Genomic DNA, 288,358 nt, shown 5'->3' on the forward strand with positions numbered 1-288,358 from the left:
CAAGATAGAGTCAACCTCTGATTGCCTCCCACTGCTATGTGCAGACCCCATCGTTCCCCTCTCAGAACCCAATGCAGTCTTGACAACTGACTTGGATGCTTCCCAGAAACCAGAAGGAAAATAAGATTGATTCCAATAAAAAGAAAGGCGATGGGCGAATTATTATTTTTATAAGTGACTGAAAAGATCCTTCTGTGAAGAGGTGAAGCTTCACCTGGATAATTACAGCGACCCCTGTCGTTACATGCTGGAATTACACCATTATGCATTTACATTTATGTATTTGAAAAATAATTTTATCCTAAGAGGTTATATGTTTTATCAGTTCATACATTGCCTGGGAATCAAACTTATGATGTTGCTGGCTCCATATTATACTGTTTGAGCTACATGAATAGCCAAAGACACACTTTATGCAGCCAAAAAGCATATTTCTCCATTGGTGGCCATTTTTCTCCATTTGGCCAAATTTGTATCTGTGTATTCTGACAAAATACAGTTTTGCATGTAACTTATAATTTACAGAAATTATATCAATATACCCTGCTAGAAATTTTACGTTCCCAGAACGTCCCCACTGGTGTTAAGGCCGTTGCCTACATTCCCAGTACGTTCCAAGATGGTCACAATGTGGAGTGCTTTTAAGGTTTGGGGGACGTTATTTGGCGGACCTTCACAGAACATTCAGGACGTTCTCTGAACGTTTAGGTAACCATAAATTATTCGTGGGGGGGACGTTCAGGATGTTCTAGGAATGTTTAGGGGACTATTACTATAGGACATTCTGTTAACTTCCCAAATGTCCTCTTTGTAACATTCTTATGTGACCATAAAATAACCAAAATGGAACGTCCCCCTAAAGTCATATAAGGAACCTTGAACTACAGCACTTTCATTACCAAAAGAGAACGTTTTAGGAAAGGTTCGGAATTTTCGTCACCTTTAGAAAATAATTAGGGAAGGTTGCGCAAGGTCACGAGAATGTCGCCTTCTACGTGGGTACTTAGATATTTTGTACATTTGCTTTCTCCAGGCATTAAAGACCTTCTTCAAGCAGAATTATACCTGTGTGGAATCATAATAGGTATACTGTGAATTCTGAGGTCTCAAGCTGACATTTTGCTAAATGCATGCATTGTAGATTTGTCAAAGCTCTGTGACTCATCCAATCATCAACTGTACACCTAAAAACGAGAGCAAACATGATGGGGCAGCCATTTTCCCTGATGACTTCTGTAAAAAGCAGATTGTTTGTTTGATTCCTAGCTTCACTACTCAGAGAGATACAATGGTTTAAATCTCCTTTTGTCATTCTCAGGGACATCTGAAATTGAATTGAAGCATTTAAAGTTGTGATTTGAATGTATATAGAAGGATCAGACATTGAGCACACTCTTGTCTATTCAAGTTAGTTGAAAACATTTGATGAAAATCCTGTCCTCATCCTGTGGATTGTGCTCAGTAAAGCAGTGGAAAGACAGGATTGTCAGAAACATGACAGGAGCGTGAGTGGATTTGGCAAGTGAAACATTCACAAAGCCTGTGTGTGTGTGCTGAAAATTAATTTATAGTAGGAAGATTTAGCATATGATATATAAAAGTACAGCGTATAGTCTCATGTGTCTTGCATGGTGATCTCAGGAAAAAACATGAAAAATGCAAATGCAATGAACTGGATCAAGCAGCATTAAAACAATATCTGGAGGGCATCAACTGTGCTTTTTGATGCAAAACCTCAGGGACACTGTCCAACCTATGTATAAAATCATTATCTTATAAATTATTGCATAAATACATTAATAATAAAGAAAAACAAGCACGATGCAACATTATTATTTCACATGCTAATAAACAATGGAAAAGTTTTCCAAACATGGATAATTAGCATAAATGAAAATAAAACCCACTGCTCCAAATCAGTTCTGAAGGGTGTTTATATCAACTTTCCATTGCCACAAGCAGTTTGTGTTGCTTTATTGCTTCTGTTGTGCTTTCATATTTATAAACAGTTATAAACACAGCATGGGACATATTTGTTTTAATGCACACATGCTTAATATTTGTTCTTCTCATTTCAACTCTCGGAATAGATTTAAACAGCATTTATTTATAAGAATGGAATGAACATAGCCATATGCTGCGTCCCAATTCGCCTATTTATACTATGCCCTAAAAGTATGTACTGTTTTTGTGAAGAAAAAGTACATTCTTTTGAGTGTGAAGCAGAAGAGTATGCAGGCTACTATAATTGCGTCTTTAACGGATGCTCTGTCGCTTAGTTACGTGCAACCTGTAACCGTTTAAACTGCCCTGTCAATCATCTTGGTAAAGTTAAAATCCTCCATATTCAATTAAATTTAATTTCCTACCGTTTCGGAGAGAAATGTAGATCTGCCAGTCATGGGTCTTTCATGCAGAGAACTCTCCTCATGTTTGCATAATGATGCATTTAAAACTTAATGACCAAATGCATCATTATAAAAGTTCACAATGCTGTTGCAGATTAAATATAATGTGGATAATATTGAATAAATATATTTTCGTCAGGTTAGATAGGCTACTGATTATTAATCACTCAAACCGCTTTATCTTAACCGCTCTGCTTAACCATCAGCCTCATACATCTGTCATGTTTGTAGTTTTTTAACACTTTTTATTCGTATTTGTAGTTCTAATCGAATCTTCGTCCACAGCACAATGTGTTATGGGCAATATTAGCCATTAGAGTGTGCATGGATCTGCACTTCGGATTCTAACCAGAAAAAGTAGACCATCCAGGTATCTTTGGAATACTCATTTCAACATACTACGATTTGGGACACACTAATTCTAATTTCGAATACTATTTAGGATGGATAGTATGCGAATTGGGACGCGGCATTAGTCTTTGTCAGACTAGATCTCTACGCTGCTGCTGCATAAGTGAAGGCAACTGCCGAAACATGCACATAAATACAGTGAATAGAATGGGAGCTGCTGCAAGGAAAGTAAGGAGAACACCCTAGCAGATTTTGGCAGGTGGTGCTGGGGAAGGTGGAGGGCTAGAAAAATTCAGATAGCACGAGACACTTTGGGATGGAAATAATAGGCTACATAGATAGAACAAACAGACTGATTGGACAAAGCAGTCAGTTTTAAGAGAACCAATCAGCTGCTCGGAAGAGTATCATGACAGAACTATATATACCACAAAAATATATATGGTGCTTTTAGTTATTTTGGGGCTTGACAGCCCTTGGTTACCATTTACTTGTCTCCTTTTGCGTTCCGCCAAAGAAAGAACGTTTTTTTGGAATGACATGAGAGTGAATAAATTATAACAAATTTAGACTTCTGAGTGAACTGTCTCTTTAATAGTGACATTAGTAAAGGAATAGTCCTCTTAAAGGGATAGTTCACCCAAAAATGAAAATTTCTGTCATCATTTATTCACCCTCAAGTTGTTCCAAACCTGTATAAATTTCTTTCTTCTGCTGAACACAAAGGAAGATATTTTGAAGAATGCCGGTAACCAAACAGTTTATGGGACCCCAACCCTCCTATTCTTCAAAATATTTTATGTGTTCAGCAGAAGAAAGAAATTCATACAGGTCTGGAACAACTTGAGGGTGAGTAAATGATGACAGAAATTTTCATTTTTGGGTGAACTATCCCTTTACATGCATCAGGTCATGCAATTTTGTCTCATTCTCATCACTGTGAGGTTCAACAGGTTTTTTGTGGAATTACATTGGGATTTGAGGGCCCATAACAGCATCATCATAAGGTAGGGAATCATTTTTAATACTAAAGAGTTACTTAAATGCGAGCGATCCCAAATGACATATGAAAGTGCCTGCCTCCCTCTCATCTCTTCTTTTATATTGCGCTCTCTCTCCCTCTTAAAATTCATGCTTTTAATGCTCAGCTGCACTCACGACAACAATGCATCAATCACAGGCAGTCGTAATTAAAAACATAATCATAATCTTCTGGATGGGTTCCCGAGTAGTGTTCAAATCAAACCCGAACATTTCAATATTAAGGGTAGAATATATTGGGAAAATATATATATTTTAACAAAAATCTGTTTCATTGATAATTAACCAGTACATTTAATTCTCAATAGAAAATTCTCAGGCTTGAAATGCACTTGGATATCCACTTAAATTTGATGCATGCAAACTGTAGCGCAGAAAATCGATTACTAGGAATCAGCAGTGAAAAGATAGCAGCTCAAAGCTGTCTAAAATGCTGAAGAGTTGAGCTGAGAAGTGAACGGAGCAGTAGGCCAAAACATTGACAAAAATGGAACTAGAAAAGAAGGGAATAGAGGAAAGAGGAGTGAAAACTTCTGGCGGTTTTCCAGGGCCATCTTTAGAGTGTCAACAAGATCAGGCTTTGGAAATATTCACAGATGATATCATGGGAAGGGGCAGAGGTGTTATTGATTTTTCTTCTCGTGGCAGTTCCTGAAATTTGATGTTTGCACCTACACTAAACTACACTGAGGCTGTAATTCCATCTGACTTGCACAGAAATGCAACTGACATTTTAGGAAAAGCTATGAAAAGCCTTGCATGCATAATTTTAGCTTTAATAACCCCTAACCAAATATCAAAAAGCAATATGTCATTGCAATAATTGAACTTTGAATATACATAACTCTACTCTGGTGTTTATTTAGTGAAAGACAGTAATGAGCGACAGTCATGTTGATAAAGCAAATGGAACTGACCTCTAATTAGTGTGTCACAATTAACATGTAGGCTATTTGAAACTATGCTGCCAAAGGAGGGATTATTGTATCATAATCACACTGGTTTTTTAAGCAATTCCACAAATACAGTTTTACTGATTCAGTATGAATAGCTATAGACCCTTTTCACAGTCTGTGATGACGTGTATTAACGCTCATCAATATCGTAAAGTTTTTTATATTTTCATTTTTTTTTTTTAAATATCACTGTTGCATCAGCTGTGAGGGTGTTTCTAATACAGCGGCTATGGAAGTGATGGTAAAAATTACATCTTTCTCTCTTCTGACTGCCTTTATCAATCACTTTATTTTTTCCTCTTTTGAAAGTTATGAAAACACTATTGTGGAGTTTTTCTTTTGCTATTTGTGCAAATGGAAACACAAAAAAATATATTTAATGAAGTCTCTCATTCACTGCTATAAAAGTTTACCCAACTATGATGACTTCCGCTTCTGAGAAACCAGGAAATGTGAAAAGGGTCTATTATCAAAGTCATTTTCAAGGAAAGTCTGTTCACTCGGCGGCCATATTTGCAACGCCTCCGGGCAGCTATTTCGGGCATCCAAGACCAAGTCCTATCTATTTGAATGGGGTAATCCTGAAATCTTAAAAACTGCTTGGCGAACTCACAATTAAATAACACATTTCAAATCAGCAACAAAATCCGACATGAAGTGTCCCAACGTTATTTTTTATGCTCAAAAAGCATTAAAAAGCTTATTTTTCAGTTAATGCGCATGTGTAGTCAATATAAAAGTTCTTTGGTGTCGATCAAAGCGCGAGTCTCAGGTTTCTATGGGAACCGGAGTTATTAACGGCAGCTGCAGTGATGCAATGACTTTATCAATCAGCGATTGGCTCTTTTACTTAGAAGGCGGGACTTATACCGCCATATTGCGCGTTGCAGTTTCTCCCATTCATAACTAATATGAGTGAATCGTATATTCTTTGATATTATGATGCAGACAAAAAATGCTAACAGACTGGAAAAATAGAAAATCTTCTTTAATATTCTTTACATTTTGGGATCCAAAACTCTAGTGAGAATGCTTCTAATCTAATTTAGGAATTTGCCCGATTGGTATAATTTTGTGTGACAAGTTAAGTCCAAATATAATTTTGTGTGACAAGTTAGTTGAAGTCCAAATAGGTTCAAATTCACTTGTTTTGAACTGAAAGTGAGTCACTGAATGTGCGCAAGTTGTGCGTCATGTGTCACTAAAATATTTATAATAGACTTCGCCTTTAGTATTTAGTATAATTTGACTGCAACTTTAGTAATACTTTAGTAATTTATAGTAAATACTATAGTGTTTTTGAACCATACTATAGTAAAGTAGCCTACTTGAATGAATTTGTTACAGTAATTCTGTAGTTGCTGTGGTACTAGCCTATAGTAATATAAACAAATTACTTTACCCAATAGGCTACTGTAGGCTACTAAGTTTTCTACACTTATAGGGTATAGGCTATTATACTACATACAGATTACTGTAGTAAAAACTAAAGTATACTACAGTAGGCCTATTTAATAGTACAGTTTATCAGTTCACTATAGTTAATACTACAGTTGCTGTAGCATTCATTAACAATGTGCTGTAAATACTATAATATATACAGTAGCCATACTACAATTTACTATAGTATGGTTCAAAAACACTATAGTATTTACTATAAATTTCTATAGATTTTTTTCATGTGGGCTCCTTTTGCTTTAATGACTCCAAGAATATCTTGTGCTTCAATGGAAGCAAGAACATCTGACCGTCTACAATGGAGTTCACATTATCCATAAAATGTAATGTTAATTACTTAAAAAATAGAGCAAAATCTGAAATACCTCTTGTCATAATATTTTTTTGTTTTCGTTTTTTAAAATCCTTAATTATTTGATTTTGAATACCAGATTTTCAATGTGGTCTCAGACGTTTAGTTCCCACTATGGAATATTCCTGGTCCTTTTTTTTTAACTTGAAAGTGCTTGCCAGCACTCCAATACATCTCTCTAATAAAGAATAAAAGCTTTCTGTAGGGTCAGAAACAATCATGCCAGTGCGCAAGGAGCCTGGCCCAAGTATATGTCCATATGTGCACTAAATTATTATGTCAGGAATTCATCATAATGATTCCATTTCAGGAAGACAGGTTTTTATGTCTGCAATATTGAATGAATTGGAAGTCATGCATGCACTGTAAAGTTTATGGCCGCTGCGAGTGCTGGATTATGACCAGACATATTGGGAAAAAAAAAAGATTTTCCTTCAGATGAATATGTACTTGCACACATAGAAGTATAAATATAACATTTTCATGCAAGATGCATTTAAAAATTGCCACAAAACACACAATATCACAATAGAAGGTCATCAGTATTTCATTTCATTGCTTATTTTGCAGTTGTCTGCTGGCCTTGAAGGCTTTGGCAGGCTTTCGAGACACATTTTTCATGCTAAATTATTCTCACACATAAAAACATTCAAACAGACACTCCCTCAGGATACACATTTCAGTAGTGACTAAGGGCTGACAGACCAGTGAAACTGAGGAACAGAGTCCAGCATAGTCTCACTGAATCCATCTATGGGTTGAAATGTACATACAAGTTTGGGTTGAGGAACAGTTATACAAGATTGCCATCTAGTGTTCATAGCAGGCATGGACAGCAGCATCTAAAACGGACAAGACATATTTGAGAAAATAGATGCAAGTGAAGCTTATCAATTAAGTCTCATTTACATTTTGGCGAATAGTGTTTAACCCCCCAATAGCCCCCACCCAAATATAGAAAAGAAAAGATGTATCATTCATAAGCTACAACTAAGCCACTGCGGATAAAGGTACCTGCTATTCAAACAGGCAATGAAGTGTTAGATCTGTGGGATTATCCCATCATTTCATTAGGATTATAGATCAGTATGAGGGCAAATTGCTTGCAATTCCAAAAAACACCTGAGTAAAGAAACACATATAATGAGATTTCTTTTTTTTTTTCTCCCCTCTGTGGCTTAGTTCTGTCTTTTCTATTATCTTCCACTGTGTTTTTAATCTCTAATGTGAACCTATCTAGGAGCACTCTTGTAAAATTATGATTTTCTTTATTAATTGACTTAAGAGACTGACTATGAAATGGGGTCACATGACACTCTGGGCCTATTTCGTTTTGCAGAAACACTCAATTAGTAGCATAGTGTCCCTTATGTACCAAGATCATTGTCAAGTTTTAACTCAGTGTAGGAAACTCAAACTTATAAAACGTTCTTTCATACTGAATTTTATGTATCAAGGTTAGACTGAGACATACATTCAGATCTTTGCTGAAAAAGTGTTTCGTATAGATAGATAGATAGATAGATTGATAGATAGATTGATTGATTGATGGATTGATTGATTGATTTTGGGTAAAGTACTATATTAAATGTTTTTGCCAAACAATTTTACACAAAATAATATTAAGGTTGAACCACTGCAGTCACATCAACTGTTTAAACGATGTCTTTAGTACCTTTCTGGACCTTGAAAGTGTCTATGGATGAGTCATATTCCTCTTAGATTTCATCAAAAATATCTTAATTTGTGTTCTGAAGATGAACGAATGTCTTACGGATGTGGAACGACATGAGGGTGAGTAATTAATGACAGAATTTTCATTTTTGAGTGAACTAACCCTTTAAAAGTAGTAGTTGTGTAGGCTGTAGGCTTTGTAGACAGAAAGATTTCATTAAAAAAAGATCTTCATTTGAGTTCTGAAGATGAACAAGTCTTACAGGTTTGGAAAGACACACACTTTCCAAAGTATCCAAAGGATGTGATTAAACTGCTTCAGGAAGAGTATTTCACTGTAAATCTTTTTGGTAATGACCAATTATTAATGTTCCAAGCCAAAGGATAATGTGAAGTTTAATGCAGCATGTTTAATGAAAATATGTGTTTGTGTTAATGAAGCGAGTTCAGGCTGTGACCTGTGTTAATGGTTTAGATCAGTGAGTATGCCAGCTTCTATCTATCATGCTTCAGGTGTGTTTAAAGTGCTGCAGATGTAAGAGTTTCACCACCATTTTAGGAAACACCAGCACAAGAATGTAGAATGAGCAAATTTCTTCTTTATAATGGAAATGTCACACCTGATTACCATTTTAAAAGGTCTGTTTCAAACATTATGTCTGTACCCTTTAATCGCAAGTACATTTTCCTCCAAACTTTCCAATCTAATAGCATAGTCACATAATTGCAAATAAATTTAAATAATTTGGCTTTAGATTATATGACTCAAGCAAAATGTTTTTTCAGTGAAACCCTGGTGGGCTTAATGGATAATGCTGTTTTAATTGTCTCTTAGTAAAGTAAATATTTTTAGCAGCCTAATGCTTATGGCCTTTTTTTAGCTTGTGTTTTGGCTCATACATGCACTGAAATATAGTTCATAGTCGTATTTATTGAATATTGAAGTAACACACAACTTGAGTGAAAGGCCATGACTGGCTCTTAAAATGTGAGAAGCACAATAACACTTTCCAAAACTGTTACATTTATAAAAGCAGTTTTATTAAAATTAAAAATGTGCTTTTACAGTATTTGTTCATGTTCCAGCAAGCAATGGCAAACAAATTATGACTATATAAAATGTATATTAAATATACAGCCTGCTAAATAACTCTGAAGTTGCCTCAGAGCATAAAGTTCAGTGTTATTTTAGTTTTTATTTTAGATTTATTATAGTTATTTTTAAAATATATTTTATATTTTTATTTTTTATGTTAGTTTTATATTAATTTTTAGTAATTCTGTGCGTTTTTGTATTACTTGTTTAATTTATTTTTTAGTTAGTTTTAGTTTTACTTATTTCCAGGTAATAATTTTAGTGCTTCAACTTAAACTTATTTCAGTTTATTGCCAACTGGCCATCATTTCTCATTTTTGTTTAGTTTTAAGTTTATAATCATTTATAATAAATAGCCTACTGCATTATTCCGTAGAAAAGTAGAATTGTCAGTACTGATTTTTAAGTTATTGAAAATGTTTTTAGGGCTTCCTAGTATTGTAACATCCAGCGAGGTGTCCTCCAACAGCAGGCATTACTGCACGCCTGCAGCGTGTCGCCCCAGAGCATGAGCTCTTCCCACCTCGCCGCTTCCTTTATACGCATGCGCGTTGACGCTCATTGTGTTCGCAAAGATGGCGTTGAGTAAAACATTTGGACAAAAACCAATAAAATTTCAACTCGAGCAAGATGGGGATTTTTACATGATAGGTTCAGAGGTACGTTTTCTGTTTCTCAGAGCATTATGCGTATGTTTACATACGATATGCATTAATGTAGCCATCATATTAACACTAAAACATCTTTGACTTGTCTTTGTTGGTTGTTGTCAGTTAAAGATGCTGATATCTGCATATCGACGTAATGAATGAATGATTAAATGATCATAAAGTGAATGATTAAATGATGATAAAGTGAAGTACTTGCCTCTCCGATGTATAAAAGTCAGATTTGAAGTGCGATATTTATATTTGGGCCAGACAAGTTGGCAAAACACGTTAGAATTACAGCAGTTTTTCATTTCAATAACATGTTAAAGGGATAGTTCACACAGAAAATAATTCTATCATTATTAACTCACCCAGTTGTTCCAAACCTTAAGGACTTTTTTCCTTGGAACACAAAAGAAGATGTCAGGAACAATGTTAGGAACTGACAGCCTCAGTCTCCATCTACTTTCATTGAATCTGTTTTCATAATGAAAGTGAATGGTGACCGAGAGTTTGGAACAACATGAGAGTAAATGATTTAAAAACTCTTTCAACTTAAACATTATACTCCGTCACACCATGCACACATGCCCTGAATTTGGTAGTATAACACTACTCTTACTATTTTTAGCCTGTCTTTCTATGGCAAAGATCTATATAGTAAGAATAGTATGCGGGTCCGAATACAGTAATGAATTTCTTTTAAGGCAAGACACCACATGTGAAAAGGGTAAAAAAAAGACATATCACCCTACTAAGCCTTTAGACATATGTATTGTAAATGAAATCTACAGATGCAAACAAATAAAGTGTAATATAATAAACATTTAAATGTGTTTTGGATATTTTCTTTGCACTAGTCTGAAACAAAAGTCATGTAATGGAATCTCAAAACTGACCAGTGCATGAAAACAACAACAACAAAAAAAATGTATCTTCCTTTAAACACATTTAGTTTTTACTTTGTTTTTGCTTTCTAGGTTGGCAATTACCTGCGTATGTTCAGAGGCTCTCTGTATAAGCGGTACCCATCACTATGGAGACGCCTTGCATCCGTGGAGGAGCGGAAGAAGATTGTAGCATCATCACACGGTAAGTGATTCCTTTCCCTTTAAATGATCTTTTCAAATTCTTAGGTCCAGAAGCACCCATAAGCAGCACCTACCTCAAAGTCCTTTAGTCCTGCTTCTGGACAGCAGTTTGTGCAGTGTTCTTTTTGTGTTAGATCATGGTTACACAACTTTAGCCACCAGTGTGACCCTGCTGAAGGCGTCTGAGTGTGAGGAGATCTTCGAGGGGAATGATGAGAAGTACAAGGCAGTGTCCATCAGCACAGAGCCTCCGGCGTATCTCAGGTGAGGATTCTGGTGGTCCTCAGTTATGTGATGTACAGGTATAAATGGAAATAAGTAGTAATAAAAATATAATAAATACAGCATCATGTACTGAGGTTGTTTTTATTAATACACATATGAACACTTACAGGCAGTTTTATGGATTTTTTTTTTTTTAAGTATCTTAGAGCAGATTTTATCTATGTGTTCTATATAATTATAAATTATTTATATATGATAATTATATATAACCACAGTTTTTAGAATGCAGTTCCTCAGGGGATTTTATTTGTTACACACACTACAGTTAAAAAGCTTTAGAGCTAAGATTTTTTAAATGCTTTTAAAATAAGTCTCTTATGCTTACCAAGGCTACATTTATTTGGTCTAAAATACAGCAAAAACAGTAATATTGTAAAATTTGTTTTTACAATTTAAAATAACTATTTGAATGTATTGTCAAATGTAATTTATTCCTGTGATGGTAAAGCTGAATTTTCAGCATCATTACTCCAGTCTTCAGTGTCACATGATCCTTCAGAAATCATTCTAATATGCTGATTTGCTGCTCAAGAAACATTTATTCTTATTATAAATCTTGAAAACAGTGTACAATTTTTTTTTTCCCCAGATTCTTTGATGAGTAGAAAGTTCAAAAGAACAGCATTTATCTGAAATAGAAAGCTTTTGTAACATAATACACTACCGTTCAAAAAGTTCGGTGTCAGTAAGAATTTTGTTTTTTACTTTAAGAATGAATACTTTTATTCAGCAAGGATACATTAAATTGATCAAAAGTGACTGTAACATTAATAATGTTACAAAAATAGAAAACTTTCTATTCAAAGAATCTTGAAAAAAAATTTTACACAACGGTTTTCAACATTGATAATAATAATAATAATAATAATAAATGTTTCTTGAGCAGCAAATCAGCATATTAGAATGATTTTTGAAGTATCATGTGACACTGAAGACTGGAGTAATGGCTGCAGCAAATTCAGCTTTGCCATCACAGGAATAAACTGCATTTTAAAACATACTAAAATAGAAAATAGTTATTTTAAATTGTAAAAAATATTTCACAATATTACAGTTTTTGCTGTATTTTGGATCAAATAAATGCAGCCTTGGTGAGAATAAGAGACTTTTAAAAACATTAAAAAATAGTACTGAAAAAGTAAACTTTTGAATGGTAGTGCATATAAATTGTATAGATATATATAGTTATAGTTATATATCTATTTGTAAACTTTGTAGCCTAAAAGACAATTTTCTGTTGGAGTTTATGTTGTTGTAACTCTGTATCTGAAATTTAGGGAGCAGAAGGCGAAGAGGAACAGTCAGTGGGTGCCCACCCTACCCAACAGCTCCCACCACCTGGATGCAGTGCCTTGTTCCACCACTATCAACAGAAACCGAATGGGACGTGACAAGAAAAGGACCTTTCCATTATGGTAAGATGAGTAATGAGAGTTTGACAAGTTCACCCTCTGTTTTTTAGGGGGCTTTTCATCCATGTCTGTTAGCTTTAAAAACACATACACTACCATTCATAAGTTTGGTGTCAGTAAGATAAATTTGCTAAGCCCAAACTTATGAATGGTAGTGTATGTGTTCAAAAGTTTGAGGCCGGTAAGATTTTATTAACATAAGTCTCTAATGCTAAACAAGGCTGCAATTATTTGATCAAAAATACAGTAAAATCAGCATTATTGTATCATATATTGATATCAAAGCTGAATTTTCAGCATCATTACTCCAGTCTTCAGTGTCACATGATCCTTCAGAAATCATTCTAATATGCTGATTTCATGCACAAGAAACATTTCTTATGATCAATGTTGAAAACTGTTGTGCAGCTTCATATTTGTGTGGAAACCATGATGCATTTTTTCAGGACTTTTTCAAGATTAAAAAATCTTACTAACCCCAAACTTTTGATTGGTTATGTATATGCTATCGTACTTCTAAATGTTGACTTCTGGGAAAATGGAGCAAAATTATTCATGACATACATATTTTTGTCTAATATGATGCTGTCTGCCTCAATTTGAAATATTTCAGTAGGAAATATGTCAACACTGGAAAGAAAATGAGCTTATCAAGCCTTTTCACAGGTTTTAAACATTTCTTAGGAGATACCTGTCAGCAATCATCAGTGTGTTACTCAATCTAAATGTAATTAAGAAACGTGAAACTTTGAATAATTATTTAAGCAACTGTTAACTGTAACATGATTTTATCAGGGCAATGTCAAACCAGAGGATGTTTATGAAGGAACCAAACCACATTTCCTCTATATACTTCCCATGGCTGAGTTGTTTGGGGTCAACAGATGAAGCAATCGTCCAAAACACTGGCTTGTTTTTGCTAAGAGGTTCTTTCAGGTTATGTTGTTTATCTCTGACAGAATCTTTTCTGATTATGTTATGAAAAGCAAATACCCTTGATAGGCTCATTTTTCTTTGGACATACTGAAGTTCCTTCTTCCTCACTTCTGACACGAAAGGATAATCTGATGATGGTCCAAATGCTCAGAAAATCCCCATTTTTAAGACAAACAAAAATTAGCCAGATGTATTTGTGGTTTTAGGTCCTCGATTGACCTGCATCATCTTATGCCAAGAGGAAGTCCTTTTGGGATATTTAGCTGAATGTAATGGCCAATATTGTCAACATACCCTTCTGACGACTGTGGTAAATGTCAATGATTGGCTTTAAATGAGACGGTTCAGACTGGAATGCCGCCAACAAGCTGTTGGTTTAAAGCAGTGTGTCCAAAAAGACTTCATTCTGCTGTCATTACTTGCAAGACAAGCATTTTAAATACCTCACATAATCACATATGTAGGTTGTCAAACATTCAGACATTTGTTGTGTTAGAAAAGGGAAGGACATGAAGGAAAAATGTGGGCTGTTGTTCAGCATCAGAGCTCTGATGTGTGGATGTGCTGCACACATGGTGCTAATTAATTAAAGAGTGTGTGTTTATGGGTCTCTGCTTTCCTTCAATGCATAGTTTCGATGACCATGACCCTGCAGTCATCCACGAAAATGCATCCCAGGCAGAGGTCCTGGTGCCTATCCGCCTGGACATGGAGATTGATGGGCAGAAGCTCAGAGATGCCTTCACCTGGAACATGAACGGTAAGGCTGGCTACACTAGACGATTTTCAAATCTTAACCGATTTTAAAACTGCGGGAGACCACAGACGTAAGGGCAGTTTCAACTGATTTTTAGCATTATAATTATAATCATTATAATATAGCAATATAAATGCACACACTAGAAGATTCGTCCGGACCGCGAGACCACACACCTGTTGATTGTAAACATTTTCACAGCGAGACGAGATCTCACAAATACTCACAACAAGCTCAAACGTGACTTGAGAAGAAAAACAAATGGAGGATGATCAACGTCGTCAGCTGGTTCTCCTGGTGTGAGTTTTGTTTTACAGGAAGAAAAACATAGGTGAAAAAAATATGGGTGATCTTCTTTTATCAGTACTCCACTTTTGTGGCATGTTTGTAGTTGTCAAGTTTCTCTTGGCTCTCATTGGCTATCGTGGTTATCAAGTCAGAGGCAGCCTGATCAAGAGCATGTTTGATATTTAAGATTTGTGATCATGCAGGCTCTGACGTGATCAGGAGCAGTAAAATAATTGTAATGACCCCACACAGTTGAGAATTTTTTTGGACAAACAAACAGGCCACACACCCCAGATCGTTGGGGTTTACAAATTGAGCCCGAAATTGGGCTTAAAATCTTTGTGTGTGGCCAGCCTAAGGCGGTAACAAAATAGAAAATTGTTGTTTACTAGAAGTTTTTCAGAAAACTCTTGTTATCTTATCTTATGCACAATATTTTCATAACAGTTAAGCATAATTTCCCCCCCAAACAGTCATTATAGTAAGCTGCAAAAATCTCATTCACATTACTTTAATACAGAAATAAAAATCATAAAGTTCAGACACAATCTGTGTTTTTTTTTTTTAAATACTGTGAAATATTCTTACAATTTAAAGTAACTTTTTTATATATTGTAATATATTTTCATTTTCAGTATATCATTATCCTCCAGAAATCATTCTAAATGCTGAGTTGGTTCTCGAGAAACATTTATTATTACTTTTAATGATATTAATAATAATGTGTTGAAAACAATTGTGCTGCTTCATATTTTTGTGGAAACCGTTATACATTTTTTCAGGATTCTTTGTTGCATATAACATTCAAAAGAACACCATTTGTTTGAAATAGAAATCTTTTGTAACAAAGTCTTTAATGTCACTTGTGATCAATTTAATACATCCTTGCTGAATAAAAGTATTAAAGGGTTAGTTGATCAAAAATGAAAATTACTCAAACTCATGTTGTTCCACACCCGTAAGACCTTCGTTCATCTTCGGAACACAAATTAAGACATTTTTAATAAAATCCGATGGCTCAGTGAGGCCTGCATTGCCAACAAGATAATTAACACTTTCAGATGCCCAGAAAGCTACTAAAGACATATTTAAAACAGTTCATGTGACTACAGTGGTTCAACCTTAATGTTATGAAGCGACGAGAATACTTTTTTTGCACCAAAAAAACTAAACAACGACTTTATTTAACAATATCTAGTGATGGGCAATTTCAAAACACCACTTCATGATGCTTTGAAGATTTACGAATCTTTTGTTTCAAATCAGTGGTTCGGAGCACCAAAGTCATGTGATTTCAGTAAACAAGGCTTCGTTATGTCATAAGTGTTTCAAAATTTCAGTAGTTCACGTGACTTTGGCAGTATGATACACGCTCCGAACCACTGATTCGAAACAAAAGATTCATAAAGCTTTTGAAGCTTCATGAAGCAGTGTTTTGAAATCGCCCATCACTAGATAATGTTGAATAAAGTCGTTATTTTGTTTTTTTGGCGCACAAAAAGTATTCTCGCCGCTTAATAACATTAAGGTCAAGCCACTGTAGTCACATGAACTGTTTTAAAAACGTCTTAAGTAGCTTTCTGGGCATTGAAAGTGTTACTTATCTTGCTGGCAATGCAGGCCTCACTGAGCCACGGATTTCATCAAAAATATCTTAATTTGTGTTCCGAAGATGAACGAAGGTCTTATGGGTGTGGAACGACATGAGGGTGAGTAATTAATGACAGAATTTTCATTTTTGGGTGAACTAACCCTTTAATAAAAAATAAAGAAAAATGAGATTTTTAGCGGTAGTGTATGTTTTCTTTTGTTGAATGCACGATGCATTCATGCTAAACACATTTAAGTGCAGAAGTGTCTGCTTTTGTGTTTCTAGAGAAACTTATGACTCCAGAGATGTTTGCTGAGATCCTGTGTGACGACCTAGACCTGAATCCTCTCACCTTCGTCCCTGCCATCGCCTCAGCCATTAGACAGCAGATCGAGTCCTACCCTACCGACAGCATTCTGGATGAGCAGACAGACCAGAGGGTCATCATTAAGGTGTGTTTTACAGTGGTACCCAAAAGCAAAAAGGGGTTCATTTTGATCATTTTGGACTTAATTAGACTTGCTGATCAAGGCCTAATTAATATATGTCTGAAAAATAGTCTCTTAATGGCCATGTTCAAAAAGCAGCAGAATTTGGCTGTCAGTCCTGTATTTGAGTTCACCCAAAAATTAAAATTCTGCCATCATTTACTCCCCATTAAGTTGTTCCAAACATATAAATTTCTTTGTTTTGCTGTACACAAAGGAAGATATTTAGAAGAATGTTTGTAACCAAGCAGATCTCGCCCCCATTTACTACCATAGTAGGGAAAAAATACTATGGTAGTCAATGGGGGACTAGATCTGCTTGGTTACAAACATCCTTCCAAATATCTTCCTTTGTGTTCAGCAGAACAAAGAAATCTATACAGGTTTGGAACAACTTGAGGGTGAGTAATTTTTGGGTGAACTATCCCTTTAATACGGTACTGTTTACACGCAATTCAATTATTTTGTGTCTACGTGCGACTCAAATACTCCGCTGTCCACCAAGATATAAAAGCTGCTGTTATTTAATGTTAAATAATATTTAATTAAAGATTTGACGGATAAACTCGCGGCTCAATTGGAAAAGTGATAAGACTTTTCAGTTTTATGGACGTCGCCATCTTTGATATTACTTTGGTCACTGTCACATTTTGACATTTCAAGACTCAAACCTGTAAGTAAATGCAGTTGTCAAACCCATAAACTAGCAGTGTGAATGTAGCCTATGTTGAAAAGATACCAAACATAATGCATGTGATTAATTCCATTGCTGACCTGCGTTGTGCTTTCAGCTAAACATTCATGTGGGGAACATCTCTCTGGTGGACCAGTTCGAATGGGACATGTCAGAGAAGGAGAACTCGCCAGAAACGTTTGCTTTGAAGCTCTGCTCTGAGTTGGGCCTCGGAGGAGAGTTCGTCACCACCATCGCCTACAGCATCCGCGGACAGCTCAGCTGGCACCAGAGGACGTACGCCTTCAGGTGGGCGACACACATGCACTTCTAATACTGGCCAATACAAACATTAGTTTGAGTTCAAGTTCAGGTTTTTATTCTTTTGCTTTCTCATATACACAAGCACAAAAGATATGTTTATTCTGCTTCACAGTGTATGAAATCTACTGATAGAAAATTCATGTGTTTGGGGATTTAGTTTCAGGATGATGATGGTCCATTTATATGCAATAGTCCATAAATGAGGTAGCTGCCCCTCTAGAGACACTGGATTCCCCATAGAGTCATTTTAGGACAGTTTCTTGTTTTCAAAGTCACTGCTTGCCATGATTTAAACCATACAGTGAGTGTAAAAGAAGATTCGCTGTGGTTTTCTCTCTGTGGGTCACTGTTGAGACATGATTTGTTCTTTAGTATTTATACTGCCACCTCACTGTCATAAGGCAGAGAATGAATTATTTCCCTAGCCTGTAATATTGCCTTGGAATTTACCCAAGAATCAGTAGGTATTTTGTAAACAGACTAAAAGCCTATTCACAGTTTTCGCAGAAGAATAAAAAAAAAAAAAAAAGAAACTATGCGTGCCTTTACAATGATCCAACTCCTTCGCATGTAGGTTGAATTTTTTTTCCACTTGCCACAAAAATGTATTTACCAATGAGAAAGATGCTTATATGGGTTATGTGTCTGGGATGGCATTCTAATCACTGTCAAACAAAGAACTATAAAACTCAAAGCAGCAACAAACAATTAGAGTAAAAAGAAGTGAGGTGAAAAAAGGGTATGGATGGGTACAGAGGATCTTATTTATTAAATTTTTTTTTTAGAAGTAATAATAACTTAAAAACCAATAATACTTTTTTAAATAAATTTATTATTAAATGAAATAAGTAATATATTTTTTAAAGAAATTAATTTAATTCAGCAAGTATACAATTAAATTGTTGCATACAAAAATCACAAAGATATTTGTTACAAGATTTCTGTCTTAGATTTGTATGAACTTTCTATTCATCAAAGAATCCTGAAAAAGATATATATCAGGTTTCCACAACAATATTAGTGTTTTCATCATTTATAATAATATGAAATCAGCATATTAGAATGATTTCTGAAGGATCATGTGACACTAAAGACTGGAGTAATGGCTGCAGAAAATTCAGCTTTGCCATCACAGGAATAAATTACATTTTAAAATATATAGAAATAGAAAATCATTATTTGAAACTGTAATAATATTTCACATTTTTGCTATTTTAGTGTATTTAGATCAAATAAATGCAGCCTTGCTGAGCGTAAGAGACTTCTTTCAAAAAAACTTTACAATCCCAAATTTTTTGGAAGGTAGTGTATGTCTCACATGTATGCTGTTCTTTTAATATTTACATTAAAGGTATAGTTCACCCAAAAATGAAATTTATTCCATGATTTACTCACCCTCAAGCCATCCTAGGTGTATATGACTTTCTTCTTTCAGACAAACACAATCAGAGAGATATTTAAAAATATCCTCCAAGGTTTATAATGGTTGTGAATGGCAGCCCAAATTTTTAAGAGAAAAAAAATGCATCCATACGACACCAGGGGGTTAATAAAGGCCTTCTGAAGCGAATTGATGCATTTAAGACAAATATCTTTATTTAAAACTTTATAAAGTAAAATAACGAGCTTCCTGCGGGACAGTCATTTGCATTCGACGTATGTCCAAAAAGCGTTAACTTCCGCGATGTAGTACACAATGACATGACGTACTAGCGTAGTACGTCATGGCGCAGTGTAGAACATCATGTCATTGTGTACTACGTCACGGAAGTTCACTTTTTGGAAGTACGTCGAATGCGTATGGCTGTCCCGCCAGAAGCTCGTTTTTATGGATGGATGCAGTTTTTTGTCTTCAAAATTTGGGCTGCCATTCACAATCATTATAAACCTTGGAGGACTAAGGATATTTTTAAATATAAATATTTTAAATATAAGATTGTGTTCATCTGAAAGAACAAAGTCATATACACCTAGAATGGCTTGAGGGTGAGTAAATCATGGGATAATTTTCATTTTTGGGTGAACTAACCCTTTAATATCTGTGTTTGTTTGTTTGTGCTGTACTGTATTGTTTGACCTGTATCCATATCCTGTGTGTCTGTAGAGATGTCTGGGGCCTGATTCCATTTTAAACAATGATTTACTGTGTTATTAGGTCACATGAAGTGGAATTTCCATTATGTGGTCATATACACACAAACACACACGGCATGTCTTGTTTATGCCACTAAATTGAGACCATCTTTAATGCGGTCTGGGCCATCCACTGGTTCTTTACAATCTCATTTATCTGTCTGACAGCAAGCAGACAACCGTTTGAGCGTTGTGACTTCTCTTTATTGTGCCTTGAAGTAGTTTTGTGTTTCTCTTTCCTCTGTTGGTTATAAAGTAACTGCATTTTCTTCCTGCAGTACAGCCTACATTGATTTTTGCTTCCATAATGATTCATAATTCAGTTGCTTTTCTCTTGCATGGCTTGCAACTTTACTTTTGCCTTTTAGAGGTTTGGATTTGTGGGGTTGTAACCAGTTACATTACATTTTCACCATGCTGTCTGTAGATCATAGGTGAAAATGGCACATTATTTGCTTTTTGGTTCAGTTAGAACGGTTAAAATGTTAGAAGATTGAGTTTTTGTTTAATTCTTTGTGATTAACTTCATTGCTTTTTGTTTTTGCTTTACTATAACCTTCTAATTGTTTGCTTCTCCCACTGTCTGTTCCAATAGGTCTGATTTCAGGTCAATATACTTCAAAATTTCTTGATCTCCTCTCCCTCTTACCCCCCAACGTATCATACCCTGGGAAGCTGAGTACTTTCATCTTTTCTTATTTTATTATATCTTTGCAAGGACATGTGCCTGTATATGACCATGTCATTAAAATGTCTAAATCAGTTTTCCCTCCTAAAAATGACATGGCATAAACCTAGTGATACCAGAACAGACAGTGGTTTGATAACTGTTCTGTTAGACCCCTGCATGTGCTTTCACAGCATGGCTTTGATTTCTGTATGATGGTTAGAAGTAAATTGTATGATTTTATATAAACAGTTTTTCTTAACAAATGTTTAATAGATATTTCTAGATGTCATTCATCACCTTTGTGTCTCAGTGGTCATCAGTGAAGCATCATTGGTCTTCCACGATGTTTAAGTGATGCTGTCCACTGACTCCATCTGGCTCATTTCCTGTAGTGAGAACCCATTACCAACGGTGGAGATTGCCATTCGGAACACAGGTGATGCCGACCAGTGGTGCCCTCTGCTGGAGACCCTGACAGACGCAGAGATGGAGAAGAAAATCAGAGACCAGGACAGAAACACAAGGTGAGAAAATGTTCAAATTAAATCTTGCCTACTTGACACCATTTTATTTATTGCTTTTAAATATATTAATATTATTTATAATGAATTCTTGTGCATTATTATTGCACCTGAATAATGTTGCATTTTTATTTCACAGGCGTATGCGACGACTTGCCAACACCGCCCCTGCCTGGTAAAGACGGGACGTTACTGATGCTGCCACTCGATAAGCTCACTGTCTCTCGAAGGGCCTCAGGGTTGCTGGAGGCCTTTGCACAGATCTACACAGCTCTAGATAACATTCCTCCAGCCTTCTGACCTCCTCAACCCACACAGCATTACACACTTTCTTAATACCAGGCCTTTAAACTCTGATCTGGCATCAACCAGGCTTTACAGCGCTCATGGAGGCTGTTCGGGACGTCTCGTTAGAATGCCTGTCATTGCCGATTCTCTGGTCTCCAGTTATAGGGACATCTGTCTAGTCTGGTTGTAAGAACAGGACATTGTTGAGAATGTTTGATTGAGTGTTGTGTTTTTCGTTAAAGGTGCTAATGCATACTATGAACTTGAATTGCTTCTTTTTTTTCTTTTTTTTTTTAAATAAAGACAATGGCAAATTGTATTCTTATGGTTCTGTTTTTTTTTTATATAACCCATAACTTGTGCCAATCTATCACGGCACATATTATATACACGCACACCAATCAGGCATAACATTATGACCACTTACAGCTGAAGTGAATAACACTAATTATCTCTCCATCACGGCACCTGTTAGTGGGTGGGATATATTAGGCAGCAGGTGAACATTTTTGCCCTGTCCAAATACCCACACTTGCGCTCTTTGCACTTGACTACTTGTCTACTTACATGACGTATTTCCTGTATTTGGCTCAAGCGTTCAAGTAGACGTAAAGACCGCAAGTGTGTATAGAACTTATAGTCTTGCAAAAATTGCAAGTGTTTACAGAGATTTTTTTTTTAATTATTATTTTCAATAATTTGCATTTTAAAATAAACTTCTAAATGTATGTTCAGTATTTGCTATGTAACTAACAGAAGACAAAATCTTAAAATTGTGGTGCTTCTTTAAGTGATAAAAAGCAGTTGCACATACTCTACCCATATTTGCACCAATAAAATGTGCAACATTGTTTTACTACCAAATTATATGTAATGTATATAATTCATTTAAATTACAGTTGAATGTTTTCCTTGACATCTCTCGATTTCGGGGCATGCGAGTTCCCGAACATAATGCATGACGGGATACACTTAGCCTTGAATTCTGCTCAGAAGCGGTATTCAAGATAGTGTGGGTTTAGTGTACGTTAAGGGCTCTGCACTTTGGCATTTTTAAGACACGGGACAGTCTTGCGCACTTACTTCCTGTCGCGTGCATGCGCTCTCAAGTGGCCAAGACCGCAAGTGTAGGTATTTGGACAGGGCATCAGTCCTCAAAGTTGTGTTAGAAGCAGGAAAAATGGGCAAGCGTTAGGATTTGAGCAAGTTTGACAAGGGCCAAATTGTGATGGCTAGACGACTGGGTCAGCATCTCCAAAACTGCAGCTCTTGTGGGGTGTTCCTGGGCTGCAGTGGTCAGTATCTATCAAAAGTGGTCCAAGGAAGGAACAGTGGTGAGCCGGCGACAGGGTCATGGGCGGCCAAGGCTCATTGATGCACGTGGGGAGCGAAGGCTGGCCCGTGTGGTCCGATCCAACAGACGAGCTACTGTAGCTCAAATTACTCAAGAAGTTAATGCTGGTTCTGATATAAAGGTGTCAGAATACACAGTGCATCACAGTTTGTTGCGTATGGGGCTACATAGCCGCAGACCAGTCAGGGTGCCCATGCTGACCCCTGTTCACCGCCGAAAGCACCAGCAGTGGGCACGTGAGCATCAGAACTGGACCACAGAGCAATGGAAGAAGGTGGCCTGGTCTGATGAATCACACTTTCTTTTACATCACGTGGATGGCCGGGTGCATGTGCGTCGCTTATCTGGGGAACACACGGCACCAGGATGCTCTATGGGAAGAAGGCAAGCCGGCAGAGGCAGTGTGATGCTTTGGGCAATGTTCTGCTGGGAAACCTTGGGTCCTGCCATCCATGTGGATGTTACTTTGACACGTACCACCTACCTAAGCATTGTTGCAGACCATGTACACCCTTTCATGGAAACGGTATTCCCTGGTGGCTGTGGCCTCTTTTAGCAGGATAATGCACCACAAAGCTGCCGCAAAGCAAAAATGGTTCAGGAATGGTTTAAGGAGCACAACAACGAGTTCGAGGTGTTGACTTGGCTTCCAAATTCCCCAGATCTCAATCCAATCAAGCATCTGTGGGATGTGCTGAACAAACAAGTCCGATTCATGATACCATACCATGGTAATGCCTCTAATCAGTCTGATGTTATACAGTCAGTCCTTACAGTCAGTTATACAGTCACTCTATCCTGCTCTGTTCACAAAATGAACGAGAAGAGATGCAAATCAAAAGTTTGATAGTAATAGCATTATGAAAGGCAGTTACTGCGAATGAAACATTTATATAGATGAAACACTTATTTTGCATAGTGAAACAGATACTTTGTGATTTTGTGTATTGTACTAACACAATTAAAAATATGCTGAAATGTTTGAAAAAAGTGCACTTTTTTTATGATCTGTTGTGATATTAGTACTAAGAGTTTTGAAAATTTACCAGTTGCTTGTGAAAATTGCACCAAAGCAATTAAAAAAAAAAAAACTGTAATGCAGTCATTTTCAATGGTTGCTTGTTTTGGGAAGTTTCTGCCTTTAGTCTCCTTTTCAGTTAGTGAAATGCATGTTAAATAGAATTTACTTGGACAATCTAAGACCCGACATTTCTTTACCATGATAATCTCCTTGATTGAGTTGGCAGTACTTGTTTTTTGGGTCATTGTCCTGTTGCCATATGAAGCAATTCCCAGTGAGTCTGGTGGCATTTTCTTGAACACTAGTAAGCAAGATTATTTTGTACACTTCTGAATTCATTCTTCTGCTGCCATCATTGAATAAGTCATCAATAAAGATGAGTGAGCCTGTTCCAGAGGCAGACATGCATGCCCATGACTTGACAATACCTCCACCATGCTTTCAAGATGAGGTCTTATGCCTTGGATCATTTGCAGTTTCTTTTTTTCTCTCCACACTTTTGCTTTCCCACTTTGATAAAGGATAATATTTGTCCATAAAACGCTGTTCTAAAACTCTACTGGCTCATCTCTGTGTGTTTTTGCAAATTCTACTTGGCTTTCCTATTTTTGGTTCTGATCAGATGTTTGATTTTGCTATATATATATATATATATCTAGAAAATGCAATTATTATTTACACTGACGAACAATAATTGTGATACCTGATACAATTAGGGAAAGTTTCTGATATATAAAGATGAACATTAATGATCTGTTGACCTCAATCTGGGGAGTACAGATGGATATAAACAAGGAAAATATACAAGCTATACCAGCTTCCTTTTGTTTTAGTAGTTTTGACTAACAATAGAAGATTTAATCTGCTCAGTCACAGAGGTGTATGCTTAGCAATGATGGACACTGAACGAATCATAAAGAAGTACAACATGTAACCTTCGTTATTTGTATGCAATTGTGTTTTTTTTTTTTTTTTTCTAATACATTTCATTTGAAATCTGAGCAGGCATGGGCACCTATTAATGATCTATCTCAAACATTCTTCAGTCTGTTAGTACAGCATGTAGACTCAAATCTGATAGGGCACTTACGTGATCAGACAGGTTTTGTGATTTCATGATCCCACCCATATTTTGTAAATCACTATAAATATGAAGGCGATACACTACCACCAAAACGGCAAATCAAGAGAAAAGACAGGACCAGACGTTCAAAGGTAAGCTGTTGACCAAGTGCTGAAAATGGATTTCCGTCATTGCATTTAAAACTTTACAGTAATAAATCATGGAAATATATAAATAAGTAAAAAATAATCATAATAAATGTATTGCACATTTTAAAGTGCATAATGTTTCTTCATACAGTAAACATGTTTACCCTGCTTCTGTTATCAGGTAAGCCAAACATTTCCATTAAATATTTTATCATCACAAAAGTTGCTTTTCTGTGTAAAGATTTTGACTTTGTCAAGCTTCTGGTATTACAGTTATTTATTTTTATTATTTAGAAAATAAAACAGTTAATCTACATTCATTTTGTGTTCCCAACAAATTCCCAACAGAACTTGTCTGGTTTTTTTTTTAGGTTTTATCAGCTTCAGTGTTTCTCATCGTTATGTCTTTGTGAATGAATCCAAGACTTGGGCAGAAGCTCAGAGATACTGTAGAGATAAATACACTGATCTGGCCACCACTGAGAATGATCAACAGACGGTCCAGTTAATCAACACAGTTAAAGATGATTCCATTGATTTGGCCTGGATTGGACTCTATGATGATCTGAACAGTTGGAAATGGACTCTAGAGGACAGTGATTTCTTCAAGGTGTGAGAGAAAGACTTCAGGAACTGGTTTATTGACCAAGTGAATTATGGAGGACAATTCACGTATGTGTATATGAGCAGGGGGATGTGGTATAAAACAAGCTCATATAGTGAATTTCTATTCATCTGCTATGACGGTGAGCAATTTCATTTGATATGACAATGAAAATTTTTAAGTTTAATCACAACCGCTCTCAACCACTCATATGATAGTGAGAATTGCTGTTGGGTTTTTCAAGTAATTACAACAAAAGCTTTATGATACTGAAACATATCTTTTTTTTTTCTTTTTGTTTACAGGAAGAGTGAATGTGCAAGTTATGTGTTTGTTTCGCAGTACAAAACCTGGACTGAAGCTCAGAGTTACTGCAGAGAACATCACACAGACCTCGTCAGTATCAGGAATGAGATTGAAAACTACAGGGTTCAGTCATTAATACAAAATGATGATTATTATTATTATTATTATTATTACTATTATTATTATTATTATTATTATTATTATTATTATTCAGTCGCTTGGATTGGACTGTACAGAACCAGATCTTGGTCAGATCAGAGCAACTCTTCATTCAGTAACTGGAGGACAGGACAGCCAGATAATGCTGGAAACAGTGAATACTGCACTGCAGTGTCATTCAGTGACTCTGGGAACTGGACAGATGAAAACTGCTTTTCTAGATTTCCTTTCATTTGCTACAGTGGTATGTATATCTCTCAGCCTGGACTGTAATCTATTAAATTGCATAAATTGCAATGATACAAGTCTCCTTTGTTTCAGCTGTGAAAAGATACCATGTAAGAAAACAAAAAAAAAAAAATAATAATAATAAATAAAACTACAATTTTACACTTTTCTCCACAGTGTCATCTTGACATCATCCCGTCAGTATCATTTTGTGAATGAGTCTAAGACCTGGACTGAAGCTCAGAGATACTGCAGACAGAATTACACTGATCTGGCCACCATTGATAACATGGAGGAAATGAACAGTCTGATCAACACAGTTAATGGGAGTTACAATGGTTCAGCCTGGATTGGACTGTATGATGATGTGAACAGCTGGAGATGGTCATTGGAGGACAATGATTTCTATCAGGAAGGAGAGAGAGATTTCAGGAACTGGTATCATGAACCGGACAACAGTGGGGGGAATCAGCTGTGTGTTTCCATGGATTATAATGGAAAATGGTATGATTTGTCATGCGACAATCCTAAAGCATTTGTTTGCTATGATGGTAAGGACTTTTGATTTGTTAGATGGGTTTATCATTTTCTGTGAAAATTTCTGTGCATGTATATTTGTCATATTTTATATCTTAGGTAGTGCAAATGCCACACAGAATTACATCAGAATCTATGACTGGAAAATCTGGTCAAAGGCTCGTAGATACTGCAGAGAGCATCACACAGACCTCATCAGTATCAGGAATGAGGCTGAAATCCATGAGATCCAATATTTGTTCAAGAATGAATTTCATTCCTTTTGGATTGGACTGTACAGAACCAGATCTTGGTCAGATCAGAGCAACTCTTCATTCAGTAACTGGAGGACAGGACAGCCAGATAATGCTGGAAACAGTGAATACTGCACTACAGTGTCATTCAGTGACTCTGGGAACTGGACAGATGAAAACTGCGATACTGCCTTACCTTTCATTTGCTACAGTGGTGAGTAGATGTTTATCTTAATGGCCAATATTCTCTAAAAAAAATAATAATAATGCTAATATTTGAAACTTTCTCCACAGTGTCATCTTTGACATCATCCCGTCAGTATCATGTTGTATCTGAGTCTAAGACCTGGACTGAAGCTCAGAGATACTGCAGACAGAATTACACTGATCTGGCCACCATTGATAACATGGAGGAAATGAACAGACTGATCAACACAGTTAATGGGAGTTACAATGGTTCAGCCTGGATTGGACTGTATGGTGATGTGAACAGCTGGAGATGGTCACTGGAAGACAATGATTTCTATCAGGAAGGAAAGAGAGATTTTAGGAACTTCTATCATCAACCAGACAACTATGATGGGAAAGAACTGTGTGTTTCCATATATTATGGTTTGACTGAAAACTGGTTTGATTCATCATGTGACAATCACTATACATTTGTTTGCTATGATGGTAGGACATTTAATTTCAATTCTAAAACTTATCTTTATCAGTCCCTCAAGGCTTCAGCATGCTTCCTCAGAATGTGGGAGAGACAATGTAAGGCACTTTCAACCAACAAATAAGTGTCAGGCAAAATGTGAGGCACTGTAATTAGTCGAATAACATCCTTAAAATTCTATCCAAAAAGAATTTTAAAGAATGTTGGAAACCAAACAGTTTTGGTTCCCATTGACTTCTATTGTATGAACAAAAAACAACCGAAGTCATTGGGAACCAATACTGTAGAAACAACAAATTATAATGTCAGTACAAGAACTTAATGATTGTTCTGTGAGGAAGCATGCAGAAACCTGATACTGAACTGGATCTATGCCTCCGTCACATATAGCCCGAGCTCATTTTCAATTTGATGTCATAATATCAGTTTGAGTAAAATAAGGTATTTTACATAATTCTGAGGACCTTTACCTCAAATGTGAAATGTAAGTTGTTTCTGTGTGAGGGCTACAATGACTGTCTGATTTGTTAAGCTTGTAAACTCAATGGCAGTTGTCGTCCCTAATATAGTAACTTGTTAACAATTTACTTTATGGCAAACAGTGGTTTCAAAATTCATGTTTGAGGTATGTGTATCAGTTGCTGTAGAACAAAACAAAAAAAAAGTTATGTTAACAGACCTTATTTTACTTGAATTTTTAGAACTTAGGTTAAATGAAGAGGAACACAATTTTCCTCTAGTTGTGCACATGTTCTTGTCCATCACTGGATTAACACAAGACCCTGGTATTGAATCAGATCAACTAAAAATAGACATAAATCTAACGAAATTGTGTTTTATCTTAGGGCGAGAAAACACCTCTCAGAAGTTTATCTGGGTATCTGAGGAAAGAAACTGGACTGAAGCTCAGAGATACTGCAGAGAGAATTACACAGACCTGGCCAGTGTGAGAAATGAGACAGAGCATCAACAGATACTGAATGTTACATATGGAAATGCTGTATGGATTAGTCTATACAGAAACAGACTGTGGTCGGATCAGAGCAACTCTTCTTTCACATATTGGAGACAAACAGTCCGTGGTGAAGCTGCACAGCCAGATAATGGTTTGAACACACCAGGACAGAATGATACTCAACACTGCACAGCTGTGTCTTTAAAACAATTTGGTCAGTGGACAGATGAACAATGCTTCAACAGTTTGCATTTCTTCTGCTATAGTGGTGAGCTAATATATACGTTTCCTTCTATTACAGTAATTTAAAGATACTATTAAAAGGAGAAACAAGCAACACCACTAATTCAACAACAGATTTATCAAATAAGGAATTGTATTGTAAATTCCTTGTGATGTTACTGATAATCAACACAACTAGTATTTTATATTTACAGTACATAAAATAGTGTAAAGGGATTTTTGGAAATCGTCAATTTCACATAAATTTATTTTATAATTATGCAGCACTGACCTTTTTCACATTTGCGCAGGTTATACGGTGGGGTTGAGAGTGAAATTCACAAGTGTGGAAAGTTTGTCAAAGTCTCAGATTGAAGACTTGGTGATTATACAAGTAAGTACCTGGATGCTGTTAATACAAAACACTCAAAGTTACATATATTTAATTTTAATTTATTCACTTTTCATTTGTGACCATGCCATTTTAAAGGTACACTATGTAACTTTTGACTCTCTATCAGTTAAAAAACAAAATGCGTTTTGCGGACCCAGGTGAAAAAAGTGAACTAAAATACACTTTATTTCAATACACTTGGTACACTTCCATACAAAGTGCTCTATTTTCACAATAATTTTGTACTTAATATACTAAAAAAAATTCTTTAGTATTTAAGATAATCTTAAGAACATCTAAGTGTACTCAACTGTGCTATTTTGAGACACCATGAATATGAACTAAAACTTAACATACTGTCTCTGTATTTTAAAAAAGTATTTAGTTACCCCTTGTAGTACACTTGAACCAATCTTTCATAAGACATAAAAAATAGACTTATGAATTATTTAAATTGTAAGAATAATATATAATATATACAAAATGTATTTATAATGTATTGCCCACATATTTTTATACATTAAATCATTACTGTTAATATTCCATATGATGTAGTTAAGTATATGTTAATGGTGTTTTACTTGTAAATACATTTCTACTGTATTTTTCATGAAAATCCATTAAATTAGAACTTAGTGATACTTAGTATATATAAAAATACACTAAACTTTTATGTAAAACGTTCATGGCACATTTTTAAGTAATGCACTTATAAAACACTTCTGTATATTTGGCTTACTTTATCTGACTACACTTAAAATCTATTTAAGTGTTAGTGCTAATTAGTGCATTTATAGTGTACTTTAGTACCACAGTTGGGAAAATGTACTTATGTAACTAGTACAAAAATAATCTATTTTTAATAAAATCAATTTAATTTAAATTTAGGATTATAAAAGTCTACTAAGATTCAAAGCACACTTTTAAGAAATACACTAATAAAACTCTAGTGGTATTTAGTATACTTTTTCAAGTGCACTGAAGTAGGCTACTACTGAAGTAGAAATATACTTAGGAACAATCAAAAATGGTTTTAGGTTTCAGTTGTTGAAGTTTGATGAACTTCCTCTAAGATTTGCAAAAAAATCTTAATTGTAAACATTGCAGTTATTTTTTTTCTTTTTGATAGTCATTTGTTGCTTTACTCCCCATCCTGCTAAGTCTAAAATATAAACACTTATAATAGGCTTCCCATAGTGCATCAGGGTAAGAAAAAAAACATGTTTTGGAAGAAGTATTGATGTATTAAGTCATTATCTAAATCAGGGTCCCTTAAATCTGGCCCTAGAGAGCTGTAGCGCAAACCCTAATCAAACACACCTAAACCAGCTAATCAAGGTCTACAGAGTACAGGTAGGTGAGTTTGATCAGGGTGTGAGATAAACTATACAGGGCAGAGGCCCTCCAGGACTGGATCTGAGGAACCCAATTTAAATTTTGTTAATTTTAAACAAAACAAAACAAAAAAGTTACATAGTGCACATTAAAAAAAAAGAAAAAAAAGAAAAGAAAAGTAAAAAAATATATACAACAAGAATATTTTGAAGGGTAATGCATAACAAATCACATTTCAGCTCCAGGAAGAATTAATGAAACAGGGACTTCCCAGCAACGTCACCATGCATTTGAGGAACTATCGGAAAACCAGTCCATGAGAGACAAGGACAACATTCCTGCACATAAAGAAAATGGTTTTAGGTTTCAGTTATTGAAGTTTTATAAACTTTCTCTCAGGTTTGCAGTGCAAAAAAGTATCTCAACTCCTGATTTTACCAATTTCTGTAATTTTCTGTAATAGAATTTTGATCTTGCAATGCAGTTTTTTTTTTTTTTTTGCTTTGATGAGCATTAATTTTTGTAAGCATTCACAATGATTTGTTAAATATAGGCCCGGTTTCACAGACAGGGCTTAGGCTAAGCCAGGATTAAACCTTATTTCAATTAGGATATTTTACGAACATACCCTAGAAAAAAACATTACTGGTGTTCATCTTGAGACAAAACAATGGCACTGACATATTTTAAGATATGTCAGTGCAAGTTCCTATCAGTTAAAACTGCTCAAACCTTGTCTGTGAAACCGGGGGATAGTGTAATAAACTTCAAAATAAGTTCTGTAATCTGTATATATATGCATTAAAGTCTGCCGCATGTATACTGTATGCAAATCTTATATATTCATTGTGAGGACACTACCTTAGGAATTGGGGGAATTTTGTGGAAGGGGGGCACTTTTATTTAAATACAAATACCTCTGTAATCTTTAATAACATTACACTTATTTACATATCATGTCTTCTATAAATGATATAGTTTTTTGAGTTCCGGTCCTTTAATCTAGGTCTTTTCATCGTTCGTCTCATTCTTTATTTCTGAACTTGTCCAGACACACTGTCAGTCTGTGCGTAGTAATGGTGAGGAGATGGGGTGGAGGAGGGATGCTGATGAACTGTCAGATGAACAGAGTAAGTCTGCTGTATTTATACCTCTTGTCATTGGTTTGCATTGATTAACTGAATGCTCTCCACCTGAGCTGATTAGGTTAATTATCTGCACCTGTTCTTCCCGAACTTTGTTAATAAAACATCATTAAAAGTACAACAACAGCAACAACAACAAACAATAACAATAATAATAATAATAATAATAATTAAAGCTGCAAGCAGCAATGAAAGGGCCCTCGCACCTGGGCTCACTGCCACCCGGCAGCCTTAGGAAAACAGTGAACAGTGGGCGACATGCATGTAAGCGAGTAAATACAGGAGAATTATGGCCAAGTCATTTCAAAGTGCCAGACTTCCTGCTGCCAGCAGGTGGCGCTTTGACTGTTACTGAATATTGCCATGTAGATGACTTCAGGCCAGGACTATTATCAAACATGTGAAGTTTGGAGCAGATCGGACTTTGTATGCCTGAGTTACAACAACTTCCTGTTTGATGGCGTTAATCGCATACATTAGCACTTAGCCAAGTGTTGCATGATTTAACATGTTTCTAGTGTGTTTGGTACTTTGTGGCATATTGAAATGTGTTTTCTGGGAGTGAATTACAGTGTAAGGATTGCCATTTTCTGTTGCCAGCAGGTGGCGCTATGACTAACTGAATATTGGCATATAGATGTCTTCAGGCCAGGACTCTTATCACACATGTGAAGTTTGGGGCAGATCGGACATTGTATGCCCGAGTTACAACAGCTTTCTCTTTCATGGCAAAACATCAGACTTTGTCAGGCCGCCACGGACACACCCTTCAGCGAAAACTCAAGATCTTCGCAATTTAACATCGCTAAGGCCTTTAGATTAGACTGACCAAATATGATGTTGATCTGATTAAAGCTCTAAGAGGAGATTGTTAAAGTACAATGTCTGGAAATGGGAAAAAGTGCACAAATTTTGCAGAGAAAATTCAAAATATGACTTCCTGTTGGTTTTCAGACTTTCCACCAGGAGACTTTTTTGTAGGGATTGGGCTATTACATGTGTCTACTGAATTTCATACCTGTATGTGAAACGTGGTGCAAGGGGCACTTTATTGAAATATTGTAGGTGGCGCTATTTTGCCACGCCTAATTCTGAGACCCATAACAGACGTAAATTTTCACCACTTCTGACGCGTGTACAAAGTTTCATGAGTTTTCGAGCATGTTTAGGCCCTCAAAAATGCGATTCATTTGGGAGAAGAAGAAGCGGAAGAATAATAATAAACTCGCAATGCTGACCTTTTTTTCCCCTCGCAATTGCTAGATTATATATCTCACAATTCTGACTTTTCTCTGAATTGTGAGTTTATATCTTGCAATTCTGACTTTATAGTCAGAATTGTGAGATATAATCTAGCAATTGCGAGAAAAGAAAGTCAGAATTGTGAGATAAAAAGTCGCAATTACCTTTTTTATTTTGTGGAAGCAAGCTTCCATACATCACAGTGCACCACTCAGCTGATACACATTCACCAGGCTGCTGAGAAGAGCTTCCAAGGCAAGAATGAGCATACAAAAGCATTACTTAACATGTTAATCGATTAGCATGCTAAACTAACTTAACCGCTAATGTTGCTGATGGCTAAACTGATAGTTGAAGAACTACATTAGAAAGAATTACTGGTTAGCATGCTAAGCTATTTCTCAATAATGGTAGTGAATATCAAAAATCTGTTGAAGTCATTTCTGTGAGGTTCGATCCAAAGATAGTCTGATCAGATTTTGGACAAAATTTGTAGTAGTAGTGAAATAGAGTACCTCAGGGATGACGTGTTTTTGTAGGCCAACCCGGAAGTTAGCGGCGCACGGGTTGCATTTTTCCCCATAGACTTTTGGAAAAAAAAAAAAAATAATTCACAAAAAATAAGCTCTGTGTTACAAAGGGTTATGACACTTACACGTTTTGTCTATCAAGATAATCTTTACAAGTTAACACAACATTTATACATTTTGAAGCCTAAATAAAGTCGTCAGATATAAAAAGCTAACAGTAGGCTATACAGCACACCATGGTCGCGGATCAACGTCACCACCACCAAGCTTCCTCAAACTTTATTTAAAAAACAACTTTATTTAAAAACATGCTCTCTGATTATGATCTGCGCTGTGTATTAATACTTATCCACTTTTTCATGAGAAATGCTGTCCAATTGTCCTGTTTGTCATGATGATGTCTAAAGTCCCCGCCAAAGGAAGTAGTCCCTTTTAGCAATTTGTTAACAACCGCCATTTTTAAGACACAATAAAAGGCTTATTTAAAAAAAAAAAAAAAAAAAAAAAAAAAAAAAAAAAAACAAACACACAAACACAAGCCGGTTATAACTGGTGTGTTTTATGTCATAGATCAAAACGTGAAAATATTTAGAGGCTATTTAGAGACCTTATTTCAGGTGATTTAACAAAAACCCATTCAAAAAAAAAAAAAAAAAAAAAAAAAAAAACTGTGTGCACCTTCCCTCCAGCAACACCTGTTACCTGAAGGAAGGTTCCCACCTAACCAATTATCCAAGAGTGACCCCTACTGGACACACACTTACATGACAAAGTTTAAAATAGGCCTAAAAAAAAAAAAAAAAAAAAAAAAAAAAAAAAAAAAAAACCCCCCCCTCTTAAAAACATACATGGTATGCCACATAACCTGCTTTCTAGAATACCCCCTAGGGATGCAAAACAAGGGGCTCTAGAAGGGCATACCTGAAGTGTTTTGCAGAACTTCGCACACTGAATGTGTAACACCACGGCTTTAAAATAAGAAAACATTTCAGAATCCTGGTTTACAATGCAAGTAAATGTATATGCTTTATATAAACAAATGATCGCCTTCCAAGTGCTTCCGCCAAAACCGTACTTTCGTATTCTTCAGAAAGCTTACGCTGTATGTCCTACGCCTTCCCTATTCTACTTACGGAACGAACGCAGCACCAGTTACATTTTTTTCGTAAGTAGAATAGGGAAGGCGTGTCCTACAGCGTAAGCCTTTTGAAGAATACGAAAGTACGGTTTCGGCGGAACTACTTAGAAGGCGATCATTTATTTATATAAAGCATATACATTTTTTTTCGAAAATGACCGATCGTTTCGCTAGATAAGACCCTTATTCATCGTCTGGGATCGTTTAAAGCCCTTTGAAGCTGCACTAAAACTGTTCAATCTTCAACCGTTTGGAGGCCATTGAAGTCCACTATAAGGAGAATAATCCTGGAATGTTTATCAAAAACCTTAATTTCTTTTCGACTGAAGAAAGAAAGACATGAACTTCTTGGATGACATGGGAGTGAGTAAATTATCAGGAAAATTTTATATGAAACTGAACTAATCCTTTAATGTAGGCTACATAAAGACTGCATCCTAGTCTAGAAGATTGTACATTTTAATATTAAAAACAGTGCTGCTAATAGTACAAGTTAGAATATGTTTGATTTTCTTTTCATCTTAATTTAACAAAACATTAGACAATTAAATTAATAACGTAATTAACGTAAGGTTCTGACCAAAGGTTCTAAGTTAGTCAAATTATAAATGCCAAAAAGGTTATAAGTCTATTAAAAAATTAAAACTAAAAACCCGAGCTAAACCCGAGACGCGAGTTTAGAGCTCAACGAGCCTTGCTGTCCATTTCTTTATGGCAGGAATGAAAAACACGGAAGGATGCGGATGTTTTTCCCCATGGTGGCGAGGGTAGGCCTCAGCATCTCAGCGTGCGGGGACCCGTTTTGCGCTGACGCCCGCGAGATAACGCAGAGGGACCAACGGAGGAGAATCACTTCTTAGGCCAGAGGATTGCGGCAAAGATTCCTCGAGGACAAAAGATTCTTCATCGGACGGGAAGAGCTGTCATGGAACAGAGGTAAGCCTCTGTATATATCTTAATTGAGTTGATTAACTGAATGTGCTCCTCCTGCGTTAATTAGGTTAATTATCTGAAAGTGCTCCACCCGTTTTATACTTTGTTAATAAAAGCATTTATATTGGTATGCTTTTTAAAAAAAGTTGTCTGTTTCAGTATTCATTTCATTAATGTTTAAATGTTCTGTTGTATCCTGTCTCATTAGCCAATTCTAGATATGCATTAGTTAATCGGCTGGGCCAAAATCTGTTAGGCTACAGCATGCAGAAAGGACCAATTGCTTCAGTTTCCAAAGCATTCTTTGAAATGTGAGATTATGTGTCTTTAATGTGTATGGAAACTGGAAGCAGTTCAATCAACCCAGAAAGCCCTCGTTAGCCGATGCCTGTGATAGATTATGCATTCCCATAACCCTTTGTCAATCTATCACAGCAGCACATGCAATTGGTGGTTCTATAAAAAGTAATGGAAATAAATACAGTAGATTTCCAATGCCCTTGAGATTTGTTGTGCATTATGTGTAGTTAATTCAGAGCAACGTCATGACAGGTATGAAAACGAGGCTGTTTTCAATGGCATCCGCTAAAAAGCTGTATAAAGCTCATAGATCACTTTATAATTTTCCACAGCTCTTTTTTTTCAGGAGTTTTTTGTCTACTGAAATTTCTTGGAAATATATTTTTGCAGTGTTTCGCAAGCAGAACAATCCAAAAACTGCTGTGAATAAGGTCTATTACTTGTTTGTCTTTACTCAAACAACAAATTGTACATTCCAGTGTTATTAAGATCAGCTATCAGGAGATGTTGTCAGTGCATGACAGGAAATCAGACTCTTTGTTCACTCTATTAGACTGATCAGAATTAGGATCAGTCGTGATTCTGCAGCAATCATGTTTTTCAGTTGCAATGTTATCTGTGATTTATAGGAAATATGTTGACACACAAACAATCTGCTTTTTAATTTAATGAGAGAAATATTGCTGGGGTTGATCAGGTCAGAGGTGTGTGCATGCTTGTGGTTAGACCCGTGCAGACTTGTTTTATCCTGAAGGCAAACATCCTTAAAGTTCAAAATGCAGACATATGTTTTACAACATACTCTTAGAAGAAGTACATGTGTATGTGCATAACAGCACTTTAAGATGTCTGGCCTCAGTCACTACTGAACAAGAAAATGCTACTTCATTAATAATGCAAAATCGATAGGAAAACATGAGTGGTGTTAATGTGCAAAAATCACCAACTCTCGAGGCTCTCAAATGAAAAGCATGGAACACAAAAATGCTTCTGAAATGTTTTGACTGTTAAAGATCCCGATAATCAGATTTGGTGCAAGACTTTCTACAAAAGGTCAGAGAAGTGGCTTTCTACGGTGAAAAAAACACAAAGCCACTCTTATGACTCTGGTCAGCCCATTCAGTAAGCACGATTATGAACAGATTCTGTTTCAAATCCTTGATAACGCAAGGATCTGGGTTTGCGTTTTGTCCAAAGCAGCCCGACATCTGTAGTCACTAAAGTGAAACCCTACAAAACGTGTTAACTTGGCGAAGGATGGCGCCAACAGATGCTTCACATAAAACGGAACTGAAATGATGATGTCACCATGTTACAATGTCATTGTGTTACAGATTTGCTCTGTGTGATAGAAGCAGGGGAAAGGGGAATTACAGTGTGAAAACAAGCCAAGACAGCAGGATTCTGGAATTGTCTCGGCAGGAGGGTCTGCGAAACAGCCGTCTTCCATTTCCAGCCCAAAACCTCTGATAAAACTTATTACAACCAGACCAGAGAGGGTGGGATGTACTCACTTCTTTCATATGAGAGTGGTTCTATAACTTTTGGCTATTTTTACTTCAAATACAATGCAATTTTTCATCACATTTCATGTAATGTATTGCGTCTGATAACATTCTGTGGTGGAAATGACATTTAAAGCATTTTTGGAGTAAAATTAGATTTAGATCTGTCAAAAAATTAGAAATAAAATTTTTTTTTAATTAAATATATTTTATGTATTTCAAATATTTAAAAGAATTATTTATGATGGATTGAGTTCAATAAAATGAAAGACTGAGTTGAGTACAAGGGTTAAAAAAATAAGTAGTAAAGTAATGAAGGCATAGTGAATCATTTCCAAGACTTTAATGTGATTCTCATATAAAAAAAATGAAAAATAAGGTCTGTTCGTTTCATAAAAATCCACTTTTTAGATTTAAAAGTGACCGAAGATGAAAAAAAAAAAACAAGCACTGATAATATTACAAACCTGCTGTAAAGGAAAGTAATTTAGGAGCAAAAGCTGTATGCAGAACCCTGAAATGAGCCCAGACAACAGAGAATTAGAATACAATAAACAAAGAGGCTTTTATTGAAGCTGAAAATATAATACAATTCTTTTTACAAAATATTTACACAGTAAATGGATCATTAAAAACAATAACAAGAAAAAGAATTGATTACATGTCAAAAATTATAATAACAGTGAATGAGAAGTGTACAGTTTCCTTAGATCAAAAGCCATCATTACCCCAGGCCATGAGGACTATATACCTCAGTAGCCCCACTATGCAAAAAAGTTTGATTGCAATTACACAACACGTGCACCAGTGACCTGCACTGTAACATACATTATCACTACTGAAGAACACGTCTTCATAAGTCTAATACAGACCTGGGCATTCACACCAACAACCATTGTCAAATTTCCATTTCTCACTGAAAATGAATTAAATCGCTGCAGTGTGAACAACCCTAAATGCTGAATGTGCAGCATCAGTCATGGGTCTACTCTGCATAGTTCAGGCCCTTCAATGCTTCATCAAACAAAATACAAACATGTCCACCTAGCTCTAGTACAGTAAAGTCCAGTAAACGTTGGTTACTACATTTTCAGAGGCATAAAAGTGCCTCTGAACTTAAACTGTTAATGTAAGAAGATATGTGCACATTTATTTTGAAATATTTAGGGCATTAAAAGGAATCTTCCAAATTTGATACACGTTCTAGCAACAGCACCTGTGACGCGCTGTCTATTACCAGTTCTTCCACACATTCTCATGACTAAAAGGACAATTAAACCCTTAGGAATTACTTGCCTCATACATAGACTTCCATTGTAAGTGCATTACAGTTAATGCAGTTTATGCTTGTTTTTAAGCTCAAAATGATCTTTTGTGGTAATCAACAGCATGTCACTGTTTTTTTTTTGTTTTTTTTTAATCTATTAAAATCTTTAATTTTGTAAAATAATTTATCTAATGGCACAATATGGTATTTTGCTCCAAAAATGGCTGTTTTCCTAACACTATCGATACTGCCAAAAAAATACAAATAATAAATAATCAAGTACACAATACGTACGAAAATTATTTTAAGGCCAGAATTTCCTGTTTTTCCTGAGAGCTGAGAGTCAATGTGTTGTAGATGAGAAGCACCAGTCATTTTCAGTATATGGTTAAGTGGTGCAGATGTAGCATCTTGAGTCACAGACTGAGTAGATACACAGTATCTGCTTGAAACCACAGAAAAGGGTTTAATCCAGTGGTCAGATATGGAGACCGCATATCTGACACTTTACCTGATATTTAAAAGAACCCTGCTCGAATAACTAGAGATTTATTGGTTTAAAACTGTCTGTAGGCTACAAGCAAAGACTATAGATATAGAAAGACGGTTCACTCCTATTAGTTATGAATGGGAGAAACTGCAATGCGCAATATGGCGGTATACGTCCCGCCTTCTAAGTAAAAGAGCCAATCGCTGATTGGTACAGTCATTGCGTCACTGCAGCTGACATTAGAAGACTGATTCCCATATAGTGTTTTTCCACTGCGTGGAAACGGAACGGAACGGCTCGGCTCGCTTTACTTTCGGTTTTCTTTTCCACTGCAGTTTAGTACCGCTTCAAAGTGGGTGGGATTATAGACTGATTGTTATATTTGCGCTGCGTCTACTGCCGTGGATCCGCTCCTCTTCTACCAACGAGTCTGCACCTCATCTGACCACGATACAGCCATTTCTTTTTTCAAGTTGCGTGCGACGGTCGTTTAAAGAAAGTTGTTTCGCGAACAAATGATATTGCGGTGGCTGTTACTGACTATTTAAATCTAGCATGTTTGGTGTCTCGCGTTTCAAATCCAATGACTCTCTGACCAATCAGTGATCTGCAGTGTTTACACGTCACCTTTAGTATCGGTACGACTCGCTTGGAACCTCAACCGAGGTGGTACTATTTAAGCGAGCTGTACCGTTCCATACCGAGCCATCCTATGCAGTGGAAAAGCGCCAAAAAGTGAGCCAAATTTTGAGATTTCAGGATTCCCCCATTCAAATAGATAGGACTTGGTCTTAGATGCCCAAAATAGTTGCCGGGAGGCGTTGCAAATATGGCCGCCGAGTGAACAGACTTTCCTTGAAAGGGACTTTGGTACAAGTTGAACTAGGTGTGTGAAAAAGATGAATGAATTATCAATGAATTTGCCCATGATTCATCGATACAGGGCTGCAGAACAACCGAAGAAATCCATGCCAATATATCGTGGGTATCCCTCCAGCACCCTCACTTCCACTGGGTCAAACTTCCAGTACTGCTTCCCTCTCAAGAAGTGGGCGAAGCCTGGGGAGAGATAATGAAACAAAGAATGACTTTTAAAACTCTTTCATTTCCATCAAGATTAACCTTTGTAATTTCAAAAACATTTAAGAAACAATTACTTCAATTGCATGCACCTTAATAATGTGTTTATAATGAGATTTAGGCAATACTGTAATCAATTTGATCTAAGTATTGTGTTTACGTGAGATAAAGTTTAATCAATCTCATAATCATAGTAAAATATGTGGCATTAAACGCAACAAACAAGCATGTAAACATTTTAATCGCATCTGTTCCACTCTGACCAAAGTGTGCATGTGCTTGTGACGTACAAGGATGACGTTGTAAGGCGCAGATTCGTAAACATAGTGGTAAAGAAAGTATTACATTTTTGGGTTGGCTGAAGAAACTGAGTTCATGTTGACAACGTTGCGTGACACAAATATAATAAAGTATAGTGATGGTCAAAACATCCAAATTAAGACGTTTGTAGATTAAAACCAGTAACACACCTATTGTATGAGAGTTCATTATTCATGCTGTGCATTTGGGGTGTGTGAGTAAAGGCAGTAAAAATAACCACTCTTCTTAATGAATAATCAGAATAATGAAACTGCATGTAAACGGGAGTGAAGAGGTTTGCTCGCGTCATGTAACATCTAGTCCTTACTCTCATTATCACATCATTGTTGTACATGTAAAGTACATGTCTCTGAAAACCGTACCGAATCGGTCCTGGAAAGCAGCGTCAATGTCACCCGGTATGCCTCTCCAGTCACTCATGCTGCGAGGGTGGATGCTGTCGACACGGTTTTCCTTCAGGTTGAATCGCCAATAGCTTCCTTTCTTGAAGAAGTAGATCTTCTGGGCCTTCTCTTCTCCCCACATAAGGGCTGCCTGGATGTCGTTCACTGCTAGACCCAGTCGGCGTACAGAGTCCGGCCCTGTGATCTGCCGTTCTGCATCAAACACCCAGTAACTCGAGCCTGCAGAAAGAATAGTGGGTGAGGGAGGTTACATTAAAAAGCGGCTGATGAATTTTCCATTCATCATGAACCCCTGTTTTAGTTTACTAGACTAAGGCTGCTCATTTTACTGGATAATTAGGGCAACAAAGGATATCTGGATTATAAATATATAAGCCTCTGGTGATATAAGTTGAAATGCATGCTTGGAATTGCAGGATTTCTATATTTACAATATTTAAGGAATGTTAGGGGTTCAATACATGATTAATAAAATAAATTGGCATTGTAAAACAAAGTAAAATTAAAGCTGCAAGCAGCGATGAAAGGGCCCTTGCACCCGGGCTCACCGCCACCCACTGGCCTTAGGAAAACAGTGAAAAGTGGGCGACATGCATGTAAGCGAGTAAATACAAGAGAATTATGGTAAAATCATTTAAAAGTGCCACACTTCCTACTGCCAACAGGTGGCACTTTGACAATAACTGAATATTGCAATGTAGATGTCATCAGGCCAGGACTATTATCAAACGTGAAGTTTGGAGCAGATTGAACATTGTATGCCTGAGTTACAACAACTTCCTGTTTCGTGGCCTTAATCGCATACATTAGCACTTAGCCAAGTGTTGCATGATTTAACGTGTTTCTAGCATGTTTGGTACTTCGTGGCATATTGAAATGAGTTCCTGGGATTGAATTACAGTGTGAAGCATGCCATTTCCTGTTGCCAGCAGGTGGCGCTACGACTAACTGAATATTGTCATATAGATGTCTTTAGGCCAGGACTCTTATCACACATGTGAAGTTTGAGGCAGACATACTCAGTATGCCTGAGTTACAACAGCTTCCTCTTTCATGGCGAAACATCAGACTTTGTCAGGCTGCCACGGACACACCCTCCAACGAAAACTCAAGATCTTTGATATTTATCATCACTAAGGTCTAAGATTAGACTGACAACATATGATGTTGATCTGGTTAAATCTCTATGAGGGGTTAATCACAGTGTAAAACATGTAATTTCCTGTTGCCCACAGGTGGCGCTATGACTGTAACTGTATATTGTCATTAAGATGTCTTCAGGTCACTACTCTAATAAAACATGTGAAGTTTGGGGCAGATCCGACATTGTATACCCGAGTTACAAGAACTTCGTTAGGTGGCGCTATCGAGCCATTTTGCCACGCCTAATTCTAAAACCCATAACAGGTAAATTTTCACCACTTCTGATGCGTGTGCAAAGTTTCATGAGTTTTCGAGCATGTTCAGGCCCTCAAAAATGCGATTCACTTTGGAGAAGAATAATAATAAACGGAGCAATTCCAATAGGGTCCTCATACCATCGGTGCTCGGGCCCTAATAACAAATGATAAACAAACATAAAAATATACACTGTTTCAACTGTATAGCCACAAAACTTAAAAATGTACATGCTTACATGATACTAAACCTGTCCATCTAAGTTATATTTCAACTCCTGTCATAACCATAAAGCAGTAAACATGATAATTTTCATGTAGTATGCACAAATACAACAGAAAATGACTGTTTACAAGAAGAAAATCCAGCCAAAACAAATATGCACATTGCTTGCCAAATTCCTCAAACCCCACCTCAGTCTGCCTCTTTCCCTGGTATCTTCGTAATTGAAATTTTTGTGCAATTCTTTGTAAATATTATTTGTTGGGGTCATTCCCAGATCTCTCTTGTAGTCAAACGTGCAACGAGTAATTTGACACTGCTTCATGCTAAAAGATCGATTTTGCTTAGAGCAATTTCTTCATGATACACTACCATTAATTCATTCATTCATTTCATTCCACTCAATCACTAACTCACTCACTGAAAGACATTTTTTTATTCAGCAAGGACGTTAATTTGATCATAAGTGAGAGTAAAGACATTTACAGTGTTACGAAATATTTCTATTTTAAATAAATGCTGTTGTTTTGGATGTTCTGTTCATCACAGTTTATAAATATTAAGCAGCACAACTGTTTTCAACATTGGTAATTGTTTCTTGAGCAGCAAATCAGCATATTAGAATTATTTCTGAAGGATCATGTGACATTGAAGACTGAAGTAATGATGCTGAAGCCATTTGAAATTGTAATAATAATTCAGAATATTACTGTTTTTATTGTATTTTCAATCAAATAAATGTCAGACTTTTTTTTTAAAACAGTAAAAAAAAAAAAAAAAACTTTTGTACATCTTATTTATTTTGAGACAATTTACCTTGGAAAAACCAGATATTTCCAGACTTGTCCTCAAAAGCAGCATCAATTTTTCCTGGGATTCCTCTCCAGTGCCTGGATGCCAGTGCTGGATATCCAGCCTGGAGTTTACCATTACGGATCCGCCACACATAACTCGACTTAAAGAAAAACAGCTCGCCTCGTATCATGGATACAGCATCGAAGTCAGTCTGGCAAGCATCAGGCTGGGAAGATAAGAAAAAAAAAAAAGAAATAAAAAGAGAATGAGAAGGAATCCCAAGATTCCCAAGATCAGACAGAATCAGCCATATAACTCACCACTGTACTTTCGACCTCATTGGTCTCTGGGAGTTTGGGAGGTCTCTCTTCCTTCTTCCTTCTATCATCTGAATGTTTGGATCCATAGAGGGACTGTATGCCTCTTTTGTCATCTTCACTCAGTTGGAGCGGGTAGGAGAAGGTGTAGAAAGGCGCCATCACTGCGCCTGGTTCCATGGAGTGTTGCAATCCTAAAACATGACCAATCTCATGAGCAGCCACCTGGAGGAGGTCAGTACCTATTAGAAAGAAAGAAAGAAATATTTAAGCAACAAGTGACTGGCTTTATGACAGGGTCTTGAGCCATTCTCTGAACTGATTCGTTCAAAGCCACCGATTCATTCAGGTGCAAAACAAGTGACTGGCTTTATGAGCGAGTCCTTTAACTATTTACTTAAATAATTCAAAAACACTGGTTCAGTCAGGAACGAAACACCACTAGAGTGTTTCGGAGATGTGCAAATGCTGATTTTGCTTGGACTTCATTTGATCATTTAAAAAAAAATTTTTGCACAGTAAAAATGGACAAAGTAACTGGAAATATTTCAAATGTAAAAATACGTTGCACAAGTAAGTTGTTCAAACTTTCTTTTGTTAAATAGTTGAATAAAGCAACGCTATTCCAATTGTGCTGTTAATATCAATATAAGCATGCTCGGAAAACAAAAGCGCTCATTCGTGTGACATTGCTTATTTAAAAATATATTTTCATGATTTGTTATTACAATATTTTTTCTTTTGTCAAATCAACTTAAATGAATGTGGTTCAGATATCATAATACTTTGAGTTTCTGTTGATTAAACCAATCGCCTTCATTGTATTGAAATTTTTTATTTCAATGAGCTCAATTTTAAGGCAACCAGGTAACTTACTTTTTTTTAATTTAAACCAACCATTCTTTTTTACAGTGCAAGTACTAGACTAACTAAATTATAAGCACTTGACTAACTAAAGCTGCTAAATTGTTAAAAAAGTATATATTTTTATATTTTGTCATGTATTGTCTCAAATGGTGCAGAAACAATTTTCACTCCGAAATGGCTAAATTTCACAAATAATTACAAAGCAACATCAATTAACACACTGAATTAAATGTGAAATTTTTAAGTAGAAAGATTGAAATAGTATTTTCTTGTAAAACATACTCTAATAATCTTTGTTTTATTTACAACTATGAAAAATAATTGTATTTATTTATTTATTTCAGTCCAGGATTCTCACTAACCCATACTGTTGCCCACTGTCCAAGACTCATCATAGTCAAAGTGAATGTCTCCCTCCCGGTATGTTCGGGGAAAGAAGGCATGAGCCAGAATTCCTCCTGGGCCATCAAAGGGTAGATTGTCTCCATGCCAGTACCTGAATGTGAAACACAGTCTCTCAGGCAACAGAACAATACCAATGATTCTCACTCTCTTATTTCATCAACATGCTTAATAAGCTGATCACTGACAAGAATTTTATAAGCACACTTCATATGGAATAGTTAAATGAGGGTGAGAATGGCCTGCATAGAGGCATTGCTGTAATACCATGCAGCCGTGCCACATTATAGTGTACTGTAACCGTCACACCCCAGGAACTTTCCTGATTCCCTTGTTTTTAATGGGATGCCAAATTCCACCTTGGATGAATGGTACTGAATAAACCAAACCCAAATTTTCCATTGTGAAATGTCGAGGTTAAATTACGCACTAAGCCTTGCAGGATTATAGATCTTTAAATCTGGCAGATCTGAAAGGTCAAAGAAGGCTACTATTCTGGCTAAAACCAACCAGTCAACTGCTATCCCATTGATGGAATCAGGGATTGAGTTAGAACAAATGAAATTGACATGCCTAGAGCTCCACACTTCACTACATAAATTAATCCCCAGATGTTTCCCTTTATGCGAGATGGATCTAGATATTTCACTCTGCTTTGAAGAAAAGTGGTATCCCTCATTGGAGATTCAAATGTGTGTATCTCAGAAACACAACAACTGTATATCAGTGCTTTAACAGGAAGCCAAGTTATCAGAAATTTAGTTTTCAAACTGAGAAGATGAAGGGTTGCAGGAAGAGAGCTTGAACAAAACAAAATATCCTGTTGAAAAAAAATGAGCATTTTTTCCCCCCATTAAGACATTTAGGGGACTTGTCTGTATGCCAAATCAGAGCATGTGACCTGCTCCATCATGCACTGTTTCAAGCACTGAATTAAAAAAAAAATAAAAAAAAAAATCTCAGTTTTCTAATAACAATTATTGTTTATACTCCAAATCATTATCAAGATAGTGTCAAATTAGTTTTTGTGGAAATGGCCTCTAGAGATTTCAAATATATTAAATACATTAAACAATTAAGACATCAGTAACAGTCAAGTAAAAATATCCTTATATTAAACAACTTTACTATTCTCTCTTCACTAAAGCTTTTTTTCTATCGAACTACCATAGGAAATTAAATGATTAAAACTTACAGGGACCGACTTTACTGAGGTAACATCAGGTGGCATTTTGTTCACAAGCTGTTTTATTGACATCTTTACGTGGTTGAAACTCTGATTAGGTGATTACATGAGAGACTAGAAAGTAAAGTTCATTGGGACAAACTTTTATGTTGGCTTGACAAAGCCATATGAAAGTTTTAAAAGCTTTAAATTTAGTGAAGTGGAAAGAAAGAAACTAAGAAAGAAAGAAAGACATGAATTTGCATGTTTTGCTAGCATGTTTTTATATGTTGCTAGCATGATTTAGCATGTTGCTAACGTGTTTTCCCATGTTGCTAACGTGTTTTACCATGTTGCTAGCATGAATTAACATGTTGCTAACATGTTTTAGCACATTGAAACATGAATTAACATGTTGCTAGCATGTATTAACTGTTTTTAGCACAATGCTAACATGAATTATCATCTTGCTAGCATGTTTTAACATTGTTAGCATGAATTGGCATGCTGTTAACATGTTGCTAGCATGTTTTAGCATGTTGTCCTATGATATTCGTTAAGCTTTGCTAATGTTAGACAGCTTAAATACTCTATCAGGCTTATTGTGCAATAGTCTTGACCTCCTTATTAAAAGTCAGAGACTTTTCGCAGATTTGATACATACGTTTAATGAAAATTGTAAGTCAGATCAGTTAGAAAAGATAAAGCAACCCGAGTCAGAACAGTCTGAAGTTCTGACCTGAGTTTGGTGGTTGTAGCTTGAAAGCCCTAAGAGGAGATACTGTTTACATTTTTGTTAAGAATAATGATAATATGCTCAGTATGCTTGCTTTGTCAAGCCAACATAATTATACATTTCGGTAAGTTTTACTGTATCTTTCAGCATACCTGCTGGTGATCATTCATGTTCTTAGTGTTGTAGCTATTATTAATAAAGCGGAAGAGAAATATAGCGATATATACAGTATATAGCTATAGCGATCTGTCACGCCACATTAAAGAGTGCCAAAACTACATCTATCATATGAATTTTGAAATACAACTGACATAATTTAAAATACATATATATTTTAAAAAATAACATAATACACCAAGCATACAATTTCTCCACAAACGACTCGAAAACAGAGTGCAAAATGATAGAGCAAGTCATGTGTTCAGTGGAGGTGAAAAAAAACAAAAAAAACAACAACAACTGCGCTTTGTAGTAATAATCTGCTACAACTACAGTCATGCTTTTTAACATTCAGGATAGTTTTTCAAAGAAAAAAAAAAATTGTGGGAGTTTGAGCCGCAATGTTGCATGTCTATATGTAGAACTAAATCCCACAGGTGTTCCAAGTTATGACTTTTCTTACTATGGGAATTTAAGAAGTCACACACGTGCATGAATGGACGTGCAGTGTAAATTTTCGACCTATAATCCTAAACCGACACTCTCTCTAATCTCCCACTTCTAGAGGAGATGAAAAGAGTCTGTGTTTGACTAGTGAAGTGGAAACTTTTCCTCTTTGTGTCAATGAACACACATCTCTCAACTGACAATGTGGTGTTACAAGCTCAGTGAAATGAGAGGCCAGAGAAACAGTTTTCATCAAGGATATACAGAACAAAAAGTGAAAGTGAGCTAAATTGAAAGTAGAAGCTAAAGATGTTATTTTCACTGCAACGTTGTCTTTGATGAATCTTGGGATGTAACATGCTGTCAAACGATTAATCGCGATTAATAACATCCAAAATAAAGGTTTGTTTACATAATATATGTGTGTGTTCTGTGTATATTTATTATGTATATATACAGTCAAACCAAAATGTATTCAGACACCTTGAACATTTCATTCATTAATACAGTTTATTCACTATAGTTTAAAAAAATGGTAATAAAATATGACAAGATCTCAGAGTTAAACTGTGTCAGAAAAAAATATGTCAGATAACACTTGGTCAGGTCAAAGTGTCTGAATAAATTTTTGGTTCCAAATTTTTATCAATTTTACTGGTAGTCCACTGTATGAAGAATTTTTGTGTATAATATGTCACAGTTTACTTGATTTTGCTATCCTCACTTATATAAATGAACTGCACCCACTAGTAAAAATATATCAAAAATATCAAAAAATGTCTGAATAATTTTTGATTTGACTGTAAATACACACACATACATGTATATATTTAATAAATATATATATATATATATATACACACACACACACATTTGTATTTATATTATATATAAATTATAATATATTTTGATAAATATATACATGCATGTGTGTGTGTGTGTGTGTATTTATATATACATAATTAATATACACAGTACACACACATATATTATGTAAACACAAACTTTTATTTTGGATGCAATTAATCGTTTGACAGCACTACTTTTAAAATAAGAGTTCCATGTATTATGAAACATACTTTAATTAGCATTTTCTTCCAAATCCAAAAACATAATATCAGACTATTATTGAAATTAAGCTGCAAATATGACTTGTTCTGAAAAATTTGTGGTTATGATGTTGCAAATCTGCAGTCTGTAAACAAGCTCATTACACATTCAAAGATGTTAGTGAATCACAACAGAGTATATTTACATAGCCCTAAAGGTGCAATAAAAAAAACATCAAACAGGATGAAAAATTGTCATGCATAAATTATGACTGTTTCTGATGCAAGACAGCTCAACTGGACCTCATGTGAAAAAATAAAATTACAAAATATTTGATGTGACCCCTTTAAAACATTAACACAGTGAAGTCATAATGGATTCTGACACATGGAAAGCACACAGTGGACAATTTAAACATCTTTTTTTACCTGTTAAAGTCGATCGTGATATCCGCCCGGCCGCTGGTGACCTCAGTAAAGGTGAGAGGGGCAACGTCACTCCAGGCCTGCAGTGCCCTCTGCAGCACATGTCTGACTTTCTCTAAACTCATCTGCCAAGGGGTCCGCATGATCCTGTAACGTGAGCGCAAACACTCATAAACGCTCATTACAGACCACCCATGCGACTTTCATTTGGATGAAAGTGCATGACCTCAATAATCCCCTTTATTTGAACATGTTTGCTACCTTTCTTGGTGGTGAACTAAGAGACTGGATCAGAATCTGTCAGTTGTGAAAAGACAAGCACAGTTTGAATGTTTGCCTAGTTAGGGATTGGGTACAATACCCACTACTACTACGCTCTCCGACCAAAATCACAAAACAATGTGATATTTGATATTGTGACAGTGATGGCACCCCTATCCGGGTTCGTTTAAGTGCATAAGCCTTGTAGAAATACATAGCATCATATTTCACCGCTCTTTTGTTACTTGTCATTTAACAAGATCTTAAAGGGTTAGTTCACCCAAAAAATGAAAATTCTGTCATTAATTACTCACCCTCATGTCATTCCACACCCGTAAGACCTTCGTTCATCTTCAGAACACAAATTAAGATATTTTTGATAAAATCCGATGGCTCAGAGAGGCCTCTATTGCCAGCAAGATAATTAACACTTTCAGATGCCCAAAAAGGTACTAAAAACATATTTAAAACAGTTCATGTGAGTACAGTGGTTCAACCTTAATATTATAAAGTGACGAGAATACTTTCTGTGCGCCAAAAAAACAAAATAACAACTTTTCAACAATATCTAGTGATGGGCGATTTCAAAACACTGCTTCATGAAGCTTTGAAGCTTTATGAATCTTTAGTTTCGAATCAGTGGTTCGGATCGCGTATCAAACTGCCAAAGTTACGTGAACTATTGAAATTTCGTAACAGTTATGATGTAACAAAGCCTTGTTTATTGATATCACATGACTTAGGCGCTCCGAACCACTGATTCGAAACAAAAGATTCGTAAAGCTTCAAAGCTTCATGAAGCAGTGTTTTGAAATCGGCCATCACTAGATATTGTTGAAAAGTTATTTTGTTTTTTGGCGCACAAAAAATATTCTCGTTGCTTTATCATATTAAGGTTGAACCACTGTAGTCACATGAACTGTTTTGAATATGTAGCTTTCTGGGCATCTAAAAGTGTTAATTATCTTGCTGGCAATGGAGGCCTCTCTGAGCCATCGGATTTTATCAAAAATATCTTAATTTGTGTTCTGAAGATGAACGAAGGTCTTACGGGTGTGAAACGATATGAGGGTGAGTAATTAATGACATCATTTTAATTTTTGGGTTAACTAACCCTTTAATTCAAAACAGTTCACAATTGTGAATTGTGAATTGTCAGTGACTGCACTTGTGGCAATTTGTTTAGTAGCTTTAATAGCATTCTTTCTTAAATTGATCTTAAATTAGACTTGCTTTTTCTGTTCTCAGTAAACAGTTTGAATGCTGTTTAAAAATTAAATCCCTCATGGAGTGAGCCCAGAGGATTTAACTTCTCTCAGATGAAAGACGAGCTGCATTATAAAGCTTGCTGAGTGATGGAGACATGCATGCTTATTTTCACAAGCAGAATCCCCACAGAGCGCATTTAAACTGGTGAACCACAAGTTTGTATCATGTTCCACAAAGCTTCCCTCTGGTGCATTTCATAAAAAAAAAAAAAAAAAAAAGCACATCTGAAGTATTGTTTAGCTCCTGACCTGCAGCTATAGTGACTGGTACCTCTAGTCTGTTTTCATGCTTGGACACCTTCATGCTTTGGTCATTATTAGCTTTATGGGATGGGGTTCGCTCTTGGGCTGCATGTTGGAGCCACAGACTGTCTCAGATCGTGGGGCCTCTGCTGTCTGCAGGCCCAGACAGGAGCTATGACAGCGGGAGTGAGCCCAGTGTGGTAGTCTGTGGCTTAAAACATTGTCCTGCCATATTCGCTGTTCCAATTAGAATTTTAGGATCAAGTTCTTAACTCTTGACTCTCGCTACAGTCACAAAAGAATAGATCAGATTTAAACCAGATTTAGACTACTGACTTTTAAACATCTAATACAGTAGCCCCCCCAAAAAAGTCAAGGGTTTTCAAACTGGGCTCTTGGGACCACAGGGTACCACAAGAGGCTTCTATAGGGATGAACTCGCTGCACAGGTGTCGTTCATCGTTATTCACTGAAGGTGCGCTCACACTAGATTTTAAAGGGTTAGTTCACCCTAAAAATGAAAATTATCCCATGATTTACTCACCCTCAAGCCAAGGTGTATATACTATCTTCTTTCAGATGAACACAATCAGAGATATATTTAAAAATATCCTTGCTCTTCTGAGCTTTATAATTGTTGTGAATGGGGGGCCACATTTTGAACAAAAATAATATGCATCCATCCATAATAAAAGTAATCCATATGGCTCTAGTGGGTTAATAAAGGCCTTCTGAAGTGAAGTGATGGGTTTTTGTAAGAAAAATATCCATATTTAAAACTTTATTTAAACTATAATAACTAGCTTTCGGTAGACCAGGGGTTTTCAACCTTTTAGGGCACGCGCCCCCCCTGTGTTTATCTAATTTCACTCATGCCCCCAACCCTTCCCCCGCCACCAACCTACCAACCAACCAATGCGAACATTATTCATATACTACTTGATGCGTTCAAATATAATTGCTACATTACTTAATATGCTGCATATAGTTTGCAAAACCCATTTCTACACCGGACGCGACCACCTTGCCGCAACAGCTTGAGGATGCACACTGGATGCAACAAAGTGACCATTGCGGTTCAGTAATGCAGGAGTTTTGAAGTATGTCAGAAATAGAACGAGGCATCAGTTTACTGTCGGGGTTTTTGTGTATTGCACCACGCCGCTTGCGTCCGACAGGGTATTAGTTAAAAACTGAAACATTAAAAATATAAATAGCTTACCGACTTTGGAGTGATGGCTAGGCTTGTTTTTATCATCTCACATGAGAAACACATACTCATTAAAACACTCATTAAAGTAAAGGAACTCAATTGTAAGCATAGTAGTGGGGGTAGGACGGGGTTTGGTGTTTTTGAGCTCACTGTGCACATGTACAGTCCGTCATTAAACGAGGGGACAAATTACAGGGGATGTTGAGATGCTATAGCCCATAAACAACTTTCAGAGACGTGAGTAATGACAGCTTATAGTGGCACAGCATTAGAATGGTGCTGACTGGGGTTTGCTGGGGATAAAGTATGTGTGTGTGTTGCTGTCTTGACATCAGATTCTGATGAGGCAGCACCTAGTATACAAATTACACAACGATTAGAACTTTTTAAAATTCATTCATTTTCAGGATGGAACCTGCTGAGGTTTGTCTCATGCAACCCAGTTAAACAACGTAAACTAAGACTAAAAAAAAAAAAAAGTTTTTGCTATATATTTGTTATATTTAAAGACCCCCTGTGGTGAAAATCAAGTTTTTAATGTTGTTTATATGTGGTGTTTTTGATATGCTTTAAAGGGTTAGTTCACCCAAAAATGAAAATAATGTAATTTATTATGTCGTTCTACACCATAAGATCTTCGTTCATCTTCAGAACACAAATTAAGATATTTTTGATGAAATCCAATGGCTCAGTGAGGCCTCTATTGCCAGCAATGTCACCGAACCTCTCAAGATCCAGAAAGGTACTCAAAAGATATTTTAAAACAGTGACTACAGTGGTTCTACCTTAATATTATATAGCACCAAGAATACTTTTTGTGCACCAAAAAAACAAAATAACGACTTTTCAACAATATCTAGTGATGGCCGATTTCAAAACACTGCTTCGAAACTTTATGAATCTTTTGTTTTGAATCAGCGATTCGGATCGCGTATCAAACTGCTGAAATCACGTGACTTTGGTGATCCGAACAACTGATTCGAAACAAATGATTTGTTAAGCTTCAAAGCAGTGTTTTGAAATCAGCCATCACTCGATATTGTTGAAAAGTCATTATTTTGTTTTTTTGGTGCACAAAAAGTATTCTTGTTGCTTTATAATCTTAAGGTAGAATCACTGTAGTCACATGAACTGTTTTAAATATGTTTTGAGTACCTTTCTGGATCTTGAGAAGTTCGATGACATTGCTGGCAATAGAGGCCTCACTAAGCCATCGGATTTCATCAAAAGTATCTAAATTTGTGTTCTGAAGATGAACGAAGGTCTTACAGGTGTAGAACGACATGAGGGTGAGTAATAAATGACATATGACATTTTCATTTTTGGGTGAACTAAGCCTTTAAGACAAACCATGTGCAAATTCATCATTCAACACCATTACGGAATATTTTTTTCTCCTTAAAAGTGCAGTTTACCAAAGACAGGTTGAAACATGGTTTGAAATCGCCGTTCTCTACGTCACAAACATGCTGTAACCAATCCCGTCAACGTGTGGGGCGGACACATTTAACAATATAGCGGGTGAATTATATATATGATGTATATTACGATGTTATGATAAACTATATGCCTTTCTCCACTGACGTTAAGTTGTTCGAAGCATTTCTAAGGATGCTGATTTTTAGACAGCAGCAGTCTGACTCTGAGATGGCGAATGGGAGCATGGTTTGTGTAACATTAGCTGTTTGATAGGTAGTCCGAGCTGGTGTGATTGAGTGGAGACGGGAACTAATTTGCATATTTATGGATCTGCGTATTCTAAATGAAGCAAAGGTGTAGAGTTACATTCAAGCTATTTTAAGACATGAAGAAATTATTTTCACAGGAAAAAAACGTTTAAATGTCATTTTTGTGATCAAAGATGAGTTTTAAGGGATAAAATCATTGACTACAGAGGGACTTTTAAATTTACAAAGTGATTAATAATTGTTGGTATGGACCAATATTCAAATTCTTTATTCTTAAAATCTAAATTTTCACTTTAAAGTCAGAATGAAATGGAAATTTCATGTTAATCAATGGAACTATGCACAATAATTATCTTATTGTGAACAGTTTGCATATGGGTTTTTTTTACCTCTTAATTTTAAATAAAATGTCATAACTTGATCTTGAAATAATACGACATTTCTCTCTAATGATGTATGCTGGATTTATCCAATTATTTATTCTGCTTAAATCCCACTCCTTTCTTACAATAGACTGAAAGCTCGCATTCAGATCTGCCTCCATCCAATAAACAACCAATGGGTAAATCCAAGACGCCATTGTACATTTTTTTTTTTTTTCCCTTTTTCGATAATCTGTTTCACTCAGGTGTGCATCAGAATAAGGAAGAAAAGATCTGTCCCTACTTCCCTACTACCCAAAAGACTATTTTTCTGTTTTGACTTCTGTCTTTACAGTATGCAGACGAAAAGACTAGTCTGCCCTACAGCAAAGTTGGTTGATTTGGATGGAGAAGCATAAGGAGATTTATGGGCTGTGATATTTTATGGGAAGGGCCATAAATCAAGGGGCAGGTTTAATCAGTGGTTGTACGGCTGGTTTTCCTTGTCTGGGCCCTCATCTCACCCCCCGCTGAGCACTGAAGAGAAAACTAGAACCATTTAGGCTCTGCTGCCGTAACACACATGAGTGCTCTGAAATGTAACATCTTCTCCCGATCGGGTCGTGACCTCACTGACTTCAGGTTACAGAGGGGTCCTATGTCCGGTGGGAACCATCTTTGACAAAGATGCACGAGGCAAATCAATCAAAACATGAAGTGGTGACCAGACAACCACAATAGTAAGGTCATCATGTCAATCAAAAAGGGTTTTAAAGGGATTGTTCACCCAGAATTGGATTGTTCTGGCATCATTTATTCATCCTCATGTCATTTCAAACCTGTTTGTCTTTATTCATAAAAGAGAATATTTTGAAGAAAGTCCAAAACAGCACTGATTTACATTGTACAATAGATAGTAAATAAATAAAATGAAAAAAAAAAAAAAAAATCTGGTATAGTTTAGGGGGAGGATTAGAGTTATGGGATACAATATTTATAGTTTGTATAGTATAAAAAAAAACCATTACGTTTATGAAAAGTCCCCATAAAACATGGAAACCCAATGTGTGCATGTATGTGTGTGTGTGATTTACTGTTTTAAATCAAAGGGGTATATATTTCTAAATGTGTTCTGGAGCCATACAGTCCTGGGACTGAGACAGTTTACTGCTTCTAATTAAATGGGTGTAATGCTGGAATGAGTGTGTGGTCTTCTTTAGAACCGATAAGAACTATAAGAAATGTGAGATGATAAAGAAACATTCTAATTTATTTCCTAGCATTTCCTGTATGCACTGTAAGAAAAATTCCATAAAAAAATGGATAACGTACTGGCAGAAAATTACCAGGACATTATCCAGTAATTTTACAGACATTTCCGTTAACCCTAAAACACAATGCAATTAAGTTCAAAATTCAAAATGCAGGTAAAACACCTGCAAAAAAAAAAATAAATACAGAAAATAAATCAAATCATCAAATTAATACGGTACATTCTGCCCTATTTTTACAGAGTGTGGGCTGTAAAATAGCGTAACCCTATAGATTCAGTCAAATGTGTGTTGACTGGGAGCTAGAATACCAAAAATAAGCTATATCTTTGCCTCAGTAAGGTCTTTGTTGTGTAAGGCTCAAAATAGTACCTTGGCAATACATCAAGGTTGTCTTCTCCCATTTACGCTTTTATGTTTCATTAATTTTATGTCTGTCATCTCAGTAAGTGTAGACACAGCAACCAGATACAACCGCAACCACTATCCATGGAAGTCTTACTTGTACGTGAGGTCTGTTTTGTCCCAGCGTCCTCCGAACAAATCAAAGCGTTTCTGGCGATGACGGCCCCCGAGCAGACCTACTTTGTGGGATGAGTAATGAAGGGCGTTCCCTCCCTTCTCTGAGGGGTAGTCTGGGACTCCACAGCGGGGCCTGTTCCAGATCTCAGTTTGATTCTTGGGAAGAGCCGAGTTTGGGTGCACTCTCTTATTGCCAGAGTCTTCACTCAGAGTATCCTGAACATGATGAAGTTGGCCCCTGTTTTTGAGGCCATGGTGATGGGTCTTTTGAGGCCAGTCCTGTCAACACACAAATGCACATTTAAACACAAAATCAAAATTAAATTAAAATAAAATTAATCAAAATTCATTTTAAAATTAACAAATTAAAATCAATGTAACTAAATATAAAGAAAAGTATAAACTAAAAAAAAAAAAAAAAAAAGCATAAAACTTATGTTATTTTTTTTTTTAAAGATAATAAAATTCAAAATTAATACTATAAAAAATAAAACTAAATAAAACTAAAATTGCTAGGATGGTTGCTGGGGGTACTGGGTCTACAAACCATAGGGTGAAGGGCCAAATAAGGCCAAATTGGGAGCGGTCAAATTATAGTTACGCAACAATTGGTCTTACATCACTGATAATTAGCAAGAAGCATTATCACAGTCAATTTCCTCAACAAAATTTCAAGGAAATGGTTCTGTTAATGGACTGGGAGGTTGGCTGCCTGAGGGGAAAGTCAGATTGCCCCAATTTCTCTACTTCCCCAAACCTCACTGCAATTCTCTACTCCAGCTGTGCAGGTTTTGAACCCCCTTCTCTCTAATTTGTGCTTGGTTAAGAGGCCAGGGGTGGTATGGGGCGAACTATTTTTTTTAAATGCTTTTAAAAATCCTTCCGCCACTCGTAGCCATAAGGAGTCTTTTAAAAGCTGTAATTTAAGCACAAGATATATTTAGACAACCATAAAACATTTAGAAATATAAAGCAGGAAGTCTGAAAAGAAAAAAAGCCATTTGTTTAAGTGTTTCCCTATCACAGAGAACAGGTAGGACCAACTACTATGATGAACATGTACAACAGACTGAAGCGATTCGCTTTAAAGTGAATAAAAATGAGTGGCCATAGATTTTTTTTTCCAGGTTTTTGACTTTTTTCATTTGCTGTAGGCAACAAGCAATTCATGATTCTTCAGTTAACACTGTGTCCTAACCAGATGGTAAAACAACCAGAAATAAAATCTTGTGACCATGACAAAGAATAAATGACAGGACATTTTGCTATTCTCAGGGTATCTATTTTGTTGCACTGGCTTGCCCACTTTAAAATCTCATAGGTTTAAAGGGTTAGTTCACCCAAAAATGAAATTTCTGTCATTAATTACTCACCCTCATGTCGTTCCACAACCGTAAGACCTTTGTTCGTCTTCGGAACACAAATTAAGATATTTTTGATGAAATCCGAGGGTTTCTGAACCACACACAGGCAGCAACGTCATTGCACCTTTTGACGTCCAGAAAGGTAATTGAAAACATGGTTAAAATAGTCAACGTGACTACAGTGGTTCAACCTTAATGTTATGAAGCGACGAGAATACAAAAACAAAACAAAAATAACTTTATTCAACAATTTGAATCGTTGTCTGTGATCTCAGTGCAGGCTTCCTTGTTTACATTCGAATGCCGGCTCATTATTGGCCGGATCCTGTGTCAGCATCACATGCATACGTCGTGCTGCTCACGTGTTCAGCTTCGGCCAATACTGAGTTGGCGTTCGGATGTAAACAAGGAAGCCTGCACTGAGTTCACTACGTATGACAACAGTTCAAATTGTTGAATAAAGTCATTGTTTTTGTTTTGTTTTTGCGCACAAAAAGTATTCTCGTCGCTTCATAACATTAAGGTTCAACCACTGTAGTCACGTTCACCACTTTAGTCATGTTCATTTTAACCATGTATTCAACTACCTTTCTGGATGTCAGAAGGTACAATGACATTGCTGCCTATGTGCATCAAATATCAAATATCATCTGATTGGCTACAAACAGTTTCATGTTCAGTGCGGACAGACAAATTGCTTATTTCTGGACATTTGTTGCGTCGCATCTGATCAGAACACAGTGTAACTAAAGACAAATTCTAACAAATAAAAGGAAAAACAACCAAATATTTGTGGGCAAGTTGAGACATAGTACCTTAGTAAAAATCCACTGACATGTGAACTTGATAGCACTGCTAAAACATGACCCCACACCCCCGGCAATGAGAAACCGCACAAATTCCACAGATAGAAGTGAAGAATTCACCACACTTTATCTACTCTCAGTTTGTTTCTCAAAACTGCTGAGTGTGCATGGACTTTCCATGGGCTGAACCATCATTAAATGATCATACATGTTGAAAGCATGTAATTTAAGCAGTCTCTAAACAACCTGGAGACAGTTTTTTGTACAACAGTCAAAATTGTAGTCAAAACTTTCAGCAATGACTAACTGGCTTGAGTCTACTTAGGGAGCGACGGAGGTGGAAGAAAAACACCCGGGTGTCTCAGGTTCAACGGGAGTCAAGGGTTAAAGGTTAAAGCCTAAATCAACAAAACAGACCCCTTGGGCCAAAGTAAACACACATACTCCCATTTCAAACCAAAACTCAGCAGACAGCCTGCTTTTCCCCTTCAAAAATAAAGTTTAAAAAAATTTAATAGATATATTCTGTATAACCAACATTCAATTCCAAGTAAACTTCAGTTCAAATTGTCAAACTTTTTTTACTTTTTTCTTGGAAATAAGTCTCTTGTTCATCAAGGGTGTATTTATTTAATCAAAAATACAGTAAAAACCATAATATTGAATTTTCATCATCATTACTCCATTCTTAAAAGTCACATGATCCTTCAGAAATCATTATAATATGCTGATTTGGTGCTTGAGAAAGCCATTTCATATTATTATGAATGTAATATATGTATATATATATATATTTTTAAGGATTTTCTCAAGAACAGCATTTATTTAAAATAGAAATCTTTTGTAACATTATAAATGTCTTAATACTGTCACTTTTGATCAATTTAATGTGTTCTTGCTGAATGAAAGTATGAATTTCTTTCAAAAAACAAATCATTATACACATCCGAAACCTCTGAAAGGTAGCGTACGTAAACTTCATTAAAAGTCATTGAACTCTATGACCCAATTTTGTTACCACATTTCAAAATGTGCTATCAGTATTTTATAAAAGGTGGAGGTGCTAAGTGCAAACAAGATGGCTCAGGTTTCTGATGTAACGACACATAAGTGCATATTATAGAGGCTGAAACGGCTATAAGCGTAGACACAAAGCCAAGTCTAGAAAGAAACAGCATGCAGCCAGAACATCGTTATTTTCTCAACAAACAACCCAACTATCAATCTATCATTAAACCTTGTGAAATACTGCTAAGCGAATCTAAGGGCTAAATTAAACTAAAAAAACCTGTTGATATGTTCATAGAGCACAAAAGGAGAATTTTTACAAACCTTATAGCTGCTATTTTTCATACAACCACATGTGTCAAGCTCCAAAAATGAAAAACAAAAATGATGGGGTGAACTGTTATGACTAATTAAAAAAAGATCAAATGAGACTGCACTATTGAGGGACTGTGCTGGGAAATCTTTTCTTTTAATATTAGTAAGTGCCAACAACATTTACCCCAACACAAACACACATCTCATTTTAACAAAAGCCCAAATCAAAGAACCTTTTCTTAACCAGACATTCCTCAAGTCTGGGCATATTTTACAGCATCCACCTGCATGTAGTGAAACATGTGAAAATGGAAGTCCATTCAGAGACGCACTGGAACGTCTTCAGAATTACCTCTACGGCCACACGTGTTCCATATAAAACAAATGTCTCTTTTTATGTTGCGCAAACTTTCGGCGTTTTTATGATACCTTTCTGACAGATATATGCCTTTCATCAGCTGAGAAACGAAAACAACTGGGAATTGTTTTACCTTAAGCGGTAGTCACCTTTACACATTCAAACATCAGGCATTTGTGCCTGCAGGAAGAGCATGTTCTAAACAATACAGAAGAACTATTCATTTTAACACCTCCATTTATAATATCAAATATCCAACATTTGGGAATTATATTAATATAACTGGAAACAACTACAGGCTGCATTTTTGCATAAATGTAATATACTGTTTATGTTTATTACCATAAACAAGAATAAACTTCTGTTTTCATAGCACGTGCATCTGTAGGTCAATAGGTCAGTGGGTAAAAACTCTAACTTGATACAGTATGTTGTGCAGAAACAAAACACAGAGATCCTGATCCGACCACAAGCCTTTGGGGGAAATCCAGAAGAAAAGAGCTGACATGTCAGTGCAAGAAGAAAGTTTAGAGGGAAATGGCGTGACTGGCATCGTGCCATCTCTATAGGGTTCCTGAGGATAACCTCTTTGTTCGTAGCCAAATCTTTCTCTCTGGGGCATCCGAATGATGTCACCAACTCCTGACAGATCCCTTACACTCATCAGCACAGCCGGCACCAGAAGCGAAACATCATGCGTTTCCAAAACACACACAAACGCCTCTCTACATTTGGATGTCTGTTTGCTACTGACTCAGCAAGCCCTAAAAATACAGCCAACAGCACTTCCTATCATCCTACTTTTCTGGCTTGGTTTTTTATTTCTAGTGCGACTCTGATCCAAACATCCTGGCTCGGTCTCTTTGTGTCTCTCAAGCATGCCATTGTCTTGAGAAAAATGACAAACAAGAAATTCCAGCCTGTTACAGGCATTTTCTGGCACATTAAAGTAGGCCACAACATGAGATAAAGAATGAGCATGCCAGAGGAAATCGGACTAGGGTAAATATTTACATGCAAAAACCTCCAGAGATCTGCATTCTTCTGGGACTGTATACACAAGTTAAGTGATTACACTGAAACAGAAGATTATTTACTGGGAACAGGATATGGATGATGTTGATTGAAGATGTTCATTTATAAAAAGAGTGTAGTGCATCCAAGGTAGACCATTAGTGTCTACTCTAAATCCAAATAAGTCAAGTCTAGGGAGGGAAAATACTAGCTATTTCTTATACATGTTTTAATGGTTTCCACTTGTCACCTCTTTCACTTCCATGTGGAACATCTAGCCAGTAACACATCTGATGTATTGCCAGGAGCAGCCATCAACTTGAATTAAAGGTATTTCAATAGCATAAGTTCTTTTGTCTCCTAATTTCAGTAGAGATAGGAAACAGCTGGTGAGAGGTTCTAGATCTAGAGGTCAGGTGACTGGAAAATGGTGGTTTGAATCAGAACCAGGTACATCAGGGTTTCTGGTGTCAGTTTCATTTGTGACTTCGGGCAAGAACCCTAAACCAAACCGCACCGCAGGTGGTGCGATGCAAATGACCCTGACCTGTACACTCGATCCTCTCTAACCTTGAGTGTCCTTTTTTCTCATATGTTGAGATTGGGTCATAAGGATAACCCAAACTGAATAATTGGTGCTGATTAACAAGGGTGCCTAGAAGATCTTTTCCTCTTCTTAAAATTTTTTACAAAGGCTACATCCTGGATTGTGCACGATTCAGAATTGAATTGAGAATTCCTTTTAAATTCCAATTCCAATTTTGAATTTTAAACCGGATGCAATTAAACAAATTAAGCAAGAACTAATTCTTAACAAGAAAAGCAAAGTTTGTCAAGACAAACTTTGAATGTTGGCTTGACACAAACTTGCTTGAAAATGAAAAAAAAAAAAAAAGGTTTAAAAATCTTTTAAGTTTGAGAGTTTATGATAGACCGATGCCATTGGATGGATGGATGGACGGATCCAATTAAACTTCCTATATTGTGTGGCCAATTCGATTCAAATTCTAGCTCATGATCTTAAAGGCAATTCTAAATTTTGCACAACCCTGTGGATTTCACATTACTTATTAGTTAGTGTGTTGACTGAGTTGTGTTTTGGCAGTTCTCATGGAGCTTGTGGTGCGTGCACAATGTCTTAAAGAAGGACATCAGCTTTTCTTTTCTCAGGGGGGTCAACAAACGCAGTGGTAGCTATCTGGATCCTTCCATTTTCCCCTCTGTCAGCAAACACAGGGTTTGTTATCCTGCTCAGCGTGCCAGATGACTTGTCCCTGCCTGCATAATCTCCTGCTCCGGCTTTGTCAACATTCAAGAACAAATTGACAGCACATGCTCCGCATCAGAGCTGCTTCTCTACATTCAAACATGAACATGGTTTTTTAAGAATGTCTGGAGCTGGTTTGATTGCAGGTGCCGTTCCTGTTTGATTGGCAAAGTGGGTCAAGACAAATATACAATAAAATTAAGCTGCTCTTTATAGCCAGATGCTTTGACAGCATGCAATATTTCATTGTCATTTTGTGGTAATGCTTTGCATTTTGAAAGAAAGACAGTGTTCAGTTGTTTTCTACCCTGTTACAACTATTCGTTTCTGCTCTTTCATTCACAGTTTCAAATGGATGTGTGTATTTTAGCCTGATATATTCCTTGGCAAAATCTCTGTATGGATATTTGCCAACTGGGTTACAACAGCCATCTGTATTCTTCTTTGTCCACTTCCTCTAAGCCCTACAAGCTCTCTCTTTCTTTGTGCAAAACAAAGTTCTTATAGCCAGATTTTAGTTCTTCGAGGATCAGCAGGAAGTTTAAACCATAAAGACTCACAATTATCTTTTTTTTCTGAATCCAATTCAACATAAAAGAGCTGGGGTTGGTTCTGAATAACGTTCAACTATATGGATTCAAAGGCATGATACTGACAAATTAATGCAAATGCAGTGAATTCATTTAGCAATGGCTATATCTGCTATTAAAAAAAAAAAAAAAAAAAAAAAAAAAAAAATCGATACCTTCTAGGTACATCCAAAATCAAACATTTGCACCATCCTGTCTACTATAAATGGCATATGATGGAGCAGTTGAAGTTAGTTAACTGATAAAATGTAATTTATTTCTATATTTTTTAACCTATTACTCCATTTCTATGCAGAAATTAGAATTGTATTAACTAAATATTTGCTATGGCTATTGTTTTAGACCCTCAGACATTATGTTATATGGTGTTTACTTAAGAGGCACCTTCATACACAGAATGCTGCCTTTCACTTACTGGGCAGCAAGTTACCTTTTCAGACACTGCCAATGACTCACTGACCCAAACACACTACCTGGGGGAAAAGAAAAAAAAAATTCCAGCCTTCTACAGTACTTTAAACAAATGCAAATATGCTAAACGTAAAATTTTGCTTTTTTCAAAGACAAAAACCTGGAGATATTAATCTCCACTGTTGCCATACACAAAAGCTGCCATACATTCCACTGAGGCACCTATGATGCAAATGAGCTTATATGTGATTAAAAAAAAAAAAAAAAAAAAAAAAAAAAAAAGTTTTGTTTATTCTAGTAAAATATTTTGTGTAGATACCTTAATGGTAACCAACTGGTAATAAATCATGTTTTAACTTCATCACTTTTAATGATATTTTATAGCCCTTCTTTACCAGACATTGAAACAGAGGCTTATATGTCAATATTTGCAACTCATATTCATAGAAATTAATATTTTTGTTTGTTTTTTGCATATGTAAGTGCTTAACAAAGACATTTCAAATCTTTATTGTTACTTATCTTAATTGTTATTTATATATATATAGTCGCTTAAAATAATTTTAAAATCACTCACCACAGCAGGTTTGCTGTACCTGTAGCTGTTTCCGTCTGGAACCGGTAGAGAATGAATGCACACTATGCAGTATAAGACTGCAGAGAGAAGCTGTGCAGATCGCATCATCCTGCTCTGCTTCAAAGCCGCACGCACCACCTGCGCGCGGGGCACTTTACTAAACGAGCGCGAGAGAAGGAGGAGAGAGGGCGCGCGCCTGTCTGTCGAGCTTTAGCTGTGACCAAGCGCAGACTAGCCAAGGGATTTTATACTCTCTGATTTCTTTGTTCTCTTTTCTTCAAATTACACTTTTCTTTTAGGGGCTGGAGTGGCAAGTTCACCGGCAATCACGTGATCCAGCCCTCCATTCCTCTGGCGCGCTCGTCGCGAGAGGGGAAACGGTGGGTAGAGAGCAGGATTGGTTTTCAAGATGTGGGTTAGCAGGAGAGGTTTAGATAGAGATTACGGTTACTACTAGACTAACAGTTGGATAAAGTAATGATAGGCTGTTGTCGTTTTATTGAGTACGCGCTCGCCTGCTAGTGTATATTATTTGTGATTTTATGCCAATTTCTGAAGTGCACCTGTTCCATTTAACCCTCATATTCTGTATATTAGCCTATTATCTACAGATTAAAATAATAATAAAGTTTTTAAATATTTTATAATTTTAAAAAAATGCAATATATTATATTCAAATAATATTACATTAAAATGAACTCTCATATTGGGTTATCAAAACAGTTTGCGTCACTTTTTTTACCAATGAATTTATTTAGGCTACTAAGAACTAATTTAATTTTAAAGGAATATAGTGCATTAATTTTGACATTACTACACATACATCATTAAAACATAAAACAGTAATGTCTGTCTCAATAGAACATAAGGGTGATTGATAAATACATCAATAGAGGAGAAACAATACTGGAGATGCAAGGTTTATACCCGAGTAAAACACAGACTTGCTTTTTTGAGATTGAAACAAAGGCTGTGTTTTCTATTTGGCACCGTTTACAAAGGGGCATGCTTGATTTATCCACCCGACCTAAAAGCACCTGACAATGAGAAGACACATTTCTCAAATGCCTCTGGTTAAAGCGCATGAACGGTGTCATTAGTGTTGAATCCATTGTTGAGGAAATTGCCTGCTCAGGAAGCATGTTTAAATTAAAGGGCCTTTGCTGATCTCTTCTGAACAGTCTGGGGTGTCAAGAAAGTTGCAGTTTTGAGGAAAGGTCTTACAGTACGTCCAGATCTTATCTGATGTGCGTCAGTTAAAGACCTTAGGAACAACTTTGTATTATATTTCCAAAGTAAAGCTTATCATTTTCACATTATTACTTTGAAACCTCAAATATAAGATTTAAAGCCGCAGTCCGTAACTTTTTTTGGTTAAATTATCCAAAATCAATTTTTGAGCAAGTACATAACCAGCCAGTGTTCATCTCCTTACCTTAGCAAGATTCACAACGGTAAGCTTGTAATAACGTGTTCTAATTCGAGTGGTACTGGTAGGTTTCTGCGGGAAATTCGAGCATGCAGCCGTTCATCTTTGCGTCATTACGTCACATCTGTTTACATAAAGAAGGAGTCCTGGCTAGAGGCTATATTACATGTGAGGATGCTGCAGGTGGTGGATCATTTTTTCCCCTCACAGCAGCTGGAATAATTAAATGTGTCATTTTGATGGCAGATTGTATGGTATGACAAATTAACGCCAGAGATTAGACTGTACAGAATATCTACAGGTAACGCTAATACACACTAAACACACGTAGTCACGCAATGCTGATGTTGTTAACATTAACAATTTGAGAACATAGTATAACAATAATAATAATTTGCACGGTTTGATGTGATATGAGCTAAGCGATCTTTAGATTTAATCACCATTGGCAGCGCAATTTATTGTAATGCTCTTTTTTTTCTTCAGTTGGTCAGAACAAAAGTGGCAGATTTGTTACTTAATTGTTCAGATGACATTTTCCGGTGAATATTCTTATTTTGGCCATACTTCCAAGACTACAATCTGTGATTCTGCTGAGGATACACGCTGAGGAGCCATGCCGATGCACAACCCACGTAAAGATGATCATTCTGCAAATAACTGCAATTGCAGGTTTCAAACAGAGATGGCGACAAAGAGGCAAAACTTACAGACTGCAGCTTTAACATTTCGGTACTACATAATTCTCTTGATTCCATTTGTAATAATAAAAAATAGCAATAATAAATATGTATGTCTATACTATATGTCTCTATACATATAATAATGTAGTTCTGATTAATTGAATCTTTATTGTCTAAATGACATTGGACTGTTCATTTGACTGACTCAAACAGCATTCTTCTTCTCTCATGTGCTTTGTTCACTTGTTTGCTGTGTACCAACTCCACAGCTCAATACATAGGACCACTAGAAAAAAGCTCAAGCTTGATTTTTTTTGTTTTTTTTTGGGGGGGGGGGGCAGTTTTTCATTTTGTTTTGATATAAATCACTATCACAGCTGACTAGGATTGGGAAAACGCTGAAACTATATATCCTGTTTTAGAACTCCTGCCAAATGAGTCAGACCCTTCTTTGTCTCCATCACTGCAACAAAGAGCCTTGTTTAATTTTGCTCCACGCATTTGGATCCAAACCAAGAGAAATCTTGCTATACGAAGCAGTTTTTGAAAGAGTGGGCTGATGATGGTTTTCAATATCTGCCCTTGGAGGGACATGCAAGCTTCCTAGATAAAAAAAAAAAAAAAAAAAACTATTACAGATTTAAAGCCTGTTTTTACTTCTAAACTTCACTAGAACTAATCACAAAAGGTTTGTGCATTGAGCATTTCAAGCAATTTCAGAGATAAGCTTAGATGTTACTTTTATTCAGAAGATTTTTTTTTTCCCTTTGATCTCCTGCTGCATTTATATTTTCTCTCAGCGGTCTATAAATCGATAAGAGGCATTCATCTATCTTTAAGATGTAGCTTCTGCACAATTTCAAATTCATTTTTACATGAAACATGAACCCTCCAGTCCTTATAAAATATTTTAGCACCATCCTGTGGATAAACAGAGTGTGTTACACACTTTATTTCGTCCAGAACTCAGGATTTCACCTACACTCTCAAAAATAAAGGTTCTTAATTGGCATCTGTGGTTCCATGAAACCTTTACATTGCACAAAAGGTTCTTTTTAGTGGAAAAAACATTCTTTAGATTATTAAAATGTTCTTCAAATAGAGATTTTTCACTGAAAGGTTCTTTGGGGAACCCAAAATCGTTCTTTTATGGAATCTCCGTTAAAACCTATTTTTAAGAGTGCAGCCAGTTTCCTCAAACTAAACGCCAATGTTTGTTAACCCTTTGACGCCACCAGAGGAACCAACCACAACAAAGCCATTGAGACACACGTATAATCAATTATGTCTTCAGTTGTTGGAAAACAAAGGAAGACTGTCCAGACTTCCTTTAAAATCCATCAATCCCCCTCACTTTAGTGGAGAGAACCACAATGAGGCTGACTCATCTCAAATAACAGGGTCACTTGTAAACCCCCATTAGATGGGGGCAGGGGACAAAAACACGTTTTATTTCTCTCGGTTTTCTGCCAGGCACCCCAGGTGCGCAAAGCTGGAGAGATCAGAAAAAGCAAAAGCACAGATAGTGAATTCACTTCTGTTTGCACTGTCAGCTCAGTGTGAACGCAATATACCGTGTCAATAGACACTACCACATCTACTAGAGGTACGTCTACCTTAACAGCACCTAATATTTACTTCAAACTCACTCACACTTTGCTGCGACGGCCCTGCGGTGAGCTTAACTGTGTATATACCAAGAGCTGTAAAGTTAAGGGCCTCCTTGCTGTAAAATCTCTGCTACTGAACATTCAAAGCAGATTTACAGCAGGGGGTATCAAAGTAAGCAAACAGGAAAATCTCTAGAGATGCTTTTCAAATTAGTTTTTTTTTTTTTTTTTACGCCATTATTTGATGTTTTGGCCATAAACATAGGTATGTCTACCCTCTCTCATCTGCACACCTGCAAAAATCAAAGTCAGCATCTGCAAGGGGTCATTATAGGGAGGAGATCTTTAGGCTTCCCATCATTGCATTAAGCTATGACTGAATCACATAATCACTGACACACAGCCACATTGATCCATTTAAGAGAGTGACTGTCTAATTATACAAGTCATGGCATCGTACACACTGGCTCGTAAACATTTAAACGTATCAAGGACATTTTCGATATCAACCACTAGCTCATAATGTAACCCGAGCCTTTAATGTTTAGAAGTAAATGGGATACAAATGTGTCTTTTGACATACAACACTTGAACTCCGTTTTACGAGGTGTCTGGTAACACTTATTTTTTCACCCTTCCATGAATTATAGTCCTTTTTTTATTCCTCCAAAAATAGTTGAGCGAGTCAATTGTGAACGACAGCTTTGGGCTCTTCCCAGGGGATGAAATTCATGTTTTTATGGTAAAAGACAGATTTAAAGAGGCCTGATGGGAGATCTGCTACGTGATGTAAATGATTCATGTATCATCAAGCATATGATCTGATCGTACCTTCATACCTTCTCCAGCTGGTTCTCTTCCACAAGTGATTATGGTATGTCCGTACAGGACCTGAAATGACACAAAAGCAAATATTAAACATATGGGAAAAGAATATGCAGTTAAACTAATGCTCAAAAGTTTAGGGTCAGTAAGATTTTTTTTTTCAGCAAGGATGGATTCAATTGCTAAAAAGTGACAGTAAAGATTTTTACATTGTTAAAAAAAATATATATTTCAAATAAATGCTGTTAAGAGTTCTATTCATCAAAGAATCTTTCCACACAAATATTAATCAGCACAACTGTTTGCAACATTGATAATAAGAAGAAATGTTTCTTGAGCACCAAATCAACATATTAGATTTATTTCTGAAGGATCATTTGACACTGAAGACTGGAGTAATGATGCTGAAAGTTCAGCTTTGCCATCACAGGAATAAATCACATTTTTAAATATATTAAAATAGAAAACACATCAGACATGTTGTCATAATAGATCAATGTGTTTTTAATTAACTGCATCTTTTTCCCAGGCAATTATTATATAAATGTTCAGTAGCTTCAAGATATGCACTTAAACAGAAATTGCCTTAAAAAAATACAATATTATATATATATATATATATATATATATATATATACACACACACACTATTTTGCCAAAAGTAGTGGGACACCCCTCCAAATCACTGAATCCAGGTGTTCCAATCACTTCCATGGCCAAAGGTGTATCACTCTCAGGAGCTCAATGAATTCAAGCGTGGTACTGTGATAGGTTGTCACCTGTGCAATAAGTCCATTCGTGAAATTTCCTCACTACTAAATATTCCACGGTCAACTGTTAGTGGTATCATAACAAAGTGGAAGCAATTGGGAACAACAGCAACTCAGCCACGAAGTGGTTGGCCACGTAAAATCACAGAGCGGGGTCAGCGCATGCTGAGGTGCACAGTGCGCAGAAGTCGCCAACTTTCTGCAGAGTCAATAGCTACAGACCTCCAAACTTCATGTGGTCTTCAGATTAGCTCAAGAACAGTGCGTAGAGAGCTTCATGGAATGGGTTTCCATGGCCGAGCAGCAGCATCTAAGCCTTACATCACCAAGTGCAATGCAAAGCGTCGGATGCAGTGGTGTAAAGCACGCCGCCACTGGACTCTAGAGCAGTGGAGACGTGTTCTCTGGATTGACGAATCACGCTTCTCTGTCTGGCAATCCGATGGACGAGTCTGGGTTTGGCGGTTGCCAGGAGAACGGTACTTGCCTGACTGCATTGTGCCAAGTGTAAAGTTTGGTGGAGGGGGGATTATGGTGTGGGGTTGTTTTTCCAAGGGTTGGGCTTGGCCCCTTAGTTCCAGTGAAAGGAACTCTTAATGCTTCAGCATACCACAACATTTTGGACAATTTCATGCTCCCAACTTTGTGGGAACAGTTTGGGGATGGCTCTTTCCTGTTCCAAAATGACTGTGTACCAGTGCACAAAGCAAGGCCCATAAAGAAATGGATGACGAGTTTGGTGTGGAGAAACTTGACTGGCCTGCACAGAGTCCTGACCTCAACCCGATAGAACACCTTTGGGATGAATTAGAGCGGAGACTGCGAGCCAGACCTTCTGGCCAACATCACTGCCTGACCTCACAAATGCTCTTCTAGAAGAATGGTCAAAAATTCCCATAAACACACTCCTAAACCTTGTGGAAAGCCTCCCCAGAAGAGTTGAGGCTGTTATATCTGCAAAGGGTGGGCCAACACCATATTAAACCATACGGATTAAGAATGGGATGTCATTAAAGTTCATGTGCGCGTAAAGGCAGGTGTCCCAAAACTTTCGGCAATATGTGTGAATATGTGACAACTAGCCCCGGTCTCCCCTATTCTGTAAATCTGAGATAAAGTGCATGAATTATCTCTGCTTAGTCATTGTGCACTAAATTTAGATTCCGCGGGTGAAATCCTTCCCTATAGAGAGCTTTTTAAAGTAATTATCCCTCAGACAAGGCTCAAAGCATAAATATAGTCTGGCTTAGTAACTTGTAGTTTCCCTGCTAAATTAGCATTTTATTAACACAGACACACACAATAAATAAAAAAACACCCACAGCATTGTGCAATTTGATTACAGAGGAGAATGAACGTGTGGTTGCGGTTATAGGTGAGTTAAATGGGTTTTACGGTTTGAGAAAAATTCTTTGTTTCGGTGCCAAATGTTTAAAGCATTTATATATTTTGGGAGTGCAACTCTTTAAGATTCAGTGGGTTGTAAAAGGTGGGTATCACTAATGACACTTGTGGAGAGAAAGTTAACAGTGGAAAAAGATCATACAACCAAAACTACCTGAAGCCTCCCTTTTTGTTCATCTGTGCCCCATGGGACTTTTCAATAATAAGGAATCCTGTGAAGAAATTACAATGCTGGAACCCTAACATCCCACCAGGATCATGAACCTTTGGGGTAAGAATGGCATTCAGAAGCCTCTAATGAACAACTCAACAAAAGACTCACTTCTATTTTTGCTGTATTGGTATTGGTGTTGTGCATGTCAGCACATAATAATCTAGCCATCTATGCTTATCACGCCAGATGTTTACTTTATATTCATGCATTTAACTTACAGGGCCTTTAAGGAAAATATTTAATCAGTATGCGTGTGCCATGTAGTTGAACTACAGCAGTCCATATAGGCTCCATACCAGCATGCAGCCGTTAATTACGTGTTTATTTGTGAAATTCTATGTTGATTAAGAACAATAAAGCTAAGGTTTCATTCATAAAGACCAAGAGGTTCAAAACAAGCTTCTTTTGTGTTGTTGTCAGCCTTTCTCGGGAGTTGCGGGGCCCCCTCAGTCTGATAAAATGCAAGCCAGACTCCTCAAACACTCCACCATGGAAGCAGCTTCAACCAGACCCCTGAGGCTCTATTAAACGTCACTCAGTGGAAACATGAAAGAAAGCCCCGTGGAAATGAATCATAGCCTCTACCCCTCCTCACCCTGAGCCCTCCATCCCATGTGCCTCTGACCACAAGAAAGAGCATGGTGGAGAAGGAGTGGAGGTTATAAAACACAAGCTGGCTTTAGTGCAATTTGCTGTTTAGCATTGTGATGCAAAATGCAAATGTTGGCACAGTGATTATATATATATATATATTATATATATATATGCTTCTTTCATCTGTTGAACACAAAAGAAGGTATTTTGAAGAATACTGGTAATCAAACAGTTGATGGTAGCCATTAACAGCTATAGTGTTGTTTTTTTTTTTTTTTTTCATACTGTGGTTTTCCATACAATGGTAAACTGTTTGGTTACCAGCATTCTTCAAAATATCTTCTTTTGTGTTCAACAGAAGAAAGAAGCTCATATAGGTTTAGAACAACCTGAGGGTGAGTAAATGATGACAGAATTTTCATTTTTGGGTGAAATATCCCTTTAAGCTTTTATCAGAATATTTCATTGTATTTAAAACTTACATGACATTGAAAATTGCATTGCACTGTTTACAGAGAATAGTAAATGCTGACACAGCTGAATGACTATGGCCAGGTAATTCCCAGTTCCCTTTGGGATCTTTTGTTTTTAACTGTTTTTTAGACGTGAATCATTTCGGAATTCACCACAGACGCTTATGGAACTCTGATGCACACAGCCTCATCACGGACCATATGGACCATATTCCTGTGAGAAGAACTCTAATGGTTCTTTAAGTTCAATCTCATATAAAGTCATATAATGTAATATAGGCACAACAGACCACCTATCATGATAAAATAAGGCAGAACCTTATACAAAGCCTAATGCATGCTGAATCACCTCCTGCCATCTGAGATTGGGATGTGAATCATGCCAATTTAAGTAAATTTGAGCTCCCCCATACCACACACTAGGCAGAAATTATCAGGCCAGCTGTAACCACAAACACAATATTGTTTTTTTTTTTTTTTTTTTTTTTTTTTGTGCTGTTTTTATCAACATGTTTTTGTCCCTGGATATGACTAAAAAGCATTTTAGTCAAATTACACTCTTCCATTTCACCTAAAGTTGACCATTTCTTCACAGATTAATTTAAGACTATAAAAGATGTTGTTGTGCGATTCAAGAATTTAAAGGGATAGTTCAATTTAAAGGGATAGTAAAACTTTGTCCTTACTCACCCTCATGTTGTAAGTAGAACAAAAACATTATCTAGAAGAATGCCTATACAATGAAAGCAAATGGTGAAGCTGCTCCTGTTCCCAGTATTTTTTCCCCCCTCAATTTTCAGTGAGTAGAAAAATCATTGGGCATTCACAAGAAAGAATGTCATACCGGTTTAAAATGACATGAGGTAAAGATTGACAGAACTATCAACAAATGGATTACAAGAATTATCTGAGCTTAAAGTTGATTTACAAAAGCAAGGATGCTCGTAGGTGAAATAATGATTTTGAAATATTAAAAACAATCACATCACATTTTTAAACACTTAAAACCAGTAAAAGAACTGAATAGGCTATGTTCATATGTAAATAATTGTACACGACACAAATGGGTTAAAGAAGACAAACAGTATTCTTCCTGATAATTACAACTGAGAAATAAAACCTCATTAAACAATGAAATAAACTCAATCGAGCACATGCTACAATAAAGCATAACACATTTAAAACAGCCTTTGTATTTTTATACATTTTCCCTCGCTCTATTCTGTGCCAAACTGAAATTACCCTATTATGACACTAGTTCAAAAGGCTCTTGAGTTCACAAAGATGGTTTCAATAGTATTATTAATAATATTTTAGTGCCATCTAGTGGGAATGCTTGTGACAGAACATAAACTAGAGCCTAGAAGAGCCCTACTTGCTAGAGCCTGCAAATTAATATATCGTTTCTGTTTAGTACAATGTAGGAAAGGATTTCAGATTTACAATCAGATGAATTTGACAAATCATTCTACCATAAATGTTACATATCAAAGTAGAAAGAAGCGAATACTTTACAATTCTGCCTTGGTAGTTTAGGAAATCTTAGGAATCACTTTAGGATCAATGGAACCGTTATACATAATACATTTAGGTCAAAAAAGTACGAATTAATCTAGGCGCTTTTCTAAAAATTTCTAGAACACCGACGCGCGCATGCGCCGTGACTGTAGTTACCACACAAGGTCAAACGCACGTGCGCCTATCGGCTGTCATTCAGTACTCTGTGTGTGGATAGAGTGGATTTAACTACCACCGCGCTTTGTTCGAGACTTTATAATAATAATATTAATATTGGGCATTGATTGCGGTTACGATCCACTTTTGAAATGGCAAGAGGAAGCCGCAGCCGTCCTTCAACAGCACCAGCGAGGTATCACAACACTTGGTTGATAGTTTTGTTACGCACTGTAAACCTGCGTTAGCGATTTGCAAGCTAATTTTGACACAATGTAGGAGTAAAGTTACACGATATGTTAGATGCAAATCACTAGACTGAATGTTTGTTTGCTTAGAAATGAGGGAATTCAGATATTCCCTTTGTGTATCCTAAATACATCCAGAGCAGTAGGTGAAAGGTCAAACCAAAAACATAATTCTTAATGACAAGGAGTTAAAAAGCCTTAATATCTGGTTAGTATGTATTTATTTATGCATAATGTCTGTCAGTTAATAGCCTATGGCGCAAGCAGGTTTAAGACTTTATCTTCTTTCCATCTGAAGTTGCCAAAAGCAGCTCAAAGGCATGTCGGCATCACGTGACACTAATTCAGGTTAATGTAAAATATATTCTTTATCTTTTACAAGGAATATGCTAATATTGGTTATTCACCTTTTACGGGATTGCATATGCAGTTTTATACTTAGACTCTATAACAGTTCACCTGTTTGCTTCTTAGTGCTCCTGCCCCATCCTATGCTCCAGCCCCCGCACCACCTCCTCCGATGGCAGTGGCCCCTGCCGCGGTCCAGCCCAAGCAGCCAGGTCTCATGGCCCAAATGGCCACCACAGCTGCCGGAGTGGCAGTCGGCTCGGCTGTAGGACACGTGATGGGCAGTGCCATCACAGGTGCTTTCAGTGGAGGCAGCAGCAGCTCGGAGGCACCCAAACCAGCACCCACATCTCAGGTGATACCTGAAAAATGTCACATCTCTCTGTGAAACAAACACACACAAACATTTTTTCTTTTCCATTGAGTGTAACAGTGCTCGCCGACTTTTTCAGCCACCTTGGTTCTGGAAGTATTTTTCCCGTTCATGGGGATTTTTTAAAAAAAGTCTTCATTATTGTGTATGTACATTTTACATTTATTGCCAATTATAAGTAGTAGTTTGGGGAGTGTAGAGAGTGCTTTCGCAGTGCTTCATGGGACGATTTTCTGATTGGTGGAGATTTTCAGAATCATGGGTAATGTAGTTTTTCACCAGGAATTCTGCTGTTAAACATTTTTTTATTTAAAAAAAAGTTTAAATAATGCGGACGGATGGGATCAACGAAAGCATATACCATCGATTAACAACCTCATAGCTTACAGTAGTTCTGTCTTTAATGGTTTCTAAGTTATCGTTAAAAAAAAAAAAACTACTTAACTTTGGAGAAAACGAATGGGATTTTTACTTCCAGAACCCGACTGTTGCACTCAACAACAGTTCATAGTGTCTGTATATCAAGCTCCAAAAAAATAAAAGACAAGATTTTTATTTGAATTTTCATGATTACAGTTTTCTGTCACTATCAATGTCAATAAACTTGTCTTCTAGATCGCTGGCATGCATATGTGATGGTGATAAGATTCATAAGATGCATTTCATAAAGAATATGGAACAAACTGAGAAGCATGGCAGTGGTTACATCTCATCTTATATTTGTCTTAATGTTTTCAGGAACCCTCACGACTTTCACCCTCTCAGTCTGGCCCATGTCTCTTTGAGGTGAGGCAGTTCCTGGACTGCGCCACGACTCAGGCTGATCTGAGCTTGTGCGAAGGCTTCAATGAAGCTCTTAAGCAGTGCAAACTCTCACATGGTAAGCCTCTCATCAGCACAGACAACACAAATAAATGTTAAATAGGATTATTTTGTTTTAAAGTGCTTGAAATGTGACTAAATGTTTTGTAAGAAGAAATACTCAGAATAAAGTGAAAGATGCATTTGCATTGATGTAATATAATATGACAAAAAAAAAAAAAAAAAAGACTCTTGCCCTTGGAATGACCTTCTGATATGTTGTCCCTTTAGGTGTAACATCTCTGGTGTGATGGAGAAGATCTAAACACTGGAAGATCTAAACACTAAATGTAGACAAATAAACTATTGGTCCAGAATCTCAATCTCCAGCAGTAAATGTGAATTACTTATGTTGATAGTTGTGAAATACATACTGACACTTTTAAATGTGTGATCATGTAAATGATGTTGTACAATTAAAGAGATGCTATTTATCTTTTTTCTTTGGTTTATTATTTAAGCATGACAAGTCATACATAGGTCATGCTGCTCATGTGTAGCTTTACTGCACATTACACACTTTCATGTGCACGTGGAACAGTGTGTGCTCTTTGGTTTTGTTTATGATTTACAAGGATATAATAGAGTTGCAAAACAAAAGACTGATAACTAGTGATATGATACTCTTTCCAAACTGAATTTGCACAGCAAGACTTGATTACACAATTTCACTGCGTTTGTCTGAAGTAAAGAAAAAATACTGGCAGCATTTTATCTTTACACAAACAAGAATGAACAAAGCATTTGGATCCAGTATGCAACATAGAAACACTATTTTGTAACATTGGAATTTCATTAACAACTTTTTTTATTTCATTTTTTTTTTTTATAATCTTTCATTCAACTGGTTTAAATCTCATCCGTAAAAGAGGCGTGAAAGGAATTCGGCACGCTGACCAATCATAGAGCTCGGTGAACAGGCGTCTCTGTCTTTCAACCAATCAGAGAGGGCGGTGTATCACAAGGAAGAGGGGCTGTAACGGGTCATTCGTTCTCACATTAGTCGGCAGCAGTAACTTGTGAAAATGCCGTTCATAGATTTAGAAACCAACTTACCTGCAAGCAAGTTTCCAGAAGACTTTCTGAAAAGACTATGTACTACATTGGCTGCAGCTTTGGGGAAACCGGAAGACGTGAGTATTACATAATTAGCTATGCAAAATGAAAAATAAAAAGTTATGGTTATTTTTCTCTCCACGTTATATGTCATGACCTTGCTTATATGACTTCCGCCGCCATGTCTCCAGAGGATGAATCTGGTGGTAAAGACTGACCTGCCGATGATGATCGCAGGGTCCTGCTCCCCGTGTATTTTGATGTCCGTGTCTGCCATTGGAGTGACTGATACTGCGGAGAAGAATAAGGAGCACAGCGCCAAAATCTTCCAGTTCCTGAAAGGAGAGTTTGAGCTTAGTGATGACCGGTAAATAAATAAAAATGACGGAAAACACAGGGTTGAACACACCTTCAATGCATTGACGACCTTTAGTTACCTACTTAAAGATTGGGAGACTTGTATAAAAGTTATAATGTAGAATTTGAAGTCTAATAAACAAAAACAAACTGTCTTTGTGAAAGACAGACCAAAATATTGATTGACATTGCGTTAATGGGCGTGTCTATTTTTTGTCCAATAAAATGCTCTCTGGAATGACGTCCCTCCCCTTAATTATAAATCTCACCTGCCATTGACAAGCTGAATTTGTAACCATATACTACTCTTACAATATCTTTCTATTACAGAAATATAGTATGTGGTTCAGAATTTGTCATTGGTTATTTTTTTTTATTTATTTATTTTTTTACATACGTTGCCTCAACTTGCCTTAAAAGCAACCTTTGTTCAAACCATAGTTTGCATTATAAAATATAATGTCCTGATTGTATTTCTCTTCTGTGTTCTGTTGCAGTATTTTAATATTGTTCCACCCTCTGGAGCCATGGCAGATCGGAAAGAAAGGAACAGTGATGAGCTTCTTATAAGACATTCCTTCTTTGAAAGTGAATTCCTCATATGTGATTCCTGTTTGGGATTCAGCTAGCTGGACATGCATTGCTGCTGGGTTATAAGGAAGTTGTTATCTTATAGGATTATGAATATTTTGCATTAAAATATACAGATTTTCTTTAAAAGTAACTTATATTTTATGATTTGAAAATGATCACTTTTCGTAATATGTTAAATATAAAATGCATTTAGCATTTTGATAGCAGCTCATAGTGGGTTTGGTGTCTATTTTAAGTTTTAAAAAGCTGATGAAATAAAGCTATGAGAGAGTTTATTAGAAAAATTTATTCCATTAGTGTTGTCAAACATTTCCAGAGAAAGTGCCACATCAATCAGTTATCTATTAACCACGTCTATGGGTCAACTCAAACCATATAAGAAACAACAATCATCTAATCGCCAGCTAACAAGAGCCATAGAAAATATTCAAAACCAGTGTAGTCAGTTTAGGTCTAAGAGTGAGTTATGATTTGCACATTTATTTCAGTTGCAAACACGTTTTCTTTGGCATAGTATAGTACCACAGAATCAGACTGTGTTTGTCAAGAACATTGATTCATCCTTCCATATGAAGATTTGGAAAAACAATAAAATTGCTCTTAAATAAAATGTCTGTGTAATTCATTTGGGGGTTTTGGTATGATGTGGGTTGCATTTGCTTCCAACCAAAGGGAAGTAGACAAATTAAGTTCAGATTTCTGTGTCTCATGGTTCAAGAAGAAAGGTAGAACACTGTGACTGTTTTTGCACATAAATAAATGTGTAGTAGTAAATTGTAGTTGTAAAATCATACCATTCCATCAGTGTATTGACAATTTTACTTTTTCTAAAGATTTTCTAAAGTCAGAAAAATAGTTTATTTGTATAATGTATTATCTTATGTAGGGACAAAACCAAACACTGATCAAAGCAGTATAGATGAATTGGCATAGATTAATTTTCTCATTCTATGAACTGTTACTGTCAAAATACCCTCGGCTTCCGACATGGCGCTCATTGTACCAGAGAGAAGAAAATAAAATGATCCAAAATTTTGACATCATTTGACAGTAGTCGAGTTATTAATTTACTTGTAATATTACCAGTGTTAAGTCATATTGTGTACTTTGCTATAGAATTCCACACACACTCACGATGAGATCGACCAATTTTCCCTTAGTTGGCATAGGATGTAGTAGCAGAGTTCAGCGGGGTGTGGTGTATTTCAGTAGGCGATCCGTCTTTGTGCAGCAGTGCAGTCATTTTATTTAAGTTTTGCAGTGTGTTGTACTTCAGTGTATAGCTATATCAGATCCTTTAAAAATGTCTTTGGAAATTTATTTGGATCTGCTTTCGCAGCCCTGTCGCTCTGTTTACATCTTTGCCAAGAAAAACAACATCCAGTTCGACCACAAGAAGATTTCGCTTTTTGAAGGTATGATATCGTTATATTAAACTGTGAGGAGTTTGTTTGTGTAGTTTACTTTAGGAAGAAACGTTTGTAAACTTTATATTGAAAGTTCTACATTTTATAATGAAATGTAACTATAGTTTGCCTTTTTGTAATATTTCTATGTGTGGGAAGTTGTGGTGGTTAGACTAAGCAGTCCAGAATTATGTGGTTAGTCACGCTAATTTGGCAGACATGTTCCTGCACGTCTTCTAACTTTTAAATTGTACCCAGTTGTATTTAAGTAAAAGAACACCCTGATATTATTATAAATGGTATTTTACCAAAATTTAAATATCTGTCACTTAGGTTATCAATATGGGGAAGAATTTGGGAAAATTAACGTGCTAAGAAAGGCACCAGCAATCAAAGATGGAGACTTTTGCTTGGCTGAAAGGTATGTGGTCTACGGAATTGTTATACATTTAATTTAAGATTGAATAGTAAAAAAAAAAAAAAAAAAATGTTTTTTTTTATTTTTTTTGTAAATAGGTTCTAGATCAGTGGCTCTCAACCTTTTGTTGCTAAATGGTGTTAGAAATTAAAATAACTCAAAGGAAGTTGTATGTACTCAGAAAAGAAAACCAGTAGATTCTCAGGTGCATAAAACAAAAGGAGTTTATTCAGAAGAATTACTTCATGAGGTTGGAGTTCTTGGGCAGTGAGGTTGATGATCAAGTTGTCCTTTGGCGAACACCTCTCTTCAGAGTTGGTTGTGATGTTCTTCCTCTTACCAGCCCATTTACCCCAACAGGTCTTCTTTATCGCAGTTGGCAATGCCATGTGATTCTCTGATGATTGTCTGTGTCGCTTGAATGATCCGTTAAAAAAATCCACATCACTCTCCCCACTGAAAGCTGAAATGTGAGAGATTTAATCTCAAAAATGGACCTTGTGTGATTGCTCGCCTTATTCATGATTTCACATAATATTTTACAAAATTCTGAATCTTCTCCCCCAATTGTTTGGAGACTTCTGAATCCTAAGACCCCTGGGAGTCCTGCTCACCCTCCAATATTCACTAAGAGTTGTGCCACAGAGGAGTAAGAGAATGCAAAAATAAAAATAAGTAATATCCTTTGTTGTTGTTTTAGCTAATTTTAATGTTTTTATAGGTATGTTAGCTCATTTTATTGCTTATTTAGTCTTATTTTAAATAATTTTATGTAAATCTTGAAGTTTGAGGCCCCTGGCCCCCTGGTTGAGAACCACTCTTCTAGATAAATATGAATTTAAGAATAGAGTTTCAGATACACCTGTTGTTTGTTTTGTGCCTCTTGTGAAATTGTTCATTGTGTAAATTAACTGTTACTTCCTGTTCAAATAATCCCTTAGTATTGCGATTATGATGTACCTGGCTGAGAAGTTCCACACTCCAGATTACTGGTACCCAGCTGACTTGCAGAAACGTGCTAGAGTAAATGAATATCTATCATGGCAACACTCTTCCATACGGATATATGGATCCAGGATACTCTGGTTCAAGGTGAGTGAAGTGTATTTATTCTCATTCAAAGGCACTGTGGTGAACAGAACAGTGCTTAGATTTCAGCAAATCTCTAGTTGGTTGACTCCAATTGCTCTGTGACTTTGGGATTCTTTAGAATTGCTACTCAGCTAACTGCTAGCTTTTTGAGTGCAATTATGTTGTTTGTTAAAGGAATTCATTTTTTCCCTTGTATTGCTGTAGCTTTTGATTCCAAAAGCTATGGGAGTTGAGGTCCCTAAAGAAAAGATGGACACTGCAGAAGAGAATTTTGATGCATCACTGAAACTTTTTGAGGAGAAGTTCCTGCAAGACAGACCGTTCATTGTTGGTGATCAGTTTTCATTGGCTGACCTGGTTGCTGTTGTGGAAATCATGCAGGTATGCATTCAATTCATTCAGTTTAGAGTCTCTGGAAGTCATTCATCAAGATAAAGGGTAACCTGAGAATTCGGAGGGAATAATATCTGACTATTTGATAACGCCTTGTCATTTCTGATGGTTTGTTTCAGCCTATAGGTGCTGGTATGGATGTGTTTGAGAACAGACCCAAGCTCAAGGCATGGAAAGACAGAGTCAGAGAAGAAATTGGGGCTGAGCTGTTTGACGAGGCCCACCAGGCAATCCTCTCTCTCCAGGAGGCAGTGAAAACCATGGATCCCAAAAAGATGGAGCCCCTTAAACCAAAAATTTTAAAAGATTTGCTCTCATAAACAAGCTGGTAGTCATTGTTGGTTAAAACAGCCAGTTATTCATCAAACTTTATAATGATAAAAAACCTACTTTATAATTTTCTCAGTAATTCCATATAATTTCCATTTTGTTTAACCACTAAGAATGAAATCAATTAGCTTTAATTAAATTTAATGACATTGTCATTTTTCAGTAAATGAATATGATAATCATTAATGTTTCTCTGTAGACTTTACCTCATTAAAAAAGAAGCAAACTGTGAAATAGCATGTTTCCAGCTGTGTTCACTCTCAAAATTCTGAATTGCTGCACTCACTGTGACCTTATTGTTTGAAAAACTAGGCAATAACACATAGACACTCAATACAGCATTGTTTCAGAAAATCACTCAACACCCATGGGAAAGAGCTGGGAGGAATGTTTCCTCCCTGTGTGTTTAGGGAATGTAATCAGATAATATGTGTTTTCCTGCAGCATGCTCTGCATGGATAGCACTTTTTGTTAATTTCTTGTGTAGAAAAAGAGGGTATGTTTAGTCAGCTTTTTTCCTATAAATCTCTCCAATATTGTCAATAAATGTATCTTTTGCCAACAGTCTCTGCTGTTTACCTTCCTCTCTAAAAGAAAAAAGCATTTTATAAAGTTCATTTCTTCCCCCGCTTTGTGGCTCCCTGCAAAAATAATGGATATTATAGAAAACTAAATTTCAGTCTGTTCCTCATACAAATCTAAACAGAGTTTACAAAACAGAAAACTGAATTGGCCTATACAAATGAAGGATTCAGTATTTGTTAACAGTTGGACACTTAAGTAAATATTGTGAAGTGAGAGCTCAGAGTACGAAATATGAAAGTAAATGTGAAAAAGTTTATGGCGGTCTCTGGCTGAGCTAGTTTATTAAGAGCTTCTGGTCACCGTTCACTTTCATTGTGCAGAAAACAGCAGCGTCATATTTTTTACATGTAAAAAATAATACGGGAACCACCTAGAGTGTCAAAACTTCCTTTTATCCAGGCCAACTATTCCTTCTTGAGTAGTACATGATGGAATCTCCACTTTCAGAAAGTGAAACGATACTTTAGCGGGAAGCGTGTAAGTTTTGACCGTACTGCGGCGTCGTGGAAAGTTAATAACCTACTGAACGTGTGACTGTGAGTTCAACTGCAGAGTGGAGGAATTGTTTTACCTATTTCATTCAGCGATCATAATGAGCGAAAAAGGTTGCTGTGATTCAGTAGGTCAGTGTTTTTTCGACTATTATACGTCGAAAATACTGGTGATAAGGAGCAAGAAAGTGGGAACGCTGAATCGGTTCACTCAAGCTTTAGTCATAGCATACGTCATCGGGTAAGTCGTCTAATAATACATAAAAAAAGCACATTTTACACTCCATTCTTTATTAAAATGAAATTATACTTTTTAAAAACGCCCTTATTTGTGTACAGGTATGTGTGTGTTCTCAAGAAAGGTTACCAGGACACAGACACCGTCCTCAGCTCTGTCACGACCAAAGTGAAAGGCATTGCTCTAACAAACACCACTGAGCTGGGTGAACGGATTTGGGATGTGGCTGACTATATCATCCCACCTCAGGTAGTCCGTCGATTAGATAAAGAGGAGGTACAGGCTAGACAATTTATATGTCCACTAGCCCCTCACCGGTGCCACCACCTTCATGGGTTACAAAGAAGGGCTATTCGCACCTGCATGCTTGCACACGTCTGTGTTCACTGTGTTTACTCAAGGGTACGGTGTACATTTTAGGACTTCCTCACACCTCAGTCATACAACGAAAAGGCGTCAGTCATCGGACAAAACGGCATCGCGCCTCAGACTGAAAGGCTTCAGGTCTCAGGAAAAACGACGTCAGGTGTCAGGTCTCGTACAATTAGCCATCAGACGAAACGGACTCAGATAAAAAGTCATTGGACAAAACGGCCTCAGACTAAAAGGCATCAGACGAAACGAACTTAGAAAGAAGCGAATTGCCCCGCCTCAATGTGACGTCACGTACACGCAGTTTTCTGTTAAATGTTACACTAAAACATATCCCAGAGATTATTTTGTAAATTTGTATTATTCACTAGTTTTATTTGCATGTATAAAATAGCTAAATAACACATTGCAACTAGCTTGCATTGCAAACTATCGTGAACACATACGAAAATCAACCATGGTTAAAAGTGTGTTAACTATTGATAGACTACTATTTGTATAACAATAATTTTACTACAGACACCATAAACTATAGTGTAGCAAAACCATGGTTAATTTGTGGTTACAAATAATTTTTATAAGAGAGGTAAAAAATCTTTCGAGCTATTTGACTGCGTTGTTATAAGCACAGCTGCATTGTGTACAGAGGAAACGGCTTTATTTCTGCTGTTCCAGCGCCACCTACTGTCAGAGAGTCGATTAGGCAAGGCAAGGCAATTTTATTTATTTAGCACATTTCATACACAATGGTAATTCAAAGTGCTTTACATAAAAAGGAAACAAATACATAAGAATAAAAATGGAATGCATAAAAAATAACAATAAAAACAGAATACCACTATCTGGATGGAAGAGTCACATTTTACATTTTCATTCAGCCCGTTGCTGTTTTTCTGCAGACCAATGTGAAAATCGGCATGTTCTTTTCTGTATAGAACCTAACCATATTTAATTAAGGCTCGCACACACATCTTACATCAATTTGGGTATAGTAACAGTTAAATATATAAAACAGGGAGAAAGAAAAAGACAACTGAAAGACGGCGTTATGATGGGATAAAAGCCAATAGAAAGTTAGGCTATACAAAAAAACAACAAAAACTGATGCCTTTTAGTCTGATGCCTTTTTGTCTGAGGCTGTTTTGTCTGATGCCTAATTGTACGAGACCTGACACCTGACGTCGTTTTTCCTGAGACCTGAAGCCTTTTAGTCTGAGGCATGACGCCTTTTCGTTGTATGACTGAGGTGTGAGGAAGACCTAAAATGTACACCGTACAAGGGCTGTGTGCAATCTTTAGCATACACAATACACAAGATATTGTCATTGTGGTAGCTTATATTTAAACAATGTCTCTTTGGCAATAAATGTTGGGTGTGACACATTCGTTTTAGTGATCTTAAACCAGTGGTTTTCATGTCATTTCACTTGTTTTTTTTTTTTTTTAAGTCAGGAAAACTAAATAAATATATTATCAGTTTTTTTTATTTTCTGAAGGCAGACTTTTATGTAAAACTTGAACTCAATCACACTACTCAACTAGCATTTAACTTTCCAAAACAAACAAAACATGAGTATCATGTCGTGTTGTAAAGTACAAAACCCACTAAATTTCCCTATACAAATTAATTTGCCGACGGTTGTACAGTAGCTTTTTGTACAGTAGCTACAGTAAATAATGTCAAATGAGAGCTCAGTGGTGCTGATTTTTTTCTGTAGAGTTTTAGCATTTAAATTACGAAGTGATTTAAATATAATTTATTTGAAATAATGTTAAAATATTTTGTGGCCCCTTTTCAAATTTAAGAAAGCCTCTGTTTTAAAAATGTCCAATACACTTTTTTTATTTAATCAAAACTGAACAACAAGTGACCATACTGTTTGCCAATAGCAGTGATTTAGCGCTTTACGTTGTCTTAAAGGAAATAAAAGTGTTCATGCCTCATTATTCAGTTATGAGGAAGTATAGATATATTTTGAATTACTCAAACATGTGCTTTTGAATGTTTCAGGAGGATGGCTCATTCTTTGTGCTGACCAATATGATCATCACCCCTAACCAAACACAGTCCAAATGTGCAGAGGTGAGCCATTATGGTGTCCTTTTGTCACTTAATGAAAAGTAAAACAAACTTAAAGGGTTAGTTCACCCAAAAATGAAAATAATGTCATTTATTACTCACCCTCATGCCGTTCCACACCCATAAGACCTTCGTTCATCTTCGGAACACAAATTAAGATATTTTTGTTGAAATCTGATGGCTCAGTGAGGCCTCCATAGCCAGCAATGACATTTCCTCTCTCAAGATCCATTAATGTACTAAAAACATATTTAAATCAGTTGATGTGAGTACAGTGGTTCAATAATAATATTATAAAGCGACGAGAATATTTTTGGTGCGCCAAAAAAAAACCAAAATAACGACTTGTATAGTGATGGCCGATTTCAAAACACTGCTTCAGGAAGCTTCGGAGCATTATGAATCATCGTGTCGAATCAGTGGTTCGGAGCTCCAAAATCACGTGATTTCAGCAGTTTGGCGGTTTGACACGCGATCCGAATCATGATTCGATACGCTGATTCATTATGCTCCGAAGCTTCCTGAAGCAGTGTTTTGAAATCGGCCATCACTATATAAGATCGTTATTTTAGGTTTTTTTGGCTCACCAGAAATATTCTTGCCGCTTTATAATATTAATATTGAGCCACTGTACTCACATGAACTAATTTAAATATGTTTTTAGTACATTAATGGATCTTGAGAGAGGAAATGTCATTGCTGGCTATGAAGGTCTCACTGAGCCATCGGATTTCATCAAAAATATCTTAATTTGTGTTCCGAAGATTAACGAAGGTCTTACGGGTGTGGAACGCCATGAGGGTGAGTAATTTATGACAGAATTTTCATTTTTGGGTGAACTAACCCTTTAAAACAAACCTTACTGGCTGAAATCAAATACCATATACCAGAATTGTAAAATTAAGTATTTCATATAAAAACACAATTAAATAATAGAGAAAATATGAGATAAACCAATAAATGTAGATTAGAAAATATTGCTTTTTTACATTAAAATAAACATATTTTCTGTATTATGTATCTTAATCTTATTTTAAATGTGTGTAACTTAGAATCCAACTCCAGCATCCAAATGCACATCTCACAGGGACTGCAAGAGAGGCTTCAATGATGCTCGTGGGGATGGTATGGCTCAGTAATTACATTAAATGCAAGATGACACTAACTGTGACTTGTCATCTTTGCAATCCCATCTATTTAGTCAGCAAACAAATCATTTTATACACCTAAAACAATGCATTTTATTTTTTCAGGTGTTCGGACAGGCAGATGTATCAATTACAATGTCACGATGAAGACTTGTGAGGTGCTGTCCTGGTGTCCTTTAGAGAAGATTGTTGATCCCCCAAAGTAAAACCCTAATCTTTCTGTCTCACAAATTATATTTAGATTTTTTAATGTATTTGAAAGAAGTCTGTTATGCTCACCAATGCTGCATTTATTTGACAAAAAATACAGTAAAAACAGTAAAATTATGAAATATTATTACAATTTAAAATAACTGTTTTCTGTTTTAATATATTGTAAAATGTAATTTATTCCTGTGATGGCAAATCTGAATTTTCAGCAGCCATTATTCCAGTCTTTAGTGTCACGTGATCCTTCAGAAATCATTCTAATATGTTGATTTGCTGCTTAAGAAACATGCTGCTTAATACGTTTGTGGAAACCATGAAAAACTACCATTTAAAAGTTGGGGTAAGAAAGATAATTTATAATAATTTTGTACTAAATCAGAATGATTTCTGAAGGAATGCATACATACATATATGGGTCAATGACTTGACGGGTCATTTGTTTTGTCCAAAGGCCTTAATAATAATAAAAACAATGATATGAGATCCAAAGTATGTAAGGTAGTACAACTGGATCTCTTTTATTGAATCCAAAAGGTTTTAATTATAGTTTGCTACATATGAAGGTATTTTAAAGATTTTGAAGTGTCAAAAGGTCATTCGGTTTAACCGTCCAAAGACCAATACAGCCATTTTATTTGTGATTAAAATATCTTAAAATGTAATAAATGTATATATATTTTTTTTTATTCTGGCATGATTTTATAACATCATAAATCAACACAGTGCAAAATGGTATTAAAATTATGTTTAGAAGTCGTTGCTTTGTCATGAGAAAAAATGTACAGAAAAATTAATTTCATTGATGTCGTTCGGGGTAATTTTGGATCATTTTGGATCAAGTCATGCGGTCAATATCATGCGACAGGATGTGACATCATTCAGACACCTGCAAGGGACCATATGGTTGTGAAGCAAAGTAACTAACTCTCTTTTAACTATTTGAAAAATTAATGTTTTCACTTGCTCATACGCACGTCCCGAACAACATCAGGTCATTCGGTACAACCGCTATAAAACATGGAAAATGTTGTAATATTTTAAAAACTTGTACTAAATATAAAATGTTTGATTGTCCTTTTGCTAGCTAGCTAGCTAGGTATCAGCCTGTTAGCATTGATATAACTAAAAGTGTAATTCGGTAAAACCGAAAGTTTGGTTAAACCAAATGACTTTTTTGGTGATAAATTTTGTCCATCTTGTAAAAAATGACAAAAGCAGTGTTAATTTATTATAAAAACCACATAATCTCATTGTTTACACTTAATAAAACTTCAAAATTAATTATATCTCCATTAGGTTTTTTTTATACTTTTAAAAACCTTATTAGTCAATGACCCATATACAGTATACACACACACACACATATATATGTGTGTGTGTGTGTGTGTGTGTGTGTGCGCGCGTATGTATATATATATATATATATATATATATATATATACTGTACATGTTTAATGTTGGTAATATTGTGGTAATATTGTTTTCCTTCTTGATGTCTCAGTCCACCGCTTCTGGCAGATGCTGAAAACTTCACTGTGCTCATCAAGAATAATATTCGTTATCCCAAATTTAACTTCAACAAGTAAGCTTTTTAAATGCATTATTTTTTTTCTACTTATATGGCTACAAAATAAAACAAAGAGTCAGTTGTCTGCCAATTTATTAACTGAATAAAATGTGCTCCTTATGTCCTTACAGAAGGAATATCCTACCAAATATAAACAGCTCCTACTTGACACAATGTGTGTTCAGCCGTAAAACAGACCCTGACTGCCCAATCTTCAGACTCAAAGACATTGTCAGAGAAGCTGATGAGGATTTTCAGACCATGGCAGTCCATGTCAGACACTTCATTTATGTTTATCTGCCATTGTTGCCTAGTACTCATATTATTAAGTGTTTTTAATGTCATGTTTTTCTTCTGCGTAGGGGGGAGTGATGGGAGTGCAGATCCGGTGGGATTGTGACCTTGACATGCCACAGAGTTGGTGTGTTCCTCGCTACACATTCCGCAGACTAGACAACAAAGACCCAGAAAATAACGTGGCACCCGGTTACAACTTCAGGTAGGAGGTGTTTGCAGTTAGTAAAAGTGGTTCCTCAGTGGAAGTGAGGTTGCATTAAATGAGTGTGGTTTGGTCAAATCTCTATAGATTTGCTAAATATTACAAGAACACTGATGGCACAGAGACCAGGACACTTATCAAGGGATATGGTATTCGCTTTGATGTCATGGTATTTGGCCAGGTGAGACACTTTAACCTTTCTAATGTTATAAATTAGACTCATGCTATGCAGGTTAGCATTAAAATGTAGCTGTTCAACACATACTAAGTTCTTTTGTTTCTAGGCAGGAAAATTCAATGTTGTACCAACACTTCTGAATATAGGTGCAGGCCTGGCCCTTCTAGGCCTGGTAAGTATGTCTGTTACTCCCTGGATTACAATATATATAGTGATATATAGAATATAATATATAAAATCTTTTGCGGTCCATTTCAGGTGAACGTTATCTGTGATTGGATTGTCCTGACATTTATGAAAAGAAAGCATCATTACAGAGAGCAGAAGTATACATATGTTGATGACTTTGGACTTGTGAGTATTTATGTTCTCAAGGCTACACTCTATCTTAGTAACTGTATTTGGTATTTTAACATCATCCTGGTTAATTTTCTATAATTGCTTATGAATAGTAAGTAGCTCTTGTGCCTCTCAAGAAACTAACATGAGATGTTTCTTTCAATTAGTTATCCAATGAAGAAGCATAGAAGATCTTCAGGTTACTGAATCTGCACTAATGCTATGCAAGTTTCATCATGAAGTGAATGTATTTGTTAGGGTTCTAAATGCAATTCCAAGCAGGGAAATTCCATTAATTATAATAATAAAAAAAAATCTAAATAAATAAAAATACAATTTACAAGTGTGATTTTTGGGGTGATGTGGGTTCTGTTTGCTTCCAAAATGGGGGCTAAAAATCTATTTTTTAAAAGTCATTAAACATTTTGAGGAATGTAAATTTATGTAGATTTGTTAAAAGGATTGAGCTCTGTAATTATTAAATGGTTATTTCTAATGTCATTTATTTAAAAATGAATATTTACAGTCAAACCAAAATGTATTCAGACACCTTGAACATTTCATTCATTAATACAGTTTATTTACTATAGTTTAAAAAAAATGGTAATACAATATATGTGTTAAACTGTGTCAGAAGAAAATTTATCTTAATTATGTCAGATAACACTTAAGCTAAACATGGTCAGGTCAGAGTGTCTGAATAATTTTTGGTTCCAAATTTTTATCAATTTTACTGTATGAAGAATTTTTGGGTATAATATGTCACAGTTTACTTTATTTTGCTATCCTCACTTACATAAATGAACTATAGTGTCCTGCACCCACTAGTAAAAATATATAAAAAATGTCTGAATAATTTTTGGTTTGACTGTTTGTATATTCAGTTAACTGAGGACCCCTAGTGGGGGTCGAGAAGCACTGCGGTAACGCTTTCCTCCAGCAGGGGTCAGTAGACATCACACTTAACTGTTCCTAGTTCAGGAGGAAGATCGCAGCGACCTTTTTCCTCACGTTAATTCATGATGGCGGCCGCGTTGAGAGGGAGCCTAGTAACATTGGCCAAGGTGAGTCTTGAAACACGATAATGTTATTTGCTCATAGTTTACACTGAAATATTACTTATGTATGTTTGCGTTACACTGCTAAATACGAAGATTAACTGGGAAACAAGCTGCTTTCTGTAGACGTGTAATGCAAGTCTGAACTTAACTCATGATGATGGGTACTGGGAAAAACATAAATACATCAGATGACAAATCACAAGAGAGGTTTATTAGAAATCGTCTGTATGTGTATATTATTATTATCATTATTTTCCATTACCATAATATATTTCCATTTTAGATATAAAGGAGCATACCAAAGGTTCATTGGGGAACCTTTTATTTCAGCTAATGATTGGTGATATCGTGAGTTTACATGATATAACAGAAAAAGATATGTATACACATTTCCTGGAATTAAAGATTATTTACATAACGCTTAAAGTGATTGTTCACCCAAAAAAGAAAATTCTGTCATTTACTCACCCTCAAGTAACCAAACAGTTAATTTTCTCCATACTATGGAAGTCAATGGAGCTCATCAACTGTTTGGCTACCCATATTCTTCAAAATATCTTCATTTGTGTTGAGCAGAAGAAAGAGATCCATACAGGTTTGGAACAACTTGAGGGTGAGTAAATGATAACAGAATTTATATTTTTGGGTGAACTATATATTTAACTCAAATTAACTTAATACATGGGATACAGAAATCATTCATTTGTCAAGGCTGTCAATATTTTTGGAATTGATGCCAGGGGAATGTATTCTCTCTTAATTAGTTCAGTTAAAAAGTTACAAATTTTGGCTTATTAATTGGTCTGGGCTTTTAGCATTTTAAAGAACTTTTTAGAACCATATGGTTGGTTCATGCAGATCCATTTTCCAATGACTGAATAGCCCTTTAATTGTCATGACTGTTAAATTCAGAATTTATATTCACTTCATAAATAACATCACCTCTGTCTGTGATGTGTCAACACATAATAGTCCTTGACCTGTGACATTTTTGACCTCTCAGGGTCTGAGTGGTGCTCGGTTGCAGCCGTTGTGTGCCCGTTCCCTGGGTTTGTCCTCCAGTCAGAATGTTTCTGAGAGTCCCCCGGCGCGTGCGGACAGCACCTTCAAGGTCACCATGGTCCCTGGAGATGGAGTTGGACCTGAGCTGATGACTGCTGTCAAAGAGGTTTTCAAGGTACTGATGCACTTTTTTAGCCATTTCTTTCATAAGACTTCATCTAACCTGAAGTCTTAGGCCACCTTAGCCACCTCAACCTTCTTAAGGCCCTAAAAAAACTCACGGTGAAGTTCTTTTAATCCTTTACTAAGGGGTGGAAAGAAGTTTGAAATACCTTTGCAGCGGTACACCGTTAGTGAACATCCTGACGCCGCCCACACTGCTGGGAGTGGCATTTAGATGAATGTGTAAATATGTGCCGCACGCTTTCCTCTCAATTACAAAATGAACACAATAAAAATGACAGCAGTTAATAAAGCTTCTGATTATAGTGATGTGGAAATGTTTGCACATTCTCTGCAATTTGGCACTCCAGTCACATTTTTATATAGCAAAAAAACCCACATCAAAGAAGGCGGAGCCTCGGAGTACACCAACTGTTACGCAATCGCCACAGATAAATGGTGGTTTCACAGGTGTTTACTAGCCGGAAAAGTTCGCTTTGGCAAGCTGTTTCGAACTCCAAACGAACTTCATTTTGTTCTGATTTTGTTTGAAGTGACATCACATCAGTTTGTTAATCCTATGTTCCAGCTCAGCCCTCTTTCATGACTTTTACTTGTATCGACCCTTGTTTCCACTGCCCTTTTCACTTCACCCTCTAGGCAGGTGATGTTCCTGTGGAGTTTGAAGAGTTTCATCTGAGCGAGGTGCAGAACATGGCCAGTGAGGAGAAACTGGACGAAGTGCTGACCTCCATGAAGAACAACAGAGTTGCCATCAAAGGTAACATTTCTAACTGCTGATCACATTTTAATATAGTGGTGGTTAATTTAACATGTTAAATTATTGCAAGCTGATTTATATTTTGATGTTTTATTTCTCTTAGGAAAGATTCACACTCCTATGGAGTACAAGGGTGAACTGGCATCATATGAGATGAGATTGAGGTACTTCTTTGAAATATTATCATGGCTGCTTTGCACTACTTGTGGTTCTCCTGCTAGTTTTTGATTTATTATTTCTTGTGTTATGATGTACAGGAGAAAGCTGGACCTGTTTGCCAATGTGGTTCATGTGAACAGCCTGCCTGGTTACATCACCCGCCACAATAACCTGGATCTGGTCATCATACGAGAGCAGACGGAGGGAGAATACAGCTCTCTGGAGCATGAGGTACTTGTTGTGCTCATAATTTATTTCTGTGTGAGAAACAGACTTTTTAAAGGGATATTTTACCCAAAAATGATAATTCTGTCATGTACTCACCCTCAAGATGTTCCAAACCTGTTTGAGTTTCTTTCTTCTGCTGAACACAAATGGAGATATTTTGAAGAATGTTGGTAACCAAACAGTTGTGCAGTATATGTTGTCCTTTTTTATAATATTAAAGCAGAATGCAAAGGGGAAAAAGAAAAGAATGCAGTGACTGAAAAGAGCTCTTGCCATAGATATTCTTGTTATAACATGTCATGTTAAAATACCAAGAGTTATGTTATTCTTATGATATCTGGAAATAAAACATGAAGGAAAATTGACTGCTCATTCAGTCAAACTGATGGCTTTATTTGTAGGGCAGCCTTATGATTTGAAATGATTAGTTTGTCTTTTTGAATGAAGTTGCCAGATCCGGAAGTGCCACCCATAATTTAATGCGCAGTGGCCTTTTTATACATTTTCATAATTTACACTCATAACATATGAGGTACTTTTATGGTGCTTTTTGGTGTTTTTGTCATTTTGTTTTTGTATTGACAAGTGTGGTTACTTTTAATATAAACTAATTTCTACCTCTTTTGCTTTCAACATAAATATGAGGTTTGTGTATTGTGCCTTTCCAAAACATTTTTGAAGGATATTAATTGTTTTCTTATACACGTTAAAAACTGTTTATCATTTGCAGGATTCTTTGATTAATAGAAAGAAAAGCATTTATTTGAAATATATAAATGTGACCCTGGACCACAAAATCAGTCATAAGTCACACGGGCAATAGCCAACAAAACATTGTATGGGTCAAAATTATTGATTTTTCTTTTATGCCAAAAATTATTAGGATATTAAGTAAAGATCATGTTCCATGAAGATATTTGGTAAATTTCCTACCTTAAATATATCAAAAATGTATTTTTGTGAGTGGATATGCATTGTTAAGGACTTCATTTGGACAAATTTAAAGGCGATTTTCTCAATATTTTTGATTTTTGAATCAGATTCCAGATTTTAAAATAGTTGTCTCGGCCAAATATTGTCCTTTCCTAACAAACCATACAACAATGGAAAGCTTTTAGATTTTTTTTTATTTATTCAGCTTTCAGATGATGTAAAATCTCAATTTCAAAAAATTGACCCTTATGACAGGTTTTGTGGTCCAGGGTCACAAATGATAAATGTCTTTACTGAAACATTTGATTAATTGAATGCATACTTGCTGAATAAAATTATTAATTTATTTTAAACAAAAGATAATGTACATCTCCATCATGAGCACCTCTGTGTTTGCAGAGCGTTTCAGGAGTGGTTGAGTGCTTAAAGATCATCACCAGGGAGAAATCTCGGCGCATCGCTAAATTTGCATTTGACTATGCCACCAAGAAGGGCCGCAGCAAAGTGACCGCTGTCCACAAGGCAAACATTATGTAAGTGTGTGACGGGATTATTCTGCCTATGTAGTTTTAGAATCTTAACACAGACTCACTCGTCTTGGATCATCTCCACAGGAAGCTTGCGGATGGTCTCTTCCTGCAGAGTTGTGCGGAGGTGGCTGAACTTTACCCCAAGATTAAATACGAAAACATCATCATTGATAACTGCTGCATGCAGGTATGATTTCCAGTCATTTCTTAGTGGCTGGCAAGGAGGATGACCTATAAATATATTTAGCATATTGTTCTGTGGCCCACAGCTGGTACAGAATCCATATCAGTTCGATGTGCTAGTGATGCCTAATCTCTACGGCAACATCATCGATAACCTGGCGGCAGGGCTGGTGGGTGGAGCCGGCGTAGTTCCAGGCGAGAGTTACAGCGCAGAATATGCTGTGTTTGAAACGGTTGGAGTCTAAATCTTGTTTTTCATACCTTCATTCATTATACATGAACTGTAACAGTTTTGGACTCATAAATTGTTTTGCAGCATGTGATTTTAAAGTTATTCTTGCATTTAATTTCAGGGTGCCAGACATCCCTTTGCTCAGGCTGTCGGCAGGAATATCGCAAACCCCACCGCTATGCTCCTCAGTGCATCGAACATGCTGAGACACCTCAAGTGAGTCTCGCACTGTTATCCTGTGCTGATATTCCATATTTACTTTATCACCATCATATCTAATGTTTTTAAATTAGTCTGTAAATTAGAGATGTCCTGATGAAGTTTTTTTTTGTGCTCGCGATCCAGTCAGAGTCCTGAGTATCTGCCGATACCGAGTCCCGATCCAATACTTGTATTTTCCTAGTGCTTGGTGCTATATACAGTAAAGTAGACTGTATGGTCACAATTATGAATATAGGGGCTACTGATATAAACATCTTGTATTTTATATGTACAATAAGCAGAATAAGTGTAACAAAAAAGAAAAAAAAGGACAAGGTTAGAAAGCATGAAGCTTGCGGTGTCAGAATGCCAGTCTGTCAGTCAAGTCTAAAGCAAGATGCATTCCATATAGCAACACATTATGGCAGTAACATCTCAGACAGTCTCACAGCAGATAAACGGTAAATAAATGACTTCCGACTGATTTGTTACAAAAGTGCGCATTAGATATGCTAAACACGGAAACTCAAACGTGTTTGTGATGTGCTAGAACAGACCTCATTCAGGCCCCCACATTGAGCTGCTTTTCCTTTGGCAGTTGGCATACCCACTTGAAGGTGCATACCGCCACCTACTGCACGACATCTGCGTGACAGATGACGTAAAATAAAGGGAAAAATTCTAAATCGGCCCAGATACTGATCCTTGAGATCAGCTTGGGACATCCCTTCTTTAAATTTGAATTTTGTAGTCTCCGTTTTGACTTTCCATTCACATTAAACATGGTTTTTAGATCGATTTCAGGTTTAATTTGTCATCTGAACTTGCTTTTACATCATAATTTTGGTCTTGCTGTTGTACATACACTACTGGTCAAAAGTTTGGAATAAGTAGGGTTTTTTTTTTTTTTTTTTTTTGAAAGAAGTCTCTCATGAAGGTTCCATTTATTTGATTAAAAAATACAGTAAAAACAGTGAGATATAAAATATATATATGATGATGATGATTATTATTATTATTATTATTATTATTATTATTTATTTATTTATTTTATTTTTTAAATGACATTTTTCCAGTGATGACAAAGCTGAATTTTCAGCATCATTACTCCAGTCTTCAGAAATCATTCTAATCTGATTTGGTGCTCAACAAACATTTCTTAACACATCTAAATATTTCTTTCTGCTTTATATTATTGTGGAAACTGTGAGACTTCATTCAAAAGCATTAAACAATCCTAATTGTTTCAAACTTTTGTCCAGTAGTGTAGATTAAAATGTCTGTGTTGTTTTGGCAATTATATTTATATGATTGGTTTATTTTTCTTTCAGCCTTGAGTATCATTCAAACATGGTGTCTGAGGCTGTCAAGAAAGTCATTAAGCAGGGCAAGGTAAGAAATGAGTGTGTGTGTGTGTGTATGTATAAATGGGAGAGAAAAGTGTATTGTGTGGCTGATATGTATCTTACATATCGTGTAGAGAACATGATAATGTGAGTGTTTCAATGTTTTTATACGAGTTCAAGATGCAAAATTTGTTGTCGATGGCTGTTTTGCATGTAAGTCTGTAAAGTCCTGGTGGCATTGGTTTTCATCCTAATTGGTGGATTTCCCTTTGCAAATGGTTTTGGTTTTGGACCCTAACCGCAAGAACACATCACTCAGTTGCTAACCCAGAAACACTTTTAGTAAATAGTCAAACCCCCATCTAGTTTTGCTTCTACATTACGCTTCGATCTTTGTTTTATGTGGATAGCTGGGGCTTTTTGGTTAGTTTTGGGGTTAAAGTTCTGCTCACAATCTATATATATATATATACAGTGGGTACGGAAAGTATTCAGACCCCCTTAAATTTTTCACTCTTTGTTATATTGCAGCCATTTGCTAAAATCATTTAAGTTCATTTTTTTCCTCATTAATGTACACACTGCACCCCATATTGACAGAAAAACACAGAATTGTTGACATTTTTGCAGATTTATTAAAAAAAGAAAAACTGAAATATCACATGGTCCTAAGTATTCAGACCCTTTGCTCAGTATTTAGTAGAAGCACCCTTTTGATCTAATACAGCCATGAGTCTTTTTGGGAAAGATGCAACAAGTTTTTCACACCTGGATTTGGGGATCCTCTGCCATTCCTCCTTGCAGATCCTCTCCAGTTCTGTCAGGTTGGATGGTAAACGTTGGTGGACAGCCATTTTTAGGTCTCTCCAGAGATGCTCAATTGGGTTTAAGTCAGGGCTCTGGCTGGGCCATTTAAGAACAGTCAAGGAGTTGTTGTGAAGCCACTCCTTCGTTATTTTAGCTGTGTGCTTAGGGTCATTGTCTTGTTGGAAGGTAAACCTTCGGCCCAGTCTGGAGAAGGTTTTCGTCCAGGATATCCCTGTACTTGGCCGCATTCATCTTTCCCTCGATTGCAACCAGTCGTCCTGTCCCTGCAGCTGAAAAACACCCCCACAGCATGATGCTGCCACCACCATGCTTCACTGTTGGGACTGTATTGGACAGGTGATGAGCAGTGCCTGGTTTTCTCCACACATACTGCTTAGAATTAAGGCCAAAAAGTTCTATCTTGGTCTCATCAGACCAGAGAATCTTATTTCTCACCATCTTAGAGTCCTTCAGATGTTTTTTCATGTGTCTTGCACTGAGGAGAGGCTTCTGTCGGGCCACTCTGCCATAAAGCCCCGACTGGTGGAGGGCTGCAGTGATGGTTGACTTTCTACAACTTTCTCCCATCTCCCGACTGCATCTCTGGAGCTCAGCCACAGTGATCTTTGGGTTCTTCTTTACCTCTCTCACCAAGGCTCTTCTCCCCCGATAGCTCAGTTTGGCCGGAAGGCCAGCTCTAGGAAGGGTTCTGGTCGTCCCAAACGTCTTCCATTTAAGGATTATAGAGGCCACTGTGCTCTTAGGAACCTTAAGTGCAGCAGAAATTTTTTTGTAACCTTGGCCAGATCTGTGCCTTGCCACAATTCTGTCTCTGAGCTCTTCAGGCAGTTCCTTTGACCTCATGATTCTCATTTGCTCTGACATGCACTGTGAGCTGTAAGGTCTTACATAGACAGGTGTGTGGCTTTCCTAATCAAGTCCAATCAGTATAATCAAACACAGCTGGACTCAAATGAAGGTGTAGAACCATCTCAAGGATGATCAGAAGAAATGGACAGAACCTGAGTTAAATATATGAGTGTCACAGCAAAGGGTCTGAATACTTAGGACCATGTGATATTTCAGTTTTTCTTTTTTAAAAAATCTGCAAAAATGTCAGCAATTCTGTGTTTTTCTGTCAATATGGGGTGCTGTGTATACATTGAGGAAAAAAAATGAACTTAAATGATTTTAGCAAATGGCTGCAATATAACAAAGAGTGAAAAATTTAAGGGGGTCTGAATACTTTCCGTACCCACTGTATGTGTGTGTATGTATATATATATATATATATATATATAATATATATATATATATATATATATATGTAATTATTAGTCTTTAGTTTGTCATGGCCAAGCTAAAACAACTTTCAAAATAAATCAAATCCAGCATGCCTCTTTCTTAACAGCAAATAAAAAAAGCTTTTACAAATGCTTTTACAATAAGGTCTTAGTTGTTACCATTAGTTAACTATTAGTCAACATTAACTCTTTCTCTGCCAGTTTTTTTTTTTTTTTTTTTTTTTTTAATTTAAAAGAAAAAGCTGCCCGCCAGCTCTAGCGTTTGATCATTTTCACAAAATTTTCATGGCCCCCAGAATATTTTGTTTTATGAGTATCTGAACATGCAATATATCAAAAGAAAGAATAGAGCATCTGCTTTAAAAAAAAAAAAAAAAATTCTAGCTTCATGCATTCTTTATCAACACTTGAATGTGGGAAAGTTTCATAAAAAAAGTAACTTTTTGAACAAAAGCTGAGAAAATAGCAGTTTTGTCAAAAACTACGTTCAGATCAGATATTAGAATGATAATTAAAACATAAATCGAGTAGATCAAGTCCATCAACACCCCAAAGCTTGCAAAGTCCTGTACCTCTTTGTGTGTTTCCCATTTTATTTGGTAACGTTAGGCAGTTTTGATTTATATCCTGGTTAATGTTTGAAGATCGAGTTATATTTCATGTGTATAAGCAATGCTCCTATCGCTTGTTTCTGCTTTGTCTTCGCTTGTTTTTTGGATCTTGAGATTGTCTTGATCAGAAGATGTGTAATAGTGCCCCCTACCATATAACAGTGAAAACATGAATTGCCTGAAAATTCCATCAAAGGTGGGGAAGCGTTGTCATAAATGATGGAAAATTTCGTCAATGGTAGAGAAAGAGTTAATGATACTTCTGCTGCTTTTTTAAGCTTAATGTTAATTTCAACATTTACTAATACTTTTTTAAATTATGAATTAAATATTTGTTAATTCATGAATATTAATGAACAGTTCTATTTTTATTAACTAACATTAACAAAGATGAATAAATGCTGTAAAAAAAATTGCTCATTGTTAGTTCATGCTTAAAGCAATGATTCTCAAACATTTTTGCTCACACCTCTCCTTTAAACCTTATAAAATGCTCCAGATTGTTTTAGTTACTACATTTTAAAGAAGTGCATATCTGCTAGATAATTTTGTTACTTTTAGGAGTGCACTAAAAGACAGGAACTAAAAGGCACAAAATACTAATTCTGATTTCATGTTGTCTTTAATCCATTATTATCATACATTCAATACACTAACATGGATGTCCTGTGCTCTATGGATACAGCTTCAGCGTTGGCTCTTTTTAAAACCAAATTTTTTTAAAATAAGCTCTGTCTTACAGTCAAGACTCTAGCCTTCAAGTTTGTGCTTGTTGTCCATAAATTCTGACATAGTCTTCACCTCCCCTTTCTCCACCTTTCCTCCTCTGCCGTCACATCCCGTTCTGGGTGTATGTGACTGTCTGCGTGTGTTTGTGTGTCCCAGGTGAGGACGCGAGATCTAGGGGGTTACAGCACCACTGGTGACTTTGTTCGTGCGGTTGTGGCCAACCTGCGCCATCGGGCTGTTTGAAGATGCTTGCCAAACCCAATGTCTATCCCGGATCCCCCTATATTTGCCACTTCTGATCTGAATATGTTCAAAGACGATTAAAGCAGTCCTATGACATCCTAAATTTTCATTTCCCTTTTCCCATCTCACTTTCATTCTTTTTTTCCTCCTCTCTGGCTGGTTACTAATTTCTCTTTTTTGTTTAATTTTTTGTTGTTGTTGTTTTTTTAGTCCCTTAATGTATCCATGTACATTTATTTTCATTTCTGTTTTTCACAGTATGCATCTTTAACCAGAATTACACTTCCGTTTAAAAGTTTGATGTCAATAATATTAAATAATAAAGATATTTTAAAATGATTCTGAAAGAAGTCTCTTATGCTCACCAAGAGTGCATTTATTTGATCCTAAAAAAACCCAGTAAAGCCAGTTTATTTTAATATATTTTAAAATGTAATTTATTTCTATGATGGCAAAGCTGAATGTCACATGATCCTTCAGAAACCATACTCTTTGATGAATAGTAAGTTCAAAAGAACAGCATTTATTTGAAATGGAAATCTTTTGTTACATTATGAATGTCTTTACTGTTGCTTTTGATCAAAGTATTAACCCAAAAAAAAAATCTTGTTGACCCCAAACTTTTGAACTATAGTGCATATGTGACTACATGTTCACTCCTGTTTTAAGTTTTAATTGAAATTTTAGTTGTTCATCATATGCTGTACGTACCCTGCAGTTTCTGCATTGCTCAGTCTTTTTCCTGCTTTTATATCATCTGTTTGGGGCTGGTCCTCGTTGAATTGCCTTTGTGGTTCCAGGACCTCAGTGAATTTGATTATCAACAAGTTTTCAAAGGCCATTTGGCATATTGAGGCGGAAGTTTCAGCAGTGTGATGATTTTTCCCCTCTCACTGTTACTAATATAAACATCACTAATCAAATCTGCTGCCGTCATAAGTCAGATGGGCAATTACTGGTTTCATTTCATGATGCAAATGTTCTGGACAGGAAGTCTGGTCGGTGCCATTGCTGACTAACTGTGAAAATGATGGCTGGCTGATAACAAAAGCAAATGAAATTACTGCCTCTCAGGCATTTTTAAACTTACCTCAGTAATTATGGTACTGATGTCTTCATTTGTTTCTAAACTCAGTATCAATCTTACCATGTTAGGGAAGGTGGAAACCATACATTTCAATTTAACAAATTTCTCAAGGTTTTTTCATGCCATTGAATAACTGACCACTGCTTTGTCAAATGTATTATGTAAAAAAAATAAATATGTAAAACCAAAATGATTGAAAAGTGTCACTTTGTAGTCACTGGTATTGTGTGGATTGCTTGTAGTGTTTGAAGACCTTCATCCCCATTTAACATTTTACATTTAACCATCACAAACTAGAAATCAAAATAACAAATATACCCTGGATGTGCTGAATGTTTGAGAAGCGTGTTTGTTAGAGAAACTGTTAGTTAAGAATGTATTTACCCGGTGCACCTCCTATCAATGTGAACAGACAACAAAATCTATAAAATATTTTATTGCTCTCTTTGGTGTAGGTTCGCACATCAGACCTGGGAGGATACGCGTCAAGCGAGGAGTTCACCAGGGCCGTCATCGCTAATCTGGGTGTCTAAACCAATCCCAGCACTCCACAAATATCATCTTAAGCACAATCCGCTGCGCTGGTTGTCCAGTATCAAAGTCTTTTGGTCCACCATTTCTCAGTTTCTTTGCTCAAGCCTTAATAGTAGCCTAACATTTTGGACTATCACAGTCTACAACAGAGCACAAGTGTTGTAAGATTCATGTTGTCTCCGGGCAGAACCACTGACATTCCAGACTTACAGAATGACTGTATTGCTTTATGATGCTGCTTATGGAAAAATTTATTTATTCAGCTATTTATTACTTAAAGGGATAGTTTACCCAAAAATGAAAATTCTGTCATCATTTACTCCACCTCAAGTTGTTCCAAACCTCTTTGTTCTGCTGAACACAAAGGAAGATATTTGGAAGAATGTTTGTAACCAAGCAGATCTCGCCCCCCATTGACTACCATAGTATTTTTTATTTTTTGTCACTACTATGGTAGTCAATGGGAGGCGAAATTTGTTTGGTTACAAACATTCTTCCAAATATCTTCCAACTTGAGGGCGGTGTAAATGACAGAATTTTCATTTATGGGTGAACTATCCCTTTAATTGCAAATGCTACAAGTTCAATCATTAACATTAATAAAACGTTACAATATAATTGCAAGTATTTTGTCTTTTTCAGTTATATTACAGTAAGTACTCTATTTGCTTAAATAATGCAACTGCTGCAATAACCATGCTATCACTATTATACCAATGTTTACATTGAATTATATGGGGAAAAATACTGAAATATTTGTATGTATAAATATTGTATATAATATATATAAAATGTATAATACTATAGTAAAAAAAGTAACAGTATAAACTAAATATTTTACACCTATTTATAAAAATAATTTTTCACAATATAATTTGGGTGTTTATACATGAAGATATAGCTACCTTTTAAATATTAAGATGGTTATGTTTGAGGGTCCGTGACATCTTAAAAGATTGAAAACCCCTGCATCTAGAATCTAAATTAATTCTCCAGTTGTGCTCTTCTACAACTGCTATCCAACATGCAATACCACAACCGGCCGCAGGGTGGCGCATTGCACCTAATCGCTACTCATTCGTGCATTCCCCTTTCCTGGAAGCAACTCGTCCGCCAGATGTCGCGACGTCTCTGCGTGGGAAGAGGAGAGGAGGGGCCTGGCCTGGGAATCCGCTGTTTCCCATTCCAGGCGCAGGGGCACAACATGGCGGATTAGGAGGCGACCGACGCGCCCGGATACAACGAACAAATCGTGGGATACTAATTCCCCGTGTCGTGGAGAGGGCAGGAATATAGGTTTTTCGGAAAGCTAACGCACACCTTTAAGACTTCCAAAGACATGCATTTTGGATACCAGTAAGAGCCTTCGCTGCTTTACCCCACTCCACATTGGCTGTCTGTCCGAGATCATTCCTATCACCCAGGCCCCCCACCCCGAACACACTCTCGGTTCCTGGGGTGTGGAGACAGGGGCCGGGGAAGTGGAAAACAATCGCACTTTATCTGGAACACCGGGCTCCATAGTGCGGGACAGGGCTGTCAAGGTGAGTTACATCGCTGCTTCTCTGAGTATATTAACAGCGCAAACTTCTGTTCATCGCCTCAGTTTGTCTGATATCTATCCCTTGTGTCACTCAGGTTTTGTCACGTTAGTGGGTCGTCTAGCCAAAGAAAGCAAAGCCCTTTGTGGCACATCCGAGACCCAGACGCAGATTTATGTAATGTTTACGCATCGCGCGGGGATGTCTTGGGAGCGCACCCAATAATGTTTGAAGCAACACGAACATTTGCCGAACTAGCTGGGAGGCAAGGAGGGAAAAATGAGGGGGTGGGGGGTCTGCCGAGAAAAGGAGGGGGAGAGGAAGAGAGAGAGAGAGAGACACGCATAGCTTTTAGTGGAAGTCAGGCAGATTGTGCGCCAGAACGCAGGCGTGATTTCTGACTGGATACAATGGAATATTATGAAATATTCTTCACTCGATACATCCTGTCGATGTTAATGGCCCAAGACTGGATAGGTTGTGAAAATATAAGTGATTTCTGACTGGATTAATTGTTACTATTAATGGTCCCAGACTGTAAATTATTACAGTCTTTATGATTGCTGACTTGATGCATTGTAGCAACGTGAATGGTTCTGAATTAGATATATACTGCAGCAAAATAAATGGTTTCTAGACTGGTTACATAGAAAAAGTATTAATGCTTCGGGATATTGTACCAATATTAATCATTTCTAACTAGGTAAACTGTAACAGAATAAATGATTTCGGACTCGGTACATAGTGTCAACAATATCGAAGGTTCTACACTGGTTACATTGGAGCAATATAAATGCTTCCGGACTGAATATATTGAACCAGTATTCATTTCTGACTGAATACATTACAGAAATATAAATAATTTCTGACTGTGATACATGGTTTCACTATCAATACTTTGTATATTTTAATAATATTATTTCAGACTGGATACAGTGTAGAAATGTAAATAAACTCCTAAATTAATTCTGACTAGATGTTAATAATAATAATAGATAACCATTAGTAACTAACTAACTATTAATAGTTCCAGACCGGATACATTTGTAGCTATGTACGTTTTCTGACTGGATACATTGTTGCTATATATATATATATTACTGGATGTATTCTAATAGTAGTTATTGTCTCAGTTATTGTACTGGATACATTGTAGCAATATAAATAATTTACATTTTAAAAATATGTATGATTTTTGACTGGATTATTTCTAACTATTAATGGTTCGGTTCCAGACTGGATAAAGTACATTGCAGCAATGAATATGCTTTGTGACTAGATAAACTGTAGCAATATTAATCATCCCAGACTGGATGCATTCTAAACATTGTAACAATAACGAATGGGAAGACAATTGGAGTCCAGTGCGTTCGCGTCACGCGCTGTGGGCGCGCTGGAAGTCAACATATTGATCAGCGCTTTGTCGCTACATGTTTTTAAAGAGAAGGTATGTGTGTGTGTGTCCAGGGGAGGGGGGCACGCGAGGGAGTTAGATTGTGTTTCACAAACACAGTCCCGTCAAGTACTTTATTCATTGTCTGCACTTAGGTAAAAGTTGCCATTCTAATTCGCCAGTTTTCTGCGTTATAAATAGGAGTTTTACTTCAATTCGGCTGTAGTTTGCGCGCCACTGCAATGCTAGCATGCCTAGATAATACTGGTTTGAGAATTCAACTATCATAACACTTGATATGGTTTATGTATGAATGGTCATAAATATGGAGCAGTATGTGTATATAAATACTTTCTATACTGTTTGTCACGTTTTGAAGGTGTGAGAAATAAATAAAATAATTTAGGTTCCCACTGTAATGGTTAGCCTGATGCAGTTTACCTCAGATATATATACACACACATATGTGTTAGTTATTGTGAACAACGGAGAATGTATTTTACCATCCACATGGTAGAATAGACCATTGAAGGATGAATCTTTACTCAATAATACTGAGACTATAGTCAAGTTATTATATAGCTATAGCTCTTATTTATACCATAACAATTGTTTCAAAACAGTTTCACAGTAATAAACAGGAAAATAACTTGTTAATGTTGTAAAACACCTCAATTTTGCAATCAGCTGTAAAGCAGCTCAGCTACAGAAGACATTGGTGTAATTTTTCAGCTCAATTCAGATTCAATGTAAGTTCAGTTAGGTTTAATGACAGTCAGTGTTGTGTAGTCCATCAGTTATGAAACAACTGAAATTTTAGCTATAAAGTAACTCTACAGAAGTTGGTAGTGTCATTATTCAGCTAAATTCAGATTCAGTATTGCAAAGTTTAATTATGAAATGACACATGACAGTCGTGTCATTTATTCAGCTCAGTTAAGTCCATTTAAAAATGCTGAATTAATTTGAATGCATTATTTAAAAAAAAAAAAAAAGTCAGTTTGAATGAATGATTTAATGACTGATAAATACTTCATTACTGAATGAACAGCACTTTTGAAACAAATCTCTTACAGGCCGAATCGTTCTTATTTAGGAATACAATCGAGTGGGTGTTTGAATCGAGATTGCGTTCTTTTAACGATTAATCGTGCAGCTCTAATTCATACCATTATGTATGCAGTGCCGGGACATGCAGATGTAAGCAAGTGTGTCTGAAGTTCTACAGTGTTTATGGTCAATTCGCGGAATCTTGAGAACAGACTTTGTACATTTTGTTCTCTGCATTCTTAACAATTCAGCTAGTGTCATGTCATCGTACATTTGATGTATAGGTCTATTCTCACCCTACTTGGGTTTCTCTATCGACTTGTCCTGTTTGGACCTGTTATTACTTCTTCCTCCAAGCCATGAGGTTATGAAATAGACCTGCACTTTTGGCAACTAGAGATGACGCCCTGTAGTTCTCCTTTTGCGATGATCCAACCATCTTAGTGTGTAGTCAGATGGCTTTACAGATCCTGCAATACCTGTGTGGGTTTTTGTAGTGTAATTATCATTGACATTAGGTATACATTCTGACTCAATTTCAACAGTAGCGCATTTCTGAGTGTTTTTTTTTTTTTTTTAAATAATATACATTTATGTTAATTCCAGAAAGGTTATTCTTTATGAACATGCCTTTTTGTGGTATGTACTCATTATGTAGTGTCATCATTTGTCTTCCAATCACAATGCGTCAGTTTAACATGCACTGGCACGTTAGGCAATATAGACATGAATGCACGTGCTGTTCGCAAAGATTTGTGTTTAATCTCAACCAGGTGTTAATAAGAAGCATGTTTTTTTCTTCTTCTTCTTTTTTTGCGCATAATGCTAAATTTGTCTGTAGCATTTTCAAGTTTATAATAATGTATTCTAACAGACTCAAAGGTTCTTTCTGACATGTTGGACTTCTGATCCAATTTCTATGATTAGGAATTTTTCATCTGTTATTGACTTTTTGAAGTGAGACTTCTGAAGTCAGAAGCATTTTAGCTAATTACAGATGTCAGAGAGGATAAGCCATTGGATCGGTGGAGAGGGTGGCGTCTTGGCTGCTGGTTTCCTCCTTACTTTCACTAAGCACAAGGGCCCAGACTGAATGAATGCTGTTTAAATTAGCAAAGGATCCTGGGAGTGTTTGTAAGAGTATTTGTAAGACATTTGTAAGAGTTAAAGGCTGTTCGGGTTTGATCACTCAGCAGGAAGTGAATTCTGTTGCTTTGAGTAAGAGTCAATGAAGTTGACGCCCCTCAAAAAATTGTTTACTCACCCTCATGACATTTTGAACATTTATGACTTTCTTTCTTTGATGGAATGTAAACAGTGAATTTTTGAAGAATGTCCTGACTAATATTTTCAAGACAATAAAAAGTGAATTAGTACTGGAGCAAAAACCAATAAAAATCATAAAAGTGATCCATATGAGCAAAAATTATATTGATTTTTTTTTTTCAATGAAAATCTGTAAATTTGGCCTGAACCTTATGGAACCTTATTAGAAATATGTCCTGAACCTTATGGTGATTTTTGCATAATTTTTGAAGCTTGACAACCCCAGTTTTAATTCACTTTAATTATACTGAAAACCAAGCCAGGATATTGTACCTTTTGTGGAAGAAAGAATACTGGTTTGAAATTACATGAGGGAGAGTAAATAATGACCGATTTATCGTGTTCACATGAGGTATTTTTCCTCAAATTCCTTGTCAACTCTGAGAGGGAGAGAGAGAGAAACACACGGGGTGTGAGAAAGCGCTCTTTCGGATGTCCACTGTATGTGTAGACTCACTGTGTGGCTCAGTCTGACTGTGTGCTAAATACTGACCTCATCTTTGCCACTTCCTGCCCTCTGTGTGTGATGTGGCTAGACCAGAGCATTCTCTGGGAAACCCTGACACAAGACTGCCGGCAGGACACGAGCCCCATCCCCCCTACCCCCAGATGGGTCAAAGGTATCTGTTTACCCTGATTTCAGTATTTGTTTGCACACAATTCCTCAAGTCATACTGTGGTAATGATTAAGGAGCAAAATAAACACAAAATGACTTCTACCTCTATATGACTCTCAGGTTAACCACAATTCCTTTTTTTCTTTTTTTCTTTTTCTTTTTTGCCTTTTTCTATTTTGCATGCTGCTAGTGGCTATTTTGTTAAAGGGGTCCTTGATTATGACTTCACTTTTTTAACTCTAGTTAGTGTGTAATGTTGCTGTTTGAGCATAAACAACATCTTCAAAGTTACAACGCTCAAAGTTCAATGCAAAGGGAGATATTTTTTTTTACAGAAATCACTTTTTAAGGACTACAACAAGCAGATGGTAGGGACTACAATGAGTTTTTTCTTGGGTTGGTGACATCACAAACCCCAAAATTTACATAAACCTGCTCCTGGGAATACGCAACAAAGGGGGTGAGGCCATGTTGGGCTGCTTTAGAGAAGAGGAAGAGTACCACTAACCATTCAGAAACGTCCAGATGCATTCTGTAAGTTGTAACTTCTTCCTGAGTCCATCAGTATCTGACTCCGGTTTGAACAATGTAAGGCTGAACACCGTTACTGACGATCGTCATTTTGGCTGCGTGAGATTCTCCGGCTTTGTTGTTGTTGAGCAACCGAAGCGCGAGCTGTTACAGCTCCACCTTCTTCTGGAAAGGGGGCCGGGAGCAACAGCTCATTTGCATTTAAGGGGACACACACAAAAACATCATGTTTTTGCTCACACCCAAATAGGGGCAAATTTGACAAGCTATAATAAATGATCTGTGGGGTGTTTTGAGCTGAAACTTCAGACACTTTCTGGGGACACCAGAGACTTATATTAAATCTTGTAAAAGGGGCATTATAGGTCCCCTTTTAACACATTAATTATTCTATAACCATTAATATAATCCGAAGTGATAGAGAAACTATATTGTCAGTCAAGTTTAAAATTATATATTTTTATGTTTTTGAAATAATTCTCTTATGCTTACAAAGGCTGCATTTTATTTGATTGAAAATACAGTAAAAATGATAATACTGTGAAACAACATTAGTTTAAAATATCCATTCTCTATTTTAATATATTTTAAAAGGTAGGCAAATTTATTCCTGTAATGGCAAAGCTGAATTTTCAGCATCATTACTCTCTTCAGTGTGATGCGTGATCCTTCAGAAATCATTCTAATATGCTGATTTGCTGCTCAAGAAATGTCTCTTATTATTATCAATGTTAAAATCAGTTGCGCTGCTTGATATGTTTATGGAAACCGTGACATTTATTTACATTTCTTTGATGAATAGAAAGTTTAAAACAACTGCATTTATTTGAAATGGATTTTTTTTGTAACATCATAAATGTCTTTGCTGTCACTATTGATCAATTTAATGCATCCTTGCTAAAAAAAAAAAGAAAAAAAAATCATAGGATTATTCATATCATAGGAAAAAATCATATTCTGAAAATCATAGGATTATGTTGTGAAATCAAAATTATTTACTGTCCAGTGCCATGGTCTTATCTTACCTTTCAGAAATAAAATAAATCACATTATGGACATAAATGTTATCATAACAATGGAATATAATTCGCTTTTAAGTCTAGAAGAAGCTATCTTAAACAGATTTAGTTGTGTATGCCATATAATGGACTCTAATTTTTATGTACAACAGAAAATGATATTAAAGACTATATCAAAGAGTTAAAATTAAGCCTAAGAACTAGGAAATAGTTACATAAACATCATGCCAAACCAAGATAGAAGCTCAAACAAGTCACATTTTACTGAACTAGTCAACAAAATAAGGCATAGCCATGGCCCAGACAGAATATGTGGAATAGTAGCAAACAAATTGTGTTCATCTGAGCTGAGAGTCTGTTTTGTCTTTCTTGAGATCAGCATTTTTTGGTGTGCGTTTACTAGAGAATGAAAATTCTCCCTTTGCTGTTTTGTAATCAGGTAACTTGAGTAAATCATTTGATCTTGAGTTGCTGGAAGCGGTGCACAGGAAGTTGCAGGAATGGTGGGATGTGTGTGTTATGAAACACCATCAGAGTTTTCTTCTCGTGACAGCGGCGGATGCAGTGTCATCTTGCCTGTCCGCTAGGCTGTCCCAGTTTGAGGGAGATGAAGAGGGGCATTGAGATTATTCCTGTCACACTGCACACTCCTCCAGGGTGCAGAGCAGCGTATTAATAAACTGTGAATGGGGACAGACAGATACCCATTATCTCTCCATAGAAAATGCTCTCTGGCTGCAGAAAGGAACTCCATTGCAGCATTCTCTGCTACCTCAGTGGGCATTGTATTGATCAGGGCAGGAACTCATTTGGGGTCAGGGACCACAATGGCCAGAATATCACATCAGGCAGGTCGAGAACAGTCAGAAGTCAGAACAGTTAAAAAGTAATACATTTAAATAGTGTTAAACTTTATCACCCAAAATGAATTCATAGGCATAATTAGGCTACCACAGCTAACACACAACATGGAGGATGAAGGGAAATTTTAATTTTAAGGAAAACGGATGCACAGCACAATGGAAAACAATATTGATATTATCAGACAAAATGTTATAGAATGAGTACATGGCAACTAAGTAGATAAGACCTTATATCTGTGAAAAGTGTAATGATAAACAAACAAAATTTTGCATCGTAATATGAAGCTTTACTTGTAAATTTGAAGATACATTTCTGTAGCTTTGACTAATTTTAAATGTAATTTAAATGCAGAAAACATGGATGGAATCACAAAATGGAATTTACAATTTCTCATAGAATTAGGCAAATTTTGGATGAATAAATCAAAAGCAGGGCTGTACACTTAAATTGTGAGAGATACTAGTGTCTGTGAACGTTAAAGTGCAAAAAGACTATTTAAAGTCTGTGTGTCTCTGTGTGAATGAGTGACGTGGTTTTATCTCCTGTACATACTCAAGCATACGTGACTTATGTAACTTCAACCCAAGAAAAGTGCATTCTAAAGTTGACTTCACAAACATTTCACCATTTTATTTAAAAAAAAAACAAAAAAAACCTATCATATCACATCATATCATGTACAAACAGAAACTCAAAGGTCTTCATGACAACCCATCAAAATAAAAGCTAAATAAAGTTTAACTTTAATAAATTGTGATATATATTACTAGTAGAATAATACTTAATACTAATACTTTCAAAGTAGTAGTAATAATAATAATAAAATAATTAGAAGAATCACACTATTTTTCTTTAAATTTTAATGTTGTGCAGCACATTGTTTGCCAGGAAATTGGTACATTTTAATTTGATTACATTTTAAAAGGTTATTTAAATTAATGTTTTATGCCCTCATTTGATTACTAAAATTTAAACAGGCAACACAGAATTTCTGAAAACAATATATATATATATATATATTTATTGTTTTCAGAAATTCTGTGTTGCCTATATAAGGGCCTTACTATTGTTAAAAATGGTTTTAAATAATAAATAATTAAAAATAAAAAATAATTATAAATAATAATAAATAATTGGATCAATTAGACCATTCTAAAAATGTAATTAAACCATTAAAATGGAATTTGGGAAAAGTGAATTCATCATAGGGCCCGTTTTGATGTAGGACCAGTTTCTCTGACCCGTACTCAACTGCAGTGTATAAAGAGTGCTTTGACTTTTTCTTTGCTGCTCATATTTTCTTAAATTTGTGGTTTCTAAAGGCATACATAAAGCACACTCCACCTGTTCACAGGTTGGTAATTCATAAAATAGTTGTACTGTTTATTGTGGCAGTTTTGCCTTGCTGTAAAGGAGAAAAGAGGAACGTGTCATAAGACTGCCTACTAGTGCATTTTCTTATGAGATGCCCTCAGGCTTGAGAGTTGGACTGATAAAGAGAGCAGTAGTAGTAGTAGTAGTAGTAGTAGTAGTAGTAGTAGTAGAATGTGTTAGTTTAGCTGTATTTAAAGCATGAGTCCTCTGGTATGTGTTTAGGGCTGAACAATTAATCACAGTCATCAGTTTTGGACATTTCACGACACATTAACTGCACATGCAATAATGGGTTGTTATCATTTTGCTAAGGTGTTCTGGGTGCTAGCTAGCTTACGTAGTTGTTACTAGCCCAAGTCAGAAGAGTGCCTATTCTTGTCTTTAAATGTACCTCGGGTTCCACATTCAACTTTATGGGATGATTTGTCATGTAAAAAAATCATATTCCTGATTGGTTTGAAAAGTAATATCACACCTATACTCAACAAGCTGAATGATTTGAGGTATGGCTCATATATGTGAAGAGATTTGAACTGCACAGAATTTATATATAGATATACATTCAGATTTAATTTAGCTATCGCTTTGCAATGCATTTTGCAGTGTTTTTTTTTCCTAGAACTGCCCCCTAATGGGCACGGTCCTTGTGGCAATTACAGTATGTCGGGCAGGACATCCAAACGTTCACCTATCCGCATATCGAAGTGTTTTTGCGGAGTGTGGAAGCTAAAGTATAGCGTGCTTACTGCATGACGTGGAGGCGCCGGCGCGATCACTTGCTTTTTTTCTTGATAACAGCGGAAACAAATTAAAATACTCCATCATTTTTGGTCATACAGATAAGAGTAATACATCATTTGAAACTGTAAAAAGGTCACCTTTTATTCGTGTAAACTCACAATAACAACAAAACGTGTTTTTGTAAAATAAAGAAAACAAACAGGATGTGCTTTCTGCCGTCTCGGCCTCTGTGAACTGGAGCGTGTCACAAAAATGAACTGAAACTTCAGCGTATAGGCTACTTGCCTCATAGACATGAGAAATCAATAGAAAGCTTGAAATGTCTACTATTAAACGAACCAATTCAAATTGAAAAGAAATACGCTCTGATTATGTAATCTGTATGAAAGGTGCATTTCTCTCTGAAGGCGTCCACTATAGGTTACTGTGGAGATGGCGAGTCAACATCATCAACTTCATCTTTGCAGCCGACACTGACTCAGAAAACACAAGTTTATTAATAAATAAATTTCCTCTGTGCTGCTTTTTCCCCGACATTCAGAATCTTTACTTTTGTAGGTGCTTTGCAGCAAGCTTTATGCTTTATGAAATTTATATTTTTATTCAGCAAGGATGCATTAAATTGATCAAAAGTTACCATTAAGACACTCTTACAAATGATTTCTACATTAAATATATTTAGTTCTTTTTAACTTTCTATTTATTAAGGAATCCTGAAACAAAATGCATCACGGTTTCCAAAAAATATTAAGCAGTGCAACTGTTTTCAACATTAATATTAAGAAATATTTCTTGAGCAGCAAATCAGCATATTAGAATCATTTCTGAAGGATCATGTGACACTGAAGACTGGAGTAATGATGCTGAAAATTCAGCTTTGCCATCACAGGAATAAATTACCTTTTAAAATATATTAAAATAGAATTTTTTTTTTCAAAAACATTAAAAATAATCTTAAATCTTACCTACTCCAAACTTTACAACGGTAGTGTAAGTTGATTCAGATAACATTGTTTCGTATGCAGAATGTACAGCACCTTCATCTTAAAACGATCATGTTGTTCAAACCATATGGTTTCTTTTCTTGTGCGTAACACCAAATAGAATCTCTGGGAATATCTGTTCAAGACACGTCATGATGGTGTGAGTAAATGATAACCATTTTAATTTCTGTATGAACTGTTCCTTTAAGAAGAAGAACTGTAAAGGTCTTTAAGCATTATCTCAACTCAAATCAGGTGCAACTTTTAACAGAAACAATTTGTGCAAGAGAGGAATGTGCAACCTCTGCGGTAGTGCATTTTCATGTTATGAAACCTCTCTTTCACTCTGAGGTGCGATCTAATGCAATTGAGATGTAACTCTCCCTATAGGATGTAGATATGCTACACACGCCCAAGTCTGTGTTTTGGTTTGCCTGGAGAACGTGAACTGCTGCAGGCTTGTCCTTTAGGAACAAGCCTCTTGGTTGAGCTGGAGACGGGCCATTTGTGCACTTAAAAATAAATGATGTCAGATCTCAGAGGAAAACCCCTATTATGGGTGTCATCTATTAGAGGTGCGCCATTTCCTCTGTAATTCGCTTAGATGATGATCAGGCCTGACTCATCAGTCCTGAAAAAAGCGGATGGGTAGCTTGCATATGCGTATTTGACTAAAAGTAAAATTATGCAATAGCTTGGCACATTTCCTAAATAATGTTTTGCTTTCCGTGATGTGTTAGTTAGGTGAGGGTGTGGCGCCTTTTGGGCTGAATGACAGATCTGGCAGGCAATCAGACAGACGGCGAAGGAAGGAAGGAAGGAAGCAATGTGCTCTCTTGGGTTTACGGCTTTCCTGCCAACTCCAGAAAGAGAGATGGGAACAGATAGAGGCCGACGATTAATGTATAGAGCGAGAGAGGAGAGACGAGACCATCTGTCCCTCCCATCTGAAGGATTTCTGCAGGCTCAGCCAAAAACAGCTCAAATCGTTTCAGATTTGCCCTCCACCTGAAGAATGCTCAGCCATGTGCATGCTCAGCCTTTAAACAAATTATATTTGACAACGAGCTTCTAGAATTCGTGTGGTTGGCAGTAGAATAACGGGCGTTGTGGCAAGGCTGATTTGATTAAATTGTCAGAGATGGATGTTACCGTGAGTGTATCTTCTTTGTTTGGAAATGGTCAGCTGTTTGCATTACCTAACTGCGAATTTCCATCCAAATTAATGCTGGAGGGACACAGATTTACATGTAGCCATTCATAGCTCAAAATGAGCTAAGGCAGCATGACGAACTGAAACAATATCCAACAAATAAAGACACTGTTTGGGAAACTCGCTGCCACAATGCTATCACATTATGAGTGGTTCTCAGGGTGTTGCTGTGTGGTTGCATATTAGAATGATTTCTGAAGGATCATGTGACACTGAAGACTGGAGAAATGGCTGCTGACAATTCTGCTTGTATTTTTTTATTATATATTAAAATGTTAAAATAGAAAATGGTTATTGTGAATTGTAATAATATTTCACAGTTTTACTGTATTTTTTTTAATTAAATAAATGCAGCCTTGGTGAGCATAAGAGATTTCTTTCCAAACATTTAAAAATCTTACCGACCCTAAACGGTGTAAGTTTATGGAATTTCTTTGCCATTTTATAGTTAATCGGGTGAGATTTGTTACATTCCCTTAGGAGCAGGACTGGACAACCCTGACTTAAAGTAAAAGCACACTTGTCCTCCACAAGCCACACAGGTATCAAACATGTGGCACAAGTTATATAACAAAACTCAGGGGCTATTTACACACACCTTTTCAACTGAAAATGGAAAACTTTTTTATGCTTTTGGCCTTTCATTTACATAACAACAGCATTTTTGGGGCCTAAAAACGCAAACTTTTGAAAACAGTTTTCTAAGTGCAAGTTTTTGAAAATGATACCGTTATCATTTTCGTGTAAACTACAAAAACACGAATTTGTGAGAACTGTGATGTCATACGTATTACGTGTGACAGATTATAGGTGCATAGTGTTTCTTTACAAAGGGACATCGCCAACTACTGGCCTGGCAGCATAATACAGCGTTTTTAGTCGTTTTCGTGAATCCGTGTGAACGGGGATTGTTTTGAAAACGTTGTGTGTACGCAAAAAAAACACAAAGGAAAAACTTTTCCACTTTTAGTACATCATTGTCATGTAAACATACCCTTAATAATACTAGTATTAAGATCAATACTAAGTGTAGCAAGTAGGGATGCGCCGAAATTTCGGCCACCGGAAATTATCGTCCAAAAGTTGCATTTACAGTTTTTGTCTGAAAGAGGAAAAAAACATCCAAAAATGTATGCCGCCCCTCAATTTTACTCTCGCTCTAACTGTTATCACTGCGCGGTGTGACACTCCCCTCAGTATTCCGCTTTATACACTTGCGGATTTCGGTTGCTCACGGCCCATGTGAACGCTCCACTCATGTACCGCTCATGCTCATCGGAAAAGCAAAGTCTGCTCAAATAACACGCCAACATGAAATTTCTATTTAGTAGTATACTTGTTTCTGATTGAAATAGCCCTACTGTGCTGTAACATGGTATGGTAGTCGTGCTGGACGGTAAGTTACCCTCTGGTTCGCTGATCCGGTTCCTGCTATGCTCTGCTCACATGCTCTGATAATAATAGCTTTGTAGGACTATACATTATTTGGATAATTGGTCAAAAAATAAATCTGTTAAATCAGATTATGTTGCATAAAACTGAATAAGGTATAATAAATTGATATTTAATGTTAATTAGAGCTACACGATTAATCATTAAAAGATTGCAATCTCAATTCAAAAACCCTTGCAATATCATTCCTACTTGACAAAGATTTGTGTGTCTATTAAACCTTCGCCAAGTACGATCACAGCAAACATTCAAATCTGCATTGACGCTGTCCCTGAGCTAGAGAGAGCAGTTGTCATGGATATGAAACAGCTTCACAAAGTGTCTTTTCAACAACATAATATCATTATTTGTGTGTTACAATAATTCAAATGAATCACAGAAGTGCTGGGATAAAAGTTTATAGTTTAGATATAAACACTGATGTCTACGGAAGCGATCAAAATAGAGTAAATCACCTTTTGAAAGTAACTTGGCACTTCAAATAACGATTGTATCAACATCGTTACACCAGTAGGTGACGACAAGTGACTGTTTAAAATATTGAATAATTCATTCAAGAGATTTGTTCAAAATTCACTGATTAATGAAACAAGTGAAGTATACGAGTCATTGAATCATTCATTCAAACTGATGTTTTTAAATAGTTCATTGAAATTAATTAAACATTTTTAAATAGACTGCAACAATTTGTCAGAATTGTGATCTCTAATTGAAACAAAAAAATTGTGATTCTCAGTTTATGTAGAATTGTGGAGCTCTAATATTAATATATTTTCTGTACAATTTTAGTGTGTTACTTTCAATAAAAGTGGTTATTTTATTTTATTGGCTTGTATTTTTTGAAATCAGTATCATTAAAATTATTGAATTTCATTAAGCCTTATATTGATACAATTTTACAAAAAAAGCTCATTTAAAATAATAAATAAATAATTTTTTAAAAAGCATTTTCAATTTTAGTTTTTGGCCAAGTGCATACACAATTTTTGGTTTCAGCCCAGAATTTTCATTTTGGTGCATCTCTAGTAGCAAGCACCACAAATGAGTATGAAAAATATGATGGCAAGGATCAAATGCTTTATTAAATGAAAACATGTAATTATAAGTATTTATTAAATATTAATTATACATATTTACTGACAAATACCGTATAATTTGCATAATTTTTTTGTCCTGGGGCCAGTGACAATGTTGGCAGGGCAAATACAAATCTGAACTACTGACCCCACTTGGCCGGCAGACAGAACTCTTATTGTTGAGCCCTGCAAGAGTTTTGAACAACATGAGGGTGAGCAAATAACACAATTTTCATTTTTTGGGTGAGCTATTCCCATAAGAAAGGTTTGTTTATGTAAAGTCATCACAATTTCATTTAATGAATTGAGGTGTAGTTATTGAAATTCTCATGTAAGCAGCTCAAACTGACTCTTGGTGATCCACCGAAATCTCTTGGAGGATTACTGGGAGGGTCTGCTGATGTTTGGATGTCAGGTGTTGCTAAGAGGCCAGTGGAAGCTGATTGGCCCATCTGAGGAGCAGCAGTACCACGGATGCTCTTGCTTGATGAGTGGCAGACGTGCTGGATTATTTCAGGGTCTGACCCTTTAGATTGGCACTAGGATTATCACAGTTTAGTGAGTGAGGCACCATTGAGATTACAGCACGGGTTAGCGGTCAGCCTGCTACCCTCAGGCTCTTGGCTTCAGATGCTGTGATTATATTTTCACTCCTCACATCAAACCATCTCACAACTAAGAGCTTAATCCCCTCGGACCAAATCCGCAGGCAATCTGCTGGATGAATAGACACTTGGATGTTGTCTGTCTAGTATTTGTTGCTCTTGTCTAGATACATGGCCATGTGCGCCACATTTGCCTGGATCATGTGTAGAGTTGTAAAAGAGGGGGCGCTGGATATTCTTTTTTAGGTTTTTTCCAAATTGCCATGATGAATCTGTTCAGTAATTTGTTTCATTTTATTTGTTTTGAGAAATAGAGTTTGTTTTCATGAATTTAAAAACCAAATCTAATCAGAACATGTCACATTGATGGCATGAGCTTCAAATCTCTGCTTGTTGAGTTAGTCTGAGAGCAATGACTCATTTTCTGTCTCAATACAGAGGCTGTGCACATATTATGAATGACATTTATTTTATTTATGGAAGCAGGTTTATCACAATAATAAAAATCAGTTGTTGACTACCAATACTAGTCAAATTTCACTATCCAATATCAATTTTGATACTTTTTGATGGTCTTATCTTAATATCTTATCTTTTATTTTGCAAATTAAATGTTAAAAAAATTTAATGAAAACAATTGCTTCATCATCTTTCCTCATTGACATTCCTGTGTAAACAATGTAATAAATGTATGATATTGTAGATGCAAATGTTAATGTTGTTGCTGAGTTTTAAAAATAAATTCTCCTTTTCTTTCTGTCATCTACAGGAGATCATTGTGCGAATGAGTGAGTGATGCAAGTTTCGTTTCTTCAGGTAAGTCTCTTAACTCCACCTCCATCAGAATTGCTTGTGCCAAGCTTTAACAATTAATTTGATCCTTGACAAATGCAACAATTCTCAATGGGGATGATCCCTGCAAAAACATCTCTACAGTGCCATTAACATGAGAAATTGTGAAGTAGTGCTCATTTATAAGACTGAAACATGTCATAGATTGCTTTTGGCTTATGTGTCTACTCCGTTTCAGGGCAGTATGGGTGTGTATCCCCTGCTCCTGCTTCTCCATGTGGCCTTTGTGGCCCTCAGCAAGGCCCAGTCACTCCCTGACCCTTCAGGTAAGGCACTTTTATGACACACAAAAGCTTTGGTTTGTGCAGTCGCCTTTCCTCAATTAGAAAAACAAACTAATTATCTTTAGAAGGCTTGGTTATTTTTTGGTGATGATGCATCACTTTTACCCCAGATTGATCTTGGCTTGTGAGTTAAAAAATTCTGTGAGTTATTATGTTAGCTTATTAAATTGAAATAAATTGTATTTAATCTGGAATATTCATATCAGTTATTGATATATGAAGTTACATACAAGTCTTCTTTAAAGTACACAAAGTTGAACTTTTGCAATCCATCAACCAACAACACAAAAAATGTAAAAAAAAAAAAAAAAATTTTGAGGCCCAGAAAATTACTCAGGAATTGCCTTGAGGATAGAGCATTTTCTCACACACCTAATTTTGTTTTGTGTGATACTCAAAGTTCATTGAGTTCATAGCTGATCCCAAACTTCTGTTGGACATACAATATTGTTCAAAGGTTTGGCTTTGATAAGATTTTTAATGTTTTTGAAAGAAGTTCATTATGCTCACCAAGGTGGCATATATTTGATCAAAAATACAGTAATATTGTCATTTTATTACTGTTTAAAATAGCTATTTTAGATTTTAATATATTCCTGTCATTTATTTTATCATCCAGTCTTCAGTGTCACATGATCCTTCAAAATTCATTCTAATATATTGATTTGGTGCTTAAGAAACTTTTCTTATTATCACAATGTTGTTTTCCTTAATATTTTTTTGAAACCATCAGTGTTGGGGAAAATTACTTTTAAAAGTAATGCGTTACTCCCTAAAAAAGTAACTAATTGAATAAACCTCAGGCTGAAGGAAATGCATATTTACACCTGTACAGTAGAGGGTGCAGCTCAAATAAACCTTTCAGCTGTGCTGCCATTCTGAATTAAAGAAGAATAGGATACAGGAGAAGGAAGTTCAACACTCTTATTTCTAAATCTAATCTAAAGTAATTTTGCTTATTAGCATGGTTAAATTGGATCATTGAAGGTCAGCAGCAATGACTGGTTAATAAAGTGAAATTAAATCCATAAAGTATATTTGTGTAATTTAATATAATTAATTATTACAGGTTTGCATAAAATTCTGAGATTGCATTTCACTGTTTTTATTCATTTTGAGGAATACTGAATGCTTTCGTGCAAGTGAGATGAGTAAATGCGTGTTCACATTTAGTCTAGAACTACAATAACCATCATGTTTACACAGCGCACACAACACCTCTACACTTTTATTTCTCTCAACATGGGGACAGGAGAGCTGTAAAAAAAAGTAACTTGCATTACTTTTTTTGAAAAAGTAACTTAGATATTGTGTTGTAAATTGAAAAAGCAATGCGTTACTTGTTACTTGAAAAAGTAATCTGATTACATAACTCAGGTTACTTGTAATCCAACACTGGAAACCATGATACATTTGTATTTTCAGTATTCTTTGATTGATAGAACTGTGATCAAATGATCTTTTGTAACATTATAAATATCTTTTACTGTCACTTTTGATCAATTTAATGCATCCTTGCTAAATATAAAGTTTGAATTTCTTTAAAATGAAATCTTAAACTTTTTAACGGTACCATACAATTTAGCATTAATGGTCTATGAAAGTCAGTTATATGAATATATATTTTATTGCATCTGATTTTAAAACTTTGAAATCTCTCTCTGTCTCAGGTGCAGTCCTGACCACCAAACCTACAGACCCTCCTCCCACGTCACCCTCCATCATAGTCACGCAGGCGCCCCCATCAGCCACCCCATCTATGGCACCGTCCCCTGAACTTATTGCAACAACAGGATTCAATGACTCTGAGGGCGTGGTGAAACCAGAGATTCCCACAGCCCCTCCTTCAACCGTGCTCGTCCCCACCGAGGCACCACCTGCCCCCTTAACCCCATCTGCTGCGTCCCCGTCCCTCACCACCGTCAAAACTGGAGAATTCAAGACTACAGTTTTGACTACAGCAGAGACCCCAACACCTGATCTGACACCCACTCAGTCCTCTTCAGAGCCTGAGACAGACACTCAGTTTACGGATGCTACCACAGCTGACATCAGCAAGCCTCCAGGTATCATTTGCATTTTTGTTAATTTCAAAGAAAACTGAAAACTATTTATTAAGAACTGTTTACTCTTTCCAGTGTTTTCTGTCATTCTCTAATCTATTGCTGCTGTTTTTTTGTTTGTTTGTTTTTCTTCTTCTTTTCTCTCTGTTTTTCTCATGTATTGAAGGTGATGAAGGGCAAGGTAAGTTTCTGTTAGCCATTTTACTTTTTACTAACAGAGTGAATAAAGAATGAAGCTTTTTCTATAGTTTATTTCTATAGTTTATTAGTAACCATTTCCTACACAACCTGTTAGGAGTTGCTTATACACTACCAGTCAAAAGTTTAGACACAATCGACTGGTGGTCAACTGAAATGGGTTTTTAAAGGATTAGTTCACTTTCATATAAAATTTTCCTGATAATTTACTCACCCCCATGTCATCCAAGATATTCATGTCTTTCTTTCTTCAGTCGAAAACAAAATTAAGGTTTTTGATGAAAACATTCCAGGATTATTCTCCTTATAATGGACTCCAATGGCCTCCAAACGGTTGAAGGTCAAAATTATAGTTTCAGTGCAGCTTCAAAGGGCTTTAAACGATACCAGACAAGGAATAAGGGTCCTTCCCTATTCTACTTACGGAACGAACGCAGCACCAGTTACATTTTTTCCGTAAGTAGAATAGGGAAGACGTAGGACATACAGCGTAAGCTTTTTGAAGAATACGAAAGTACAGTTTTGGCGGAAGCACTTGGAAGGCGATCAGTTGTTTATATAAAGCATATACATTTATTTTTTTTTCGAAAATGACGGACCATTTCGCTAGATAAGACCCTTATTCCTCGTCTGGTATCGTTTAAAGCCCTTTGAAGCTGCACTGAAACTATAATTTTGACCTTCAACCGTTTGGAGGCCATTGAAGTCCATTATAAGGAAAATAATCCTGGAATGTTTTCATCAAAAACCTTAATTTCTTTTCGACTGAAGAAAGAAAGACATGAACATCTTGGATGACATGGGGGTGAGTAATTTATCAGGAAAATTTTATATGAAAGTGAACTAATCCTTTAAATAGCTACTACCTGTATCTTAAGAAGCAGAGTGTAAATTATGTCACACAGTTAAATTTTAAGATGGTAAATAAAACATTCACACACAAAATAATTATGAATTATGCCTAATTTATGGTTATTACTATAGTAAATACATGTAACGTGTAACAAGGACACGTTAAAATAAAGTGTTACCGTACTTAGTATTAAAGGGATAGTTCACCCAAAAATTCAAATTCTGTCATCAGTAAGGGTGCTTTCACACCTGCCTCATTTAGTTCGGTTGAATCGCACTAGAGTTCATTGTCCCTCTTGGTGCGGTTCGTTTTAGCAGGTGTGAATGCAGCAATCACACTTGGGTGCACACCAAAAGTGGACCAAACAAGCATATCGAGACCTCCTTGAAGAGGTGGTCTCGGTACTCTTTCAAATGAACTCTGGAGCGGTTCACTTGAGATGTGAAAGCAATCCGACCCAACGGACCAATGAACCAAAGAATATCATAATTCATAACAGGAAAGGTGTTATATAAAAAGCAGTAGTGTCTGAGTCTGTGAGTGAGCACATTAGTTACCGTACTTGAAAACCGAAGAGCACCTCTTCATCTTAAAATGTTGTGTAATTGCGCTTCTCCGTGCAAGAATGCTGTCCTGACGAAGCCTTGATTTCAGCTCTACCTGCATTATAACATTCGTATATGGTCTCGACACAGTTAACCTACTAGACAGCGCTGGGAGATCCAGAGAGAATGCGTTTGAATTTATTAATACGAATGTAGTATTTAATTTAACAGCGGGAATGACGGCTACATTCGTATAGTGTTTGCGTGTGTCTTGACAGTTACAAATAGAGCCACGATAAGCTCATGAAGCTAACTTGTTAATCATTTTGATGAATGATGAAGAAAACTCAAGAGAACAGTTGTACTCGTATGTGACTTGCATAAACACATTTTGGTATGCTTTGAAATGTTGCCTTGTGAAAGCAAACCGAACCCAGAAGAAAATGCAACATCGCAACAAATTTAGTCCCTGTTTTGGAACAAAACAAACGATCCATAGGTGTGAAAATGCCCTAACTCACCTTCAAGTTGTTCCAAACCTGTATGAATTTCTTTCTTCTGCTGAACGGTAGCCATTACTTTCATACTATTTTTTTTTTTTTCTCCATACTATGGTAGTCAATGGGGTCCCATCAACTGTTTGGTTACCCACAAAATATCTTCTTTTGTGTTCAGCAGAAGAAAGCTTAACATACAGGTTTGGAACAACTTGAGGGTGAGTATATGATGACAGAATTTTAACTTTTGGGTGAAGTACTCCTTTAATATTAGTCATTTTTATTTTTGGGTGGCTATTGGCTAATGTTTTTTAAACAATTTTATATTTGTAACTAATTCAACAACTCATTTTGTCCTTGAAACTCAGATGACACGGCGATCATGGCGGTGATGGTTGCCCTGTCCTCTCTGCTGGTCATTGTCTTTATCATCATCGTCCTGTACATGCTCAGGTGAGTCCCAGTTTTCAGAAACTTTCAACTGTTCATGCAGTATAAAAAGTGCTCATAACCTAGATTTCAGCTCAAAAAACAACATAAAAACAAAGTTACAAGCAGTTAGAGCATAGAAAAACCAGCACACACATGCACAATCGTAATAGAACAGATGAGAAAAAGCATTCAGAAAGCTCCATTCATTAGGAAACCCACAATGCCAGCGGGGGGCCACGGGGCTGAATTGTCCAGTTACCATGGTAATGATTGGCTTTTTGTTCCGCTTCGTTGTGGCAGGTTTAAGAAGTACAAGCAGGCAGGGAGCCACTCCAATTCCTTCCGCCTGACCAATGGCAGAGCTGACGACACAGGTAGGAATAAGAGAGTGTACTTGTGTCTTTCTCTGACTGTTCTTGGGAACGTTTGTCTTTTTAAAGTAGCAAACATATTAAGGTTAACAGTAAAGGACGTTGTTTGGTTTATAAGTTGGATGCACTACTAGTGTCATCTTTTATTTTACCTCTCGACTGAGTGATTTGTGAAGCACATTTTACCTTGAATTGTACTGTGTTGCCCCCTGTTGGTTGTCCTGTACACAACATGGATAAAGGACAAATTGCAAGTCATTCTTAAAATATTTCATAAAAAAAAAAAACTTTTCGTTTTTTGTCTTTAATATATATATATTTATATTTCTTTCTTCTCTTCATGTTACTTTTCCGCTCCTTACACTTCTTTTCCATGTACTGTCTCAGAACTTCAGAGTGTGCCGCTATTGGCTCGCTCTCCTAGCACCAACAGGAAGTACCCGCCCCTTCCTGTCGACAAGCTTGAGGAGGAGATGAACCGCAGAATGGCCGATGACAATAAACTCTTCCGGGAAGAATTCAACGTAGGTGCACAATCAAACACACTGATTCACAAATTGTCCTGATTGGAAATTTCACCATCTTTGGAATGACGCATATGCCATCTTAAATACATAAAATTTCCTCAAAAAGAGCGCACTTTGTGCCATTGGTGTATATGGTCCCTGTCAATGCTTTCAGCCTAGTTGAACTGTAGGATTGGTTTCTTTTTTCTGCAGGCGTTGCCTGTATGTCCCATTCAAGCCTCATGTGATGCTGCCTCAAAGGAGGAGAATAAGGAGAAGAACAGATATGTCAACATCCTGCCCTGTAAGGTTTTCCCACAACTTATCTCCAAACCAGAGCTGATAAAGCATGCTTTTACCAGAGTTACAAGGCCTGCAAAGGAGTTCATTATGGGAAAATGGCTTTAATAGAAACGTTAATGCTATGAGCCTTATTATTATGCTCCTTTTCTAATGTATTTGTCATTTTTCTGTCTTTTCAAATTTTTTTCCTCAGATGATCATTCTAGGGTTCATTTGACCTCTCTGGAGGGTGTTCCTGACTCAGACTACATCAACGCTTCCTACATAAATGTAAGACCCGAACCACTAGTCATGAAAAGTAGCGCAAAAAATTGTAGCCAACAAGTATTTTCATGTTACTGCAGATTTTAAAACTTGATACTATTGTCTAAATAAACAAAATCCCTAAACATAAAATCGGTTGTTTTAAATGCTAGGCATTTTTTTATAGTATTATTTATATACTATTATAATGTTTATTAATATTATGTATAATTTTTATATTTTCAGTTTTCATTTCAATTTTAGTTTTTAGTTGCTCATTACAATGCCATTTTATTAGTGTTTGTTTTTTTTTTTTGTTTTTTTTTTTTTAGCTTCAATTTATTTTTATTTAATTTTTAGTTTTAGTAATTTTATTACTTCGACCTAAACTTATTTAATTTAGTTGCCAAGGCATTTAAAGGGTTCACCCAAAAATGAAAATTCTGTCATTTATTACTCACCCCCATGTAGTTCCACACCCGTAAGACCTTCATTCATCCTCAGAACACAAATTAAGATATTTTTGATAAAATCCGATGGCTCAGTGAGGCCTGCATTGCCAGCAAGATAAACAACACTTTCAGATGCCCAGAAAGCTACTAAAGATGTATTTAAAACAGTTCATGTGACTACAGTTCAACCCTAATGTTATGAAGCGACGAGAATACGTTTTGTGCGCCAAAAAATCAAAATAATGACTTTATGACAATATCTAGTGATGGGCAATTTCAAAACACTGCTTCTTGAAGCTTCAAAGCTTTACGAATCTTTTGTTTCAAATCAGTGGTTCGGAGGGCGTCTCAAACTGCCAAAGTCACGCCCCCCCAGTGGTGAACCATTGAAATTTCAAGTAATGAAGCCTCATTTACTGAAATCATGTGACTTTGGCGCTCCGAATCCCTGATTCAAAACAAAAGATTCGTAAAGCTTCATGAAGCAGTGTTTTGAAATTGTCCATCACTAGATATTGTTGAATAAAGTCGTTATTTTGTATTTTTGGCACACAAAAAGTATTCTCGTCGCTTCATAACATTAAGGTTGAACCACTGTAGTCACATGAGCTGTTTTAAATGTCTTTAGTAGCTTTCTGGGCATCTGAAAGTGTTATTTATCTTGCTGGCAATGCAGGCCTCACTGAGCCATCGGATTTTATCAAAAATATCTTAATTTGTTTTCTGAAGATGAAACAAAGGTCTTACGGGTGTGGAACGACATGAGGGTGAGTAATTAATGGCAGGATTTTCATTTTTGGGTGAACTAACCCTTTAATAAGAAGCGTCAACTCAAATGCCAGTTTTTCACACTGTTTTTCTTTTCAGGGATACCAGGAGAAAAACAAATTCATTGCTGCACAAGGTAAAAATGGCTTCATAAATATCCAAATACTTGACATATATATATATTTTTTATAATTATTAATCAATAAAAAGCTAAACTAAAAATTTCTTATTGCAGGACCAAAAGAGGAAACGGTCAATGACTTCTGGAGGATGATCTGGGAACAGAACACTGCCACCATCGTCATGGTAACCAATTTGAAAGAGAGGAAAGAGGTAAATGCCACAAGAAATCTATTAGATGTAGTCCAGTGTCAAAGAGGTGTAAGCTGATCTTTGATTTTACAGCCTCAGCTCTTATCGCGGTCTCACATAATGGATTTAGAGTGCAACTTTGAGGAAGATGGCCATTAATAAAGATGTACAATCACCGCAGTGATGATGATGATTATGATATACTGTGCTTCATATCCGCAGTGTAAATGTGCTCAGTACTGGCCAGACCAAGGATGCTGGACCTACGGAAATATCCGCGTGTCAGTGGAGGACATGATGGTTCTGGTTGACTATACCATCCGCAAATTCTGCATTCAGCAGGTAGGATGCTTAGAAGTTTCCCCGCAAGGGGAACAATCATTACCGATATATTGGACAGGCTGATTAATTGGTTGATTTTGAAATTAGTGGAACTGGATGATTAAGCCAATTAAAAGAACTGCTAGCTTCCTCGTGTGTCAAAATACACCAGCAGTCTTAAAGGATTAGTTAACTTCAGAATTAAAATTTCCTGATATTTTACTCATGGTTTTTGAGGAAAACATTCCAGGATTTTTCTCCATATAGTGGACTTCAGTGGGGTACAACAGGTTGAAGGTCCAAATTGCAGTTTCAGTGCAGCTTCAAAGGGCTCTACACGATCCCAGCCAAGGAATAAGGTTCTCGTTGCAAAATGATCTCTTTTAAAAAAAAAAAAATTAATTAAAAAATTATATACTTTTTAACCACAAATGCTTGTCTTGCACTAGCTCTGCGATGCACCACGCATTACATAATCACGTTGGAAATTTGTCACACGTGACGTGGGCGGAAGTACCGAGCAAGTGTTTACAAAGCGAATGTGCGAAGTCAAACGGCCTTTACAAAAAAGGTAAAACAGTGATGTCAGAAGATTTTGTTGAAGTTGGAGGAGAAAATGAAATGCCCTACCACAGTACTTCCGCCTATGGTCACGCGTGACCTTTTCAACATGACTACGCAATGCGTGGCACATCGCAGAGCTAGTTCAAGACGAGCATTTGTGGTTAAAAAGTGTATGTATATATATAAAATATAATTTTATTATTTTTTTTATTTATTTTTTTTTAATAACGAGTGTTTTGCTAGATAAGACCTTATTCCTCGTCTGGGATCGTGTAGAGCCCTTTAAAGCTGCATTGAAGCTGCAATTTCTCTACTATATGGAGAAAGTTCCTGGAATGTTTTCCTCAAACTTAATTTCTTTTCAACTGAAGAAAGAAAGACAAACATCTTTGATGAAATGGGGGTAAGTAAGTTATCAGGAAATTTTAATTCTGAAGTGAACTAATCCTTTAACAACTGAAAATGTGGGGTTTTGGGTGATTCTTCAATTAGTGCCAGATTGGAAAAAAAAATTACTTTCTTCAAACTGTTAGTACATTTATCACAATGTTCATGAATAAAGACATTGATAAACCTTCACTGGATTTTAATGACATTTAGAAATTTTTAAGAAAATATTGGATAAGTCTTATGGTGTGTTCACACTTGGCAGGTTTGGTTTGATTAAAATGAACTCTGGTGCGATAGCTCTGTTAGTGTGGTTTATTTGAATAAGTGTGAACACTGCAATCTGAATCCTGGTGCGCACCAAACAATCAGAACGAGATACACCATTTCAGGGAGTCTCGGTCCGCCTCCAAACAAACTCTGGTGTGGTTTGACTGAAATATGAATGTAACACAGACCAAAGACATCAAAACAAACCAAAAAGAGCATGTGATGTCACAAGATGCGACCCTGAAAAGGACAGAATGTGCAAGCATACTTGATTCTTCCCATCATAGTCGCGATGTTGAACATCACAGTTCGGTATATGCATCTGAACCGCCGTCTCCTTGCAGCAGATCTTCTTTTGTGTGTGCAGTGGAGGGACTTCCTGCACTGTTTTGAATCCTTTACACATTTTATAAGCTCTTTGAGTTTTCTGCTGGTAAAAATACCACCATATGTACACACATACAGCGAGCACATGTAGCCCAGAACACAGAGTTGTTTGGATGTTCAGTAAGTTTTGTCACAAATTATACATCATAAAAGTTTTTTTTTTTTTTTTTTTTTTTTTTTTTGTAGATTTAGGTTCAGTGTTAAAAATGACAATGTGAATGCTAAGCGAACCAGAATTAAATGTATCATTTTTTTTATCTGGACCAAAAGAACCGAACTGCAAGTGTGAACACCCTTAGTTAAGTCTGAATTGGTAAAAACAAAGAGTATTTCACCATATGCTTGGCATGATGGTAAGGACCGCAATGACAGTATTGAGGACAGTGATAAGTGTATACATAAATATCAAAATGCCATAAGAAAAAGTGCAGTGTTGGAATTCCTTGATTGTAAAAGGTTTTATAGATGTATTATAGAGGGAGAATTAAAAAGTTCAAAATGAAGAAATCCTGCCAAATTTAACCTTTCAGCACTTGAAAGAAATGCAATAAAAGGTTTAAAGCTCTTATTCGATCTATCCATTTATTTTTTTTATATATTTGATCAGTTTTATTGTTTCTGTTTTAAAATCATCCAGTAGGACAGATAAGTTCCCCCAATTCACAAAGCACCCATATATCTGTGCCCCCTACATATCAGATTATAACATTTTAAAAGGTCTATTCTTGTAACCTGTGAAGACAGAAGGCTGTTTTTACAAGAAATATTGTTGAGATGTGTGTTTGGTGAATGAGACATGTTTGTGTGTTTAGGTGGGTGATGTGTCTGGTAAGAAGCCCCAGAGGCTGGTCACACAGTTTCACTTCACCAGCTGGCCTGATTTCGGGGTCCCTTTCACTCCCATTGGCATGCTGAAGTTCCTAAAAAAGGTCAAGACCTGCAACCCACAGTATGCTGGACCCATAGTGGTTCACTGCAGGTAAGGAGCTTCATTATCTTTTGTGCAGAGTACACTACCATTCAAAAGTTTGGGGTCAGTAAGTTTTTTTTTTCTTTTTTTTTTTTTTTCTTTTTTTCTGAAGGATCATGTGACGATTCAGTTTTACCGTCACAGAAATAAATTACATTTTAAAATATATTAAAATAGAAAACAGTCATTCTAAATTGTAATAATATTTTACAATACTGCATTTTGATCAAATAAATGTGGCCTTGGTGAGAATAAGAGACTTACCGACCCCAAACATTTGAACAGTAATGTATGTGAGCAGTGTTTTTTATCAAAGGTACCCAATGTCAAATAACCTATTCTCGTCTGTTCATCTCAGTGCGGGTGTGGGCAGAACGGGGACCTTCATTGTGATAGACGCTATGCTGGACATGATGGGGGCAGAGAGAAAGGTCGACGTCTTCGGATTTGTCACACGGATCAGAGCCCAGCGCTGTCAGATGGTCCAGACTGATGTGAGCTCATAAAAAAAACCTTCACATTAATAAAGTTATATTAAAGAAATACTAATCTCCCACCCTCCCTTTTTCCCTACAGATGCAGTACGTGTTTATATTCCAAGCTTTGCTAGAGCACTACCTGTACGGGGACACAGAGTTAGAAGTGACGTCTCTGGAGTCTCACCTGTCTAAACTCTACGCTCCTTTACCTGGAGCTGGCTGTGGAGGCCTGGAGGCGGAGTTTAAGGTAGCACAAAGTTTTTGTTTTTTTTTAAATTTATTTCTTTCTTTTGTTCTGCATGTTTAGGAATTATATTTTTATGGTACCATATTAAAAAGTTTCCTTATTTTCTGTTTTATGTATTATTATATCTCTTTTATCTCTTCTATTTTTTAGAAACTTACCTCCATTAAAATCCAGAATGACAAGATGAGAACAGGGAACCTCCCTGCCAACATGAAGAAGAATCGTGTTTTGCAAATCATTCCATGTGAGTTGTGTGTACATGTTTAATAACCAGACTGTGATCTAGTAGAATAACTTCAAAAATACACTACTGTTCATAAGTTTGGGTCAGTAACATTTATTATTTTTTTTACTGTATTTCTGATCAAATAAATGCAGCCATGATAAGCATAAGAGACTTCTTTTAAAACATTAAGCTCTCTGCTGGAAAAAACACAGAGTTGCCTAGTTTATACTTTAAATATTATACGTTTATATTATCCTTTCACATGTTATACTGCTGTTATGGTAACTGCTTTTATCCAAAATGATTTACAATGAATTTGAGCTGTCCATTTATCAGTATATGCATTCCTGTTTCATTCTGAACCTTTTCTCTTTCTTCTAGATGAGTTTAACAGAGTGATCATCCCTGTAAAAAGAGGGGAGGAGAACACAGACTACATCAACGCCTCTTTTATAGATGTGAGTAAAACCCGTCTGACTTCAGCCAGCATAACCAAACCCCCAGCTAACCAAAAAACCTCTCAGTGAACCCTGGAGGTAATGCTACAACATTCTACGCTCTGTTGAGAGACCACACAGCACGCTTTTTTTTTCTTTTTGGGTGAGGTTTAGAAAAATTTTTCAGTCATGAAGTTATATGGACGCCCATACTGAGATAAGCAGCCTAGGATGGTGGCCATCGCTCTGTTACAAAACCTAAAGATAAAAGTAATGATGATTATAAATATTTATTTTCATTCTATACTGAAAAGTATCAGTAATTAAACCCTATTAAAATTTGAGTGTCCTGACATTTCCAAATTAATTATCTTATGAAGTTCCATGATGATTAGGAAGACAGCAGCCTAAGTAGGCATTAGGGAGCAAGGCAGTTCAGTAGGTTTTGGGTAGGGTGACCACCCGTCCTGCTTTGCGTTTTCACCCTATCCCGCACATCGCATATTGAGAAAATGTCCCGCATTTTCATCAGTCTGTTGGTTTCATGTTAAGAAAACATGCATGCGTTCTTTTGCCTTTTTAAGAAATCATTTTATTCTTTTTGCGGCGTAGTTTTTCACCTATAACAGCGCTTCGTCAGACAAACATCCCGCCTTACACAAATACAACGGCCATTTTTTAAATCCTATCCAGTGGTTGAAAAGAAAGGAGTAAACACGGTCACTAGTAGGTTGTGACGGCTGTCAATCAAAATGTGGAGCGGTGATTCGTTCCATGTGTTCCCTGTCAGAAACAAATGGATAATTCGGTGAATTAAAATTTTACAAGGCTGCATAATGGCAACAAAAAAGAGAAAATGTTCTTATAGTAAAGACTGGTCTAGGACATATACCTGGGTGAGGCTTGTGCTGGAGGAGAGCAGAATTTAACAACTTGTTGCCTGCTGTGGTTGTTTTAATTCACATCCTTTCTAAAAATATGAAAGTTTTTGGTTTAATATATTCTTAATATACAGTATAAGACTGTCAATGAACTAATTTCATGTTGTTTTATATTTTATTTGTTCATTATTTATTTTGTTGGATTTTAGTTGGACTTGGTCAGAACTGCTTCAAAAACATCTGCATGATGCCTTTGGGCTCAGTGATGTTGAATTTAAATGACATGTAAAATAAAGACATGTTATGTTACATTGTGATGTAGTGGTGTCTGGAAGGGACTAAAGAACAAAGTATTTTTATCAGCTGAAAGGCAGAATACAAATGTTTATATTAAGTTAGACATAACAGTTTCAGGTTATGTTTTAGTTTTGGTAACATGTCCCATATTGTCCCACACAAACTTAGTAATCGTCCCACATTTGGTTTGTTTGATGGTGGTCACCCTAGTTTTGGGACAGACCTCAAGTGTCCTTCTCTCCATAGCAGATCTCCGGTGAGAGTTGGGCAGCTTTGTTTTGGCTGAAAGCCCTTTCACTTCCTGTTTCTTTTGCGTGACTGAAGCACTTTATCAAGGTAATCAACAGAGGAAAACATCACCAGTGCTGCTACATTGGAAACCCAAGTTGCTTCGCAGTCTGGAAGATTACTATACTAATGAACAAAAGCCTGTTTTGTCACAAGTATTGTGCCTTCTTGCTGTACGTGTCCACTGGCATGAATCAATCCGCTCGGTACCACCCAAAGAGTGCTGGAGATCTAAAATATGCACTGGTGTGGTCTGATTGCTTTTTAAGATATTGTTAATACAGTCATCATGTACACAACTGTTCAAAATTTTGTTTAATACTTTTATTCAGCAAGGGCATTAAATTGATCAAAAATGACAATAAAGGCATTCATTTCTGTTTCAATTTAATGCTGTTCTTTTGATTTTCATATTCATCAAAGAATCTATCATGGTTTCCACAAAAAAACTGTTTTCAACATTGATAATAATAAGAAATGTTTCTTTAGCACCATATCAGCATATTAGAATGATTTCTGAAGGATCATGTGACACTGAAGACAGGATTTCTGAAGGACCATCACATGAATAAACTTAAATATTAAATGTATCAGTAATATTAAATATTTCAGTAATGTGTTAGTGTTTTACTGTATTTTTGATCAAATCAATTTTAGCTTTGGTGAGCATACAAGACTTCTTTGAAAATTTTACCAACCCCAAACTTTTGAACAGTAGTGTTTATCCATGATTACAGTTGGAAAAATGCCCAGTGTATACAAGTGCTTGATGTAGACGTACTTTGTTTGTGTGTGTGAATCCAGGGTTATCGGCAAAAGGACTCGTACATGGCATGTCAGGGGCCCCTTCAGCACACCATTGAGGACTTCTGGAGAATGACCTGGGAGTGGAGGAGCTGCTCTATTGTTATGTTGACCGAGTTGGAGGAGAGAGGACAAGTAGGTTCACCTGCTTCCTGTTTGTAGCATCTGTGATCACGCTAACTTTGTGTCTTTTTGTGGTGTAGCCATGTGGTTAAACATCTGTGCTCGGTTGCACAAAGCACCCCTTGAGAACTGTCAGTTTGACAGTTATACCGTGAATTTCCTCCTACCTAAGGGAATAATTTGAGGGTGTTTCATAAAATCCCTTAAACACTTCTCTTAGGTAAGGGAAACCATCAAGTGACTTGTGACAGAGACCCAAGATTTGCCATATAAAAAAACAAAATCTGGTGTTGCCGTGGACTTATTTGTTAACACAGATGGCTGGTTTTCACAGAAAACAACATAAAGTGGATAAGGAAAACAAAAAAAAAAAAAACTAAATATGAAAGAGAAGGACCAGATGAGGTATAAACTCAAATAGTTGTGAAAATGTATTAATTGATTAATCCTCGTGTTCCAAACACTTTTGTTCATCTTTGGAACACAAATAAAGATATTTTTAATATCCTCTCATAATTTCCATCCATTCATTGAAAGACATGAAAGAAATCCATACGATTCAGGCTGTTTCATAAGCTCAAACGTGCATTCTTGACTCACAAGAACCAATGAGGTTTGTTCTTGCATGTGACGTGCTTCTGTTGACCATATTTGGTGTGTGCTTTGTATATAACTTGATGTTTTTATGTGAACACCTCAAATAAAATCAGTTTATCATTTAAAGTGGCTGATCATGTCTCTTTAGTTGACTTAGGTTAAACCTGCTCCCTCTGTGTAACACTTGTTGTACTTGAAATTACAGTTAAAGGGCTTTATGCGACACATCGTTTTTTTTAAGGGATTACTTAAAGGGATAGTTCACCCAAAAATTTTCCCATAATTTACTCACCCTCAAGCCATCCTAAGTGTATATGACTTGATTCTATGAGCCAAACACAGAGTATCCTGGCTCTTCCAACCTTTATAATGGGAGTGAATGGTGCCATTTTTTTTTTTTTTTTTTGAAGCCCAATATCCATAATTATAACTTTTTAAACTGTAATCACTAGCTTCCGGTAATGATCGTATGGGAGTGTAGTTCCAGTGGAAGAGTGACCTCTAACCCAACGCAAGACGTATTGACAAGGAAGCGTAGAGGATAGAGCAAAACAAAACACCAGTCACAAATTAGAAGTCGGAACTCGACTCTCTTGTGAACACGTGGATGGACGTTACTGGAAGCTAGTGATTACTGTTTAAGTTATAATTATGGTTCATTTTTCTTACAAAAATGCATCGTTTCACTTCAGAAGGCCTTTATTAACCCCCTGGAGCCGTATGGAATACTTCTATGATAGATGGATGTGCTTTTTGGGCTTCAAAATAAATGGCACCATTCATACCCATTATAAAGGTTGGAAGAGCCAGGATATTTTTTAATAAAACTCAGATTGATTTCGTCTGAAAGAAAATAGTCATATACATCTAGGATGGCTTGAGGGTGAGTAAATCATGGGATCATTTTCATTTTTAGGTGAACTAATCCTTGAAGTGAAAAATATAATTTCTCTTATAGAAACACTTAAGTAAGACTTAAGTGTTATTTTCTGCAACACCCTTAAGTTTAAGGGAAACCTAAGAGTTATCTTAAGGGAAAATTACTCTTAAGGTGCTTTATGCAACCGAACATTGGGCTAGTGACAGAAACGTATTGCTAGAAAAAACTATTCCATCCATATTCCATGTCTTTTTCCCCCACTATCTGCAGGAAAAGTGTGCTCAGTATTGGCCTAGTGATGGTGTGATGGTTTGTGGGGACATGTCCATTGAGCTGAAGAGGGAAGAGGAAAGTGAAAGCTACACTGTTAGGGACGTTCTCGTCACCAATAACAGAGTGAGTCCATTTCAGAGGATCTCTTGAAACAAAAATGATTTGCGATTTGTTTTTGTTTTTTTGTTTTTTTATCTCTGTATTTTAATGTGTTCCATTGGTGTAACTGGCATTCTACTTTTTCTTTCTCACTGCAGGAAAATAAGTCTCGTGCTGTGAGGCAGTTTCATTTCCACGGCTGGCCAGAGGTGGGCATCCCCTCCGACGGGAAGGGCATGATCAACATCATCGCTGCAGTTCAGAAACAGCAGCAGCAGTCTGGAAACCACCCAATCACTGTGCACTGCAGGTAAGCCACACTTCTGGCCAATCATAGGATGAAACTGTTTTGTATTGTTTGTATTAATATATTTGTATATTAATATATATTCATATTGTAATAGATTTTTGTCCTCATGACAGTAGAATTCATAATTATTTTTTATTTTGGTGGCTTTTTGAGAGGAATATTCTACATTCCACATGCAAAACCTATTTTTACTCTCATTTTTGAATTTTTGAATTGCAAACTACCATTCAAAATTTGGGGGTCGGTAAAATATTTTAATGTTTTTGAAAAGTCTCTTATGCTCACCAATGTTGCATTTATTTGATCAAAAATACAGTAAAAACAGTAATATTGTGAAATATTAATACATATATTTTTACAATTTAATTTGATTTATATTTTAGTATATTTTTTGAATGGAATTTATTCAAGTGAAGGCAAAGCTGAATTTTCAGCAGCCATCACTACAGTCTTCCTTAAGAAATCATTCTAATTGGCTGATTTGGGCTGATCAGGAAAACATGTATTATTCTTATCAATGTTGAAAACAGTTGTGCTGCTTAATATTTCCATGATACATTTTTGTCGGGTTTCTTTTGAAATGGAAATCTTTTGTAGCATTATAAATGTCTTTACTGTTAATTTAATGCATCCTTGCTGTATAAAAGTATTCATTTCTTTAAAAAAAATGAATGGTAGTCTATATTTAACTTGAACAACATCTGGATTGTCCTTGTATGCTCCAAATGGGAACCCATAAAACAAAAACAGGAAATAACAAGTTATTTAATGCATGATTTGTGGTTGTTACAGCAGTACACTACACAGCTTATTACATAAATAGTTTTTAAACCTAACCATAAATCTTCTAGCATGGATAGAGGAACTTTTGGTTGGACAGGAATGCCAACTTTAACAGGTCTCACTGGTTTGGCAGCTCAAGTAAGGTTTAGTGGTTTTGTAATGCTGGAAGGCATCCATGGGCACTTGGTATGACTTAACAAAAACCTGTCCAAAGCGCTTGGTAATGATGAAACAGAGTTAGAGTTGCTGTGTCTAGCGGGATTTCAGGGTCAGGCAATTAAGGAAGAAAGTGACTCATTAATATCCACAGAACGGTGTGTAATTGATTTTTGTTTGTGTGTTAACAGTGCCGGCGCAGGGCGCACAGGGACATTCTGTGCTCTGAGCACAGTCCTGGAGCGGGTGAAGGCGGAGGGCATTCTGGACGTTTTTCAGACAGTGAAGAGTCTAAGACTACAGAGACCGCACATGGTGCAGACACTGGTGAGAAACCATGTCACTCATGCTGCAAAAACTAGTGCTGCGCTATTTGGGGAAACACTCTAATTTAGGGCTGGACGATTAATCGGAAAGTAATCGAAACCGAAATTCAGAACCTATAACCGACATAATTTTCCCATGTCGGTTATTTCGTTTTTTTAATCCTGTTAATATTTTCCCCTTTAAAAACTACTACCACATGTGTAGTCACGTGACTCCGCCCCGTCCAGTCAGCGCCATGGAATCAACACAGCGCGAGCCCTCAGTGAGATCACTTTTGTTTTAGTCTTCACTAAACTTTGTCAGTTGTATGTTTTAAGGCTTGCCAGTTTGGACATTCACGCTATTTTAGACCCTCGGATGTGTATTATTATTTTGAGCTGCTGCACATTGTAACACGAACACTCATACAGACAGTAGCTGCACATCACATGAAGATCGCACGCAGAGAGAGGAGTGCAGAAACTTGTTGTCAACACTGTCCTGTGATTTATCAGTAAAGTAGCTTAGAAACGCAAAACTTATAGCATATATATTTGCTACTTTTGAAGTAACAACTTACAACCCACAGCTTCACAATTAATAGAGAGACGGTATGACTAATTCATAAGCAATCACTCTCTCATGCATTAAAATTAATGTACTGGTACTGTGCTAATTTATCTGTATCTGATTTACAACGAGCAGAAATCTCTAAGAACTGATACGACCCGTAGACACAATAACTGCTGAAGGTGAGCTGTTAAGTCGGAGCACTCTTTCATTAGGAAAAAAATATCCCACCTTTAATAGTCAAACATATTTACAGTACAAACCTTGTCAGTGAACTATGAGGGCAAAACAAAAACAAAATAATCGTTCATTAATCGTAATCGAGGTCAATTTTGATTTTAGGTTGTAATCGTCCAGCCCTACTCTAATTGCAATTTTCCTGATAAAAATTGTGATTGTGATTTGAAATGCTATTAAAAGAAGTTTGTTTTTTGCAGGTTTGCTTTGATTGTTTGTAGGGCTACACAATTTGGCCAAAACTTTGTGATTATATATCAATATGACTATAATTATTATTAATAATAATGAATTTTATTAGTGTTTTTATTGATTATTATTATTATTATTACTAAATGAAAATATAAAACAAAATAAGAAATATTACTATTGTATTTTCCCTGTAAAATAAAAACAATCGAATATTTTAGAAAAATATAATACTTTTATTTTAACTGTACAATTACAATACTAATATTTATGGCTGCCTTAATTTCTTTATTTTCAAACTTTAAGCCGTCATGCTTTTATTTTGACGGAAAACTGCAGAAAACCCTTAAAGGGTTAGTTCACCCAAAAATTAAAATTCTGTCATTAATTACTCACCCTCATGTTGTCCCAAACCCATAAGACCTTCATTCATCTTCGGAACACAAATTAAGATATTTTTGATGAAATCCGAGAGCTTACCTCTCCATAGACAGCAATTTAATTACCACTGTCAAGGCCCAGAAAGTTAGTAAAGACATCATTAAAATAATCAATTTGACTACAGTGGTTGAACCTTAATGTTATGAAGTGCCGAGAATACTTTTTGTGCGCAATAACAAAACAAAAATAACTTAATTCAACTTTATACGTAGTAAACACAGTGTAGGGCTTCCTGGTTCTATGTCATAACGCCGACTCTGTATTGGCATTCTGCATCGTGCTGCTCACGTGAACAGCATCGGCCAATACTGAGCCAGCGTACGTAGAACCTGGAAGCGCTGCACTGCGTTCACTACATCAACAGCATAGGAGAATATAGTTCATTATTGCATGTTTACGTAAAATACTGAGATTGCATTTCAATGTTTTTATTCATTTTGAGGAATACTGAATGTTTTCGTGCAAGTGAGATAAGTAAATGTTTACATTTAGTCTAGAACTACAATAACCATCATGTTTACACAGCGCACACAACACCTCTGCACATTATTTCTCTCAACATGAGGACAGGAGAGCTGTCAGTCAATAAATGTGAAAAAGTAACTTGCTTGACTTATTTGAAAAACTTATAAGTAACTTAGATATTTTGTTGTAAATTGAAAAAGTAATGCGTTACTAGTTACTTGAAAAAGTAATCTGATTACCTAACTTGTTACCCCCCAACACTGCCTCTCAACTCTTCTTTTGCTGCTTTTCCCCACAGGAGCAGTATGAGTTCTGCTACAAAGTGGTCCAGGAATACATTGATGCCTTCTCTGACTACGCCAACTTTAAGTAAAGCCACACCCACCTGCAGAAAACCGGACAGACTTTCCCAGTCATGCACTCACGTCCACGCTTTCACGTAAACAGCTAAATGAGACGGACTGCCAGCGCAAAGCAAAAGGGAATCAAAAAATCCTTTGGTCGGCAAGCATGAGAACACATTGGTGCCGAAGTTGTAAAGAAAAAAACAAAGAAAACACCATTAGAGATGCCTTCTTGAATATTTTGTAATATTGCTCTTGTTAATAAGGCCCTTACCCATTTCTCTCAGTGTAAATATGCTCTTGTAATTTTTTATTTTTTTTTTGGTTTTGTTTTGTTTGTCTGTTTTTGGTTTTAGAAGCCATTCTTTTGCGGTTTTTAGAGTGACCTTTTATATAGTTTACTGGTATACAAATGCATACATGAATATTTTAAGATGGCGCTATAGAGGCAGACGCGAAAGAGCGGTAGCAAGATGAGGGTGCTTTTTTCCACTGGGTGTTTTTACAAAAAAAAATCCTTCTTTCTCTGCAGTTGAGTGATTGAAACCTATTTGGATGGCAGCTCAATCCCACTTTGCTGTTGCTTGTAGCTACATAGCGCACAATGCGGCAAAATCGACCAATCGCGGAGCCACTGTAAACGCATGCATTCGCAGAAAATACTTCACTGTGCTTTTCGATTGAGTTCACTGGAGTGACCGATAACATTTTGAGTGTTTTGACACTCTCATTGAGTCCATGTTTTTAACAGGAACCTTTTTTGGGGGGCATGTCTAAGGTGTCACTTAGAACTGTAAGATGTTTAGACTGTCAAGTGTGTCTTTGTGGTGTCAATTTTGTTATAGCGTGCCAGATCCGACTTGTGTTCTGCCTTGTAGAGGAAGATAAGAGACAATTAAACTTAAAAAAAATGAGAAAAGGAAACCCTGAGTGTTTAGATCAGAGGAAATACAGCTTAACAGACTCTTCACATAGTTTTTTTTTGTCATTTTGTCCCTTTTTGAATCTCATAAGGGTGTATTTTGTCTTGAAGTTTTATTCAACTTACTTTTTTTTCCCCCATTCTTTTTTCTAGACCATTTTAAAAGCACCTTCTATATTTGCGATTGTAACCAAGGAAGTGATGTATTTACTTGCCCAGATGTCTGTTGATTGGCCTTAACAACTGTACTTGACAGTAAGGTGTTGTAATGTACAGGCAGTTAACTTTTCCTTCATTCAGAAAGATAAATTATCCCGCCGGGCCATCTACTTGCAAGGTACTGGTGCAAAATTGATCCAGAAAGTTCTAGTAGAAATGACACATGATCACCTGATCATCTGTTCCTGCCCATATAAAGGACTTCAGCCATTGTGCGGAAGTCAACGAGCCCTTTCCAGCTCCACTGAGCCAGTTAGATCGATACACGACGCTTTCAGTCTGTAGCGGTGAGTAATTTCAACTTCTCGCAAAAAGGACAGGTAGATGGTATAAATAAGGTCAGTGTAGGATGATTGTCTTTGCATTTAGGTCATTTTAAAGCTTAAGTTTAAAGCTAAACGTGTAGAGCTGATTGTCATTGGAAAGTTATTTTCCAGCGAATGTTTTATGTAGGTTAAGCCCTTGTTCCACACTGCCTTGTGTTAGGAAATGCAAGTTATATGAAATGTATGTTGTAGCTCCTAAATGTATGTAAACCCAATGGGTGTCGCTCTAAATCACTCACCCATCAGTCATTCCATATTAACAGGGATCTCGATGGAAACTGTTTTTATGTTATCTCAGATCCATGATGTTACGGATCAAAGAATTATGAGTTAAGGATCTCTAGTACAGCTTCTTACGGGCTTGATATTCCATGAAATGCTGATGGATTTGCTTGAATATTGTGTGAGTCGACTGTTGTGATTTGCTTAAAGTCACACTAACCCTTTCCACATGAGACACTGTGCCAATAGCAGCCTCTCAGGGGCCGGATCCTTCTTCAGAGGTGGGAAAGTGCCTCATCACGTTCCTGTAGCTTCAAGCATATTCCCGCCAGCTCTTTTGTAGCCTGTGTTTTCCCAGTCCCACAACCGGACGTTGTTGCCCATATGGCGTATGATAATCTCTAATGGAACCAAAATGGTTACTGGTTGGTTGCTTTTCTGTGTTTTTGGTGTGTTTTTTCTTTTTTGCCTACCATATAAAACCATCCTGGAGAAAGCTTCAGACTTCAGGTCAGAATCCCTCAAAACTTAAGCTCTTAATGTATGGAGAGCAATCTAGATCTTCTGGTCAAGAAGGGAAGCCACGTGTCTGGAGGCTCACTTTATTCTCCTGTTGAATGTGACATTGAAATGGCCTGCTTGGATTAGTGAATGAAAGTATGAGGAGAACGACTGAAAAATAAAGGATTCTGCTCTCCAAAAAACATATTTTGAGGATTTTATCTGAAACTTTTCTGTCTTTGATTGGATCGCTTCTTGATTTTAAACCACCATCTGTTTTACGTTCCATGAATACTAAAACTTTCCCCTTTCTGATTTTTCTTTCCTCTTTACGCACCCTTCTGTACATAATGTAAGGTTATTTATAATTCATTCCTATCTGTTGCCTTGCTTTTATTTTATTTTTATCTTTCTCTCACTTTTTTTTAAGATACTTGTATATTAAACTGTACTGGGACCATTTTGAAATGTATTAGATGTTTTTTTTTTTTTGTTTTTGTTTTTTTAATTCGGTATTATTATTGTCTTAAAATCTTATTTTTTAATTTGCATCTTTTTTTTTTTCTCCTAGTGTTTTGTTAAATTTGAATATATATGTATATATAATTATATATATGATGCAAATTATATATAATTATATAATGCCAAACGGCCTTTCTAAACAAGATACTGTTCAAACCTAATAAAAGTGCTTGAGATTTTATCTGCTGTCATCCTACTGTGTTTATCTCCAAAACATTAGAAATATATAGTTGCCATGTCTAAATATATACGCTACTATTCAAGTTTAAGTTTAAGGTGAAGGTGAAAAGAAATGTAATAATTTTATTCATTAAGGACACATTAAACTGATCTGCAGTGACAGTAAAGGCTTTTACATATTTACAAAATACAGTAGTCAACATTTGAAGTGGATCAAAACAGTTCATCAAATCCTAAGAAATTATCTATCTATCTATCTATCGTTCTATCTATCTTTCTATCTATCTTTCTATCTATCGTTCTATTGTTCTATCGTTCTATCTATATCGTTTTATGTTTATCATTCCATCTATCTATCTGTCTTTCTATCTATTGTTCTATCTATCATTCTATCTATCGTTCTATCTATCTATTCAATCTATCGTTCTATCTATTGTTCCATCTGTTTGATCTATCTCTCGTTCTGTTTATCATTCTATCTATCTAATCTGTCTATCGTTCTCTTTTGTTCTTTCATTCTATCTGTTTATCATTCTGTCTATTCTGTCGTTCTATCTATCTATTCTATCTGTCGTTCTATAGTTCTATTTTGTTCTGTTTATCGCTAGTTCTGTCTGTCTATCGTTCTATCTATCTGTCGTTCTATCTGTCTATCGTTCTATCTCTAGTTCTGTCTATCGTTCTATCTATCCATCTATTATTCTATCTCGTTCCATCTATCTCATTCTATCGTTCTACCATTCTATCTCGTTCTATCGTTCTATCATTCTATATATCTATCGTTCTATCTATTTGTCTATCGTTCTCTCTATCGTTCTGTCTATCGTTCTATCATTCTATCGTCCTGTCTATTTGTCTATCATTCTGTTTGTCTATCTGTCGTTCTACCTGTCTATCGTTCTATCCTTCTACATATTGTTTTATCTTTCTATCTATTGTTCTGTCTGTCTATAGTTCTATCGTTCTTTCTATCTGTCCATCATTCTATCTATCGTCTGTTCTATCATTCTATCGTTCTATTTGTCTATCGTTCTATTTGTCTATCTATCTTACATTCTGTCTGTCCATCATTCTGTCTTTTGTTCTGTCTGTCTTTCTGTCTATCATCTATCTATCTAATGTTCTATCTGTCTATCATTCTATCTCTAGTTCTATCATTCTATGTATCCATCTATTATTCTATCTCGTTCCGTCTATCATTCTACCATTCTGTCTATCTCGTTCTATCTACCGTTCTATCCTTCTATATATTGTTTTATCTTACTATATATCGTTCTGTCTGTCTATAGTTCTATCTATCTATCGTTCTATCTGTCTATCATTCTATCTATCTATTTATCTATCTTACGTTCTATCTGTCCGTCATTCTGTCTTTCATTCTGTCCATCATTCTGTCTTTCATTCTATCTGTCTATCTATCTATCGTTTGCTCAATCATCCTATCTATTTATCTCTTATAAATTCTTTGCATTTGTAATATCTTGAATCTTGAATGAGCATGAAAAGACATACCTGATTCCTGAGGGGAAATTCAGGGAGTGAGTCACATCACCTTGTGTCACCTTGTCTCCCATCCTTCCTGGCCCTTAAGACCTGGTGTCAGACCTGGGATGTGGATGGATTATCCGAGCAGACCCCTGTGCATGTTTAAACACTGTATGACAGGAACTCAATCAGAACTTGAAACTCTGCGATGAGTCAGTCGTACGCCGTCTGTCACATTCTCTGCTCCGATCACCCCGAGGGAGACCTCCTCTGTAATTAACACTGCAGTCAGGCTGGAGTGTTTGCACAGTTTTTTTCCCTCTGGGCCAGTGTGCATCTTGTGTGGGTCAGGGGTCACAAACGACTGATGTGAGGCCACAGTGGCCACTTTTTACAGCTTAGAGGAAATTAGCTAGACATTGACTGGTTTAATAAAACATGCTCATGATATTGGGGTCATTGGAGTTGCCATGTCTGAAAAAAAAAAATTTAATTCACAGAATATCGCATGCATGTACATTAAATATCTACAATGATCCAATTTAGACAGCTAATGGCACAATAAATGTCTCAAAAATGTACAATGTCTTAAAAGCTGATCTCTTTTGCTAGATATGCTACCGTTCAAATATTTGTGATCAGTAAGATTTATTGTTATAGTTCTTTTTTGTTGTTGTCATTGTAAGAAACTAATACTTTTTTTTTAGTAATAATGCATTAAATTGTTCAAAAGTGACAGTAAAGACATATAAAATGTGTCTTGATTTCCACAAAAATATTAATCAGCTGTTTTCAACACTGATAATAATCAGAAATGTTTCTTGAGCAACAATTCAGCATATTAGAATGATTTCTGAAGGACACTGAAGACTGGAGAAATGATGCTGAAAATTAAAATAAATTCCTTAGTGCTGAAACAGTTTTCTCTCTTTTCTTTAATTAGAATTTCAGCATAACACTTGGTCATGACACTTTTGAAGCTGCTGGATAGCGTCAAATTTACGCATGTGAAATATAGCTGCTTTTTTTTTTTTTTTTTTTTTTTTTTTGGGAGAAAAGTAGACGCCATCCCACAGGGGTCAACAGTGTTTGAAGATGATAATTGGCACTGAGCTCATCTTCCACATGCTCTCCCCCCAATGGAACCACAATGAGGAAAGTGTTTGAGGACTTGGGAGGTCAGAGTGTGTGCTTGTTTTAAGACAGGGAGGGGAGATCTGGTGTGGAACATAAATTGTGAGGAAGAGGAGGAGGAAGGTTTCAGAGAATGAGTTGCAGACGTTCAGAAGCTCTGTGATTGAACTGAAGAGAAAGCAGACCATATCAGGTTCACCAAGACCAGGACTTCACAGTAGAGGACCTACTAGAGAAGATACTTCAAGAGAAGACGTGCCAATAGATAAAAGGTAAGACGATGTTTAAATTTGTTTTAGGTTGTGATTGAAAAATTGATTGTTGTTATTGATGTATTGACAGTAATTCAGAGAGGATTGTTTAGATTGTAGGTCTCCGTTGTGCTTTTTTGTCTTTTAAACATGGTCATTATAATGTCGTCTAGAGCTTTTCAGTCAATTTTTTTCCCACCCCTGAAATGATTAGGCTGATAAACCTAGATCTGATTGACTGTTAAATGTGTCTCTCTCACTCTCTATGTGTCTCATAAATCTGCTCTCCTCCCTCAGTTATGGTGCACATCTGCAGACTGCTTGTGCTGATGGGGATGTTGCTGTGTCTAGGTGCCCAGTTTGCCAGCTCTCAGCACTGGTCTCATGGCTGGTACCCTGGAGGAAAGCGAGAGATAGACATTTACGATACCTCAGAGGTATGTGAATATTACTAAAGAAAGTACGAGACTGTTAGAAAAGTGGTGTTGTTGTGATGTAGCAGGCAATGTAAAAGTGTTCATCATTTTTAACAAAACAACAACAACAACAAAAAAATAGTACTGTAAAAAATTAGTTGACTGATTGGTTATTATGAGGTAAGTTGCTTGTTCATATACTGTGAGGAATTATATTACATTTAAAAGAAAATAAATGTAATTTACTGTAAAACATTTTTAAATTATTATATAATTTACACCTAAAGTCTATATAATATTTAAAAAGACACAACGTTTATTTTTACAGTAAATTATTGTGAAAAAAGGGTTTTGTGGATGTAAAGTCACGATTTATGCTGAAAAATAGTTTCTCAGAAATGCATCACATTTAATTTAACTTACACTATTGTTCAAAGGTTTGGTGACTGTATGATTTTTTAAAATGTTATAAAGACTCTTACGCACTATGATTTATTTGATTAAAAAACAGTAAAAAAAAAACAGTAATATTGTGGAATATTATTACAATTAAAATAGTGTTTTTCCATTTGAGCATATTTTAATATGCAATTTATTTCTGTCATGGCAAAGCTGTCTTCAGTGTCACATGATCCTCCAGAAATCATTCTAATATGCTGATTTGCTGCTCAAGAAACATTTTTTATTATCAATGTTGAAAATGGTTATGATGCCTAATATTCTTTTTCGTGCCATAATATTCTTCTCACACTGTAAGAAAAAAAAAAGTACGGCACTGTCACTGGGGCAGTACCCTAAGGTACAAAAGTGAAAAGGTACATCTTTGTAACTTACTTACCCCTAAATGGTGCATATTAGTACCTTAAAGGTACATATTAGTACTTTAAAAGTGCATATTAGTACCTTTTTACCTTAGGGTACTGCCCCAGTGACAAGCACTGTACCTTTTTTTCTGACAGTGATATTAATATAAAGTTCAAAAGAACAGCATTTATTTGACAGAGAAAATGTTGGTAACATTATAAATGTCTTCACTGTCGCTTTTGAGAAATTTAATGTATCCTTGCTGAATATAGAAGTATTTGTTTCTTTCGAGAAAAATCTTTATTTTTTATTTTTTATTATTTGTTTTATTATTATTATTATTTACTATGTAATGTTGTTTAGTTAATGCTTATTGCATTATTTTAGTGTCATGTGTCTTCCCTGATTTTTGTGTTTGTGTGGGAGCAGTGTACTGTCTTTACATGTTTATTAGCCTTTGTTTAAGGAAAGATATATTTTGATGAACTTTAAGCCATCACGTTGCCTTTTATTTTCCTTTAAAATCAGGTTTCAGAGGAAATTAAACTCTGTGAGGCAGGAAAATGCAGCTACCTGAGACCCCAGGGAAGAAACATTCTGAAGACAATACTGGTGGGTACAGCTGTTGTTTTGGCTTGATTTGTTAATCAATAAAAAATAGGCTAGTTGCATAAGCTAGTCATGACAGAATATTTTCAGTATTTCTCTAAGACTTGACTAACTTGTTTCAATGGCTTTAACAGCTGGATGCCCTCATACGGGATTTCCAAAAGAGAAAGTGACACCAAGATGACGCATCAGCCCGTGTCCAAAGAAACGACCTTTCCAGCAAACACATTAGGATCGCATTTCCATTCAAAATATATGAATATAAATATAAATATATATATATATATATTTTTTTTTTGTGATTTCTTTTTTCTTTTTGTATGTTCTACATTTTGTTCTGTTCGTGAGTAAACCTACTGCCGGCATTATGTAACCATTTGCAGCAGTTCCTTCAATAAAGGCTTTATTTTGGTATTTTGTTTTAATTGTTCAGTGTCTTTTTTAGCCAGTTTTAGTCAGAAATTGTTTCTAAACAACAGTTTGTGTGTGTCATTTTATATATCAAAAAACAACTTGTTAAAAAAAAGCAGTAAACAGACATCTTTATTTATTTAGGGAAATTACATTTATTGGAGTTAGCAAATTTATATAATTTTTAATTTTTTATAATTTAATGTCTATATATATATATATATATATAAATTTCCGAATCTTAATTTGTTGTAATTTTTATATGTTGAAGGTGTTTACGTGACGAAGTATATTTCGTTTGATTCGGCAGTATTTTTGTTTAGCCACCAGATGGCGCAAATGGACATACTTCATATAAAAATTCACTCGGCCCAAGAATAAGTTGATACTGACATTCTTGTAAACACTAAATTCAATGCCGTGCAAGCCAATATGATAATTATGTAATAAAGCATGTGCTGTTAAATGAAAGACCAGTTTCTGGTACATTATGAATATCACTCAAATACCATTTTGCCATCAGGTTTTACAGTTTGAGGAGATAGCAGTTAGAACCTTTGCAGGAAAAACTGGTCTGGACAAGTTCCCCTCAGAGCAGATGTTTAAGAGCTTATTCAAAACCGAAACTAAAACCGTTATACCACCATCATGTCTGTGATATACAAGCCCCACATTCACATGGAATAACAATGTATGTTCTCTTCTAATAGAAAAAAAGAAGCATTGAACGTAATTTGGACAAAGGTATTGTATTCATGACAGGGAAAAAGTGTCCCAATTATCCTGAATTCATGTGAACCTACGTGACCGAAAAAAGAAATAAGCCGGAAGTTTGACAAGCAACCAACTTTCATTTCACTGACTTCGAAAATGGTAAGTATTTTGTTCACCACTGGAAACTAGAACATTCACTGCAGTGTGTGTGTGTGTGATATCTCCTATTCCAGTGCAGGGCTATGCAGATAATGTCCAGATCGCTTCTAGAGAAGACAGTATAGTTAAAAACATGCTGGCCAGAACAAATTATTTTCTGAAGTGGTCAGGTCTGGAGATTAAAGACACAAATGTGTGTTTCTCATTCATTTCTTAAGAATACAGTACTTAGTGAGGACATTGTCATTTTCAAAGTAAAAGCTAGATTACAAGTTCTTCCTACTAGATTTAACCTTTCCATCTGGTTTTCTACAACACTGCATATTTTGAACGGCTGCCATTCTTACAAGGGAATGTACACAGCACGCCATGACAGAATAGTAGACCTTATAGTGAAAGACATATCAAATTATCTCTCACCTTCAGTAAGAATGTATAAACATTCCTGTATAAAATCATCCATGTTCCAGTATTGCAATAGTAACTCTGAAACCTTTTCACATCTGTTTGCTAATAGACCTGATGTTGTTGTGATTAATGAGGAGTCTAGAGAAGTGTTTGTTTTGGAGGTTGTTTGCACTTTTGACTTCAGTAGGGAGGAAGCCTTTATAACTAAAGTAGTTAAATACCAACCACTCCTAAACACCATTTCAGAGATAGGTTATCGGCCCGATTACTTGCTTTCATATTTGGCAGCTTAGGACATACACACAGGCTGGTACTAAAGGGGCTTCAACAGCTTGGGATGCCCAAAAAAAGGGCTAAGCGGTTAGCAAGGTACTGTGCTCTGTCTGCTATTATAGGCAGCCGCCATATATGGCGGAGGCGTTGTTACTTACACTGACAGTTATGCTTAATATTGTGATGATCTGCTGAATGCTACTGGTCCATGATTTTGTACATGTATTTGACTGCATCTATAATATTTATGTCCCTGTGGATTATTTCTCTTAAGTATACTGTTAAAATGTGTTTGTGTGTGTGTGTGTGTGTGTGTGTTAGCTTTCCAGGTGGTACTATTTCTAAATAAATCAGATTGGAAAACATTAAAAAAATAAAAATAAAAATAAAAAATAATTTTTTTATTTATATACACACAATACAAATATAATACCAAACGAGTCCTCAGTAAAAACAAAACGTTGAACAATGAGGATTAAGTTGGTGTCATATAGTCACTGTATTTCCTTTTCTTTTATTTATTGATTTCATGTAAGCTCCACCATTTTGCCCATAACATGTTACATGGTTTAACGCATCCTTTAACAAATCCAAATACATTGTCCCACAGCTATCAGATGTAAAGTGTAGGGGAATTTTACAGTTAAAGACCCAAAAGACCAGATATGATGAATAAAGACCCGGAGTCAAAGTTAAAAAAAATAATAAATTGAAGAAAATTTTACTGAAGAATAGTTTGCAGTTTCATCAGCAGAAGCCAGCTTCAAGTCTCACAAGGAGTTTGTAGGCCGCTCTGCGTACATTCACATTTCCACAACAATTATACTCTAACAGAGTCAACTAACTACGACATTACTTCAGGTTGAATGATTCTGATTGGCTAAGAAAAATAGACAAATTTGGTAATCTTCCACACATGGACAGATAGTCAGAAGCATATCTCTGGATTTAGGTACTGGATGTCCTTTTGGGTTCATGACATGGCGTCTGCTGGTTTCAAGCAGAGTGCCAGTTGTCCACCAGTACAAAGGACCTGCACAGAACACTGTTACACATGTTTCAGAGCTTCTTCAAGGTTGAAGTTGATCTGAGCTCTGCTCTGAGGAGGAAACTTTCCCAAAACATACTGATAATATGTTCTTTTCTCTCAGTGAGAGGTACAGACAATATTCAAAATTATTTTTTAGTGTTTGAAAAGGAAAAGTAATGCTTTAACATACATTGAAGAAGTCATTCAAATAATTTAACAGAAAGATAAATGTTGGTTAATAACTTAAAAGATATATATTGAAGTGGCAGTGGATTCCAGAATCCACCCCTTCAAAAGTAATCAGTGTTGGGGAAAGTTACTTTTAAAAGAAATGCATTACAATATTGCGTTCCTCCCTAAAAAAGTAACTAATTGCGTTAGTTACTTTTTATGGAAAGTAATGTGTTATGTTACTTTTGTGCTACTTTTTCTCATCTGGACTGGGCTGTTTTATTATATAAAAACGTTCTATTTTTGGCAAATGTAAAGGCCCTTTCACACCAAAAGTGAAATGAACAAGCCTCAGGCTGGAGGAAATGCACATTCATGCCAGAAGAATAGGACGCAGGAGAAGTAAATGAGTAAATGCATGCCCACATTTAGTCTAAAACTAGTCTAGAATAACCATCATGTTTACACAGCGCACACAACACCTCTGCGCTTACTCCCGATTTCTCTCAACATGGAAACAGAGCTGTCAGTCAATAAATGGGGAAACAAAGTAACTTGCGTTACTTATTTGAAAAAGTAACTCATATTTTGTTGTAAATTTAAAAGTAATGCATTACTTTATTAGTTACTTGAAGAAAGTAATCTGATTACTCACGTTACTTGTAATGTGTTACCCCCAACACTGAAAGTAATGCATCACAAACAATCAAAAAAGACAACACTGAAAAAAAAAGTTTAGCTAGACAAGATATTGTAGCCTACATTGCCCAACATTTTCTGTCAGACATGTGGTTAATCAGTAGGCTACAGTAAGTGGGAGGGACGTGAAAACAAAGGCAACGAACTGCTCAAACTCTCCAAGCATCACTTTTTATTGCCCCTACATTAACTCCACCATAAGCAAAAACAGATGTTTATAGTCATTTGAAAGCTGGATCATTGCTAAAGTTCTTGCAAAAGAGGTGAGTTAAGACAAGAGACTTTATTGGTTGAATATTTTACAGCCTTCTGAATGCAGGTTATAGATAAACATGGTGTATCTTCTAAATGCTTATCTTTAGGCAAAACGTGTAATTGTTGTTTCTATATAAACTCAACTTCATATGGCAAAGGTCTTTTCTGAACTCAGTGTATGTCATCGTTCAGGAATTTGTTGTTGCATCTAGCAGTGTGTTTTAAATAGATTTGGAAAGGGGAAGCAGTATGTGAGATGTCAGCAGACCAAGTGGATTTTGAAACATGCCCTTGAATACTTTTCTTTGAGCTGTACTGTCTTGGATTTGTGTAAATCCTTTGTTAAGTTTGTCATCTGTCGATGTGGAATTAAGACTTTATTTTTTTTTACTTACCACAGCTCCAGCATCTCACTTCCTATATGTTTGCGGATGACGTCGATGTAACGGCATAGTAAGTGTCACCATGTTATAATTCAGTTAGGCTATAGCCTATATCCTCTTGTTTACACGTAAACTGTAATACACTAATAACGTTTAATGTAAAGAAATGTATGATTAAATATTTATAAGTAGCCTGCTACATTCATTTGCAAAAAAAAATGCCATTCTCAATTTACGCTGTCAACGAAGTCTAATCGTTTTTAAATTATATTAAAATTTACTTGGCTTTCTACTTTACCTCTGACTGCATTTATAAATGTGCGAAAGCGATCAGATATAGCCTATATTGACACAGAGTATTGAAGCACTTTACATATAGGCTCCAGTGATTTACCTCAGGGGCTGTTGTCATGGGAGAAGAGGAAAAATGCTGCAACGAGTTAATTAAAACCACATGAAACTAACGTAACTGAAGTTAGAAGTTAGACTGGGTCACTTAAATTTAGTGTGAACGTGTGATGTGCGCGCGCGAGTTATAAAATGTGTTCTCAAAGAGTTCTGCCACGAACATTAAAGGAATAATTCACTCAAATTAAAATTCTTTCAGCATGTAGCTACTCACCCTCATGTCGTTCCAAGCCCGTACGACTTTCTTTATTCCTGGGAACACCAAAGGCAGAATTTTAGGAACTTACTGACCGTCGCCATCTTATTTTACATATGCCTACTAAACTTCAAAAGTTCATTCTGCCTAACATCTCCTCTAAGGGTTCCACGGGGGGGATGAACAACGTGTGAATCCCAATTCACACGTGGGATGAACAACGTGAGGGCGGGTAAACGATGCAGGTTCATTTCTGTGCAATGCAATGACACCGACCCAACCTGGGCTGTACTGACAAATATAAAACCAGGCTCGAACGAGATATATGGATTCTTCCAATCTCTGTCTGGAGTATGGAAGAGCAAGTGGTAGCCTACCCTAAAAACGACTTAAAGGGTTAGTTCACCCAAAAATGAAAATTCTGTCATTTATTACTCACCCTCATGGTGTTCCCCACCCGTAAGACCTTCGTTAATCTTCGGAACACAAATTAAGATATTTTTGTTGAAATCCAATGGCTCGGTGAGGCCTCCATAGCCAGCAATGACATTTCCTCTCTCAAGCTCCATTAATAAAAAACATATTTAAATCAGTTCATGTGAGTACAGTGGTTCAATATTAATATTATAAAGTGACGAGAATATTTTTGGTGCGCAAAAAACAAAATAACGACTTATATAGTGATGGCCGATTTCAAAACACTGCTTCAGGAAGCTTCGGAGCGTTATGAATCAGTGTATCGAATCATGATTCGGATCGCGTGTCAAACCGCCAAACTGCTGAAATCACGTGACTTTGGCGCTCCGAACCGCTGATTCGATACGCTAATTCATAACGCTCTGAAGCAGTATTTTGAAATCGGCCATCACTATGTAAGTCGTTATTTTGTTTTTTTTGGCGCACCAAAAATATTCTCGTCGCTTTATAATATCAATATTGAACCACTGTACTCACATCAACTGATTTAAATATGTTTTTAGTACATTAATGGATCTTGAGAGAGGAAATGTCATTGCTGGCTATGGAGGCCTCACTGTATGGGAGTAGAATTGTAGCAAAATTCCAAATAAATAGATTATGATCCACAAATAAATGTAAAGATATTCACAAAAAATAATCGTATGCACAGATTAATAGAATGAGGTCCACAAATATATGTTAGGAGTTTCACAAAAATTTATTAAATTCACAAATAAATAAAAAGATATTTGCTAATAAAAAAACATATTCACAAATATGTTTTTATGTCACAAGCACAACTCTGCCTGCATTTATTTGTGAATCACCACCTATACATTTGTGAATTGCTTTCTGTGCATTTGTGGATCGCTGCGCGCATTTGTGGATCTCTTTCTGCGCATTTGTGAATCACCTCGCACATTTGTGGATTCTGGAACAATTCTAGCGTCAAGACTGCAGACAAATCCACAAATAGGTAGACTCCACCCACGACTACTCAAGCCAATCAGATAACGGCCACGTTGCGCTGACCAATCGCAGCACACTTTCGCTACAACCAATCACGTTTTGCTTTACAATCGGGCCGGTCTCGTCCTGCATTGGCTTAGAAAGGATGTAGAGGGTTCTTAAACAATGGTACAGTAAAAAGAGGTTTAAAATTTATATTTCGTAAGACCATTAGACTGTGTGTCAAGCCAAGCCAAACTATTATATTTTATGCGCCATTTAAAAATGCCAGAGAAACAGTGCTCTCTGTTATGGGAACAACAAAGGTATAAAGCGTCACGTTATTCAAGATTGAACAGAAAGCCTCAATAGCTATTAACTTATCTAACTGGATTTAACCTTGTGATAAACATGCGAGTTTGCAAAATAGATTAAACTGTCGTCACATAACAACAGCATTTCCCAGTTTATCAATCAAACACGGACGGATATGAGCAGCAAACCAGCTATTAAACATTAACAGACCCTTAAATAATATTTTAAACATTAATTAAACGTTTTAACGTTACCATTGTTTGTAGAGAAGATATAGACTTTTTAAATGTGACAGGTTATTGAATTACATAGCCTATAGATTATGCATTTCAGTTAAAAATAAAATGTCCAGCAGTCAAACACTTGATCATGCAAATATTTCAGATGAATCAGACTTAATAGTTTTTTTATTGTAAAAGTTATTTACAGCATCCAAAATAAATACAAAAAATGTATTTTTCAGCATTGCAACCTCTTTATTTGCATGATCCAAAACCATAGTGATGCCGAGGCTCGTACTGTTATCATGATGCTCATTCAGGCTCATATTTGGTATTTTACATGTGCAAGTTGAACGGGACATCCGTTTACTGCCACTGACTCGTCATTTCTCACCGTGCCGCTTGTAGACAGTATAGCTTCATGTACATGGACACTAATAATGTAATCCGTTTGTTTATAATGATTATAATGCCTTATTTGCTGCATTGCGCCATGCCGTGTCGCTCGCGTCAGGTAGAGGTGTTATAGCTGGGGATCTGTGAATGATCATAATTCGTGCATAGCCTTTATCCCGATTCACTGATCCTGATGGCAATATAAAGAATATACTCCAAAAATCTTTTGTGTAGCAGACCCCGTCCGAATGATGGCTGAAACTTTACTAATGAGTTTCATGAAGTTTTATTGTACATTAGCTACCATGAAATGTACGTTTTTAACTCCAGATAATCACTGTAAGAGCTGATGCCTTTTCAGGGTTGCTTAACAAACTGGTAAACTTTCTACCCGTAAGAAAACTCAGATGAACAGTAATAATGTGCACGACACGTTCTCTTGTTCATTACTGCAGTGATCAGTAACACTCAGACCATAATACCCGTCAAAATAAGAGAGTTCCTCTTTGTAAGACGGATAATGCAGACCTTATATATAACTACACCCACAAAAATATGTACAAAACAAATTAAAAGATTAATCACAATAAAATCTGTTACATTTTGTAAACGGGGTGTTTTTATCACACAAACAGCTTCAGCTCAATTCCCGCCCCCGATTGTATAAGCAAAACATGATTGGTTGTAGCGAGAGTGTTCTGCGATTGGTCAGTGCAACGATTGGCTTGAGTAGTCGTGGGTGGAGTCGACTTATTTGTGGATTTGTCTGCAGTCGTGACGCTAGAATTGTTCCAGAATCCACAAATGCGCGAGGTGATTCACAAATGCGCAGAAAGAGATCCACAAAATCTCTTATTAAATCTATCCACAAATAGATTTAAACTGGGTGAGTGAGTCTAAGCCCCGAACATTATCAGGAAGGCTTCCTTTAGTGGACTTTAGATATCCAAATGTGTGGCAGCACTTTGGCATACACAACATCAAATTTATTGATGCATTACATTTGCATGAAGTTTACTAACATGAGCTTTTATTTCTCCCTACAGAATGAGAAGACTGTGGCTTCACCGCAAACTGAGAAATGTTATATTTATCTTTTTAACACTGGGACTTATATATTGTCTTATAATCATAATTTTAAGACTAAATAAAGGAGGAGGATTGTCTGAAAGGCTGCGACTGACAGTAAAATATGGCATTAACTGTACAGCAATATATGAAATGGAACCTGTGGAAGTGGGCAAAACTTTAGCCATCCGCAAGCAAAAAACCTATGTAGGGGAAACTGACCAGACTATCGTGAATGCCACCTCTGATTGTGATTGGTTTGTTGTGACACAGGGCTATGCTGGGATTCAAGGCACTGAATTTGAGCGTGAATTTCCTCTTGCTTACTCTTTGGTTGTTCACCAGGATGCAGCTCTTGTGGAGAGGTTGCTCAGGGCCATTTATATGCCCCATAACATATATTGCATACATTATGATCTGAAGTCTTCAGCTGACTTTATTTCAGCAATGAAAGGTCTGGCCCGCTGCATCCCCAACGTCTTCATTGCCTCAAAACTGGAGAGGGTTCAATATGCAGGCATCTCACGACTCAGAGCGGATCTCAACTGCATGTCTGACCTCCTAGATTCTGAGGTTAAGTGGAAGTATGTCATCAACCTGTGTGGTCAGGACTTTCCACTGCGGACAAACGCCGAGCTGGTGTCGGATCTAAAGGAGCTGAAAGGCAGGAACATGGTGGAGAGCAAGCGGCCTGGAGGAAAGAAAGAGCGCTGGAGTGTTCATCATATGCTGAAAAATAACAACTCTGAGTACTACGACAGACCTGTCAGCACTTCTGAGGAGAAATCTCCACCTCCTCACAACATTGAAATGTTTGTGGGCAGTGCGTACTTTACTCTCTCAAGGGAATTTGTGGTTTTTGTTCACTGGAGCTTCCTAGCTAGAGATTTCTTGGCTTGGTCTGAGGATACATACTCACCTGATGAACATTTCTGGGCGACTCTGGTTCGTGTGCCTGGAGTACCAGGTGAGGTGCACAGATCTGATCCTGAGATCTCAGAACTGATTAGTAAAACTCGTCTGGTGAAGTGGTCATATTTAGAAGAGAATCTATACCCACCCTGCACAGGAGTCAGTGTGCGAGCTGTGTGTATTTATGGTGCTGCTGAGCTCAGATGGCTCCTAAACTACGGCCACTGGTTTGCTAATAAAGTAGATCCAAAAGTGGATCCTGTTCTTACGGAATGTTTAGAGGAGATACTTTTAGAAAAGCGGCCAAAACTGCAGTAAAATGATCTTATTTTTATACTGGTGAGACTTTTGGATTGGTGAAAAATAGATATATTGTGTTTTTTGGGAAACCAAAATAAAGTTACTTTGAGTATGAAGTATACTTTGAAAATGCACTTTTTATTGTGTTGTAAATTTCTGTATAATTATTAGCCAGCATGAAGTGCGATTAGCAAAACAGCAATAGTTTTTGGGTTTGATGTGCCAGTCCTCAAAATCTTCTAGGTTTATGAGACACGTCAGTAACATAATGAGACAAAATGTGAATTTTATTAGAGCAAAGTGAAGGAGCGCAAATATATTTACCCATTTCATTAAAAAAAAATATTAAAAGTTAAAGCTGCACACACAAAAAATTCTCTCTGAGCAAAGGTTAAACACAATTACAAAATGGCAGGGAAAACAATATGTATTTTTTTTTTTTTTTCAAGCTTTTACAATCAAACTTACTGGATCATCTGTGTCCTTAGATCAAGTTTTAGATAGATAGATCACACTCTTTTTGCTGATTTTAACATAAAGTAAATAATGAAAAATTTCCTTTTGGTAAAATAAAAAAGAATGCTCTTTATTTTTGCTTTTTTTTTTTTTCAGATGAATATTTTTGTACACATTTTTCTGCACAGTTGGGGTACAATCCCCAACTTTATTTATTTCTTTTTTTTTTAAATCCTTTAAAGGGTTAGTTCACCCAAAAATGAAAATTCATTTACTCACCCTCATGTTATTCCAAGCCTGTAAGACTTCGGAACATACAACTTCGGATATTTTTAATGAAAACTGAGAGATTTCTGTGCCTCCATTGACTGTCCACGCAACTACCACTTTGATGCTTCAAAAAGTTGATTGTCAAACTAATCCATATGAATTGAGCGGTTTAGTCCAAATTATTTGAAGAGACGCAATCGCTTTATATGATGAACAGGTTTAATTTTGGCTTTTATTCACATATGGATCTCGGCCGTTTTCCTCTACTTGTTGCCAATGTTTTTCTGCCACCACAATGCATACTGCAAGGGACATAACTGTGATGTCTTCTTCTTCTTCATTTTATTAGCGGAACCAAATCTTGAGCATTAATGCCACTTTCTGTTAGCATGATCGGGAGACTCTAACTACTACCCCTCCCCCAGCCAACAAGAGCCATTGCTCTAGTCAGCGCATATGGCAAGCCGTTTTAGTTTAAAAAGTTCCCAGCATTACTGAATGTAATTGCATTTTAACTTGTAACAATTAAATTAGAGAGTTCTAAAAAAAGAATTCTTACTAGTAAAAATACAATTACGACACGTAATGCTGGGAATATTAAAGCTAAAACGGCTTGTCATAAGCGCTGTGTTCAGCTCCTCTGGCTTCTGCTCATTACTCCCCCAAGCCAGAGGAGGATGGAGAAGAAAAACAACAACAACAGCAACAACAAAAAACCTTATATCCTGTTAATTAGAGATGTATTCCCCAAAAAGTTTAACAATGCTTCTCTATTATTACTTGTTCTGGATTTAATAGGTACTTCAATGAGATATCATTCACATCTTTCCTCCTCATTTCTTCTAATAACATTACTCTTTCTTCTATGTAGTACTTTTTGCAATACATAATGACGTTTTACTGTTTCATTTCCTCCACACCATTCACAATGAACTGTGACGTCTGTCCCCATATGATCTATTTAGTCGGCTATTATCATGATCTGTGTTTTTTTTTTTATTAAAAACTGTTTGACAGGGTAAATGTCAAGGATTCATTTAAAAGCCTAAATTTATTTTACTTTGTGAAGATTTTGTTTTTGTTGTCGCATTTCATCCACTCATTTTGTCCACTCAAAATCTACCACATTTTTAAAATGTTCTGTTTTGTTCCGCCGCCTTCTCGGTATATGGAGCACTCATTGCTTACTGAAACAGAAAGACGTTTTTGCTTGTGCGCCAGATTTAAATGTAGAAAGCGCTAGATTTTTTGATAGAATTTTTTTTTCACACAAACATTTGAATGGCTTCAGACGAGTCTACCTAGAAAAACTTACATACATTTATGTGTAATACAATGTATTTCATAGTTACCACAAAAACCTCTTTTCAAAATGTGTCTGTCAAACAATTTTCTTGTCTTAAAGTAAATCAACCAATCAACACAGTCTATAATTACCTCAAGATTAAATAATCACGGCAGGATTAGGTAACCTGCACTGAAACATTTTTGAGCAAATCTATTCAGAAAATGATTGTTTCCTGTAATTTTGCCACCTAACATATTATAAGAATAATCAAGAATAAAGGTAGGCGTGACCACATTCCATGAGTGTGACACCAGTATTATGATGATCATTGTGAGATATATAAGCAGGAAGGACCTGATTAAAATGCAAGTTCAAAAAAATTCAGATTCTCCATCTGATAGCCTACTCAACACCACCTTACTTTTTTAATAATTTCTTGTCAAGTAGTCCACTAAGCACAAAAATTAATATAGTCAGTTTATTTGCATGGACATTTAGTAGTGGGGATGCATTAGTTGTAACATGTATGTTCTGATTTAGTTTCGTTTTCACTGTGTTTCCTGTTATGGTTTGCCTGGGGCACGTTCAAGCTCAAACCGTTTTGCTACGGTTTTCAGGTTGAAGGACATGTTTCCTGGAAACGGTGTGCAACGGGTTTGAGGCAAGTTTTCTCTTGTTTGGTGGGTGTGTCAAAAATATCATCAATCAGCATCAACATACATATAAACCACGCGGTATTAAAGAAACAGCTCGTATATGTAATTAACATCAAAATAAATTCACAAGAGCAAGTATATTGTTTGCACATGTTTATTTACATTAATAACTTACATAATAAGAGCACAAGTATAGATCTGGAACTTCTTTAAGTCTGTCTAAATATCATTTAGTAATTGCAATGTCTTCTGGTCCATATCCTTTCCTTAGGAAGGTGTGCTAGACGCTGATTAATGTAACATAAAAATACTATACTTATATATTTTGCTATTGTATTGTGAAGTGATACTTTCATAAACTTTTATAAACATAAAGGCAAATGTTGGATCACAACAATCTCTAAAAACGCGCTGTATTCTCATCTCGCGATTGGCAATGTCTTCGAGGAGCGCCAATGCTGCCATTCTGCCTTTTGCAAACCACTGCATTATAGGCCATTTTCTAGCCTAGATTAGTCTAAATAATTTACACATGTGGAATCAAAGTAGGCCTATACATGCTAAATAATTTAACTTTAATGCCATGTAATTACACTGTAAAAAGTATTACGCTATATCTACTCAAAATTGTGGCAACAGATTACAAGCAATATTAATTAAATTCAACATATAAGAATTGAGTTAGAATTAATCAAATTAATTCCTTAAAAGTCAACCATTTAAAATGTGTAAAAATAGCAAACACCATTACAAAAACCACAAACTGACATAAAAAGCAAGAAGTCAAACTGGCCAACTTAATGAAACACTGATCACCATAATGTTGACCAAACATTTTCAATAAAATCAACATCAACATCTAAACCTCTGATAATTCTTGTGTTTCTTTTGGCTTCAGTGATTCTACTTGTTATCATCAGGTGTCTTCAATGTTGGCAATAAAAAATAAAGAGTTTTTAATTCATCTTTGACATCTGTCTGTTATTCAGATATTTTTGTTTAAATTTTACTTAAATTTTACTCGTTTTAAATGGTTGACATTTAAGGAATTAATTTGATTCATTCTAACTCAATTCTATTTGTTGAATTTAATTAATAATAATTATTAATTATTTTGAACAAGTATTTTGTAAAGTTATTTTTTCAGGCTATTTTTAAAACGTTTGCTGCATGGTTAAGGTACGCTAAATATCAGTCAAAACTGTGTTGAGAAAAAAACCCAGAATAACAGACCAGTGTGTAAAACACTTAAACATATTTTAAAGAGTCTTTATGCCACAAACTTTACATACTTCACACACTTTTGAAAATCCAGCGTTTAGCTGATTCTGATAAGCGCTCATTGTCACAGTTGTAAACATGACGGTGTTCTTCTTCCATGAGGGGGTTTGGCATCACAGCATCTTTGTTTCCAGTCAGACTGTTAAAGAACATGACACACGTCTCCCGGAAATCCTGTAGAATTCAACCAATCAGATGACGGCTTCAATTTTGTGTGCCATATGCATCAGACGTTCAACTGTCTATGGGCGTGACGTCTGAGGCTGAGACTACCCCACACCCTGACAGACAGTTTTTCACGACCAATGATAAAGACCTTTCTCCACGCCACTACCTTTCGTCACGCCCATTACTCCAACCTGCAGATACCCACACTTGCATGTGACGAGTCTCCAGGAGAATCATATGCTAGCCAGAAGAGAACACGTTAGGGAAATGCTAACTTTAGCCTGCTAGCATTGAAAGCATATGATCCCACCCTCCCTGCAAATCAACGTCCAAAGCCACGCCTCCTCCAAAACACATGAACGCGCACAGACCAGGGGCCTCACTTATAAAGTGTGCGTACACACAGATTTGATCTTAAAGTGTGCGTATGCTTAAATCCACGCCAACACTCATATTTATAAAAATGGTCTTTGACGTGGAAAAGCGTCACATCAGGGTCTGAGCAGACATAAGCACTTTTTTCCTTGTCAGATCACTGCAGGTTTTTGGAAATCTAAGCTATTCTTGCAGCTCGCCATTCTAAATTAAAGGATTTGGACGATGACTGGTGATCTTTTTTTATGTTAATGACATTAATTAGGACATTAACACTGTTGCCAGTAATTTACTGTTGATTGTACAGTTATTTGCTGTAATCTACAGTATGTTACTGTAAAGATACCATGCACTAAATTAAAACTCATTACCTCATTTCATTTGCAGAAACCGACTGCCTAAATTGTCAGACTGACATTTAAATTTGCAAACTAATATTTATTACATGTTAATAATGTGAGCATATTATTACTATGAACTTATTTCATTAGTCCACTAAAAACATTTCAAATAAAGAAATTTTTATTGCATCAGCAGCTACACAGTCACCATCTGTTAAATAAAACAGCATGCAGCATACCATCAATGTTTCTTGATCTTCTCCTGCACTTAAGCACATGGCTCTACACTTCAGCACAATGTTGACCGACAAAATATACAGTATATAAGTATATAACAGTATATAAGTGTTTTTTTAACTTACAGTTTGTTACTGTTAAAATACATTTTGTGGGTGTGTCTTTTTATCTTACACATTTAACCCTTTCAACCCCACAGGAACATCCTCTAGTTGCCACACTACAGAGTAAAAGTAACATTGATGCTGTGTTGCAGCGAGATAATTAAGTTATTATGTAAGTGATGATTGAGCATTAATGATGAACACCTGCTGTTAACAAAGAGAATCTGAGGAGAGGAGATGAGGAGATCAGTGTTTGCTTTAGTTGAGCTCTTGACCCTTGACTTTTTATACATCAGTTTTTGTTTTTTTCTTTGGCTGCTTAAACTATTTTTGGAAACCACATTTGTTATGGAAGAAACAAATGTGGAGGAAAAAAAAAAAATCATTGAGTGCTGATAATTATGTGTTGATGAAGATATAACAATCACCTAATCTCTTGATTCATTGAACTCATACTGTGTTTAATCCCTTGTTTCATTATTAACAGACTAAAATTTTACATTATTACCATTGTGAAACTACAGCAGGAGTTCCAACAACAATCAGTTAAAAAGATCTTTTTAAACACCATGCACAAAAAAACAGTTGCAGCATTATTTAGACACGCAGATATCAAAAATCAGCACATCAATCTCAAAAATGGTGGCAATAAAAAGTAGGGATGTAGGGAATGTAGGGAATAGTGAATGAGGGTGTAGGGTGTGATTTGGAACACAGCCTCTGAGTGTCGAATTTGAGCGCTGTTAATGCTGCGTTCCAGGCAGGTTTTTGAGCCCGTAAGTCACGACTTCAAGGACTTTAAGGATTACACTTACATTTCTGATTCCATATGTTCTTCAGGTTCCAACTGATAAGTATGAGCATAATCATCATAAGTATTAGTATCTGTATCTGGCACATGCTGATCTGGTTGAACAACAGTCAGAGCAAATGTTTGCTTCTCTGTTGTTGTGGCTTCACCCAAGGCTTACAATCATGGCGTACATGCCACAGTAATAACAAACTATTTCTTGGGCTTTGTTGTTGAGTCAACTGTGGATTCACTTCTGCTTTCTGGTCATATACTTCCCCTGAGATTTCTTCCCTGTAAACATAGCAGTCTCAGTTTTAACCGTGAAACCTCCAGATGAGTCTAGTTCCCTAACTCGCTTCACGTATTGCATCTATATCCATGTCGAATAAATTGGTAGTTGTAATTCTGATAAGTTTCGCTTGTTTGCATTGCATATTATTCACGAAGGTATTTATGAGTCGTATGCTCTCCAAACGCTCTAATGAAGGTCAATTGTCTTGAAAAGCTCAGAGGGAGAGTCCCAAAGTGCCCTAAGGACTGTGGAGAGATCCCATGATGGAACCAAACAAGGGTGGAGAGGAGTTAACTTTTTAGCCCCTCTGACAAACTTAACAACCAGATTATTTTCCAAAAGATTGGCCAGCCATCAGGATGTTATTTGTCACAATGACTCCCATGTATATCTTGAACATAAAGAGAGCATACTCACAATCTCCTGCAGAAACATAAAAACTGACACAATTTCATAACTAACACTGTACTGCAGAAATCAATTAGAATCAGGGGAAAGAAAAAAAAAAATGATATGAGCAATCAGCATATGAATCTCAACAATGGTGACAACAAAATATTCAGACAATCAGATCAACTCTGGACATCACAAAAAGCTACTAAAACACAGAACAAAAACCACATCAAAAAATAAAAGAAAATAGAATTAATAAATAAGAAAATAATAAGACAAATCAGCTGCATAATTTATTTATGCTGTGATGCAGGCTGGGAGATTTGTACTATTGTTCCCAGCATGCATTGCGGCATGACACTTTTGATTGTCACCATTGTTGAGATTCATGTGGTGATTCTTGATGTCTTTGTGTGTCATCTTATATTTTTATATATACATTTCATATATATGTTCTAATTGATTTCTGCAATATAGTATGATCTCATGTTGTAGTAGTGCATGGTTTATACTTTTATGTGTTTGGGTTGTTCTTTGATGTAACAGTGTTGTTTTGGTGGCATGAAAACGCAAACTTTTGGGACCGATGTTGTTATTTCTGTGTCAAAGGCAAAAGTGTGAAAATGTATGGAAACATACATGTTCAGTCTATCCACCTTATCTTTCAATGTGGAAATAGGGTGTTTTCTGTGAATGTGCAAGAGTTCCGATTTATTAGCCACGATAGGGAAATAATGAGAAGAATATCAAAGTGCAGTAAACTGTAAAAATAAGGTGGATAGGCATGCGAGAGGCGAGTGCTCTGTAAAAGAATGCGTATATGCGCAGGCATCGCCAACTACTTGTTTGGCATGCGTAATACAGCGTTTTTAGTCGTTTGCGCGGATCTGTGTGAACAAGGATAGTTTTGATAATGTTGTCATCTTTACAAAGAAAAACTTTTCCACTTTTAGTACATTGTTGTCATGTAAATGTACCCTTAGTGTTAGTTTTTCTCTTGCTGCCGAAATTTTGATGAAGAGGTTGTCAGCCATCATCTAATGGTCTAATCTTACACAGAGAGGTTTTTTTTTTTGATCATGTAGTAATGCAGTTAACGCAGTTAACATTAAAAAGTCAGAGTCAAACTGCTCAACAAATCTGGAACAAATCTGACCGTCAAAAAAAAAAAAAAAAAAAAACGGCCATCACTGAAATCTCGTAACCGAATAAAACAGATGTCATTAAAATCTTATAACCGAATAAAACCGACCATCATTGAAATCTCGTAATGGAACAAAACCGACTGTCTTTGAAATCTCGTAAAAGAGCAAAGGAACAAAACCGACCATCTTACAAAACCAACTGACACTGAAAACCGACTGTCATTGAGATCTTATAACCGAACAACACCAACTGTTATTAAAATCTCGTTAAGAAACAAAGCTGACCATCATTAAAATCTCGTTAGGAGACAAAAACAAGTGGCGCTGAAATCTCGTAATGGAAAAAAACGGCCATTATTTAAATCTCGTAAAGGAACAAAGGAACAAAACCTACCATCATTGAGATTAAATAAAAACCGAAGAAATAAAGAAATAAATAAAACTGACCATCGTTGAACTCTCATAAGGTCTGGGACACACTAGACAATTTTAAAACTGTGGGAGACCACAGACATTATGACAGTTTCAACCGATTTTTAGGGCACAAGCACCGATGGTGTGAAGACCCTATTGGAATTGCTCAGTTTATTATTATTATTATTATTATTATTATTAGGGCCCGAGCACTGATGGAGTGAGGGCCCTATTGTAATTACTCAGTCAATTCTTCTTCTTCTCCTAAATAAAATCACATTTTTGAGGGCCTAAACATGCTCGAAAACTCATGAAACTTTGCACATGCGTCAGAAGTGGTGAAAATTTATGTCAGATATGGGTTTCTGAATTAGGTGTGGCAAAATGGCTCGATAGCGGCACCTACAAAATTTCAATTAAGCGCCTTTCACGCTATGTTTCACATACAGGTATGAAATTCGGTAGACAGATGTAACAGCCCAATACCTACAAAAAAGTCCCTGGGTGCAAAATCTGAAAACCCAACAGATATTTTGAATTTTCTCTGCAAAATTTTAGCAGTTTTTGCCATTTCCAGATGTTGTACTTTAACAAACTCCTCCTAGAGCTTTAATCAGATCAACATCACATTTGGTCAGTCTAATCTAAAGGCCTTTGCGAAGTTAAATTGCGAAGATCTTGAGTTTTCACTGAAGGGCGTGTCTGTGGCGGCCTGACAAAGTTCGATGTTTCGCCATGAAACAGAAAGTTGTTGTAACTCAGGCATGCAGTGTCCGATCTGCCCCAAACTTCACATGTTTTATTAGAGTCCTGGCCTGAAGACATCTACATGCCAATATCAGTTGCAGTCATAGAAATTACATGTTTTACACTGTGATTAACTCCTCGTAGAGATTTAACCAGATCAAAATCATATTTGGTCAGTCTAATCTTAAGGCCTTAACAATGTTAACTTGCGAAGGCCTTGAGTTTTCACTGAAAACTCATCTGTGGCGGCCTGACAAAGTCTGATGTTTTGCCATGGAAGAGGAAGTTGTTGTAACTCAGGCATACAATGTCCGATCTGCCCCAAACTTCACATGTGTGATAAGAGTCCTGGCCTGAAGACATCTATATGCTAATATTTAGATAGTCATAGTGCTACCTGCTGGCAAGGAAATGGCATGCTTTGCACAGTAATTCACTCCCAGAAACACGTTTGTATATGCCATGAAATACCAAACATACTAGAAACATGTTAAATCATGCAACACTTGGCTAAGTGCTAATGTATGCAATTAACGCCACGAAACAGGAAGTTGTTGTAACTCAGGCATACAATGTTCAATCTGCTCCAAACTTCACAGTTTGATAATAGTCCTGGCCTGAAGACATCTACATGGCAATATTCAGTAATAGTTAAAGCGCCACCTGTTGGCAGCAGGAAGTGGGGCACGTCGAAATGACTTTGCCATATTTCAACTATATTTACTCGCATACATGCATGTCACCCACTATTCACTGTTTTCCTAAGGTCACCGGGTGGTGGTGGCCCCGGGTGCGAGGGCCCTTTCATCGCTGCTTGCAGCTTTAATTAGCATTATAACTCTCTGAACACACACACTAGATGATTTGACCGGACCACGAGACCACACACCTGTTGATTGCAGGAACGATTTCATAGTGACATGAGATCTCGCAGAGACTCGTGAGATTAAACGTGACTTGAGAAAAAAATCAAATGGAGAATAATCAACGTTGTCAGCTGGTGTTCTACCACACGTTCTGCTTTACAGTGGAAAAACACAACAGAAAAAATGGGATGTGTGTAATCTTCTTTCTCAATACTTGACTTTTGTGGCATGTTTGTGGCTGCCAAGTTTCAGCTATAGAATCATTGAAATCTCATTAAGGAACAAAACCGACCGTCATTGAAATTTCATAACTGAATAAAACTGACCGTCATTGAAATCTTGTAACAGAACAAAACTGACCATCATTGAAATCTCTTAATGGAACAAAACCAACTGTAATTAAAATCTCGTAAAAGAACAGAACATACAGTACTGAAATCTCATAATCGAACAAAACCGACCATCATTGAAATCTCGTAACGAAAAAAAATGACTGTCTTTGAATTCTCATAACAGAACAAAACCAACTGACACTGAAAACCAACCGTCACTGAGATCTCGTTAGGACACAAAACCAAGTGGCACTGAAATCTCGTAATAGAAAAAAACTAATTTATTAAATCTTGTAAAGGAACAAAACCGACCGTCATTGAAATCTCATAAACCAGCAAAACCGGCCGTCATTGAAATCTTGTAATGGAAGAAAACCAACTGTCATTAAAATCTCATAACAAAACAAAACCGTCAACCATTGAGATCTTATAAAGGAACAAAACTGACTGTCATTGAGATCTAGTAAAGGACCAAAATCAACCATCATTGAAATTTCGTAAAAAGAAAGGAAAAAGGAACAAAACCGACTGTTATTGAGATCTCATAAAGAAATAAAACCGACCATCATTGACTGTCTTTGAAATCTCTCAGTTGGTTTGAATCCTTGTATCATTCGTTCAGTCGTTTTTTGATTTAATATTTAAAGTAGAATTTTTTTTTTTTTCAAAAAAACAAAAAACAAGAATTAAACTTAATTTTTCATCTTTTTTTTTAATGAAACAAACTTGTAACGAAACAAAACCGACCATTATTAAAATGTCATAATGGAACAAAACAGGCCATCACTGAGATCTCATAAAGGAACAAAACCGACCGTCATTGAAATCTCATAGTGTAACAAAACTGATAGTCATTGAGTTTTCATAAAGGAATGTAACTGACTGCTATTGAGATCTCCTAAAGGCACAAATATGACCATCATTGAAATCTAATAGTGAAGTGAAACAAGATCTCGCAACTGAACAAAACCAACTGTCACTGAAATCTTATGATGGAACAAAACCAATTAGAAGATTAAAAAAACACACACAAATATGATTCAAAGGTGACACACAAAGACATCAAGAATCAGCACATGAATCTCAACAAAGGTGACAATCAAAAGTGTCATGCCGCAATGCATGCTGGGAACAATAGTACAAAACTCCCAGCATGCATCACAGCATGAACAAATTATGCAGCTGAATTGTCCTATTATTTCCTTTTTATTATATTTTTTGCTGTGGTTTTTGTTCTGTCTTTTAGCTTTTTGTGATGTTCAGAGTTGATCTGATTGTCTGAATATTTTGTTGTCACTATTGTTGAGATTCATACTGTGATTGCTCATATCTGTGTTTGTCAGTGTAGTTTATTGTTTTCTGCTATCTTCTATGCAATCTTCTCATGAATCTCTACTTGCTCTTTTTGTAGAATTGTCTGCTCTCCTGGATTTAACATTGCCAGAAGCTTTCAACCACCAGATTTTCACAATTAGTTGATGAAATAACATTGTAGGCCTTTAAATTTTAAAGAAATTACAGATTCTTGTTTCATGTGATAGCATTTTAAGCTGATTTTAATCAGGAAGTTCTCTATAATTGTATTATTTATTAGTTATTTTTGTAAATAGGTAGGCTATTTATTGAATTTTATTTCGTGAACCGCTACTGATCTCCCACCGTCAGAAACATAAATCGGCACTTATGACTGCATTTATCCTTATAAAATCCAGCCCTTTTGACACTTTTGACCTTAAGCTGCTATAGAGAGATAGCAACAGAAGTGGAGTAAAAGGAAAAAGGTCTGATGAAATCCTGTAGAACAGGTTGTGAAAGAATTACCTGCATATGTGCATCTGATAACTGTGTACGCACAAGGTTGTCGACAGCCTGTCACTTTTGTCACTTTGATGAGAGCACCGACCGCCATTTGGGAAGTTGTCTTATTTTAATTGAGTCTAGACTGTTCAGTTGTATATAATTTTAGGAAAGTCTATTTTGTGATCCTGTAGGTCAGATGCAGTTGTTTATATTGCTCTGAGTGGAGTAATTTCATGGTGTCCTTTATATGATTTGTGTGAGTTTCCATGTATAGGAGGAGGAACTCTTGTAAGGTAAGCATCGGTTTCTCTTTGTGAGAAAATTACTTATAATCTAGTATGTTTAAAAATGATTAAGCATAAAAATAACACTAGCTACATTTATTAGCTATATTACTAATACAAGATTTTACATTTATAATCTTTCTTCTTTCTTTTATTTTTATTTATGGTTTGTAGCAACTCATAATGTAATAACTGCACATATATTCTAAAAAATGCTGGCGTTAAAAATAAATCAAGTTAGGTTAAAAATGGACAAATATTTGACCCAACCTGCTGGGTAGTTTTATTTAACTATTGATTAAAAATTACTATACTGCTCGTTTAAAATGAAACCAAAATAGGTTGGGAATGAACATTTATTAATATGTTGAATAAGTTTAATAAATAATAATTAAATAATAAACATTTATTAAATTGCTAATTAATAAATGTTCACATTTGATTATTAGCGTTGCGTCTAGTAATTATGTGTCTGATTTTGTCAACATATTTTGGGTTCATTTTTGGCCAGCCATCTAGTAATTTTTAAAAAAAGTTAAAAAAAAATTGTCCAACAGTTTGGTTAAACATTTAACCCTTTAAGCATTATGGTCCCATATGGGATTCTTATTTCCGTGGCCCTGGGAGTACAGTCCCACATATGAGATTTAGGGATGAGTTCAGGTTGATGGGACACTTTTTCCAAGTCATCTCAATAGCAAAAACGTCACAATCACCCTGAATTCACCTTACATGTCTGTAAAATGTAACTTATTTAACTTTCTTGTTCATTGATCTGTTCATAAAAGCAACATCAAAAGCTCATTCTTGTTTCTCTGTTTAAATTACAATGTGCATAACTTGTAATGTGCCTTTCTTTCTCCCTACAGAATGAAAAGATTGTGGCTTCACCTCAAACTGAAAAATGTCTGTTTCGTCAGTTTTACACTAGCAATCATTATATGCTGTTTTATGATCATAATTTTAAGAGTAAATGAAGGAGGAGGAGGACAGGAAGCAGGATTGTCGGAAAGGCTGCGGCTGACAGTAAAATATGGCATTAACTGCACAGCAATATATGAAATGGAACCTGTGGAAGTGGGCAAAACTTTAGTCATCCGCAAGCAAAAAACCTATGTAGGGGCAACTGACCAGACTATCGTGAATGCCACCTCTGATTGTGATTGGTTTGTTGTGACACAGGGCTATGCTGGGATTCAAGGCACTGAATTTGAGCATGAATTTCCTCTTGCTTACTCTTTGGTTGTTCACCAGGATGCGGCTCTTGTAGAGAGGTTGCTCAGGGCTATTTATATGCCCCATAACATATATTGCATACATTATGATCTGAAGTCTTCAACTGACTTTATTTCAGCAATTAAAGGTCTGGCCCGCTGCATCCCCAACGTCTTCATTGCCTCAAAACTGGAGAGGGTTCAATATGCAGGCATCTCACGACTCAGAGCGGATCTCAACTGCCTGTCTGACCTCCTAGATTCTGAGGTTAAGTGGAAGTATGTCATCAACCTGTCTGGTCAGGACTTTCCACTGCGGACAAACGGCGAGCTGGTGTCGGATCTAAAGGAGCTGAAAGGCAGGAACATGGTGGAGAGCAAGTGGCCTGGAGGAAAGAAAGAGCGCTGGAGTGTTCATCATATCCTGAAAAATAACAATGAGTACTATGACACACCTGTCAGCACTTCTGAGGAGAAATCTCCACCTCCTCACAACATTGAAATGTTTGTGGGCAGTGCGTACTTTACTCTCTCAAGGGAATTTGTGGTTTTTGTTCGCTGGAGCTTCCTAGCCAGGGATTTCTTGGCTTGGTCTGAGGATACATACTCACCTGATGAACATTTCTGGGCGACTCTGGTTCGTGTGCCTGGAGTACCAGGTGAGGTGCACAGATCTGATCCTGAGATCTCAGAGCTGATTAGTAAAACTCGTCTGGTGAAGTGGTCATATTTAGAAGAGAATCTATACCCACTGTGCACAGGAGTCCATGTACGAGCTGTGTGTATTTATGGTGCTGCTGAGCTCAGATGGCTCCTAAACTACGGCCACTGGTTTGCTAATAAAGTAGATCCAAAAGTGGATCCTGTTCTTATAGAATGTTTAGAAGAAAATCTTGCAGAAAAACGTCTGAATGTGCAGAGTAAAGTATAAATAATGGATTCTCATCCTGGAGTTCAATGTAATACTGACTGCCTGGTTGCATAAGTTATTCTCTGTCGCCCCCTGCTGTGTACAAAGCAATAGAGCATGAGTTGGCTTTTTGAACCACCAATGGGTCTTTTCTGGTGCAACTTTCCAAGGTGCATGGAAAATACAAAAAAAAACAAAAAACAAAAAACCCATTAATAAGCCAACCAGCAGTACTTGTGGATGAATGCCCTTCTGAAAATGATGGGGAAACCTTTTGTCACTTAAAAGACTGTATTACTGAACAATTAAAAGAGGTGATATAACAAATCCAGTACAGAAATATTTTAAAGAATGTAATCATATGTGCTCTTTTTTGATTATTAGCACTGAACACACAATTGCCAGTAAAAAGAGGTGATATTGACCAAATTCTAAAAGGAAGATAAGCATTTTAGATTTTTATTTTTTATTTTAAAAGTGAATTTCCTACAGTGATACTTATAGAGCTGGGTCTAAAAGAATGTTTATGACATTTTAAATTAAAATATGTGCGTAAAATATGTGTACAATATGTGTACACTCATGACATATTAAAAAGCAAGAGAGAGAATGAGAATAAATAAAGGTGTGCGTTTGTGTGTTGTAAAGTCCAATGTGTGTATGTGCGTGCATGGGTGGGCGTGGGTGAAAAGAAATCTGATTGGCTAGTTTAGTTTCTTCGCTTTTTTCACACATGAAAATGGCATTACAGAGTTAATGTTTAAAACATACTCAAAATTAATAAATGCTCTCTAAAACAGCTAAATTCGATTGAAACATTTGCAAAAAGGCCTTAAACTACTGAGTAGGGATGGAGAAATTAAGCCTCTTAAATCTTTAAAGCTTTTCTCTAAATGTTTCGGGAAAAGTTCCAAAGCATCAAGAGTGTCGAAAACAGTGCCATCTTGTGGCGGGTAAAATTTACAGCAGCCATAAACCTGAGTGCGCATCTCTGTTGTTTTATCCGTTTGACGACGCTAAATGTGTTTAGTTTTCTGATAATATAATTCACATATTAACCTTCAACAGCACAGAAAATTTTCTTAAGCCCTATGTTTAGTAAATTTTTCTTTAAATGCAATTCCCTTGTAATAACCAATTAGAAAGTTCGAGAAAGTACCAAAGAACAGTCCAGTAAGGTGTTAGAGTAACTATCAAGCACCATTTAAAGGTGGGACGTCCTGTTTTGACACATGGCCACAGGAGCACATGGTGTGAGAAGGCAAGATTATTTGCTTTAGTAATTCTTATTTAAAATACATAAAAAATATGTGTGTGTGTGTGTGTATGAAGGTGTAGAGAAGCCTTTTGTCAGGTTTTATTAAGTTTTTTTATTTTGCATGTTCAGAAATTCAGTTTTTCTTTTCGTTGCCTCAGGGCAACGTTGTGCGATAAGGGGTACTTTTCGAGAATGTTTTGGACAATACCTCACATTGGCCATAATGTGTTATATGAAGGGAAGATGCAGGGTTCCTGGGTGTGCAGGAACACCCAAAGTGATGTGAAAAAATTGTAACATACACCTCTATTTCACAGCAGAGAAGAAGTGCTTTTTGAAGTTTCGTACGGAGTGAAATCTTATTACATGAAGTACATTATATGGCGTGACACACTACATGACACAGACCTATGCATGTATCAAATTAAACATATCAATGTCTTTCAAGAGTTTTTCTATTCTTCATTACTGATTTCTTGACTTTTTTTTTTTTTTACATTTGATTTTGATGATAATTTTCTCTATGATTCCGTACCATTGTTGCAGGGCAACGAAAAAATATTTTAGGGTTGTCAAAAAATGTTTTATCAATAAAATGTTCCCAAATGAACCAAAAAATGATGTGGAATATTTTTTTCCATGTGCCATCAACATGTGTGCAGTAGAGGGTTAAAGTTTGGCATTAAATTAAATGTAACAAAAACAATAATTATAATAGGCGAGTGCTCTGTAAAAGAATGCGTATATGCACAGGCGCGTAGTCTTTCTTTACAAAGTGACATCGCCAACTACTTGTCTGGCATGCGTAATACAGCGTTTTTAGTCATTAGCGCGGATCCGTGTGAACAAGGATAGTCTTGATAAAGTTGTCATCTTTACAAAGAAAAAACTTTTTAATAATTGTTTGTTATAGAAGCATGTCACCATTGTTGAGATTTATATTTTGTTGTCTGAGTTAGTCTAACAGGTGTTGCAATTCAAAATGCTTAGTGTACAATATAGAATTACAGTCTCGTTATAATTCAAAATTATATAATGAATGAATTCTAGATGACACCAGACAGTTATACAATGATTATATCTTTATCAAACAGACACCATCATCAGCTTTTCTTTCCACAACCAACACAGTCACAGCAGCCAAAGTACAACTAGTCAAACTGCACAACTAAAGCAAACACTGACCACCATAATGGTGACTGAAATGAAGTCAAATGGTTTAGTCAAAAGTGAAGCTGGTAAGGCTGTTTGTGGAGTTGTTTAATCCTCCTCTGCTGAGATCTTGAAAGATTTAATTCATGTGATAAGATTTGGTACTGCATATTTATATATTTTTTTAACATATAAGCCAGTGGTCTCAAACTCAGTTCCTGAAGGGCCACAGCCCTGCAGAGTTTATAGCTCCAACTCACACCTGCTTGGAAGCTTCTAGTAATCCTGAAGACCTTGATCAGCTGGATCAGGTGTGTTTGATTAGGGTTGGAACAAAACTGTGCAGAGCTGTGGCTCTCCAGGGATTGAGTTTGAGAACACTGATATAGTACATACACAGCAATATATAAGGCACTACACCTTTTATAAGTTTTGAATTTTAAAACTACATATATATATTTTATATTTAGTTAACAATAACACAAGCACACCTGCATGTACTAAACCGTTCACCAAAAAACCAAACATAATCTTTCATATCTTTAGATAAATAACATATGTTTGTAAGTATTTCAACCTAACCACAGGCTCTACTCTTCAGCACAATGGTAACCCCAAAAACTCAGACATACCAGAAACCATTTTAAATTCCAAAATAATAGAACATTAAACACTAACAGATCTCCCCCTATATTAATATTGAGCAAAACACATTAAATAACACTTAGGGGCGGTTTCCCGACAGTGTTTAAATTAAGCCAGGATAGGCCTTAATCTAGAATAGTTAATCGTGGCTTAAAAAATGGCTTTCTGAAACACAGATTAAGTACAGATTACTAAAACCTGAAATGAAATGAAATGAACATTGTTCAGAGTGCACACTACAGGCTGTTAAATGTAACACTGAATCAGTGTTGGATTTAATGAGATAATTAAGTAATTATTTAAGTGATGATTGAGCATTATTGAAGATAGCTGCTGTTAACAAGCAGAATGAACGAAGGAAAGAGAAAAAACAAGAACAGAAAAAATGGAAACACTAGAACTACAACGGACTTCAGTCACAGCCTTAGATCAAATCAACTGAAGATAAAAGAAGACATAAAATCTCTCAAGATCTCAGCAGAGGAGGATTAACCAACTCCATATACAGAAGCTCTTATTGACAATTAAGAGAGAGGTTTTTTTTGTTGTTGATGTTTTATTGAAATTTGTTTGGGTTTTTTTGTTACCATCATAGTGATCAGTGTTTTCTTTAGTTGGGTAGTTTGACTTGTCTTTGTAATGTTAGAATTTTTCTGGCTGCTGTAACTGAGTTTGCAAGAAAAGCAAGCAAAAACACAATCAGGTGTCGTGGCTGCTTCATGATATGAATATAGTCACTGTGTAGTGGTTTAATTCACTTATGACTGAATTCAATATGAGCAATATCTTACTAACATTGTTTTATTGTGATTCATGTTAAGATCCAGCACAGTTTCAATCAGAAAATCTGTTTTAAAACAGATTGTACACTAAGCACTTTTAAACACGGTGAGACTTACTCACAAACATACATCAAGAATCAGCCTATGAATCTCAACAATGGTGACATGCTTAATGCCGCAATGCATTTTTTTTTTTTTTTTTTTGTATGATGCACCCAGAATGCATTGTGGCATGAAGCATGTCACCATTGTTGAGATTCATATGCTGATTCTAGATGTCTGTGTGAGGAAGTTTTTCCTGGAGTTTTAAAGTGTTTAGTGTGCAATGTGTTTTAAAATTTATTCAGCTTTTCTGATTAAAACTGTTTTATCATTGTATTTCAAGAAGAAAGTTGATGCAAACTTAACTTTTTATTCATATAAAGCTCAGTCATTAGATCAGTGAATTAAGCCACTACATGACAATTATATTCTTATCATAAAGCAAAACATGGAATGAACCAAGCAAAGCTTAAAATTGCATGGAACTGAGAAGCAAATCCAAGGAAAACAATGGCAGCAGAAAAAGACTGCAATTTTAAAGACTGCAAAAACTTTACTAAACAAGAGACAGTTCTTTTGAAGCAAGCAAAATACATCAGCTGTGGAAAAAAAAAAAGAAATCTGGAAATCTGTTTGTAATGAATTCTATTTAAAAAGATGAATTTTGTATATATAATAATCCTATGATTATTAATGCTTTTGTTTTGTCCATTACATAGCAACAAACAAAATGTAACTATTTACACATGTGATAATCAGTGTTGGCAGTCTAGAAATGATACTGGTTTGATCCAAAGCACTATCATAGCGGTTGCTTCATTACATATACTTCAAAAAAAAAAAAAAAAAAAAAAAAAAAATTAAAGGCAATTCTTGTTAGCAGGTCCTCAACCCAAGCACAAGCTCTACACTTCACCACAAGGGTAATCTCCAAAAAACACACATAAAAACTTTTACATAATAGAACATTAAACAGTAGAAGTCTCTCCATATTCTCATCTTTCTAAAAAAAAAAAAAAAAAAAAAAAAAAAAACCATAAAAAACACTTTTTCAACATTTACTCTCCCACTTCAACCCACTTCACAAAGCATGATGGGAAGTGAAAGTCCTGTTTGATTGTGTTACTTGACTGAAACATTATTTCAAAATGAAAACATCAGGTGAGTTCTAATAACCATTTCAAGTCAATTTAACATGAAACAATCACATTTGAACCAGAAACAATGGTGTTAAATCAAAATAAATTATTTAAATAAAGTGAACAGCATCAAAAAACAACAACAACAACAAAAACTATTTTATATATACACACACACACACACACACACACACACACACACACACACACACACACACAGTGTATATCAATATCGATATATATCCAAGTAATACATATGTCTTTCTTGAAACACAACGTTAATCTGAAGTTAAACCTGCCTCCTGGTAGGTTTAATTTAAGCCTCAATTTAGTCCTGGAGTAGCTCTAGTCTTCCTCCAGGAAATCAGTTTATTATACTCTGGGCTATTTAAAACCATGACAGAGAAAGCAGATTTCTGTTAACCTGGTTTAAAGGGCCATTTTATTCTAGGACTAGGCTTAATCTCTGTCCGGGAAACTGCCCCTTAATTTCAACATTGACCCTTCCTTTAACAGTTAGAAGCAAAGCATGCTGGGAACTAGAAATCTGCAGTAACTGATTCTCTGAATGTGTGTACATACATTCACATTTATATGGGAACATGTATGTGCAATATATATGCACAATAAAGGATAAAACTTTATTAATTTTACATATAATGCTATTATGTCTTAAATAATGTACAAATATATAGCCATACATGGTCAATGTATATTGCAGTACACTGAAAAATATAAGCAGTAGTTTCCCCATATATGGAAATGTGTAATATATCACATTATATTTTGAAGTATATTCCCATATATTTTTGCTACAAAAGAGGGTCTATGCCTGCAGCAAAACCTACATTTGTTTCATATTCAACCGTCATTGAAATCAGTGAAATCTCATAAAGAAACAAAACTGACCAATGCTCCTCTCCCAGACAGAAAATGCACAGATTGTGTGTGTCATCAGGTGTCAAAAACCTGGGACACGGATCCACACACTTCCTGATACGTTTGTTAGACATAATGTCTTACCAGATTTGAAGAATCACAATCAAACAAAGCAGTCCCTGAAGACGAAAAAGATACTGACTGCTTCTCTAGGCTCTACTTTTATACTTCCGGGTCGCGTCTATTATGACGTCATAGGCTGTCGCCAGCCAATAGGATTAGTGAGATTTGATAATTGCTTTCAGATACGGTTCACGTGGTGACGTTCCCCAAAGCGTGTCGAACGCAGTGTCTCGTTCCCTGTTCTTAGGGAACCATGGTTACATACGTAACCTGAGACGATTTGTTTCAAATTCAACCGTCATTGAAATCTCATTAAGAAACAAAACCGACCTGTCAATGAAATCTAGAAGCGGAACAGAACCAACTGTCATTCAAATCTCATAACAAAACAAAACAAAACAAAACCGTCAACCATTAAGATCTTGTAAGGCTGGCTACACACTTGAAGATTTTAAGCCTGATTTTGAGCCCGATTTGTACCCCCAAACGATCGGGGGGCATGGCCCGATTTGAGGCTTGTCGCAAACAATTTTTTGTCCAAAAAATCCTCTATTGTTTGGTGTCATTACGATTATTTAACTGCTCCCATTCAAAACGGAGTGTCCCCGATCTCAAATCGTAAATATCAAACATGTTTGATCGCTCTGCTTCTGGCGTGATAGCCAATGAGAGTGAGCGTCACCTATATTGCGTGCTTCTTTAGCTGAAACTTGGCAGCCACAAAAATGTCTCGAAAGTGAAGCATTGAGAAAGCATATTCTTTATTTTTCTGTTTTATTTTTCACTGTAAAGCAGAAAGCGTGGGAGGAGAGCCTGCTGACAAGGTTGATTGTCCTCCATTTGTTTTTCTTCTCAAGTCACAGTTGATCTCACCGGTCTCCGTGAAATCTCGCGTCACTGTGAAATTGTTTAAATATCTTTAAATATCTTAGAACAGAACAAAACCGACTGACACTAAAAACCGACCATCATTGAAATCTTGTAACGGAACGACACCAGCTGTTATTAAAATCTCGTAAAGAAACAAAGCAGACCATCATTAATATCTCATTAGGAGATAAAACCAAGTGCCGCTGATATCTCGTAATGGAAAAAACTGCCATTATAAAGGACAACGTAAACAAAACCTACCGTCATTAAGATCTCGTAAAGAAATAAAACGACCATCATTGAACTCTCATAAGACCTGGGACACACTAGACGATTTTCAAATCTTAACCGATTTTAAAACTGTGGGAGACCACAGACATAATGAGAGTTTCAACCCATTTTTAGCATTAGGAGACGACAGACATAATGAGAGTTTCAACCCATTTTTAGCATTATAATCCTCTGAACACACACTAGATGATTTGACCAGACTGCGAGACCACACGCCTGTTGATTGCAGGAACGATTTCATTGACGAGGATGCACTGCTTCGAGTCCAAACGGAAGCTGTGTGACGTCATGTGAAAAGGGTCTATTGAGATCTTGTAAATGAACAAATGAAAATTTTACAGACTGACAATGAAATCCGACTGTCATTGAAATCTCGTCAAGGAACAAAACTGACCATCACTGAAATCTCATGACGAAACTGACTGTCGTTGAAATCTCGTAACTGAACAAAACCGACAGTTTGATTTGTTTCAAATGCAACCGTCATTGAAATCTTATAACGGACCCAAACCAATCCGTTTATCATTCGTTCAGTCATTTTTTTTTTAATTTAATATTGAAAGTAGAAAAATTAGAAAATTTTCTTTTTTTTTTTTTTTTTTACTTTTTTCCAAAAAATGAAAAACAAGAATCCAGCTTGATTTTTCATTTTTTCGTTCAGAAAATGAATAGACAGCTTGAATATTCAATTTCTACATGTGAGCGGGAATCGAACAGCCCTTTCTGCTGATTGGTCAGCTGAAGATCAAACCGTGCCGTCATCAGTTCTTCCTCAGTTCCGCATAGCAGAATAATAGTCCTCCGGTGCTGTAGTTGTACATATTCTTAACGTGTTTATTGCAAATACATTTAATCTATTTCTCATCAAACAACCAGACTAACGAAAGCCTTGACACAATCCGTACCGGGGCACAGTTTAGACAGGGCTTTCTTCTGTGTAGACCAGTGGTTCTCAAAGTGCCAGGGGGTCCTCAAAATAATTTGCTATAGCCTACCATATTTTCTGGACTTTCACGTTATCACATGCAATCATCAGTGACTTATATAATGCATTTAACATCAAATAATCTAAATGTAGACTTTTAAAAGTAGGCGTGTGAAGTATTCACTGTGTTTTGGTTCATGTTTGTGGCCTGCGCCAGAAAGATGTTCAAGGAGATCGAGACGTGCTAAAGCAGTGCATTCTGTTGTTTTCTTTATTTTTCAAAGGCATGACATTTTGTAGTCATTTTGAATGTACACAAATAAAAAAGAAATTTTACCATTTTGAACGATGTCCTACTCTTATCTGTATGACTATAAAGAGTATTAGCTTAAGTTATTTCCCCTGCTGAGGAAAAAATCCAAATGATCGCGCCGGCGCCTCTCGCACTTACACAACATATCAGTTCTGCCATTGCTAACTTGACATTGCAGCCTGTTCATTATCAAAATAAAATACAGTCAACCAAACATCTAAAAAGTTATTCTGCTTAATTTAATTTGTTTGTTGTACAATCTAAAGGCTGTGCCAGTCAGTCATCATTTCTCTGCATGTGAAGATACTGATTAGGACCCGACTGAAGTACGAGCCTTCTTTACATAAATAGTTTAGAATCCAAATGTTACATCGCATATATGGAAACTTTGATCTTCACGGTTTGATCTTCGGCTGACCAATCAGCAGAAAGGGCCGTTTAATTCCCGCCCATGTGTAGAAATCAAATATTCAAGCTGATCGCCAAGTTTCAGCTATAGAATCACTCAACAATTCCAGCCCAAAAAAAAAAAAACAACAGAAAAAAAAACAACCATCGTCAAGATCTCATAATGGAACAAACCCGACCGTCATTGAAATCTCATTAATAGAACAAAACGGACTATCTTTAAATCTCGTAAAGCAACAAAACTGACTGTCACTGAAATCTCGTAATTAAATGAAACCGACCGTCATTGAAATCTCATAATCTCAAAATGAAACCAAACGAGATCTTACAACCGAACAAAAGTAATCAGAAGATAAAAAAAATAAAAATAAAAATCTAAGGTGACACACAAAGACATCAAGAATCAGCACATGAATCTCAACAAAAGTGACAATCAAAAATGTCATGCCGCAATGCATGCTGGGAACAATAGTACAAAACTCCCAGCATGCATCACAGCATGAACAAATTATACAGCTGAATTGTCCTATTATTTTCTTTAATTATAATTTGCTTTTATTTTTTGCTGTGGTTTTTGTTCTGTCTTTTAGCTTTTTGTGATGTTCAGAGTTAATCTGATTTTATGAATATTTTGTTGTCACCATTGTTGAGATTCATACTGTGATTGCTCATATCTGTATCTGTCAGTGTAACTTATTGTCTATGCTAATTTCTAGGCAATTTTCTTGTGAATGTTTACTTGCTCTTTTTGTAGAATTGTCTTCTTTCTGGGATTAACATTACCAGAAGTTTTCAACCACTTGATTTTCATGATTGGCTGATGAAATAACAGTGTATGCTTACCTTTAAATTGTTTAAAAAAAAAGACAGATTCACCTTTGTTTCATGAAATACATTTTAAGCTGATTTTAGTCAGCAAGGTCTCTATAATTGTATTATTTATTAGTTATTTTTGAGTTAAGTGCTTATTGCAAATAGGTAGGCTATTCATTGAATTTTAATTCGTGAACCACTACTGATCTCCCACTGTCAGAAACATAAATCGGCACCTATGACTGCATTTATCCCAATAAAATCCAGCCCTTTTGAACACTTTTGACCTTAAGCTGCTCTAGAGAGATAGCAACAGAAGTGGAATGAAAGGAAAAAGGTCTGATGAAATCCTGTAGAACAGGTTGTGAAAGAATTACCTGCACGTGTGCATCTGATAACTGTGTACAGGCAAAGTTGTCGACAGCCTGTCACTTTTGTCACTTTGATGAGAGCACCGACCGCCATTTGGGAAGTTGTCTTATTTTAATTGAGTCTAGACTGTTCAGTTGTATACAATTTTAGGAAAGTCTATTTTGTGATCCTGTAGGTCAGATGCAGTTGTTTATATTGCTCTGAGTGGAGTAATTTCATGGTGTCCTTTATATGATTTGTGTGAGTTTCCATGTATAGGAGGAGGAACTCTTGTAAGGTAAGCATCGGTTTCTCTTTGTTAGAAAATTACTTATAATCTAGTATGTTTAAAAATGATTAAGCATAAAAATAACACTAGCTACATTTATTAGCTATATTACTAATACAAGATTTTACATTTATAATCTTTCTTCTTTCTTTTTTTTTATTTATGGTTTGTAGCAACTCATAATGTAATAACTGCACATATATTCTAAAAAATGCTGGCGTTAAAAATAAATCAAGCTGGGTTAAAAATGGACAAACACAGTGACTGGGTTAAATGTTTGACCCAACCTGCTAGGTAGTTTTCTTTAACTCAACTATTGATTAAAAATTACTATACTGCTCGCTCAAAATTAAACCAAAATAGGTTGGGAATGAACATTTATTAATATGTTGAATAAGTTTAATAAATAATAATTAAATAATAAACATTTATTAAATTGCTTATTAATAAATGTTCACATTTGATTATTAGTGTTGCCTCTAGTAATTATGTGTCTGATTTTTAATTTCCAACATATTTTGGGTTCATTTTTGGCCAGCCATCTAGTAATTTTTAAACAATAGTTGAGTTAAATAAAACTGCCCAACAAGTTTTACACTTAATTCTTATTTCCGTGTCCCTGGGAGTACGGTCCCACATATGAGATTTAGATAATGTTCAGTGATGTCACATAACTGCCAAATTCAAACTGCAAGTTGGCTGGAGCTGAGCCAAAGATGGACATGCTCAGACAGCGTTTGTCATATATCACAATTATGCAGTGTTGTGTTTTCAACCACATAATGTTTATTTTATGTTTCAGACATTCAAATACACATAAGTACTAGTAAAACAATATATCTGTAGTTTGTAAAATACACACTGATGTCTATGGAAGCAGCAATAACAATCCATTTAAATATAATTTGCTGACGTGTTTTGTTCATATCAAATACACATTGTGTAAGTAACTATAAAGTTCAGTCTATTCTTGCATTTCGGGAGAACTGGATGAATTCACGTGCTGTAAATCTGACTGACAGGACTCTCTGAACTGAGGTGCAAACAAACATGGCGGCCCCATCTCGCGTTGTAGTAGCAATAATCGTTCTTGTTCTCTCGGGCAAAGAATTGACTCGGGTCTTCGTTCAAATTTCAACGGTTTACTGAATGTTCTTGTACAATAAACAGAAACAAAAAAACTCCGGTCAAAAAACTGTGTAGCTCCGTCTTTCTTTCTTAGTAAGGGGCGCCAAAAACAAAAGGCGCTAAAAGCAGTCCAATAATAAAACGGAGCAAACCATTACAGAATAAATGGGGGTGTTTAAGGAATATACATATAAATCCAAACTCATTAAAATTATATCTATTCATGCACTTCTAACTTTAATATTAAATTAAATTATTCAAATTATGGCTCTTATACGTGTTTTAGATCAAGATCGAGATCATTTAAAAAGGGTTTTATACGACAAAACACACTCACTTACTTTGAGAATTGGAATATCAGATAGTTGATGACTTGGTAATTAAATTTGTGAATATTTTGAATAAACAAGGAAAAACTAAATAAAAGCGACTGTATAGTGTTATTGTGGCTGCAGTGTGTCACTTGACAAGCACGGCGCCTCGCCATGGAAACAATAAAGGGAAACGTCAGCCAGAATATTTTAAACTCATGTGTGAAAGGGTTAACCCAACAGCGGGGTTAAAACAACCCAACTTGGGTTGTTTTTAACACAGCATTTTTTAGTGAATTGTAAAAACTGCACATAATGTAATAAGTATTACATTATTATTGTGATAAAATGTTCATAATGTAATAATTTTCTCAAAATGTAATAAAATCTTGAGCTCATAATGTAATAACAATTTTTACATTGAGAAACTTATTACATTGTAAACTTAGTAGTAGTATAAGTAATACGGTGGATTGTGTTGGCAGGTTAAGACTGGATTTAGATTTTTAAAATGTACTGTAAAGGAATACCAATGCTTTATGTTTAATAAAAAATATAATAATAATAATAATAATAATAATTCCATGAATATTGAAATCTGTTGCATTTTGCATGTAGTTTAAGATTTTTTAAAAATGTACTGAAAGGGAATACTAATATTTTTTGTTTTAAAAGCTATTACAATTATGACAATGGTTTTGGTGAGTTTATAATGTAATACATTTCTAATAATGTAAAAATTGTTATTACATTATGTGCTCAAGATTTTATTACGTTTTGAGAAAATTATTACATTATGAACATTTTATTACAATAATAATGTAATAAAATTACATTATGTGTAGTTATTACTGCTACATGGTTATTATATAAATAATCTGCACTAAAAATCCCAAAAGGTGTGACTGAGCGACTTTTTTTCACTGCAGCTGCAAGCTTTTCTTTACATTCAAGGTGTGGCAATATCATTTTAAACAATACTGTCTTTACAAGTAACTCATTAAAACACTGAAACTTGTGGTTTACTGTGAAACTATTTTTTTGTTGGCAGCACAAATAGACAAAGAAACTGTCAAAAGGGATGAGTTCAGGTTGATGGGACACTTTTTCCAAGTCATCTCAATGGCAAAAAGTGTCCCAATCACCCCGAATTCACCCTACATGTCTGTAAAATGTAACTTATTTAACTTTCTTCATTAATCTGTTCATAAAAGCAAAATCAAAAGCTCATTTTTGTTTAAATTACAGTGTGTATAATTTGTAATGTGCCTTCATTTCTCTCTACAGAATGAAAAGATTGTGGCTTCACCTCAAACTGAAAAATGTCTGTTTCGTCAGTTTTACACTAGCAATCATTATATGCTGTTTTATGACCATAACTTTAAGAGTAAATGAAGAAGGAAAAGGAGGACAGGAAGCAGGATTGTCGGAAAGGCTGCGGCTGACAGTAAAATATGGCATTAACTGCACAGCAATATATGAAATGGAACCTGTGGAAGTGGGCAAAACTTTAGTCATCCGCAAGCAAAAAACCTATGTAGGGGCAACTGACGAGACTATTGTAAATGCCACCTCTGATTGTGATTGGTTTGTTGTGACACAGGGCTATGCTGGGATTCAAGGCACTGAATTTGAGCGTGAATTTCCTCTTGCTTTCTCTTTGGTTGTTCACCAGGATGCGGCTCTTGTAGAGAGGTTGCTCAGGGCCATTTATATGCCCCATAACATATATTGCATACATTATGATCTGAAGTCTTCAGCTGACTTTATTTCAGCAATTAAAGGTCTGGCCCGCTGCATCCCCAACGTCTTCATTGCCTCAAAACTGGAGAGGGTTCAATATGCAGGCATCTCACGACTCAGAGCGGATCTCAACTGCCTGTCTGACCTCCTAGATTCTGAGGTTAAGTGGAAGTATGTCATCAACCTGTGTGGTCAGGACTTTCCACTGCGGACAAACGCCGAGCTGGTGTCGGATCTAAAGGAGCTGAAAGGCAGGAACATGGTGGAGAGCAAGCGGCCTGGAGGAAAGAAATGGCGCTGGAGTGTTCATCATATCTTGAAAAATAACAATGAGTACTATGACACACCTGTCAGCACTTCTGAGGAGAAATCTCCACCTCCTTACAACATTGAAATGTTTTCGGGCAGTGCGTACTTTGCTCTCTCAAGGGAATTTGTGGTTTTTGTTCACTGGAGTTTCCTAGCTAGAGATTTCTTGGCTTGGTCTGAGGATACATACTCACCTGATGAACATTTCTGGGCGACTCTGGTTCGTGTTCCTGGAGTACCAGGTGAGGTGCACAGATCTGATCCTGAGATCTCAGAGCTGATTAGTAAAACTCGTCTAGTGAAGTGGTGGCCCCTTGAAGAGAAACTTTACCCACCGTGCACAGGAGTCCGTGTGCGAGAAGTGTGTATTTATGGTGCTGCTGAGCTCAGATGGCTCCTAAACTACGGCCACTGGTTTGCTAATAAAGTAGATCCAAAAGTGGATCCTGTTCTTATAGAATGTTTAGAAGAAAAGCTTGCAGAAAAACATCTGAATGTGCAGAGTAAAGTATAAATAATGGATTCTCATCCTGGAGTTCAATGTAATACTGACTGCCTGGTTGTATAAGTTATTCTCTGTTGTTTCCCCTGCTGTGTACAAAGTTGGCTTTTTGAACCACTGTTAAGTCCAGTGGGGGTGTTCTGGTGCAAATTTACAAAACCAACATGGTGCATGGAGAGAAAAAAAAAAAAAAAATTCATAACCCAACCAGCAGCACTTGTGGAGGAAAATGAAAATGATGGGGAAACCTTTTGTCACCTAAAATATATATTACTGAACAATTAAAAGAGGTGATATAACAAATCTGGTACCGAAATATTTTAAAGAATGTAATCATATGGTCTTTTTTGATTATTGGCACTGAACACACAATTCCCAGTAAAAAGAGGTGACCAAATTCTAAAAGGAAGATAAGCATTTTAGATTTTTTTATTTTTTTTTTATTTCCTGCCAGGATACATGAAGAGTTGGGTCTAAAAGATTTTTTTTTATGACATTTTAAATTAAAATATGTATATAAAATATGTATATATATGAGTTTGTGTATATGAATGTGTATTAAAAAAATATTAAGGTATTTATTATAATTTTTTTACATATTTATTTTATTTTGTATAAAATAGGGGTTAAGCATTTATCATAAAGAGTCTTATTGTTGGTTTATTGCAATCTGTCTTGGATTGCATTTAAAGGGATAGTTTACCCAAAAATAAAAAAAATCTGTCATCATTTACTCATCCTCAATTTGTTACTGTGGAAGTCAATGAGGACCAGAAACAGTTTGCTTACCGACATTCTTCAGAATATCTTCTTTCCAAAATATCAATTTGCAATGTTTTAGCCCCGAAGGCCTGTGCCGAAATGTGTTGGCAAAATAAATAATATATTTCTTCCAGGGTCATATTTTGATTCTATCATTTCTCCACTCCACAGTGCTGCTGGTTTTGTTTTTGTGATCCATTGTTAGCATGGGCTGATCAATAGCTCTCGACTGAGCAGCTCTTACTCCTAAAAAATCTTGCATAAATAAATAAATAAATAAATAAATTATAATTGCTTTAAGTTCTAGCAATAGTAAAGTTACCACAATTGAAAAAGGACGCGTGATCATATGTGTAATGTAGTCCTCAGAATTACCATCTACATTTATGTGCATTGTTTTATTATCATGCAGCTCAGCTTCAAACAATATGAATGTAAGAACCAATAAAGTACTTGAAACTGAAACGAATGTGTGTAATCTGCTTATTATGAAGGACGAATGAGACATCCAATTAACACTGTCATGTAGGACACAATAATTAAGTGCTTTTCAGCACATTCCTCTTTTTTATGTCTATGTTTACAACAGTGTTATTTTAGTATTATTTATATAGCCTACTATTATGGTATTTATTAATATTTTGAGTTAGCTTTTATTTTTATGTTTTCAGGTTTCATTTTAACTTTAGTTTAGGTTTTAATAATTTTGTCATGCAATTGTCATGTTTATTAGTTTATTATTTCAATTTCGCTTTAATTTATTTGTATTTCAGTTATAGTTTTAGTAATTTAAGTACCTCAACTCACTTTATTTCAGTTAGTTGCCAAGGCAAGTTTTTAAATTTAATATTTTTTTTTTATTTTATTTCAGCTTTATTTCAATTAACAAAACAAGATTTTTATTAGTTTTAGTTAACAATAACAACACTGATTTACAACTACTTTTTGGGGGGTGTTAAGCATATTCTTATTTTCAGTTTAGTTGTCATTTGTAACTTTTTAATACATTTAAGCTTAAATAAATCTTAATACATAAATTACATACATTAAACCTAAGTCTACAATTAAAAAATGGACATAACCCCAAATTATATTACAAAACTTTTTTACAGCTCGTTTTACAACTGAATTTAGCCTTTTTATTTTTAGCAATTAGCTCCTTGATTTCTATTTTACTGTCTGGCACTTTATCACAGATTCTTGTTACTCTTAAGCAAGTTATTTACTGTGCATTTCTTGGAATAATCAATTTCTCAGTCTAAGACTGCCATCTACTGTAGCTCAGCTATTTTTGCACAAATTCACCAGATACATGGACTGACACCTGCTTTTAGCCTGATAGCCAAGACTTTAGACTATTTTTACACCTCCACTGACAAACTTATCCTCTTGCTCTTATACGTCACATTCCACACACGACAACCTGTGAAAGCTGACTTTTCCTTACCTAATCTTTTGTGACAATTTTATCTTTCTGTTCACCAGCGCTTCTTGGAATTTTGATAAATGGGAGTACAGTTTGCCTCTCATGACACTTAAACGTAAGACAAATATAATAAACTTCTCAAATCCTTTACTTTTTTGTGGAGATGTTTGAGACCTCGCACACCCCGTAGAAAGCAGCTCTACGGGTGCGCGCGCAGGGCTGACCGCGTCCCCGAGCTGACGCTATTAACAACAAGCGGAGGTTCCGTGCTTATATCGGCTATTGGATAAATAACACGCTGAAAGGAAAATTTAAAACGCACAAAAACCACGTCGTCAGCAGGGTTAAGGTGAGTCGACAGTTTTCCTTCGGTCGCATGCATGTCAGATAGTTTCTCGAGTGTTGTGAAAGCGAACTGAACTGGCACGGCCCAGTATTGGGGGTTGCAGTTTATTTAGATGTCTCATATTAAATATCCTTAGCAAAAGTCGATGTTTACGCTTGTATCTCTCATAATCTCTCAGGAGTGGTCGTATCTGAGATGTTGTGTTGAAATGTTGCATTGCATTTGTGGACATTACGTTACAATCAAAGAGCAAAATGTGCATGTGACTTCAGGTGAGGCGCACAAATATTGGGTAAAATATGAGCTTGCGCACTCACGCGCTTTACTAAACTCGTTTTTAGGGTACTTTATGATTTCTGGATCTGCGTGCATTTACAATAAATTGTCATTAAATCAATTACGGGTATGAACTTTATAATTCGCTTACTATTATTTAGACTTCTTTTATTTTTGATTTTGTTTTGATTTTCATTTTTTGCCTCTTTGTTTGCACTTTAATGTTGTAGATAGTGATAACATATCTTAGAGCAGTAGTTTTATTAATATAATCATGACGGTGGTTTTTGTTGGTCGTAGAGCAGCACGATGTAGACACATTTTCTGACACACCCCCCTCAGTCTGAATCGTTCCCTGCACTTTGTGTACACAAAGATGCTTCGTTTATAATTTTAATTATTTTTATTTTAAGATAAGTTGTCGGTTATGTTGAATAAAGTCCATTTAGTCAATGGAGCTCATAAGTTGGGAGCTAGCGATGTCCAATTCGTGAACCAATCGTAACTTTAGGCGTGTTTGATGATTCGGTTGAACCGGTTACAAAATCGATCTGAACCGACCCGTCTCTTTCGGACAAACATAAGAACCGATGAGTGGGTTAATTAATAAGTGAAAATTAAATGACTCGACTACGAATTGCAGATGTTAACGTAAGCTAAACCATACCGGAAATCTGTTTACAATTTTGTTGTATGAATGAATCATGTCTGCAGCAAACTCAACCTTGTACACACGCAATTACAATAAACACCCATCATAAAACATGAATCAGTTTTTGAACCGGTTCTATGAAACGAATTGTTCGAAAGAACCGATTCTCGAAAATAATTCGGATTTTACTGGAGCTTGTTGTGAGGTGGTAGTCGTGTCATATAGCTTAGCATATCCTCCTTCCATGGAAAGAGAACACTGTTCTTTTTGAGTAGAGAGAGAGGGTCTGTTAAAAGATTCAGATATTAGTTTTGAAATTTAGATATGAATTGGGAATTAAATGCTTTTGCTGACATCAATACCACCAGGATAAACAGATTGACGCGACAATTTTAATGTAGTTTGATTTATTAACCAACAACTGTGAAGTGCATATGTTATCTAGCATAATTGTCTCTATAAAGTCTGTTAAAATATATTTTTGTTTTGTCTTTTAATTCTGAGTGTCTTAACTTTAGTCTCCAAGTTATTGTGCAGTTTGCTTTCAAGTCCCTTTTGATCAAAACATTTCAATCCAGCACTAGAATTCAAACAACTCTCCCTTCCCTCAGAAACATCACATTTCTCACACACACCCTTCTTATTTTTACGGCAACAGGATCTCTCCACCGTCTATGGTGTCTCCTTTGAATTATTTTTCACTCTAGTTAGAGTTGTCAACTTTCACTGTCAGTTTTTAATTAGGGCTACATTCTGAAGACTTTGAGAAAATCACACAAGAAGTTATGATAAGGGTAATAGCAAGTTGCATTTAGAAGCCTTTGACATTAATTCTGCTGATTCAATATTTGTTGTTGAAAATCCATGAGACACTGCCCGCCTTCAGAATTTTCTTTTTGTGCTTGACTACTAATTCTATCTGACATGGTGATTATGAGAGAATGAGTGAATTGGCTCACTTATTATGTAAGAATAGCTGTGGTGATCACTCAGTCTTCACTGTCTGTTTGTGTATTACAGTCGGCCATTCCCTGTTCATGTCAGATGGCTAAGACTCTACTAGTTTTTTTTTTTTTTTTTTTTATAAAAGAGACTGGGGCTAGTTGTCACAAATACTATAAAAAGGTTTCACAAAGGCTATATCAGTAACTAAGGTTTTGATTTAGATTTTTTTTTAAATCTGAGCCTTAGATCAACATGACTTCCCTTCCACGTGCAGTGTCTGTAATGCACTAATATCCCCTCCTGCTGATTTTAGCTTTGGATTGATTAAGTTAATTGGCTTTATCTGCTCTGCTTGCGTGATACTACAACAGATGCAAGAATAGATTCAAAAGCCCTCAGTGAACCATGGCTGTGGACCCAGGATTGTAAGGAGTTTCGGATTGCTGGCTTCACTCAGAGTGGGGGTTGCTTTCATTTTGGCCAAAGAAAGACCCCTGATAGTTTGGAATGCTGGAATGCATATGTTCTTAGTTACAAACATAGAGTGTGTGTTTTAAGGAGAGACATTTGCACTGCTTTTAGAGTTTAAACCTTTTTTCCTTTCTTTTTTTTTTTTTTTTTGTACACACTACCATTCCAAAGTTTGGGGGCATTAAGTTAAGAATACTTTTATTCAGCAAGGATGCATTTACTTGATCAAAAGTGACCCTAAAGACATTTATACTATTTCAAATAAATAATTTTCGAAAGTGACTTCTGTGTGAGCTGTGCTTTCATACATCGCTACACTTTTGACAATAGACAATGGGCCCTCTTTACCCATGATATTTTGCTAATGTGACTGCACCTCCTTTCAAAAACATTAAAAAATCTTACCAACCCCAAACATTTGAATAGTAGTGCATCCTGAATTATTATGCTTAGAAATACTTCAGTTAAAAGTCCTGTATGTTTACATGTGTGCATGCATTAAGTTCTAGCTGACAAAGCTTTCTCTGTCTGCATATCAGAGCATTTGCTCAGTAACTGAGTGCATTCTATACATTCTACACTGAGAGCAGAGAGAGTGCTGGGGGCCCCAGATGTTTATTTCCGGCCTTTCCTGTAGACCGCTGTTACGCAACATGTGGCTCTGCACAACATGCTATTGATTGGTTTTAGCTTTTGCACACTCATGAACTTGATTTTGACTGATGATAAACCTGCATTTAAGAGCAAATCATTTATATGTTGTACATTTATTTATATGATATCAGTTGGATAATGCAAATAAAAGTATATTACATTAACAAAATATGCAGATTCAGAAGCAAAGGATTTATAGGCTAAAAAAACAATCTCTTTATTTTTCAGCTAGTTTTCTTTAATGCTGCGATGTGTAATTTCTACACCTTTAATGTAAATTATAAAACGGTTAGTTCCTGTCCTTGATTCTGATCGGTCAATAGCTGTGTTTTATTCACGATAAAACACGGCCGCTTCACCCAATGGTTCTGTGTATCACTACACAACACCCTTAGCAACCACTCTTAGCAACGTAAACTGTATGTTCTCAATTGATATTATTCTTTGAAGCTTACTGTATTGTGTAGAACTAGAAGAGTATTATGAGAAAGAGATCGAGTGAGTGAGTTTATTACCTGCTGCATTCGGATTTAGCATTTTCTTTCAGGTCAGTCCTATGTTCATAATAAAAAATCTTCTTAAATGTCCGATGTATTATCTTGTCCTTTTAACAGTTAAGGGGTTTTCCCGTGACTGACAGTGCTAGTCAAAGTATTTGTCAGTTGCGTCTTGTTCCGTGTTCACAACAATTCAGTCTTTTCAATATAAAAGTCTTCGCTACTGACTGACACACTCATAAAGACAGTCTTTGCCACCATCTAATGGCGTAATAATGTAACTTCTGTTGCTGTTCATGGTCAGGGACTATTTTTTTCTGGCGGAAGGAAGGCTTTTAGTAAAAGTTTACTTCATGAAAGTTGCATTGTTACATATTTTTGGCTTTAATATTTGTATTGTGTGGTATCCGTTTTATAAAAGCAATAAGGTACTCGAGGCTAGTGCTGTATCGTGAATAAGTCTTATTCACAATACAGCACAGCTTCTCGTACCTTACTGCTTACTTAGAATGGCAAAAATTATTAAAGTCACTATGAAGTCAAAACGGACAATTCTTGTTGTTTTTTTTTTTTTGGAATATTGCAGTATTGTTGTGTGCCCTCATAATCTTTTATCAAAATAACTTCCTCTCCCACCTGCAACTACATAATTTCTCTGATTATATGTTTACTGGCATGAGGGCAGGGCAGCCTGTCACTCACATGAGACTGCAACAATTGCAAACAACAACGATCTAATCAATTCCCAATGGACAAAATCAAGTCCCGCACTACTTTTTTTCTTGTTTCGAGAAGCCGTTTCACTGAGATATACGTCACAATAGGAAAGAAATCTCAACTTCCGTTTCATGCCGACTTTAACTATTTTTGTCTCGCTATGATCCTTGATTTATTTGCATGAAATATAAGTTTGTTTCCCTGATAGTTTGCAGGCCGCTCTGATCCTCAGGTCCTGTGGTGCACCCCTCTGGCACATGTAAAAAGATCATGCATTCCACTGGAAGAATGCCGGATATGATGGGGGTGTTTTGGTGCCTGGTTGGGTTTTTGTGGCTCAAGGCTGTTGTGTATGACTGTGTGGGTGTGCTTGTATGGATAGACCATAGACGTAATATTGATTTCCTTTTTTTTTTTTTTTTTTTTTTTTTTTTTGGCGTGTGCGCCATGTCCTTGAAAATCACAGTTGTAGAATCTATAACATTGTAAGAAGAGAAGAACATTGTGTCATGATTTTTATGGCAACCATCAATAAATTCTAAGATCAAATCACTTGCACACATGAAGTGCAAGTGATTTGATGGATTTTAACGTTTTAATTGTTTTGTTTGTCACTTTTTATGCTTAATTCTGAAAATAAAATTAATTAGCTCAAACCCAGGCCAGGAGGCTAAAAAAATTTGGTTCTCTTACACTTATTCCTGGCCTTTTTCGATTTTTAAAAGCATGGAAGGTTGCCTGGGTGTGTGTTTATATGAGCGGGCATTTGTGTTTGGGTGTGTGTGTGCTACTGCTCGGTCTGATTGTCAGCGTGACACAGATAGTTGTTGTTAGGGGATTCATTGAGGCCAGCTGAGGATGGACAGCAGCCAACTGTGATGTTCAGGATAATGTCTGCACTGTTGGAACAGAGAATTTGTTTATGAATTTGTGTTTTGTCTCCGCTTTGTTTAGATAAAATGTGTTTGTGTATTTTTTATTTTTTGTGGTTTGGTTTTATTTTTTGGAGTTTTTTTATATGGTTAAATAATATGTGCAGTTAGTGTTGTCACGGTACCAAAATTCCAGTAGTCGGTATCAATACCAGTAAAAATGTATGGTTCTCAGTACCAATTTCGGTACCACAGGAAAATCTGTTGGAACTATTTTACTGTTTTATTTAACTAGCCTATTTTAAAAACATATTAAATATGATGGTAATCATACATATAAATATGTGGAGCGTGTGTGTGTATATATACCTCAATGAAATAAATTATGAAATTTAAAAAAAATAAATAAACAAATGCTCAAACATCCATTTTGTAATAGATGTGCGTTTATTTTAGCTATTCCGTCAGTGAAATGACATGTACAGCCTGTAAAACTATGAAATAAATATCAGTAAATAATGGTAACCTAAATAATAATAAAGCTAAATATTATTTAAAAAAAACATTCGTTTTTTTTTTTTTATTTCCACACAAAGATGCGTCATATAACCTACCGTTTTGCGCTTTGAGATGGATGAGGGACACGAGCAGGAAAGAGACCATTTCTTTTTAATTATATCTTCATGTTATCTCCTGATGTTACAAGCAACTGACACTTGTTGTAAAAGGTCTGAAGAGCGAGTTTTATCCTCTGCAGGGGCAAGACATTCAAGCTATGTTTGATTTTGCGCTGCCAGAGAAAGTGAAAGTAAAAATCACCGGTGTGTGTGAAACACGCTATACAAATAAACTTGATGCGCCTTATAAAGTAGCCTGTAATAACAAGCTCAAACTGTGTTAAATAGGAATTGACGTGCAAGCAAAAAGGTTTCTGTCCTACAGTGTTTTTTCTACTTTACCACAGTAAAGAATGCAAATATAATGGGCCTAAAAGCGAACGAAAGGAAGACCCGTTTATAATCCCCTGTGTGAGTGAAGATTTGGGAAAATAAACAGAGATTCCATGTTCAGTGAAATAACTAATGGAATATTGTTAAATTCTTTGCTAATCAGGTGACCAGATCGCGATTCTTAAAACAGAATACAAACCCGACAAAGCTTAAATTTATGGACTCATGTACCTCTCTTGTTCGGCATGAACCAAAATGTTTCCATGGCTGCGATGTCACATTTAATTGCTAACCATTTCTTCTGTAGGCTAAACAAAGCTTTGTGCTTCACTCGTATCATATTCACGTAAATACTGCCACAGTCCTATCAGTGGGTACCGAATATACCCGGATACTCGGTAATCCCGGTACTACAGAAATGTTGGTATCGTCACATTTTCAAAATTTCAGTACTGACTTGGTACCGAAGTACTGGGACTTTTGACACTATGTGCAGTGAATTTTGAGTGTGAAAACTTTTATTATTCGAGTTTTAATGAAGCGAAACCTTGACAGTATCCAATTAGTAGAGATCTTAAACCATGCACAGACATAACATGTAAACATCCCTTATGACCAATGAATTATTCTGTACACAATCTGATTATGTGAGATTAAAGGGGACCTTATATGCAAAATTCACTTTTACATGGTGTTTGAACATAAATGCATGCATGAAATGAATGTATTGATAAATTAATGATTGAAAACAGCATGTTTTTGCTGTAGCACTCAAACGGGTATTTACAACATGGCATAATAAATGATCTTTGAGGTATTTTGAGCTGAAACTTCACAGACACATTCTGGGGATACATGAGATTTAAGGGGCATCTATTATGCCCATTTTTACAAAATGTAATTTAAGTCCTCAGAATGTGTCTGTGAAGTTTAAGCTTAAAATACCTCACAGATCATTTATAAATCTATGTTGTAAATACCCATTTCTGACTACAGTCAAGAACAGGCTGTTTTCATGCATGTACCTTTGAATGCAAATGAGCTCCTGTGCCCCGCCCCCTCTCTACGATCACAGCTCTTGCCTCAATCCGATTCTCTGCCAAATACTAACAAGACATTCTGCTTGATCTATATCGCGAACACTCTCACGGATAGCATAGTTCTTCTTTCATCGTTAATTAAAGTTTATTATTTCCACGCGTTTTAAAACTATATCTGTTTAAACTTCTAATGAATCGTTTTCTGAGCGCACTTATCTGAAGCACACACACACACACAGACAGCTGGCTATCAGATGTCAAGTCTCTTGAGTAACTTCTCTTTCACATTTTTTGTTGTTTAAACTGTATACACGCAAGGTTCTGTCAAAAGCACACACAGTTCACATAAACACAGTCAGTTATGTCTGTGAACATAAACAGCAGGTAACGTTACAAAAATCGTATGTGTATATTAAATCTGTGGTGTGTTCCCTTCAAAAATAAAACTAATCCACTGCGTTCAGCGGCTCAGATGTCAGTAAATGATGACTGTTATGTTCACTCTTACATCCAACAACAAAACATCTCAATTACTTACCAGACATTGTTGTTGCTACAGCTGCTCGAGCGCAGACAAAATGGCGGAGAGCATACAACTTGCTGAAGGAGGAAACTATCCGCTTCTTAAGTCGTGACGTAAGGAACGCTGTTTCCGTGTCCAAGCCTCGACTCGTTTCACTTGAGAATGCCATCTCGACGGCCGGTTATGAGCACTATTTATTCATAATAAACATTTAACATTTTAAAAAGTTAAAAATTTAAAATACTTACAGTCTACACAACAGTCTCCGTGCTCACAGCATCACCGACATTAATATTTTAACAATTTACAAAAGATGAATCACTGTCTGGCCATCTGGGATTTTGGTATGGAGATAAACGTTATGATATTATTTTTTGGTAGTATTACACCACATCGTGTGTGTATATTAGCACCGTTTGTTGTTTTCTTGCTGCCGCGTGACGTCAGACTTAACAACCCTATGGTAATGCAGGACTGACAGTCAGCGGCTGTGGGCGGGGCCTGAGCAGTGTGACGTCAAAACAGCTTGTCTAATGAGACTGTTTTGGTTTAATGGGGATTTTTTTTTAAAAAAAAGGAGTGGGTGGATTTTTATCATTGTAGGGTGGTTGTGTTCACACACTGTTAAAACATTTATGTTCAAACACCATGTAAAAGTGTATTTTGCATAATAGGTGCCTTTTAAATGACATCTTATAAAAAGGGGCATAATTAGTGTAACGATTCACTCGAATTGATGGAGACGTTGTGCGCCGTCATTCGCGCCCTCACAGCTCTCCTTCACAGATACGCGCTGCACTCTTTACCGCCTTCCGTAGCTCTCATTGGCACATTTTTGAGCTGCCCAAATTTGAGCTCTCCTCAGGACGGCCACTGTTGTTCACATGAGCAGATGACAGCTCTCCATTATAATAGCAATAGTCCTGAGTCACACTGCTCAAGCCATTGATAAAGCTGCCAAGTCATTGCGTGGTCACTACTGTCACCGTTATTTTCTATAAGATAAAATACTCAAGATTTACGGAAATGGTTCATACAATTGACATTACCTGAGCAGTTGAAGTAACGTTAAAACCCCGCTTATTCAAGGGCGCGCATTTATTGCATGGACGGACCAAACTTATAATGTCTAAATGCATACGCACAGTTCCAATGAATGATAAATGAAATTATGAACATAATGTCGTTAAACTGAATGTACGAAGGAAACTGCTGATGTAACTACAACATTAACAACACTGAAATAAGAGCGCCTGGTTTATCTATCAGTCAAATGCGCATTAAAGTTGCGTTTGTTACTACAGCAACAGTAAACAACCGACACGTTTTCTTTCAGAATCATCGTAAGGGAAATGTTCCGTATAAAGAGGACAAAGAGGGCTTTTCTTACTATTCCGTGAAGAAACGTTAGTTTAGGATTAGTTGGAAAAGTGCATGATATTCCAAGGATTGTCTCTCCATTTAAGCATTACAGTAGTATGTTTACTGTACCTGGAACACTTTAATAAGGTTGTGTAGCCATTAACACTATCCTACACTATAGTTAACATGAACTAGGCCTAACAACACTTTTAAAGCCTTTTAAAATTTTTGCTTATGTAAATTTCCACGAATGCCAATTTTTATAGGCTATTAAAATAAAGTTATGTAGCATCACTGTGTAATTCTCATCCTGACTAAGACACATTGAGAGAAGCATTTCAATAACCCTATCAATGCATATTAAAATGGAGAATTGAATCGAATTAATCAAATCGCATCGAATTTTAATGTGAATCGAATCATTCTGAATTTGCAAAAAAAGTTCTTGAATCGAATCGAACACCCATGAATCGTAAATCGAACACCCATGAATCGTGAATCGAATCGAACACCCATGAATCGTAAATCGAACACCCATGAATCGTGAATCGAATCGAACACCCATGAATCGTAAATCGAATCGTTTCGCTGTATACCCAAAGATTCACAGCCCTAGGGATAATAGATCCCCTTTAAGATTTTAAGTCCATTGTCATGCTTACTTGCACTTAACAAAGCTCAATGTTGACTGCAGAATTTCTGACAGACAATAGTTATTATGCCATGCAGTTCCCCATCAACTTGTCTGGCTTCCATTTGGATCAATCCTTCATTGTCTCATAACAAACCTCTCTCTATTCATATCTAATGGCAACTCCTCTATGGTTACATAGCAAAAAGCACTAATTTTTCTGTACAACCTTATGACACCATGCTGCTGAAAGACCCAAAGGAGGACTTGAAGGACCTATATATATATATAATATATACTTGGAAAAAAAGAAAAGAAAAGGTGTTTAAACAGTAATCACTAAAAACAATTGACACTATTGTGCTATTGAGAAATTTGTATTTTTGCTGTTTTTCACTCATCAGTATGTTTTTTTGCTTGCAGGTAGAACGCATTTGACAGAATTGAGTCATTCATGAATTCTGATAAAATTTAATATACAGTAATTGATTAATGAATCAATTGAATGACAGAGTGCTGAAGTTGCCATTTTTGTGACCTCTGACCCCTGCAGGAATGGAGTTCCCTGTAGATGTGTTGGTGTCTGGGAGACATGAGGACTTGGAAAGTTCAGCGCAGAGCTACATGAACAAACTGCTTTACAGCAACCCAGATAACACACAATACCTTACCCTGCCCAGCACCAGGAAGGTAACACACACAAACCACAGAGCTCAGATAACACTAAATATGAACCTTTTTTACATGAAGTTATATACAGTTTTACAAGCTTTTTGCCATGGTAATATAACACCTAAAATGACCACAATAAGAGCAAGGGCCCGTTCTTCGTACATTGCTAACTCAGTTAGCTGGATTTGATTGATGACGATTTGGCATTATCTTGGATTGTTCGGTTCTTCGACGCTCATCCTGGACTTGCTGTCATAGCAACAGGTCCGCAAGCTGTAACCTGCTCGGGAGCAGGCTTATTTCATTTAAACAGGATTAGATTGCATCTTTTTAAGCGGAGCTTAAAAGCCACTGCTACTTTCCCACAAGAGTACCCTAATGTAAACCTGGGACAATAATAATGATTTAAAATTAAATTTGCAAATAATATTATAATGTCTTGTAGTATATCGTAATATAGACACAGCCAGTTTTACTCATTGAGAGATTAATTCATGATGAAATAGTAACCTAATAATTTTATTGGAGTCTTACACGTGCGTGCATTAATTTGAACCGTGACAGATATTATGGGAGTGGCTTGATGAAGCGCAGGAGATGCAGATAACTTGATCTTGACCCTTAAGAAACTTTAATTAATGCTGTCAAATCTGCTTCAAAGGTAAATTAGTTGCTAATTACAACATTGAAATAAAACGTGCCTGTACAAGATACTAGAAATTGTGAATATAGCCTAAATAATTGGGTTATCATGTAAAAATAAATAAATAAATGAAATGTGCACTGTTTTTTTTTATCTATTATAACATTTATGTCGTTCTTCTGTCATTTTATTCGCTTGGCTGTTTCCTTATAAATGTCTAGAAATTCGTCAAGTTTTTCGTCAGGTGTCTTTTTTAAATATATGATGTCATCACGTTGCCGTCTTGACTCCAGCCAATCACTGCATTGCTGATCGTGGTTTCGAGTATCGATACATCTGCCCTTTTCAGGGAACACGAGAACGCGCAGTAATCTTAGACAACTTAATCCAGATATTTTAATCCAATCCGCAAATTCGTTTGAAGAACCAAATTAGCCAGAGTTCAGTTATCACGTTTGGAAGATCTAGCATCTGTCAAATCATCTCAGATGTATTAAGCAAGGTACGAAGAACGGACCCCAACTTTAAAGCTCAAATAATGTTTAATGTTAAAAAAAGTTTTGTATTGAAAAATTAATGTTAGGGCTGCACGATAATGGTTAAACTGATAATCACAATAATTTTGCTTAAAAAAAAAAAAAAAATCACGATTATTAATCACGATTAATATTCAGATATTCCAGAGAACATTAACACACACACACACACACACACACACACACACATTTATTTATATAACCAACAAAGGGGGTAAAGTAATAAAGGTCATTTCATATTTCAAAATATTCCAAATGTTAAATTTTTACTTTCTGTTTTACTTTACAAATGTTGCATAAGTGCATTTAATCACCAACCAATGATCCCAAGCAATATGGTCGAGATTCATGTTTGGATTTATTACAGTTTGTCACAGAGAAGGTACACTCGCAGATTAGCAAATCACAGATCGTAACAGCAAATCACAGATGCGGCCTCATGAAGGAACACAGATTGACAGTATGACACTGTCATTTGAGCAGAATTTCAAAGTGGACATCGCTAAACTCCAACATGCATGTTTGTCGGTGTTGACAGATCATCAGCGTTTTTTGCAGCCCAGAAAGTGCAAAGCGCATGGTTACCAGGTTGGGAATATTAAGTAAAACACTGGACAGATTCATGCTCTTTATATCTGGCAACCCCAAGCAGGAAAGTTAGTGGAGGTTCATTACCAATGCAAGATAACGGAAATGTCAAATTGTCAAAACGTTTTCACAGCAAATAACCAGTGGGCCAGTAAAGTGACAATTATTTTTTCATTAATCGAGGGAAGCAGATATCGTTATCATGATAAAAAATTACGATTAATCGTGCAGATTTTTAAAAATCACTTTATTTAAATCACTAAAAAATTGGAAAATTTCTTTAAGAATCCTGTGCTTCTGGCTCTTTTAGATCCGGATCAGTCCTGCCAATGTCGGGTTTGTTCCTCTTTATGGAACCAACCTCAAACACAAAATCCTGGCTCTGTTTGCTCCTGAGGACCAGTTCACAGGTAGCCCACTTTCTTGCCTCTTTTACCTATGACTAACATCTAGGTTGGACTTATAGGATAGTCAGTTTCTCACTCTTATTTTTCTTTATTCCTCTTCTCCTCCCTTCTCTTATTTTTATCTTAGCTGTGGCATTGTTCTTGGCTGATCAGTGGTACACAGTTGAAGATATTCTCAGAACATCAAATCCTGCAAGAGAAGGCCTTGTGAAGGTAATCTTTCATTTTCTGGAATGGTTGGGGTTTTTTAATGAAATTATTCAGACACATTTTTGTACTTTAAACAGTCTATTTAGAATGTTGCTTCTTTGCCAGGTCAATAAAAACAGGAATCTGGCCTTTTCCTCAACCTTGTTAAGGACTTGACACTCCTAAAAATGATCTTGTGTTTTATATATATATACGTGTGTGTGTGTGTGTGTGTGTGTGTATTTGTGAATGTTTAATTATCGAGTGAGAGAAGAGGAAACTATAGGGAGTTTTGACGAGCGAAATGTGGTTTGGCCAAACAAATAATTGCAAATCTCCAGTAGTTCAATAAGCCTTTGTGTCAGACTCTACATTTGCATACAGTGGCAAGAAAAAGTATGTGAACCACTTGCAGAATCTGTGAAAATGTTAATATTTTTAACAAAATAAGGGAGATAATACAAAATGCATGTTATTTTTTATTTAGTACTGTCCTGAGTAAGATATTTTACATAAAAGATGTTCACATATAATCCACAAGACAAAAAAAATAGCTGAATTTATTAAAATAACCCGATTCATAAGTATGTGAACCATTGATTCCTAATACTGTGTGTGGTTACCTGGATGATCTACGACTGTTTTTTTGTTGTGTGATGGTTGTTCATGAGTCCCTTGTTTGTTCTGAGCAGTTAAACTGAGCTCTGTTCTTCAGACAAATCCTCCAGGTCCTGCAGATTCTTCAGTTTTCCAGCATCTTTTGCATATTTGAACCCTTTACAACAGTGACTGAATGATTTTGAGATCCGTCTTTTCACACTGAGGACAACTGAGGGACTCAAACACAACTTTAAAAAAAGGTTCAAACATTCACTGATGCTCCAGAAAAAAACATGAAAAAACATGAAAAAAACAAAAACATGTTTGAACCTTTTTTAAAAGTTGTGTTTGAGTCCCTCAGTTGTTCTCAGTGTGAAAAGACGGATCTCAAAATCATTCAGTCACTGTTGTAAAGGGTTCAAATATGCAAAAGATGCTGGAAAACTGAAGAATCTGCAGGACCTGGAGATTTTTTCTGAAGAACAGAGCTCAGTTTAACTGCTCAGGACAAACAAGGGACTCATGAACAACCATCACACAACAAAAAAACAGTCGTAGATCATCCAGGTAACCACACACAGTATTAAGAATCAAGGGTTCACAAACTTTTGAACTGTGTCATTTTAATAAATTCAGCTATTTTTTTGTCTTATGGATTATATGTAAACATCTTTTATGTAAAATATCTTACTCAGGACAGTACTAAATAAAAAATAACATGCATTTTGTATTATCTCCCTTATTTTGTTAAAATTTTGCACATTTTCACAGATTCTACAAGTGGTTCACATACTTTTTGTTGCCACTGTACATAGGCTTGCTTTTAGAATTCCTCAAAACAAGGTCCTGAAATAATTATGTAAATGTACAAATAGGCACTCTTTCTCTCACTCACTCAAAAATACACAATGAACCCATCTTCTTTGGGCTTGTATTTGCTCATTCCACTGTGCTGTGTAGCGTAACACACTCCATGTGTTGTAATATCCTGTGAGACAGACTGGATTTCCTCTGCAGGAATGTCATCTTTATAACTTGACTGTTGAATTACGTTGTACACCTGTTGCTCGAAGTCGGCATGAAATAAAAATTCATCTTTTTCTAAATGCATGTTATCGATCTTATTGTAAACAATTCATCCATGCAAATGTTTCATTTTAATTTTTTTGACCTAATTTTTAATCAAAATGTCATAATCTTTCAGTAAAACCACAGACTTCACTCTGGTGATGAATGCTAGACTTCTTCAGTCTTTAGTCTGCTTAAATCCCTTTCTTACATGCATTCAGCAACTGATGGATAAAACCCTATGCTACAACTTTTTGTTTTTAGATAATGTTTCACACAGATGTATCACAAATCAGACAAAAAATATCTCTTTAAGGCTTGAAAAGCCAGAAGCAATCTTAATGTTCCTAAAACACAATTTATTCTCTTTTGTGCATAATTGTATTCGGGCAGGTAAGGTCTGTGGGCGAGAGGATAGTCTTATATGTGCTGAACCGCATCATTTACCGGACGGTGGAAATGGGTTCTAACGAGGTGCCGTTCCTGTGCCATGAAGAAGACGTCTTTGCCAAAATCCTCTGGAAGAATGGAGAGGCGGTGGGCTTCTACTCGGTCAAATCTAAAGGTCGGTCCTTCTCCCAGGAGAGTCTGGCAGTGCGGTAGACGCATTGCTCATTCTGCCCTCTGTGTATGATCATAAAACAATCTACAGTGTTTTCATAAAAGGATGAGTGAAATATAAAACAAGCAGCTTGTAAAAAGGCAAGCGCACAAGATTCTGCAGTGTGGCCTAGCGCTAAAGATCTGGGCTTGTACAGAAAGGTTGTAGATTCAAAGATTGCAAAAAAAAAATAAAAAATCAACATATTATTATTATTATTATTATTATACAGAGAAAGATTTGATAGACATAGAAGCAGTGTAATTTAAAAGCCTATTTCTACCACATAAAAAAAATCATGCATAATTATTGCTAAAGTCAATTATGAGATAAGGCAATTATGACAAAAAAATAGAAAACATGAAAAATAGATGGCACCTTATTTAAATTAGGGATTTTTATCATTATTATGACTTTTTATTTTCATCTAATAATTATGAATTGATACATGTCATAATTTTGATGTCATGTTGTTACTGTCATAATTTAGATATGCCAGTTATGATTGCCATAATTTAGGTTTTTTTTTTCATGTCATAATTATGACTTGGCATCTTAATTTCAACTTATGTGATAATTATGACTGTCAGAATTTTTTACCTTTTTATGTCCTAATTCTGTATTTTCATCTCATAATTATGACAGTATCTCATAATTTTGACTTTTTTTTGTCATAATTGTGACTTACCAAAGCGTGATTCTTTTTCTTATGTAGTGGAATGGCTATAACTCTATGTGGGTAATTATATTGGTTATTATTATTATTATCATCCAATATAATTTTTACTGTTTTAGTGAAAATAAGTGTCAGTGTTCAAGATAAAGATCTAACCAATATTTTACTACTAAATGGAAACCAGTGTAACATGTGGTTTTGGTCCAGATGTTTCTTCCATCTGCTGTGTTCATTCTCATCTACAGGTAGATTGTGTAATAGCTTTGTGAGCCAGTGCTACCTACTTCCTGTCATGGACTCTATATTTGTGCGGAAGAATCACCGTGGTAACGGTCATGGCTTGCAGATGTTGGAGGACTTTGTGGACTCTTTTAAAGATGATGAACTAGGCTTGAAATACCCTTTAACATTGGCAATGCAAAAGGGTAAGATATCTGCTTCACTTCTTTGTAGTTTTAAATGTCCCTTTACTAGTTTGTAGCCTTATGCTCTACAAGGAAGAAAAAATGATTTGAATGAGGGTGACAGTGTTGAATTTTAATAAGAAAATGACTCCACAATGTTATTGTATTGAGGACCTGTTTTGCTACTTGCTCAAAGCTATATTGACATTTTGTCTGATCTAATTTTAAAAAAAGGGAGTTTGTGCTACACTACCATTCAAACATTTGTGGACAGTAAGAATAAAATATATTTTTTTAAAGAAATTAATACTTTTATACTTTTACAAGGATGCATTAAATTGATAAAAAGTGACAGTAAAGACATTTATAATGTTACATAAGGTTTCTATTTCAAATAAAGGCTGTTTTTTTTTTTTCTTTAAACTTTCAATTCATCAAATTGTCCTGAAAAAAAAAATTAACTGTTTTTAACGTTGATAATAATAAGTGATTCTTGAGCAGCAAATCAGAATATTAGAATGATTTCTGAAGGATCATGTGATACTGAAGACTGAAGTAATGATGAAAGTTTTAATACATTTATTAATGTAATAATAAATTGTATATTTCACAATATTACTGTATTTTTGATCAAATAAATTCAGCCTTTGTGAGCATTAGAGATTTCTTTCAAAAACATAAGAAAAAAAACCATCATACTGAGTCTGAACTATATCGTAATTTCTGCAGAAGAATAGGATGCAGGAGAAGAAAATGAAATGAGAAAAAAAAATTAAACATGAAGTCATTTTTGCTTATTAGTATGGTTCAACTGGATCGTCGAAGGTCAGCAGCAAAGACATTGGCTAATAAAGTGAGATTAAATGCATAAAGTAGATTGGTGTTATTTAGCATATTTAATTATTGTAGATTTGCGTAATATTCTGAGTTTGCATTTCTGTTTTTATTAATTTTGAGGAATAATGTTTCAGTTTTTGTGCAAAAACCGAAACATTAAAATGAGTAAATGCATGCTCACATTAGTCTAGAACTACAATAACCATCATAGGTGTCAGTTAAAAAATGGGAAAACAAAGTAACTTGCGTTACTTATTGGAAAAAAGTAACTCCGATATAAATTTAAAAGTAATGCATTACTTTACTAGTTACTTTGAAAGAAGTAATCTGATTGCGTAACTCTTGTAATTGCGTTACCCCAACACTGCATATGAGTGAACATTACTTATAATATACATTTAATTATATACTTATTTACTTTTACTATATTTATTATATAATTTATTATAGTGTATAATATATTAAATTTCTATAATATATTTTATATAAAAAGAGTAAGTAAAAAATATGATGTGCTCCAGTATGCAGTCAGTACCTGAGAACGTACCCAGCCGATGTGGACCTGCTGTGGGAGGTGGAAGGAGTTGGAGGTCCCTACCAGAAAGTGAAAGTGGCAAGCAAACTTGGCTCCACGACACTACAATGTAAGCTTTTGCACTGGCTCTGCCTGGGTCATATCTGTCACTGTCCCTCTCATATTACTTTCGAAACTCTTGCTAACATGTTAGCATTTATAGTTATGGGATTTTTTCTAAAAATGGCAGCCTTTACCAGTATATCTCATTGCTCATTGCAAGTGACATTACACCGTCAGCTCAATTTCACAACAACAACAGTTGATTTATAGGTTAGATATTAGGTTTATTGTTTGTGTCTGTCTCCATACAGGTAACAATAGCTCATGGGCAGCAGAAGAAGGCAAAAATGGAGATGTTGCAGTTAATGAGGTGGAGATGACCGAGGAGAGCTGCCTGGACATCACAGTAAATATGAAGATCCTGTCTTTATATCTAATGTTTTTCTTAGTTTTTTAGCTTTAATATTTTAGTAATAAGGCTAAAGACAACTTCTCAGGAGGTTTTAGCATGTTGATGCTTACCAGTGTTGCCAATTGGGCTACTTTAACACTGTTGCCGCGGGTTGTTTTTCATGTCCGCGTGTTGAAGCGACCCCAAATAACATGATATTTAGCCCATGGAATGCAAATTTTACCAGGGGAGCCCCACCAAAAACGCTGATTTTTTTCCCCCTGGAATGCAGGGTACAGCCCCTGAAACGCGATTGGGCTGGTTTTGGGCAATTTTTGAGTAGCAATTTGGCGGGTTTTGTTGTGAAAACCTGGCAACCCTGATGCTTACTGTACTTTTTTTTTTTTTTTTTTTTTTTTTTTTTGTAATTCACTGCCTTAATAAAATACAATTACTATCTGACTTCAAATCAACAATTCTGAGCAATGGTCCCTTTATGTATAATATTTAGGTCTTTATTACGTGTTTTGAGGATTATGATGGGATTAGACTATGTATCCTAACTTGAGTATTTGTCAGTTACCCATTTGAAGGTTTGTGTTTAACATCAGTATATTGCTAAGAAATGCATTCAAACAGTTTCTGGTGGAAATTTTTAAACAAGTTGTACATGCAACAATATGTAGTTTATCATATTCCTACTTTGTTGCACCTTTTTCCCTCTGCTTGTGAGATACAATGTTTATATGTAGATGTTTATAGAATCGGTTAACCCTTGATTGAAAAGAGTGACTTGTTTTAATTTTGGTTTTACAGGAAGATGTGTTGGTTGTCAACAAACATCTTAAAGTAACAGAAGGTTTGAATTTTTGTTTATTTTTTTTATTCTAAAAAGACCCTTTCCTGCCAAATTCAGGCAGTTTAAGTGGGTGTTAAAGCCCTTTTTTTTTTCTTTCATCCACTCGCTGTAGAAATAAATGACTTGCCCATTTCCACACGTACACGGAGCAGCGAACGCAGACAAAAGAAAAGGCAGAGGGAAGAACCAGAAGAGAGTGCTGTGGAAAACCAACCTGAAAAAATTAACAGGTCACTAAAACAACTAACATACAACACCTCATTGACTGATTGCTTTTAGAGGTTACGCTTAAGATTGCAGTAATGGGGATTTACTCATGTGTGCCACTGAGATAAATTGCATAATAACATAATGCAACAGATGGGCTCTTTAAATGACCCTCTGACATGGTTATGATAGTAAACTGTTGATATTAAATACTGACATGAGAAAATATGGTATAAGTAAACCCAAACCACCCTGAAAACCACATAAACACTCTGCAGTAAGGATATGATTCTTCCGGATTAATCTAGAATTCCGGTTATTTCGGAATAAAATCTTGACCCACGTGAATCATGCAGATCAGTATTTAAAAAAATCGGATGAGGGGTGTGGCTGGTTACTATATTATGATTGTAATCGCGAAATGGCCTTAAACAATTACTAAATAAACTGCTAAATGTTGCAGTCCAGTTTTCCTTCTTTTTTGTCTTTAGCCGATCACACTGGTTAAATTCTTTACTTAATACATTAAGTATCATGAACTAGCAATGAACAATTTTTACAGCATTTATTAAGCTAGGGCAATGTTAATTTATAAATACTATATTATTAATTATAAACTCATGTTTATTTATAATATACTAACTATTGATGTATTATGCAATTTGAAATGTTAATGTATTAGTATAAATTAGATTAATAAATTATTTTTAGTGTTAGTAGTATATAATATACTACCATTCAAGACCTTTTTTTTCTGACAGAAGTCTGTTATGCTCACCAAGGCTGCATTTATTTAATCAGAAATATTAATAAAAAAATATATATTTATATTTATATTTTTATATATATATATATATATATATATATATATATATAAAATCTGTTTTTATTTTAATATATTTTTTATATTTTTCTAATATGCTGATTTGGTACTCAATTAGGGGCCGTTTACACAACAACGTTTGCAATTAAAAATGAAAAACTTTTTATGCGTTTTGCCGTTGTTCGTTTACACTACAACGACATTTTTGGGGCCTGAAAATGCAAACTTTTGAAAACGGCATTCAAAAACGATACTGTTATTGTCTCTGTAAACTACAAAAATGCAAATTTGTGAAAACGGTGACTTCATGTGCATGTGTATTATGTGTTTAGCCTATAGGCGTGTAGTGTTTCTTTACAAAGTAAAGAACTAAGGGCCAACTACTGGCCTGGCATGCATAATACAGCACTTTTCGTCGTTTTCGTGAATCAGTGTGAACAGGGATTGTTTTGACAATGTTGTCGTCTCTGTATCCAAAAAATGCAAATGAAAATCGTATCAGTTTTTAGTACATCATTGTCGTGTAAACATTTTTCCTTTTCCTTAATCTTTTATTTATGTTGAAAACAGTTGAAAACTGCTGCTTAATATTTTATACCACAAAATATAATGTAAAAATCTAGTAGGATTGGGTTATTTTTGTCTTTTTTGTCATTTAAAATCTGTAATTTTGCTTTAGATTGGCCGAACCAGAAGCAGAGACAGAACCTGATGTATCTGAGACTAAAAAACACAGGGATGGGGAAAATGGAGGAGAACAAGAAGAAGAAACCTCGGTCCAGGTGGAGGAGGCTGTGACCACAGAGGTCCCTGCAACAGACACAGAAATTTTGGTGAGGGACAGGGGCTTTTTTTGTCCGCTGGTAAACACAGCAGCATCCTTTGCTGGATGTCTTATCTGGTACATTATTTCAATATCAGTTTAATATAATATGCAAGGACGAACAAGTTGACAAACAACAGTTATCAATGCCAAGCAAGTATGTTTGTGGTTCAACAATTTGAACAGTATGTTTTGTGTACCAGAGATGCAAAATTTCACACGCAAATATGTGCACACCCAAACCTCAGGTATTCAGTTCTCTTTCTCTCTGTAAAGGTGGCTGAAGTCAATGGAGAAATGAGTGACAGTCAGGAAGAGGAGAACGAGAGGTCGGCAGACACATCAGAGGATGCACAGGCCGAACAAGAGCGCCCACTAGAGGCAGAAGCTGTCATCCAAAATGGCACTGCTGAGGAGATGGAGGTAGAGAGAGAAGCACAGGTAAACTATTTAGTTCAGTGAAAAAAGAACAGCATTTATTTGAAATAGAAATCTTTTGTTGCATTGTAAAAGTCTTTACTGTCACTTTTGATCAATTTAATGCGTCCTTGCTGAATAAAAGTATTCATTTCTTTCAAAGTTTTGAACAGTAGTTTATATTATACAACTACATACTAAATATAAATAATAAATATTCTTCAGTCATGCACCCAAAAACAGATCTCAGTAATTGGTGGTGCTGATAAACTCTTTAAAAACGGGCTAATTTTAAATGTTTAAAGCTGCAGTCTGTAACTTTTCTTGGTTAAAAATGATCCAAAATCAATTTTTGAGCAAGTACATAACCAGCCAGTGTTCAAAACTATCCCCTTACCTTAGCCCGATTCACAACAGTAAGCTTGTAATAATAATGCTTTTTAATTTAAGTGGTACTGGTAGGTTTCCGTGGGAAATACAATTTTGCCTTTGCGTCATTACGTCACGTCTGTATACATAAAGAGGGAGTCCCGGATGCTGCAGGTGGCGGATAATTTGAAGACTCTTTTACAGCAGCTGTAATAAATAAGCTTTTCATTTTGATGGCGGATTGTAATCAAGAACGGTAAAGACGACCATTGTCATTGATGGTCACCAGTAGTAAAAAAGACTTCGGACTGCAGAGTGGCTAACAGCAAAAGAAGGAATGCGAAAACAAGAATAAAAATATCGGCAGGGCTTTTGAAAGGTGGCGTGAACTCTGTGTTTTGAACAGGGTTAAAATGGACACAGAGATTGCTTTTTTCTGCTGGACAGGTAAGACATTTTAATGGTTTATTGGGTAGATAATGCTAATTAGATAACGCTAATACACACTAAATACACAGTCATGCAATGTTGATGTTGTTAAGATTAACAATTTGAGAACAAAGTATAACAATAATATACATTTTTCATTAGATTAAATCACCATTAAATTTATTGTAGAACTTTTTTTCAGTTGGTCAGAACGTGGCAGACATGTTACTTACTTGTTCAGATGACATTTTCTAGTGATTATTTTGGTCGTACTTCCAAGACGTAGTATCTGTAATTCCGAAGTACAGTATCCACACCGGTGCGGTGACTGACAGCAAACATTAGATTCATCCGCGCTGAGGGGCCATGCCGATGCACAACCCACGTAAAATGATAATTCTGCAAATAACTGCAATTGCAGGTTTCAAACAGAGATGGCGACAAAGAGGCAAAACTTATGGACTGCAGCTTTAACAAAGAACACAGTTAATATTAATGTGTCACAATGATGAGCTGTGGCAATAATGTGGGCAATACAAGTTCAAATCCTACTCAAGATATTTCCCAATCTCAAATCTTTTTTTCATCAATATCACTCCTTCAAATTAGACTAGAATTAAACACACTATTATTCTATTTCTCTTATGAAGGATGACATCATCGTCACCCCTGAGGAGTCTGAGGAACCATCTGAAGTGGTGGAGCAGATCGGCCAAGAACTTATTACTGAGGAGAAAAAGGAAGCAGAGGCAGAAGTTGCTCCTCCTGTTGAGGAGGAAGGGGAAGTTGAGAAGAAACAGGATGAAGAAGTAGCTCCTGCAGTTGAAGAGGAAGCAGCTTCTGCAGTTGAGGAAATTGAGGACACTCATCCATCAGCTGTTCCTGAGGCTCCAGTCCCTCCGACTGACCTGATTGAGTGCGTTTCCTCTGTGCAGGACAGCGAGGCTTCAGAGGAACCAGCCGTTCCTGAGCAAGAAGCTCCAGAGGAGGAGATGGCCACTTCTCCTAGTGCTACAGGTGACGAAGAAGTAATTATAGAGACCGAGGGGCCAACTATGAACCAGGAAGATGAGACGGCCTCCGATGAGCCACTTGAGACAGAGGAAAGCCAACCCACCACGGAGGACTCTGAAAAAGCGGAGCCAGAGGAAGAAAAACTGCCTGAGACTGATGAAAAAGATGAACAGAAAGAAGAGGAGGACACCGTCACCACTGAAGATGATAATGAGGGGAAAAGCTCAGATGACGAAACCCACGATTCCCCTCCTGGGGTTCGAGTTCTTAGAGGAGGCAGGAGCAAACCCGTCCCACCAACACCCAAGCGCACATCCAGTAGACTGAGCAAAGCTGTGGTCGTACAGGAGCTCAGTGAGGAGTTTGATGAAGAACAAGAAGAAGAGGAGGAGGAGGAGGAGGAGGAAAAGCTCACAAGCACTGAAGAGGAGAAGGGGAGCACAGAGGAAGATGAAGCTGACGAGCACAATTCTGAGGAAGAGGAGGAGCCTCCGGTGATTGACAGGAGAGTGTTAAGGAGGAAAACCAGAGTGATACAGTCCACACCCACAAAAACAAAAAGACGCAGTAAAAACTGAGTTCATTCATTCTTCATACACTCCACTTCACTACATTAAAAAAAACACAGTATGTAAGTTAGTAGCAGTACTGTACTAGAGTGCATTGATCGTCTTTTATACTTGGGTTAGGGTTTGTAACAAGTGGTGTTTATAACATCTAGGTTTTGGTTTAGGTTTTGTTTTCATACTAAAAGACAGAAAATTAAAACAAAAAACGGGCAGTAGTTTATATTAGTATGTTGTAATCACAGCCCTTAATTTACAGTGCTGACTACTAACAAATATAACTGATTTTAATTACTCTTCTTTTGGTTTACCTTTATAATTTACTTATTGATGGATTCACGGCTTAAACTGTTTAAAAAAAGCAGCTAAGCTTACGAATTACCCATAATTTCCCAGTTACAATGTGAAGATATCAGATGTGCAGTGAATTGTTTCATTAATATTTTTTTTCTGATTTTGTGACATTTCAAGTTCTCACCAGTGTTAAACATTAAAACCCATTTCAATTTTAAGTGTCACCTCAAACATTAAAGGGTTAGTTCACCCAAAAATGAAAATTCTGTCATTAATTACTCACCCCCATGTCATTCTACACCCGTAAGACCTTCATTCATCTTCGGAACACAAATTAAGATATTTTTGATAAAATCTGACGGCTCAGTGAGGCCTGCATTGCCAGCAAGATCATTTCCTTTTTCAATGCCTAAAACATATTTAAAACGGTTCATGTGACTACAGTGGTTCAAATTTAATATTATAAAGCGACTAGAATACTTTTTGTGCGCCAAAAAAAACAAATTAGCAACTTTATTCAACAACATCTAGTGATGGGCAATTTCAAAACACTGCTTCATGAAGCTTTACGAATCTTTTGTCTCGAATCAGTGGTATGGAGCGTGTATCAAACTGCCAAAGTCATGTACTATTGAAAATCCGAAACACTTATGACGTAACGAAGCCTCGTTTACTGAAATCACGCGATTTTGGCGTTCTGAACCACTGATTCGAAACAAAAGATCCGTAAAGCTCCGAAGCTTCATGAAGCAGTGTTTTGAAATCGCCCATCACTACATATTGTTGAATAAAGTCGTTATTTTTTTTTATTTTTTTTTGAGTGCACAAAAAGTATTCTCGTCTCTTTATAATATTAAGGTTGAACCACTGTACTCACACAAACTGTTTTAAATATGTTTTTAGTACCTGTCTGGGCATTGAAAAAGGAAATGATCTTGCTGGCTATGCAGGCCTCACTCAGCCATCGGATTGCACCAAAAATATCCTAATTTGCGTTCCGAAGATGAACGAAAGTCTTACGGGTGTGGAACGACATGAGGGTGAGCATTAAATGACTGAATTTTCATTTTTGGGTGAACTAACCCTTTAAGGTTTCATGGAAATCCTTCCGTAATGTCACGTGATAATGACAGGTTTTCACAAAATGTGAATTAACGCGTTGATGTGCATGTCCATACATACACTACACTACAAATACATTATTAAATATATATCAACACCTAAATATGCAAGTATGTTTATACCTGAGGCAAGTGCAGGTTTATATAAAGTTTACATGTAGGCTAATGTTTACTGTGTTAGCACCCAAAACCTTTGTGTTAAAATTTACGTGTTTTTTTTTAAATACCAACACTAGATTTTGCATTACGCTGAGAACTAATGCATACAATAAGTGGTGAATCTTTATAATTGGCTTTAAATAATGTAATATTGTCAAAATTTGTGTCGACGTCGTTAGAATTTTACTCGTACTGAAGTAATTTACTTTTTTTTTCATTCTGCGCACCCTTCAATTTTTTTCTAAAAATATAACCCCACGTGTTATTAAATCCCTCATATATATATTATCTCATTCATACATTGTTTAAGCTGTGAAAGAAGCGAACACCGTTTCAATTTTTGAGTTTAACACTCCATGGTTAATATGGGTGACCACACGAGGGCGCAGTTGGATGATAAACAAAAGCCATTGCGGGAGGCTGTAAACATTCTTTCAAGACTTGTTTGTCTTCACCGTTATGTCACTGTAATAGGACAGTTGCTTGCATTTTTTTGTCAGCTGAAAATATGGAAAAGAACACTAGAAATCACCATTTTATGTGAATCATTCCGTGAATTTATGTGAATTTCCTCTCAGCTTAAAGGGGTCAAAGGTCATGCTTTTTGTTAAGAGGAAATCAAATGATTACAATTATTAGTGCTTTATACTTTATTTACTTGTTTTAGGTGTTTGAGCAATATTTTTCTGAAGTAGTTTTCTCAACCTGTGATTTTCCTTGTAGTAAATAAATACCTTTCTTGTATATTCCTTGTCCTCTTCAGTTTCTTTCTCGTGAGTGCTTAAATATTAATACTCTGTGTTCTGATCTGTGTGAACATACACATATGGATGAGGCAGAGAGATTCTGTACAGCTGTAGGGTGGATTGAATGATATTTCGGTGCCAATCATTTGCTAAGCAAGGTGTGTCAGAGTGCATGTGCCGCCTCTTTTGTGTTTTCTAACAAAAGCCGCCCAGCTGGCTTCCTCTGCCTTCCTTACCTTGTTCTTCCTGCTTTTATCTATTTTAGCAAATTTTAGACAATTTCCACATCTTTTGAATATTGGTTTTTCATTTACTATATGCGTGTAACATTGCTAATCTTAAAAGAGAATTGGTTAAGGGATATTTTGATAGGTTTTTAGAGAAATAGATGGAAACCAAACACAAAGATGTCCACCTTTTTATGCATATTTCACACCTTTTGAATTTTATAGGGTTTATATCTCTGCAAGTGTGTGTGTGTGTACCTGCATGTATGTTTGTGGTGTGGACGCACTAGCTTCTGTGTGTGTGTGTGTGTGTGTGTGTGTGTGTGTGTGTGTGTGAGTGAGTGAGTGTTTTATGGTCCTGGCTGATTAAGCTTGGCACTGTCAGGAGTGGGTTTGTGTGTGTAATTAATGATGTGTCTCCTGCTCTCTCCCATGGTAAAGGCTAATAGGATTTCCCAGCCCCAGGCTACAGCGAGGAGAGGCTGGGCGCATGAGGAAGTGTGCAGGAGAGGAGAGGGGAGGCCGATTGCAAGAGGTGATAGGAGAGGTGACAACGCAGGAGGTTTGAGCAGGTGGAGGTGAGAGGTTACAGAGGATTCTGGATGGTCGGGCTGCGCTTGAGAGGAGAATTTGGGCTGCTGTGGGAAAATTAGAATTTGTTAAAAGTGTAAAACCTCTGGAGAAAGAAAAATAGAAAAAAAAAATAGAAAAATGTACATTTGTACATTTGTTAGATTTAAATAATTTTTTAATATTATTTTAATGTATTAAAATATTTACAAATATTTTGAAATTTATGAATAAAATGTTTTAAAATAAAATTTATTATAGTTTATTTTTATTAAATTATTTATTGTAATTTATTTGTCTTCATTAAAGATATACAGCTAGAATTGATCAAATGTTACTAACCACATTAAACCATGTAATATTGCAATTACATGTACTATATACATTAAAAAATGTAAGTTATTGTAGTTATTTTCTAGGAAAATGTATTAAATAATTTAATTAATATAAAGTATGTTTTATATTATTTTAATGTATTAAAATATTTACAAATGTTCTGAAAATTAGAAATAGTTTATTAAACTATTTTTATAAAATTTTACTAAAATTAATTTATTTTCAGTCATCATTAAAGTTGTATACAGCTAAAATACTTTAATTTTGTTATTGTATGTGCTATATGCATTAAAATCTCAAAAATAAATTGTAGTTTTGAATAATTTTCTAGAAAAACATTAAATACAAAAAAATAGAAAAAATTTAATTTATCATTTGTTAGATTTAAATCATAATAAATTATTTTTTTAATATTTTAATGTATTAAAATATTTACAAATATTTTGAAAATTAGAAATATAATTTATTAAACATATTTTTAATTTTTTTTATTAAAATTTTGTTGTTTATTTTCAGTCAAAGTTATATACAGTAAAAATAATCAGCCATTTAAAACACTTTTGCCATTTAAAACCATTTATAAAACGGTTAGTTCCTGTCCTTGATTCTGATTGGTCAATAGCTGTGTTTTATTCACGATAAAACACAGCTATGACCGCTTCACCAAATGGTTCTGTGTATCACTACACAACATCCTCAGCAACCACTCTTAGCAACGTAAACTGTTTGTTCTCAATTGATATTGTTCATTGAAGCTTACTGTATTATGTAGAAGAGTATTGTGAGAAAGAGATCGAGTGAGCGAGTTTATTACCTGCATTCATATTTAGCATTTTCCTTCAGGTCAGTCCTATGTTCATAATAAAAAATCTGTTTAAATGTCCGATGTATTATCTTGTCCTTTTAACAGTTAAGGGATTTTCCCGTGACTGACAGCGCTAGTCAAAGCATTTGTCAGTTGCGTCTTGTTCCGTGTTCACAACAGTTCAGTCTTTTCAATGTAAGTCTTGTACCTTATTGCTTTTATAAAACACTTATAGCATTTTATATCACTATTGCATGTACTGTATGCACAGAATAGAAGAAAAAAAAACATAACCCTTAAAACAGTTCTACCGAATAGGTTGATAATGTGCAAATGGGAATTGTATTTTGAGCTGAACTAAAAATACACAAGAAAAAAAACCCTGTAATGTAATTTTCCTTCTAAAAAAGAAAATCCACAATCAATAGTTGATTGACACACATTTGCTTGAAGCAAAAACAACTTTTTAATTGTTTAGTTTCCTTCAAGTTTTCTCATATAAAACTGTATGATTATGCTTGAATGTTTGACCTTCGAAGAGTCAGAAAAGAAACGAAAAGAGTCAAAAAGAAAATGTGCCAATATAACTTATCTTTAAAGATAATGAAACGTGTGGAGGAAGGCTGAAGAGAGATAGAGTAAGCAAACCAAAGTAAGGAGGGATGCTGAGAGGCTGTGCAGTAAAAAAGACTTTCTAGGGTGTTCCTGTGCTGTGGGGATGATTGTGTGCCCGGTGGAGGGGGGCATTGTGGGATAGCATGGGACGGAGAACGGGAGGGAGAGAGGTGTGAGAGAACGAGCAGGTGATTTATAACAACAACAGAAGGCTTCTCTTCCCTCCACCACCTCCTCTTCCCTCTCACTGAAGCAAAACAGGGAAATCCATTACAAAAAGGCTTGTGTGATAATGGACTTTGCTCTGTCTGTGTGTGTGTGTGTGTGTGTGTGTGTGTGTGTAGGACCAAGACAACAGATATATTTGGGTAATAAAACTGTAAAGATTTTTTTGAGATATACAAGTGTGCCCGTGAAGCTCTTGGTCCAAGCATGGCTCCGGTCCATAAGTGTGTATACAGACACATTTTCAGTCCCCAAGCTCCTCGCCTTCTCTTCCTCACCTCCCTGAGATAAAGACCTCTATTCTACCTCGCAGAACGAGGGATGGTGCTTGCAGACTCCAGGGAGCAAACAGAGAAGGAGGAGAAGTAAATAATAGAGGGATATGGCAGGCAGTAATGGTATGGTGGTACTGAAGACCACGTTCTCCACGGCAGGAGGGGCTGCATGCGGGATGTAGCCCGGCTCAGAGTCTCCCTCTGGGGGAGGAAACGGGTTGGAAGAGCCCGTGCCTGCTCCTCTCACATTACCCCTTATGTTAAAACCAGTCAGGGGGAAAATTGGGGCCTGCGTGGTCCTCTGCAGGCCCACCTGAGCCCACTGAGACAAGGAATGGGAAAGGAGGGGGGACCTGCAAGTCTCTAAATGCATGAGTAATAAGAGTCATAACCTTGAAAACATGTTGGGCATGAAAGCAAATACATGTGAAATGCATGTTAGAATGCGATGGCCGTCAACTCCTACATATTTGTCGACTTCTAGTCATTTCTATAAATCCATTCAAAATTTAAATGTGATTATTAATTTATATTAGAAATGATGTTTTATACCTATAAAGCACGCTAAGAATTTATGCGGCAGATTTATAAGAAAAATGTTTATCCAGATACAATCTTTGTGAGTCTCATTCAGGGCCATCAACAAAATTCCAGGTCGTCCCCCCACCTGATGCTGGTCCTAGTCTCAACAGCTAAGATGTTGTTGTGGTGGTTTTGTTTTGTTTGGTTGGCTGTAAGATTGTTTTAGTTTGTTGTTTTGTTTTGTTTGGTGGTTTGTTTATGACTTTGTTTAGTGTTGTAGTGTTTTTGTTTTGTTTGGTTCTTTGGTGGTTTGTTCATGACTTTGTTTAGTGTTTTAGTGTTTTTGTTTTGTTTGGTTCTTTGGTGGTTGGTTTATCACTTTTTGTTTAGTGTTGTAGTGTTTTTGTTTGGTTCTTTGGTGGTTGGTTTATCACTTTTTGTTTAGTGTTGTAGTGTTTGTTTTGTTTGGTTCTTTGGTGGTTTGTTTAGTGACAACTTTGGTGATTTGTTTTTTGTTGGCTCTAAGATTTTTTTTTTTTTAGTTTTTGTTGTTTTGTTTAATTTGTTGAATGCTGCTCTGAAAGACTTTGTAGTACTCAATTACTTTTAACATTGAAATAAGAATTTTTTTTTTTTTCTGAGGTTAACAACATTTATAGTCTTTCTTTGTGGTTATACAAATGCACAGATTAAACAAATATTTTTTTTTAAATTAATTTTATTAAAAGTAAAAAAAGCTCATCTTCAATTACCCCTAACCATAACTACTTATTTGATTTATAAATAATGGTGAAATAATCTGCATATTCTATTACTACTTATATGAAAACTATATTGTATTCTTGTTTTATACAAGCAATGGTAAGTCTTAAAGTCCCCCTGTGGTGAAAATCAAGTTTTTAATGTTGTTTATATGTCTATGTGGTGTTTTTAATATGCTTTAAGACAAACCATGTGCGCAAATTCATAAGTCAACACACCATTGCTGAGTATTTTCTCTTTAAAACGGCAGTGAACAAACAACAGTCTCAAAAACACGGTTTGAAATCACGTCACAAACGAAATCATGTGCGATCATCAACGAGTGGATCTCTGAACTGGTTTGAGGAAGTAGAGGCGGGGCTAATTTGCATATTCATAGAAATACGTATACTAAATGAGTCAAGGGTGTAGTTACATTAAAGCTATTTTAAGATATGAAGTCATTTTGGTGATCAAATATGAGTTTTAAGGGATAAAATTGACTACAGGGGGACTTATATAAGAAATTATACCCCTCTTTGAGTACATTGAATCCTTTAAGCCTAAATACTGTAGTGCCTGTTTCTACATTTCTCTCTAGTGTCAAAACTAGGTAATTGAATTCCTACAAAATTATTATGCCCCCTATTTCCAGGTGACATTTGTCTAGACAATTGTTTTTCTTCACTAGCCCATCAGATGGCGCCTGCTTTCAGTCTGGAGGCTGCTCATGGTGCAGTGGTAAGTCACAGATGTTGCTTGTCCCGTTCTTTTGTTTTCCCCCCATTGAGAAAAGAGACCTCAGCTGTTAAAGGAGATTCTTCATTATGGCTTCAATGTTCTTTTGAAAATCATTTCCATTAAAACATTTTTTTTTTTTTTTCAAAGGAAGGTACTAAAGCGAAGGTTAAATGAAGTTGAACAACGCACAGGCTCGTCAGGCATTTCTGAGAGCTTCTCAATGACAGATCACTGTGTGGGCAAAGGCCTCTATCCAGAAGACGGGGGATGGGGGAGCGTTTTGGGTAAGGCAGATGTCTCCATGTATCGCAGGTGCATATGTTTGTTTTTAAGTATGAAGACTTAAAAATAGAGATAAGACAAAATATCCATAGTTGTTACTGATTTTGTCCTCTTTTTGTAGTCGTGACTTCCTGTTGTGCGATGTCACAAAAACTAATGGTGATGTCATGGAACGTAAGTTAATTTCAAAATTTGAATTGAAATGTCTCAAAAACTATTACTGAAAAACTACTTACTGAAACAACCAACAGTGCATTTGTACATCAGCTTCAAGAGGTTCTCAGTGCTGACTGTTTCAAACCCTAAATCATTTACATTTCATAGTCAATCTAATGTTTAGTTAACCATTCTTTGCTGTATGAGGGTCATTTTAACCCTTTAGACTTTAACATAGATTTACAGTGACTTAACATCAACTTTTTGGTTATAGAAGTTCAGTTGTTGGGGTAAAAATAGTGACCTTTGGGTTCTGTAACAGCTCCATATCAACTAAAAAAAACACTCTAAAAAAATGCTGGGTTAAATTGGGTTGTTTTAACCCAGCGGTTGGGTTAAATGTTTGCCCAACCTGCTGGGTAGTTTTATTTAACCCAACTATTGTTTAAAAATTACTATATGGCTGGGTTAAAATGAACCCAAAATATGTTGGAAATTAAAAATCAGACACATAATTACTAGTGGCAACAAAAATATTTAAAAAGTGAACATTTAATAATAAGCAATTTAATAAATGTTTATCGTTTAATTGTTATTCATTAAACTTACTAATAAATGTTCATTTACAACATACTTTGAGTTCCTTTTAAGCAAGCAATACAGTAATTTTTAAACAATAGTTGAGTTAAATAAAACTACCCAGCAGGTTGGGCAAACATTTAACCCAGTCGCTGGGTTTGTCCATTTTCAACCCACCTTGGGTTGTTTTTAAAGGTGCAATATGTAATATTTTCTGTCCGCTAGAGGCCTATTCAAAACAAAGGCTTGATGACGCCAAGTTTGAGCGTGGAATCTTGGGACATGTGGTCTTCACCTCAATGGCCGGTGGAAAATAATCGGGATATGACTCGGGTAGAAATCATGTTCATGGATGAGATTGTTAATGTTACTGTAGTATGAAGCAGAGCAGGACCGAGTGTTGTGGGAGCTGAATGAGTCTGCTGGAGCGATTGCGCAACACACGTCGCGAGCAGCAGAACTTTTATTATGCCACAGACGCCGGCGCCGCTTCCGCTTTTCCAGTCATGAGTATGAGGTAACACAGCTCTGTTTATCATATTAGATACATTTGAGTGTGTTGAAAATGTTATAACGTTACTCTGTGCGTTCGCTCGGCGGCTGCTGTGAGACACTGTTACACACTGCAGTAAGCTAGATCGATTTTAGAATATCATTAATAAATGCTGGATGGCTTGTGCTGATAAATGGCATGCAATTAATTTTAAAACGTATTGTATGATGGAGAAAATGTTGTATTACTGTTACTAAAAATAAAGCTGCATCTGATTATGCTATGTTAGCTACTTCACAAAATAGTGTTTTTCTCTGAGGCATGGTAAAGCATGGTACTCGCAAAATATATTTAGTTTTCTGTCTATAAATATATCAACCATTGTTCCCTTGTTTGTTAAAACATGTAATATATTAAAGCGTCTTTGGTGTTTTCATGGTTTCTACAAAATAAAACCGAAAACCGAGGGTAACGCGGGTATGACGCAATTGACAGGCGACTCCTCACACGTCCCGGAGCCTTGGTTAAAATTGCAATTTTCTCACGATTTACAAATAGTTGCAAACATTTGGGATGTTGTAAGTACTCAAGTGAACAAAATATATAACACCGGCCTAGTGGTTTTTGGATATTTTACTGCAAAATTCTAACATTGCACCTTTAACCCAGCATTTTTAGAGTGTAGCATGTGTTGTATTATTTGATTCAGTGAACCTGAATGTCCAATTACGTATCAAAATTAGATATGCGATTAGTGCAAAGCGTGTTTTGACAGCCATAGATTCATCAGAACACAGGTATACTGAGTGTTCATCAAAATGTTTAATGAACCAATTCATCGGTTAATGAATGAACCAAATATGTTACAAATAGACCAGTTTTAAGACAGAAAAGAAAACATTTGAACAAATTGAGCCTCAGTATCTCGGAAAAGGAAGAAACTAAAGCCAAAGTGAGGATGAAAATGGATTTACCTTTAAGTACTAGCTTACTTCTGACCATCAAATGCAGTTTGACAACTTTTGCTAATCTGTAAGTCAAAGTAGTAGAAAACCCCTTGGACGAACATCTGGTATTGTCGTAATAGAACTCAGGAAACCATAACAACGGAATCAAACCAATGTGATTGGTCAAGATGACCACTGACAATACATATCCTTGGACAGTAGAAACTAAACTGCGAGAGGGTGCTCATTTGCGCTTGATGTCTTTCCGCCTCTCAGGTTTATGGTCCAAATATTGGTTTGCTCTGGTCCATGACCAGCCAATAAGCCCTCCCTCAGAAACCTAGAGCACTAAGGTGATCATTCTGGGTAGATCGGTTAGAGTGGAATCCCCTCTGTGTCCATAGTTCAGAGTCTTATCCCAGACCACCTCTCTGTTCTACCAAACAGTGTTCTCCCCCATCTCTTGACCAGGATGGGACATGGGGCCGCTGTAACTGGTGTTGTTGGCCAGGGGGAAGGGTGGACTCGGACCCCCTGCAAAGCCACCCTCCCCCTGTGGATTGGGATGGAGAGGTCCGGTCATGCCTGGCTCAGGACTGGGGGTGTCTGCGTGGGAGATCATGTCCGTGAACCTTTGGTCGTCTGAGGGGTGGTGAGCAGAGACCGGGCCGCCCTCCAGGGCTGCTGAACCCGAGCCTAGGAGGTAAGGGGACTCGGCGGGAGACTGTGCCTGTGAGGAAGGGGGTCCGTGAGGGAAGAAATCGTAGTTGACCACTGGGCCGTAGTAATCACCTTGGTATTCTGTGGAGAGAAAAAAAAAAAAGATCATTCAGTAACTGCTTCTGATATTATATAAAAAAGATAGCTGTTGATGAGTACATGACTTGACATTTAATTAACTTTGAAGAATTAGATTGAAGAAGTAATACTGTTATTTGATACTTAATTTCATCTGTTTTTCTCATTTTCTGAGAGGATGTCAGAATAGTTTGGCTATGACCAAAAGATTAATTAAGAGCATGTAACAAAGACGATGCTTTAATGAATGAAAATACTCCAATGAGGAAAGAAGATGTAAATAAACGTGGAAATCGTAGGAGAGGCATGTTTCTTCATCTTTCCTTGCATATCCATCCTCTCGCTCAGTCATACCTTTGCGATTGGCCTATATAATTAGTGCTACAGAAAGTCATTAACATTCCTCCCCAATTCCATTATTTTTTTCCTGCAGTTGTGATACTTTAATGTGCTAATCAATCATCAAAAGACGTTTTACTATAAAGAAACGCCACTTGCTCGCTGAGTGATAGATAGTCGAATCATCAATGCCAGACCTCCAGAGATCTGTATGTCTATCCGTTCCCATGTTCGGAAAGCTTTTGCTTTGGAAATGTATGCTTTTTTTTTTAGGGATTTGAAATGTGCAATTTTCCAATTAATTCTAGAATGGTTGGTGACCTTATTCTGATTGTATGGCTTTGTCGAAAACACAGCCATGTCTCTTTGCCAAATACCAGTTAGCATCGGTATCAGATACCGGTTATGTGAGTGTGCATGTGCAAATCCGATCAAAAAGACCAAGCTGGAATGTCGCACAACAGGTAACGCACACAATTGATGGTTTTCAGGATCCTTTTAATCAGATTTCTCTGAATGCACGACTGGGACCCAATGCACAACTTTCAATGAACACCAGTGCAATCCTGTGTTATAGTAATCTTTTTTTTTTTATATTTTGCTCTGATGTTTGAGACTACAACAACAACAACAACAACAACAAGAAAACATGGCTGCTGGATTCTGTGTTAAAGCTCTAAGGAATAATGGATGATTCTGAAGCGTCTTGGTAGAGAAACTGCGTGTAAGAGTCTTTGTGCTTTCAAGGCAAGAGAAAAGCCCTGAAGTTACAGCGAACATGTTTGAGGGACAGAACATGTTATTGTGTGTAAATGTGTTTTGACAGAACATTCTTTGTTTATGTACCTCCATAGTAACTGTATCCTCCTGGGCCCATTATGTCAGGGTCCTCTAGTCTTCCTCCAAGTGGCCTCATTCTTCGAGGTCCTCTGAAGAAAGCGTGTCGTCGAGCACCGAGAGCGCTGAGCTGCTTCATCCTACGTTCTTTAGACCGCCGATTTTGAAACCACACCTACAAGGCAAAGCCACAATTATAAAATGCGTAATTACCTCACAGAGGTACGTGATCTTCCTCACATAATTGTACATTGCACATTCCTCTGATTATCCACTTAGAAAATGGTTAACATTTAAGAAAAAAATTTGTCCAGGTGACTTGATGGAGCATTGTGAGTTATCATACCATGTACAACAACTAAACTGGATGTTTACATTCATCATGACTTGTCTTATGTTGGACTTTCTTTGTTCTGTGAAACATAAAGAAAGATATTCCATACAGATTTGTCCATACAATGAAAGTCAATGGGGTCCAAACAACTAAACAATTTGACTTTTGTTGTTTAGACAAATACATTTTTTGAACAATTTCTTTTGTCATCTGCAGAAGAATGAATGTGGTACTACAGATATTTCCATTTTGAGTGAACTGTACCTTTAACGGTTATATTTTTTCCAGCCATTGCAGAAGGAAAACAAGACTCTACATACAGAGACTAAAAGACAGTTATGTACTAGCAACAATCCTTTTGATTTAATGGCATTAGCAACACATCTGCTTGAAGAAACACATAAACAACTTAATGATTTAAATGAACACTGTGAAAATATTTTGGATTAACATTGACCAGTAACATTTGCTAAGCTTTGAAAAGTCAATATATAAATAATAATGTGACCAAATGAACCGAATACCAAAGAGGATGAATGAAGAAGTTAGCTTCTGTATTATGACCATGATGATTTCAAAGATATCAGCAGAACGGGCACGCATAGACAAATATTCTCTAGTTTTCATGTTTTAGCCTATAGCTCAACCTATTAATGAAAGAACCAACCAACACATGATAATTGATCCGGCCCAACTTGTTAAATAAGTTTTGTCAGACCTAAAATGCTACTGAACTGCAATGCAATAGATTCCCAAGATTTATATTCCTGTGAAAATTAATATGCTGTGATGATTTCACCGGCCCCTCATCATTGTGCACGCTCGCACATCATTTCTGAGACGCTGCGGTGCTGACAACTATCGTTTGATCACGGTGCCGCCAGCTCATTACAAATAGACTTGATATAACAGTGTGTGACAGATACAATATCAGACTCATCACTGTCGAACATTGTTTCAATCTTTTAGTAAAACCAAAGCAATCTGATGTACCACTGTGCTGGTGGAACTCAAATATTACCTTTTAGTCTAAAGAATCACAACCATATGCTTCAACAAACACCATGAGGGCCGTTTTTCACACTGTTGTCATATAAACTGCTTGCTCAGGAACAAAGAGTAGAGAATGATATGAAAATGTCTGGCATAAGGTGACATTGTTATGCATGATGGTTCAATGTAACACATTCATGCCTGAATCTGCATTGCCACTGCATAATATATGCTAACAACAGTTAGTCTGCTCTGGAGGCACAATCCTGCCATGTACGAAAGAGAAAAAGGTAGAGAGACTATATTGAGAGTGTGTTAGAGAGACAAAACATGTTCTCTACCTAAAACCACTTAAGCATTCCTCTCCATGCTCAGCAAAGGCAACACCTGCTTATTGAGAACAATCGGCTAACTGTTTGGTACATTTTTATGGAAATGTTTTGCCTCCTCCTGAGTGAGCGTTGCTTAGGGATTACACACACATGCTGCTGAACCGGCATGGCTCCGGAGGGCTCCCTGCGCAGAGCGCAATCCACATTTAACACATAACAAATGAACAGGGACGTGTGGCAAAGGCCGTCTCCATTTTGGCTCTGAAACAAAGCACTGAGCCTTGCTGGGATTCAGAGAGGGTTGCGATTTCTTGATGATGACAGTGACACATGAAGATGAGCTGTGTGCTTGAGTGGATAACTTTAGTCATCAGAGATCAAGAATCAAGTTCCTTTCACTGTACTAAACCGGTGGTAATCAAACAAAGGTGCAGGTATTTTTATATGGACCTGGCAATGTGCTCTTTTCCTTATTGTTAATAAATCCATGCTCTGTATTTTCTTTAAATTTATAATCATCACGTCATCCTTTCCACAGATCTCCTAAATTGTAATCGATATTTTTAGAATATATCTAAATATGTTTCAGGACTAAATACTTTTGACATGTTTCACTGAAAAATTATGGAAAACTCTTTCGCACTAATGGTGTTGATCTTTACTTGGACTTTAGCATAGCTGTGTTTGTCAAACAACACCTCTCCAATTAAATTTCACCTCATACATTTATAAACAAAGTTCTTAAATTTAGTAAGAATGGTTTGCTGTAATTGCTGTCAGAAGAGCTTTTGTTTCAGTCTTTTTTTTTTTTTTTTTTTTCTCAGCAGGAACTAACAAGCCTATCAGGTAGCTGACATTATCTTGCTTTTTTTGATCACGGCCTACTACCTGATATAAATCCATTAACGATTTTAATTAACTGTTTTACAACTGTGAAAATTCTGGCCTATAATTGTATTTTTGTCATATTTTAAGCCTACACTACAAATATGACAAACCAATTATTAACATATAGATCTTATTTACTGTTATACTATTAATAGGTGTACAATATAAATTATTAACTGTTATACTATTAATAAGTGTACAATTGTATAAAATAAACTCAGACATGCAATCATCATCCTGCACTTCCAGGAGAAGTTTAAAGTGTCCTCACTTTAAAGTGTCCTGAAATGTTGTTTCAATTTATTATATATTTTGTATGGTTTGTCAGTGAGATATGACCTTTAAAATTGTCAAACCATGACTTTGTACAGTATTACTGATTACTGAAAACTTTGTAGAAATATCAGCATTATTATTTTTATTTTGTATAAATGTTCTTATAGTGTCATGACCTTGAGCTCTAGGTCAGTATGGCTAAATACTGTTATTATTTATTTTTTTATTTTTTTATTTAAAGCACAGCCATATCCTAACCATATCCCAGTAGTTCTCAATCCCGATGGGGTGCGAGAAACTGGATTGAGAACAACTGCCATTTCCTAACCTAACACATGTTGTTATTTTAATTTAGCTCGAGGTGACACATACATACTAGTGATAGAATGTTTAAAATCTTAAAGAAATGTACTTATAAACTTACTTTTCAGAATGTATAGGGTCCCCATATCGTGAAATGTCCTAAATAAATAAATCCAAGTGTATTCTTACCTGTATGACTCGCATGTTGAGGCCTGTCTCCTGCGCGAGCTGCTCGCGGATGTGTCGCGTGGGCTTCGGCGTAGCCACGAACGCGGCTTTCAGAGTCTCGAGCTGTTTGGCCTTGATGGTGGTGCGCGGGCCCCGTCGCTTTGTGCACGAGTTTTGCTCCTCGTTCTCGTTGTTGTTAGTGTCCTTATCTGAAGATGTGGAATTGTCCGTCTCCTTCGTGTCGTCCTGGATCGGATCCGGAAGATCAGGCGATAAACTCCGGTCCGTACACGATGACACTTAAGTATGTTAAAGGACCAATGAGGGACATATTAGACTCATTGCGATTTTTTTACCCCAATGATCACTATAATATACGCTCACTATCCTCTTGAGATAACAATAGAAGTTGTAAATAATAGCCTAATATGAAAGTAGGAATATTACATCGTTCTTATAATGTGATTTGTGAACATCTGAATCAGCATGTTATTTTGTTTTATTTGATATAGAACGTCAATTTAACACATTAAAAAAAACTACAAATATCATGGCTGTCCAGACATGCGGGGTTGTAGGCCTAGGCCTACTTTCTGGACACAGAGAGATTACGCAAAATGGCCTTAATTTGATTTATGTATAAAGTTTTTAGTTTATTATTAATGTGTATTAGGCCTATATATAGGTTATATAACCTATATAAATGTTTGGTTAATGTTACGTTAAAACTGAATGTGCGCTTCACGCAAGACCATCAAATATTGAGGCCTTCAGAAAAAAGAAATGAAACAAAGAAAACAAGCAGAGGTCTACACGTGAATCACTTCTGCAAAATATCGGAGGAATTAAGTCTGGTGGTCTCTTGGGACAGGCTGCTGTGCTTGATAACGGCTTGTCATTGTCTGAGGAACGGGGATATACGACTACAGACGTTTATCTGACAAGAACGCATGGACTGAGGAGAATGAGTTATGGACACTTCTCCATAGGTGGACAATAACAAACCAAAACAGTCCTCAACTTGCAATGGAAAAAAAAAATGGATTGACTGAATCATTTTTTGCGGACATGGACTGAAATCATATTAACTAGGCCTGCTCGATTTCTACTTTTATTTACCTTTTGTTTCAAAAAATCTAAAATAAGCTATTCTAAAAAAGTAAACGCCAACATAATTTTGCCCAAATATAACACGATATTTGCAACATAATAACCGGTCAGATTTATTATCCTTGTAGTGGCCTTGGATTGATGTATTTATATCTTACAAATATGCATTAAGTCATTCAAAATAAGGATTAGTGTAAAAATAGCACGCCACCAATTTCAAAAGACCATTTGCTGCATTAATGAATCTGAGTGTTGTACGTCCCTTTTAAATCGACTGGACGAAGCACTCAGTCGCTGTTAAATTAATTGGACTAGCACTGACCCACAAGTGGAGGCGATAATAATGTCATCTGTGTGTTGGGAAACAAACAGCCTGTCCGTGATTCTGAACACTCGTGAGCATCACAGTCATGGGGACGCGAGTAAATAGTGAACTAACACACCTCTGAATTGGGCTGCTCGTTTTCTTTCAATGGATTTTACATTTGAATACAGCACACGGGCTCTGTTAATGTGCATTTACATCTTAGAAACAATAGAAAGATACGTAGAGTACGTTAGAAAATATATACTAACTAGACGACAAACAAACACACAAATTTAAATGTTAATAAAAATTTAAATTTTAATGGAAAACGAATGCAACAGTTTCGCCTTAAGAAATGGGCCAAATAAATAAAGTCTACAATTTTACAAAAAAAAAAAAAAAAAAAGACAATGAATAATGTCATGTGGTGTAACCATCACGTAAAATATTTGTAAATATTGTTCTTGGACACATGTTCGCTATTTTCATATAGGCTATAGGTAATTAATTTTTTAACTTTTTAAAACTTGAAATTCATATTTGTAATGACCTTGACATAGTTATTAGGGTCTAAAGGTGTCCTCTCAGTTTTCACATCACATGACAACAAAATGGCTTCCTCCATAATGGTTATGCCATATTGACATTGATAGCTACTATTAATCGTTGTTTTTTTTTGTTTGTTTGTTTTTTAAGTAACTGCTTAACTGAATTTTTTTTTTTTTTTTTTTAAGAAGAAATAATAATAATAATAATAATAGAAAAAATGCTACTTAAACCAAACTTTTCTTTCAGATAATTTTCTTACACCACCTCGACATTTTTACTTTAACCCCAACAAAAATATCTAAATTATTAGTTGAAACTGAAACTGTTTAAATTAATCAAGTCATTTACATGAATTGCCATTTTAATGCAATTTGAATAACCAGATCCGGATATAAAAAAAGAGCGACACGTCATAATTCAAACAACTGAGTCAGACTCTTTCAGAGAGATGGAAATGTTCTCTCTCTCTTTCTCTCTCTCAGACACACACACACACATATGCAGCTCTATTCGTCTCTCTCACCTGAGTTTAAATTGACCTCTTTGATAGCGCTCGCGCTCAGGTAGTCCTCTTTACACACAAATTTGTTTTCGTCGATGACGTAGAGCTCCTCGCCCGTGGACAGCTGTTTGTTGCACACCATGCACGTGAAACAGTTCAGATGGAACACCTTGCTGCGCGCTCTTCGCACGAGGTCGCTGGGCGAAATTCCCTGCAAGCAGCCCGCACATTTCGTACCAAAACGTCTGCAAGGAGACATACAGAAGGAAAAAACTAAACAATATTTTAAAAGAAAAGAATTGCCGTAGCATATTAAACCTAATGATCAGCACAAAAAGATTATGTAATGGACATTAATGATCTTGTACTCCAGTAGCTACTACACACTGTGCCAATAATTGTTTATTTATTTTGAGACTCCACCGGGAGCTTTTTAATGACCTTACTGCAACTTATTTGACAATCCAAGAAACTGTTTAAGTATAATTGTGCATTATGTGTAATATTGTCTATGTGCGTTTTGTGAATTGAACTGTCATATGCGATTAAAATAACAGATAACGCACTATTTCATTCATTGTATCGGCTATAAATGGCATAGTAAATTGAAAATTATGTTATAAAATAATAATATAAAATATTACTATTCACTATGCTTAATTTCAAGTCACTGCTGTGCATAGAATTATCTATATTTTTATTCAGCGTTTTAATAAACCATGCCATCAACTCTGAATATTTCTACAGGAATTTGGCAGTAGGCTTAAAATAAAGTCGCTTTAGCTTTAGATGAAGTGATATTATGGGATTAGGCAAGATGACAAAGCCAAATTGTATATATTAGGAAAGATTATTTCCTTAGCATGAGTGTGTTGTTATTAAAATGAAAGCGAGACAACAGGGTATTTATTTACACATCTACAAATATATAACCTGATTTTCTTTTATTTATTCATTCAGCCTATAAAATGAGAGATAATCCGCCAATTACATGTTGCTTGTTCTTTTCTGAATTGTTAATCTGCGCCTACGCCGTTTTCATCGAAAAGGAGGCAGAAATAATATAGCCTAGAGAACGTGCAGTTTGTTCAATTCATATTTCAATGACAACGAGACGGGAAAGACCAGGTATACAGGCCGGTCGAGCGCACTACTCCCTTCTGTTTCTCCCCTCGGGTTTATTTTAACACTAATGCACTAAATCTTCTCCCATTTGTTATGGTATCGAGTCGCTCTCGCGCTTTTCAAATGCATCTCTCCCAGTGAAAGGCCATAACACTACTTACACAACAAATGGACGCATTACGGGTGATTACTGTTTCGCCCCACTAATGGCTCCACATTCAAGCGCCGAGCTGGATGGGCCCCATAGAACGTGATGGTCAAGGCCGTTTGGGATAACAATGGCACATATGAAAGCTTAAACACTGGATGACATTAAATAGCTCAGGGAAATGTAAACTAGAAGAAACCTGACAGAACTCATTTAGCGATATTAATGACTAATAAAAATAAACAAGCGGCCTGTTCTGAGAAAACAACATCATTATAGGTATATGCAACACAGGTGTTTTGAAACTCCTAATCTTTTAAGAATTTAGTGTTTATTTTATTATACGATTTAATTCACGTTTGGTTAACTGTTTATAATTTGTCAACGAGGCGAATGATATATTAATAGGCTACGTTAATATTAATTAGACCGTTTCATGATTATTAACAAAATATTTAAATAACCATGGCTATTTTTACTACAATTTTGAGGGTATTTGAATTTAAATGACTCATATACCTCCTATATATATTTTTTTAAATTATATATTTCGAATTTTCGTTTAGCCTATATTTCTGGATAAATATATAAAACGTTTTGTTTTATGAGTATTCAAATGAAAGCTCCATCAAATGCATAATAATAATGCGCAAAATAATGACGTCTTATCGCGCACAGATAGCTATTTTTCTCCACAATCATGATGTGCACAAATGTCTTCAAGAGGAATTCTCACGTCGAAAGCGTGTGAATACAATAAGCAATGAATGGCTCATCAATCAAAAGCTATTAATGAACGACGGAGGATCAAAGGTTTAACAGTACATTACACATTTTAGGCAGGTTAATCCACAAATTGAGACTCATCCACATAAGAGGAAAACACGGGTAGGTAAATCCTACATGACACATTCTTCAAATGAGGATTAGTCCAGAAGTTTGACGAGGGGAGGCAGCCCAAATGCAAGCAGCTGCAGATCTTACCTGAAAAAGTCAATTTTGCAATAGAGCTTTCCATCCCTTGAGAAACATTTTTCGGTCAGGTTGCAGTTACACTCGCAGCACTGGACACACTTGGCGTGCCATGCACGGTCGAGAACATTTAAGAGGAACCGATCCAGAATGGGCCTCTCGCAGCCCGCGCAGTGCACCATCATTCCGCCCTGGAGGGGACCGAGAGCCGACCTTCCCAAACGGGCACCGCGCCTCGGATTGGGGCCACACGAATCGGTGCGGAGCAACGTCTTGGCTTCTTGGAGAGGGAGGCAACAGCAGAGCAAATGTTCCGTCTTGAGAAAGAGTCTCCACCACCACGCCTAGAGGTAAACACTCCCGACGTGATTGTTATGCATCATACCTGTCGGCATCCAGAAATCCACTGAATCAAAAATACATAAATATATTCGTTGCAGAGTGTTTGTTAACAAAAAGGCTTCTCCAAGTTTTCCTTTTGTTTTTGTTTTTGGGTTCTTGATCCACCTGCTTGTGTCCACTCACCTCACCGACACTTTTTACATCACTCTGTTCCAGTTCGCGGGAGCCTCTCGCATCCGTATTCAGATTTGATGACGTTTTTTCTTGTACTTACGCCGCGGTGGCCAATCACGGACAAGTTGCCATGGCAACGGGTTTAAATATTGGCACTCTCAGACTGCCTCCGAAGGTCTACCTTATAGGTTTGGTAAAACGTCTATAAAGGCTGATGGTAGTAAAGCTAATTATTTCATCGACGTGCTGTTTTTTTTTTCTTTTCTTTTTTTCTTTTTCAACCGAATTTGCAACTTGGACTCTATACCGCTGAAATCAGAAAAAAGTGCACGTGTGTATTTAGTTAGACTCCTTGCGTTTTGGCCTCACTAGACCTGGATCCTGGACAGCGCATTTGGACTGGAAGACAATGTTCGATTTCTTTATAGACTTTTGAGATTAATTTTAAGACATTTTTTTTTTTCTGTGTAATAAATGCAGGATTTGAGAGTGAAAATCTAGTGGCAATGGTAATAAAGAAATGGTTGGAAACGTCGATAAATAGCTATGTAGACATTGCTATTTAAGTTTGCACGACTTTTGCATGATGTCTAAAGAAAATAAGTGTAGAAAATCCAAATAGCCATCACTGCGTCTTAATTCTGAAGGAGTGATCTGTGCGCGCGGTGGGGGATCCCGTTCTTTTCTCATGCATAAAGCTATTTACAGGGAAATGCACTGGATTAAGATACTGGCTCGCATCAATAGCGAGTACCGGATCGCCCAGCAGTTTGACAAAGTAGCCACAAATCGAAGGGATTTTAAATATTTACCCAGGTAATCATTTTGTTAGCTGTGGAAATGCAAACATTACACTCTAGTTTATTCTGGTGAATTAGAGACTGCATTTCAAATCTTTTAGCAGCTTTTCAACATAGTGGAAATTACTCTAAATATACTATTGTTTAAATTTAAACCTTTTATTATTTTTATATAGCCTATATATTTATTTTGTACAGGTTAGGTATTCTGTTGCGTATGTTCCCATGAATTTCCTAAGACATTATATATTTGAATTCGTCTATTAAAATTAAATAATTAAAATTGCAGCAATTTTTAAAATTGTTATTGTTAACCAATGGTATTTCAACCACATTTCCCAATACATTAGCATTACATATTGTGCGGCATTTTGTCAGAGAGTGCTGTGTTTTCACGGTTTCTGAAAGCCACAGGCATGTGTGATCACTGGAATAAATCCGGATCAGGCCACCCGTGGTCTGTCTACCTGCTTCCCTCTCTCCATGTAAACAATAGGACATAGTTTACAGTGGTGTTAGTGTATCGGATTAGAAAGCGAACGCAAACACCGTAACCAAAGCTACCATTGTTACATAGAATTTATGCCAGGGAATATGTAAAACAACAAAACATAACAATAATCTATCTATCTATCTATCTATCTATCTATCTATCTATCTATCTATCTATCTATCTATCTATCCCCTAAAATTAATAATCCTTTTACAACATGCAAGGCTTAAGCAGTGACTAAATAGCGTTTGGTAATATTTGGAGTCAGGGGATGCCGGTGGGCTGCATGCTGGAGAAAAGGAGAGCCAAGGGCGAGTTTCGGGACCCCCGCTGTTCTTGGCAGGCAACAACGGCAGCGAGTTTGGCTTCGTTTACATTTCTAATCCCTTCGCGATGCACGCTATTTATTTTCTCACTAAGTATTGTTTTGTTGACTTCCCATTTAAGAAATCCTCAGTTTTCCCCCTGACGTTACCCTCCGCGAATAAGCAAATATGAGTGAAATGCACGCCTGGGCTACTTCCAGTCATTTGCATATTTTTAAATAGCTAAATGCTAAAATTAAAGGTGCCATCTGTTTACAATCGCCCTGACAGAAGAGCCATTAACAGGCTGGCCTAACCTTGTCGAGTCTTTTTGGTTAAATAGCGAATCAGCCCACAGCTTGTGCGTATACACACACATGCAGCCAAAACTATGTGAATGTGGAAGTATAGAAGCGCAGCACCTCATTCAAATCTGATTTTAAGCGACTAAGAACTTTCTCACTCTCAAATTACCTTGTTTTATTGGCCTCCGATGCGTTATCATTTGATGCATGGGAAAGCTAACATTTGGGACTGGAAAGGGGTTATTGAGAGTCTATTCTTCTACGTCTAATCAATAGGCCACAGTGCTATGAGGCACTAGAAAGGGACTGAAGTCTGCTATACAAACAAACGGGAACACGAAGAGCCACCTGTGCAGGCTGAGGAACTGTCCAAGGTGCTGAAAACAGCGGGAGGGATTTGAGCTCTGAGTGACTAATGCATCCAGTCAGTGTGTGAATTATACAATGACTTTCAGGAGGGTTGGATATCATAAAAGTATTTTGACATTTTAAAAGGGTTTTTAGACGCCTGCTTAATTTCTTAAAAGTAAATGTAATTTTCGGAGCGGAACCTGTTTGTCTCGCGCAACGATTAGCCTATAATACAGTATGCGCCACTAGCACAGTTAGCACCACTAGCACTAGCACTGAGCGAAGTTTTATTATTATTTGCACCAACCTTTGTTTACTTCCGCAAATTGTTTGTAGAAAATATATTTGACTCATTGATTATTACATCATTATTATGGCATGATACGAACATAAGTAGCCTATAATTATCAAATACTACTACTTATTAACATATTAGCCACTCACCTAAACAAGTCCAGAATGTCCTCTTTAAGATACACTAACTCCTTAATAATTCAACACCAGCCGTTTAATTGGTGAATTAAGGAAAAATAGTGGTAACACTTTACAATAAGGTTCATTAGTTAAACATTAGTTAATGTATTAACTAACATGAACTAACCCCTAGCAATACATTTGTCACTGTATTTACTAATCTTCGTTAACGTTAGTTAATAAAATTACAGCTGTTCATAGTTTATGTTAGTTCACAGTGTATTAACTAATGTTAACAAGATTTTAATAATGTATTAGTAGGCTAAATGTTGAAATTAACATTAACAAAGATTAATAAATGCTGTATAAGTGCAGTTCATTATTAGTTTATGTTAACTACTGTAGTTAACTAATGTTAACTAATGAACGTTATTGTATGTAAAATGTTAACAAAATAGTTATGGATTATTTACTGATTCGATAGTGATTCTTATATTTACTTCTCTCTTTCTTAATCATGTTCAACTTTCATTATGTCACATAACATAGTGTCATCATAATTACATTATTTTAAGAATGATTATTATGAACATTAAAATAATAAATGAAATATTTATGTTATGTCCAAAAACCTTTGCAAAACTCCAACTCAAAGAAGATAAAAACAGAACATTTTTGTATGTGATTCATTTAAAGGCAAATGTCTTTATTATCAGTCTCAAAGGCTTTGGGTGTCTATCAAAGATATAATACAAGTGTGATCTATCCAGTTTTGCATAAACAAGACATGAAGACATGAATACATGCATAGTAGATAAAACGACTCCATGTTCTTTGTGTAATTTACGGACAGAAGTGTTTAGAGGGCCTAATTTGTGCATGCCTTATTTAGTGGACATTTCCACATATACACACAAACTATTAGCATGAATGAAAACAATACACAAACACACACAGAAAGAGAAAGAGAGGGAGAGAACATGCACATAAACACACATTTCTCAGAGTGTATTTTTTATATAAATAGGTACACACTCTTAAAAACAATGATGGTTCCATGAAGATCCTTTAACATTCATGGAATATTTATATTCCACAAAACCTCATTTGGAAAAAGGTTCATTAGATTATTAAAATATTTTTCACACTAAGAAAAAAAAAAAAGGTTCAGTTATACTTTATATCAGACGTTTTTAACTACTATGTACTTACATAAAAAAATTGTTAGCTACAATGTACTTTTACGCTTTATTGAGGTGGGATACAGATATGGTTATGGACCGGTTTAGTGGTATGGGTAGGTTTAAGAGTGGGTTAAGGGGGAAGGGAAGGGAAGGGAAGGGAAGGAAAGGGTCAACAGTGTTATTATAGACACAATTATGGAAATTAATTACAGCTTCTGAACACAAATTAAGATATTTCATGAAATCCGAGAGGTATCTGACTCGTCCATAGATAGCAATTTAACCACCACTTTCAAGGTCCAGAAAGGTACTAAAGACATTGTTAAAATAGTCCACGTGACTACAACGGTTCAACCTTAATTTTATGAAGTGACAAGAATACGTTTTGTGTGCAAAAACAAAACAAAAATAATGACTTTATTCAACAATATCCTCTCTTCTATGTTGCTTCATAAAATTAAGGTTGAACCATTGTAGTCACGTGGACTATTTTAACAATGTTTGTACTTTTCTGGGCCTTGAAAGTGGTGGTTTAATTGCTGGTACCTCTTGGATTTCATCAAAAATATCTTAATTTGTGTTCCGAAGATGAACGAAGGTCTTACGGGTGTGGAACGACATGAGGGTGAGTAATAAATGACAGAAATTTCATTTTTGGGTGAACTAACCCTTTAATATAAAGTGGGACCAATGGTTCTTTTAAGAACTGTTCACTGAAAGGTTCTTTGTGGAACTCAAAATGGTTCTGATTGCTACAAAAAAAAAAAAAAAACACCTTTTGGAACCTTTATTTTTAAAAGCGTATATATTTCAAAATGTCATCCTGAAAATATAAATAATGTTCTAGACTCTGTAAAACAGGGAAATAATAAATATAATATAATATAATATAATATATAATTAAATATGAAGTACTAAAATAATATAAAAAATATTTTTTAAAAATTAACTTAACAAAGCAAAAGATGCACAGTGGGAAAGGGGTCAGAAGAACATGAGAGACATGAACATACACACTTTGAAATGAGCTCCACTCAAAACATGTCTCCCTGGAGACATTGCAGTGAGTGGCACACCTCCACTTCCCCTGCACAGACCTTCATTCTCACTGCCAGAACTAGCCTGGAGGGGCCAAGCCATCTCAGCATGTTTTCTACCCCATACTACAATCCACCAAGTTCACCGCACACACAGGCAGGCAGACAGACAGACACACTCTCGGCCCAAAGTGCCATTAGTCTTGAAAGGTAGGAGAAGGGAGAAGAGGTGAACAGGCATCTCAAGCATTCCGATTTGCGACCCCCTCCCATCACTCCGCCTCCCCTATCCATCCACCAAAGGGGTACATGACTCCCCAGGGCTGAGGCAGCAGGCTGGGGTAGGCCTGGAGGGGGCTGCGAGCCGGGATGCAGTTGTGGGGGTCGGTCAGTGTGATGGATGGTTGATTGGTAGCTGTCCCAGGGGCCTCCCTCTCTCTCACCTCTGGCGCTGGGAATTAAAAGGCGGTTTGTCTCTAGCGAGTCCTCAGCTGCTGAAAGCAGCCCGGCAATTTCACAGAGATCAGAGAGGGCATTACTGCTGCCTGTCAGGGGAGCCGTCACACAGCCGGACACCACAGGGTGGGGTGGCGAAAGGGGGGCCGCTACTTACAGGCATGCACATGCGTGTTAATTCTCACATAGAAAAACATGTGAATGCAGATGAGAAAAGGAAGGACTCTGTATCTATGGAGCAAGACTTCTCTGAAGAGCTGATCTGTCTGAGTGGAGTAAGTGCGCACACACACACACATTCTCACAGGGCCTTTTATCGACAGCCCTGTCCATCTCACTTATCTGTTCTAATCAAAGCTCTCTCCATTAACACCAAACTACCATCAGAACACCACTGCGAGACCCCTGTCCTGATGAGTATAAATACACACAAACATTCACACTTTCAACACTCTCTCACATCCACCAAAACACCAAGAAACTTATTAACAGACACCAAACAGTTAGTGTTTGGTGGAAAACAGCTGAACTGTCAGTTACCGCTATGGCCATGGTTGACGGATTAAAATGAGAAAAACAGAAATCGTTTTAAAATATCAAATCAAATTTCTTAATGCAAAGGGTCCACCTATTGCTCAATTAAAATATGCATTAAACTAAAATACAATATTATATTTTAAACCTAAGCTAAAGTTCACCTAATGTAATGTGCAAGTATATAACTCTGCAAAGTCATTAAATGAATCATTATTAATGTACAATGTAAGCATCATCAAGTATGCAAAAACTTTAATATAGTACTATATGGAAGTTATTAGAAGCCAGGCTTACAATGCAACACTCATTTGGTGTGAAAGACCCCTATTTTACAGAAATAGAATATGAAATATGAAAATTCTGTTATCATTTAGTCACTTTCATATCATACAAAAGCCACATCAGTTTCTTTTTTCCTCATTCAACACATAAGAAGTTTAGCAAAATGTCTCAGAAGTTCAAATTTAGACAGGTTTGGATTACTGAGGGTGAGTAAAAATGACTTAATTATAAACTACAGTTTAAACTTTTGGGTTTGGTACATTTTTTTTTTTTTTTTTTTTTTTTAAAGTCTCTTATGCTTACCAAGGTGGCATTTATTTGATCAAAAAGAGTAAAAAAAAAAATATTTAAAATATAATATATTCCTGTGATGGCAAAGCTGAATTTTCAGCATCATTACTCCAGTCTTCAGTGTCACATGATCCTTCAGAAATCATTCTAATATGCTGATTTGCTGCTCAAGAAATACTTATTATTATTATCAGCGTTAAAAACTGTTGTGCTGCTTAATATTTTTGTGGAAACCATGAAACTTTTTTTTTTTTTTCAGGATTCTTTGATGAATAGAAAGTTCAAAAGAACAGCATTTATTTGACATAGAAATCTTTTGTAAGAGTACTTTTCACTTATTCAGCATCCTCAATAAATAAAAGTATTAATTTCTTTTACAAAAATATTACTGAACTCAGATGCTTGAGTGATAATGTTATCTATATCAGTTAATATGACTGTAAAGTGTAGTGCAAGTTGTTTGAAAGCAGTGTGTGTGTTTATAAAAATATTTGAATTGCATGCCTGCAGGGTGTGTGTGTGTGACCCTGTCACTGAGGCATGATGAGAGAGATTACCTGCAGCCTTTGGTCCATCTTAATGAGGTAATGAGTGGAGGGAGGGGGGGCACTCTGCCTCTGCCCTCATATACTCCATTAATCAGAGCAGGTTGGGGGGGTCAGACACCACGGCCAGAGCACCAACCCGCCCCCATAACACACTAATGGACTGACTGAAGGTGCATTTAGTTAAATGGTTCTGACTGCTTAGCATGATGGAGAGGAGTAGGGTGAGAGACAGAGGAAGAGGATGGCAGGTTGGACATACAGAGAGTAAAATGAGAGGCATAGTGATATGACAGAAAAACAACAACAAAAACAACTGCAAATCAAAAATAACAAGAAGAAAATGCCACCTGCTAAGATCTGCTCTGTAATAATGAGACATACACCTAAAAGAAATGAGTTAAAATTACACATAATTAAAATTACATTTCAATGTGGGAGGAACAATGAAACATAAGATGAACTTTAGTTTCTTAATCTTGGTTGAAGTTAGTTTAATATTGTGTTTTTCATAAAATTTACTGGAAATCAAAGAATAATTGGTGCACCCCCTGCAGTTCGCCGCCCACAGATCGCTATTTTAAATGCTTCAATATTATGTGCTTAATGTGATGTTTTTATGACAATCTACATGCCATAGATTTTTCTATAAGGCACCTGGGGCCTCATTTATAAAATGTTGCACAGAAACCGTCCTAAATTTGATCTTATGATAATTTCTCTGATGTGCGTACGTGTGATTCATAGAATGAATGTACGCACAGAAAACGAGCGTACGCCTTTCTTTCAGATGTGAAATCTATAAATCGCAAATGATCTTGAACTTGCACGCAGCTGAATGGTTTCAGTTCTCCGCGTTTTAAATGACACTAAATTAATGTCATTTACATATAAAAGATCACCAGTCATCGTCCAAATCCTTGGCGAACTGCAAGAATAGCTTAGATTTCCAAAAACCTGCAGTAATCTGACTAGGAAAAGTGTGTACGTCTGCTCAGACCCTGACGTGGCTATAAGCACTTTTCCACGTCAAAGACTGTTTTTATAAATATGAGCGTTGGAGTGGATTTAAGCGTACGCACGCTCTAAGATCAAATCTGTGCGTACGCACACTTTATAAATGAGGCCCCTGGTGTTTTAAACTATTGACAACATAACATGAATACTCATCATATGAACACTAACTGCACCATCTAGCTGTAATGACACTCTTTCTCCATTGATGGCAATTCAGACAGTGTATTCTGACAAAATATTAACTGACATTTTTTTCCAAGTAACATTCAAGCAACATTCAATATGTTTCTCAAGGTATTATAAACCTCCTGACCTGTGTTTATATATCTATAATCAAGGATATTATTATCCTAATGAGCAGTGTTGGGGGTAACGCATTACAAGTAACTTGTTGTAATCAGATTACTTTTCGCATTACTTTTCAATTTACAACAAAATATCTAAGTTACTTTTTAAAATAAGTAACGCAAGTTACTTTTTCACATTTATTGAATAACAGCACTCCTGTCCCCATGTTGAGAGAAATAAAGTACAGAGGTGTTGTGTGCGCTGTGGAAACATGATGGTTGTCTCACTCATCTCACTTGCACGAAAATATTCAGTATTCCTCAAAATTAATAAAAACAGTGAAATGCAATCTCAGAATTTTACGCAAACTTGTAATAATTAACTATATTAAATTACACAAATATACTTTATGTATTTAATCTCACATTAACTAATGTCTTTGATGCTGACCTTCAATGATCTAATTTAACCAATAAGCAAAAATTACTTTAGATTAGATTTAGAAATAAGAGTGTTGAACTTTATTTCAGAATGGCAGCACAGCTGAAAGGTTTGTTTGAGCTGCGCCCTCTACTGTACAAGCGTAAATACGCATTTCTGTCAGCCTGAGGCTTATTCATTTCACCTTAAAGGGCCTTAAAATTAGCCAAAAATATAACTTTTTTTTGTTGTTATTAAAAAACAAACAAGCAAGCCCAGCCCAGGTGAGAAAAAGTAATGCAAAAGTAATGTAACACATTACTTTTCATAAAAATTAACTAAGTAACACAATTAGTTACTTTTTTAGGGAGTAACGCAATATTGTAATGCATTACTTTTACATATTACTAATATATGTATGTATATATATATATATACGTTTTTGATATTTTTGGTATATTTTTACTAGTGGTTGCAGGACACTATAGTTAATTTATGTAAGTGAGGATAGCAAAATAAAGTAAACTGTGACATATTATACCCAAAAATTCTTCATACAGTGGACTAACAGTAAAATTGATAAAAATTATTCAGACACTTCGACCTGACCATGTTTTGCTTAAGTGTTATCTGACATAATTAAGATTATTTTTTTCTGACACAGTTTCACTCTGAGATCTTGTCATATTTTATTACCATTTTTTTTTTAACTATATTGAATAAACTGTATTAATGAATGAAATGTTCAAGGTGTCTGAATAAATTTTGGTTTGACTGTGTATATATATATATATATATATATATATATATATACTTGAGTATAATCAAAAAGCAAAAATGCGTTCCTAAAAGTTGCAACTTTTCAGAACGTCTCAATACAAAGTAGAAATCAAGCAAAACTTTGTGCTGTCTTCCATGTCATTTACTTCATCTAAGAATCATTATTTACAGTTCAGGGCTATTGCAAAAACATCTGAAAATACATAAATCATAAATTATGAAAAGCAGGCAAAGCTTACAAAGAAGGAAAAACAGAATGAGGATAGATGACAAAACGAAGGGCACAGGGAACGACTGCAGATTGATGGATGGAACGAAGGATGGAAATGAGCAAGAAAACAAGAGCGAGAAAGAAAGTGAAACAGAAAATAGGGTTTGAGGTACATGTGAAAAGGATGAGAGTGAGTCAGACACACAGAGGGAGGAAGAAAGAGCTTGTGAGGGGAGGAATAATCTGAGCTCTGTATGTGCGGTTGTGCCCTGTTCTCCCCTGGCTGGCCGCCCCAGCAGCCACTTGAATTAGCAGCCGAGGATTATGGGGGAGAGGCTCATTAATGGGGCAGACAAACAGCAGCCAGTGTGAATATTTGCACCCAGAAATTGAAAAGATTAAGTCCTATTTGACAATGACTGGCAGGCTCTACGCTCAGAGAGAAGCTACTGTTAAATATTCATATGCTGCCCGCAAGGCTGTCTGTGCGTGAGCGTGTGCGTGTCCTTCTCAATCCATGCAGAAATCTGCGTATATATCTCAGTAGGTGTGTGTTTGTGTGTGTGTGTGTGGGGGGGGGGAGGGGGATTGTTTCTTAGTACATGTTTGAGTTGTTTGAGAGTGCCACTGCATTTGTGTACTTTTGTTAATGTGAATCCTTGAAAATTCTGGGCGTATGGAAGATGAGGAAAATGAGAGCTCAGGTTCAGCCATTTTCTAGCCTTATTATGCAGAGTCATATAAAAACAAGCCATCATTTGCCCTCAGGTCAGTTCACAAGGACAGTAACGTCACCACTGATGGAATTAATTTTCCATTTGTAATAATAATAAAAACTTTTTAATTCACCTTTGACACGGTCGCAGACTAAAATATGGCCTTGGGTGTTGAAAATAAATAAATAAATAAGAAAAACAAATTCCTGACTACATTGCTGTAAAATTTGATGAAAGGTGAAATATCCTTTTCATATAAAGCACATTATTCATTTTAAATCTGCAACTGGATGTCATCTGTGAGACTGGACCATTCTCACTCTTAAAAAAGGGAAATATTTAATCAGAATAAACTGGGATTGTTAGTTTTTCACTATCAGACTCACAATTAGACTCTTTCGCATCCATTCTAAGTAATTCTAGGTCTTCATTAAAGGCATAGTTCACCCAAAAATGAAAATTGTGTCATCATTTAATCACCCTCAAGTTGTTCCAAACCTATATGGATTTCTTTCTTCTGTTAAAAATATAACCAAACATTTGATGGGCCCCATTGACTTCCATAGTATTTTCTTCTCCATACTATGGAAGTCACTGGGGCCCATCAATTGTTTGGTTACCGACATTCTTCAAAATATCTTCTTTTGTGTTCAGCAGAAGAAAGAAACTCATACAGGTTTGGAACAACTTGAGGGTGAGTAAATGAGGATCATTTTTGAATGAACTATCCCTTTAAGACATCAATTTTCAACACTGCAGTGACAAAACGTAGTGCAGGGTAGAGAAAAGAGTCACCAATTTTGATTATCACTTGGTATGCTATTTGTGCAAAGGTTCTCTGCTACGTTACACGCAGATTCAGTGGTTGGTCCATGTGCCCACCTACATAGGATAGTGATTAATGGCGTGCCCTTTAGGTGTCTGGTTAATGCCAACCCCCCACTGGCACTTCCCTTTAAATGGCAAATTCATGACATAAAGAGGGAGCTGATCTGACAACTTCAATTAATCTATTGATCCTTTTATAGGCCTAATATCACACCAAAAATCATCATCTGTGAACGAAGAAAGCTTATTTTGGTTATTTGGAACTAACTAGAAATAGACAGCATGGTTTGGTACTTCTAGGGTGAATTAAAACTAGAAACAAGATGTTGGTTTGACAGGTTCTTGCCTGATGGTTCTCTGGTTTTGATACTAAAGACAATGTGTTCTGCACACAAATGGCCAAAAAAAAAAAAAAAGGAAAAAAGAATATGGCTGAAAAAGCATGAGAGCATTCAAGAAAGATGTACTTATTCATAAATGGCTGTTTCTTCATTTACTGGTATTATGTCCCAGCCACATTAGACATTTGTTGGAAACAATGTATACATCATTTTTGTTTCTGCTACTGTATAAAATCCTTTTAAAGAAGAGTTTTATATTTTATTGTTAATTGTCTATTATATTTGATTGATTATACCCTGGTCTCAAATAGTAAAATCCATCATGAAAATATGAATTATGTTTAAAACTTGATTTAGAAAGACCGGAAGTAACATTTTAAAATATATCATGTGAAAATTATTTATATATATTTTCAAACAATTTAAGAGTGTTTCCTTAATTGCGGTGTCATTTCCATCACAACCAAAAATTTTTCCTCTGAAAAAAAAAAAAAATCAAAATTTTATCAAGTTAGTGAACATGGTTACCAATATGATGTGTGGAAAAAAGTTGTTATTATTATTAGTGTTGTGTGTAATTTGTAATCAACCTGCAATTTTATAATTAAAAATATAATTAAATTGTGTGTATTTAGCTTACGACGAATACTAGCTATGAAATTTTATTCCAAAAAAGACATTTCTACCACAGAACCCTATACCCTCAAACCTATCCATCACAGACAACTTTCTGCTATTTTAGATTAAAATAAAAAATCATTCTGTATGATTTATAAGCTTGTTTCCTCATGGGAACCAAAAAAATGTCCCAACAAGATCAAAATTTACTAGTATTACTATCCTTGTGGGGACATTTGGTCCCCATAACACCATAACATAGGGAATAGCGGGACCACACACACACACACACAAACACACACTAAATTCTCCTGTGATGCTTGTATTTCCACTATTGGACATTAATAGTGGATGAATAAGACTGTGAGACTGTCTGTGAGCGTGAAAAGAGTGTGTTTTAAGATTTTTTTAGTTTTTTTTGTAGAAGTCCACAGGGCCAAAAGTGCCCATAGTTAAAGACATTCACACACAAAATACTACAATGCACTATAATCACAGCACTGTGTCTATGCAGTGAGCACACCAGAGCGCAGCGTGAAGCCACTCTGACACCCCGTCGATCAGCCTGCCGTGAAGCTGCCTAGCTGGAGATCACCTCCAGCGAATGCTCGGCAAATACAGCAGCAATTCATTTCCTTGACGGGACTGGATTCTTCAGACCTGACAAAGCTATTTACCTAGTGCGCCCCGGTGCTAGCCCATGCTAGTGCTAATGTTTTCCCTTCTGCAGAGGATCAATATCTTTGGAAGTGTACAAACAGCAGTCCCTCGGTGGAACAGATCCTGATGTGAACGGCTAACAGACCGACGGAGATGGCTGACAGCAGCTCAGCACTGAAAAACCAACAGCAGAGAAATCAAATCAACAGCACATGCTAATGGACCTCAGACTGAATCAACATTAGTGAGCTGTCAAAAACACTCCGCTCCAAGTGCTAATCAAGGCCAAATTAGACAGAATCAACACAGTCCAAGATCACACAGACTATATCAACAAGTTGTGTAAATCCACAAATATGGAGATACTGAGTCAAAATGGCACTGCAATTTGAAAGCGACTGAATCAACAGAATAATGGAAGATCTTAGCTCATGTTTTAGTTCATTATCTGATTTGATGAGCATAAGTAAAAAAAAAAAAAAATTAAAAAAGCCTTGCATCTTCACAAATGTTTTGATTTTACACTGTGAAATGATACCAGCGATAATCTACACTGGTCATATCCAGCCAACAAAAATATGTTCTAAGAACGTTTTGCTAATGTTCCCATTTAGTTATGGGATTTTTTTACCCCCCTGAATGTTCTGTGAATGTTCAAAACATCCAGTATTTTTTTTGGTTACGCAAACGTTAAGGGTACATTCCATTTTATCATTTTGCAATCATTATGGGAACGTTCCTTTTGAATGTTCTCTGAACATTCTAAACAACATTTAAAAAATGTTAAATGTACATCCAACATTCCATGAATGTTGTATAAATAATGTTTTTGTGCTAACATTTTGAGAACATTAAACCTGAATGACTGGATAAGCAATACTAGAAGAATATTTGCTCATATATTTGGAAGAACCATGCCAGAACGTTAGCCAAAGTTCTGAGAGCGTTCTCTGTTTTTTATATATATACTGTGACCCATGCTGGCAAAATGAGTCGCAATGAGCATTCAAAATGATGTATGATTGGATCGAATCTGACAACAAAATGACTGAGCTACACCTGTTTGTCAGCAAAGTCAATTTTGAGAAAAACTGAGTTAAAGTTTTCTGAAGTTTCAAAAACAAAATCACCTAGCCACCAAACCTTAAAATCCCTGGTAATACCACCAAATTTGGCACAAACCAAGTCAAAACTCATATCTATCGGAAGAAATATATACTCCTCTCAGAAAACGTACAAATAATAAAGATAGGTCTACTTTTAGATGTTTAATTGCTATTTGGAGCATTGGGATCGCTATATATATATATATATATATACACACAATTACACACAAAATCAATTCTCTGATTACTCAAAAAATGGTAAAATAATCAGTTTTAGGTAACACTTTATTTTACAGTGTCCTTGTTACACATTAGGGTTAGTACTTACTATAGTAATAACAGTAAATTATGCATATTTACAAGCAACTAACCTTAAACCAAAACCTAATCCTAACTGTAAACCAGCAAGTACATGTTCCTAATATTACTCAGTACTAAAATGTATAATTTCACTGTAACAAGGACACCTTATAATAAAGTGCAACCCAGTTTTGTTACTGTGTCGGGCCGCCACTAATATCCAATGTAACCTGGTTTCTGAAGAAAAACCATGAGAACCAAACACTGACCTAATACTGGACAATGCAATAGTCCAGCGTGCCATCTGCTGTTTAAAAGGTGTTATGCCAAATATGTGAATGTTTGATTCATTTCCATATTGAATCAAACATTCCATATATCATCTCAAAGAAATTATATGCATCTTATCTGTATATATCATGTCATGTAATGACATGTGACCAAAGGTCAATAACACAACATAAAGAAGAGCATGGGATGCTTTATGTGAAAAAAAAAGAAGAAGCATACTGTAGTTTGGTAAGACTTCCACTCTGCTTGTCGAATGATACTTTAAAGGTTAATACCAAATATTTTTTTTGGGGGGGGGAAAGTATGTGTAAGCATGCGTGCATATGATGGAGTGCGTATTTTAAATCTCTTTGTATATACATCCAAAATGTGACAGGTACACAAATGTGTTTTTGTATATGCATATGTGTGTGTGTCGTGTGTGAGTATGTGAACATGAACAAGGCAAGGTGAGCTTTGTGAGCATGTGTGTGCGGAGAGTGAGTGTGTTTAATCGCCTGCTCTGCTGTGATAATGCTGAAGCCTGTTATCAGGTCCATCTCTGCCTGAGGACTCAGCGGAGGGAGGCACGCTCTCACACACACACATACACACACACACACACTGCTCTGCATATCTCTAGCTTACACAGCCCTCTCTCGGTGCGTGGGGACCAGGGGGGCCAAGACAACCGCTGTTCACTATAAACCTCTGACACTCATTCGCTGTCTGTCAGTTTCAGTATTGTGCTTCTCTTAGAAAACACCTGCTTCAATCACCACACCGAACATTATCAAACCGGCCTTTACTAACATTTATTAGTCATTCTCTGTGAAAGGAAGACAAACTGAATGTATTGACCTGCCCCTTTGACCAGAAGTATCATTAGCGTACCTCACCACGTTAAAGGAATAGTTCTCCCAAAAATAAAAATTCAGTATTACTCACTTACCCTCCTGTCTTTCCAAACCTGAATGTTGTTGTAGATTATTTTCTCTTTTCCCTAAAGTGATAAAAGTGAAAATAGCTGTAAAGCATAATATAAGTGGTCCATACAACTTCTGCGCTATATTACTATACTAAGTCTTCTGAAGCAATTTAAATACAAATAGTTTTGTGTTGAATATAGAACAAAATTTAAGTTGATTTTCCTTTTCATTGCCATTAAGTTGACTTTCCTTTTGCTGTAGTTTTATAATTTCATTGATGAAATCAATACACTCTCATGGCAATTCATAACTGTTTTATGTTTTGGAGATTTGGTGGTGACTTCGTATGAATTCGTATGATTGCATTTATATGTTTTCGTATGATCTGCTTACATTGTTAGGATGGACCTTCAAGCAGGGCCGTAACCACCATAGACATTGAGGGGGACAAGTCCCCCCAATAATTAGAAATGGCCAACAATTTAGTCTGGTCTGCCCCTCCAGTCTAACAGCGCTCGTATTTTACGAGGTGGCTAATTTGTGCGACCTCACTCATATGATTTGTCTAAACCCCAGTGATGGGTAGGTTTAGGGGTAGGTAATTTGTATGAATTCATACGAATTTGGCAACTCGTAAAATACGTAAGATTTAACAAAAAACCTACTAATTCATACGAGTGAGGTCATACGAATTCATACGAATTAGCCACCTCGTAAAATACGTACGAATTGCTGTGAGATCGGGTTGGTCAGTCAGCGCGAGTAAGATCATTTTGTTTTTGTGTTGAAAATAGAACAAAATTTAAGTTGATTTTCCTTTTCATTATCATTAAGTTGACTTTCCTTCTGCTGTAGTTTTATAATTTCATCGAAGAAATCAATACACTCTCATGGCAATTTATAACTGTTTTATGTTTTGGCGATTTGGTTGTGACTTTGTATGAATTCGTATGATTGCATTTATATGTTTTTGTACAATCTGCTTACACAGTTAGGGTGGACCTTCAAGCAGGGCCATAACCACCATAGACATTGAGGGGGACAAGTCCCCCCAATAATTAGAAATGGCCAACATTTTAACAGTCTAACAGCACTCGTCAATGTCAATGTCAAAATGATTGAGATGGACTTACAGGGATACAGTTTAACGCAGAAAGAGAGTGAGGTAAGATGTAAATGTAAACATTTAATACATGTCAACTGTTTTACGATAGAAATGTTAAACGACTGACAGTAACATCCAGTGATGCAAACGACTCAACTTTTTTCTCAAATATGGCCATTTTGAATTGATTCTGTAATTCCTAACAGAGTGTGACGAGACCAGAAACGTTTTACGTTTTCGACATATTAGGAAATAGTTTAAAATGATTATTTCCCAACTAGAATTAGACCTAGAATTTCCTTCACTGTTCTATTTCTTTATGCTGTATAAAAAAATTGTCCCCCCCCCCCAATGGTTACGGTCTTGTCTTAAGCTTATTTTTGTTCCTAAAAATCAGACATTTTTTATACAAATGAAATTATATGAATACGCCACCAAAAACGAAAAAAAGGAGTAAAAATACTTACGTTTTCCCATAAGATTGGGTTGGATAAAATAAACACTTGTTAAGACTAGCAAGAAGCAACAACATATTCTGTCACTGACATCTAATCTGACTTGACACGTCTAAAGATGCCATATTTGATTTGAGAGCTGCTGCGGAGGGGAAGGTTTTCAGTGAATACTGACTAAACAGCATACAGGTTTTGAACGGCAGGACAGAATGTTATTTTTTAGGTGAACTCCTTCAACCGCGACAAATGCATACCAGCGGAAGGACGTATTCCACTCGGGGCTCTACAGACGAAACAATCGCCTCTGATCAAATATTCCTGGAACCCACATCCAAGAGCAGGTAGTTTTAATGGGTGGCAAGAGCATAGCTAGCATGGGGGTCCAATCTCTCCATTCAACTAATCACCCTCCCAACCAACGTGTACCCAACCCCCCATTCGGCTAATTATTCGTTTTTTCAAATGCAAAGCACTCGGAGAAAGTGAGATGATTTCTCCTCAGCTGCTTAGGAGGCCAAAGAACGCAGGGAAGGAAAGAAAGCCACCCGCAAAAAAGGAGAAGACGGAAAGAAATGACTTTCTCCTTCATACGGCAGAGGTCTTTGAAGTCGACCGCGATGGAGGGAATCAGGAGGGAGGGTCTCCCACCAAAAAAAAAAGCGAGGGAAGATCGTGTTAACGAGATGGCCTCTAAACATGAATTAAATGGTGGGAGAAAAGAAACACGATCAAACCTCTCCTACTTAGGCTGCTTACAAACCCCTTTCAGTGCCCATGAGGTGTTTCAAAGCCTGGATTCCTGGCCAGCGCTTCTTAAAGGAGCACGGTGTTGAAGAGGGCGAGTTTTAGGGAGGGCGGGTGATAGACTATAGACATACATCATAGGCCCTGAATGGGGAGGTCAGGGACTTACACGTTGACACCAGGTCAGAAGTGCTAAAGGATTACAAGCTCACTAAGCCCTCAGGATCCCTTGTTTTCACTGCTTCTCTCTGTTTGTTGTTTTGTTGCGGCGCAGACGTGGAGAAGAAAGGAAAGAGTGGACCGACGGACGGGAATTAGTGTAAAAGCCTGCGGAGGAGAATGGCATCTCATTCACACCTCTTGTTGGCTGTTTTCGAGGCCCCCCAAAACAGCCCTCCCATCCCTTGTTGCTGTGAAAGCACGTTAGGTTGGCTTTGTGCAGACAAAAGGAGACACCCCTCCCTGCTCTCCGGACCCCGCAGGAGCAACAAGAGGATTTGGCACGGCACGCTAAACCCTGAGCCGCTCTCACTTTGATTGGCTTCGGTAGGAGAGCTCCCTCTCTCTTTGTTGATTAATCAAGAGATTTTCCAACTCTCTTTCTCTCTCTCAAACTCTATTTCTCTCTATTCCCCCCCCCACACACACACCCACCAACTCGCTCTCTCTCTCTCTCTCTTTTTCTTTGCCTCCAATAGCTTTGAAGGTAATTGGGTTCTATGACATCATGTTTGAGGGAAGTTATATGCCCATTGGTGTTTCTTTATGCATGATTAGAATTATTGAGCATTCTATATTCTGCAACTGCTCAAATAATTTTGGAATGGCACCATATGTGGCAATTATTAGGGTGTATAAATTTCCATATTTATTCATGGTAAAAGAGTAGAAGGTTATCTGAGATCAAGATAGAGTGGGGTGAAAACATCTGAGATCACATTGAAGATTTGTGATTCAGGATTTAATTTATATCTGCAAATTTAAGGATTTTGAAAAATGAACCAAACAATGAACTACAGCAGTATTTCTACATAAATAAACTAATCAAGTATTTACACTACTTAGTTACACTGATCATGTTAAACTCCTTTGCAAAGATGGTCAGATGTTCTTGCCTTCAACGACGCACAAGATGCTATTTTTCAACATTTTTTCTAAATTGTTATGTTAAAATAAGCATTTTCACAATTGGTTTTTGAGACTTTTGGACCCAACTGTATATCAACCAGAATATCATGCTGCATTAAAACATAATTACTTACATTTTGTAACAGATACCAACAATGTTTTTTCATTACTGAGTGCATCATGTGTGTAAATAATTATAAACATTATTTGTTCACATAAAATTGATATTATTGTGCCAGAAGCAGTCTTAAATGATCCAAAAAACAATAAAACAATCGAAAATTGTGAACTGGAGAAGAAACTACAATTAAAATGTTAAAGCTATGTCAACTGTATGCAAGACTTGCTGAGTGTATTAAACATCTCAGCATGATAGTACTAAGAGCAACATCAAAACTATTTGTTTTTAGTGCCATTTTTTATTTTTTATACAGAAAAATGTTGCAAGCTGGATTCATACTCCCATTGCTGATATGAATGTGCTGACCACTATGCCACGGCTCAGACAAAGCCGTTTCGTGTGGTTCTGAAGTCATCACTGTCCAAGTGGACAGATCAAGCTATAGGAAGAGATAATCTGAAGCACACTGTAAATGACCAAATATCAAATGCAGTGGACATTCGCATGTGGAGCCTTTTTGCCAGTGTGGGTGTTCGAGACGAGGGAGTCAGCGAGAGAAAGTGAGAGATTGAGCGAGAGAGATAAACAGAAAAAAGGGGGGTGGCTTTCAACAATAAATCAAGTTCCAGACTAATCTATTTAGCATGCTTTCACCATTATCCTGTCAGTGAAACAGCTAATTAATTAACTGATTCTACAATGAAGAGCTTTTGAATGAGCCCATTTAGGTAATTACTACCAAGAGCTGTTTGGGCGCGTCATTTACTGCAGTCACACGAGCACGCTGGCAGCTGTAATAAAGTCCCTATCCTGTACAATTAGAAAAATTAAAGATAATATAGGTTATGGGTGTGTAGGTGTAGGTGTGCCTGTGTGCATGTTTGTATTTGTGCAATGTGAGTGAGACAGAGAGGCCAGGAGTGGCAGCAACCAAGAGATCTAATGATAGCAGTGTGTAATTCAAGCACGTCTTAATATATATGATATACTAGAATAAAAATTACATATATATGCAGTTTATATATATAACAGCAATATATTTTAAATGCATATACATGTACAAGGAATTTCATTTACATCATTTTAAATTATTTTGTGCGAACCAGTGTAAATCCTTAAAATCGATAAACTTTTTGGACACAAAGGAGTGCTATTCACAGTGAACCCGAACAAAAGGTTTCAGTACCAGGCTATTGGTTCACTACAATACACAAGACAGGATCAAGACCAGAGATATAGAAGGGAGAAGATCAGGGCGAATGAGCTCAAAGTGTGGGAAAGCACATCATCCAACATTGACAATGCTGACATCAGTATAAAGAGAACAACACAGTGGACAAAAGAAGATATTTGCACCTGGCCTGGTGTCTGTGGTCAGAGGTTCATCACCTTTGGGTTAAAAGAAAAGAGGAGAACAAACTCTTCTCATCAGATCAGCCCCACTTCATCTGTACATCCCAATAATGGCTCAATGAGAGGGCATCCCCCTTTCAATGCCCTTCTTTCAGGATGGCTGTCTTCTTGTTGTGCCCGGGGCTTCTATGTTTGTTTGAGCTCTGGACAGCAGGCTGAAAGGGAACAAGCACTTTAAATAGCAGCAAAGAGACCAAGAGGTTAATGTTAGAAAAAAAAAAAAAAAAAAAAAAAAAATATATATATATATATATATATATATATATATATTATAAAATTAAAGATAATATGGTGTGCCCGTGCGCATGTTTGTATTTGTGCAATGTGAAATTATATATATATATATATATAATTTCTGTCCCTCTCATGAGATTGCAGCAATTAGCAAACTACAAAAATCCAATCATTTTCCGATGGACAAAATAAAGTCCCGTTCTACATTACCTGTTCAAGACATTGTATATAAGTATATCGCAGCCACCGCACTAGCCATTATTTTTAATCGACATGACGTAGGTGTGTTATCCAAGCATTAATGGCAAGGTAAGCCCCTTAAACTTGGGAGCGGCCACGTATGAGGTGTTTCTAGGAGTTTATAGTACGTGATTTCACAGAGGATTGTGTCATTTCTTTGTTGTTTAAAAACCAATATTCTCTTGATTCTTTTGTCTTTTATGAGTTTAATAAAGAACTCTGTTTCGTCTTCTGTCCAAACATCAGACCGTGCCATCTTTAAAGAATGTTGTGACTTTTTTTTTTTTTTTTTTAAAGTTATATTTATGGGCTTTTTGTGCCTTTATTTGGAGAGGACAGTAGAGAGCAGACAGGAAAGCATTGGGCAGAGAGAGGGGGGCAGGATCGGCAAAGGACCTCGAGATGGGAATCAAACTCGAGTCGCTGTGAACGCATTTGCGCCATCTGTAAATGCGAAAAAACTGTTTCCATTGCAGTTTTGTGAAATATTCCTTTTTTGAATTGCCCGAAAAACACCACATGTGAGTGTCAAAACATTTTTGCGATATAAGTGAGTTTTTGCGAAATTGACATGTTTCCATTGGGCGTATTTTCAATTTGTGCAATTTAAAGAGTAATGGATATGCAGCTAGTGTAAAGCTGCTTTAAAACAATGTATTGTATAAAGCACTGTATAAATAAAGGTGACTTGACTTGACTTGACTTCATGGGCAGTCAATGAAGACCATAGGCTGGTATTATGCAAATCTGTTACATTGTTATGTAGGTAGGACTATGTAAGAGGACGTGAGACTGGAATTTCTGACGACTTGTTTCGGCAGATCAAATTAATTTATCCTTTTATACAATCACTTTATTTGTCGTGCACTTTGATGTTTAAAACTTTGCAGACCTTTAACATTCACAAACAGCTTTATTACCCACTGCATGAAAGGTAATATTCAAAAAAAGGGGCACTTTAATTTTTTTTTTTTTCAATCTTACTAAAATTAATATTTTTAAAATGTAAAAAATGTCATACTTATTTTAGTTTAATGCACTTATTAACTAAGATGTTCAAACATATATTTTATTACTACTTCTTTGGTCATGTCCTATCATGCCAAATGAACCAGTGGTACAAACAGGTGCATGATGGCCCTGGGTGAGTGTGTAGGAAGGGATGATGTGCATGTGTGGAGGTGTCAGAGAATAAAGGTGGTCTGAATGAAAAAACCAAAGTAAAGGCCATCCTGAGTCTATGAATGTCAGTTACCACTGACTGCATGTTCACCTCCGCTTTGTCTCTCTGTTTTACAATGCAGGCGACGCTCAATACCTCTTCACCCAGAGCTTCATCAAGAACACTAGCCCTGCCTCTCGTGAATGAACCTCTGTCAGGGCCTTTCTTCCAGCTTTCATTCGTTAACACTGCAAGACATTACAGATTTGGACAGAGTAAGCAAGACAGAGAGACTAGACCAGATGCCACATGTCACTTCAGCATATATAGGCCAACATCAGCACATGAACATACACACACACACACACTTCTTTTCTTCACTATCACTCTACACACTCACACACACACACACACTGTACTTATTGCACCTTGTGAAGGACACAAGGGGCCATTAATTACTGGAATGGGCAGTTTTAAATCTGGCAGAAGGACGCAGTGTTGTTCCTGCAGAATGGAACGTAATTAAGGGGAAAGGCCACACGTCAGCGCCGAGCAGCCCGCGGACAATGCTGATGGGGATTTATTACTTGAGCTCGTAGAGAGGGAGAGAGTGCAAGAAACTGTGCTGGGGCAGCAGCCAGGGTCTCGCACATACACACACATCTGGGTGAAATTGAACACAGTCACACATGTGCATGTTGATACAAACACACTCGCTTGCATTTAAAAACATACAACTCACTCAAACTCTCTCTTTAGATTTAGCACATGCAGAAGGTCACATATTCCCCTCAAGATTTCCTTTGGCTAATTGCATCTTTTCTTTTTTGGAGGAATTGCAACATTTCTTGACCCTGGATAAATAGCATTAACCTATAGAGTTGTGTATGCTTTTTCTCACATAGTTTCTTTTGTGCTGACACAAGGTGTTTAATAAATATTGATTATTAAACACCTTATTTTAAAGTCTTGGTTGAATAGTAGCTAATCAATGTATTTTTGACCTAGTATTAGTAAACAGAGCTAAAAATAAGAGGGCACAGATGAAACGAGAAATTTACATTGTTGCATACCGGCCACTTTATTAAGTACACCTGTTAAACTGCTCGTTCAGCCAATCACACGGCAGCAACTCAGTGCATTTAGGCATGTAGACATGGTCAAGATGATCTGCTGAAGTTCAAACTGAGCATCAGAATGGGGAAGAAAGATGATTTAAGTGACTTTGAATGTGACATTTTTGGTGCCAGACGGCTGAGTATTTCAGAAACTAATGATCTACTGGGATTTTCACGCACAACTATCTGTAGGGTTTACAGAGAAAATATCCAGTGAGCGGCAGTTCTGTGGATGAAAATGCCTTGTTGATGTCAGAGGTCAGAGGAGAATGGTTCGAGCTGATAGAAAGGAAACAGAAGCTTGTTACAACCAAGGTATGCAGAAGAGTCGAACCTTGCCACTCCTGTCAGCTAAGAACAGGAAACTGAGGCTACAATTCACACAGGCTCACAATAGAAGACATTGGTCTGATGAGTCCCGATTTCTGCTGCAACTTTCAGATGGAATGGTAAGAATTTGGCGTAAATAACTTGGATGCATGGATCCATCCTGCCTTGTCGATTCAGGCTGGCGTAATGGCGTGGGGTATATTTTGTTGGCACACTTTGGGCTTCCTAGTACCAATTGAGCATTGTTGCTGATCATGTCCATCCCTTTATGACCTATCTTCTGATGGCAACTTCCAGCAGGATAACACACCATGTCACAAAGCTTAAATCATCTCAAATTGGTTTCTTGAACATGACAGTGAGTTCACTATACTCAAATGGCCTCCACAGTCACCAGATCTCAATCTAATAGAGCACCTTTGGATGTGGTGGAACAGAAGATTCACATCATGCAAATCTGCACCAACTGCATGATGGTATCATGACAATATAGGTCCTCCACAAAACAGTCTATATCAAAAAGAAGCATAAGTGTATAATATTAACAAATTGATGTTTAAAAAGATGTTAAAACATTTACTCTACACAAACAAACTCAGGGTTAAATGTTTGCCCTACGTGCTGGGCAGTTTTATTTAACCCAACTATTGTTTAAAAAATACTATATGAACTAAAATGAACTCAAAATAGGTTGGAAATGAATAATTACTAGAGGCAACAATAATAATCAAAAGGTGAAGGTTTATTAATAACAATTTTATAAATGTTTATTGTTTAAATGTCCATTTATTATACATATTAATGAATGTTAATTTCCAACCTATTTTGGGTTAATTTTAAGCAAGTAATACAGTAACAAAATTACCCAGCAGGTTGGGCAAACATTTAACCCAATCGCTGTGTTTGTACATTTTCAACCCACCTTGGGTTGTTTTTAACCCAGCATTATTTAGAGTGTAACCTCATGTCATTACAGTTGTTATATTATTATATGTTGTTATATTTTCTGTGAGATACAAAAAATATGGGTCATATGGAGCACATTGTAAGTTAACAACATAATCATTGGTTCTTGATGCTTGTAAACAAAACATATGATGTCAAACTATAGAGCCACAGGGAGCATATTTGATTTGAGACCCACAGAGATTCTTTTGTGTTCAAAGAAAGAGACAAATTTTATTTTAAAAATTAAATGTTCAAATTAAATTTACATTAACAATTTAAATTATTCAACTGTAATACATTAAAAATATGATTAATGTACTTTATTTTTATTTAATTCCAAGACATATTCCAACTTGTTGATAGCCAAGTTCATTTGCCAACTTTCATTGTTTAATTAATAAGTATTCATGATTTAGTAGATATCATTTCTACAAAGAAATTAATATATATTCTCACAAAATGTAGGTAAGCACAAGCACATTAGATAAAATGTAACAATATTAAATGAATATTTTTAAACTTATTGCAGTTACAGGAGCTTTACTAATGCTTAGGAATTAGCTTTAAAAGATGATTTACTGTTGTGTAAAACAACACTGAAATGACTACACCTTGAGCTTAACAAATAAAATCAAACACACATTTCATAAATAAATAATAATAAACTTATTATGCTGCATGAGCTTGAACACTGGACATCAACTAATTTCTGTATATTGTTCCTTTATCTTGTCAACAGATTAGTTAGACAACCCCATGCATACTTATAATAAAAGATTTACCTTAAATTCTCAAGATGATGTGTTGTGCATAATGTGTTTGTTTTTTACAAATATAATCTAATTACCTAAACAAAGCCAGGGCATCAGCATCCTGCACCGTCCACCAAGAAACAACATCTCATCTGTTTGCCCAAAAGACTGCAGGTCAGATTTTCATGGGGTGCAACAGATCGCAGTTGATCCGTAATTCGTACGAACCAGGCCCCACGGTTCGGAACGCATGTGATTCGAGGATTAATTGCATTTAGACATTATATAGTGAATGTTTATTATTTGCACGTGTTTGTAAGTCTGAACAATTTAAAACACTCAATCGTTTTTTAAACAATTAAAATACAAGAAGAGGCAAAATTCTAAATCGCACGTTGTTTTCTGTGCGCACACACTCAAAGCGGGCACGCTCACAGAGACGCCTTTCAGATGGCGCGCAAACACATAAACGGTGTCAGTCGCCAGTTGGCCAGCAACAATTTTTTGAATTCTAACAATGCAATGTTGTGACAACATGAACGTGAACAACGCTCTGTACAGTTGGCGGGTCAGTGCTTCATCACCACGAAAGTTTCAGCCTTTCCGATGTAAATATTCAAGCGCTGGAACACGCGAAAGGGAATTTGTTACTCACGCACTGTGAGGGAAGCTTAACATCCGAAGCGCACGTCCTGAAAGCTGCGTCTCTTCGACAGCGTGCGAAGTTGAGCTCTCTTTCATGCCTTCCTGCGCTTCAATGGACAAATTCACTCAAATTTATGTCAAAAAAGCCTGTCTTGGTGAGTATCCTAGTAAACATAGTCGGTTATGTCTTAAGTGAACTCAAACAGAATTTGGTCTTAAAGTGACAGCATCCTAAAAATCCTGCTACTGTCTACGTTTTTAATGTTAACCAAACGACAAAGGACAATCTAATATTTTGGTGTCATAACTGCCTGTTTTTGTGTCATGGCCGGTAAAAAATATTTTTGTCCGGTAAATTTTCTTAAGTCACCAGCCATTGGCAAGTATGGCAAAAACTTAGTTTTAGGCCCTGTCTTAAAATAATAAATGGGAAGCAAAGTTACATTTGTCTTAAAACCCCCCATTTTTATTTGTATTTTATTTAATTATTATTATTATTTATTTATTTATTATTATTTTTTTTTTGCTGATCTGAAAAATGATCCGATCCGTGACTCGAAAACCGTAATATGATCCAAACTGTGAGTTTTGTGATCCGTTGCACCACTATGTTCCACAGAGCTGTGGTTATTTAGGAAGGCCTGAGGAAAGCAGTAAAGGAAAGTGCAAAAGACAAGGCATATTAACACCCTACTATTCCTCCCCTGTTTTTTTTAGACCATGTTAACCTCTCACTGAAAATAAATCCAGAAAAAAAGTTATAAATTGGAAAAGGAGAGCGAAGAAACCCACTCATATGCTTTTTAATTTCCTTTCCTCTGCCACCTTCTCCGGTAAAGCGTGTTGAAAGCCTGATGATTCAAATTACACCTGGACTCCACCTGGGCAGGGTGTTTTTGGCTATTGTACAAGCGAAGCAATCATCTATATCAGTGAAAAAGAGAACTTTGGGTAACAGAAGGCTTATGGATTGAGAAAGGTTTTTCACGGCTGTCATAATCTCACACGCACAAGCTGAATTGTTCGTCTTCACAGAGGCGGAACACCTGAGCACCCGCGCGAGACGCGAGACTTTCCAAAGAGTCTGTACAGTGTGGAGAGGGGCCAGGTGTCCTGAACAACACATTTAGCAAGAGTAATGATTGTGGCTGAGCTTTGAAGGCGCAAAACCAATGAATTCCACAATCTGAGGTATTTCTCTCCCCTCTGAATGCAGACTTTTATTGACGAGAGGCTGCGAGCGTCTCTGCCAATATACTGCTGTAAAATGAAGTCCACTTCATTCTCTCGTTCCCTCTCTCCTTCTGAATGGCTTCACCCCTCTCTGTTCTGTGTTCCGCCTCCTTCATCTCTCTCCAGCCATTCCTCTCGTTCTTCTATCGGCCCATAAAACACTCCCTCCTCCCTGCTCTCTCCCTCGCTCGCTCGTGAGATTTGCCTAACAATGGGTGGCTCTGCCCAAGGTCAGATAAGAAGCCACAGTCCAAGAAGCCACAGTCACTGTTTCTTTCATCCGTCTTTTTTTCCCCACTCTCTCTCCCCTCACAGCTTTCAAATTATCTCTGCAGCACATAATAATAATTACTGAGGACGGCGGAGAGGAGATAAGGGAGAAGCGGCGGACGGGAGAGAAGAAGGGAGGGCGAGCGCGGAGAGAAGGAGTGTGAAAAAATACGGCTGCCAGAGAAAGAGAGAGGTTGAAGAATTATTATTGCTAGATGGAATTGGGTGGGTGGGGGGCGCTCAGAGAGAACAACAGTGCTAATGTGCCTGTAATGAGCAGATCTCTATTTTTCTTCATATGAAAGAGTGTTTTTTTATGTATCAATGCCTGTAGAGCCTCAGAAATCTATTATAACATCCGTATAATGCTATTCTCGTGATTTTCTCTGGTTGTGACATGAAGCATTTTATTTTCAAGGTTACATCAAGTTTTGATTGCTATACATTTTAAAAGTTTCCAGGTAACACATGAGGTGAAAAAAAGTTTTATAAGGTGCTGAAAAAATGTAATTTTCTAAATCTGTATCTCTATTCTGTTTCGTGGTAAAAATTAGATAACTCTTAAAATACACGTATCTTGAATTAAGTTAAATTTTTGAACAGTTTTTTTTTTTCTCATTTTAGGCATAAACCTCGCTATACTTTTGTCAGAGTTATGCTTAAAACAGGAATGGGAAACATTAACTTAATTTAACATGATATATTCTCTGAAATCAAGTCTTTATATCTTTGGCAATTTTGTTTTTCTTTCTAAATAAGTGTTTACTAAACGAGAAAAAAATACTGATTGAGAAAATGGTATTTTGCAGTGCAATACACTCTGTCAAAACACTTAAAATCCATCCATGATATTGTAAACAAGCCTAAATAACTCATCTCTCACATTAGGAAATGATTTAAAACCCCAAAGGGCTCTACGTAGGGATTTATAGATCATCAACAAAGTCTAAAGAAGCTGAATGTCTCTAGAGGTTTTTACTGAACAATATTCTCCAGTCTAAGTTGCATTGCAAATACCCACAAATCCCATCCTGTTCACCCAGCACCTCCTTTCTAAACACCCCTTTCCACGCACTTCTGCACCCCTAACCCTTCTGACCCCCATAATGTTATCGGGAAGCAGCGTAAGCCACCTAATCCCGGGTCCTGTGGTTCCCGACACCACCCAGAGGAGCTTCTATCTGCCTAGCTGAGGTGCTCTGTGCCGGGCTGATACTCGCGGGCTGAGAGGGGGGTCTGGAGATGCCTATCAGAGCCGCTGTGCAACAGTCTACACACACATGCACACACAAACGTCACCCCTGACATGTAGATCGCTGCCCATCGTAACAATATTCTGAGGAGGCCTTATCTCTGAACTCAAGCTTCGTTGTCTGGATGACCCATAGTGGTCCGATGACAAGGGGGGAGGGGTGGATCTGTCTATACCCAGCCCACCTGCTTCTCATTGGGCCACCAGTCTGTCTCTGCCTTTGGTTGTGGCTCATGCTGGACACTGAATGTGGTTGGATTTGTGTTTAATTAGATATCAGTTGGCTGGAAAGCAAAGAACCAAAGGCCGGAGTTTGAGGTGTACGATGAATCCGTAAAAACTTTAGAGACCTTAGTCCAGTTAGCGCCATATTTAATTTTTGACAGGAATGAAAACGAGGCTGTGAGGGATAGAATACAGTGCGTTCAGTGGACTGTATGTTGTTTAACAACATACTGATTGTTCAGCTGATGAAATGTTTTTCCGAAAAAACAGACAAAAATGCTACGTAAAAAATGATGTGATCTAGGACCTTTATACAGTGCGTACCACTGTAAAAACTGTATGTCTATCCCTCACAGCCTAGTTTTCATCTGAGTAAAATTTCCATACGGTGTCATGGATTTCACGCACAAATATAGCAGGTTTACCAGATTTATATGACCATGACATGAGTTCACAGAAACTTTCACAGATGGTTATACTGTATATTATAAACATTATTCACAGTGCTGTAGACTTGCCCCATTGACCTCATTCTAAATGTTACTGTAAACATCTTCGTCCTGAGGGACAAGTTGATCATTTTCTGTGGTAAATGGTAGTATATAGAACATATGTTATATTTAAAGCTGCAGTCCGTAACATTTTTTGGTTAAAAATTATCCAAAATCAATTTTTGAGCAAGTACAAAACCAGCCAGTGTTCAAAACTGTCTCCTTACCTTAGCCTGATTCACAACGGTAATCTTGTATTAATGTACTCTAAATCGAGTGGTACTGGTAGGTTTCTGCGGGAAATTTGAGCATGCCGCCGTTCGTCTTTGCGTCATTATGTCACATCTGTTTACATAAAGAAGGACTCCCAGCTAGTAGGCTATTGCGCATGTGAGGATGCTGCAGGTGGCAGATCATTTTTTGTCACAGCAGCTGGAATAATAAAACTTATCATTTTGATGGTGAATTGTATATGACAAATTAACTTTAGAGATTAGACTGTACAGAAATTGAAATCTACCGCTAATCTAACGCTAATACACACTAAATACACTTAGTCACGCAATGCTGATGTTGTTAACATGAACAATTTGAGAACAAAGTATAACAATAATAATAATTTGCACGGTTTGATGTGATATGAGCTAAGCTATTGTTAGATTTAATCACCATTGGCAGCGCGTTTTATTGTAATGCTTTTTTTTTTCTCAGTTGGTCAGAACAAAAGTGGCAGATTTGTTGCTTACTTGTTCAGATGACAATTCTTATTTTGGTCATACTTCCAAGACTACAATCTGTGATTCAAAAGTACAGTATCCACACCGGTGCGGTGACCGACAGACACATATTCCTCAAAACATTAGATTCATCTGCGCTGAGGAGCCGTGCCGACGCACAACCCATGATAATTCCACAAATAACTGCAATTGCAGGTTTCAAACAGAGATGGCGACAAAGAGGCAAAACTTACGGACTGCAGCTTTAACCCTGTATATGTCTTGCATTAATTCAATTCCTATGTTTTATTTGGATTTCTTTTTAACCCATTTGACAAGAAGGCTTTTGGAAGCACATAACCTGTTTACAAAATTAATAATCAAAAGTTACATAAAAATAATTAAGAGTTGTAAGAAACAAAACAAAAAACAGAACAAAACAAAAAGAAGTTGACAGAATGCCACATGACATCATCTACAACACAACAGACCCATGGCACAGATCATCCTCATGGAAGGAAAAACAAATGTAAATTAAATGTGAATATGTGGAAAGCTAAATCAAGTATTCTTGATGACAATGTGTGTGGAGTCACGTGACCAAATCAGAATGTGAACTTGACTGGTTGAACTTTACTGACGACACTGGAAAACGTAGGGTGTTAATGTTCAGTTGGAAATAGAAACGCATATTTGAAGTGTTAAAATTACATGTAACACCCATTATTTTACCTGCATAAAATTCGAAGTTAAAAAGGAATATACTATACCAGGCAAATTATGCAGTCCTGTTTCAAATTTTGACCTCAGCATGTGTGCATTTCTGCATATGTGCTTATCATGTGATTGTTTAACAGAAATTCCTCATTTGCCTGTATTAATTAAAAAATAAAAAATAAAAAGAGGGAAAAAAGTGTTCGTTTAATATGCATGAAAGCTTTCCCACTGGCCTCTGGAAAAAGGAGATAAAGTGGACATATCTCTGAGAGTTATGATAAGTGTGTGTATTTGTTTGCACTTGGTGTGAACGTGTGTGTGTGTGTGTGCCTGAGACATATCTCTGAGCTGTATGATAAGACACATCAGCACGTAACAACACGGCAAAATGGAGGGAGGAGGGGGAGAACGGATGGAGGGAGAGATTGGAAAAAAATGAATGACACAAGGGGGCGTTTCTATTTCTCTCTTTCACTCAGTGTGGGTCCTCTGGGAAAGGTCGTGCGGCACAATGCAAACATGTCTGTGTGAATAGCTCGATGGGAAGAGGACAGCTGTTTGAGATGACAGCGATGGCTGCTAATGCTCAATCTGTCTACCTCCCCACAGACCTATTCATACACACACACTCGCACAATGACCACAATGAGTTAGTCGCAAAGCACAAATGTGCTACTAAAACATATACTGTACACACTTGCCACTTGTGCATGACAGAATGACAGCCTGGGTTCCTGTGTTGTGCCTTAATTGCCAAATTATCCTGTCTCTATCTCTAACATGCACTGTCATTTAATACATCAGAACAGGAGAGTGATATATTATAGAATGTTGTGATGTATGTTATGGGGTCTTGATTTTTGCAGTTAAGATTCATTCTCACACTCTTTCTGGTCTGTTTATGGCCAGAAACATACTTTGAACAAGTATGCAAATGGAAATGCTTGACCCACTCTTTGCAAGCTTAAAGAGAAATCATGAGTTACTGTGGCAGTAATAGACTTCGAGGGGGCGCTAGAGATATCTTTAAATCACTGTACCACTGGATGTATTATTATTCAGGTAACTAACCTTAACTAACATGTCCAGCAAGATTCTCTTCAAAGTTTTACTTGGCCATGACAGGAGTATATATAATAGAAAACTGTAGAAGACGACAACTTACTTTAACGTCCACAACAGCGCCCCTTGAGGCAATACTGAGAATGCACTGTGTGTACTTAAAGGGATAGTTCACCCAAAAATGAAAATACTCATCCTCATCATTTACTCACCCTCAAGTTGTTCCAAACCTTCATGAGTTTCTTTCTTCTGCTGAACACAAAAGAAGATATTTTGAAGAATGTTGTGAACCAAACATTTGATGGGACCCCATTGACTTCCATAGTTTTTTCTTTCTTTCTTTCTTTTCTCACCCATATTATGGAAGTCTTTTGTGTTCAACAGAAGAAATTCATACAGATTTGGAACAACTTGAGGGTGAGTAACTTATGACAGAATTTTCATTTTTGGGTGAACTATCTCTTTAAGTCATGTTAAGACTTCTCTTCTATAAAGTTTTAGAATGCAGCGATACATGAAATCAAGCTTGCGTAGAAGCAATTTCACATACTTTGCATTCACGTACTTGCAGAATATCCACAAAATGTGTAAACATTTAACATTATATTTTAAACACTGAACTGTTCAGTCATGATGATTTGTAGACCAACCGGCAAATTAACCATGACTATAGAATAGGATAAAGCAAAATAACTAAAGGTTATATAAGGTCTGTGGTTAACATTACTTTAGTTCTACAACATACACTACTGTTCAAAAGTTTGAGGTCAGTGAGATTTGAAAAAAAAAAAAAAAAAAGTGGCTGCATTTTTTCTCCTAAAAAAATACATTAAAATCAGTATTTTGTTAAATAATATTTCAATGTAAATAACTGTTTTCTATTTCAATATATTTAAAAATGTAATTTATACGTGAGATGGTGAAGTTTATATTTTTAGCAGCCATTTCTCCAGTCTTCATTGTCATTGATCCTTCAGAAATCATTCTAAATTTTTTTTTTTTTTTTTGCTGCTCAAGAATTTGTGCTGCCTAATATTTTTGTGAGAACTATGATAGTTTTTTTTTTTTTTCAGGATTCTTTGATTAGAACGTTAAAAAGAACGTTTATTTGAAATTGAAATCTTTAGTAACATTATAAAATGTTGTTGCTCCTTGCTGAATAAAAGTATTAATTTCTTTTAAAAAATCTCACTGACCGCAACCTTTTGAACAGCAGAGTAAATTAAACACAAATGTGAGTTGCTAAAAAAGTTGCTACATAAAGGTCGGAACACACCAAGCCGATGCCGACGAACTAGTGGCGACGAAAGCAGACTGCGGGGTTGGCTCACGTCGGCAGCATCTGGGTCCAAAGTTGCCCTGACACACCAAACCGACGCTCGACACCCGACGGCCAAGTAGCACGTCCGTTCTGCGCCTGTGTAAGAAGAAAAGCCTTTGCGTACCGGCAGGTGGCAGTAGCTGAACAGCCAATCAGAATGATCAGATGGCCCGACTGACCAACGAGCTCCGACGAATCAGCCGGAAAAAAGCTGATGAGGACCAACTTCAGCTGACGGTGCGGAACACACTGAGAAAACTTAGTCGGCCGATGAACAAAAACTGCCCGACGGCCGACTCGGTGTGTTCCGGGCTTTAGGACTACAACAATTGATTGATTAAATGCATGTCATTCATCAAGCACATAAACTCACGTCCTTATTCTTTTAATCAGTTGGCACTCTTATCAAACATGCATAATAGATCATGTGTCCATATTGAAAAAAATAATAATAAAATAAACTTTCTTGTGCATTGTGTTCCTGCATCCAACTTGCTAACTCTAAAAATCTATGGAAGTCATTGCTGTGTCAACATGCCCCTTACAGGTTTTCTAAATACAACCTGAGGAGCTCTATTTGAGCAGCCTGAAATGCCAATTTCTGGCTCAACCAATTGTGCTTTTGGTGTGGAACTATCTGTTTGTCAAATCAATAAGAGGCATAGGGAATGTCTGGGAAACCTGTTTGGAAGCAATCATTATTTTGAAAGCACTGGTAGTGCAAAAATTACACGCCACCCCTTTAAAATATTTGAGGTAAAAGCAGAGAGAAATACCACACATAAATAACAGGGAGAACGAAGTAGAACTCAGAGATGGAGAGAAGGAGAGAGAAAATTGAGGAGAAAGAGGAAAAAAGTGCCAAGCTAATTAAAGAAAGCCTACAGGCAAAGCTAGGGGGCTGGGAGGATCGTCGAGGAAGGTGTCATCACACACACACACACACACTTTCCTCTTCTTCTCTCTTCTTCCTTCTCTGGCCTTTGATAAGACAGAGGTGCTAGACTGGGCCTCACCAGCACCATGTAAAATCACCAAAAGAGCGAGAGAGAGAGAGAGTGTAAAAAAGAAAGTGAAGGGTTTGTTTGGCTGTTAAAGAGAGTGCTGCTCTGCTCTTGGCCTTGTTAGTGCTCATTAATGCCTGACTGCTTGTGTGTTTGAGCTGGCTGAATATCTGTTCTGTGACCTGTTGTTATGTTTTATTTAATGTGTGTATCTGTTTGGTAATATGTGTGGCACAGTGTAGTATATGTGTCAGGAGGTATGCCTTCATATCACGGTCATACTTGAGTGTGTGTGTGAAGGAAGGAGAAATCCAAAGATTTGTTCTTAGAAGACATTTGCAGTCTGCCTAGTGGTTCAGTGTTTTCTTACACCCGTTTACTCAAAACATGGTCAAATGTCTTTAATGTCTAGACCTGAAACACCTGCTAAGAGATGTGCTAACAAGGTGCAGTCACACGCACACATGTGGAAAACTCAGTCAACCCTCATTAATAAAGAGAAAGAATTTATTACACATAGTAAAGACAACAAGGCCTTGAGATTGATAATAGAAAAAAAGTTTTCTGAACATTCCCACTGGCCAATACCAAAAGATAAAAATCAAGTCTCAACCTACATTGTCTCATTTAATATGTTGTTTCACTCAGAGATATGTCGTTATAGAAGTGAAAAGTCACAGCCTAGATTTTGTCATTGTATATGCTGATTCACTTTAAAGGTTTTTGAAAGAAATGACTGAATATTACATTTTTAACATTGATAATAATAAGAAGTGTTTCTTAAGAACAAGTCAGCATATTAGAATGATTTCTGAAGGACATGTGACACTGAAAACTGGAGTAATGGATGCTGAAAATTCAGCTTTGCAATCACAGGAATAAATTACATTTTAAAATATATTAAAAAGTAATTTTAAATTGTACTAATTGCACAATATTACTGTTTTTACTGGATTTTTTAAATTAAATAATTGCAGCCTTGGTAAGCATATAGGAGAATTCTTTCAAAAACATTAAAAAAATCTTACTGAACTTTTGAATTGTAGTGTACATCATATTTTGTCTGTAAAAAAGGTTGTGAACAGCAATGTAATAATATTTTTTAAGTAAATCAAAATTTTTTGCATAATTTTATTATGTAGATCAAACAAGACTAGTCTTTGTACAAACTACTTAATTTTTCTGTCTGTTGAAACTTAATTGTAGCATTTGTGTACAATATAACACTGAATTAAACCACGCTTTTAAAGCGTATGCTTTACTTAGAAACATCTGTGTAGCCACCATCTACATAATAGAAGTAAAGCGCACCTGAACACAGAGACCTCAATACTTGGTACACAATACACAATGACGGTAACATTCGATGGATCGTTTTTGAGTATGAATGTCATTTTGAGTAGAAAATGAACTTCATATGTAATAAAATGGCAAGTTACTAAACCTAACAACAAAAGCAACGATAAAACAGTGTAAATACAACTAGAAAACAGCGAAAAATTGACCTTATTAATTATTCATGCCCCAGTGCATGATGGGAACACCAGTATAAGAAAAGTTGAGTAGGTTTTACTTAATTTTATAATGTTGATATTTAAGCTTTAATTTCTACAATTTAATTTAACTTGAACTGAGTACTAATATAGAATTTACTGTTTTTTTTAGTTTTTTTTTATTCTTGCCTGAACTAACTTTTTCATGTAGAAATTACATTTGTTTGTTCTGTAGTATTTACTTCACAACAGAATCATTTTTATCAGTGATGTTGATTCAAAATGTCCCCTTTTCTTTAAATCTTTTGTTGATAACATTTAAGCCCATGACTTGTTGAAGTATCTTTGCACAGACTGACATTTTTCTATGCCAGGTTCTGGTTGTTTAATTACAATTACAAATCTCACTCCTGGCATCAGAGGACTAAAGGCCTCGATATACTCACGGTGAAGTTCAGAAGAAATGAACTAGAGAAGATTTCCACAACAAAGAAGGCGGAGCCTCAGAGCACACCACCGATTACATAATCTCTGTAGACCAATGATAGTTTGAAGGTGTTTACCAGCTTTGGCAAGCTGTTTTAAAGTCCTGAAATGAACACAAAACGAACTTCGTTTTGGCCTGTTTTTGTTCGTAATGATGTCATACCAGTCATCGATTTCGCTTAAAGTATACCGGGGCCTTTACACAGACAGGTTGGGCCCGTCATTTCATGCCCCTCTTTCTTCTCCCTTAGCCCCTCTCTTCTGTAATGAGGAGAAAAAGAGTGAAAAGAAAATAAATTCAAGACTGAATTTCTGGAGAAGAGGAAAACACGGTGATATCTGAGGTAAATTTTGTATCTATCCAGAAAAATGCACATAGGTTGTCACCTCAGGTACACATCCGATCTGTTTACTAAAGACAACACCACCACTTTACTCCTACTTTCATGATAATGCCTCGATAATGGAGCTGGGTATGGATTCAGAATATTTTCCATTATAGAAAGCAGTAGCCACTGTACCTCTATAGCAAAGTGTGTGTGTGTGTGTGTGTGTGAGTATTGATCACACAGGGTTATTCTCCAGCCAGGGTTTATTAACCTCTGTGATAATGACAGAGCATTTATGTACACAGAGTCCCAGAGGAACTGTGGGATTGAAGAAGACAGAGACCCTTTGGCTATGTTCAGAATGGCATACTGACATATTACTTGTACTTGAAAAATGTATACTGTGCATTCTCTATGCATGGATGACCTACTACATTTGATACATGAATATCCCACAATGCAATCTTCTTGACTTGACCTTTCATTTCCAGTGTGAACAAAGAACCAGAAATAATAACAACTTTGATTTAAACAAGTTCATTTTTGCACTAAATTCACTAAATGAAACATGCAACATAAGGTCATGTGACAAATTGACATGTTGCATACTACTATTTAAAATGTATCATTGCAGAATATCATTGCATACTTGTACTATTTTAGATAGCATGCATTATATAGTGTATTGTATATAATTCCAAACACAGCCATTGTGTCAAGTTTAGGATATAAAGCAATGACTCAATCTTTTGCCAACTGAAAATTCAACACACATATATGGTTAACAACCAGAATTTAACTAACTGATTATGACTACTTAGAACATAATACAAGCTCCAAAAATCTTCAAAACAAGTAAACAAATAAATTAGGAGTGATTTTCCTTCAGTCAGATTTGAGAAGTGTAATAAAATCCATACTGACACTAGAAATATGACCAGATTCACTGTCCTCCATTCCTTGTCTCCATCTTTTAGCCCCTTCCCCCTCCCAAGCTACTCTGAACCAGCTTCCTCTATAATTACCAGTTATTAATTTTAAATGAGTCTGTTAAGGTGTTGCATGATTTTAATACTGCCTGTTAATATCAGATCAGATGAGATTGGGGGAAGAGGAGATGAGAGGGGGATGATGGAATGGGTGTCTTCTCTCTGCCATCATTAGAGAGGGACGACGTCCGTCCATCAGTCTATCATTACTCCACTTACACACTTGCTGTAGATGAGAACGATCACCCAGAGCCTTTTTTTTCTTTTCAGAATGAAACATTTATATCTCTTCTTAAATGTCATTTTTGGTCTTTTGCACCTTTTTTTGAGAGAAGCATAGAAAGAAGACAAGAAATGGTCAGTAGAGTTAAAGACACGGCCGGGCAGGTACTGCACACGCTATAAAATGGCAGTTTAAATGCGACTCGGGTCATCCCAAACCTCCTTATCACTTCCTGTCTCCTGTGCAACTGTCCTAACAGTGAAGATAAAATAAAATAAAATAAAATAAAATAAAATAAAATAAAATAAAATAAAATAAAATAAAATAAAATACTTGCTGTTCCTAGGCCACAGCTCCAACTTAAAGCAGATTATTTTAATATTAACATGTTAGCAGCTATAGCAAGCACCATGACCATCTCTTATAATACAGTGTTTTATTTTAAAATAACCATTTTTATTAATAATTATTAATAATTAATAACCATTTAGATTAATTCCTACTTTTGGATAATCAAACTTGATATGCAATGTTAATCATTAAACATTTTATTATTTTTATTTGTTTATTATCTGGTCTGAGTGCTCCACATTATGCAATTATAATAAAATAAAAAATATATTAAAAAAATTATAAAAGGGACAGTTGTGATCAGTGTTGGGGAAAGCTACCTTTAAAAGTAATGCGTTACAATATTGCGTTACTCCCTAAAAAGTAACTAATTGTTTTAGTAACTTTTTATGAAAAGTAATGCGTTACATTACTTTTACTTTAATTTTTCTCACATGGGCTTGCTTGTTTGTTTTTTAATAACAACAAAAACAGTTCTATTTTTGGCAAATTTAAAGGCCCTTTCACACCAAAAGGGAAATGAATAAGCCGCAGGCTTAAGGAATGCATATTTACGCTTGTACAGTAGAGTGCGCAGCTCAAATAAACCTTTCAGCTGTGCTGCCATTCTGGATTGAAGAAGAAAGAGAAGGAAGTTCAACACTCTTATTTCTAAATCTAATCTAAAGTAATTTTTGCTTATTAGTATGGTTGAATTAGATCATTGAAGGTCAGCAGCAAAGACATTGGTTAATAAAGTGAGATTAAATACATAAAGTATATTTGCGTCATTTAATATAGTTAATTATTATAGGTTTGCGTAAAATTCTGAGATTGCATTTCATTGTTTATTCATTTTGAGGAATACTGAATGTATTCGTTCAAGTGAGATGAGTAAATGCATGTTCACATTTAGTCTAGAACTACAATAACCATCATGTTTACACAGCGCACACAACACCTCTACACTTTATTTCTCTCAACATGGAGACAGAAGAGCTGTCAGTCAATAAATGTGAAAAAGTAACTTAGATATTTTGTTGTAAATTGAAAAAGTAATGTTACTTTACTAGTTACTTGAAAAAGTAATCTGATTATGTAACTCAAGTTACTTGTAATGCGTTACCCCCAACACTGGTTGTGATGCTATATTAATGTGCCATTTTCGCCAACTGTAAATGGCTAAACTCCACTTCACATTGTGCCTAGCAAACACCCTTTAATATCAAGTTCATCTTGCATCATGTTTCCTCTGACATGTAAATAAAAAGCAGCTCTGCCCACTTTTAGGCACTCAAATATTTCAACATGGTATAACGATACAGCAAAAGTTCTTTCGGACGACACATTTCTACTGTTGCAAGGTATGCAATCATTCCCAGAGCTACATAATGTACTGACAAATTGTCACAAAGACCTAAAAACTAACAACAACAGGTTGACAGACAGAATATAACAAATGAACTATATGAAATGCATGTGGTGTGAGAGATAAAACTTAAAGCAGCTTTGGATAGTGTGAAAGAGAGAAAGAATCCAAACCGGTCCACTCATACAGACAAACTCTCTCACTCTTCTCACATCTCTCTTGTCTTTCTCTCTCTTTCTCCTCACCCCCCCACCCCCCTCTCTCTCCCTCTCTTTGTGTTCTGTATTCCAGGGTCCTTTCAGTGCCTAAAGTGGCGCTTGCTGCAGCTGAAGTGTCTGTGCATGTGTGCCCGAGCCTGCAATTCACCAATTTCACTGCTAATTAGCCTACAAAGCCGGCGCCTCGCAGGGGGAGGAGAGGAGGGGGTGGCGCACGCGGGGGGTCCGGGGCCCGGGGGCTGAGAGGAGGAGGAAGAATGGGAGGGGAGGGGTGCTGGCACAGCTGACACATATGGCTGGGTACCAGAGACTGGGTGAAAAGGGTGGAGGTGGAGAAAGAGAGGCTGAGTGAGAGAAGGAGGGGAAGAAATAAGAGGATGATGTGGGGTAGAGGAGTGAGCCGTTCTTGTACTAGAGCATGATACAGAAAGAAGGTACAGATGGAGAAGAGGGAAGGCATGGAGCCAGAGGAGCACTTTCACATGACTCACGTCAGGGCTTCAACGCACCTCTTAAAGCAAACGCCACGCTCCGCTTTGACCTCCACATGAAAAGCGGTGCAGATAGTGTCACAGTAAGGTGATTTTTACGAGGTCGCTAGATAGCAAGAAAGCAGGCTGGGCGCATAGTAAATAGGAAAAAACATGCATTTGAGATTAGTGCAGAAGAAAGTCCTGCTGATGCCTTTGATATGTTGCAGAAATCTAAAACAAGCTGTCGAATGTGACTTTAGTGTCTTGATGAACATAAATCACAAAAAGGGAGCAGTTTTTATACATTTCTTGTTTCTTTGTACTCTAAATCAGTGGTCTCAACTGGTGGGTTGCAAAATTGTTCCGATTGGATCACAAACAGAAGGAAAAAACAACGCTATATGCATAGATACAGAAAAATAAATAAAATCCTATCAACTTTTGAAAGGGAGGAGAAAATGCTATGCTATCTATGCTATAATGCTATCTATAGTTTATCTAACGTTTATAATATATCTTTTGTTGCTGACATCAAAGGCCACGTGTCCAATCAAACTTAGTATTTTAGTGCAAATTAATCTTGCACTTAAAGGCACAATAAGCAAGATTTTTGGATTAAAATATCAAAAAACCATTAGAGCAATGTTATATATTTTGTTGACTTTTGTACTTACATTATCCCAAATGTTTCCAAGAATATTTAAATCCAGAGAAATAAGCAATTTTAACCAGGACACGGACTGTTTCCGTGCGTCGCCTATCTATGACATCATACCCGCATTACCCTCAGTTTCCGGTTTTATTTTGTAGAAACCATGGAAACACCAAAGACGCTTTAATATATTATGTGTTTAATTAGAAAGATGAGCAACTGTTTGGATACATTCAACAACAGAAATCTAATCATGTTATATAGCTCAACGCAGTAAGTCTTATTGTTTAAACGTCTTATTGTTAAAACGTTTTCTTGATGTACCGCGAGTACCATGTTTTACCATGCCTAATATCGATCTAGCTTACTGCAGTGTGCAACCAGTGTCTCATAGTAGCCGCCAAGCGAATGCAGAGTAGCACTATAACAACTTTCAACACACAAATGTATCTAATATGATAAAACAGTGCTGCGTTACCCCGCATACGCTTGACTGGAAGAAGCGGAAACTGCGGCATAATAAAAGTTCCGCTGCTCTCGAGCCATGTGTCGGGCTCGCCTCTCATTAGCAATCGCTCCAGCAGCCTCGTTCCCCTCAAACGGCTTTCAGCCACACCCAGCTTCTTACTACAGTAATGTTAATAAATCTTTAATACATTAGCTCATCCATGAATATGATTATTGCTTGAGTCTCGTCAGATTCTTTTGTAGACGTGAAGACAACACCTCCCATGATTCCGCAAAATACGCCTTTGTTTTGAATAAGCGACCTCTAGCAGCCAAAAATTACATATTGTGCCTTTAATAGACAAATTAGGCAGATAGAAACAAGGATAGATGACCCAGACTACTTTACATATGGGGACACTTGCATATTTCACCAAAGATACACTACCATTCAAAAGTTTGGTGTCGGTATGATTTTTTTAATGTTTTTGAAATAAGTTTCTTATGCTCAACGAGCCTGCATTTATTTGATCAAAAAGACAGTAAAAACTATAAAATTGTAAAATATTTTAATATATTTTAAAATGTAATTTATTCCTGTGAAGGCAAGGCTGCATTTTCACAGCCATTACTTCCGTATCCAGTGTCACATGATCCTTCAGAAATCATTCTAATATACTGAATTTGTGCTCAAGAAGCATTTCTTATTATTATCAACGTTGAAAACAGGTGTGCTGCTTATTATTTTTGTGAAAACCATGATGTATTTTTTTCAGGATTCTTTGATGAATAGAAAGTTCCAAAGAACAGTATGTATGTGCAATTTAATGAATCCTTGCTGAATAAAGGTATTAATTTCTTTTTAAAAAAAATCTTACTGACCTCAAACTTTTAAATAGTAGCCTAAATATGGTTTGTGCCAACCACATTTAACATTCAAATCTGGGCACTGAAGAAAAACCAGTTGACAACCACTGATCTAAACATGAGGCAAAATCACGTGTGAACTGTGAAAATCGCAAAGGTAGGTGTAAAGTTGTCAAAATTACCTGTGCAAATGGACTGCTAATCTTTGGCTGCATTTCAAAAGGTCAGCAGCAAATAGGGTCAAAGTTGAAATGATTTGAACTTTGAGAGATGTGTTACAATGCTGCGGCTAATGCTTCCCTCCATAGGGTTCAAAAGGCCATAAGAGGGAAGAGAGGAAAAGAAAGGGCAATAAACTCAAGATGAAAAGAAAGCGAGACAGAAGGAATAGCTGGAAGGACTCTACAGTTGACTTACAAAGTTGTTAGACACAGTTGTGGCCACAGGGGGCGCTATAGCCCAGTATGGCTGGAGTGCTTGTGAGTGGAACGGCAGGGGAAGGCTGAGTGGGGATGCCCAGGTCTGGTAAGCCTACACTGGGCACAGCTGCACCACAGCCAGCCCTGGCACCATCCATACGCCCTGGCAGACATAGCGGGTCTTCGAGCCTAACTAAAACACACACACACACACACACGTACAATCCACCCAGTCTGGTAGCTGCCAACAGCCCTAACACCATCTCTGCCATACTGGCATCCATCCTGCCACCTATCGCTGACGGCGACGGTTTCCACAGAGACCGGAGTTTGGCACGACGCCCAGGAGAGCACTGGAGTATGGCATTGGCAGCGTTTGAATAAGCTTAGGCTTGTCTCTCTCTCCTTTCTTGGTCTCCTTCTCTCATTCTCTCCCTCTCTCTCTCTGATTTGCTGTTTGTTTGTTGTTTTTGTTTGTCCTCTGTCTCCCGACGCTTGTATATTTAAGGCTGTGGATGTGGAGGTGGAGAAAAGGATTATTCCGGAGGCACACAGGGGTCACACGCCTCTGGGGTAACACGACCACCTTGAGAGACCACCGTAATGCTCTCACACCCACAATCACACGCACATGCACTTAAAAACACTATCACTGTGAAATTTACACCCTAACAGCTCTGGCGACAACATATGTTACAACATATGAACGTGCGTTTATATCATGTACATTGGGCACAGTATAGAGAGTCTCTGAGGCATTTCACACCTAATGTTTGGAGCTAAAGGGGTAAATGCCAACTCGACAGATGTAATTGTTTGAACTGAATGTGTTCACCTAAAGCCCTCATCTTAATCCCAGTGGACAGATGCCATATAAAATCCCTCTTTAAAATGAAAATGAAAACAGTGTAAACATTCTGTCAACCAACACTGCCAGCAAACCCTATATGACAGACTTATATAGATCATACACGGCAAGCCACTGAAACGTTACTGTGTAAAGCTGGCCATAATTCCAGTTTATTCACTCTTAAAAACAAAACCTACATAAAGTGCAGATGGCAATTTTGTTCAACTTTACTGCAGCAATACTTACAGCCCACAAAAGCAGTTGATATCAAACATCCATGCCAAGAAACATCAGATTGTTAACAATTACCACAATGTATTTTTTGCATACTATTGGAAAATGCACACAACTGCATGTAACATTTTGGTTGTACAATTTTAGCTGAACATTGCTACGTCTGACAAGCCATGCCGCTCTCGCCACTCATCATGTTCTCACAAAGTGAAAAAATACATTGAGGAGCAAAGACGATACTGACAGACAAGACAGAGCAGGCGTCGACAGACATGAAACAATGTCTCAAATTTTGTAATTTTTAAATAAATTTACACAATAAATACCGTTTTGTGGCTCTTTAATGTGTCGTGACAGAGCGCTGTAGTGCCAGTTTAAGCGACTCGTGAACCGATCATCTCTTCCTACTAGTTCATTTACAGCAGCAAATAAACATTTATGAACATCAGAAGGAATGTTGTTTCAACCGCGGAAAACCGTCAGTACACACCATTTTTCAAGTTCAAGTCCACCGACGTTAATGTACTAACTCCCCTGACCGCTTTGTCTGACAAAATGGCGGGTTCGGCGCTATGATTGGTTAGATCGCCTGTCAGTCAAACTCCCGGCGAAGGGTCAATTGTTTGTGTAATTTTTTTGAATGTAACTGTATACAATTATGCATACAACTATACATACTATATTTGTGAACAACTGTATGTACATTTTTCTGCATGTAATTTTAAGCACAATTTCTGTGTACAATTGTGCATTTTTTTTTTTACATGTAACTACTAGGGGTGTAACGGTACATGTATTTGTTCTGAGCCGTCATGGTATGGACATCACATTTTGGTGCATACAGTCAGATGACGAAAACAGTCAGTCGCAGGCGAAGCACACTCCAATCCAGAAAGGGGGCGCGTGCGGTAATGCAACGCTGTTTGCTAACCTCCACAACAGGAAAAAGCACAGAAGAAGAAGAACAGACAATCTATGCATAGATATGTTTATGTTTAATCTTGCAAACGGTATTTCAACCGTGGAAAGACATCAATAAAACAGCATGAGAATAATATCTCATGTAGCATTACATTTACCTCAGGCAAGTCTTTTAGTGTCCACAGCATGTTAGTTCACTAGAGAAATTAACTCTTGAGGGGAGCATTTCACTAAATATATGCACTATATTAGCTTATATATTCATTATATTTACTTCACCTGTTCGTAATATCTTAATTATTTAAAATATGTTTAAAAAAATTTCTCATAAAAACAAGTTATGACAGTAATTGTGTAAATTATAATATTTAAAAAATGAATTAGAGTAAAATAATTGAAAATTAATTTTATAATTAGATTTAGAAGTTAATGCGCAATTTACGTTTTTTTTTATTTGAGTGTTGATTATTTATTTAGAAATAAATAGCAACTGAATTTAATAGTTTGGCTCTGTTGTTAATTGTAACCTTTAATGTTATAGTAATGTGTAAGTAAGGGCTCTCTGTATATAGATTACAGCATTAGCTGAGATAATAAGCTGATTTTTTATTTTTTTTATCCTTAAGAAATTGTTAATTATAATTTAATTTATTTAAAGAGAGACACTATTTGTTCAATAAACCACTGTTTAATAAAAAAGAAGGCAAAAGGCAATTTTATGTTTAGTTTTCTCCCCCCTGCTGTAACTGAACCCGTACCGAACCGTGAGAGGTACGTACCGAACCGTCATGTTTGTGTTCCATTACACCCCTAGTAACTACATACAATTTGCGTACAATTGTATGTTTTTATATGTAATTGTTCAATTTCTGTGTACAACTGTGCATTTTTGCATATAAATGTACATCATTTTTGCATTAACTACGTACAATTTACATACAGTTGTACAGTAAATAGCCTACTTTTTTTTTTTGGCAAGTGACTATACATATTAAACTTTTTTCAAATCTATAAGACATATAAACATGATAATATTTCAGACTGATCACAAATCATTTGTTAAAAGCCACAGGCCAAAAGATCCACTTCACCCGTCACTCAATCAGGATCAGATTTGGCCGGCACTGTGCCACCCCTCTCTCTATAAGAACACTTGCAGAAGTCCAAAATCACGTCTTCCCCCTTTCTATTGCTTTCAGACGAGCTCCACAATGAATGAAAAGGCAGATCTATCTGTAACACTGCTTGTTTAAATATTCTCCCTTCTGCCTGTCCCCCCACTCCCTCTCTCTCTCCCTCGTCTGCTTTATTTTATTCCTGGGTGCAAGCTGAATTTAATAAATATATGCAAATGTGTGCGGCGGAACATGACGAGTTTAAATCAGTCTGCGCTGCTCTTTGAGCGCTGGTGAGATTGAGGCTGAGAGCTGACCCCTGGGTTAATCATTTTTCACTTCCCTATCGCATTCAATTCTGCTGCTGCCAGTGTACGTGTGTGTGCTTGGGCGTACGCGTGTGTCTAGGTGTGGGTATAAGTGAGTGAGTGAGTGCGTCCCTGTGTGTGTTTGTGTGTGTATTATTAATACAGAGAGAGGCAAGTCATGTTCATGTTTTTTTTAACAGATCAGTGAAGATAAAGTCTTTTCATTTATCTTATCACAGATGAATCTTAAACAGTAAATAAGTCATTTTAGAGAGAGAAAATATTCTTCCTCACACATATTTACTCAGCACTAAAACAACCACCTCATGACCTGTTGTTCTCACCTCTGTTTCTCTCTTCGTCACTCTATTTTCCTCTTTCTTCAGAAAGCATTAAACTTAAAAATGCAAAGCTTCTGGTCTTAAGTACATCTTCAGCCTTCTTTTTTCATTTTTCTATTTTATACCCGTCTCTGTTTTCACCATTTCCTTTGCAAGCATTTTTCAAATTGTCTTCTTTTTCAGCTCTTATGCTGTTATTCCACTACAATTTTAGCAAATATGCCACAAATATTTTTTCTACAACTGCTAAAAACTATCAACCTTGTTATTGCATAAGTTCATATATTTATGCATCCTATTCAGAAGTTTACAATTGGTTCACATGATTGAAATATACAATGCGGGGTTCAAAACTCTGAGACCACATTGAGAATCTGGAATTCAAAAATTTCAACCAGAAAACTAAGCATTTTTTAATAAAGGATTTTTAAAAAAACCAACAAAAACATTATGAAATAAAATGATTAAGAAATATGTAAGACTTTGCAGTTTCACTCCCCTGATCTCAAGAGGCGCTCTAGTGACTGACACAAGAGACTCCTTGTTAGAGCACCCGACTCCCATGCTGGCAGACCCGGTTAGGAGTCCCGCTTAGAGCAGACGGCTCGAACAGGGTGAGTGTAACGGACGTAGGCCGGTAAGAGCTGAAGAACCTCACTCCCCTGATCTCAAGAGGCGCTCTAGCGACTGACACTAGAGACTGTGGTCTTTAGCCTCCTTGTAAGAGCACCCGACTCCCATGCTGGCGTACGCAGGTTCAAGTCCCGCTTAAAGCGGGCGGTTCGAACAGGAGATGTTACGTTGGTGCCGTGACCCGGATGGGAGTGAGGTTAAGGGGGGGGGTAAGTGTAACGGACATAGCCCGTAAGAGCTGTGCATGTAAACCTCACTCCCCTGATCTCAAGAGGCGCTCTAGCGACTGACACTAGAGACTGCGGTCTTTAGCCTCCTTGTAAGAGCACCCGACTCCCATGGCGGCGGACCCGGGTTCGAGTCCCACTTACAGCGTCAGTTTGAACAGGAAGGGTTATGTAGGTCACTAATGAAAAAAGCTCATTTGTGACACTGATCATGTGAAAATCTTTACAGAGACGGTCAAATGTTCGTGCTTCAATTGAAGCTAAATTTGCTTTTATCATCATCTTAAATCATCCTGGAGAACATTATCATCAGGTTTTACACAAACTTGTGGAGTTTCAGCTCATGTACTGTTACTAAAGAAAAATGAGGACAAATATTTTATAGTGGACTCTGACTTTTGGGCAACATACTAATCTCACTCAGTCTCCTCTATATAACACTATATACTATATAATTCCTTATACAAAAGTAAAGAATGGCCCACATTCTTATCTCAAAAAATAAGCTACATAAATGATGCCCATGCATGCTAATTAAGAGTTTATGGACCACTTAAGAGGTCAAAGGTCAAAGCTGTACTGCTATGTGTTCCACTGCAGCTCCATCTACAGGCAAAGAAAGGTAGAAATTGAACTGAAACAAGTGCAATAAGCGAAAACCTTCTGAAACCTTGATTCTCACAGAAGAACATCTTTCATTCTAATGTTAAAATGTACCATAATATATACAGATAAGAAGTGAACCTTGAAAATGTGCATTTGCATGTTCACTCTCTTACTGTATGTTTTAGACACTCACATGCCCCTCTGGGAGAGACACCCCCTCATCCTGTCGTCAGACATGTCTGTTCCCGCCTAACTGATATAAGTTCTAATCAAACATCATTTAGACTGCATCTCACCCCGTCCCCGCGGGAACAACCACCCCAGCGACGGTCGCCAGGCAACCACCCTCTCATTTCTGAAGTGTCAGTTTGCATTATTGTCTTCACGCTCTCTAGTGATACCCAGAGTCTTGCATACTCACACACTTCTACATGAACCCACACATGTACATAGTCAAATACTCAAATATGTTTCTTAACATTTGCAAAAAATACATACACAAATTAATTTATTTGTTGTCGAAATGAATATAGCTTAAATGTATCTCACTGAAATCATATGCATTTTTCATAAACATACATATACTGTATAAGCATTCACTGTACTGCAAGTGCTGTCCGAATTTGTGGCACAAACAGACCCTCGAAAACCATGTGTTCACCTGCCAAAGTAAATATTTGGCACTGCTCTGCTTTAGATTCTTCAGCGTAAAGACGAGACGGGAGATTTCACAAACAAAAAGAAATAATGTACATGAACACACACATACACACAAATATGCTGAGTATGTATCCCTGAAATAATCACACGCCACTCGACACAATCCACAGAGACTGTATTTGTAGATCTAAAAAGTGTAAAATGACAAATGAAGATAGTCATTTCACTGATAGCAACATCACTCACATATATGCAGAGAGAGAGAGGGAGAGAGAGAATGTCAGAAAGACAAATTTGTGAAATACCTTAAGCTGAAGGTATTGCACTAATTTCTGCACCTTCAGTGTTATTTTAGTTTTATTTGAATGCTTGAATCTGATTGGTTGACGAACGTTCTAAGGCAATTATTTTCAGGGAAATGCATGGCTAAAGTAGTTCCAGGCAGGTCTTGACCACGTTACATGTCGATATCACTTTGCCAAATGATTTCAGTTATTTCAAACGTCTTCACAGCCTACAACAGCAAAAGAACCAAAACCCACAATGACCAAGCCCACAATGGCCAAAAAATTACCCACAATGACCAAAACCCACAATGACCAAGCGACCAAGCAAATAGTATTCAATAGAAAATAATAAATAAATAAGGAAACTTCCTTCCACTTTCAACTGCTTTTTCTTATGTGTAAATATTTGTATGAACATAAAAAGATTCAATAACTAAGACAAAAACTGAACAATGTTAACAGACATTTGGCAAACAGAAATGGAATGAGTCCATGAACAAATGGCAGGTGAATATCAAAAGTGGTAGTCAGTTTATGTGTCCACCATCTGCTTTAAGCTCTAAAGTGCATCTCATCTTCATGGACTGCAGCAGATTCGCCAGTTCTTGCTGTGAGATGTTACTCCACTCTTCCACCAAGGCACTTGCAAGTTCTCGTACATGTCTGGGGGAACAGAAGGTCACATGTTGTTTGCCACTGCGAGGTTCAGCTGTCCTTCCTGTCTCCCTGTAGTTCTGTTTTAGGCATCTTACATTACAGATTTATTACATGTTGCATGATTTTGTCTTACATGCAGTTTATTATCCTGGCCACATCTGCAGTCCTCATGCCTCCTTCAGCAGGTCCCCTGGGTATCTTTCTCCTGTTGTTTTTTAGAGTCAGAAAATCCTCTTTAGTGTCATTATTGGAACTGTGACCATGACATTTTGCCACCTGTAAACCGTTAGTGTCTTAAGGGCTGTTCCACAGGTGCATATATATACACATATACTGTATATACAGCAAGTGTCATGGTGGACGAGCAAACCCACCATAGATACTACTTTTACTTTCTAATGGAATGTAGTTTTAAGAGTTTTAAGATGTAAGCATAGTGCTTATTTGAAAATTTGTTTTGACGCTTTAGGAGATGTGAGCTCCAGGTCTCAGCGACCATTCAGCGCTCATGTACCCGCAGAGAACAGCTTCATCTCGGCCAGTCCATCGGGAATTTTCCGCTGGCTCTTATGTAGATAGCGTTAAAACATACGGTATGATACATTTTGAGTATATAAAATGGGCAATCTTTGGTCTTATTACTATATCACTTGTTCCAGAGCTAATAGATTTGGCTTAAGGGCTATATTAGGTTTCATAACTTTATATTTACATTGAAATTAAATCCTGTACTATCTAGAGCGCTGCTTTTGTACATTAGACTGAACTGCTTGTGTTTATTTCCTATTTTACTTCTTATCTTGTTATAATAGCTATTGTTGTTAATTTAATATTATTAACATGCCACATTTTTTGGTATTGAGAAAGAGTCCGTTAGTGATTTCGACTTCAGTGAAACTTACATTAATCTGCCATGAGATGGCAGCAAAGACTGTCTTTATGAGTGAGCCGGTCAGTCGCAAAGACTTTTATATTGAAATGGACTGAGACAAGGAAACAAAGATGTTGTTTTTACTTCATCTTACGAGACGCAACTGACAAATGCATTGACTAGCGCTGTCATGGGAATGTCTTAAATGTTAAAAGGACAAAGACAAAAGATATCGCTTTCCTCAGCGGACATTCAAACTGAATATAAGACTGACCTGAAGAATATCCGCTAGATGCAGGTAATACACTCGCTCAGGCAATCTCGCTCTCATAATACTCTACTTCACGAGTTCACATATACATATAATTAGATAGAGTAAAGTAATGCGTATTTGGCGTGCTGTCCAGGGGGAGGGCTCCGAGCTCTGAATTTTGGCCCGAACCCAGAGTACTGCCCCCGGATGTGGTTATGAGAGACAGAACTAGAAGTGAGGAGATGGGGTGGTGGAGGGATGCTGATAAACTGTCAACGAACAGAGGTAAGTCTGCAGTATATATACCTCTGTTGGTTGATTAGCTGAATGCTTTCCACTTGTGATAATTAGTCTAATTATCTGCACCTGCTCCTCCCGAATTTTGTTAATAAAACATCATATATTACAGTGAGTTTCAATGAAGCGACTCAACGTTCCTTCATTACTAGTTCTAAATTGATGTTTTAGAATTAGTCAACTGTTAAACTGTCAACTTGAGATTTCTAACCGTGGCGGAAGGAAGTAGTTCCTCACAAAAGAGAGTGTTTAAAGACACTCCATTGTTGTTCTTATTTATTTACACACCTGTGCCGTCGAACTGTTGTATAAATGCAATATCACACTCGTAGCCATGCGATATGGCTGTATATCAGCACGCTGTGATTACCTACCTGCGGCTTCGTGCCTACGGTCGAATCACGGCCATGCTGATATACAGCCATATCGCACGGCTACAAGTGTGATATTGCTCATATATATATATATATATATATATATATATATATATATATACACACACACACACACACACACCACATATATAGTAGTTTTAGTAATTTGTTTATATTTTATAATATTTATAATTTATATATATTAATAGGTTTAGTTTTATTTAACAACACTGCATCTTCTCAAAACAGAATCACAAAAACTTATAACCAATAACTTACTGTAGCAAACAACCCAGAGACCCTAGTAATCATTCAGCATCTACCCACAAAACCATAGCATTGTTGTTGCAAGTTTTCCATGGGCAAACTCCATTCTAAATCTAGTTTTTTTTATTTATTTTGAGAAGACAGGAGATGTGTATAATATGGGAGATCACACTTTTAGCACTTGTATTCACAGAAACAGTTCCCATCATCTCTTTTTCGCTGTCTTTGAGTGCCTCCGCCCATGAAATATCGGTCTATCTATTGCTAAAAGTTTATTTCAGAAGTGCATTTTATTTCTGCCTTTAGCTGTCACTCTATCTCTTTTACTTTCCACCTACTCCCTCTTCCGTTTGCCTAGCAGCATGTTAACTAATACCAGACTGGTGAGAGCTCGTCCTTGTAACGCTTACAATAACAGTTTATGCATTACAGAATGAAAAAACAAAATCAGAAAAATTTAGATATTTAAAATTAAGTGAATATACCTAATCTTACAATAGAACTACAAAATAGCAATAATAAACAGTAAACACAACACTCATCTTATGTGTGATGTGAGAAAGCTACAGACAAACAAAATAAATCTATAATGACACACTGTCTCTGCTCAATTTAACCGTCTACAGAGCAGCCATCTCATAACATCAATATCACAAAGTGAGGAAACTCAGCATCTGCAAGGGTGACAAAATTCACTGTGAATTGTTCACTAGGTTTCAAGAGAACATTCCCACTTTGTAACGTGTGGCCTTCACTCACCTCTAAAGTGTTGACAGATGATACAATCTGTTTTGTCTGTGTATGTTGCTCCATATTCTTTGTGTATACTTTTATATTCATGTAAGTGTATTCTTTGTGGTTTCTGAATGTGTGTGTCTGTGTTTTTTGTGCGTGTGTGTGAATCCGGTGCCAGTTAGGAGAGAGGAGTGAGCTGAATGCATTAGCACCAAGCAAGGAAGGCTGCGAATATTGTCATAGTAAATATGATTCATAAAGAACGTGGTGGCTTAACAGTGCAGCGCTAGGTGGGAACACGTCAAAGAGGCTCACCCAATTACCGTACTCTTAGACTGAGGCAGCTGTTCATTTTTTAGGCCTCTGGAAATGTGTTAGATGTACCACTTAATTTCCTGGCTGTCGAATTCAAACCCTGGGATATCATGTTCCTTTTCTCGCTTGTTTGTTGCATAATTTTCTTTTCTCTCGGCAAGTCAAATTTTCAGATGCGCGCAACCTAAAAGACCCTGTTTGGGATGTAGAGATAATTTAAAGACCTGTCAGTGCAAAGGAGCTACTTGGTTAACAGGGAAAAGGAACAAATAAAGGGTTGAAAGGAAATGTGTGATTCATCAGGCAATGAAGAATATATTCTCAGACGCAATGAGCTGTTTTGCAGTTAAAACAAACTGAAACTGTAAAAGTTTATGCAATGGTAAGGCTTTAATTTATCAACAAGCAATCATATAAATATAATTTAAATTGGATTTTTAATTTAAACTATACTGGTGTTAAAAAGTTTTTTTTAAAGAAATTAATATTTTAATTCAGAAAGGGTGCATTGACAGTAGACACTTTCGTATTTACAAAACTTGTATTTCAAATAAATGCTGTTCTTTTGAACTTTTCTTTTATCGAAGTATCCTAAAAAAGAAAAAGAACATATATCACGGTTTCCACAAAAATATTAAGCATCTAATATTAAGAGTTCAACATTGAAAATAATAGGGAAAGTTTCTTGAGCACCAAAATCAAAAAAGTTTCTTGATCACCAAATCATCATATTCAAATGATTTCTGAAGGATCATGTGACACTAAAGACTGGAGTAATGATGCTGAAAATTCAGCTTTGTCATCACAGGAATAAATTACATTTTTTTAAATATATTGAAATATGCTGAAAAATCCAATATTACTGTTTATACTGTATTTTGTTCAGATAAATGCAGCCTTGAGCATAAGAGATTTTAAAAAAACATTTAAAAAAATCATACAGACCTTGAACTTTTGAACGGAAGTGTAATTATAACTATTAAATACTACCAAAATGTACTATGGGACTATAATGCTTTTTTGGACATGATAAATTACTAACTAAATTACTAACAAAATATTGAATAAAGTGTCATTCATTTGAATTAAATATAGCAACAGCTTAATTTTCAAGCAAAAAAAAGTGTTTAAATTATAAAAAAAAATAGGTATGCTGTTCAAAATGAACAGCTTTCTGGTTTTCATACATTAGCAGAACATGTTAATGATAAATAACTGTAGCTACTCTGCAAGACACCTGTGTGAACTTGAGGGGAACTGACATCCATTAAAAATCACCTTGACACCAGTTGTTTAAAAGTAATTGAATAAATGGCAAAGAAAAGTTAAATTAGTTCTGAGTCAAGGTCTTGCATCCGCTGACACTTAGTTTAATATTCTGTTTAATTTCTTATGCAATGAAATTCATACATTTTAAGTGTATCCTTTTTGGGAGACGACTGTATTTAAAGTAATTTTATGTGACGATAATAGTTCAAGGTAAAACCGCAACAGATTGAAAAGCTAATTTGTTAACCACCATGTATGTTTTGACCTGTGCTGTTCTGAGTTTATTTTTTATTACCATGAGGATTCCTATGCTGATCATTAAATGCCACCTATTAGTGTAGCTGTCTACACACCTGTGTACATGAATATGAAAACAGTTTGTATAGAGTTGTGCTAGGATATATAAAGTTGCAAACAAACGCACACACATACACACGTAGGCTGACACACAGGGGGACATGTGCAGATGGCACGCAGGGTGTATTGAGAGGGTACAGAAGGTGCAAACATATGGTGTGTGACAGAGAGCAAAGTCACCGAAACCTCCAGCTTCAAAAGAGGCTTGATACCCGGCACTCTACTTTGATGCCAGGTGAAGCTGCTCTTTTGTACTGGACTAAGTTCACTCTGGCTGATTTGCTGGTAATGAGCGTGTGTGCAGTTTGGCTTGTCCTGGGATCAGAGTGAATAAAAGCTCTGCTAAGCGTCCGCTCAGAAACCAACCAGACCAGCTTACTAATTCTAGGCTGAAATGCAGTGCCCCATCTTATATCACTGCTCGCTTGGATACTTGATTCTGATTGGTCAGTCATGACATTCTGTGGTCAATTATGTTTGGGGTTATGTACATTCAGACAGTCATTATCACAAAATACACCTCAATATAGAGCGAAGGCATCTTCTTTCACCCTTAAGAGGGTTTATTTTGTGATAATGACTGACAGATTCTACATCAGATGCTCTCATCCTTTTTGGCTCCAAGGCCCGCAATTGTCCACAATAATATTTGAAGGCTCAACACTCCTTTTTTCTGTAAATTACATTTTTAAGAGCTTAATGTATTTTTAACACTCTTTTTAACCCATGAATTCACATGACTTTTCCAGTTGTTGTGGTTTACTGGCTAAGGATTAAGCAAATATCTTTACTTAAAATTTCTACTCGCTAAAATATTTTAGAGTTCACCCAAAAAATTTATAGTAAAAATATTTATAGTTCACCCAAAAATTAAAACTCTGTCATCATTTACCCCCCCTCAAGTTGTTTCAAACCTGTATAAATTTCTTTGTTCTGCTGTACACAGTTATTTGGAAGAATGTTTGTAACTAAGCAGATCTCGCCCCCCATTGACTACCATAGTAGGAAAAAAAAATACTATGGTAGTCAATGGGGGGCGAGATCTGCTTGGTTACAAACATACTTCCAAATAACTTCCTTTGTGTTCAGCAGAACAAAGAAATCTATACAGGTTTGGAACAATTTGAGGGGGAGTAAATGATAGAATTTTTGGGTGAACTATCCCTTTAATGAACATTATCATGAGCATTGTAATGTTTGAAGCGGATGTCGTAACAAATTATTTTAAAATGAGCGGTTCATTCATAAATCCGTAAGATCTTACCTTCATGCTGTGGAAATACAAACCGGAAGACAGAACACGAGCGCAGCACTGAAAAGGGGTGGGGCTACATAAGGTCTATTAATATTAAATGGTAATGAAGACACAAATTGCGACTAATTTACACATAGTGTTAGTTATTTTAGTACTTTAGTAAACCAAAATGATAGACCTACATGTTGCCTTGGCAACTAGCTGAAATAAAATCTAATTTTATTCTAGTTAAATTTTATTTTATTTGAAGGAATAGTTTTAACTTCAGATTTAACGATTTAGTTAACGATAATAACCCTGCTGCTGTAAAGACTCTGTAGGGCAAAATTTAATTGGCCAATGTCAATAATTTTGTTTTCTACTTTCCTTTCGACTCCGTTGGGTTTCTTTCAAAATATATCTTAGAAATATTACAAACAGCTAATGAGAACTCAAATAATACATAAACAAAAACAAACAAAAGCAACGTATAATCGAGTCAAAATGTCCCCGGACAGCCATCTCAACACCTAGTTACACATTAGTCTATAACAGAGCTGACAAAACATCCAAATCTATTGTGAATAGGCAGTTAAAGGACCCCTCTGCAACCCCCCTTTCACTCATAAGGACCTGTCCCAGCCCAAAAGGTTAATATTTGAAGGTGGATGGCCATAAATATGGAGAGAAGGACTTTTAATTAAATAAGCACTTCTTAAATGCTCTCTGGGGCAGCACTGCTTTTGTTTAAAGATGATTGATTGACTGCTATCTCTCCAGGCTAAGTCATTTGTTTCCCCTCTCCTTCCCTCCTCCCCTCCTTTTCTTTTCTCTCTCTATCACTCTACGTCCGATACCTCTCCATCCTGCTTTCTCACTCTCATTCAGTCATTTACGAGGCCAATATTTCTCCTCACCCGTGACACAGTAATGAGCTCGCGCTGCGCCTGGCGGCCACGCCCCATCCCTTTTCCCAGGGGGCCATGGGGCAGGGTGCCCCGTTAAACATGAACTCAATCTAACACCCCTGGCAGTGCGAGTTATTTATTTTTCAGGAGGCCATAGAGCGGTCAAATGAAGCATTATGATGTTATTGCCCACCACAGACCTGATAAACAGGGTAAACAGACTCCAAGCCACTGTCACATTCTCTCGCCTATCTCTCAAACACACATTGAACATTATGTAGGAAGTGCTTTATATATAACAATTTAATCAGAAATATTGGCCACCATAACAGGTCCCAGACCACACTGCAATTCTTTATCCTTCTGTATCTCTTTATAAATCTATTTGTTTGTTTATTCCTCTTGTCTTAGCTTTTCATTTACCTTTCATTAGTGAATCTTTCTATAGACAACCATTACTATTCCTACTGCTCAAATTCAGGGTTAGATTTTATTTAAATCATATTTAGGAGAAAGAATATCATAAGCCACCTTCACACACCTTCACACACCTTCACCTTTTAATTTATTGGCGGTTGGCAGACCAGCTTATGGCGCTGTGTTAATGATGATTTGACGGGTGTTATGGACGTTGCTGCCCCTACAGGTAGTCGCGGCTATTGCGAGAACCGAAAATTTTGAACGTGAAAGTACTAGTCACATTTTATTATTATTATTTTTTTCCCTGCACAACAAATTCTTCCAGATGCAAAATGTTATAGTTTATTGAAATATTGGGCCTTCCAGATGCAAAATGCTATAGTTTGTTGAAATATTAGGCCTACATTGAACTTTTTACTTACCATAAATTAACAATACATCCATAAACTGTCTTAGACTCAGTAGCACACATTACAATAATAGCGAAAATTTGGTGTACACTTTCACACTCCCTGTGTCCGATTATGCCTACTTTCCTACTGGCTAGTGAGCGAAAAACAGTAGGCGAACAGCGAACAATGACTACTTTTGGTGAGATTCTAAATGAGCATCTGATGGAAACTTTACTATCTCATGAGGCCACAGGAGAGGATTTGTGAGCGAAGAAACTGGCTCAGTCACATGACATCAACAATATGTATGTTCAGATTCCATTCATACTACACACATTCATACTAGATTATATACAACATTAATGGTTGTGAAGTTTGTTTCTTTATTAAATACATACTCAGTGTGCAATTTTCGATGCATGTCTTTCAGCATATGGAGTTGTCATACACAGCCATTTTGCTAAAATTAACCTCTGTTATTATTGTTTCCAAATTTGAAAATTTCCTCAATGCATGTATATTATGTTGTGTTTAATAGGACAGTGTATCTCTGATGTTTACCTCACTTACTGTACCATGGGACTATGAATATGCATCACAATTTTGTTTCCTGCCTGTGTTTTTTCTTACCCTGTTGCTAACCCTTCCCCTTTACTCCCTTCCAACCACCCAACATTAATCTTGCTTTCTGTACAGTCTCTCGATCACCCTTTTTCTCCCTTTCCTCCTGTTCTTTCTCCCTCCATCCTTTTCCCCCCTCCTCTGTCTCTTTCTCTCTCTCTCGCTCTCTCTCTCTAGCATCAGGCCGATAAGGTCTGATGATTTCTAGCTACTCTAGTGCAAGCGACAGGGGACTTCCTGCCGGCTACAGCCCAGGCGCCCAGTGACACACTGCCGGGGATTGTGGGAGCTCTGATTTTTCCTTGATTTTTTTCCCCCTTCCTGCTGGCTTCTCACACAGGGTCCTGCTTTTCTGTGTTGTATGCTGAGTGTGGGTGTCTCTAGGGTGAAAAAATGGGATCTCGGGAAGTCCTAGGCCGAATCAGAGCACCATGCTTCATCTTCTTCATCTCACATCTCTGCCACAGAACTACAGCCACTCTGGGGCTGTAGATCACAGAAGAGCTGCCTGCTGCTCCAGTAAGATACAACATACTTTTCAGATTGAATTTATTAGGCCTGTCTGATGGAACTGCAGCTTTTCTGATGTTGATGCAATAGTATGCTTTTTGTGAGAGGACAAACTGTAAGATTAGATACATAGATAGATAGATAGATAGATAGATAGATGCAAGGAGATAGATAGATAGATAGATAGATGCAAGGAGATAGATAGATAGATAGATAGATGCAAGGAGATAGATAGATAGATAGATAGATAGACGATAGATAGATAGATAGATAGATAGATAGATGCAAGGAGATGGACGGACAGATAGATAGATAGATAGATAGATAGATAGATAGATAGATAGATAGATAGATAGATGCAAGAAGATGGATGGATGGATAGAAATAGTTAGATTGTTAGAGTCCAATATGGATGGATGGATGGATGGATGAGTGGATAGATAGATAGATAGATAGATAGATAGTTAGATAGATAGATAGATAGATAGATAGATAGATAGACGATAGATAGATAGACGATAGATAGATAGATAGATAGATAGATAGATAGATAGATAGATAGATAGATAGATGCAAGGAGATGGACGGACAGATAGATAGATAGATAGATAGATAGATAGATAGATAGATGCAAGAAGATGGATGGATGGATAGAAATAGTTAGATTGTTAGAGTCCAATATGGATGGATGGATGGATGGATGAGTGGATAGATAGATAGGTAGAGAAATGAATGCAAGGAGATGGACGGACGGACGGACGGATGGATGGACGGACAGATAGATAGATAGATAG

The 288,358-nt window shown here is 36.4% G+C and overlaps 15 protein-coding genes across 22 annotated transcripts; 13 read left to right on the forward strand and 2 right to left on the reverse strand.

Moving 5' to 3' along the window:
• The first annotated feature begins 9,829 nt into the window (after nt 1–9,829).
• On the forward strand, nt 9,830–21,762 carry smarcb1b (SWI/SNF related, matrix associated, actin dependent regulator of chromatin, subfamily b, member 1b). 3 transcript variants are annotated; one of them, XR_007927102.1, is made up of 9 exons: nt 9,830–9,995; nt 10,967–11,078; nt 11,212–11,341; nt 12,640–12,777; nt 14,343–14,470; nt 16,632–16,798; nt 17,626–17,816; nt 20,560–21,158; nt 21,295–21,762. XR_007927102.1 is itself a non-coding variant. In XM_051877352.1 (9 exons), exons 1-9 carry the CDS (start codon nt 9,912–9,914, stop codon nt 21,332–21,334), a joined length of 1,122 nt encoding a protein of 373 aa, XP_051733312.1. In that variant the 5' UTR covers nt 9,830–9,911; the 3' UTR covers nt 21,335–21,762. The 3 variants fall into 3 exon arrangements, 2 of the variants coding, with proteins under 2 accessions (XP_051733312.1, XP_051733313.1); XM_051877352.1 differs by having other exon boundaries at nt 21,027–21,158; XM_051877353.1 differs by having other exon boundaries at nt 11,233–11,341; nt 21,027–21,158.
• A 3,424-nt stretch (nt 21,763–25,186) lies between these two features.
• LOC127504325 (C-type mannose receptor 2-like) lies at nt 25,187–27,887 on the forward strand. Its single transcript, XM_051878874.1, has 6 exons — nt 25,187–25,211; nt 25,402–25,642; nt 25,977–26,063; nt 26,505–26,785; nt 26,964–27,311; nt 27,392–27,887. Exons 1-6 carry the CDS (start codon nt 25,187–25,189, stop codon nt 27,883–27,885), a joined length of 1,476 nt encoding a protein of 491 aa, XP_051734834.1. The 3' UTR covers nt 27,886–27,887.
• Nucleotides 27,888–38,000: 10,113 nt separating this feature from the next.
• On the reverse strand, nt 38,001–68,153 carry mmp11b (matrix metallopeptidase 11b). 2 transcript variants are annotated; one of them, XM_051878647.1, is made up of 8 exons: nt 68,097–68,153; nt 55,814–56,112; nt 49,009–49,152; nt 44,984–45,117; nt 43,758–43,996; nt 43,459–43,663; nt 40,981–41,241; nt 38,001–40,276 (listed from the first exon to the last, which is right to left on the reverse strand). In XM_051878647.1, the coding sequence occupies exons 1-8, from the start codon at nt 68,100–68,102 to the stop codon at nt 40,149–40,151; spliced, it is 1,416 nt and encodes a 471-aa protein (XP_051734607.1). In that variant the 5' UTR covers nt 68,103–68,153; the 3' UTR covers nt 38,001–40,148. The 2 variants fall into 2 exon arrangements, with proteins under 2 accessions (XP_051734607.1, XP_051734606.1); XM_051878646.1 differs by lacking the exon at nt 68,097–68,153 and adding an exon at nt 63,544–63,855.
• Nucleotides 68,154–73,195: 5,042 nt separating this feature from the next.
• chchd10 (coiled-coil-helix-coiled-coil-helix domain containing 10) lies at nt 73,196–75,483 on the forward strand. Its single transcript, XM_051877084.1, has 4 exons — nt 73,196–73,415; nt 73,942–74,170; nt 74,927–75,068; nt 75,281–75,483. The coding sequence occupies exons 1-4, from the start codon at nt 73,372–73,374 to the stop codon at nt 75,298–75,300; spliced, it is 435 nt and encodes a 144-aa protein (XP_051733044.1). The 5' UTR covers nt 73,196–73,371; the 3' UTR covers nt 75,301–75,483.
• A 495-nt stretch (nt 75,484–75,978) lies between these two features.
• ddt (D-dopachrome tautomerase) lies at nt 75,979–77,666 on the forward strand. Its single transcript, XM_051877085.1, has 3 exons — nt 75,979–76,182; nt 76,297–76,472; nt 76,960–77,666. The coding sequence occupies exons 1-3, from the start codon at nt 76,075–76,077 to the stop codon at nt 77,030–77,032; spliced, it is 357 nt and encodes a 118-aa protein (XP_051733045.1). The 5' UTR covers nt 75,979–76,074; the 3' UTR covers nt 77,033–77,666.
• Nucleotides 77,667–78,238: 572 nt separating this feature from the next.
• Nucleotides 78,239–81,259, forward strand: gstt1b (glutathione S-transferase theta 1b). Its single transcript, XM_051877083.1, has 5 exons — nt 78,239–78,471; nt 78,796–78,883; nt 79,822–79,972; nt 80,177–80,353; nt 80,485–81,259. The coding sequence occupies exons 1-5, from the start codon at nt 78,360–78,362 to the stop codon at nt 80,683–80,685; spliced, it is 729 nt and encodes a 242-aa protein (XP_051733043.1). The 5' UTR covers nt 78,239–78,359; the 3' UTR covers nt 80,686–81,259.
• A 273-nt stretch (nt 81,260–81,532) lies between these two features.
• Nucleotides 81,533–88,738, forward strand: p2rx4a (purinergic receptor P2X, ligand-gated ion channel, 4a). Its single transcript, XM_051877079.1, has 12 exons — nt 81,533–82,012; nt 82,111–82,258; nt 84,393–84,464; nt 85,514–85,586; nt 85,715–85,811; nt 87,321–87,401; nt 87,518–87,659; nt 87,749–87,885; nt 87,973–88,066; nt 88,170–88,235; nt 88,322–88,417; nt 88,570–88,738. The coding sequence occupies exons 1-12, from the start codon at nt 81,873–81,875 to the stop codon at nt 88,588–88,590; spliced, it is 1,167 nt and encodes a 388-aa protein (XP_051733039.1). The 5' UTR covers nt 81,533–81,872; the 3' UTR covers nt 88,591–88,738.
• Nucleotides 88,739–89,162: 424 nt separating this feature from the next.
• On the forward strand, nt 89,163–101,153 carry idh3b (isocitrate dehydrogenase (NAD(+)) 3 non-catalytic subunit beta). Of its 3 annotated transcripts, none has more exons than XM_051877081.1 (11): nt 89,163–89,466; nt 90,467–90,640; nt 91,288–91,408; nt 91,512–91,572; nt 91,666–91,798; nt 93,128–93,261; nt 93,343–93,445; nt 93,528–93,674; nt 93,795–93,889; nt 95,206–95,266; nt 100,457–101,153. In XM_051877081.1, the coding sequence occupies exons 1-11, from the start codon at nt 89,422–89,424 to the stop codon at nt 100,532–100,534; spliced, it is 1,152 nt and encodes a 383-aa protein (XP_051733041.1). In that variant the 5' UTR covers nt 89,163–89,421; the 3' UTR covers nt 100,535–101,153. The 3 variants fall into 3 exon arrangements, with proteins under 3 accessions (XP_051733041.1, XP_051733040.1, XP_051733042.1); XM_051877080.1 differs by lacking the exon at nt 100,457–101,153 and adding an exon at nt 98,828–100,194; XM_051877082.1 differs by lacking the exons at nt 89,163–89,466; nt 100,457–101,153 and adding exons at nt 89,782–89,811; nt 98,828–100,194.
• Nucleotides 101,154–101,654: 501 nt separating this feature from the next.
• On the forward strand, nt 101,655–140,223 carry ptpra (protein tyrosine phosphatase receptor type A). The gene is made up of 23 exons (XM_051876900.1): nt 101,655–102,079; nt 117,090–117,136; nt 117,351–117,438; nt 119,127–119,522; nt 119,686–119,700; nt 121,981–122,065; nt 122,345–122,418; nt 122,803–122,939; nt 123,135–123,225; nt 123,418–123,494; nt 124,787–124,823; nt 124,923–125,020; nt 125,222–125,341; nt 127,741–127,907; nt 128,257–128,392; nt 128,475–128,624; nt 128,775–128,868; nt 129,232–129,308; nt 131,558–131,692; nt 133,428–133,553; nt 133,688–133,839; nt 134,970–135,105; nt 137,285–140,223. Exons 2-23 carry the CDS (start codon nt 117,116–117,118, stop codon nt 137,357–137,359), a joined length of 2,487 nt encoding a protein of 828 aa, XP_051732860.1. The 5' UTR covers nt 101,655–102,079; nt 117,090–117,115; the 3' UTR covers nt 137,360–140,223.
• Nucleotides 140,224–140,759: 536 nt separating this feature from the next.
• On the forward strand, nt 140,760–145,198 carry gnrh2 (gonadotropin-releasing hormone 2). The gene is made up of 4 exons (XM_051876907.1): nt 140,760–143,113; nt 143,390–143,529; nt 144,841–144,924; nt 145,056–145,198. Exons 2-4 carry the CDS (start codon nt 143,392–143,394, stop codon nt 145,092–145,094), a joined length of 261 nt encoding a protein of 86 aa, XP_051732867.1. The 5' UTR covers nt 140,760–143,113; nt 143,390–143,391; the 3' UTR covers nt 145,095–145,198.
• Nucleotides 145,199–145,943: 745 nt separating this feature from the next.
• Nucleotides 145,944–154,768, forward strand: LOC127503295 (beta-1,3-galactosyl-O-glycosyl-glycoprotein beta-1,6-N-acetylglucosaminyltransferase 4-like). 3 transcript variants are annotated; one of them, XM_051876904.1, is made up of 3 exons: nt 145,944–146,205; nt 149,442–149,494; nt 153,414–154,768. In XM_051876904.1, the coding sequence occupies exon 3, from the start codon at nt 153,415–153,417 to the stop codon at nt 154,663–154,665; it is 1,251 nt and encodes a 416-aa protein (XP_051732864.1). In that variant the 5' UTR covers nt 145,944–146,205; nt 149,442–149,494; nt 153,414; the 3' UTR covers nt 154,666–154,768. The 3 variants fall into 3 exon arrangements, with proteins under 3 accessions (XP_051732864.1, XP_051732865.1, XP_051732863.1); XM_051876905.1 differs by lacking the exon at nt 145,944–146,205 and adding an exon at nt 146,296–146,982; XM_051876903.1 differs by lacking the exon at nt 145,944–146,205 and adding an exon at nt 148,220–149,049.
• Nucleotides 154,769–154,951: 183 nt separating this feature from the next.
• Nucleotides 154,952–185,183, forward strand: LOC127503292 (beta-1,3-galactosyl-O-glycosyl-glycoprotein beta-1,6-N-acetylglucosaminyltransferase 4-like). Its single transcript, XM_051876901.1, has 3 exons — nt 154,952–166,415; nt 178,819–179,302; nt 182,020–185,183. The coding sequence occupies exon 3, from the start codon at nt 182,021–182,023 to the stop codon at nt 183,296–183,298; it is 1,278 nt and encodes a 425-aa protein (XP_051732861.1). The 5' UTR covers nt 154,952–166,415; nt 178,819–179,302; nt 182,020; the 3' UTR covers nt 183,299–185,183.
• On the forward strand, nt 166,554–170,889 carry LOC127503293 (beta-1,3-galactosyl-O-glycosyl-glycoprotein beta-1,6-N-acetylglucosaminyltransferase 4-like). Its single transcript, XM_051876902.1, has 2 exons — nt 166,554–166,898; nt 167,759–170,889. The coding sequence occupies exon 2, from the start codon at nt 167,760–167,762 to the stop codon at nt 169,032–169,034; it is 1,275 nt and encodes a 424-aa protein (XP_051732862.1). The 5' UTR covers nt 166,554–166,898; nt 167,759; the 3' UTR covers nt 169,035–170,889.
• A 448-nt stretch (nt 185,184–185,631) lies between the features above and the next one.
• fam169ab (family with sequence similarity 169 member Ab) lies at nt 185,632–209,703 on the forward strand. Its single transcript, XM_051878378.1, has 13 exons — nt 185,632–185,823; nt 195,964–196,100; nt 198,160–198,259; nt 198,384–198,469; nt 200,507–200,678; nt 201,636–201,815; nt 203,153–203,275; nt 203,520–203,614; nt 204,416–204,458; nt 204,571–204,688; nt 206,168–206,321; nt 206,588–206,752; nt 208,177–209,703. Exons 2-13 carry the CDS (start codon nt 195,966–195,968, stop codon nt 209,116–209,118), a joined length of 2,313 nt encoding a protein of 770 aa, XP_051734338.1. The 5' UTR covers nt 185,632–185,823; nt 195,964–195,965; the 3' UTR covers nt 209,119–209,703.
• Nucleotides 209,704–218,793: 9,090 nt separating this feature from the next.
• Nucleotides 218,794–230,266, reverse strand: lhx5 (LIM homeobox 5). The gene is made up of 5 exons (XM_051878848.1): nt 228,934–230,266; nt 226,698–226,921; nt 224,230–224,507; nt 220,924–221,089; nt 218,794–219,741 (listed from the first exon to the last, which is right to left on the reverse strand). The coding sequence occupies exons 1-5, from the start codon at nt 229,104–229,106 to the stop codon at nt 219,377–219,379; spliced, it is 1,206 nt and encodes a 401-aa protein (XP_051734808.1). The 5' UTR covers nt 229,107–230,266; the 3' UTR covers nt 218,794–219,376.
• Between the last annotated feature and the right edge of the window lie 58,092 nt (nt 230,267–288,358).

This window comes from Ctenopharyngodon idella, chromosome 21, assembly GCF_019924925.1.
Source record: "Ctenopharyngodon idella isolate HZGC_01 chromosome 21, HZGC01, whole genome shotgun sequence".
NCBI lineage: Eukaryota > Metazoa > Chordata > Actinopteri > Cypriniformes > Xenocyprididae > Ctenopharyngodon > Ctenopharyngodon idella.

Bases quoted from the DNA above. Each gene is read 5' to 3' on its own strand.
- smarcb1b (XM_051877352.1), top strand. From the start codon at position 9,912: ATGGCGTTGAGTAAAACATTTGGACAAAAACCAATAAAATTTCAACTC. The intron at 11,342-12,639 runs GTGAGGATTCTG...TCTGAAATTTAG, and splicing joins GAGCCTCCGGCGTATCTCAG to GGAGCAGAAGGCGAAGAGGA. The intron at 17,817-21,026 runs GTGGGCGACACA...CATTTCCTGTAG, and splicing joins CAGAGGACGTACGCCTTCAG to TGAGAACCCATTACCAACGG.
- LOC127504325 (XM_051878874.1), top strand. From the start codon at position 25,187: ATGTTTACCCTGCTTCTGTTATCAG. The intron at 25,212-25,401 runs GTAAGCCAAACA...TTTTTTTTTTAG, and splicing joins TACCCTGCTTCTGTTATCAG to GTTTTATCAGCTTCAGTGTT. The intron at 25,643-25,976 runs GTGAGAGAAAGA...TTTGTTTCGCAG, and splicing joins GACAGTGATTTCTTCAAGGT to TACAAAACCTGGACTGAAGC.
- mmp11b (XM_051878646.1), bottom strand. From the start codon at position 63,651: ATGATGCGATCTGCACAGCTTCTCTCTGCAGTCTTATACTGCATAGTG. The intron at 43,664-43,757 runs GTGAGTTATATG...TTATCTTCCCAG, and splicing joins ATGAGGTCGAAAGTACAGTG to CCTGATGCTTGCCAGACTGA. The intron at 40,277-40,980 runs GTACGGTTTTCA...ATCTCTCCCCAG, and splicing joins TGCTTTCCAGGACCGATTCG to GCTTCGCCCACTTCTTGAGA.
- chchd10 (XM_051877084.1), top strand. From the start codon at position 73,372: ATGGCAAGAGGAAGCCGCAGCCGTCCTTCAACAGCACCAGCGAG. The intron at 74,171-74,926 runs GTGATACCTGAA...TAATGTTTTCAG, and splicing joins AACCAGCACCCACATCTCAG to GAACCCTCACGACTTTCACC. The intron at 75,069-75,280 runs GTAAGCCTCTCA...TTGTCCCTTTAG, and splicing joins GCAGTGCAAACTCTCACATG to GTGTAACATCTCTGGTGTGA.
- ddt (XM_051877085.1), top strand. From the start codon at position 76,075: ATGCCGTTCATAGATTTAGAAACCAACTTACCTGCAAGCAAGTTTCCA. The intron at 76,183-76,296 runs GTGAGTATTACA...CCATGTCTCCAG, and splicing joins CTTTGGGGAAACCGGAAGAC to AGGATGAATCTGGTGGTAAA. The intron at 76,473-76,959 runs GTAAATAAATAA...GTTCTGTTGCAG, and splicing joins TTTGAGCTTAGTGATGACCG to TATTTTAATATTGTTCCACC.
- gstt1b (XM_051877083.1), top strand. From the start codon at position 78,360: ATGTCTTTGGAAATTTATTTGGATCTGCTTTCGCAGCCCTGTCGCTCT. The intron at 79,973-80,176 runs GTGAGTGAAGTG...GTATTGCTGTAG, and splicing joins CCAGGATACTCTGGTTCAAG to CTTTTGATTCCAAAAGCTAT. The intron at 80,354-80,484 runs GTATGCATTCAA...GGTTTGTTTCAG, and splicing joins CTGTTGTGGAAATCATGCAG to CCTATAGGTGCTGGTATGGA.
- p2rx4a (XM_051877079.1), top strand. From the start codon at position 81,873: ATGAGCGAAAAAGGTTGCTGTGATTCAGTAGGTCAGTGTTTTTTCGAC. The intron at 82,013-82,110 runs GTAAGTCGTCTA...ATTTGTGTACAG, and splicing joins GTCATAGCATACGTCATCGG to GTATGTGTGTGTTCTCAAGA. The intron at 88,067-88,169 runs GTGAGACACTTT...TTTTGTTTCTAG, and splicing joins ATGTCATGGTATTTGGCCAG to GCAGGAAAATTCAATGTTGT.
- idh3b (XM_051877080.1), top strand. From the start codon at position 89,422: ATGATGGCGGCCGCGTTGAGAGGGAGCCTAGTAACATTGGCCAAG. The intron at 93,262-93,342 runs GTAAGTGTGTGA...TCATCTCCACAG, and splicing joins GTCCACAAGGCAAACATTAT to GAAGCTTGCGGATGGTCTCT. The intron at 93,890-95,205 runs GTGAGTCTCGCA...TTTTTCTTTCAG, and splicing joins AACATGCTGAGACACCTCAA to CCTTGAGTATCATTCAAACA.
- ptpra (XM_051876900.1), top strand. From the start codon at position 117,116: ATGCAAGTTTCGTTTCTTCAG. The intron at 128,393-128,474 runs GTGAGCTCATAA...TTTTCCCTACAG, and splicing joins GTCAGATGGTCCAGACTGAT to ATGCAGTACGTGTTTATATT. The intron at 133,554-133,687 runs GTGAGTCCATTT...TTCTCACTGCAG, and splicing joins TTCTCGTCACCAATAACAGA to GAAAATAAGTCTCGTGCTGT.
- gnrh2 (XM_051876907.1), top strand. From the start codon at position 143,392: ATGGTGCACATCTGCAGACTGCTTGTGCTGATGGGGATGTTGCTGTGT. The intron at 143,530-144,840 runs GTATGTGAATAT...CTTTAAAATCAG, and splicing joins ACATTTACGATACCTCAGAG to GTTTCAGAGGAAATTAAACT. The intron at 144,925-145,055 runs GTGGGTACAGCT...TGGCTTTAACAG, and splicing joins ACATTCTGAAGACAATACTG to CTGGATGCCCTCATACGGGA.
- LOC127503295 (XM_051876904.1), top strand. From the start codon at position 153,415: ATGAGAAGACTGTGGCTTCACCGCAAACTGAGAAATGTTATATTTATC.
- LOC127503293 (XM_051876902.1), top strand. From the start codon at position 167,760: ATGAAAAGATTGTGGCTTCACCTCAAACTGAAAAATGTCTGTTTCGTC.
- LOC127503292 (XM_051876901.1), top strand. From the start codon at position 182,021: ATGAAAAGATTGTGGCTTCACCTCAAACTGAAAAATGTCTGTTTCGTC.
- fam169ab (XM_051878378.1), top strand. From the start codon at position 195,966: ATGGAGTTCCCTGTAGATGTGTTGGTGTCTGGGAGACATGAGGACTTG. The intron at 196,101-198,159 runs GTAACACACACA...TGGCTCTTTTAG, and splicing joins CCCTGCCCAGCACCAGGAAG to ATCCGGATCAGTCCTGCCAA. The intron at 198,470-200,506 runs GTAATCTTTCAT...GTATTCGGGCAG, and splicing joins CAAGAGAAGGCCTTGTGAAG to GTAAGGTCTGTGGGCGAGAG.
- lhx5 (XM_051878848.1), bottom strand. From the start codon at position 229,106: ATGATGGTGCACTGCGCGGGCTGCGAGAGGCCCATTCTGGATCGGTTC. The intron at 226,922-228,933 runs GTAAGATCTGCA...GTCTCCTTGCAG, and splicing joins TGCAAAATTGACTTTTTCAG to ACGTTTTGGTACGAAATGTG. The intron at 221,090-224,229 runs GTAAGAATACAC...TTTGCCTTGTAG, and splicing joins TCAACATGCGAGTCATACAG to GTGTGGTTTCAAAATCGGCG.